This window comes from Rutilus rutilus, assembly GCF_951802725.1.
Source record: "Rutilus rutilus genome assembly, chromosome: 11".
In the NCBI taxonomy this organism is placed as follows: Eukaryota; Metazoa; Chordata; class Actinopteri; order Cypriniformes; family Leuciscidae; genus Rutilus; species Rutilus rutilus.
In genome coordinates this window covers 36,609,598-36,897,955 of record NC_140216.1, presented here as the reverse complement: position 1 = coordinate 36,897,955, position 288,358 = coordinate 36,609,598, and the positions used below count along the sequence as shown (strand labels likewise).

The 288,358-nt window shown below is 37.9% G+C and overlaps 14 protein-coding genes across 29 annotated transcripts; 6 read left to right on the top strand and 8 right to left on the bottom strand.

Moving 5' to 3' along the window:
* Positions 1-2,735: 2,735 nt before the first annotated feature.
* Positions 2,736-6,654, top strand: LOC311300150 (zinc-alpha-2-glycoprotein-like; the record flags this gene model as incomplete). The annotated part of the gene is made up of 7 exons (XM_084424284.1): positions 2,736-2,873; positions 4,491-4,739; positions 4,871-5,125; positions 5,358-5,636; positions 5,815-5,949; positions 6,348-6,418; positions 6,580-6,654. The coding sequence occupies exons 1-7, from the start codon at positions 2,777-2,779 to the stop codon at positions 6,652-6,654; spliced, it is 1,161 nt and encodes a 386-aa protein (XP_084280410.1). The 5' UTR covers positions 2,736-2,776.
* Positions 6,655-11,496: 4,842 nt separating this feature from the next.
* On the top strand, positions 11,497-21,532 carry LOC311300494 (zinc transporter ZIP4-like). The gene is made up of 12 exons (XM_084424786.1): positions 11,497-11,851; positions 12,924-13,220; positions 13,327-13,516; positions 14,608-14,720; positions 15,186-15,357; positions 16,255-16,427; positions 16,497-16,655; positions 18,382-18,474; positions 18,996-19,050; positions 19,589-19,741; positions 20,427-20,614; positions 20,868-21,532. The coding sequence occupies exons 1-12, from the start codon at positions 11,660-11,662 to the stop codon at positions 20,994-20,996; spliced, it is 1,914 nt and encodes a 637-aa protein (XP_084280912.1). The 5' UTR covers positions 11,497-11,659; the 3' UTR covers positions 20,997-21,532.
* A 1,311-nt stretch (positions 21,533-22,843) lies between these two features.
* recql4 (RecQ helicase-like 4) lies at positions 22,844-37,729 on the bottom strand. Its single transcript, XM_084424252.1, has 25 exons — positions 37,686-37,729; positions 37,402-37,551; positions 37,135-37,168; positions 36,941-37,041; positions 36,681-36,827; positions 34,832-35,874; positions 34,656-34,755; positions 33,889-34,051; positions 33,683-33,799; positions 33,287-33,439; positions 33,114-33,206; positions 31,827-31,963; positions 31,552-31,635; positions 31,131-31,319; positions 30,875-31,057; positions 28,106-28,304; positions 27,743-28,020; positions 26,109-26,246; positions 25,757-26,018; positions 25,293-25,422; positions 25,059-25,219; positions 23,945-24,134; positions 23,473-23,638; positions 23,265-23,373; positions 22,844-23,096 (listed from the first exon to the last, which is right to left on the bottom strand). The coding sequence occupies exons 2-25, from the start codon at positions 37,483-37,485 to the stop codon at positions 22,975-22,977; spliced, it is 4,383 nt and encodes a 1,460-aa protein (XP_084280378.1). The 5' UTR covers positions 37,486-37,551; positions 37,686-37,729; the 3' UTR covers positions 22,844-22,974.
* A 242-nt stretch (positions 37,730-37,971) lies between these two features.
* Positions 37,972-43,503, bottom strand: limd1b (LIM domains containing 1b). The gene is made up of 7 exons (XM_084422583.1): positions 43,430-43,503; positions 42,625-42,726; positions 38,927-38,994; positions 38,779-38,841; positions 38,546-38,676; positions 38,219-38,270; positions 37,972-38,073 (listed from the first exon to the last, which is right to left on the bottom strand). The coding sequence occupies exons 1-7, from the start codon at positions 43,452-43,454 to the stop codon at positions 37,993-37,995; spliced, it is 522 nt and encodes a 173-aa protein (XP_084278709.1). The 5' UTR covers positions 43,455-43,503; the 3' UTR covers positions 37,972-37,992.
* Positions 43,504-44,943: 1,440 nt separating this feature from the next.
* cdcp1b (CUB domain containing protein 1b) lies at positions 44,944-53,850 on the top strand. The gene is made up of 10 exons (XM_084422833.1): positions 44,944-45,212; positions 45,367-45,449; positions 48,233-48,445; positions 48,535-48,894; positions 48,980-49,345; positions 49,476-49,673; positions 50,626-51,003; positions 51,154-51,510; positions 52,714-52,801; positions 52,886-53,850. The coding sequence occupies exons 2-10, from the start codon at positions 45,383-45,385 to the stop codon at positions 53,439-53,441; spliced, it is 2,583 nt and encodes an 860-aa protein (XP_084278959.1). The 5' UTR covers positions 44,944-45,212; positions 45,367-45,382; the 3' UTR covers positions 53,442-53,850.
* A 520-nt stretch (positions 53,851-54,370) lies between these two features.
* Positions 54,371-59,614, bottom strand: clec3bb (C-type lectin domain family 3, member Bb). The gene is made up of 3 exons (XM_084422835.1): positions 59,455-59,614; positions 58,732-58,836; positions 54,371-55,313 (listed from the first exon to the last, which is right to left on the bottom strand). The coding sequence occupies exons 1-3, from the start codon at positions 59,543-59,545 to the stop codon at positions 54,931-54,933; spliced, it is 579 nt and encodes a 192-aa protein (XP_084278961.1). The 5' UTR covers positions 59,546-59,614; the 3' UTR covers positions 54,371-54,930.
* A 2,486-nt stretch (positions 59,615-62,100) lies between these two features.
* Positions 62,101-68,270, bottom strand: exosc7 (exosome component 7). The gene is made up of 8 exons (XM_084423583.1): positions 68,174-68,270; positions 67,566-67,667; positions 67,382-67,476; positions 66,122-66,287; positions 65,957-66,027; positions 64,781-64,904; positions 64,518-64,673; positions 62,101-62,248 (listed from the first exon to the last, which is right to left on the bottom strand). The coding sequence occupies exons 1-8, from the start codon at positions 68,228-68,230 to the stop codon at positions 62,144-62,146; spliced, it is 876 nt and encodes a 291-aa protein (XP_084279709.1). The 5' UTR covers positions 68,231-68,270; the 3' UTR covers positions 62,101-62,143.
* A 93-nt stretch (positions 68,271-68,363) lies between these two features.
* hgh1 (HGH1 homolog) lies at positions 68,364-74,490 on the top strand. The gene is made up of 7 exons (XM_084423566.1): positions 68,364-68,440; positions 69,086-69,684; positions 70,797-70,897; positions 71,004-71,102; positions 71,707-71,798; positions 72,408-72,530; positions 74,120-74,490. The coding sequence occupies exons 2-7, from the start codon at positions 69,143-69,145 to the stop codon at positions 74,294-74,296; spliced, it is 1,134 nt and encodes a 377-aa protein (XP_084279692.1). The 5' UTR covers positions 68,364-68,440; positions 69,086-69,142; the 3' UTR covers positions 74,297-74,490.
* A 37,895-nt stretch (positions 74,491-112,385) lies between these two features.
* On the bottom strand, positions 112,386-189,568 carry bop1 (BOP1 ribosomal biogenesis factor). The gene is made up of 16 exons (XM_084422738.1): positions 189,302-189,568; positions 188,550-188,813; positions 175,029-175,184; positions 134,170-134,324; positions 133,965-134,082; positions 130,742-130,843; positions 130,074-130,286; positions 128,610-128,771; positions 127,478-127,558; positions 126,954-127,023; positions 120,455-120,587; positions 119,095-119,275; positions 118,316-118,607; positions 116,470-116,554; positions 116,193-116,300; positions 112,386-113,175 (listed from the first exon to the last, which is right to left on the bottom strand). The coding sequence occupies exons 1-16, from the start codon at positions 189,377-189,379 to the stop codon at positions 113,022-113,024; spliced, it is 2,352 nt and encodes a 783-aa protein (XP_084278864.1). The 5' UTR covers positions 189,380-189,568; the 3' UTR covers positions 112,386-113,021.
* Positions 150,775-158,486, top strand: scxa (scleraxis bHLH transcription factor a). The gene is made up of 2 exons (XM_084422989.1): positions 150,775-153,348; positions 157,791-158,486. Exons 1-2 carry the CDS (start codon positions 152,779-152,781, stop codon positions 157,827-157,829), a joined length of 609 nt encoding a protein of 202 aa, XP_084279115.1. The 5' UTR covers positions 150,775-152,778; the 3' UTR covers positions 157,830-158,486.
* A 182-nt stretch (positions 189,569-189,750) lies between the features above and the next one.
* hsf1 (heat shock transcription factor 1) lies at positions 189,751-215,599 on the top strand. Of its 6 annotated transcripts, none has more exons than XM_084424246.1 (15): positions 189,754-189,808; positions 190,587-190,964; positions 197,180-197,288; positions 198,716-198,852; positions 200,516-200,640; positions 206,259-206,334; positions 207,577-207,638; positions 208,418-208,505; positions 208,600-208,733; positions 209,142-209,375; positions 210,942-211,019; positions 211,664-211,769; positions 211,922-211,978; positions 212,324-212,390; positions 213,497-215,599. In XM_084424246.1, the coding sequence occupies exons 2-15, from the start codon at positions 190,839-190,841 to the stop codon at positions 213,691-213,693; spliced, it is 1,596 nt and encodes a 531-aa protein (XP_084280372.1). In that variant the 5' UTR covers positions 189,754-189,808; positions 190,587-190,838; the 3' UTR covers positions 213,694-215,599. The 6 variants fall into 6 exon arrangements, with proteins under 6 accessions (XP_084280376.1, XP_084280372.1, XP_084280375.1 ...); XM_084424249.1 differs by having other exon boundaries at positions 189,757-189,918; positions 190,785-190,964; XM_084424248.1 differs by having other exon boundaries at positions 189,774-190,221; positions 190,785-190,964.
* A 271-nt stretch (positions 215,600-215,870) lies between these two features.
* Positions 215,871-235,822, bottom strand: LOC311299154 (uncharacterized protein). Of its 10 annotated transcripts, none has more exons than XM_084422572.1 (41): positions 235,758-235,822; positions 234,999-235,066; positions 234,836-234,904; positions 234,382-234,414; positions 233,212-233,253; positions 232,861-232,902; positions 232,635-232,673; positions 232,091-232,129; positions 231,894-231,944; positions 231,757-231,807; positions 231,024-231,077; positions 230,895-230,933; positions 230,288-230,434; positions 229,622-229,654; positions 229,477-229,515; positions 229,345-229,368; positions 229,202-229,249; positions 229,067-229,111; positions 228,922-228,966; positions 228,745-228,789; positions 228,611-228,658; positions 228,500-228,535; positions 228,087-228,146; positions 226,683-226,730; positions 226,400-226,447; positions 225,670-225,729; positions 225,357-225,401; positions 225,141-225,188; positions 225,033-225,062; positions 224,878-224,925; positions 223,513-223,548; positions 223,377-223,430; positions 222,633-222,677; positions 222,481-222,531; positions 222,365-222,409; positions 222,247-222,282; positions 221,552-221,596; positions 221,203-221,256; positions 220,276-220,311; positions 220,020-220,064; positions 216,262-216,363 (listed from the first exon to the last, which is right to left on the bottom strand). In XM_084422572.1, exons 1-41 carry the CDS (start codon positions 235,766-235,768, stop codon positions 216,329-216,331), a joined length of 1,917 nt encoding a protein of 638 aa, XP_084278698.1. In that variant the 5' UTR covers positions 235,769-235,822; the 3' UTR covers positions 216,262-216,328. The 10 variants fall into 10 exon arrangements, with proteins under 10 accessions (XP_084278699.1, XP_084278698.1, XP_084278702.1 ...); XM_084422576.1 differs by having other exon boundaries at positions 216,262-216,357; XM_084422574.1 differs by having other exon boundaries at positions 222,247-222,279.
* A 9,188-nt stretch (positions 235,823-245,010) lies between these two features.
* Positions 245,011-259,635, bottom strand: stm (starmaker). The gene is made up of 24 exons (XM_084422832.1): positions 259,575-259,635; positions 258,855-258,916; positions 258,553-258,570; positions 258,143-258,175; positions 257,996-258,046; positions 257,046-257,084; positions 256,933-256,968; positions 256,258-256,293; positions 254,425-254,469; positions 254,123-254,209; positions 253,992-254,030; positions 253,863-253,907; positions 253,363-253,401; positions 253,041-253,112; positions 252,543-252,605; positions 250,389-251,111; positions 250,266-250,310; positions 248,317-248,367; positions 247,898-247,942; positions 247,762-247,812; positions 247,482-247,535; positions 247,207-247,260; positions 247,056-247,127; positions 245,011-245,610 (listed from the first exon to the last, which is right to left on the bottom strand). Exons 1-23 carry the CDS (start codon positions 259,583-259,585, stop codon positions 247,087-247,089), a joined length of 1,740 nt encoding a protein of 579 aa, XP_084278958.1. The 5' UTR covers positions 259,586-259,635; the 3' UTR covers positions 245,011-245,610; positions 247,056-247,086.
* A 12,346-nt stretch (positions 259,636-271,981) lies between these two features.
* LOC311299906 (uncharacterized protein) lies at positions 271,982-278,162 on the bottom strand. 2 transcript variants are annotated; one of them, XM_084423839.1, is made up of 10 exons: positions 276,477-278,162; positions 275,549-275,607; positions 275,236-275,268; positions 275,101-275,133; positions 274,973-275,008; positions 274,022-274,054; positions 273,902-273,937; positions 273,770-273,799; positions 272,986-273,018; positions 271,982-272,824 (listed from the first exon to the last, which is right to left on the bottom strand). In XM_084423839.1, the coding sequence occupies exons 1-10, from the start codon at positions 276,665-276,667 to the stop codon at positions 272,661-272,663; spliced, it is 648 nt and encodes a 215-aa protein (XP_084279965.1). In that variant the 5' UTR covers positions 276,668-278,162; the 3' UTR covers positions 271,982-272,660. The 2 variants fall into 2 exon arrangements, with proteins under 2 accessions (XP_084279965.1, XP_084279966.1); XM_084423840.1 differs by lacking the exon at positions 274,022-274,054 and having other exon boundaries at positions 276,477-277,527.
* Between the last annotated feature and the right edge of the window lie 10,196 nt (positions 278,163-288,358).

Genomic DNA, 288,358 nt, shown 5'->3' with positions numbered 1-288,358 from the left:
GAACGGTATGAATGTATTATGCATCATGTCACTTTGAGCCAGTGTTTTCCAGCGCTGGTTTTGGAGTACTTTTTTTGTTTCTTTTTTCGTGAATGTGAAATGTGTGTGTGTGTGTGTGTGTGTGTGTGTGTGTGTGTGTGTGTGTGTGTACTCTAAAACCATGGTTTGGAAACCCTGATTTTGGGGCCGTTTACACGACACCGTTTTCAACTAAAAACGGAAAACTTTTTGTGCGTTTTTGGCCGTTCATTTACATGGCAACAGCGTTTTTTCCATTTTTTGTACATTGTTGTTGTGTAAACATACCCTTAATCTGGTCCTTCCTATCCATTTACATGCGTCTCGCTTGTGCACTTTCAGACTGTTGCCTTTTGCTCTGTTTCTGATATAACATGTTCTTAAAATGTTTAAAATGTCCTGAATTACTTGAAGCATTTGACATTTTGCATTTTGTATGTGTAATTTTATGTATTGTGTACTTTTTTACTTTTTGCCATATTGAAACCCTGTGTTGGTGACCGTATGATCATTGAAAGTATTCTTTATAGTATGAAAGACTCGCCAAATTATGGTTTCATTTAATCTTTACATTCCTACTGCATTTTAAGGGCTGTTCTTGCACTGTGTCATCACTGCAGAGAGTTTTATTTGCACTATTCCTTCCGCATTATATTTGCAATAACTAAGATTTTGTTTCATGAATTGCATTAATTGCACATACTGTAATATGCAATAAATATGTTTGTCTTTTATGTTGCCATGTTTAGTTTCATTGTCTTCTGTGTAATTTCTAGTTTGTAGTCTAATTTCATTTGTCTCTGTTTTGCCTAGTTAATGATTGGTTGTCATGGTTTCTAATTAGTGTCTCACCTGTTGGGTTTATCATCTGTGTATGTAAGCCCTCTGTTTCCTCTCAGTGTTCTGTGTTTACAGTGTTTGTGTGTTCTCGTTCTTTACTTAATAAATGCTGAGTGTCTTCATTTATTCTGCGTCACACGTCGTTCTTGTTGGATTAAGCAACAGATCACTATGACAGTTGTCTTTCACTGTTTTAAAATAGCTTTATTTTTCATCTACACACAAACTTCCTGAAACCATTCTTTTTTCTTTTTCTTTTTTTTTTTTTTGTGGAATAAAACCAAACCTAGATATGGGTTTGCACATTGTTGTTGATCCCTGTAGTGACTGACCCGCCCGGAAAACATTTTTTTATGTACATTCAATCATTTTTTGTTTTTGTAAATTCAACACAATAAATGTATTTTTAAGTGACTCCATTAAGTATCCTCAATGTGATTTTACATGATTAGTTTCCTCACTTTTGTATCACATCACTCAATTATATTATTGGGTTCTATAGCAACTGTTCACAATTGCATGTTAATTAGTAAATAGTCAAATCCTCAACCCAATCAAAACCTGCAATGTTAACCCAACGTATCAGGACATTAAACACTATATTGACTCCCTCTTTTATAATCTTGCACAAAACCACTTTTAAAATAAAACTTCATTTCTGAATTTACAACATCAATTTAATGGAAAAAAAATTATAATGCAAAATTGCACAACTTTTTTAGTGTAAAAGATGTAACTTCTGAGTCTTGCCCATTATGTTTTTTTTTTGTGTGTGTGTTAAATCAGAAATCATGTAAAAGCAACATCCCACAGTTTACAAATAAACCTGAGAGTCGTGTTGTGAAATATTTCATCTTCACGCCTTGAATTTGTATTTGGTGTCATTTTATGTGTGCGTTCAAATCAAATAATTTCAAATAATTTTGTTTTGTATCATTGTGACAAAGTGCAAGTTGACAAAGCTGACATGTCTTTTGGTTTTTCTTCCAAAAATGCAAATGCAAACAAACCTGATAATCTGATTAAATGGTGGCACCAAAAGAATGCACACAGTTATTCCCTGATATGTTTATGATTACTCTCAGTACTGTCAGAGCAATTAACAGTCATTAATGTCTACTATTAATGCGTATCATTATGCATTGGATAAACATTGGGAATATGAAACATATAATTAAAAATACAATTAATTGTTTTTTTACGTAGGCTGTCATTAAAAATTGTTATGGTAGATATATAAAATTGTTTTAATTTTAACTTAATTCTATTTCGAATTGTAATTCTGCCTCTACTGTATTTTGTCAACTCAATTCACTGTCAGATACTTCCACAGTGGGCGACATTTACTTTTACATTAGATGTTGAACGGCGAATGAAACGCTTTGAAAAGAATATTCAAATAGTAGGATGAATTTTAGGATGAAAGTGGGACAGTAGATGAAGTGAATAAAATATGTTTAATGCTCATCTGCCCTTTATATGTTCTCTCACACTTTTACTGATGATCTCTAAAACACACATAAACAAACAAAAAGCATCAGATCATTATCGCATAAAAAGACATAAAAAAAGGTTGTTTTGGTATATTTATGGCAGGAAAGCCACTGTCTGAAGCCTTTGAAGAGTTTATCTTGACCAATCAGCGTTCAGTGTGGAGTAGGCTACGACGGGAGCTTCTACCTGAGCGGGGACATGATCCCGTGTGTGAGGAACAGCTGATGCTTATATCCACAGTCCAGTACTCTGGACACTCCAGTCCAGTTAGTGGCGGTAATGTATTATCAGGAGTCAAAATCCCAGAAGAAGAATGAGATTCTGGCTCTGCCTTTCAAACGAAAGGAATTCACTGGTGAGTCTTGTGTCTGAGATCGCGAGACAGCGGCACGTTCACATGTGCTTTATGGTTATTATGTAGAACATGATGCTGATATTACTTTTCCTGGGGAAACAAAATGGAATCAATACGACTTTTTGTCTCTGTTACATTTCTTTGCGCATAACCAATGTTCAGTGCGGTAAGCAAAGTAAATATTTATTTTAATTTAGTTTTTTAATATATTAATGAATGGCGCTGGTGATGGCAGTTGCATTTTTTATAAAGTTAGTGTTAAATTAAGTTTAAGGTTTAAAGTGAAGCGACAGGGAGTGTTATTTATGATTGAAGGGAGATGTGAGAGAATATTTTAGCCTAATCAGGAGTTCAGCGAGTTTTTTTTTTATTATTATTTTATATTAGGCCTATATTATTTTATTTTATATTATTTTAGTTTTGTGCATTTGCAGCTTTCCTTCTCTCTTGTCCAGTGATGCAATAATAATGTGTCTCCTCATTATTGTCTGAAACTCGGTAAACTTGTCTGAAACTCCAGCACGAGCGGTAAAAGCTGATGTCAATGGCACATTAAAACATGGACATCATCAGCACAGAATTAAAAGGAGGTCAGATGTGTTATTACATTCCTCCTGCCTTCAAAATATGATTGCAAAGATTTCTTCACTGCCCTTGCCCGCCCACACGTTGAAGAACTTGAAGTTAGACGCGCGCGTGTGTGTGTGTATGTGTGTGCGCGCGCGCGCTTCTCCCGTTAGGGGGGTTATTTGAAGCTGCATTATCTTGCATTGTTTTGCTCAGTTGCTGCTTTACAGCTGGTCCCCCTCCTGCGGAATGCGATTGTAACAGAGGGGGGAGATATACTCCGGACTGTATCGGGACAAATATGCGGCGACATTATATGGGCGACGTGGGAATTCGAAAAACTCGATGGCATTTGCATAATGCATCATCGTGTGGGACATCGTTTCCGCGTGCGACAGTTCAGCTTGTGGAAGCGGGCGCCCACAATTCATTGACAAAACTGTGAATCTAAAGTTTCACAGAAATGCTGCATTTTCCACGTTTTGTATTAAGAAATGTGGAAGTTTATAGGCTATGGCAAGTTGTTAGAACCGCTTCTGATCACAGGAACCATCTCGTGTAGCCTATACCTGTATTTTTCATCAATAACATTTTCAAACTGGGGGCCACAAGAGAGAGCTAGGAGTAAAAATAATAATAATAATAATAAAACTAACCAAAAAAATAAAATAAAAATAAAATGCCTTTGCCTACATTTGATTAAAATAAAAAAAGGATTACAAATAAACAAATTGAAATAATTAACAGATTTGATTAAAATAAAATATAGCCTGTTCAAATAAACAAATACACTTTGATTTAAATAACTAATAAATAGGCTTCATTTGATTTAGATATATAAATGCATATAAAAAAATAAAAATTGATTTAAATGCATTGATTAATATAGGCCTACATAAACTTTAATTTAAATAAATTTAATATAGGCTATAGATTTCAATAAATCTTACGGTACAGTAGGCTATAGTGAGTAGAAAAAACCCCACAATGATCTAACAATAGAAACTAAATATTTTCCAAACAACATCTTACACATAGGCCTACCTATAATAATAATAATTGGGTCTTTTTATACATTAAATTATTATATATCTGCATTGTACATTTAAGGATGGGGGTTTGGGGATAATCAGATTTGGGGGTCTGTGTGTAAAAGACTGCACTTTGATCACTTTGGTGTGTTTCCACAGTATTATTGTCTTGCATTTCTTTTCAGAGAGACATCTTCTCCTGTACGTTTACAGCGCTCTCTCCAAACCTGCTGGATCCTCCGGTCCTGAGTTCAGTGCAGTGGGTCTGTATGATGACAGACGGATCTCTCACTACAGTAATGAAGAACAAACCTGGAAAAGAGACCGCCAGAGTTCAGAGATCTGGAGAGACACTGAAGAACCTGATGAATCTAAAGACTGGTTTATACATCTGGTTTATACTCTGGCAAACTGCACAAGATCCAAATGTGACGGTGAGTCTGCTGAGTTCAGTAAAAAAAAAATGGTAAATTTTTTTTTTTTAATACATTCATATTCGAAGAGTTATTTATTAAAATAAATATTGATTGTTTTGTTTATCAACAATGTTATCATATATTTTTAGGCCTCCATACACTACAGAGGAGAGTCGGCTGTGAGCTGGATCCAGTGATGAATGTAAAAGCGTTTGATGAGTACGGATATGATGGAGAGGATTTTATTGCCTTTAATTCTGACACGATGCAGTGGATGGAGAAAAATCCAAAGGCAAAAGAAACCAAAATGAAGTGGGACGCTGACAAATTTCTTAATCGGTATCTCCAGTCATTCCTCAAGAAGTGCATGGACTGGATCTCCACATTTAATGATTCAATAAGCAGTATGTGTTGTTCTGATGACTTCAGTGTTGTCTTTCTACATCGTTTTCGAACATTTAAAATGTCTCTTGATTAGACAGCAAATGGAATTAGTAAATTAGAAATATAAAAACTTTCTCAAATAAAGTGCATGATATGGACTACGTTTATGGTGGTTTGTGTTTGATTTTTCTTTTGTGTAGAAATAATATGGAGAATTGTTGCAATTTGATTTATTCCTGTTTCTTATTGCAGATGCACCAGATGTTCACACGTTTGCCTCTGAAGCTCCTCATGACCGAAGCAAGCTGAATCTGAGCTGTCTGGCCACTGGCTTCTACCCCAAACACATCGAGATGAAGATCACATTGAACAACGCTAGTGTTGAACCCTTCAGCTCTACTGGAGTCAGACCCAATGATGACGAGAGCTTTCAGATGAGAATCAGTGTGGAGATTCACAGAGATGAAGAAGAGAGTTATGAGTGTCACGTCTCTCATAGCAGTCTGACACAGACACTTATAACACAATGGGGTAAATATGAGAGTATGTCCTGTCAGAAGTTAACTTTAATTTGTGACCTCTTTACCTGTATTTGTGATTGCAGCTCAGTCAGATTTTCTCAAATTAAATTTGGAGATTTTTTTGTCATTGCATGTTGTTATTAATTCATAAAAATTGTAAAAATACTTTTGTTGTTGTTTTCCTACAGATGAAAAGCGCACTAATAGCAGTGAAGGATCTAGAAGGCATGATTTGGCAGTAACTGCAGCTGTATTTGCACTGGTAGTTTTAAATGTGTTTTTATGGTGTTTCTGCGCAGGAACGGCACACAAAGAGTTAAATGGCAAGTTCAAAATGTTTCAAACTATTTAAAGTAGTTCACCTAAAAATTACATCCTCATGTTGTTTCAAACCTGTATGACTTTCTTTTTTTTCCACAGAACTGAATTATTCTTTTGTCCTTGCAATGAAGTCAATGGGGGGCAAAATAACATTGGACCCCATTGACTTTCATTGTGTGGACTAAAGAAAAACACATTCTTCAAAATAACAAATTTTCCTTTTAATAAACGTTTTAATAATTTTTTGAAGCTACATTTGTGATGCAGATAAACTGCTTTAAAATTCAGTGCCATAAAATCTTATGAATTGTGAAACACAAAACAGTGAATAATTACGAAGTCAGCTTAAACTAAGCTTAATGCTAAAGTTTTCTAATGTATTGTATTTTATAATCTCTAGGCCAGATGAACTATAATGACTCCAGCAGAAGAGAGAACGTCATCTCAGGGTCTCCAGAACGACCGAAGCCTGTTGAGCGAAACCGGTTTCAGTGGATACTCGGGTCAGTTTGGGCTTCGTTTGAGCAAACTCAATTTTTTCAGACTGGATCACCTTTTAGTGGTGTTCATCAAAATTTGATACTGGAGTTTAAGTCCAAGAAGTTATTAATGCAGGTTTTCTTTTCCTGCAGGCCGAAGAATCTGTGCTCATGTACAGCAGTGAAGCCAGAAGAGGATCTTCCTACATTCATGAGGTTCTTCCATGAAAACACATCTCAGGGTTTCAAAATTAGAATTTCATTTCACCGCTCTGATCAGGCCAAATAATTTATAAGCTTTAGTGGTCAATATAGATTACAATTAGTTTTTTATTTTTTATATGGAGCCGGTTGCACCAGCTGCTTAATGTACAAGTACATTGAAATATTTACAAAAGCCTCCGACCAGAACCATATATCTGACCCTGGACCACAAAACCAGTCACATGGGTCAGTTATCTTAAATTGATATGTATACATCATCTGAAAGCTGAATATGAATAAATAAGCGTTCCATTGATGTATGTATATATTAGGATTGGACAATATTTGGTCGAGATACAACTATTTGTAAATCTGGAATCTGAGAGTGCAAAAAAATCAAAACATTGAGAAAATCTCCTTTAAAGTTGTTCATTTATGTTGGCGATTGTGCTGCATTCACTCACAAAAATAAACGTTTGATATATTTACGCTAGGAAATTTACAAAATATCTTAATGGAACATGATCTTTACTTAATATCCTAATAATTTTTGGCATAAAATAAAAATCGATAATTTTGACCCGTTCAATGTATTGTTGGCTATTGCCACAGATATACCCGTGCGACTCGAGACTGGTTTTGTGATCCAGGGTCACATTTGCATGCATTTACTTTTTAAGAAAGAACGTGTGAATAACTGACTTGTAAGCGGCTCTTCGGCACAAAATCGATCCTTACGTATGCATGCCAAATTTCAACACTAAAAACTATAGAGTTGTTCCAGGTACAGCAGGTAAACCACTTTAATGCTGCAGCCAATTAAGTACAAAATGATTTACAAACTTACCTGATCTGTTCTGTTCTGTTCTATACACTTTAAGCCATGATTCCCAACTCTGGTCCTGTTTGATCCCTTCTGCAAATTTGGCGTTGGTAAACGCTGATTTAATCGTATCTTTGAGCTATCTATCAGTCTAAAGCTATCTGTCTACTTTGAGACTTCAGTGTTTTTCAGTGAATTCATCTTTTGATACACGTTTGAGGAGTTGAGTTGTATAAAGATTTACATAAATTACTATATCCTTCTTTACACTGAATAATACATGTGATTCACTCGGACTGATAAATAATAGTATGGATGAATGGTGTTTAAATTGCCCCTATTATTCTATTTTAAAGGTTCCTAATTTAGTTTTAGAGGTCTCCTCCTACAATAGGTTTACAGGCATCAAAGGTAAAAAAAAAAAATGCATCAAAGGTTTAATTTTCTCATAATATAGATTGCACATCACCTCATTTCTCGAAGATTCTGAAACCGGTTCATTCGAAGATTCGGTCTCTCTAAACCCCTCCTTTCTGAGCTACTCTGCTCTGATTGGTCAGATGGCCCAGTCTGTTGTGATTGGTCGACCGCTTACAGTGCATGTCAGAAACATTACCATGTCTGAATCTCAGCTCTGGATCTTCCTCAGCACTTGATACACAGTGATGCGAACAGTAACGATGGCGTCAGTTTTTCCGTATCATTTCCAGCACGAGTCTCATTCTTTTGAAGTGCAGAAAGTGGATTCACAGCACAGAAAACAGCGTCTTCTCAACATGAGGACGACATGAACCAAACTCTTCCAGTCTCAGCTACAACTGCAGTGTTTGAGGGTCAAAGTAGAGGTTGTTCGCCGTCAGCCAATGAAGATCATAGATGGCATTATGCAAATGTGTGACATTGTTACTCATGTAACAGGAAGTGAGACTGGAATTACTGACGACTCGTTTCAGAAGTTCAGAAGCGATTCTTTCTTTAGGAGACAATACATTTATTTGTCGTGCATTTTGATCTTTAAAACTTTGCAGATATTTTACATTCACAAACAGCTCTATTATTACACGCTACATGAAAGGTAATATCCCAAAAAGCACATAGGGGCACTTTAACATGCACCATTCATCTTTTCTGAGGAAAATTCATAGGTCAAATGAATCACCAATGCTGTATATTTAAGATTAGGGAGGTTAATGAATTATTGTTGATTGATTAATTGCTGTTGAAAATTTCATTGAATAAGCTAACTCAGATATGTTATAATTTGTGTCATTTCCTGTACCGTACCAAACGCCCTGTATCCGCTCATGTACTGTTGCATATATGGATGTGTGTTTTGAGGTATTAACGTTAATGTTTTGAATGAAAATCGATTATTAATATTCCGGATAATTCCTTACAGTATTTAAGTAGCAAAAATGTAACTTTTATTTAATCTTTACAGACATATGCTTCAGGTCTTCAGAAAAACTGGACTTTACATTTTTAGTATAAAATATATTGAAAGCGTTCATTTCATTTGCATTCAGAAGACCTCAGTGTTAAATGTTAAAGTGTCACATGTCTTTTATATTGTCATACACTGTTGTACTGTCTGTTTAGTGTTTATTTTTCATCCTTGTTTTGAACTATTTTCTTTGGTCTCCATGAAGCTGCAACTTGTTTGCAAATGTACAATTATTTTTAATAGCAATAAACCACTTTAAATCTGAAACTTCTCCTTTGTCAGTGTGTTTTTACAGGTGAGGTTTGCTTTTTTTGAGGAAACAGTATAAAATAAGTTGTTCAATAAATGAATTCAATTACAGCAATACACTGCTTTTCTAAAACTAAACAAAAGTTAAATATTTTATCTTGAAATCGCCACAGTTTAAGTTGCAGCCAAAAGTAATACTTATAAACACAAAAAAGTGGATCACATTTTCATCAAAATTGGATACTGGAATTAAAAAAATTACACCAAATCCAAGAAGTAATTGAAATACATAAAATACATGAAATAGGAAGGTTCCATGTAATGAAGGTCAAATGATGGAGCATTTGTGTGCTTAAACTTTATAGAAAGCTTTAATGGTGTAATGGAGGCTTAATTACTTTAATGGTGCAAATCCAGTAATGAACACTTCACCTCTGGTCCCGCAGGATCCCGCTGCACATCTGCATTTCTGGATACTTCAGGAACAGGATTGGGAAACACTGATTTAATCAGTCCAAACTTTAAGCTCTTTCTCTATCCTATGCACTTTAAACTTGGTTTTTGCTCTATGTCAGCTTTTGAGTATAAGTTGAGTTGAAGAGTTACATAAATTAGTAAGTGCTGCTTTACATTGATTAATACATGCGATACATTCATTTGGACTGATTGATAATGTTATGGATGAATGAAGTTTAACATGCACATTCATCTTTTCTGAGGAAAATTCACAGATGAGATTAGGGATGTTATGGATTTATTGTCGATTTATTGTTATTTATCAAATCGCAGTTCATTTCATGGATTAAGTTTGTTGATTAATCCAATTTATCAGACCATTTAATCAGCACAAATGCGTTCAGTACTTATGTATTCTCCACATGCCATATTAATTGATTGTTCCTGAAAACCTTACATTTGCATCCTTACTTTTGCTATTAATAATAGGTTTGGCAGAGACTCCAAAGATATTTGCACACATTGTTATTTGGTAAAGTGCCAAATGTTTTACATTGTCATGTACTGTTGTAGTGTAGTGTTTATTTTCATCTTTGTTTCATACTGTTTTCTTTGTATGTAGTGAAGTTGCTGTTGGTTTGGCAATGCACGCGTACAATTATTTTAAATACCGATAAAGCACTTTAAATGTGAAACTTCTCCTTCATCAGAATGTTAATCAGAAATCTTTGTCCCAGTGTGCGTCTCTCTGGGCCTGATGAAGCTGTGTGGGTTTTGCTGGAACTCACGCTTCACAGCTGTGTGTAAAATAACACAATCCTCACAGAATCTGATGTCAGGAGTCAGTCAGTGAGATCATCAGATCAGCGGCTGCAACTTCATTCTATCTAGAATGTTATATGTAGAAAATGAACATTTTAATATTTAAAATAATTAGTTTGGAGATTTGGCACTTGATGCACACTTAGACCATCTGGTGTTTTACTTCTTGATGGTGATGGAGGATTACTGCAATCTTCCATTACTGGCAGCAAATGCCTGATCTCTTACTGGCAGAAGATCACGGTGAATGAATTGTTGAATACTGAATTCTGTAGTTTATAAATAAACCAGAGTCACGAGTTGTTTAAGACCTCTTCTCTTCAAACTTTAGTGTCTTGTTTTGTTCGTGGACACTATTGAGCACTAATCGAATGTGATGAAGATGAATGATGTAGTGTCCAATCAAATCTGGGAAATGGACTTGTCAAAAATAGAAAGTTATTCAATAAATTCATTTAATTAATACAAATCATTTATAGATAAGCAATACACTAGCTTATTTATAAATATCTTGTTAGGTGACAGCAGGGGACACTGGCGCATTCATTTCGGATCTGCCCTACACCGTAAATTACTTTTAAGTTTTTGAACGATTAAAAAAAAAAAAGGTATACAAAATAAACATCCAGTTGAATCAAAATAAGGCTTTTTAATTCTACTTCCTTTTTTACTTCGAATTACAATTCTGCATCCTGCTCTCCATATCGATTCATTATCAGATGTTTCCTACAGGGGGAGACATTTAGATCCACTGGCAATAATACAACACACCAGCAGTCCGTGTCCCAAACACACATCTGAAGTTAGCAGAGACAACGACTTCATTTATCAATTTTAACTTTTTTACTTTTCATAGAGGAAAATTGCTCTGACGTGTTTAGTATAATTGCAGCAAACATATTTGCTATAAATTTGTTAAAATAGCTCTCCCACTTTTCTTAAAAGCACTGTGGTCATTATTCCATAAAATGTAATTACATTTAGTTTCAATGAATTTAAAATAATAATAAATGTACTTTATTTTATCATCATATTCCTTATTTTATCAAATATTAGTCCTGTCTGAATCCTTGCGCAGGTGAAGGGAAGAGTTTCTCTTGACCAATCAGCGTTCAGTGTGGAGGACAGCAGGAGCTTCTACCTGAGCAGGGACATGATCACCTGTGTGAGGATCTCTGAAGCTCGTGTGTGTGTGTGTGTGAGGACAGTCGTGGTTTCGGGAAAACACACAGATAATGGAGACTAGCGGTGTTTTATTGTTCGCTGTCTCCTGCCTCAGTCTGTGTACAGGAGCGCGTGACGATGTTTTCGCGCGAGTTGTGGATCTGGTGTCTCCAGGTGAAGAGTTCCTCACTGAAGAAGCGCTTCTCTCGGTGTTCGAGAGGCTGGAGAGCCGCCTGCTCTGCTCCGGTGTGTCCTGTGGGAAGGTAAGGCGGATTTGAGGAATTTTGGGGGAAATCGAGGTCCAGCTGAGAGAGAATCGGGTAAATGATCATTAAAGGGACATTCAGGAAACAAAAAATAAAAAAATAATATTAATGATACAAATACTGTATGATCTCCATGATTTAATCTATATATATAAGTATATATACAGTATACTGTACGTATATTATTATTATTTTTATATATATATTTTTTAATAGCCTAGGCCTACTTTGTTTGCTTTTGGCGTGATCATAAAAAGACAATATATATATATATATATATATATATATATATATATATATATTTATATTTCGTCAATGTCTTTAGGAGGCTTTTTGAAAATAAAAATATTGCTTTTTTTATGCAAAGTTTAGACAAAAGTTTTCCAAATATTAATAAAAATAGAATTTAATTTAAAACATATATATTTACTTTTTATACCAACATATCTTTTTCCAAAATAAAGAAAGAACATTGACACTGTATCCATGAAATAATGATTTATATAATCTGTGTTATAGATCTGTTTTGAACACAAGGAAGCATCTCATGCAATATGCCAAGAACAGGTCATAGCTGACCCTAAAATGAAAATAAATTTGGGTCATACTTTAGATCAGGGTCCAAGTCTCACTATTAACTAACTAATAACCACGACTTTTGCCTCAAACTCCAAATTCCTGCTTATTAATAGTTAGTTAGTAAGCTAGTTGTTAAGTTCAGGTATTGGGTAGATTAAGGGATGTAAAATATGATCATGCAGAATAAGGCATTAATATAAGCTTTATAAGTACTAATAAATAGTCAATATCCTATAGTAATATGCATACTAATTAACACCAGTTAACAATGAGAACTGGACCCTAAACTAAAGTGTTACCTAAAAAAATTCTTAAAGAAAATAAGGCTTATTTAAGGATCATTAAGATAGATAATTTTCCTGACAGCTAAGCACATTTTATGTAACAGATGACAGAAATCACATGAGTATCTTTACATTTATTAAAGGCAAACTTAAACTGCACACACACTGTAACCTTTCTTGTCTCTCTCTCTCTCTCTGCTGTGTAGTGTCTGTCTGTTGAACATCTGCAGCAGCTGTTGAGGAACCACAGCAGTTCTCAGGAGCTCCAGATGGAGGATTTCTTCACGGTGGCTCCTGCGTTCTGTCTGTTCCTGAGCGCTCCGACGGAGACCTGCAGGGCCGTACGAGCGGGACACTGGGACACAGAGACACACCAGTTCATCCAAACCCTCTCAGACCTCAACGACACCAGCCGGCCTCCTCACCCGGGCGTCCCAGGATATCAGGGTCTGGAGAAGCTGCTCGACGAGATGGAAACACACTATCAGCCCGACACACATGAGGTCAGGAATGGCAGAACAGCTTCAGGATTAACATGCTAATCATTCAGCATCATATATATCAAAGTTACACGGTCTTGATCTGTTATTTGTCCATCCACTTTTCTAGTCGTGTCTCTCTCTGAATGACGTTCTGGACGAGGTCGGAGGTCATCACGTGGAGCTGGACGCCGTGTTGGGAAACGTCCTCTATCATGTCCTGCGTGGAGACTGTCTCAGAGCTCATGTTCTTCCTCAGAGCCGATACTTTCTGGATTACATCTTCAGTCAGTTTGGCTCTGATAACCTCACGCTTCATGGTATGACTCAGTGATAATCCTGATGATGTTACACTAACCCTGAAAATGTTTCATGTGGGAACATTCGGTTTTATTTAAGTAAAAAAAAGTAAGATTATTGTTATTTTACCATCATTAATATACCATTAAAGTTTATATAAATATGTTGAATGTTTTTCTATTTTCATTTTCATTTTAGTTAAAGTCATTTTGTTTATTAGTTTAAAAATGTTTTTTATTCATTTATATTTCAGTTTTAGTACTTCAAGTTAAACCAGAGATATTTTAGCATCTTTGAGATACTATTATATTATTATATTTTTTGTTATTATTTTTGAAATAGATCATGTTCTATTTATATTTTCCATTTTCATATTAGTTAAAATGTTAGTAATTAAAAAAAAATTCTATAGTTTTTATTAATTTTTATTTCAGTTAGTTATTTTAGTGCATCAAGTTAAACTAAATGAAAATGAGAAATTCTGTCTTGGCAACAAACTGAAATTAAATATAAAGCAAATTAAATTATGTGTTTTATTTCAAGTAAAATGTATTTTATTATGGTTTTAGTTTCAGTTATAATAAAAACCCTGAGTTATTCTAAATGAAAATGAGAAATGTTGCCGTGGCTGAATTAAAAATAAATGTAAAGTTGTTGTTTTTAATTTTTTTATTTCAGTTGATATTTATTTTATATCAAGTGACGAAAATATGTGTTTTATGCGGTTTTAGTTTTCCTTTTTCTTGCTAACTATAATAACCCTGCTCAGGTCAGGTACAAATGGCACTTTTTCACTTTTTAAAGCAAATGGTATATCTAAAGCACATTATTGGTTCCCCAGATCAGTGTTCAGGTTTCTGTGTTCTACATTTATGTTTATGCATTTGGCAGACGCTTTTATTCAAAGCACAATTTTTACCAGTTCATGCATTCTCTGCTGAACCCAAAACCTTGTCTATAGCAAAAACATTAATATGGACCTTAAAAAGGTTCTCCTGGCTGGAGTATAAGTATGTTTAAATACCTGTTCATGGTTTTTAGACTTTATGAACTATATTTGTTTAAAGCTGAAGGTTTGTGGTCTATTTTTAATGATGCTATTGTTACTCAGATTTTGAGGAGCTCCTGAAGACACTAAATCTGGGTGGAGGAGAAGACGATCACGATGATGTTCACCTCGAGCCTCATCAGGAGGATCACCATAATAACAGCAGCTGGGATACGGTAAGACACCGCAGTGTGTGTGTGGGGCATCATGGGAAATCTTTACATGCTGTAGGACTCTAATCATTTAGATTTAGATGAGGAGTTATTTTGAGGCCTGTAACATGACATATCAACATGAATAATTGATGTTTAGCTCTCTTGATTGATGTGACATAATGTGCAATCTGAGACCATGCAATCTGTCCGTAATGATTATCATTGAAATTAGGTGCCCATTTTTTGTTCACAATTTTTGAGTGAAAACAGAAAAAACACAACATTTGAAACTTCAAGCAGAATGAAAACATGCATATACAATCTATTATAATGCCTGTCATTTGACATCCATGCAACTAATAAATCAGGGAATTGTACACACTAATGCATGCGTGCCTATCAGAACAATGAAAGCAACTGAAGCCACATTATATATGTAAATGATAAAAAAATGTGCACGTCTCAAACTTGTTGTTTTGTCTACAGAGGTGTTTCAGCGCTGAAGACCTGTTGAGGATCTACCAGCTGAACTCTTCATCGCTGACCCGAGATCAGTTCACACAGCTCAGTCCTGCTCTGATCCAGCAGATCCTCAGCGGAGGCTGTTCTGAGATCAGTTTCACACACGTGACCCCTGATTCTCTGAGCACAGCTGAGAGTGAGTGACAGATCACTGAACAGTTAGTCTGAGCTGCATAGCATATCCATATAAAGTCCACAAACATATTCTAAACAACAAACCTTAGTTCTCAAGCTTCCTTCAAATGCCTGTGCATTCAGCTGGATGTTTCATTATTCAGGCAGCTGCTATAAACACGTAATTTTAACTAACTTTAACTTCAACAGTTTGCTCATTAAGATTCTTTTTAAATTGTGTGTCTGCCATGGCAGTAGTTGAGCCAAACTGCATATTAGATATGATTTCCGAAGGATCATGTGACACTGAAGTAATGATGCTGAAAATTCAGCTTTGATCACAGGGATAAATTACATTTAAAAATATATTCACACAGAAAAAAAGCTATTTTAAATTGTAAAAAATATTTCACTGTTTCTAATAAAAAAATGCAGCCTTGGTGAGCAGAAGAGACTTCATTCAAATACATTTTTAAAAATCTTAACTTTTGAAAGGTAGTTTAATATCTAATGGCAACAATTTAAATGTGAAAAATGTATAAAAAAAAAATACTAACAACTGATAGTTTAGTTTGTCATAGAGTAAAGATGTTTTATACAGTATGTAACATTCAGTGTTGTGACTTACATTCAGTTTCTGTATCAGAAACATGACACATGACCGGCTGCTTTTCTGGTTCTACTACAATATTTAGTTCTTGTTGGCATCAGTCTCTCATTGACAAGAACTAGAACAACCAGGATCATTCCTGAATGCTGTGACTTATTATTTTAGTGATCATCTCTTCCTGGAGAAGAACAATCCTGTTTTCTGGTCACAAACCAGATTCCGTCTGAATGTTTACAAAAACCACACCTGTGAATCACACAGACGATACGATCTCTTTATATAATCACTCAATGAGCGCTTTGTGTCCAGGATATGGATATGCCACCCTCGCCAACATCATCATCTGCCTGATGGCCATGTTTGGGATCGTGGTGCTGCTGTTTTCCAGATGTACGCAGGTTTTCCAGATGTGCATCCAGTTCTGCATCAGCCTGGCCGTGGGATCCCTCACGGGAGACGCTCTCCTGCATCTGCTTCCCTCGGTAGGCGGACTCACACGTGTCTGAATAGGATGGGCTTCGTTCGTTGTTCTCATTGCTTTGTGTCTGTAGTTTTTAGGTCTTCATGCACATGAAGATGGACACGGTCACGAGGAGGAGAACCTCGACTATGTTTACAAACTGCTGGTGGTCCTCGGCGGCATCTATGTCTTCTACCTGATGGAAGCCATATTCTCCATCATCACTCGACACGGTCATCATCATGATGGAGTGAGTGACTGAGTCTGCAGCCTTAGAAGAAAAGGCTCTCTATAGAAGCTTAAAGGGTTCTTTCAGGCTCTTCATGTGTAGAATCTTTTAGGGGTTCCAATCATTTCGATGATTTTTAGTTTAAATAATTTAATGAATTAAACCACACATAAACATACTGTACTTCATCACTAGAAAAAACAAAATGACCCATTAAACATGAAAGTTTTATGCAATCATTTCACCTTATATAGAACCTTTTTGCCATAAAAGGTTCTTTAAAATTGAGTCTAGAACCCTTTGATTCTATATAGAACCAAAGTATTTTTGTCAAATTTTCCAGTTAAAATGTCTTAAAACCCTTAAAAAAGAGATAAATTTAGCATGACATTCAGAAGCAACATAGCTAAAGATATTAAGACACATACCGTTTTAAAGTCTGGATAAAAAAAAAAAAAAGGAGGATAGCAATACTTTTATATTGTAATAATATTTCACTGTTTTTACTGTATTTTTAATTAAATAAATGTAGCCTTGGTGAGCAGAAGAGACTTTCAAACATTAAGAAATCCTACTGACCACAAACTTGTGAATGGTAGCATACATATATTTAGATTTTTACTGCACTGGTGTGATTTTTCACTTGTTTGCAGCTTGTTTATACTTTAAACAAGAGGAAAAACTCAGTGCAGCTAGACAACAATGCACTCATATTAAAGACACACTGTATGAAAAGTCATATATATCATATTCAGCTTGACTTCACAAGTAAATCTCTTGTTTTTTTTAGACATTAAAGACCCATTCACACCAAGGATGATAACTAAAACGATATTGTTTCTAAATGTAAAAAAAAAAATCCACACCACAACTATAACAATAACGGCACAGAGGAACGATATCATCGGGATCACTTTCACAAAGATTTTTTTGATGAGCGAAATGAATGTGAAATGGCATTTTAAGCTTGACTAATAAAAATAGGTTAAGCAGCAGGGGAAATTATTGGTGTAGAGCAGACTGGCCCTACTGAAATTATTTATAATTATGTTATTAAGAAGGCTCAGGTCATTCTTTGTACTGATGACCACCCATTATGAACTGAGTTTCAGGCCTTACTTTCAGGCCATCGTTTTAGAGAACAAAAATGAAAGATTAATTTATGTCTGGGGCTATTAAGATACTAAACTGCCCTGGCCCTGATGAGAGTTTACTTAGCACACAAAATTAATGAATTTATTAAGAATAGAGCCTGGTAATTTTATGTATGCATCCTGTATAATTTTATTGTTTATTTAGGAACTTTTGTATGTAATAGTTTATCTAATATGTATTACATGGATCTGGTTAGTGTTTCTGGTGCCTTGCTGCAGTCTTAGTTTCCCTAAGTGGGACAATAAAGCGGTGTCTGAGTCTGATAAAAATGTATCCAAATAATAAATAAAAGAGGGCCCAAGACTGAGCCTTGGGGAACACCAGTGGTAAATTGCAATGGATAATAACATTGACAGCCAATCAGAATCCATCGTGCTTTAAAGAGCTTGAGCATTTAAAGAGACAGACGACAAAGCTGCAGCTTGCTGTCATAAACAGAATGATATCGTCCGCTGGTGTGGACGTTGTTATAGTTATCATTATATTTATCTTTTAATTGTATTTTTTTGCTGTGTAAAAAGTTATGATTAGTAAGGTGTCCACCACAGGAACTGACTCGCCTTAATAAAGGGTCTCTGTTGTCTTGTTGTAGGAGTCTGACCCTCATCACTGCGATCACAGTAAAGTTCTGCAGATGTTCCAGAGCAGGAGACGCAGCAACAACTCCGCCTCACAGGACGAGCTGGTGAGACCGTCTTTCTGTGTGAACGTGGGCCAAATAAACAAGTTATCATGTTACAAATCACTACACAGGCACTACAGACAATACCAGTTTTCCCTGAGGAGGTCAGGGGTAATCATATTTCACAAACCCAGACAGTAATTGTAAAAAGCAGGAGGTCATTTTAGGTGATTTTATTATCATCTGAATCAGGAATGTTGGTGTTTATTGGTGGCGTTTTTGATTGTTTGATTAATGAATGGATATTTAACTAATTTCTAGATTAGCCTTAGATTTAGACAGGAAAATGTGGGCATCAAAGGTGGATTTTTTTCTTTTTCATACAATATCTCCAAAAATTACAGCAATTTTTCTGCTCACTCATAAGACAAAATCCTGTAGGAACATCCGTGATTTGGGTGTATAATTTTTTTCCGTAACATGTCTGCTTTATTTTGACCATCAAATACAGTTTATCAGTGCAGAAACATCACAGTCATCCTCTGTAATCATCAGTTAACACTGTCAGTTCTCATTGATCTCAGGTGAACGAGCAAAACAACGAGAAGTCCTTCCTGGAGCCGTTCAGCAGCACACGAGGTCAGTTCATGCCTAATACTCAGCGCTCTGTGCTAAACACAACTTGGCTGTAAATAATAACACCCCACTTAGAGTTAATCGCATGTTTGTGCATTAAGGGAGTAAAATGACCTGTTATTAAAGTGACCTTTACCAGAACCATCCGATGAGGTCACTTGTTAAGAAGTTTCTGCTGCCATATAAACTTTTCGTGAACATTTCTAAACACCCTTTCAAAAGCTTAGACTCAGTAAGATTTTTACTCTTCTGCTCACCAAGGCTGCATTTATTTGATCAAAAATACAGTAAAAACAGTCAAATTGTGAAATAGTAAAAAATACATTTCTATTCATGATGATTCATTAAATTGATCAAAAGTGACAGTAAAGACATTTATAATGTTACAAAAGAATATATTTCAAATAAATTATGTTCTCTTTTGAACTTTCTATTCATCAAAGAATCCTGAAATTAAAAAAAACTACCACAGAGAGACTTTCAAAACATAATAAAACCTTGCGCTTTGACCAGTAGTGAGCATCTCTCTCATGTCCTTCAGAGAAGCGTTTGCTGCCGTTTATGATCACCATTGGCGACGGCATCCATAACTTCACGGACGGATTGGCCATGGGCGCTGCGTTCTCCGTGTCGTGGCGCTCGGGACTGGCGACATCACTGGCCGTCCTGTGCCACGAGCTTCCGCACGAGTTAGGTGAGATCTCAGGAGTTTCATTTGAGAAGATTAACTCTAATCTAGCTACTGAAATCGCATTGAAAACAACTAGAAAAAGTAAGTTTGTCAAGACAGACTTTGAATGTTGTGTGAATGTTGTTTGAAGGTTACAGAAACATGTAAGTTTGAATACTACTAACGCTTTCTATGTACTCTTGAAATAACTCTTGTACACAATGTTCTGTAACATTACTGTAAAGGGCAGTCAAACAAGATTTCCTGCACACACGTTTCCTTTCAGGAACATAAAATGAGATTTCTCATCATTTACAGTCATGTTCATAGTCTGTATCCAACATAAAATCATTTCAAAGTAAATGAAGCCTGCCTTTATTTATAATTACATTTAAATAGTGAATTTTTAAAAGTTATATATTTTATTATATTTGATATGTATTAAAAATGAATGTGTGTGTGTTTGTATATATATATATATATATATATATATATATATATATATATATATATATACACACACTTTTTTATTTGTTTCAATTTTTAAATATTCCTTTATATTAATTTATGTATTACATTATGTTTTTAACTATTTACGTTTTTTTACGGTTTTTTTTCCATATATTTATATATATATATATATATATATTTCATTTTTATGATGCAAAATATAATGTGTGTTTGATCTCTGTGCGGTTGTTGTCTGCAGGTGATTTCGCGATCCTGCTTCACTGCGGTCTGTCTGTGAAACGCGCTCTTCTGCTGAACGTGTGCAGCGCTCTCACCTCCTTCATCGGGCTGTACATCGCTCTGTCCATCTCCACACAAACACTCGCTCATGAGTGGATCTCCGCCGTCACCGCCGGACTCTTCCTGTACATCGCCCTCGCAGACATGGTGCGTTTGCTGCTTTCAGAACGCAATGACTGAGCAGAAATGAACAAAATAGCCAACATATATTGTGTAAAATGAAAAATGACATGCTATATAGGCTTATGCTAAAAGCAGCAATCTCAGATTCAACTCTGAAAAAAATCAATACATCTTGTAGTTTCCTGCATTTCTCAAGTCAAACAAACATCTAAAATATGTGTCATCAGATCATCATAAAAAGCAAGCTTCATTTCTCTGTTGTTTTCCTCTCGTCTAGCTCCCCTCCATGCTTCATGTGGACAGCAAATGGCCGTGGCTGATTTTTCTCCTGCAGAATCTGGGTCTGATGACCGGATGGGGGATCTTATTACTCCTGTCTTTATATGAAGATCAGATCGGAATCTAAAACATGATGCCGCTTTGTACTAGTGTATTATCATATTCCCTTCCTCGAGCACGTTTGTGTGATCGTCACTTTAAAAAAGTGGAAATATGTGCAATTTATAGTGCTGCCATGTTTTAATATGGAATATTTGTCATTTTAAAACCTATTACTTTTATTAATATTATTGTATTTTTAGAACACCATTTACAATTTCTTCAGAAAATGTAAGTTTAATAACAATTTAACATTTGAAATGGATAAATCATCTGTGTGAATCACTTTAAATCATGGTCATCAGCACTCAGTTTAAATATTTACAATTTAACTATAATTTGTGTTTCTATGAAGATGTAACTGGATTGAAAATAGTGCACTTGATATATGGAAGTGATTTTACATCATGAAATTCTGGTAATATATGAAGTATGAATAGTGTACTGTGCAGCCATAAGCTCTGTGAATAAATGAACTAAGGGTGAGCTGTAGATCCTGTGCAAGTGTGAGAATAATCAGTCTCTGTGCTTTCATAAATGTTATGTAAAGCCTGTCTTCAGCATTATGGTGTCGTGTGTCAGTGTGTTATTAGTCATGTTAGAGACTGCTGTGGTGAAGCCACTTGAAGCCAGTGATTTTACTGTCAAAGCTGAAATGCTGAGGTTTCGTTTAGACTCATCAGAAGTGTTCATTAGACGATCCTTGTTAGCCTGGGTTTCCCCATGCTGCCTTGATAGACATTCATAGCGCCCAGTAAACGGCTCTGGGCATTCGTAAACCACGCCTCAAATACGAGAAAATGAACATGAGACTTGGTCTGACGTTAGCCAGGCTAGATCCTTGTAGAAATGAAGGAAAATGACAGGTGTCTCTGAAATATATAACATACACACACCCAATATAAATACAGTGCGATGACTGCAAACCTTGGGAAAACATTTAAAATGAGACATTACTCAGAAATGCTCTCTGTCAGGGTCGGAAATGAACCAGGGTGTGAGACAAAAATACCCTCGTCTAACATTTGACTTCATTATAAAATAAAAGAGGTCAACTTAGATCAGTGTTTTGACTCTTATAAATGATTTTCATGCATTTTTTTTCCTAGTCATATAAAAACTCGGTACTCATCCATTGAGTAAATAACAGAATTAAACGTTTCTATGAATTATTATAAAGCATTGAAGAGCTTATGTTCAGAAACAGGTGAGTTTGAATCATTAGAGCAGCTTGAGCTGAACGAGCAACACATGCAACTGACACACACACACACACAGCACTTTATTTCTTCATTCTCACTTTTCACTTTTCGTAGACCTGCATGGTGAAATCACCCTTTGGCTTATTTCTCTTAGGAGTCCATTTTACTGACAATGCATTTTTAGAATTATACACAAACAGATGTTAAGCATAGCCTACTTATTTTTCTAAACCTGTTACATAAAGTCAAGAACCTTTTGTGGAATGGAAAGGTTCTTCATGTAACCATCAATGCCAGTATATAAACATTTTATAAAGTGTTGATTTGTTTCCTAAATGATTTACTGCTGCGAAAAAAAACTGATCATCATCAAAAAAAAATAAAAAAAAATAATAATAATAGATTCCAGCACTTTTTTTTTTTTTTTTTTTACGAGTCCAGAGTCTGTTTATATTCATATGTAATGAGTGTAATTACAGGCTACCTGTAGGAGAGACCACACAAAACATGCGGCGGTAGATGTGTCTGTGATGAATTTAGATTATAAACATTAATACCCGAGACCTGTTGGGGAATGTTTAGTATAAATGTGTCATGTGACTAGAATGAATCTGGACAGAAAACAGCACAATAGCGCTCCTTATAGGACACACTGAGCAACTACAACAGATCTCAATCTGACTCACCAGAAACAAGTCTTTATTTTGTATAAAGTCATCAACATGTGAACATTTAAAAAACAATGACAAACAGCACAAATAAATAAATTCAGATTATGGTTTGAGTTTGACACAAATGAACATGTCACCTCGTTCTAATGATCTCCAGAGTGGCTAAACGAATGATCTCATTGAAATCAAACTGAATGTATTTCCTCCAGTATCTGCGGTCGCGTCCGTACACCTGCGCTGGATAACACGGACTTCCTGCAGGAGGAGACGAGCACATGCTCAATTACTCTCAAATGAAAACATGACGACAGGTGTGCGATATTGACAACATATATCTGGATATAAAAAGATATTATCAATATTATCATTGACGATACACATCACACACCCCTAGTTGAGAAAAATATCAGAGGAAAAACACACCGATGCCGTGGAATATTCTGGCCACGGCTCGACCGGAGAACTTCTCGTCGCTGCGACCGGACAGGAAACCTCTGATGTCAGCACAGATCTGACCTTCCCAGTCCCTCATCTGAGGACACAACACGGCCAACATCAGCATTCACACGTGAGCATTCAGAGATATGACACATAAGCTTCTGCTCAAGATGAAACCGTGAAAGAGTCACACCTTGCATTTGTTGAGCTCTTCCTCCTCATCCTCTTCCTCCTGATAGTGTTTGCTCAGGTCCAGGTTTCTCCTCTTGTCAAAGTAATCGCGCAGCAGCTCTTTGAGATCGTGACTCCTGCTCTCCTCCAGATCATCCATACACTGACTGCAGTTACGGTACGCAACGCTACACACACACACATACAGGAAGAGAAATTAAAGATGATGCCATTCCCTCAAGCCTGACTTTTGAATGCTACATATTCTATCAGTAAAAGTCAACAAGATTTTTAAAATTACACTACCGTTCAAAAGTTTGGGGTCGGTAAATGTCTTTTCTGCTCACCAAAGCAAAATTGATAAAAACTGTGGCACTTTGCTATAATTCAACTGTATAAATGATCACTTTTTAATTTATGCATTTATCAGATGCCTTTATCCAAAGTGTCTTCCGCTGAGATGAGCGATGTGGAGTGTGTGTGACGGGTCTGACCTGCGGAAGGCTTTGAAGCAGGTTTTGAGCTGGTACAGCTGCGTCCTCTCCTGCGCCATCACTCTCCCGTGCAGAAACGCCCCGACCGCGTCCAGCTCGTCCGGCGTCAGGTCACCATACGAGCGGAAGTAGAAGGACAGCGCCGAGAACTCCACGTGAACACCGCTCCTGCCTGTGCCTCCATACGAGCCTGAGGAGATCACAGCACACGGAACATCACAACATACACAACATCATACAACAGAACGGAATAACATAGAACAGAACAAAACAGAATAGAATAGAGTCAAATAGAATAAAACAACAGAAAGGTAGAATCGATTCAAAAATAAAATCACTCTAATAGAATAGCACAACAATAGAATAGAATAAAACCAAATAGAACAGAATATAACAAAATAAAATTGAACAGAAAAGGGTATCATAATAGAACAGAACAGAATATAACAGTAAAATAAAATGGAACAGAAAAGCAAGCACACAACAATAGAACAGTAGAATAATAGAATAAACCAACATAATAGAATACAACATCATAAAACAGAACACAAAGGAACTTAACATAAGAATTCAAATAAAATTGTCATAACTATTCTGTTTTAATTTTACTCTATTATGCTATGCTATTTTTAGAGTGCAACATAATAGAATAGAATAAACAATTAAAATAGAACAGAAGAGTAAAATGGAATGGAAAAGGGCAACATAATAGAATAGAGTTAAATAAATTAAACAAAAGCACACAACATAATAGAATAGTATAGTGTAGAATAAAACAGAATACAACATAATACAATAGAAAATATAATATAATATAGAGAAAAAGGGAACACAGCATAATTGAATATAACAAAATAGAATAGAGTGCAAAATAAAATAGAACAGAAAGGCACAAAACGAATTAAAATAGAACCAAACAGAATACAACATAATAAAAGATAACAGAGGTTTGTTTCCAGCCCACATGTTTAAGTATTTGTTTATTCATCTTCTAATCAACTCTTTATTACTGCCATAAACTCTTTTTCATGACAATTAGGGGAAGGTAAATAGATTTTTATCACAGAGGTCATATAAAGCTATCTGTTTGTAGATGAGTGTGTCCCTCTCTCACCTGAGCCCCACTGCAGCTGTCTCAGACCTCTCTTCACCAGAGGAAGCTGCCAGCCCATAGTGTCCGCCAGCTCCACCACGTCAAACTCCACAGCGTCACATGACTCCACTCGCTCCCCCGCCATGCGTTTCCTCGCCAGCGTCACAGCGACCGGAGGACACCTGAGCACATGCAGAGTTACCACACACACTCCTGAAGAGCTCTTATAAACCGTGCTGTGAGAGAGTGACGTACAGTCGGGTGATTTTGCGCAGCTGTTGAGGCCCGCCGTAACACTGCAGCTTGCAGACGGAGAGAGTCGGATGGAGAAGCTCCACCCACTGCTGAGGATGAAGCTCCAGGTAACACAACAGAGTCTCCAGACCTGAACACACATGTACACACCAATAATGAGCCATACAGATCTTAACGGAAGACGACGCCATATTTCATTTGGAATTAGTTCACACAAAAATCACAATTTAATCACTTATTTCAAATAAATGCTGTTCTTTTGAACTTTCCATTCATCAAAGAATCCTAGAGTATTTTTATGCAATTTTTGGCAAGATCAGAATAAAATATATTGCAATAACTTGTGAGGTGGATACATATTTTAATCAATTAGACGACATTCTATTCCTAGATGGAGATCTAAAAAACACAGGAGGGCGAGTGAATGATTTTTAGGAGATTGTCTTCAAATATTCTCTTCTCACTCTCTTCCGTGATGTCGAGGGCCTCCACGGTCTCCTGCATGGGAATGGCTCTCTCGTGTGTGTGACACGGCCGTTGTAAACACTCGTCACTCAGTTTCAGCCCGCCGTCGCTCTCCTCGGCTGTCTGTGTTGGTTTGTCGTGCTCGTGTGGAGTGTGTGTGTGTTGTTCTGTGGGAGTCACTGTCTCGCTCCTCTGCTGGTGTGAATCGGTGTCCGCACAAACCTCCATCTCCAGTAACTCCCTGTCAGATACTTCTGCAGCCTACAGGGAGGGACAGTCAGACCTCAACACAACTCACACACACACATACACATACACATATATATATATTTGTAATAACTCAAGTTTCACCTGTTCCAAATCTCGCTGCTTCTGCTGAATCTGTCGGCATTTGCACGGAGGAAAAACCTTCTGCACCAGTTTCTTCACGGTATAATAATCCACCGTGTCTGCATAGATGTGCCTGCGCAGCTCGTGCAAATCTGCTCCCTAAACACAAATAAAATAATAATAAAAAAATAAAAAAATGCAGTTATTGCAGTGTTGTTATTGTACACTAAAATTAAAAATGGGAAATATTATAAATTAATTTTGCTAACTGAAATAAAGCTGAAGTAAAATATAAATATCAGATGATAAAATGTAAACTTAAAGGATCACGGCGACTTTTTGGGACTTCAGCTTATTCACCGTATCCCCCAGAGTTAGATAAGTCCACACATACCCTTCTCATCTCCGTGCGTGCCGTAACTCTGTCTGACGCACCCACCGTTAGCCTAGCTTAGCACAAAGACTGGAGGTAAATGGCTCCAGCTAGCATACTGCTCCCAATACGTGACAAAATAACGCCAACATTCTCCTATTTACATGTTGTGATTTGTATAGTCACAGCGTGTACAAATAACAAGGTCACATGAGACACAGCCATCTTCTCACCGTATACATACTGGGAACTATATTCTCAGAAGGCGAAGCACTGCTACTTCTGCGGAGTGATTTACTCCAACTCTGAGCGAACTCTCTGCTCCTCACCACGGGGCTTCTCAGGTGCTGCGAGCAAATCCCTCCGCAGAAGTAGCAGTGCTTCGCCTTCTGAGAATATAGTTCCCAGTATGTGTACGGTTAGAAGATGGCTGTGTCTCATGTGACCTTGTTATTTGTACACACTGTGACTATACAAATCACAACATGTAAATAGGAAAATGTTGGTGTTATTTTGTCACTTATGTCACTTACGGTGAATAAGCTAAAGTCCCAAAAAGTCGGCGTGTTCCTTTAAAGGCAATTTGTTTTATAAACACTTTTTGTTATGCTGGTTGAAACTCTTCACATCCTGATGGCAATCAATAATAGAAGTGACCTAACTGTCTAAACATGTACAGAATCTCCTGTGGAAGTCTCAGGACCAAAAAATGTTTGTCCAATCATTGCATTCGGTCCTGAGATGATCACGTCCTCACACTAGGATTTATGCGTTTCTATGTCAAAACTATCAACGCTGAAATGAATCTGCAGCAGTCAGGTGGTACAGGGCAAAGCTCTTGTATTATGCTCCTTAAACCTGAAATAAAATAGGTTTAAGGAACTAAAATGACTTATCCAGCACAGTCTAATTAAACATGCTTCAGGGATCAAGGATTTTGACACAGAATATATGTCGGTGGATCTTCTCCTGATATCCTGAAATGGCCTATTTGGCAACGGGTATAAATCATCTGTTCCCATCGATTTGAAAAATTATAGAAACTTCTTTTCCCAACATTGGGACTGATATTATGGAGTTGGTTCATGGTGTGTAGATCCAACTCTGTTTGCTATTTGTTATTAATATAGAAATGTATTATAGGTTTTAGATCCAAAGCAGCTATTGTGCAATTTCTGAGGTCTGCTGATAATTCCTCTTTTACGGCAGTTAGTATGTAAGTAACATTAAAATCTTGCTACTACTGTGAAATCATGAATGAAAGTACCACACATGCACAGACCTCTGGGTCTAGAAACAGGTGGCAGTGCGCCGGGTGTCCGTCACGTCCCGCTCGGCCAATCTCCTGCACGTAGCTCTCGAAGCTCTTGGGCATGTTGTAGTGGACGATCCCACGCACGTCCGATTTGTCCAAGCCCATCCCGAAGGCCACGGTGGCCACCACCACACGCAGCTCCCCGCACATGAAGTTATTCTGCACTCGCCGCCTCTCCGAAGCAGACATCCCAGCGTGGTAGGCTTCCGCGATCCACTTCAGCGGCTTACGGATCTTCTTCCTGGCTGAGTTGAGAGGGAGAATTGGCATTAACACCTCAAAATAAAGCAAACAAGCTGGAGTGTTATGCACGACAGTCATGTATCATACCCAGAGCTTTCTTCTTCTTCCCCACAGGGTTGTCGTCCTCATTGTTTGGCGCTGGTTTGGACGACTCTCTCAACATCACCCCCTGCAGGCAGGTGCGCAGCAGTGCAGCGATACGGGACGTCTCCTCTCGCCTGGTGCAGTACACGATCACCGACTCTAGAGCGCCAAAGCGTTCGCCCTTCAGCAGACACACTAGCGCCTGTAGGAGAAAACAGTTGAAAACATTGAGACATTTGTTACAGCTCTGAATTTACTGCATGAAATATATATTTTTTTAAACAATGCATCATTCTGAAAGATCTCAAACCAAGTTCAAAATACTGTATCACGATGATCCATTTTTATCGCGATGTTTTACTGACGTTGAATTCAAAGAATAATGTCAATTCAGGACCAGATCTGATTTGGTGCAGATATACAATTTTTTTTTTTTTTTTAAAGGTGCATTGCGTAAGTCTCTGAGTTTTTGCAGAACTATGCCGCCTTCTGACGACACGCGAAACTGCAACCAGAGTTGTGCACGCGGTTACGTGGAGTTTGCGTTGGGGTTTGGGATGAACTAGAAGCCAGTCTCTTTGAATCCATCTTCTACTTTTGCAAAAGTCGCTCGAGTTGTCTTCGCTGATGCGGATAATGGCGGCGAATACACAAACCTGCCAGACATTGCCAGGTGAGCGTGAACGCGCATGACGTCACGCCCAGTCGATTCCGTCCCGAATCCCTCTTATTTATTTTACTGTACAGGATTATAGAGGCAATCGCAGTGATCATAGAAGGGCTCATTCAGCCCATCAGGCAATTGTTTAAGCATGTATGGGTTAGAAAAACGGGTATTTTTAACATGAAATGTTGCGCAATGCACCTTTAAATCAGTGTTGTCATTGTTAACTAAAAACTTGAAAACCATTTAAAAGGTTTTTTAATAATTGAAATAAAGCAAAAAAAAATATTATAAAAAACTTTAATTAAAATGAATTAAAAAATAAATTAAATTAAAATTGTTGCTTTGGGAACTAACTCAATACAATATGTTTAAGTCAAAGTGCTAAAATTCAAAAATAAAAATCAAATAAAAACAAATGTAACCTTTATATATATATATAAAATACAAAAGCACAAAATAAAATGTACAACTTAATAAAACCAAAATAAAATTCAAAATATTACAGTTGCTAATACACATTTCTTGAAACCTTCACCCATTTTCTCACAACATTAAACACAAATCCAAATTTTCAAACAAAACTCACAAAACCATTGACTCTTCTGGCAAACAAGTCAAACAATTGCTTCAAAACCATTTCATCTGTACTCAAAATCAAACATTGCTTTCAGATCATACACACACACACACACACACACACACGAGTCAATAAAATAAGCACTATAGATCATTAGACACTACATAAAAAAGGAGAACGCAGCATCCAGAAAGTTACAGAAATAAAATGATATTGTACAGTAAACAATTTTTGCAATTACATAAAAAGTAAAGTAATTGCAACTGAGTAATGTGAATATATTGTATACTGTATGCACTGCAAGTATAGTATCGTACTGAATATTGAATATTAGGCCTATTGAATGTCTGTCTATTCAGCACTTGCATACTGTGAAAATACTGCAGTCCAACTGCAAAAGCCAAAAAGGTAAAATAAACTCTAAATGAAAAGCATGTTACGGTACACTCACATACTGTACGTTGTGCAACTGCAAAATCAAGGTCAATGAGAGATTGATTCTGCTTCACCATAATGTCTTCCTGCTGGCTCTGGCCTGAGGACTTTGTCCACATCACAGACAATGTTATCTCTTGCCAGACAAAGGAAAAAACCTTCTAGTCTAGTCTGACACATTCAGTACTTTGACAACACTGTCCACACCTTGCTTTCTTGTCTTCTTCCTCCTTCTCCCTCTCAGATTGTTTCCATATATTGTTCATATCATCAGGGCACCTGTGTCACCTGTACACTCTGAACTGGCTCATATTTCATACAGTTGGTTTGGTCACATCATTAGAAATAAGTGTGACCAATTTTGAATTGTTGTGTGTAAACAATGACAAGTGTTGAAGTTGTGTGTAACTTTTGCCTCTTGTGTTTAGTGTTTTGCAACACAAATGTATCACAGTGCGAAATGTGTTTTAATAAGTGAGAATGTGAGAAAGAGTGCCTGAGATCTGCAAACAGTGTCTAACTGCCTGAACTTGCTTAAGGTTTTGTAGAAATAGTGATTTATTCGACAAATTGGTTTAGGCTATTGAGAATTTGGTTCAGAGAATGGAGTTTAGTGTTTTAGCGATTCAGAAAAACTGTAATAAGTACTATTAGAGTATATAAATAATACTAAAATAACACTGATATTTTAGTATATATATTTATTAATTATTTATTATAGTTTATATATGTAAATACAAGAAAAAATGTAATATATATTTAGCATTTCTCGTCCATTTTGAATTTTCTGGACAAACTTTTTTTCCATCTGAACTATTAGTGTGAAAATTGTCATGACACCCTGTTTTTTAGATGTTATCTGTAATGCCTAATTGTCCTGTATCTTGTGAAGACAAAATGCCACTAAACAATACTCAAATATCTACAACTGTATGACCATGATAGGTGAAATATGCCACCAAAACAACTGTAACCAGTCATTCACATAATCTATGATCCAAATAGTCGCTGTTTTCAGCTAAATTTGAAGGTTTCATGTTGTTTAGTTGCATCTGACTTGCTCTGCGGTGCGACTGCTAACATAAAAACGCACCTGATCTTTGTCTCTGTCCATGGACACGGACAGCTGGAGGTTGTGAGGGACGGCGGCAGAGCGCACAGCGATGCCGTCCTGGTCGCTGATGTCCAGGTGTCGGGCGATGTCCAGCGCTGTGGACAGAGTGGCCGTGGCGGTGAGACCCAACAGACAACGCACGCCCAACCGATCCCTGAGCACCTGCGCAACACAAACTCACATTGATTTTGCACTGATCGAATGCAGAAAACTCCAACGCATTTGAGAGACTCGCCTTGCACAGTCTCAGGTAACAGGGTCGGAAGTTGTGCGACCATTCAGACACGCAGTGAGCCTCGTCGATACAGGCGAAGGCCACCGGGGGAAGCTGGTCTGCAGGCGGGAGACACCCTGACCCTGAGTGACCTCCCCCGACCAGCGCTTCAGGAGACAACAGCAGGACATGCACCTCACCGGCCTTCACCTACACACACAATAATACACATCAACTAAGACACAGAGTCCTGACTAGTAAAGATGCATCAAGACGTGAACATCTAAATGTTTTGATGTGTGACGCTGTTACTCGTCAGGTTAGGACCAGTGTTGTTATCGTTAACTAAACGAAAACTTAACGTGGTTTATCGCCATATCCTTTATTACTGTATTAAAAGACATGCTACATATCATTTGAAGAGTATTTCATATTCTTCTACCTTCTCAATGGCCGTCTCTCTCTGTTTCTTAGACATGTTGGAGTGGATGCAGGCGGCTTTCAGCTTCGACGGGAGTCCAGAAAGCTTCACAAACAATGTAAAAATGAAACAAAAACACTTCAAACGGCTGCTCTAACCTTCCACGAGATGTTTTAATAATTTTCATCTACACAATATATCTAATTAAATAATGATTAAAACAGCAATACTGTGGCTCATTTCATTTGCTTATTAAATTAATAACAACTCAATTCCCACTGCAGAGTCAGACGTACCTGATCGTCCATCAGAGACACCAGAGGAGACACCACCAGCGTGATGCACTTTGACCTCTGGGCGTACAGGTAGGCCGGAAGCTGGTAGCACAGAGACTTTCCCATTCCAGTGGACAGAACTACCAGTGTGGACAGACCTAGACCAAAACAAAACCACCAATAGATCAGAGCACCGGCTTTACTCAGCGTTTGTGCACACTTCACTTCAGACTCAAATTCATTTAGTTTTTTTGGTTGTCTGGACAGCAAAAAAAATAAAAAAATAAAACAATAATATATATATATTTTTTTTTTTATATAGTTAAATTCATTTTTTGAAAGTCTCATCAACAGCACACATTTGCAGAAAATCCTTTCAAATGTGGTTTGAAATGAAAATCGGGTTTTTGGGAATCTTTTTCTGTCACATAGTAATTTATCAAAAGAAATGGTAAATGCCAGGGAAGTTAACTCTGTGGAGATGAGGTTCATGTGTTCATGTCCTCATATAGGCCCTGTTTGCAACTGGTATTAAGGTGCATTTTGGTCGATCGGACGACGCTAAATACAGGTGTAAACGGGGTCTAAAACATTTTGAGCTTGCAGCCAGCTTCCAGAGATAGTAGAAAACACATTCGACTGGATTGCTTTGGTAGTGTAAACTCTCATGTGGTCGAATAGCCACAAAAGCCGTCTTCTCTCCGTCTACTGAACTAATGAGTGAACATTATGGGAAGAGCTCTAGCCATACCGGATTTAAACTTTGTCGGCTGGAGACCCCAGTTTGGTATAAAGATGAAAAACGTACCAAGCACAATGTTCTCCCACCATTCCTGATTTCTAACACACACTCACTGCGTTCGGCTGATCTTGCGGCCGACTAAAGCTTCGTCTCTCCGCACGTTCACATGTAAATTGCGTGAGTTTATTTTGGTCATTAGATCGAAAGATTGAAAAAACACAAAAATGTACCCGCCCGTAGACCCTTCCCTCAAAGAAATCAGGACAGAAGTGGTTGAAAGTGGACAAGAGAGACGGATTAAAACACCAGGTGTAAACGGGAACGTGTCTCCCTCGTCTACTTGTGATCCGATCGACCAAAAAGCATTTTAATACCAGGTGTAAACAGGTTTACGTGTGCTTGAATATGTGTAGTAGACCAAACTGAGCTTCTCCTTCACACAGAGACACGTGGAAAATGCAGACTTGTGGGGTTTTTTTTCCAACATGACACTCCACTGTCACAAGCCAAAAAAAGGAAATAAAGAAATGCAGTAATGCCTCAAGCTTCTAATAACTTCCTCCCACCTGACAGGATTCTCATGATGGCCGTCTCCTGGCCAGGCCTGAAGGACTTGTAACCAAAGTCTCGGAGCGCTTCGTACACCTCTGGAGGGACATCTGTGGAAAATCACAGGAGAAGAAAGAGAATAAATAGGGACATTTGCACAGAATAAAGCTCTTAAAGACAGTTCAAGTACCTTGAACTTTCCCATCATCCTTTGGTGTGTAGAGCGGCTCCATAGGTGGAGGAGGGGCAGGCCGCTCATAATCAGGTCTCATGATGTTGAGCAGAATCTCCTCCCCTTGCTCCGCCTTCTCAGAAGAGTCCCCGCCCACAACAGGAGGAGCCACTGTGGCAAGAAAGCAAAACATTGGTTGCCATGATGTTGTTCTAAATGTTTTTGCACATTGCCATCCAGTTCCTTTGGTGTTCTGGATGTTCAGTCAATGAGCGCGAACAGTGCTGAGCTTCACTCTGAACTATTGCCTTAAGTCATATTGCAATATATCATGCTAGGGTGTTTTGTGACAGTTGACTGCAGAAAGCGTGGCATCTGTCCCAGTATGTGAACATGTGACCCATGCAGACCCACCAATAGGCTCTGAGCGCAGAGTTCCTGTCGCCCGGGCAACTTCCTCCAGCGTGGGCAGCTCAAACTCCTCCTCCTCTACTGGGGTTTCCTGCTGTTCTGCAGAACTCACGACAGGAGCTGCAACACAAACCCAGGCACATGATATCATTAACATAATCACATATTCATGAGAGCAGAGTCATGTGACCCGGGCAGCCTCGTCTCACCTCTTCCTTGACAGTCTCGTGCCCAGTGACCCGTCCCGCCACACTTGTAACAGCTGTCGCCCTGACGATTGAAGCCACCGAACCCGCCCCTGCCCCTCCCCCTCCCCCTCCCGAACCCACCGCCGAACCGTTCGCCCTTCAGCTGGAACTTCTGCATGTACATCTGAAATTATAAAGCACACGTGAACTACACAATAAAAAACTTTTTATAAACAGAGAGATTCAGCATTTAATAAAAAAATTTAACCATTTAAATCATTTCCTTCGGATTTACTCAATTCATGTTGGTCATTCTTTTAGGATTTATTTTAACAAAAAAAAAAAAAAAGATTTTTTAAAAAAGAAAGTAAGAAAGAAAGAGTGATTTGCCCAAAAATTGCCTGAAAACTCAAGACGCATCAAATCTGACATCAGCAATGACACACGGCAAAAGTTTAGAGCTATAATGAAGGGAAAAGACTCACCGCTTAAATCTATTTTATGACATCTTAAGATTATAATGTAATATAAATGTAATTCTGACTACTTTTATGGTGCGTTATTGTTCTTTTAAAGAGCTAAGGAAGATATATGCTGTGACTGTGCAAAAACAGCAGCTCAAATTTATATAAAAAAAAAAATCTGTATTTGTGTTTCACTGTAGAAGGTAAATCATATGGGATTAGAGCAACAAAAGATTGCATAAATGATGACAAATTTGAATTTTTGGTTAAACTTTTCATTTAAAGAAGATCTTAGATGTTCGATCTAAAATGAGATCAACTAACCTGCTTCCTCATTGCGGCTCCTCTCAAAGCAAACCCTTTGACATGGGACTTCTTCTTCAAATTGATTTTCACAAAGTTCCCATCTGTGTTTTTGGTAGGCCTGGTTCAAGATGAGAATGATAAATCAATAAAACATAAACATATGTGACAACTATTGGCAAGCTTATGGTACCCACTTGACCCTGGCGGTGTTCCTCATCGTGTACGCCGCGGCTCTGGCCTCCTCCTCATCCACCTCTCCCAGCAGATTCTCCTGAGGAATCGCTCGCTTCTGGGTTTTCTTTTCCTCTGAGCTGGAAGCATCATCCTCCTCCTCATCGACTTTCCCTTTCCTCTTCCCTCCTTTTTTGGGCTGATCCTCCCCAGCTGCCTCTCCTTTCTTAGTTCTCCTTCTCTTTTTCACTCCGCCATCCTGCTCCTCAGATTCATCCACATCATCGTCCCTCTGTCTTTTTCGACCTTTTGTTTTTTTGCCACCTTCGTTGGCCTGTGGTTTTTCCCCCGAGTCTTGATCTTTTTTGGCCCTGGGTTTGCGTTTCTTAGTTTTTGCAGGGGATTTGGGTTCCTCTGAACACATCTCACCATCTCCAGTGAGAGCTGCAGTGTCTTTTTGATATACCCGTTCACCATGAGGCCCCGGGGAGCCCAATTCTGCATCCAGCACCACATTGTCCCTTACTGAAGACACTACAGGACCTTTCTGTGCTTCGTCCTCTGACAAGGCAGATTTAATCTTCTCTAATGAAGTCTTTGGGGATGTTTGACCCTGATTTGACACGGTTTCGCTTCTAACAGTAGGTGGTAAACAACTATTATCGTTTTTCATCAGCTCTGAATTCCCCGCAACCGGTTTCTGAGGTTCCTCCACCTCATCGAAGACCTGGCAGCGTGCAAGCCAGCCACTGTCCACAGAGGAAATCCTCTTGGTCATGGACTGCCTCAGGAACTGGAGCCTTTCCACGCTCTTGTGTGCGGATCCCACAGCTGGAGACCAGGATTTGGAGGGGGTCACGGAGGGGAAGGGATCCGATGGCTCGTCCTCAAACACAGCGCTGGCCGTCTGTACAGGAGGAGCGCTGGGGTCTGGTTGTGTGTTGGCTGACTTCGGTGTGTGAGTCTCTACATCTGTCGGTGCTGCGCTGGAGTTTGGAGGGTCCTGCAGTGGTTTGGTTGGCGTTCGGCGAGGGGTTGCAGCTTTTTTCAGAGAAAACGATCGTTCCTAGAATTTAGCATATGCGACAAGAAAATAAGAGGACAGATATTCTGCAGCCTTTTTCTCCAAATTACATTTATTACGAATTGCTTCTGTCAGATTCATTATTTGTTCAAAACAGCCATTAATGTCATATAGATTAAGCTGAGAAATGCAAGAAGTACAATACGGTAAAGATGCCATTACAGCATCCTAATCAGAGTAAATGTTTCTGAATATGTTTAACTATATAACAAAATGCTTTTTATAAAATTATAGCCTACACTTTTTATTAAATGATAGAGTGGTTTCCACTTATTAAGACTGATTATTTGTAATGGCGTTTTTACTGTATTTTGTTCAGCATGAGTTAAACATTTTCAAATTAAATGTTTAGAAAAATACTAAAATTTCGCAATATACAAAATATTGTCAAAATCAGTCATAATCAGTGTGGACATGTTTACCCATATAATAGGCCGTAATAAACTTTAACAACTACTATATACTATTATTTTATTTTAATTAATCTAAAAACATTTAGTAAAAAAAATATTTTAACTTTTTAATAACCTTTTTAATTATTACATAATTAAATAAAAAAAATGTTTTACCTATATATTTTTTTAATTAAAGAGATCTGTTTCCACTGATTTATTTTAATTTGATTATTTGACTATTTATTACTTATTTTATTTCTTGAAAGTACATGATGACAACAGCTGTTTGGAACAAATACTGGTAGTGCACATTTTCAAAAGACAAAAAAATATATATAAAGATATAGTATGTTTTTAAGCAGTATTACACAGCTCATGATAAGTCATATGCACCTTTGTTAAAGCTCCAAGATTGTTCTTCAACTTCATGCCAAAGTACTGAGCTGAAGCTTTCAGCGTCTCTTTATCATCGGATGAGAGTTTCGGCACAGCAGCCGGCAGATTCTTCCGGTTGAGGTGAGATCCCCAGCATCCAGATCCCTTAAAACAGTGAACGTAAACATTTACAGGATCTACACCCATATGATCGGTTCTTATCCTCAGAAACTATAAAGATGGCTGATAAAGAATGTTCAAATGAAGTAGATGCTCACAGTAGTAGATGAGTGACTCTCCGGAGGGTTTGCTGGATCTTCCACCTCTGAGCTCTTTCTTTCTTTAGCTTCTTTGAGAGAACGATATTCTTTATAAAGTTCTGCAAACATACACACAAATCAAAAATTAAAACAAACAAAACAAAGTATGAAAGCTCAACATGAACAAAGATAACACAACAAAATAATCTTACGTCTCGTCTCCTCTGGAGCTTTATCAATGTCATCCTTCAAAAGAAAAGATATGTTTGTACATTATGACATAAAAAGATGTCAGTCAATGACAGAATATACCCACAATAACTATGACATATATCAGTAAACAACACAAGAAAACACAAAACAACATATCATTAAAAAACATAAGACTGAGCAGCACATAGCACAACAAAATAAAACACAAGACAAGGAAACCACAGAAAGCATAACATACAACAACACTACACAACAGTACCGGATACCTTATTGGGCTTTCTGCTGTTTGTTTGGAAGAAAGATTGTTCCCATTTCTTCAGGAGGATTTTTACATCATTGTATCGATCCATTTGGTCACTTTATCCGTGAAAACCCATATAAATACAAACTCATCCAACAACCGGAGTTTATAATTCCTTCATAGAACACAATATGTATTTCAGACTCGCTATAAAAAGAGCATGTCAGTTATAGAGACATATGTATCTTATATAAAAGAGAATATTTATCTTATTATATAAAAGAGAGTTTATGCTTAATTCTCACTCACTAAACTGCGACTTTCCACTGAACGCGCCAAATGTCAAATCAGTGTTGAAAAAACAATAGAGGACTTCCTCCTCTTCCGGTAATGTCATAATAAAAGTCCTCAACAAAGTGATACCATAGACTACAATTAGGCAGTGCATAATTTTATTTTATTTAAATACAATTACAAAATCAGATGTCCAGTTTTTCTTAAATATATATATAAGAATGTTAAAAAGAGACTATTTTAGCTGAAAACAACGAATAATGAATAATTAACAATTATGAACAGAGTTTCTTCAGTCTGGATTAAATAGGTTATACAGTTGTTAAATGTCACTTTTTCCTTCATAACAGGCCACATGGTAGCTTTTGCCCATGGACATCACTCGCACAATCTCATTTGAACCCTGTGGACATTAACAGACACAAATCAATATTTCAAATCATGATCACTGGTGTATGAGATCAAATAGCCTATATGATGACCATAAAAATACTTCAACATAAAAATAAAAAGATATTTGCAAAATAATAATTATCATAATAAAATACCTCAGTGGGAAGGATTAACTGTTCACATGCAGCACAGGTCTGGGCTAGAAACCTGTTCAAGAAAAATTATGTCAAAGTACACACACACACACACACACAAATCAATATGACTACATACATACTACATGAATGAGTTAATGAAGAAATGTTCATGTTTTATAATTGGGGTTCATTTGGTATGAATGACTAAAATATTTAATAAATATATGGGAAATTTGATTTTGACATAATGATTTGGAGATCCTTCATTATTTGATAATTAGATTATATATTCATTGTCTGTGAAGTGTCTTACTGTAAGTGTCCATATGCCAGCATGTTCTTCACCTGTGGTAGTCTTTCACACAATATATCTTGTTTTGTGTGTCGACACTGAACGGCTGTCCCTCCAGCGTCTCGTTACAGATGACACAGCGGAAACAGTCGGGATGGAAAGACTTTCCCAAAGCCTGGAGAACCTACAGGGGTCAGAGGTAATCTTAGTTAATTTTATTTAATGTTTCCACCTGCCACATGATCCATTAGATTCATTAAACACTCAAAATGGCTCTCAGACTGACCATATCTGTGATTAAATATCCACAGGAAGTGCAAACCTCTGCAAAGTGCTTGACACTGGAATACTAGAAAAGAAAGAAGCATTAAAAGCACTCTTGCCCTCTAAATTGAGTGCAAGAAATAATTAATAAACAAGACCAGACCACAGACCAAATAATCCTCCTCACAGAACACCTGTCCTGAAAAGTCATAAAACTGCTTTCCTTTTAGTTTCTGGCCTAGAGAAAAGAAAACACACATGATCTTGAGTTTATTGCGTTCTCTCGTAAAAGCATTGCGCAGAGCCCAAAAAAAATTTGATGGGAGGAAAGATAATGAGTCAATGCTTTTGCGTTATCTCGCAAATGTTTTGTGTTCCCCCGAGAATCTTTGCGTTCGCTCGCAAAAACCTTGCGTTCCCCCAAGAACTTTGCGTTCTCTCATAAAAGTATTGCGTTCCCCCAAGAACTTTGCGTTCTCTCATAAAAGTATTGCGTTCCCCCAAGAAACTTTGCATTCTCTCATAAAAATATTGCGGTCCCCTGAGAAACTTTGCATATTCTGGTAAAAAAGTTCGTTCGCATGTAAAATTATTGCATTCCCCCAAGAAACTTTGTGTTCTCTCGTAAAAAGTATTGTGTTCACCTGAGAAACTTTACGCTCCCTCGTAAAAGTATTGCGTTCCTCCAAGAAACTTTGTGTTCTCTCGTAAAAGTATTGCGTTCACCTGAGAAACTTTACACTCCCTCGTAAAAGTATTGCGCTCACCTGAGAAACTTTACGCTCCCTCGTAAAAGTATTGTGCTCACCTGAGAAACTTTACGCTCTCTCGTAAAAGTATTGCATTCCCCTGAGAAACTTTACGCTCTCTCGTAAAAGTATTGCGTTCCCCCAAGAAACTTTGTGTTCTCTCGTAAAAAGTATTGTGTTCACCTGAGAAACTTTACGCTCTCTCGTAAAAGTATTGCATTCCCCTGAGAAACTTTACGCTCTCTCGTAAAAAGTATTGCGCTCCCCTGAGAAACTTTACGCTCTCTCGTAAAAGTATTGCGTTCCCCCAAGAAACTTTGTGTTCTCTCGTAAAAAGTATTGTGTTCACCTGAGAAACTTTACGCTCCCTCGTAAAAGTATTGCGTTCCCCCAAGAAACTTTGTGTTCTCTCGTAAAAGTATTGCGTTCACCTGAGAAACTTTACACTCCCTCGTAAAAGTATTGCGCTCACCTGAGAAACTTTACGCTCCCTCGTAAAAGTATTGTGCTCACCTGAGAAACTTTACGCTCTCTCGTAAAAGTATTGCATTCCCCTGAGAAACTTTACGCTCTCTCGTAAAAGTATTGCATTCCCCTGAGAAACTTTACGCTCTCTCGTAAAAAGTATTGCGCTCCCCTGAGAAACTTTACGCTCTCTCGTAAAAAGTATTGCGCTCCCCTGAGAAACTTTACGCTCTCTCGTAAAAAGTATTGCGCTCCCCTGATAAACTTTACGCTCTCTCGTAAAAGTATTGCGTTCACCTGAGAAACTTTACGCTCTCTCGTAAAATTATTGCATTCCCCCGAGTAACTTTACGCTCTCTCGTAAAAGTATTGCACTCCCCTGAGAAACTTTACGCTCTCTCATAAAAGTATTGCGTTCCTCCGAGTAACTTTATGCTCTCTCACAAAAGTATTGCATTCCCCCGAGTAACTTTATGCTCTCTCGTAAAAGTATTGTTGCGTTTGTCTGAGAAACTTTGCATTCTCACGTAAAAGTATTGTGTTCCCCTGAAATACTTTGCGCTCTCTCGTAATGTTGTGCTCTCTCTGGTTAGCTGAAATTCTCATGCGCAGCGCACTGATACATAATGCCGCTGCGCTTCAGGTGACCCAAGTTTGAGTCCCAGCTCGTGGCCTTTTCCTGATCCCATCCCCCATAATCTCTCTCTCTCTCTCTCTCTCTCTCTCTCTCTCTCTCTATATCTATCTCACTCTCTTTCTCTCCCACACTGTAAAAAGTGATCAATTGACTTAACTTGTGTTTCTAATAAAGGTTCTAATATTTACAAAACTGCCTCAGGCTAGCTGGCGCTAATAGCCTAGTGGGTGGCACACTGACATTTAAAGACATTGCGCTTTGGGAGACCAGAGTCCAAGTCCCAGCTCGTGGAACTTTTCCAGATCCTGTCCCCTTTTCTCTCTCTCTTTCTTTCTCTCTACCACTTCACTTTCAATCTAAGTACTGTCCTATCATGATAAAAGGCAAAAACGGCAAAACATAAATCTATAAACGGTTGCTGGTTAAGCTCCATTCACACACAGTATAGAATCAACATCTATTTAAGTCACTGCATCAACATCTCCGTTTGCCATTGGATTCTGTTCCCCCCATGTTTCTTACACAACGAGGTTCTAATATTTACAAAACTGACTCTTGGTACCTGGAGCTAATAGCCTAGTTGTAGCACTCTGACATATAAAGCCATTGCACTTTGGGAGACCCGAGTTCAAGTCCCAACTTGTGGACTTTTCCTGATCCCGTCCCTCTGTCTTGTTTTCTCTCTCCCACTTCGCTTCCAGTCTGCGTTCTGTCCTATCATGATAAAAGGCAAAAACATTAATCTTTAACCTGATGCTGGTTAAGCTCCATTCACACCCGGTATAGAATCAGCATCTTTTAAAGTCACCACATCAACATCTCTCATCATATGGGTGGGGGAACGGATTCCGACAGCTGGATTGTTTGCCGTCGGATTCTGTTCCCCCCTGTGTTTCTTACACAACAAGGTTCTAATTTTTACAAAACTGATTCTGGCTAACTGGAGCTAATAGTCTAGTTGGTAGCACACTGACACACAAAGCCATTGCACTTTGGGAGACCTGAGTTCAACTTGCAACTCCTGGACTTTTCCTGATCCTGTCCCTCTCTCTTTTTTTCTCTCTCCCACTTCGCTTTCAATCTAAATACTGTCCTACCATGATAAAAGACAAAACACCAGAAAATAAATCTTTAACCTGATGCTGGTTAAGCTCCATTCACACACAGTATAGAATCAGCATCTTTTAAAGTCACTACATCAACATCTCTCATCATATGTGTGCGGGAACGGAATCCGACAGGAGGACTTTTTGCCGTCGGATTCTGTTCCCCCCGTGTTTCTTACACAACACGGTTCTAATATTTACAAAACTGACTCTGGATAGCTTGCGCTAATATCCTAGTGCTTAGCACTCTGACATATAAAGCCATTGTGCTTCCAGAGACCCGAGTTCAAGTCCCAGCTTGTAGCCTTTTCCTGATCCCGTCCCTCTATCTTTCTTTCTCTTTCTCTCTCCCACTTCGCTTCCAGTCTGCGTTCTGTCCTATCATGATAAAAGGCAAAAACATAAATCTTTAACCTGATGCGGGTTAAGCTCCAGTCACACACAGTATAGAATCAGCATCTTTTACAGTCACTACATCAACATCTCTCTTCATATGGGTGGGGGAACGGATTCCGACAGCTGGATTGTTTGCCGTCGGATTCTGTTCCCCCCATGTTTCTTACACAAGGAGGTTCTAGTATTTACAAAACTGACTTGTAAAAGTATTGTTGTCCCCAGGGAAACTATGCATTCTCTCGTACTGCATTCACCCATAAATGTTTTGCTCTCTCGTAAAAGTATTGCGTTCCCATGAGAAACATTTGCGTTTTCTCTTAAAAATTATTTTGTCTCCTCAATTCTCTTTATTTATCATTACCATGTCCCTTTAGTGACTCTGTTTAGGGGCTTTGTGTACACTATATGACATTACAAAAGTACTTTGAATTGAAATGTTTTTGTGTCTGTATATGTCATCTTCCCTGAAATATATTTCTATGCATCTGAACTGTCACATGAGCTGTGAGTCTCACCGCAGACACAGCAGGAGAAGCAGCTGTCGTGGTACACTTGTCCCATGGCTTGGCAGGCCTGACCAGCACCATAAATGCCTCCTGTGCACTTTGCACACTTACCTGCAGGCGGCAGACAACACACAGAAAATTCGGATTAGTTGATGAATTGATGAATAAAAGTTTTACATGTAAACATAGTTGAAGCAGGGGAAATTCCTTACATGATAGAAAAAACTCATGGTTCATGAATTTCAGTACCATAGTACCAAACCATACCACACAGTGCACAAGAAAACTGATTGAAAAGGTTGAGCATCAAATTTACTTTAATGAGAAATCCTCTGATTCTATATATTATCGTTCTGTTTATAAAGAAGTGAAAAATAGAAATTTTTATTTAATACTTTAATGAAAGTCGCTTGATATTCATTTATTAAATTTAGTGGTGATTGAGACACTTTTTGCCATTGAGATGACTTGGGGGGGGGGGGGGGGGGGGGTGTCCCAATCAACCTGAATTCATCCTATTTATTTGTATTCACTTACTTTCACTTAACAAACACTGGTTAAACTTTTAATTGAGTAAGATTGTAGCATAGAATTTATCTATAGTTTCACACCTCTGAACTGAAATCAAACTATCGAACTAATCAAACTGCATCAAATTCTGAAAACATCATGACACATTTTTAAAGTTCAAACATCTCTTAAACGAACAATTCTTCAGCTTGATGAACTGATCTATAAACATTAGGCACCAGTTTACACCCATGCAAACATTTTCGAATCACTCCCCAGATTAGATTCATGACGTGGACCTTACCAAAGCATAAAGAGTTTGAGTCCATTTTCTGTGTGTGTGCCAGACAGAGACGGGGAAGGGAAAGTGTCACTGATGTCCTGCTCCTGCAGACAGACTCTGTCTCTGGCGGTAAGCGGAGAACATACTGTGAATTCTCCAATGTGTGCGGGTGTATTTATATGTGTTATAGTATGTGTGTGTGTGTATCAGGGAGGAGACACTGTGAAGACCTTTGATGGACATATGATATATATATATATATATATATATATATATATATATATATATATATATATATATATAGGCTATATATATATATATATATATATATATATATATCACTGACAGCTGTGTATGGACCTGCTAAGATATTACATGGAACTGATGACATCAGTCTAGTTCAGATATGAGTAATTGCGAGTAGGCCTATATTTTTTTGTTGTCATTCTATCTATCTATCTATCTATCTATCTATCTATCTATCTATCTATCTATCTATCTATCTATCTATCTATCTATTACTCTACTACATTATATACTATTATATGTTAGTTTACATAAACTTACAGATTTATAGGAGATGAATTTCCCAATCAGACCAGTTTCTGCTGGTTATTGAATGCTATTTGTTCTGTAGCACATGACATTGTGCAAAATGGTTTAAAAGATTGTGAATTATTTATGCCTTTCAGAAACATGTCTGGATGTTTTGCTTGAATAGATTTTAATGTGTGAGAAACTGTCATTTAAATGCTCCTTGCTGTAGGCTATGGCCTAGAAATCTGTAACCACAGGGTTCATTTATCAGACAATAGACCATTAATGGTCGATTTTCTATTTGACTGCTTTGATGAGCAATCTGCGATGACATACATAAAAATGCATTTTTCAATAATGTATTTCCGGCTTTCACATAGTTTTTAATGGTATGTAAATGGTTTGATCAGAAAGGGGGAAACAAACGACATGATGAAAGTGTTGCCTCTTGTGATACCTGTTGGATAGGTTATGAAATCTTCTTATCTATTCGTGTTTTAGTGACTCTTTCCCTAATGAAAGTGCTGTGCTCCTCCGGGCTGCGTACATTGACATGACTGGAATGCTGTCGTCTGCGGGCGTGTTTGGACGGTTAGGACTCATTAGACGAAATCACAATATTAGTGAAAAGAATTTGCATGAATAGAAAGGCGATTTAATTTCAGACATTTTCAAGAGGATATTTAGCCACATAGGCCTAGTAGATAAGTCATTTCACAAATGAAAAAATTATAATAATATTATAACATAAATTAATTACTGAATTCAATTATCCGTATATAACGGTACCTTGTAGCTATTCAAAAAGAGAAACTTTACAAAGTTAACACCTTCGACTTTAGTAGCAAACAAACGACTAGGCTAAAATATGCATCCTATCAAGGTGAAGTCCTGGCTCATCAATATTATGTACGATGACGTTTTTTTCGAAAACCTTCCAATGGAGGAAGACTTGGCTCATGGCTCATGAATATTAATCATTGTCCTCAGAAAATCGAGCTGAAGTGCTTGAGTAATCAATCTCGACTGAGGAAAAGCAAAGAATGATGTTAGTCAATCTAATAAACTTGAAAAATCACAGACGTTGAAGCGAGTGGATTTTGTCCCCGAAGAAAATGAAAGGATTAATCTTATTTGTGTGCCTTTAAAGTCAGATCTCTCGGATTTATCACTTTAAATCTTCGCTTCTTGTGAGTGAAACTGTTTTTTTGAATAATGCAATCGCATTTCTCAGCTGTTGTATGATCCTGAACACAAGTTTGGACAGGTAAGTTGCGCGCGCACACGCCCTTCTGCGTGCACAACAGGTCTCAGAATCAGGAAGCGCCGGTGCGGTCAGACTAACTCAATCCACCATGCACGATCCAAGGATTTAAATCAAACGATTTTTAAAACACAAACACATATTTTGAAAAGTTTAGGAACCTCTGAAGGGGAATGATGGGCTCGTGTGTGGTTCCTGTGCTCATTGGATTGATTTTACTGCAGATTCACAAAATCTCAGGTGAGTCTTCAGAGAAGCACCACCCCAAACACGTTTAAACATCCTCGTCACTGTCATGTTTCAGTTATTTATCCTTTACCAGGTTTTAATGTTTTATCTATTGAAATTAATAAAAATATTTGATATAAAGAGCTTATATGTGTCAGATAGCCCTCATGATACGACAGTTTATGAACATACAGTATTAGGTGTGTATTGTTTAAAATATTTAGCACGAGACAATTAATTTAATTAAATGTATGCTGGGTGTTTATTTATATAAAATCGTTATTGAAATATAAAATGAGAGAGTTTTTCACAGTAGGACTGAATCCGGCCTCAATCATGGCCTATGAAAATGAACACATTTGCAATTATGAGTTATGACAGCTGCTGTGAAAAATATCTAGTTAATTATTGACCAACAATCTGTTACTGTACAAATGGAGGGCAGTTTGCTGTAACATGCTCTTGGGCAGGGAGGGAAAAACATAAGGCTTTCTCTGTTTTCTCCACGTGAAATGCATATCTGAAAATGTCAACTGTTGTTTGCTTTTCTATTGACATTTCAGCTTTTGAGACAGTAGACTTTCATTTCCACAGTGTTGAAAGTGACCTTCAGAGTGTTGCTGATGTATTAATGGTTTTAAATGATTAAAATGGGTCGAAAGTGTGATTTATTTATTTGTTTCTGCACATTTTCTTGTGCAGACATAGGCTAGGTGTCAGTTCATGATTAAGTTGTTTTGTAATGCCAAAGATGCATGACTAAAGCAGAAAATGTACAAACAAACTTGCGATTTGCGTTGCATATCTTCCCCTCACACCTTTACCAGTTATGCCACTAAACAAACAGCCTGATTTAGTTGCTGATACATGTTAACCTGGTTCAGGTTAGAGGCTGGAGGAGTGTGTGTCCGCTGACTGTTGCTGTCACAAACATGAGTAAATATTTGCAGAGGTTGTCATTCTTATGGAGTAATATGAGACGCTGCTGTTGGGTTGCTTGTGTCTTGTTGAAAGTCAGTTAGTGTGCAATCAAAATCATGTTGAAACTTGAGATTGTCTGTCTATCAAGTGTGGTACAAGATATTAATGCATATGTAGGCCTACCAGCGTTTGAGCAAAGACTTCACTTTAAGAACCAACCTGTTTATTTTTAAGACTAATTTCTAATAATGACGCATATGGATATGGATATGTGCTGTCATGCACCTAACCTTCTGCAACGTTATTATATGGGCAAGGTGCTCGTTTCCTTGATGTAATCAGGGAAGATCCCAGAATGCCTGACATGTGTAGTGTAATGTGCGGCTGTGTTCGCTCATGACCTCTTCCTGTTCAAATCCTGAATCAGTCCTTTGTGTTTCTGTTTGCTTTTATGTGGGTTAAACTCTCTGCTTCATCCGAGCTGCTCTTTCTCATGGCTCCATATTGATTGTTTTGTAGGGTTAGTAACTTTTGTAGGGTTTTGGATCTCTCAAGAGCAGTTTTTGATTTTAATTTGTATTGCATCATTTTCCTAATAGATTGAGTCCATATAAAGGACTGTTCACACAAAGCAAAAATAATAAATTACACCAAATGTTAATAAAAAGTCATACATACAAAACACAGACAGAAGTCGTTTCAAATCAACAGCAAAATAGAAAAGTTTTGAAAAAAAAAATGTCTTAATGTGAATAGGCCTCATTTTATGAATAATTGATGATATATTATTACATGTTATTTTTGTTTAATATATTTTATATTTCAATTTAATTGTATTTTAATAAAAATTTTATTAAAATAAAATCATCTCAATGTATCCATCCATTCTCCATGTATATTTATTTATATATTTAAATATATTTTTTCTAATGGGATGAGCCCTTATAGGCCTGTTCACACAAAGCAAAAATAATATTAAACCAACTGCCAATGAATCTAGCAAATGGACAAGGTTTAGAAAGTAATGGTTCTTAATAGGGGCCTATTTTTTTAATTAGTATTGATTATTATATTTTATTTTTAATATAGGCTATATATTAGGGATGTAACGGTACACGGAAGCCACGGTTCGATACGTACCTCAGTTTTGGGTTCACAGTGTGATACGAGTATGATACATTTACATACAATGTCTACATATATGTATATGTTTAAAGGTTTTAATTACTCACGGTTCAGTCTTTATCAGGGTTTTAGGGTCACGGTTTCGGTATGGTTTGGTATGTGCTATGTTCAGGAAAAAAAGAGCTACTGTCAAATAAAAATAAAGAAAATAAGAAAAAAATAGTCAAACTGCAACCAACTGCACAAATAAATACAAAAGAGCAAAGATACAAATAAAATAAACAGCGCTTTTCAGGTTATTTAGGTATCTAACAGTAGTTTTCAGGTACAGAAATTGTAATCAAATGTAAAACAACATGATTGCATATAATCTTCACTGTATAAATTAAATAAAAATGAATCATTATTAAAGTTACAAAAGTTATTCAGTCAAGAGCAGTGAGTGATTTTCTCTTTGTCTTTTGTTGTTTGATTAACATTGAAAACACATATACGAATAAAACACGAATATTAGGCACATGCATTCTTTCTCAACTGTTTGCATTCACTTAAGACATAACTGACTATTTCTAGTGATACTTTCCAAGACGGGCATGTTGACATCATTTTTGTGCGAATTTGTCCATTCAAGCGCAAAGCTTAAAGCATTTATTTTTTTATTATTGTGAACTTTTATACTGAGAACCATTACACCCCATATTTATATATACAGTATATATATATATTATATATGTTTGTTATTTTTTCAGAATGTCATAAAATTGAGGTGACCCCTGACCCTGGCACCACAGTACAATTCATTAAGAAGGCTCAGGATCTGGACTGTGATGTGTGCAAGGATGAAGGTCCATCTCAGACCTGCAACTCCAAGCTGGAACTCACTGAAGCTCGGCCCACCATCGTGACTTTCAACTGCTCTCAGCCGGGCGACGTCTTTAATGTGGAGATCAACCAAAAAATCGGCGAGTAGCAAAATGTAGAGTCTGAACTATCCATTTGATAAAAATCACCTTGTAAAACACTAAATCTTTACTTTTTATTCCAATCACAGATTGTTCGCCAATCACAGCCTGCAGCATCATTGCAACGCATCCGGATTCGACACGATTCCTGGAGTTCAGCAGAACCTTCAACTGGGATCTGAAGGTTCAACCAAACCAGATGTTTCAACTGGACTTTCCAGCTCCAGGAATGAGACAGATCAAGCCTTCAGAATCCTGTCCAGACAAACACACCTACACCATGTTTACATACCAGCGGTCAGGTACCATCTCCATCGGCACGTTTTGTCGGAACGGTACCATTAGTCGTATCCAGGCCTTGTTTAAAGGACGTGTGTCTCTGGAGGTTCCCAAAGGTACAGACCTGAACCCATCTGACTTCAAAGTGTCCATAGGACCGGATACAAAAGGTTAGAAGAAGTGATGTGGAACAAGAACTGTTTCTTGAGTGTTTCGTTTTTGATTGGAAATGATTTTATTTCTTGTTCTTTGCAGCAACAACATTGGTTGTGGTGGACGTCAAGCTGCCCAGAGGACTGTCATCTGCTGAATTCTTCACACCAAATTACGACACAGGCTACTACAATGAAGAAAAAATTAAATGGAACTTTGCTGTTGAGCCCATGCAAAATTTTACAGTTCTCTTTCAACATTACACTCCACCAGTATGCAGAAATAAAAAGGTCTTGGTTGATTATACACTGGCAGACAAGACTACATTGACAAAGGAACCAAAGGACATTCAGCCGATCAATAAACAGGGAGATTTCAGCCTGACTCTTACCAATTGTGAACCAAAAAAAGATGTTCCTGGACTTTCTTTGAACATAAACGTGACAGTGTTCAGGGGTGGGACACCATGTAAGGAGAAGCATGTAGATTTGGTTTTGTGTCTGAAATAATATTGCTATTTAGGGTATCTGATCTTGATTAAGTCATGCTTTAAAGTTGCAGATAAATAGCACGCTGTTTGTCTTGCTATTCTGTCCAGATCTTTGCACTGCGGATCTCCGGAAAGAGGAGGGATTGAGCCTGCAAATAGAAAATAAAAACCCAGAGTCGTACTGTGAAATGAGCTTGAACTCTGTGGCGCAGGAGAAAATAGTGGTTCCTGCGGGCACCAAAGCTGACCTGTCCTTCCTCGACTGCCCCGTGCAGGACCTGCAGCTGACGGCCACCCAAACCTACGGTAACTGGGAGCGCATAAATGCTGCACACATGCGCAGTGGACTGTCACATGAACACAATTTAGACATGGAAAAAATGCTTTGTTTGGTCTGGCTTTGACTCTTCAGGTGTAGTCTCAAATTGACGGATGGATGGATAGATAGATAGATAGATAGATAGATAGATAGATAGATAGATAGATAGATAGATAGATAGATAGATAGATAGATAGATAGATAGATAGATAGATAGATAGATAGATTGAAAGATTGAAAGATAGACAGACCGATAGATAGATAGAAAGACAAACAGACCGACCGACCGACCGACCGATAGATTGATTGATTGATTGATTGATTGATTGATTGATTGATTGATTGATTGATTGATTGATTGATTGATTGATTGATTGATTGATTGATTGATTGATAGATAGATAGATAGATAGATAGAAAGACAAACAGACCGATAGATAGATAGATTGAAAGACAAACAGACCGATAGATAGATAGATAGATTGAAAGACAAACAGACCGATAGATAGATAGATAGATATATAGATAGATAGATAGATAGATAGATAGATAGATAGATAGATAGACAAACAGACCGATAGATAGATAGATACAGATAGATAGATAGACAAACAGACCGATAGATAGATAGATAGATAGACAGACAGACAGACAGACAGACAGACAGACAGACAGATAGATAGATAGATAGATAGATAGATAGATAGATAGATAGATAGATAGATAGATAGATAGATAGATAGATAGATAGATAGATAGATAGATAGATAGATAGATAGATAGAAAGACAGACAGATAGATAGATGGATAGATAGAGATAAATAGATACAGATAGATAGATAGACAAACAGACCGATAGATGACAGTCATGAAATCATAATCTTGACAGATTCATTCTCCACATTATCTTGATTGTCTCTTTCCTCCATGCAATTCTAGATTGTCCGAGGGCATCTCCTCTTGACACCAGACACCAGTCCCTCTCTATTCCCACGCTGGACCCCAGTCTGCATGTTCCCCTCCACCAGTTCACCTGGCTGCTCCGTGTGCTCGATCAAAGCACCGTGGATCTCACATCCCCTAAAATAAACCTGCACCAGTCTGTCCCAGACAAGGAGTGTAAGGAGAGGGTCTCTCTGCTGGTCTCCGAGACTGACGGCTCCACCATCGGCCAGTTCTGCTCTACGGCTGAAGGCGCAATCCAAAAAATCCAAGTCAAAGGGAACGTTTCCATTACCGTAACTCCTAACATGATAAAAGACCTGAGCCAGGAGAAAGAAATTTTCTTAAGAGTCACCATGAGTCCAGAGATCACTGGTAAGTATAAAGTTTGGAATAATTACTACCTTTAATGTTTTTCAAAGAATGCTGCATTTATTTGATCAAAAACACTGTAAAACTATAATATTGTTTTTCTATTGTAATAGAGTTGAGTCTCATAGCATTGTCTTCCTGCTTTCTTCACAGAGAATGTAATCTACACTGTATCTCCACTGGCTTCGGGATCCATGTACCTTGCGACGCCCAACTGGCCCGATGGCATGAATCCTTCCTCGTCTGTCACGTGGATCGTCAGCGTTCCTCAAGAGCACAGGGCTGAGCTGCAGTTCTCCAACGTCAGCAAGCCCGTATGCGACTCGGGCCACACGGAGATCGCGATCAGACCGCTGGACTCACGAGGCCAAACACAGTCCTGGAGAGAAGATCAGAGTTTCACCAACACCATCATCCAACAGCAGAGCTTCTACCTGAACATGTCCAACTGCGAGCCCAAGAGCGAACACTTCTCTGTGCTCTCTAAGGTCACTCTGTACAAGGAAACCAGTGAGCAAAACGTTTTCATTTCAGAGTTTAGGGCGTTGCACACTGAGTCCGAAATTTTCATATGCGTTTTTTCGTATTTGTCATTCGATGGCTCTGAATTGACCCTTCGCTAAGCCACGCCCGAAAACCGCCACCGCCTTAGCAACCGTAACTAAGCGTGGGAGGTCTGGCAAGCTTTCGAGCGAGGGAAACATGCCGAAGCATTGTGCGTATGGATTGTGCAAATCTGATACCCGGTATTCTAAAAGTTTGGATGCGGGTGGAATTTTTTCCCTTCCCGAAACCTAAAACCTAAAACACAAGGGGAGAAATGCTGGGCGTGGATCTAGCAGTGTGGGACGCCCCATTCACAACTAAATGTCGACAGGATTAACAAAAACACCTACGTTTGCTCCACGACGTGTGAGCAGTAGCCTGGCTAAGTAGGCGCTAACCATATAAGCGGGAGAATGTTATCATTGCAAAGTGGTCAGGCTAATGCCTTGTGTTTATTCTACTAGATTTATGGATAAGCTGTTTGATTTACAAGTATTAGATTATTTTCAAATTTCACTTCCCCTGCTGTGCATGCACATAGCTGGTCCTCAATATGTGTGTTTCCCATTTGAATGGTCAGCGTATGAGGCGCTGCTGCTTGCGCTGGGACCTATAGGCTTTAGCTTCAATTTTGATGAAACTATTCTCTAATCGGTTACATATTATGTCGTGGATATATCCCTCGAATGCGTACTGCTGTCCCTTTTGTCTTGCTCTCTCAGATATTTCACCTGTTCGCCCAAAAAAATTACTAATTATCTCCTTAGGAATGTCTGACACACCGGTGCATGCATACTGTAATAGACATGCCAGGCGCGAAAGCTTGTCAGGCTTAGCAACAGTAACTAAGGAGGGCGTGGCTTAGCGAAGGGTCAAAACACCTCTCAAAATGCTCTTACAGATGCGAAATACGTAGAAAATCGAACCCGATTTGATTTTTCTTTTTTTGACAGACGAAAGTTTCAGAGGCAGTGTGTAAACGTGATTGAAACGTGAGGTCGTGTTTATTTTTTAAAGTGCAAAAATTTTGGACGAGAATTTCGGACTGTGCAAGGACATTTTGTCTTCATTTGTGCATTGATCACACTATACTTGGTGTTATTGTTGTTAGAAGTATTGCAATGGAAGATAATCAGATAATCATTCCTTTTTTTCCTCCCCAAACAGAGAACTTCCTGAGCACTATCTTGGCTGTAGTCGGCGTTCTGCTTTTGCTACTAATCATCACACTTATAGTTGTGTGCGTCATTCGAAAGTGAGTCTGAATTTTCTTCTGTGTTCTCTTATGAATTTTAAAATACAATGAAATACATTTTCAAACAACTTTCTTCTCTTTTAGAAGGAAAAACAACACTAAGACCAATAGGTCCTCCATCTTTTTGCCCAGAGGGAAACCTTTCCTTCCGGGTAACGCCACCTTCCCAAAATCCAGAGCAGACAATGAGTCCCACGTCTACGCCTCCATTGATGACGCAACAATGTACGGAAATTTTGCGGACAAGAACCAACCAGCAGAGGTCGACAACGGAGCCTGGAGCAACGGACATCAGGTGGACGCGTACCGTCCGTTCACGGGACCCTCGGACTCAATCCCGTCGGCTAAGGATTCGTCCGCTGAGTATTCGATGGAAGGAAGAGGAGGAGATAGAGATGCATATCAGCCTTTCCTAAACCCGTCCAACACCTTTAATCTCCCGAGGCCTCGTTCGCCACTGGTATCACAGGGTAGCTTAAGATTCGAAGATCGTAGGATGATAGATAACGAGCTGCACACTTTCAAGAGTTTCGGGGATATAAATCCCATTCGCCTGTCTGCCGACGAATCCAGACTACGACCACAAATGGAATCGGACACTGATTCCAATGCTGAGCCGGAATACGAGGAGGCAATTTGAGGATAAAGCCAGATGCGGAGTGGATTCATATGATGATTTTATTGGGGGAGCAGAAAAGCTATTGGCTACAAGCCTAAAAAAATGCGCACACAAAGACAATGTTGTTGTGTAAAATTGATGCTCTCTTTTGCCACCCTAGTGGCCACAGGTGTATTTTGCATGTATAGTTTATTAAAAGTTTGGTTTTAAAGATTTTTTTTTTAAGGCCTTTTAGCCTGAATGTACAGAATTAAGCCGTTTGAGAGTTGAATCCGTTCATGGAAGTGTGCCATGACTTTCTCTATTGGATAATTGTTTTGTTTTAACTGTGATTGTCTCCAGGCTACAGGTTTCATACATGTTTCTGTTTTTCAATTCTGTATATTTTCGTTGTGCATTTCTAAAATAAATTCTCAGATATTTTAATAGATGTTCTTCCCTGTTTAGAATGTATATAAAGAGTCAAAATAACCACACACAGAACAGATTAAGACATTTTTCATATTTCCCACAATGGATTTGGGGAAAAATCAGCAAAACTAGATGTTAAAAGGTATTATGCATTTTACATGGTAAAATTATGGAAGCACCATTTTAAAAATTCGGTCTGATATTGATAAACTAATAATTATTGTCATGCCTGGCAACTGATAAATGGCTGATATTAAAGTATACTGTTTTCTTAATAAATTAAAAAGAATACAAGTAAATGTAGGCATCAGTTATAAAAATGTATATTCATTTAATTAAAGCTTACATTTAACATGGTTTATGCCTTTGAGTGAGTGTTAGATGATGCAAGGCAATCTAAATGTAAAAAATTGGCAGAAATGAGCATGCAAAATAAAATATTTAATATTGACTGAAAATCTGTAATCTCAGCCAGTAACCAATATTGTGCATCCTAAGGTAAAATGTGATACATGGATCGGACAATTCAACACTCAATTGTAGGTGAATGCGTAAAAAAAATCAGCCAAAATATTTAATAAATTATGGGCATATACATTTTCTGCAGAACTTTACATGGGCCTGTTTTACACCAAATGTGTGAAATATTATACACACACATATTGGATAAACATTTTATTGAGATACAAGGATATGTTCAGGTTATATCAGGCTAGACATTAGTTTGTTAGACAATAAACAAGTAACAAAGCTAGCTATCTGAAATAATCATCGTTCTGCTGGATTTTATCAGGTGGCTGCACTTCTTACTAAAAGAACATCTGATTTTGGATTCAATAATGTTTGTTTAGTTAGTGTGTGTTTTTGGCTGGATCTTAACGGAGACTGTCCAAAAATGTGCTTTATTACAGTGTTGTGTTCTTGATCTTTGATTATAGTTCAGCTTTTGTATCTGAACATTTTTATGGAGTAGCTAAAGTGACAATCTTTGGTCTCCTCAAGATAAAAAAATATACAATTACGGAGCAAACACAATGCAAGCAGGATTGTGCAATGGAAAGGACAGCTAAGGTCAAGGGGATCGCCACGCTGGATGATCTCAGACGATGTTGAACTCGCAGACGGAGGCCCGCTCCTCACGACACCGCTCGTCGAGCCACTTCTCGCCGGAGAGAACGGCGCAGTTCTCCGCGAGGCCGCCGTCAGGCTCCGGGAGCTTCCAGTTCTGGTAGCGGATGTTTGAGCCGGTCTGGTCCATCCACACGCCCTCGATTTGCATGTCGTTTACGCCCAGCCAGATTTCAGCGTCTGGTCCGAGGCTCTGGCGCACATAATCACGGAGAAGCGTGTTTTCGTCGGAGGAGAGCGGAGTGCTGAGGATTCCTCCCTTGGCGATGCAGTCTTCGTTGGCCGTGTGGTAGCGCTTCTTCACGGTGTCCACCAGAAAACACTTGCCGGGGATCTTTATGCCTCTCAGGCAGACTAGAGGAGAATAAAGAAACAGTGTTTGCGATCTTTAAATGACTCATAATAAAAAAAAAAAGTTAAAAAAAAAAGTGTGTGTTGTCCTTTTTTAAAATACAAAAGTGAAAGTTAAAACCCAGGACATTTTGAGCTCATTAATAACATACATGACTGGCCATATTTAGATATTAACACCTGCAACTTGCCCCTCCCTTCCCGATACACGGACGTGTGAGACACGCCCACACGCACAGGTCAGCCAATCACAACAGAGGTCATTTACATATATCTTCAGGCGCAGAAAACAGGCAGTTTAATTCACCTTATTTTCGAACGCGGAAGTAAATATGGGTCCAGTTTCCGGTTTTTGTGCGGCACTTCCGTTTCCTCGCTTCTCTGGGCTAACTAACGATATCGATTGCGAAGGATTATGCAGAGTTGACAGAAAAATGTTACACATGCCTTAGCAGATGAATACAACAAAGAACTAAAGCCCCGCCTCACCCAGGTCGGGTACTGGACCTGGTTGAAAACACTCATGCATCTAGCTGGCAGATTCCCAAAACTTCGCCGGCGCCTTCAGCACCGCCCTAAACACGGTCGAGCCAACGCTGGACTAAGTTAATATATCTATGGAGGTAGGCTATTTTGACATGTCAAATGTATTAATAATGTCATCAGAATGCAACCAAAGCACATGATAGCAATAAGTAGATCATAGATGGCTATAAATAATTATAAATCATACAAAATAAATGCCATGATGATCATGCCATGATGACTAGATTTTATACAGGGGTTACTATAATGATTTTGTTTCTCCTTGGAGTTTTTATTCAGACTTCGTAGCCCAGCCACTTTTCTGGTATCGGGTGGTCTTTTGTAGGTCTTGTGTTCACGAAATGAAAAGAACAAACATACGGTCGTTTCTTCAAATGGGCTGCGTGGCGTGTCCGTTATTTCGGCTCCCATGTTAACCGGTTATTTAGAGCTTGCACACTGCGTGACGCGCGTCTCAGGGAAAACGCGTGCATGCTAGAAATAGAATCGATGCCTATTTTTCACGCAACACGGAAGCGTTTTGGAAGCGTTTCCAGGCAAAATAGAATAGGAAAATATGTTTGTATGTCATTTTGATATGAATACATATTAATGACATTTTGATGTTTGAATTTAGGTTTTGACATAAATGCAGATATAGCCTAAATGTAAAAAAAAAAATACATATATATTATCGATTTTCAAATATTGCACCTGTCAATACAGAACGAAATATTCTGTAGCCTATTTTGCCGTCAATACTGCCGACGTTGTCTTTGCTGCTATAGAGGGTTTTCACGACGCGTCATCAATCCGGAAGTCGGCCATTTTGGAGGCACTGAACGTAAACAGTGCCATTGAACTGAACGGACTCGCAAATTTGGCTGATTATTGCTTCTGAAAAATGGTCAAGTTTTGGTCTGTACTCATCGGTCGCACCGAGAAAAAACATTTCTAGTTCTATAGACTGCCGAAAGTTAAAGAGAAGAGTGCAAAAAACTGATGAAAGATGGCGTTTGTGGTTGAGAGAGGCACAGCATCAGCCACATGTGTAAATGAAGCGTTAACTATGGCTAAAATTTTGACGTATAATAGTTAACTATGGGTACATACACACTGTCAATCCGATTATCTTTGTATCCGATTGGAATATGATCTAAAATGATGTCCACACTCCACACTGTATTGCAACTGTTCAGAACCGATTTGTGTGTCCACGCAGCTCTTTGACAATACGGCAATGATGTTGCGTTGATGGAGAGGTTTGCATTTGCAATATAAATGTTTTCTTATTTAAATTTTACAATATGGAAATGTATAGCCGCCGCGCTGGACTAACGTTACTGCGTCTCGAGCTGCAGAACTGTAGGAGGCTGGTAGGTTACTGTATGCACAACTCTTTTTCATCTGCGCCGGTTTCAAAATACTTTTCAAAAATAATAATTTTCTGCTCGTCCGGCACTTTGCATCAACACAACCTTGTTTCGGCAGCGACTTTCAGCATGTTCCCTATAACAACGTCTGATGTTTATATTTTACGTGGCGTGAGAAAGTCACATAAACCACGAGAAAGAGCGTTCAGACTGGTGGATTTCCTGATATGTGATTTGAATAGGATATTAAACCACATATGGATGTAGCTTGAAACTGATTTCATGTGCTTTTTTTTGGACTGACAATCTGAACGTAGCCAATGTCGGGATACGAAAAAGAAGTAAGGACTAGAGAAGCTAGCTCGTTCAGATCTTTACCACATATTACCTTAAGTTTGTCAAAATTTTGAGCTCTTTCCTGCTTACCAAGTCCTTCTCTATATGATTTCGCAGCTTCCATGTGTTTTTCCCGTGGTTTAGACATCAGAAATGAGTGTAACAATGTGTTCAATAGTACATAAACAGTGCAATCCATGCCGTTGTTTACATCCGAGTACCTCCAATATGGCCGCGCATCCGGGTAACTGACCAAATCGTGACGTAGGTGAAAACCCTCTATATATTTATGTTTAACATTAAGTGCCTTCCACAACTCTCTCCCCATATGTCGAATATATCACCAATGAGGCTTATCATGTCACCTAGCAGCAGCAACGCCTCGTCAGAGACGTTTCTGGTGTGCAAAGACATAGAAAACACCACGCAACAGAAACGCCACGCAGCCAGTGTGTCGCCGGTCGTATAGGGCGCCTGATTATTAAAATGTCAATAATTCGATGATTAAAACACTCCTGCTCCAAGTAAATCTTTCTTTTGTGCCAGTTATTATGACAACCTCTAACTGCACAAACAATCCCGGTCTTCCTCGAAGCCATAACGATGAGTTTGTTGTTACGAACAACGCTCGCCAGTGACCGGAAGTGCCTTACCGGAAGTCTCGCACAAAATACCGTCAACTGGCTGCGTCCGTATTTCCGTTAAAAATAAGGTGAATAGCAAGGGTGAGTGGGAAACGATCATTTTAAGATTAAATTATGACTGACTTTGGTGCAGGAAACCTTTATTTACATAAAATGATACAAAAGTGCAGAATATGGCTTTAAACAAACTTGTCGCTTTGGCCTGGAATGGCAACTAATAAGAGTGATTTTTGGCTTTTGTTTTTAAATTATTAGCCATATAATCTTATAAAATATGACATGTTTGTCTGAACATCTCATAGATCAAAGACTGAATTACATCTGTCTCTATGTTCTCCATGGAAAACACAAGCTGTAAGAATCATCAAAAGCCACATGTGGATCTGGAGGCCATGTGTCTTATGCAAGTGGACAAACTAATCCAAACAATACGCCAGTCTATGGTACAATGTGTTCATTTTTAGGTTTTTACAGTTAAACAGACGAGCCAGGCTGTCTGGATGCTTGAGTAACGCGGATAGAGTAGAGGTGTGTAGCTCTCACCCGTCTGCAGAGCCTGCTGCTCCTTCACCAGATTCAGTTCCTCCACGATGTCTTTGATCTGCTGCTGAAGGTCCTCCAGAGCAACGCTGGCTCGAGCGTCCGAGTCTGACAGGGACAATCAACAACCACCCCAAATCACATCAAAGAAATAATAAATGATACTCAGTTATATTGAAAATCAAGCCTTTTTTAGTGTTACAGTTAAGAGAATCAGGATAGTGGGAATTACAAAAAAAATTGAAAGAAATGTAAATAAAAAACAGCAAAATGCATGGATGAATTACAATAATTAATTTGTTTTTTTAATACAATGTATATCCTTATTTATTATTATATTTTATGTAATAAATTAATTGTACAGAGAGCACATGCATGAATTACAAAAATAAAAAGTTAAATGCATGGATGCATTTTAAATTCATTTGTTTTCTTTTTTTCTTAATGCTATAGTATTTTAATAAATAGATTTTATTTGTAATTTGTTCATATTTTTATATATTTAATATTTTTTTATTACATTAGTTTAGTGACATAAAATAATTGTTTGTTTGTAACTGATTTTTTCAACAATGTACAACATCCAAATGTATTAAACATGTCAATGCTTATTTTCTTCACACAGCAACTTGCGTTTCAAGTGATGCTCTCTGAACCTTCTCAACAGCTTTCAGCTTGAATAACCAAAGAATAAATGATCTAACTGAAGACAAGAATGAGTCTTACCTTTCTTAGCGCTGGGTTTCTTTCTGGAAGTGTTCTGCTGCTGTGAGGTGTGTGTGAGGAGCAGCAGGACCGCGAACAGAAGAAGTCTCATGGTGAAGTCTGGAGAGCGAGGACAGATCTCTGCTTCTCAGTCCAGCTCACGCAGGAAAACTGCTGTAATGGAAGCAGCAGTCGCTCTTCATCCTGAGAGGAGCGGAGGAGTGACGTCCTCACACACCCACCTCACCACACACACACACACACACACTCTTGTACATCTATCTTTATGAGGACATTCATTTACACAATGCAGTCTCTAGCCGCTTACCCTAACCTTACCCATCACAACTAAGTGCCTAACCCGACCCCTGACCCTAAACCGACCCTTAACCTCATTATAACCTTATCCCTAAGTCTTGACCCTCAAACAGGCCTTTAAAGGGGTCTCAGAAAGTGAGGACCGGCCAAAATGTCCTCACTTCACTCTCTTTGTCCTCACTCCAATGGTCGAAAACTCAAACTGGTCCTCACAAAGATAGTTGTACAAGTACACACACACACACACCTCACAGCATAATGATTTTTATACTCTACAAATCTGTATATTCTCTCTCCCTACACCTAAACACACCCATCACAGAAAACTTTCTGCACTTTTACATTTTCAAAAAACATCATTTAGTGATTTATAAGCTGGTTTCCTCATGCAGACCAAAAAATGTCCCCAAAAGGACAAGGATTTCGGATAATGCCATCTTTGTGAGGACATAATGGTGTGTGCTTATATATGTGTGTTTTAAATATATATTTCAAATTAATTAACAATAATAAATAATAGAAACTGCCTTGCCCGGTTTCTCTCCCCAAAATGTTTTTCTCTCATTTAAAAACCCCTTGATTTATATAGCAGATTATAAAACTGGATCCCTATTGTAACTTGCACAGAAGAGCCGGTTCTCAGAGCACACTCAGGAGCATTCAAGGTCTCATCAGGACACATTTCCCATCATGCATACTTCTGGTGTATGAGGTTGTTATCTGTGCAGTGATTCCCGCTGTTTGTTATGCATTCAGGCCAGAGGAAGAAGCAAAGTGATTATGGGATGGAATAGATCCAGGCTCGCAGCAGCTGTGCTCAGATCTTCCTCAGACGACACGTGGCAGAAGAGACACCAGCTCCAGCTCCACACAAGTCTGTGAAGTCACCATGAAATCAAAATGGACACTTCTTATTTTTTATGGAATATTGCAGTATTTATTATGATTTATCAGTGCACATCATTCATTTTTAAATGAATGTGCCTCTTGATCTTGAATCAGAATCACTTCCCCTCTCTGTTGCAGCATCTCTTCTCTTCTCTGATGATGAGGACGGGGCAACCTGTCACTCACATGAGATCCACCAATAGCAAACCACCACCATCCGATCAATTCCTCACGGACAAAATGAAGCCCCGTCCTACATTTGTTCTTGTTCGAGAAGCCGTTTCATTCGGATATACGTCACAATAAGGAAGAAAAGACTATCGCAACTTCCGTTTTCATGCAAACACATTATTTTTTCCTAACATCTGCAATTAAAGGAACACTCCACCGTTTTTTGTAATAGGGCTTATTCATATTCTTTCATACATTTAGATAGGTGGGTAAATGCATTTTTGTCTCAGTGCATGCATTGTTTTAGTTTGACAGGGTCGGCGCTAGCTTAGCTTAGCACAATGAATGGAATCCTTTGTTGCCAGCTAGCATGTCCTGAGTAAAAGTTATCAAAAAAAAACAAAAAAAAACCACGTAATTACTTCTTGTGGCCTGCGTATTCACAACGAGTAACAAATAGGCTGTTGAGCGATCGCAACCTCCTCCTGTCGTTCTATTTCCACTCATTTTCTGTAAACTCTTGTATATAGGTATGGTTCTGGCTCACACAAAATCAGCCATGTTCATCGCCATTCATGTACTGTTGGGAAAATAGCCAGGCAGCTACTATTCACACCGGTATGTTGACGGAAGTCGTGGGATTTCATGTGTTGCGTGATATCTCTGCGCCCAAGTAGCAGTGCTTCGCCTAAGTAGCCGTGCTTCGCCTGTGCTTCCCCCTAATATAGTCCCAAGTCAATATCTGCCTAAGAAATCACCTAATGTTAATCTGCATCGCTATTTGTACTCGTTGTGAATACTTTTTTTAGCACTTTTACTCAGGACATGCTAGCTGGCAACAAAGGATTCCATTCATTGTGCTAAGCTAAGCTAGCGCCGACCCTGTCAAACTAAAACAATGCATGCACTGAGACAAAAATGCATTTACCCACCTATCTAAATGTATGAAAGAATATGAATAAGCCCTATTTCAAAAAACGGTGGAGTGTTCCTTTAAAACAAAAATATCCTTCCGCTCTGGGACATAAAAATCACCTTCAAGGATTCTTTTCTACTCATCTACTAAATTCAGGTATTAAAAAGCCTCAAATGCTTAAATTGCACTCAAACCTCTCAGATTTATATAAGGGAAACGAAGAAACATTTAGTCATCTGTTAAAAGCACCATTCAAACCAGCCAGCTGGAAAAATGAACAAATCAAAAACAAAAACGGCAACGTTATATAACCTTGCATTAGAGGATTCTGTGTTAGCTGAAGTTATTAAGAAAGACATGAACAAACGTCATAGGAAACTTAACTCATTTATTTGAAAAACTAACAAACAAAAACATCTATCCAAGGAATCCCACTTTCTGTCGTTTCTTGCCAAGGCTTTCTTCTTTCTGCAGCAGCTCCATGAGCGGCGCGTGAAGAGTCTTTCCCACTCGCTTCCCGGCCTGCGACACAACACAGCAGAACAGTGAATGGAAATGCTTTCATTAACGGGTTTATGCAAGTCAGAGACATGTGAAAGTGTGCAAAAACAAAAGCTCGAGACAGGCTCAGACTGTCCGTTCACTGAACGTCTGATGATATTGCACATGTAAACAACACGAGCCGGAGGAAATTCTCTAATATACACACTCCAGTGCACAGGTGCCAGAGTAACCCAATAAAGTCTACTGTATCATATATGACCCTGCTCATTTTTTTTTTTTAAATTGAGATGTATTCACAAAGCTGAATAAATAAGCTTTCCATTGGTGTATGGTTTGTTAGGATAGGACAATATTTGGCTGAGATACAACTATTTTGATATCTGGAATTGGAAGGTAAAAAAATAAATAAATCAAAACATTGAGAAAATCTCCTTTAAAGTTCATTTATGTTGGCGATTGTGCTGCATTCACTCACAAAAATAAATGTTTTATATATTTATATAAAAATATATTATATATATATATATATATATATATATATATATACAGTACCAGTCAAAAGTTTGGAAACATTACTATTTTTAATGTTTTTGAAAGAAGTCTCTTATGCTCATCAAGCCTGCAGTTAAAAAACAAACAAAAAAAGAAAACAGTAATATTATGAAATATTATTACAATTTAAAATAATGGTTCTCTTTTTTAATATACTTTAAAATGTAATTTATTTTTGTGATGCAAAGCTGAATTTTCATCAGCAAGTACTCCAGTCTTTGGTGTCTTATGATCCTTCAGAAATCATTCTAATATGCTGATTTATGATCAATGTTGGAAACAGTTGTGCTGCTTAATATTTATTTATTTTTATAACCTGAGATACTTTTTTCAGTATTATTTGATGAATAAAAAGTTAAAAAGAACTGTATTTATTTAGAATAGAAATCTTTTGTAACAATATACACTACCGTTCAAAAGTTTGGGAACAATAACTATTTTTTTTTAAGAAATTAGTACTTTAATTCAACAAGGATGCGTTCAATTGATAAAAGGTGATGGTAACGATTTATATTGTTTTTATGAATAAATGCTGTTAACGTTTTACTCATCAATGAATCCTGAAAAAAGTATTCCAAAAAAATATATTAAACAGCACAACTGTTTCCATCATTGATAATAACTGAGTATCAAATCATCATATTAGAATGATTTCTGAAGGATCATAAGACACCAAAGACTGGAGTACTTGCTGATGAAAATTCAGCTTTGCGTCACAAAAATAAATTACATTTTAAAATATATTAAAAAAGAGAACCATTATTTTAAATTGTAATAATATTGTTTTTTTTGTTTGTTTTTTTGTTTGTTTTTTTACTGCAGGCTTGATGAGCATAAGAGACTTCTTTCAAAAACATTAAAAATAGTAATGTTTCCAAACTTTTGACTGGTACTGTATATATACGGTAGGAAATTTACAAAATATCTTCATGGAACATGATCTATACTTAATATCCTAATGATTTTTGGCATAAAAGAAAAATCTATAATTTTGACCCATACAATGTATTGTTGGCTATTGCCACAAATATACCCGTGCGACTCGTGACTGGTTTTGTGATCCAGGGTCACATATGTGATAAGCAAATAAATTCAAGCCCTCTTAATGATCAGCATGATAAAAACTTTGCTTAGAAACCTGTTGTAAATTCATCTGATTAATAGTTTATCATGGGTCATTATTATTGTATTGAATTGCATTATGTGTTGCCACCCAAAATAACAACTACAGAGCTCTGATTATAAACTAAGCCTTTAAATATCATCTTACTACAACAGATTATTGAAAGATATTAAGGGACAACTGATATTTATTTGGATTTTATGATAGCAGTCCCTGTTATAAAGATCTCATTGATTTAATTTACAAGCATCAGAATTAAATCTTACTTTTTGCCCATATAAACATCAGCAAATGCAATTGCATATTTTTTTTACTTTTTGTCCCCTCCATATTCTTACTAAATGAGCCATAAAAGTCTGATCAATGATACTTTTAATGATACATATGCAAACTTTTTTGTATGCTTTTGTTGTATATTTTGTCTAAAGGTTCAATAAACTGTTAAAAAAAAGGTAATATTTCTGATTATTATGCCATATGTCAGGCTTTGCAGGATTAGGGTTTTGAACAAACTCTTCATTCTAAATAGGAGTAAAAGTGATTCCTTAGCAAACACCACTAATTATAAGATCAAGACAGTTTAAAACTACTGTGGGAAGAAACTAAACTGACCTCTGTCATCTCAAAGATGCTCTCCGGGTCCAGACTTCCTCTTCCCAGCTTCCTGACGCATGTGACCATTCCTTTGTGTGTGACTGAGATCAGGAGACTGGCCACCGAACAGGCCTTCTCCTGAAGTGTGGCGTCCACCACGTGTCTGTGACCGATCTGAAGGGCACAAACACATACAATTTAAAAAAGTTATACATAAACATAACTGTATATGACACGAGGAGAGTGGTGCATTGTGGGTAACGGCCCAGACTCTGCTGTACCTTGCACAGGGTTACGATACACGGCACATTCTCCACATTGATCCGCACGCAATCGTACGGGTCGTCTGACAGCTCGATCTCCTTCCCGCCCTCCTCATCCTCGGATATGTGCACTCTGGGAATTCTGTTTCGGAGAAGGGATGTGCTTACAATTCACATCACTACACTGAATCACCATTTTTAATGTTTATGATTAAATGCATAACATTTTTTAATAAAATCATTTGGTCACACTTTATTTAAAGGTGTCATTGTTACAGTGTAATTATACATTTAAGTACTGAGTAATAATAATTAACTACATGTACTTACAATAGGGTTAGGGTAGGATTAGGGTTTGGTTGAGGGTTAGTGTAATTATGCATAATTTACTGTTATTACTATGGTAAGTACATGTAATATTTGTAACAAGGACACTGTAAAATAAAGTGTTACCAATAATTGTATAGTGGATTTACAGTTGAATGCATTAATCCTTGGAATTTATACGATTTATTGGTTAAACTTTTTACAAATATTTTTATGACAAAAAAAAGTCCTGAAATATACTACATATGGCTTATGGGAGAACTGCTTAAATATTGTAGAATATAATTAAAAATATTCCAAATAAAACATATTCACTAAAGAAAGGTTTGAATTAAATAGAGTTAAAATAAAATAAAATTTAAATATTAGATGAAAAACTAACCTAAATAAGTTGAAGTACTAAAATTGCTAAAACTGAAATAATAATTATGCTAAATAGAAATGTTTAAAATGACAAAAAAAACAACAGTTATTAAAACAAACTAAATTTAAAATAAAATATCATAATAAGTATAACAACAACCAAATCTGACTTTAAAATGACTTTACAGGCCTGGAAACAGTTTTGCTATTGTCAACTAAAACAATTGTTAAATTAAATAAAGCTGAAATAAATATAAAATAAAGTATAATTTATTTAATTTATTTTTTATGTATATAATAAACTATAAATATTAGATGGAAAATGTTAAAATTAGAAATTTTGCCTTGGCAAACAACTGAAATAAGTTGAAGTATTAAAATTACTATAACAAATAAAAAATGTAAATGACAACTGAAAATCATACTAAACTAGCGCACTGCCAGTTGTAACATTTCCTGATGAAACCTCACAGTTCTGATGGGAGCAGACACACAGTGACTCACCGTGTGTTAAACAGAGCAGCTTTGATTGCGATGGAAATGGCGTCGAACAGGTTTCCGTCACACTGCAGCAGCTGTCGAGACAATCACGCGTTTAGATGAAGAATAAACCAGCAGCATATAGATGTCTCGTGATCTCTCCGGATGCTGTGACTCGGGTTCACTCACCAGCACGTCCACGTACAGCACCCAGCAGTTCTCTCCCGGGCAGATGCAGAGCGAGCGCAGGTCCACGCTGTGCCTGTTGTTGAACACTTTATAGAGTACGTTACTGAGCTCCACCCCCAGCTCCTCCCCCCCACGCCCCTCAAACTCCGGAGTGGCGTTTGCTGAGCTGCAAAAGAAACGACAAGCAGGTTATACACATCAGGAAGGAGAGGAAAGTGCTGTGACTGTGTGTAATTAGCATGCAGATCATGGGCGTTTAAATGCATCATCTATGACGATATTCACTGCTAATCTGCATATTTATAGACTGAAGTGTATAAACTGTCTTATAAACTGCATAGTATGCATAGCATAGTTTTAATAGTTACAATTTTTATATAAACAAATATATTTAAAACAAAAAATTACTGAATATGGCTTACGGGAGAACTATGGAAGCTTGTTTCCGCCACAAAAAAAAAAAAATTAGCTCTCAGTTTTTTTTTCTCAGAATTGTGTGAAAAAACATAAAGTTGCAATTATCTTTCAAATTGTTTTATTCCATGGCGGAAAAAAGCTTCCATAGAGAAATGCTTAAACAGAACCAACTTAGTTTTTAAATATTGTAGAGTAGGCTATAACTAAAAAAAGTTTAACTAGAAATTTCCATGACTTTTCCAGACCTGGAACCAGTGTTGTTATTGTTAACTAATAATAAAAACAAATATTTAAAAAAAAAGTATTCATTAAAATAAAGCTGAAGTAAAATAAAATTCCAAATATTGGATTACATTTTTTTCTTTTTTTTTCTTCGGCAACATAAAATAACGATGAAGTACTAAAATTACTAAATCTAAAACTGAAATAATAAATCAAACCCAAATAGAAATATGACAAAAACAAAAACTAATACAACAAATGACAAAAGCACATAACAAAACTACTAAAACGTAAAACTAAAATTAAAATGAAAACAATAAAAAATTATATTTGTAAATATAAATTTTATATTAAGTTTTATTTATAATTTATTCATTCATATTAATAATTATTTATATGAATAACTCAAATTATTAATGAGTACTACAATAGTATATAAATAATAATAAAAAAATACAGCTCCCACTATTCATGTAAACCTACACACACACATGCATTATGTACTTCATGTTCTGTTGTTCTTAATGATTTGTTATGACTTTTAAAAGCCACTGCACAGTCTTGGTGGAGCAGGCACTGATTTACAGTGTTTGCTTGATGTGTTCATCTTTAAACACTCACCAGTCCACAAAGAACTCCAGATAACCTTCATCTGGTACCATGGGTCTGGGTTTCCCAATCTCTGCCTTTACTCCTACGAGAACATCAGTGTGACCCTGTCAAACACACACAACATCACACAAACACTGGTGGTGACAGATAGTGCACTATATGTTATTATAACAAACTGTTTAATTCAGCTTACGAGACTGATTTTAGCAGAACCATCAGTGTTTGACACCACATCCGTCTCGATCTCCATGTGTCTGTAGTCTTCACATCTCCGTCCGTCCAATCTCAGGTCATCCTGTCAACATAATCACAGTTTAACCCTCATGTTCTAACAATCAAGATCAGGCTGATGCTTCATGATGTTCCCAAATCTCATTAGAACTGATTATAAACTTCATTTCAGGTGGATAACATACTTCGAACATTTCCCATGACAAATGTAAGTCTTTTGGGGTTTCAGATGTTGTAGTGGTACACTCCTGTCAGCTCTTTATTCACATTTGCTTTATTGTACTGTATAAACATTTACATTTAAGAGCTGTCAATGAGGGTTGTTTAGGCCAGTGACACATTTAAAGAAGGAAAAATAGAAATTAAACTTAAAGGCTAGAGTCAAAGTTTCTATTATTGTCGTGTTTTCATCTGTTATTGACATATCTAGGACTACAAATAGTCAATCTCAACACAGCATGAGGTTAAAACCCAAAACAGACCACATTAGAATACACGTTAAGAGGCTTTTTTCAGATGTCCTAGTCAAATAAATGCACATTATATTTTCATTCGTAAGATTTCACTTACTCTAACTCCATGCATAAGATAAACCTTCTCCGCTTCGCTCAGTTGAACTGCTGCCATGTTTCAAACACACGCAGTATATTGTGCGTCATCACAAAGCGCGAGGAGCGGGCAGCGAAGGCGGAGCCTGGCGTTAACCAACCAATCATATGCCAGTCTGGGGGAAAAAAGGTGCGTAATGTGTAATCTGATTGGATCAGCAATATGTCAATTCCTTCAGCAGGAACTCAGTCCATTCAACGCACATGTTTTCTGTATTTCGCCAATGTGGTATGTATATTATACTTCAACAAAATTAAACAAAATGATTAATCGTATATCACATATTTTCTGCGCTCTATACAGTTGTAGATGTATGATAGGTCAGATTTTTGGTTTTGCTTGTACAGTATACTGTAAACATGGCGATCGGTTTATTATGGTTATTATTTTGCACTTTGTTGCTACACAATCATAATAAACTTTGACTACTTATAAAACCTGTGTACTGTGGTACCATGGTACAGTGATGGCAATGCAATGGCGTTTTGATGTATATAATAAGACTGGAATTTTCAGTCTTTTTATGCCAATTGTAATCTAATTTCTATTTATTTTAATCTTATTTAATTTAATTATTTTTTTAGCTGTCTGAAATTATTATTATTGTTATTATTAAGGTAGTTCTTAAACTATCAGTGTTTTCTTTTGCAGGTTGAATAAAACGTATTATTGTTGAATAATACTGTGAAACCAATAGAAATAGTTCTTGCTTATTGAAATAAAGGTGAAATAAATATCTGGAGAAACTTTAATTTTTTTTAACTTTTACATTTGATCTTTTAAACTATTGATTTTAATATTTTTATTCTGTGATTTTAGCTATCCGATATTATTATTATTATTATTATTAAACTGTCTGTGTTTTCTTTTGAGGTTTGACTAAAAGGAAAAAATCAGGATTAAACTCTTGAGTCTGTCCCAAGAGCCACGATGCTTAGTGATGTCGAAGCTACAGAACTGCTGTCATTTCTCACTCTGGAGACCAGAGCTGATGTCAAAGGTCAGGCCTCGGAATACGCCCTGGGCCTCACAGGGAACCGGGACGGGTGCCGGTACCTGCAGTCCAAACCAGACTTCCTCCAAGCCCTGGTGACTCTAACCAGCGACCCCTCCATCGCCATCGTCAAGGACTGTTTTCACGCCCTGATTAACCTCTCAGCGGACGAGACTCTTCACCAGCCTTTGGTCACAGAGACGAGCTTACTGGCCAAACTGCTGCCGAAACTACTGGACCCGGAGTACGTGTTTGCGGATCGGATCTGCACCATCCTCAGTAACCTGAGCCGACACGAGCGGACGTGCAGAGACGTGTTCAGAGCTCTGCAGGAGCAGGACATCGGACTGGACAGACTGGTGGAAGTCTTCTGCAACCAGGACTTCAATAAGAAAGCTTCGCTCCACTATCTGGGACCCCTGCTGTCTAACCTCACGCAGCTGCCCGAGGCACGGCTCTTCATTCTGGACAGGGACAGGTACACGATCATTACATATCCGATTCCCAAAACCATGGGATTATTATAGGATGTGTCAAACAAAACATGATATTACAATGGTACATGTCCAAAAACATGGTGTTATCATGGTACAGGTAAAAGAAAACCATAGTACTGTGGAACATGTGCAAAAACATGGTATTATCATGGTGGGTTTCAAAATATACATGATATTACCGTAGTACATGTCCAAAAACATGGTGTTATCATGGTAGGAGTAAAAATGCATGATATTACCGTAGTGCATGTTAAAAAAAAAAAACATAGTATTATCATGGTAGGAGTAAAAATACATGATATTACCATGATAGTACATGTTAATAAACTTGGTATTATCATGGTAGGTGTAAAAATAGATATTTTATTACCATGGTACATTCAGAAACATAGTATTATCATGGTAGGAGTAAAAATACTTGATATTACCATAGTACATGTTTAAAAACATGGTATTACCATAGTAGGAGTAAAAAAAACGTACGTTCATAAACATAGTATTATCATGGTAGGAGTAAAACAATAGCCTATATGATAATACCATAGTACGTGTTAAAAAACATGGTAGGAGTAAAAAACTGATATTACCATTTTACATTCAAAATCTTGGTATCACCATGGTAGGAGTAATAAAAATACATGATATTTCCAGAGTACATGTTCAAAAACATGGTATTACCATGGTAGGAGTAAAAATATATATGATATTACCAGAGTAAATGTTCCAAAACATGGTCTTATCATGATATGACTTAACAATGCATGATATTATCATAGTACATGCCCAGAAATATTGCATTAATATCGTGGTACAGGGGAAAAACTATGATATTACAAATAGTTCATGTCAAAAACATGGTATTATTATAGTACAGGTAAAAAAAAAAACATTACCTTGGAACATATCCAAAAATATGGTATTAATAGTAAACAAATACATGAAATAACATTGAATTATCATTGAATGGGTGAAAAAAATCATGACAGGCAACAAAAACATGGTAATATCATGGTAGATCTCCAAAAGCATGGTAAAACAGTGGTAGTAGACAGTATGACGGTGGTGATGTATTGTCTGTGGTGTGTTTGTACAGGTGTGTGATTCAGAGGCTTCTGCCGTACACACAGTACGAGGAATCGAGCACCAGACGAGGAGGAGTGGTGGGAACTCTCCGAAACTGCTGCTTTGACCACGGTACAGAGCTCCATCATCTGTGCGAAGTGTAGAGAGCATGTCGTTTTTTTGATATCATTGAAAGTCAATGCAAAAATCTGTGCATTTAATCATTTTTGTCCTACAGCCCATCATGAGTGGTTGCTTAGTGATGCGGTGGATATTTTACCGTATCTTTTATTACCATTGGCTGGACCAGAGGAGCTCTCCGAGGAGGAGAATGAAGGTGATGCTCTTTAAATCAGATTCATTTAGATCAGATTCACATCAAATGTGTTAGTAATGTAGAAACTCTCCTTTGATTGCTGTTGCAGCACTCTCGCTTGTCCAGTAGATGGCGTTGTTTACTCATTTTGATGTTTATTATATTTCCAGCAACATGTGTGAGGAAAATGGAATGAACAGAGTGGAAATACTGCCATTACAGCAGGAAGTTGTGAATTTGCGAAGTTAGAATCTTAGTTCAAAGTTTGCGGTTTCATAAAAGCTGTTTGAAATGTTTATATGTACCATATTCTCCTCTTAATGCACCATGCTTTCTGACCGAAATAGCGAATACGCAGATTGCAAAAAGGAGAGGAAACTTCCTAGTTAATAGGTGACCTTATATGACCTTTCTGAAGTGCTTTCATGGTCGGTATCACTATTAGCCCAAAATACTCATTTAATTTGCAGTATGTTCGAGTGGCAAGCATCACTTTTCTTATCGCTTATACTTACTATTTTCACTTCAGACTGTGTCTTAGGTGAAGTGTGTCATTTTTGTGCCACTATTTTAACAGTAAAACAATTACACACACTTATTCATAACTCAGTGTCTGTGTTTACAGGTTTGCCGGTGGACTTGCAGTATCTGCCGGAGGATAAAAAGAGAGAGGAGGATCCTGATATCCGCAAAATGCTCTTAGAAACCCTCATTCTCGTATGAACCACATCTCATATCTCATTTACCTGTGTTTCAATAATTGACATACACTACCGTCCAAATGTTCGGGGTCGGTAAGATTTCTTAGTGTTTTTGAAAGTCTCTTCTGCTCACCAAAGCTGCATTTTTGATCAAAAACACAGTAATATTCTGCAATATTAGTACAATTTAAAATATCTGTTTTCTATGTGAATATATAACCAAATCATTACTCCAGTCTTAAGTGTCACATGATCCTTCAGAAATCAGTCTAATATGATGATTTGATGCTCAAGAAACATTTATGATGGTTATCAATGTTGAAAACAGTTGTTCTGCTTCATATTTTTCTGGAAATCATGATACATTTTTATTCAGGATTATTTAATGGATAGAAAGTTCAAAAGAACAGCATTTATTTTAATTTGTTTTAAAAATTGTACCATTATAAGAGTCATTACTGCCACTTTTAATCAATTTAATGCATCATTGCTGAACTAAAGTATACATTTCTTTTTAAAAAACCCCATACTGACCACAATCTTTTAAACAGTAGTGTATAATCAGTAGTGTATGTTGGTTAGTCTGTTCTGTAGTTCAGTTTCTGAATGATGTGTTTGTGTTCAGCTTACAGCTACTAGATTGGGCCGACAGATCATGAAGGACAAGAACGTTTATCCCATCATGAGGGAGTTTGACAAATGGGAGAAAGATCCGCATGTTATTTCAGCCTGTGAGAAACTCGTCCAGGTATTGTAAATATTACTCTGAAAATATTTAGGCAGCGTTGCATGTATCCTTTATGGAAAAACATTGCTTTTTTCACTAAGCAATCAGCTCAAGATTGCACACGAGTTGATATGTTTTTTGGCTTTTAGTATGAATATGTTAGCCTTCTGTTATCGATAATCGAGTGTGCTCCAAAACAATGACAAAATTCACATATAGAAGACATAAGCATTCAAAACTTAGTCATTTCCGCCAATATGGATCAATGGTTGTCACTCTGCACTTCAGCTCCTCATCAGATTTTCTGTCCAATCAAATGCTCTCTAGAATCTGAAGCTCCGCCCCCTACATTATAAATAGACGCTGAAGCTGTGGCTGAAATCAGTCACTTGTTCACACATTTACTATTTTCTACATGCTGAATGGCGCACAGTGCACTATATAGGGGATAGGGAACGATTCAGACAGTGTAAATAATCTTTTCATTGAGGCGAATGAAGTCTGGTTTCACGTTAGTGTCACGCGAACCGCCGCAGCTCCTGTCCAGACACACGAAACACAGATCATGTGATCGAGTCGCCGCAGATCCAGAATTCTGCACAGAATACTGTATTTTAAAGCGATATGGAGGAGATTAGAAGGAGAAACGGTTAGAGATCAGGAGGAAACTGCGGCTTTACTGAACTCAACAGCTCTAGCCGAGCTGTGATAGCAACTAAACGCTATTGGCTATTTTATAAAAGGGGAGGAGCTGTTCGATATGCCCCGCCCTGTCTTCCTGTTTCAGTGTGAATTATGTGAACACATTGAATAATAATGCATGTTTCAAGGCCTTTAAAATCCACCCAAATTTTAAAATGGGCCTTTAAAATAAATTTTTACATTCTTCACATGGTGACTGCGGGGGCAGGATAGTCCGGGTTAGGGGGCGACTCCGCCTCCTCACGCCCCCCTGCTGTTGCATCTCTATTGCATCACTTTTGCAAGGTCGTTGCATGCAACATTTTCTGTGGATTGTTGTGCTTTGGAAGACCCCAGACAGTATGCAGATCAATTCCAGTCCTCCAAAACCAGGATTTATGAGTTTGGTCGAAAAAAGCAGGAGACACTAATTTGGTGGAAAAAGCCTGTTCCTTGCACCGTGGCAGGCTTATATTTGGGTACGGCCCCATGGAAAAGATGTCACAGGGTCTCCTATTAAAGCATGATATTCTCCATAACGTCTGGGAGATCCCTTTTGAACTCCGGGCCAGAAGCAGTGGTTCGGCCATTTGCCTCAACCCAACCATTTTAATTAGCGTCAATAAAACAGCTAATATGCCAAGCACAGAACGAGGCTAATATTTATGCAGGATTAATGGGTGCTTTTTCATAATGCAGCAGTTTCTAACTAACACGACTTTAACAGCTATCATGTTACTGAAGTTTTTCCATGTTGTCGGGTTCCCGAAATTGGTGCTTGGGAATGACAGTAAAACTCAAGTGCTGTCTGGCATCTCATTAGCTCTTGTCCTGCGTCGTTACCACTTTCCTCTTGATATGCCACTTTGACGGAACGTATTCTGGTCTATTAGGGTTTCATGTGCAATTTTTGTGCGTCTTTGATTAAGGTTTTGATTGGAGACGAGCCGGAGGAGGGAATGGAGAATCTGATGGAGGTGGAGATTCCCAAAGACGTGGAGGAAAAACTGATAGAAATGGACGCCAAAGAGCAGGAACAAATGGAAAAGGACGAGCAGGAACAAATGGAAAAGGACAAACAGGAATCCGAGAAAAACCTAAAATAATCTCCAGAAGGCCTGGAGGGATAAATGGACATCAATCACAATAAACAAATGTTAACTTCTTGAAATGGACTCTATCAAGTTGAATGTTTAACATCAACGAATAAAAGGCTCTGTATAACAATGAACACCTGAGGATCATGATGGACAGAACATGTTGTAATGTCTTTGGTTTGATTATAAATGCACAAACCTGGTTTTGGGATAACATTGTTGGTTTCTATCTGTTCTAAGCTGGTTTATGTAGTTGACTAGCTGGTGGTGAAGATACCAGGTGGAATGACCAGGTCATACCATCCTAAAAATCTAGCGTGAACCAGCTAGAAAACATGCAGCCACTACGTTCCAAAACACAGATCCCAAATGATACCAATCCGGTTTTAGCTAGATTTTCCAGCAGCTTTAAAGACATTGAATGTGCATCAGCTGGATCTTGGTGATAATAAAAAAAGACTCATCGCAGTCAGGTGTTCTGACTTGAACATTTTTCCACATTTTTAGACATTTTTGAAATTGCTGTAGGGTGATTTATGTGATAAAACTATATTCAAATTAAAACGTATATACACCTAAAAACTTACATTGACTATAACTTCAGTAGTTTGTGGAGTTAAACTAGTACAGTATTTTGAAGCTGGTAATCTGTCATCTACACACGTTCATGTAAAAGACTGAAATCTGGGGCCGTTTAGACATGACTATGATGACAGCAAATTGTAGTTTGCTGCTACCGTGTGGATATACACATACATTTTTAAAGGGTTAGTTCACCCAAAAATGAAAATTCTGTCAGTAATTACTCAGGAGCGAGCCAGCTCTCAGATTTCATCAAAAATATCTTAATTTGTGTTCCGAAGATGAACGAAGGTCTTACGGGGTTGGAACAACATGAGGGTGAGTAATTAATGACAGAATTTTCATTTTTGGGTGAACTAACCCTTTAAAAAAACGTAAATGTCTTCTTCTAAATTGAGGAAATTCGTCGTACGTGAAATTTTCAGTCAGTTTTTACTTGCTCACTGGCGGCATCAATTCTGTAGAACTGCTTGTTGTTATGTTTTATAAAAATAAAATAGACTTGGCTAGAAGAAAAGTGACCAATATTACAACATGGAAAAACTAGTGAATACAATTAATAGTTGCAATTCTGGTGCGTCAGTAAAGCGTTACAGCCGTGCTAAAATGCGGTACGACGCTACATAAAAATGGCCATTGCTTTAGTAAGACTTGAGAAATTAGAAAATGCCGGGCAGTCTGGTTGAGGAACGACCACTCCCCGAGAAGATAAAGGACCTTTCTGGAAATTAACATTTGAACTCTCTCTTGTGAAGTTAGCATCACCATTTGAGATGCAAGTCTCACCTCAGAATACATCTCTTCCCCTCTTCCCCCACTCCCTCTCTCTCATGCTGAGATCACCTGAAATTCACCCAAAAATCTATATGATTTAAATGTGAATTATTATCATACAGATTCATACATGTTTGGTATCATTTGAAATGTCTCAGTGCGACTGGTACAAAGGTTTCATTCCCAAAGAAGTAAACCAAAGAGATAACTCGCACACAGAGGAGGGTGTGTCTTCCAGGCAAATGGCCTCCTGCTCCCAAAGGTGTAAACTCAATGCAAATTCCCATTGTTAGCAAATGTTTCCATGTAAATCAACCTCTGTCCCCTGTAACTCTGGGACGGTGATCAATGCAAATTCCCACTGTGAACTCATGTTTACATTTGAAAAGAGGTTTCTGCCTTGGTCTGAGTGTTTAGGGAGATGCTGAAGAGGCTCGGGGCGATTCTGTAGCTCAGATTAGCCTGTGATGCAGAGGGCGGCCGAGACTCTCAGCAGCATGCACTTTCTAATGTCAGGTTTGCATCTTTTCTCTTTATTCCAGAGCATTTGATGTTTTGTATTTATTATCTTTGAACTGATTATGAAATTGGCATGATACATTTACCTGACATAATAAATTGTTACATTTGATTTTATTCTGACTGACTCTGCAATTGTTTTCCCAAGTAGATTAAACGGATTTGTATGTTCCCGCAAGTTTTGCGTCAGATTAGTGATGACTAATATTTGGCATCAATTCAAGTGTATGTGTTTTGCAAAGACAAGAAGTGAATTTCCATTTAGAACAGCAAAATGCTGCTTGACCGATCTAAATTTGGGTGTGTCTTACCTCTGTTTTAATTTAATGTTACTTTATATAAGTGTACGTGGGAAACCACGGCATGGCCAATCCAAAGCTATTGTGAGAGAAGTAATGTTGGTCAACTTATATCTGTAATAGTGGCCATACCTCTACTGAAGTAAACGTTTAAATTAAATTCAAGTGAATGCAATTCCATGGGGGCTATTACCACAGTATCTTTGTGTAAATGTGAATGTGACCGATCTCAGGTATATAGCAATTACCTCTGTTTGATGATCAAAACTGATGAGCTTGTGATCGTGAGACCCGCGTTAAACAGAAGACGTGAGGACCTCTGAGCGACATAGTTTCCTAATCTGAACGGGATAAAATATACCTAAAGAATAGTCAAGCATTCGCTCACTTTTAATGATGCTCAGATATCATTAAAACATTTTTTCACTCATGGAGTCGGATGAAATAACGAGGTAATACATATTAGAAAATGTATTTCATTTAATCTTGTTGTGTTGCGTAAAAGGAAAGACAGTAACGCGCAAAGACCTTCACCCGTATTATTGGAAAACCACCATTGGACTGATAAACGGGCTTACACTTTGCTTTTGTTAAAAAAAGGTAGGCTACTGCTAGATCTTCTCATGATGACTTCAGCTTCTGAGGACCGCGGAAATTTGGAAAGGGTCAATAAGTGAATTTACTTAACTAAATATAATTTGTAATTAAATGTTTAAATGAAAATCCATTTTAGCTAAAAAAAAAAAAAAAAAGACATTATTTGAGTTTAATTGTAAAGATAAATAGATTAAGAATATGACTGAAAGGAGTCTACATCACTGATGGCATGTTATTGAAAGTCATTTATCTGTAAACCCACAGGTGCCCGAGGCAATATTAATCCTTCTGACAGCCTGGTGAGTTTTAAAGTGGAGATTCAGGTTTGATGAGGCCCTCTGCTGAGCAGGTTGGTGGTATTGAGGCGAGATGTTGAACAGGTGGTAAGAGAATTAACCAGGAAGCCCAGAGAAACCAGATGGATGTACGCCACTGAAAACAGTCTCCTGCGATTCTACAGCAGGCCAGCGCAAACCAGGAAGAATAACACATTACTCCAAATCAGACAAGATATCACTAGTGCTTAAATAAATGTCCACTGGGGTTATCATCCACATTTTGAGGTGTCTCTTTCCATCCTTTACAGAAGAGGTCAAATTTTATATCTTTAAAACACAGAAATATGAAAGACAAAGTCTAACCAGGTTTAAGACTATAGACTAAACCAACTAAAAGCCTTGAGGTTGTTATCATGGTCCACGAATGGTGTAAAAATGAGACGATGACATGTATTAGCCTACAATAAACCATTTACTTTTAAAACAGTTCACTAAGCTTTGGTAAGTGCATCTTAAAGGATTATTTTTCAACATTTTATACTCTTTATACTCAAATGTTTGTGCATTTGAATTGTTCTGGAATGGTGTTACGTTTTCTGTTCTGAGACTTACAGTGAAACAAATTTGCTTTTTTGATTTTACTCAATGTTTACTAAATTAATTTATCTTCATTCAAAACATATATTTTAGTTGCACTTAATCAATGTTTTTTAGTTATTTCAGTTCAAATACATTGAGTAGATTCATAAGTCTGTGATTTTGAGTAAATGGAAAAGACCTGTTTACATTCAGTTAGCCTATGTTGTACACTTATAAGACTGTCTGTAACTAGCACAGCACAAGCAGAAAGACACTTGTTACTGCACTGACATTAGCAACGCTTTATCTCATTGGATGGAGCATCTTTGTACATGCAGTTATCCACAATGTAACCATAAGCTCTACTCTTCAGCACAATGGTAGCCATAAAAACTTCAACATAACTGAAACTCATTAAAGGGATGCTCCACTTTTTTCGGAAATATGCTCATTTTACAACTCCCCCAGAGTTAAACAGATGAGTTTTACCGTTTTAGAATCCATTCAGCCGAACTCCGGGTCTAACGATACCACTTTTAGCATAGCTTAGCATAGATCATTGATTCAGACGAGTCCAGTAGCATTTCTTTCAAAATGACCAAAGAGTTTCAATATTTTTCCTATTTAAAACTTGACTCTTCTGTAGTTAAACCGTGTACTAAGATCGACGGAAAATGAAAAGTTGCGATTTTCTAAGCCTATATGGCTAGGAACTACTCTCATTCCGGCGTAATAATCAAGGAACTGTGCGGCTGTACCATGGGTGCAGCAGGCGTAATGATATGACGCACCGCCTAAAAATAGTCCCCAGCTCGGTAACTTCTTCCAACGTGACTGGGACTAAGTTAGTCTAACCTATTAGACCTATTTTCAGGCGCTGCGTCATATCACTACGCCTGCTGCACCCATGTTACGGCCGCACAGTTCCTTGATTATTATGCCGGAATGAGAGTAGTTCCTAGCCATATAGGCTTAGAAAATCGCAACTTTTCATTTTCCGTCGATCTTAGTACACGGTTTAACTACAGAAGAGTCAAGTTTTAAATAGGAAAAATATTTAAACTCTTTGGTCATTTTGAAAGAAATGCTACTGGACTCGTCTGAATCAATGATCTATGCTAAGCTATGCTAAAAGTGGTACCGTCAGACCCGGAGTTCGGCTGAATGGATTCTAAAACGGTAAAACTCAACTGTTTAACTCTGGGGGAGTTGTAAAATGAGCATATTTCCGAAAAAAGTGGAGTATACCTTTAAACATTAACAGGTCTTTCCCTTCACTCAAAAACACATAAAATTGACTAATTTACACTTAATTCCAACATACTCTCCTGATCCTATGGCAAGCCATTCTAGCTTAAAGGGTTAGTTCACCCAAAACTGAAAATTCTGTCAGTAATTACTCACCCTCATGTTGTTCCAACCCTGTAAGACCTTCGTTCATCTTCGGAACACAAATTAAGATATTTTTTATTAAATCTGAGAGCTGGCTCGCTCCTCCATAGGCTTCTAAGGGAATGAAACTTGCTGGCCTAGAAAAGTTATTAAAGAGCTCTCTCTGGGCCTCGAGTTAGTTCACGTAGTGTTTTAGCGCAGTAAAACGGGCATACACTGTGCGATTTTCGTCCGATTTTGAGCCGAATTCTGACTCGTGCGACTCTTTTTCGGGTCGGGCCGATTTTCAGCTTTGTCGTGCGTCGTTTGTCGTGCAGTGTTCGTGCAGTGTACAGGGGGAAACGAGAGGCGATTAACCTCTCACGACCGGCAATCGGATGGTCGGATGAATTTCTGGCATGTTAGAAATTTTGGTCGCTCCTTGTGACTATATCGCACAGTTGAAGCAGAGCTACGAACCGATTGCCCTAAACGCAGTGTTTTTTCCCTCACTGCGCCTGTGCGAAAACAGTTTCATCTGCTGCAACAACAAAAAAAAAAAAAAAAAAAGAAAGAAATGGGAGATAGGCCTATTTAAGTTCTGTAGTTCAAAGCTACAAATTACTGTTGCTTACCTCCAGTTCGTGTTGCAAAATGGATTAACCATTACCCACTTCTTCCAAGCCACCTGCGATGTACACTTTGCCTCTTTTATTGTTAAAAAATGTTTTTGAAATAAAGCTGTTTTTAATTTTCATTGATGAATTATTGCAGTGGTCGGACATAGACTGTTAATAATTAATTATATGTATATAATTCATTGTAATCGACCTAAATGTTTTAGACAATTTTCAATGAGGAGAAGTAAGCTTCTATGTAATATTTTATTATCTTCACAGCGCGTTGGTTATGCGGTGATGGCATGGCCTATGAAATTGTTGCGTGGCAATTTAATTATAATAGCCTATCACTTTAATAATAAAAGTAGCCTAGGCCTTCCCTAATAATAATAATAATAATAATACAATAATACTAGTCTACTAATAATTTAATATATAAATTGGAAATGCTAAATCTTCTTGATATTGATAGCTGATGCTTGTTTTGACAATATCTCTGGATAGGCTGATATCGTCCATAGGCGCAACCCGGCATGAGGATTTATCGCGCTGATTCGCGCATATTTCACACGTATAGTGTGAGCAGTCAAGTCGCAGCTCGACGTTCGGACCGTACAGTGTGAGCACATAAATCCTGAGCTTTGGCTTTACATCGCATGCGATATACTCGTTCAGTGTGAGTAGGTTCCTTGCTGAAATCGCACAGACATCGCACAGTGTATGCCCGCCTTTAGAAGCCTATGGAGGAGTGATCCAGCTCTCAGATTTAATCAAAAATATCTTAATTTGTGTTCCGAAGATGAACGAAGGTCTTACGGGGTTGGAACAACATGAGGGTGAGTAATTACTGACAGAATTTTCATTTTTGGGTGAACTAACCCTTTAAATTGTACCCAGCGTTACTCGTCGTAATTACATTTTTACTAGTAAGAATAGAATTAGAGAGCTCTACAATTCAATTCTTAGTCTTACTAGTAGCAATTACAATTAGAGAGCTCTCTAATTCAGTTATTACTAGTAAAAATTACAATTGGAGAGCTCTCTAATTCAGTTGTTACTAGTAACAATTCAGTTGTAGAGCTCCGTAATTAAAAATGAACGGAAGTCAATGGAGACATATGACTAGTAAAAATTCATTTGTAGAGCTCTCTAATTGTAATTGCTACTAGTAAGAATTGAATTGCAGAGCTCTCTAATTGAATTCTTACTAGTAAAAATGCAATTACGACGAGTAACGCTGGGTACAATTTAAGCTAAAACGGCTTGCCATAAGACTCTGGATTAGCCGTCATACTCAGATTCTTGTCAGAATAATAGTCGATTCTAGTCAGATTCTAGTCGAACTTCCTGACCTAAAGATGTTGTGGGCGGGGCTAATTTCGGCTAGCATCCAGGCTTATTCTGGATGAGTAAAGTCAGTACATTTTAGTCCAATACAATAACATTAACAAGCATTTTTGGGTGCGGGAGAATCCTCTCCGGGTCAAAAAGACGCAAACACAACATGAGGGTTAAAATGAATTGGACTTTCCAATGCTATACATAGGCTACTCTTTTATTTTAAAAAAACATTGATTTATCTTGATATAATCACGTCATTTACAGACAAATCTATAGCTTACAGTAATTTTGAAACCAGTCTTTGCTAATATAGTCACTGGAAACAATATCCCCCGGTCTTTCAGTAGGCCTACAGCTGCGTGAAGCCGGTTCACCTGAGAAGCAAACTTTGTTATCGGAAAAAAAAGGATTTCCAAATTCGCCGCGTCTTCCATACGTGGTGACGGGTGATATATTTGCGAATTCTCTCTCGCCTTCTCATGAGTTTTAACCTAAAACTGACACGTTTCATATCATAAACCCCGTTGTCTATAAATCAGGGTAACACCAGTGTTTTTGGAGGGGGAAATAAAGCTCCTGTATCCCAGCAGAATAAAGGCCGATGCCAAATGGCTCCACTTCACGGCGACCTCTGGCAACTGCACCGGTTCACCGACTCGATCCTCCTCTCGCGTTTATTCCCCTCCACAGTTCAGCTTTACTGCCTAATTGGGTTCCTTATACTGACCACAGTGAGAATATCTTTGTGTTTAAACAGCTGTAAACCACAATCGAGCATCTCAGGAGCGCAGTGAACACTTTCAGGGAAATAAGGGGTGTGTACTCCGTCCCCGATCATCTCATCTAAACGGCCCAGTTTGTAAATCACCAAATTTGATCGTGAAATGTTTAGTGCAGTGGTATAAACCGCACTCTTTCCTGAACGGTCAAGTTCTCCTTTTGTTTGGCCTGCATATTTCTGTCAATGACCGAACAATAATATTTTCATTGCAACCTTGAATACCGCAGTTAAAAGTGCAAAATGTCACGTGCTTGCCTGTTAAAGGAAGATGTCGGCTTCAGTAAAAGCCTGCGTCAACAGCTTTTGTGGCATAATGTTGATCACTACATTCACTATTCAAAAGTTTGGCTTAAGTAGTCAGTTAAAATAAATGAAAAATGTATACTTTTTTTCAGCAAGCATGCATTCATTTGATTAATTTGACCGTTCTTTTGAACTTTCTATTTATAAAAGAATAGTCAGAAATGTTTCTTGAGCATCAAATCATCATATTTGAATGATTTCTGAAGGATCATGTGACACTGAAGACTGGAGTAATGATGCTGAAAATTCAGGTTTGATCACAAGAATAAATGATATTATATATTTAAATATAAGACAGTTAGGCTTATTTTAATTAAAATTTTACTGTATGTTTTATCAAATATAAGTGCAGCCTTATGGAACATAAAGGACTTGTTACAAAAACATTTTAAAAAGTCTTATTGACTCCAAACTTGAATGCTTGTGAATATTTAATAATAATAACAATAAGCTAATAATTATATGTTTTATTATTATTATTTTATAAAGGCTATTATTATTGTCTTATTATTATTAAATTTCACAATATATAACATATAAATATAATATAAAATATATTATATATTGTGCATATATAATAATAGGACAATATATATAATATATAAAATAATAATAATAAAACACACACGCACATACACATATATATATAGGCCTATATATTTTATTTAATAATAAGCTATTATTACATCATAATTAGAGATACATTAGCCTATACTGTGATGATAAAAAATATATATATATTACTATAAATATATGTAAAATAATTGCATTTTATTGTTCACCAACAAACGCCATAAACTTGACCGTTTTCATTCTGTCACATAGACTCAAGTTATTACTTCAGGTTGACATTTGCCATTAACGTGGAGAAGGAATCAGAAGCACATGTGCATTAGTGCGCGTCACAGTTTAGCGCTTTGTCAACTGAGCGTTTCTGCCCATTTTTCCCACGAACTGCCTTTTAAAGACCTGTGATGTTGCGCTACCTGGACTGGGCCGCCCGGTCCGGGGGTCACGGAGCTCCACCGGCCGATGAAGACTGATGGAGGGGCGTCAACAGCGCTGGGAGTGTCAGCATGGGGGCAAACACGACAGATATTCAAATGATTGAGCCCAGTGGTGCTGTTGCCGCCCGTGACACGTGACACGCTCTCGCGCTTCCGCTGTTAAACGGAACCTGATCCTTCCGCGGGATCCCGGATCCCTTCCAGTCTCGGAACAAAACACAGGCTATAATGCAATCAGTCAAAACCGGGACCGGCCAAGGTCGTCTGAGCCTGTGTCTGAGAAGCAGAAACTAAAGCCGGTCACACTGCGTCTGGCCTCGGCCAACTTTCAACGTTTTTTTGCACAGAGTAGGCCTACATTTAAGGTAGCCCACTGCACTTAAATATTACAGAATCAATGATATTGACAAAAAAACAAGTGAAAGACATATTTAATATATAGTAGACTAACACTTTATTTTAAGGTGACACATGTTACTAGGCCTACATGTTGGCCTAATTGCTATTGTAATAACTGTAAATTATGCATAATTATAACTAACCCTAAACCAAACCATAACTCTAGTAAGTAGCAGGCACGGCGCCAGGATTCCAGTTTTGGATGGGCCAGACCAATTGTGGGTGGGCCTTAAATTAAAAACGTTAAATAAAAATAAATAAAAAAACGTTATCCAATCACTGCTTGGATATATATACTGCAAAAATATTGACTATAGCCTACTGTTAGCCTATATTATCTGTGCGTATACATAATATAGATTTTAATAGCTTGATGCTCTTTAAATATTTTGTTGCATTGTTAAAAGTTTCGGTGCATAGGACAGACCTATCCGCGATCGCTCTCCATGGTTCTGACCAAAGAAGAGCGCTTTGGAATCTCCATTACGCACCATACGCATCATACTGGGCTGCATTTTCCGATAACATTGTCTCATAGCGCGCTACGAAGACTATTAAGGTATAACTTAACTAAAGGTATACTACCACTAAAGGTATATCATTGCTAGGCGTCTTCAGGGCTATCATCCACTCGCGAGGCAGAGGCGCTGGCGCCCTCCTAGCAACAGCGCTGTTTTTGGTAAAAAAAGATTTTGACGACTTCATTAAGTTTTGTTTTATAGAAAACTCTTTTTAAAAGATTTTCGTTTTGTATAAATTGTATCTTAATTTTGATCAATGTTTTATCAATAAATTTTCCGTATTTAATAAATAAGAAGCATATACAGCAGACAATGTAATAAGGCGCCGGCACGATCACTTGCATTGCACGTGAACTGGAGGGCGCCGAAACTCAGCTTGTGCCTCACAGATTTGAGAAATATGGGTTATCTATTACAGAAAGCTTGAAATGTCTACTTTTAAACGAAAATATTCAAACCAAAATAAATAGGCTACTCTCTGATTATGTAGCCTAATCCATATGAAATATGCATTACTCTCTGGCGTTCATGGAGAGTCCGCATTGTCAACTTCATCTTTGCAGCGACACAGAAAACACCAGTTTATTACTAAACAATTAAATGTCTCCTTGCTAATTTAGACACATTCATAATTACTTTAACCGGTTCTTTGTGGCAAGCTTTATGCGTGCGGTCATAACGCTTATTATCCTGTAGGATAGCGATAGCCTAAGTAATGAAATTAATATAAAGGGGCGATTTGTCCACGAATGGCTTAAATTAACAACTAGTCGACTAGAAAAAAAAAAATTAGTCGGAGGCAGCCCTTATTCCACATATTTTCGAACCAGCAGGTCATTCTGGGTTGAGCGAACGACGCTACGGAATGAGTGAGCGGAGCGGAATATTCAGAAATGCGCTCTCCACTCAAGAGCTCTGATCGGAACAAACCCGAACCCCACTGTCTGCTGAACTTGCGCAGAAACATCCAAATAGACATAGCCAGCTTTTTAAAATTGTTTTAAAACTAAACATTTAGACTATTTTAGTACAAATTATGAGCTTATTGACGATTTTTTATAATTCTTGACAAAATTTGAATATAGCCTATTACTTTTTTTTTTTTTTTTTTTTTTTGGGTGGGCCTGTTGAAAAGTGGGTGGGCCCAGGCCCGTCAGGCCCACCCATGACGCCGTGCCTGGTAAGTAGGCCTACATGTAGTTAATTAATATTACTCAGTACTTATTTGAGTAAGTATGTAACTACGTCAACTTAAAATAAAGTGTGACCAAATATAGCCTAAATATCTGAACAGTAGCCTATCCTAAACTCTTAAAAGCTTTTTTGGTTCACTTAAATTACAATTTTATATATTGACGTATTATTAAGTTAACGTATTAAGGTGTTTTTTACAGAACAAACAAATGGGAATATGGCTATTACAAAAATAAAAAAAACATTTGCATTACAAAACACCAGATGCATTACAGTAATGAGAAACAAATAAATAATGTCACAATGCAAAATATGCTTAATTTTCTTTCTTTCTTTTGGGTGTAATGTGACCTTGTGAATTGTTTTTGTGACGTTCACTGTTTTTTCCTGTGCCTGAGTTTGAATCTCATCCCCTTGAGCATCGACTCTGTGATGCTGACACAGATTCTAAGATGCTTCAAAACGGGAGCGAATCTGTGAACATCTTCTGCTTGAGCGTGAGCTGATGCACACTGACAGATTTAGATTCACATTTGTATCCAAAAGCACTCAAAGGGAACGATCCGGAGCTCACGCACAAGCATCTGCCTCCCATTTAGCACGCTGCCTTGAACCGGACCACCTTAAGTGTGATACTGGATTTTAAGAGCTCTCCGGAGGCCTCGACTCGTTTCAGCAAAGCCTCATGGCTCTCTTAAGGTGGCCAGATTGATTGCATTCAATATGAATTGTATTTGGTTCAGACATACATCAGGTTTTAGATTTCCACAAAGGTTTACGACCGCAGTAAATTGATATAATTGTTAAGATTTTGCTTGCTCATTTTTTTGGTGTGTGTGTGTGTGTGTGTGTGTGTGTGTGTGTGTGTGTGTGTGTGAAATTGATTGTTTTCAGCTTTTGAGCTGTGGGAGCCGGAGTGTGAGAGAGTGAGGTTTGGCTGTTCCTTCAGCTGGATGTACTTTGGACTAGAAGACGAGAAACACACTATTAATTGTGACTTGCTTTATTTATTGTGTATTGTACATTAGGCTAAATGTCTTTTTTTGTTTCTTTAAAGGTTAAATACAACATGTGAGCAGTGCTGTTGATTACCACAGAAAATAGTTTTGAATCATCCCTCAGGAAACCGAATCTGCAGAAATATGGAAGTCTATGAGGCAGAAATGTTTTTTGTGCATATGGTTTTCTGAATTTATGGCTTTTTTCTACTTTAAAATTTCATGTTAAATTCAATGTGTTACTTTCCCGCTTCTTTTATTCTCTAATAAGCAAATCATACAGCAATCTTTTTCGGTGTTTAAGGTTTAAAAACCCAAATGTGAAGCTTGTTAAATAACTTACTTGAATTAATCAGCAACACTTTACAATAAGGTTGTATGTGTTAACATTTGGTAACTCAATAGCTAACATGAACTAACAATAATCGATAGTTTTACATCATTTATTGATCTTGGTTAATGTTGGTTTCTATGTGTACTAATAATTTTCTTTTAACATTATAAGGTGTATATGCTGGTTACATGAACTAACGATGAACAATGAACATTAACAATGATTTTTTTTCTTGGTTAATCCATGCATTCCTAATGCAACTAATGCCTTAACTAAAGTTCACATATCAAACCTTCTTGTGAAGTGTTATCAAGTATAATATTAAGTAAAAAAGTGTATTATTCTGAAAAATTGTCTAGATAATATAATGGCGCTTTTCCACTGCATGGTACGGCACGGTTCGGCTCGGTACGGTTCGACTCGGCGCAGAACGGTTCGGCTCGCTTCGCTTTTCCACTGCGTGGTACGACTCGACTTGGTACGGCACGGTTCGGTTCGCTTTAGCTCGGTTGCTTTTCCATTGCAGTTAGTACCGCTTCAAAATGGGTGGGACTGATCGTTATAGTTGCCGCCTCTACTGCCATGACATCATCGTAAACGCGCCACATTTCAAACGCACAACACAGGGGATGGTGCTCTTGATTCTCGGCATGTGGATGTTTTTTAATTAAATTAAACGTTCTTATAATGGTTTACTATATGGAAGGAAAATTCTTAACGTGTAATTAAACGTTGCGTTCATATTCTGGGCTCATCTGATTTTTTGTACATAGCATAGCCTACTTTATGATTTTAGTATCATAATGATTAATAAATGCACGCACAATTATCCGTGAACTTGATTTGAACAAATGCCTTTAAACTTGTGTACACGTGCAAAATTCAGAATTAAATGAATGTGCAGCAATCTTTACAAATAGAGAGTCTAGGCCGAATGTAGCCTACTGTTTTAAACTACTGCCATTAAAAAAGCGCATTTAATGTTAATGTTATGTTATTTTTTTCCATCTGCCTATGTTGATTATGAAAAGTGAACAGCACGAGTAGAGAGACATGGAGCGAGTCAGACATCATTTTGACCACTTTTTGACCACAAGTTTTGTTCACTTTGTTTTCTTTAAAGTGAATTTCGTTTTGTATAAATTGTATCTTAATTTTAATAATTTTTTCATCAAACAATTGTCTGGATTGAATAAGATGCAAAATAGACAATTTAACCATTGAGGCGCCCGAGCGGTCACTTGCATTGTACGTTAACTGGAGCGCATCTCATCCTCAAATACACAAAGCTTGAAATGTCTTTAAACGAAATAATTCAAAACAAAAAGAAATAGGCTACTCTCTTATGTAATCCATTATGTGCATTTCTCTCTATAGGCGCGTTTACTACGAATATGGCGATCGTCAACTTCATCTTTGCCATGCACAGACACTGACAGAAAACACTATTTTATAAATAAAAATCAGTGCACGCGTTTTAATAAAATTAAAACTTTAATTGTGATCATTAAAATAATTGAATATTAAATAATTTGTGGCCAAGTTTTGCTCATTTATAGTATATATATATAGGCTATATATAGGCCTAATTTTATTAAATTGAACAAGCGCAAAATTCAACATTCAATCAAATATTCAAAAAGACTTAATAATAATAATGTTATTTCAACATAATATCTCGTTATTTCGACATAATGTGCGTGCAACAAGCAAGATGTGCGTTTGTAAATCTGGGGACGCGTGCACTGATTTTTATTTATAAAATAGTGTTTTCTGTCAGTGTCTGGCAAAGATGAAGTTGACGATCGCCATATTCGTAGTAAACGCATTCGTAGTAAACGCAGAGAAATAACATTATTATTAAGTCTTTTTGAATATTTGATTGAATGCTGAATTTTGCGCTTGTTCAATTTAATAAAATTAAAACTTTAATTGTGATCATTAAAATAATTGAATATTAAATATTTTGTGGCCAAGTTTTGCTAATTTATTAATAATATATATATATATATATATACACACACACACACACACACACACACACACACACACATGTGTGTGTGTGCCCTCAGCACATGCGTTAAAAATTATCCGGCGCCGCCCCTGACTGCAAGAAACAGTTTACAAGAAACTTTTTAACTGCAAGACACTCACTGGCTATTTAAATCTAGCGGGTTTGTCTCGTGCATGGTCTCGTGTCGCAAATACAATGACACTGGTAGTGACGATTCTGTCTGACCAATCAGTGATCTTCAGTGTTTTCACGTCACATTTTAGTACCGGTACGGTACGCTTGGAACCTCAACAGAGGTGGTACCATTTAAAGCGAGCCGAAGCGAGCCGTACCGTACCGTACCATGCAGTGGAAATGCGCCATAAGCGTGCCGTACCGAACCGAGCCGTACCGTACCATGCAGTGGAAAAGCGCCAAAGCGTGCCGTACCGAACCGAGCCGTACCGTACCATGCAGTGGAAAAGCGCCATAACTATTGATAATAACTAGCACAAATAAAGTAGCTAAAGTTGCATTCTAAAAGTTTATTATTGAGGTAGATAATGAAACAGAATTAGCGATAGTATATCGTGACGTATATTATCTTGAGTGAAACTGCTTCTCGGACAAGAACAAATTATTGTTTTTGTCCATGTGGAATTGATTGGATGGTTGTGGTTTGCTATTGGTGGATCTCATGTGAGTGACAGGTTGCCCCGCCCTCACTCCAGTAAACACATCATCAGTTATTTTGATTAAAGATTACGTGGCACATGAATAAAAAATAAAATAAAACATTGCACAGATAAATGATTTATAATAAACATTGCAATATTCCATAAATAAATTGTAAATTTTTATTTCATTATGACTTTAAACATGTCAATTTACTTACAGTTTGCACGACAACAATGTACTAAAAACAGAAAAGGTTTTCCTTTTTTACGTTTTTGAAAAGTTCCACGTACCGACGACAACGTTGTAAAAACGATCCGCGAAAATGACTGAAAATGCTGTTTTATTCATGCCAGGCCAGTAGTTGGCGATTTCACTTTTAAAAAGAAACTTTACATGTCTATAGACTGAACGTGTAATACGCATGTGCATGACGTCACCGTTTTCACATATTTGCGTTTTTGTAGTTTACACGGTATCATTTTAAAAGACGTCCACTTTGAAACTCATTTTCATTAGTTGCTTAGAATATGTTTCAGGCCTTCGATTTCCATTGCAAGTGCACTAACCCTTTTTTAAAGGAGCCGTATGTAAGATTGTGGCCAAAACTGGTACTGCAATCACTTTCAAATTACTGTAGAGTGGTGTATCCCCTCCCCCTCCCCCCTGACTCGAGGTTGCCAGATAGGCTGCAGGATCCAGCAGGAACGTAGGCTGACACATTAGCTGTGGTAACTAGAGCAGAGCTGGCAACCCGGATGCCGAAACACTACTGACTTTGTGATTGGTAGATAGGTGGAGGGTGGAGCATCAGGCCAAAACACAACATGACAACATCAACATCAGTTGAGGGCTGCAACTTCACTGTTTAAATGACAATATCCTGGCCGGACTACTGTTGTCAGTGATATAAGTATTTGAAATGAACATGATTTCTTAATGTCTAGTGACATATCTGGGCCATTTTATGATTAATCGAAATACATTTCTTACATACAGCTCCTTTAAGTTTCATACGGACATTATTCTAAACATTATTATGAGTGAACTTTTCACCAGTGCCACTGTAATGAAGAGCGCATATATTTTGTTTGTTTTATGAATCACCTTTTCCTTCGAAAAACGCTGGATGATGACCTAATGATGGGATAAACTGAAGGAATGGAGAAGCCTGCAGATGAATTCTTGAGATGGTGGAGTTGTGACTAATTGTGAGTGAGTTTTGGGAAAATTGTCTCATCCGCAGTGAGGGCGGCCTGTCATTATGCAGTTACATCCACTCATCTGAAGGGATAAACCCTAATCTAAAGATCCTGTGAGGTCACAGAAGGACTTCACAGATGTTCAATTCACCAAAGAAACTCTAAGTCATCATGATCTAATTGGGTCATTATTTCCTCATTGTCCAATAGGAAGTGGGATGATGGCATTAGAACACACACATTGGCAGTGTACACACTTGATCACAACCTGCACACACCGAATTTGGTTATTTACAATTCACTTCAGTAAAAATAGTAAAAAAAAAAAAAAAAAAAAAAACCTTAACACCAAATAGATTAAACATTTAATGGATTAAATCAAAAGGGAACAAATTATTATATCGTGCACATGATTTAAATCGCTCACACCAAGGATGATAACTATAATGAAACCGATAAAGGTATAGTTCTAAAAAAAATTTTATCCAGCTGATGAACGATAAAAACATTTACAGCCAATCAGAATCCATCCTGCTTTTAAGTGCTGGAACATTTAAAGCAGCAGACGACAAAACTGCAGCAAATGCTTAAAATAAACAGAATTATATCGTTCGCTGGTGTGGATGCTAATATAGCTATCGTTAATTATCTTTATAGTTATCGTTCTTGGTGTGAACGGGCCTTTATTAAAACTGTCATGGTTGGTTTTGGGTTTTGTTAATGTTTTGTTTTCAGGTCTTTTATTTTGAAATTTAGTTTTCTCGTTTGTCATGTGATTCCCTTGCCCTCATGTGATCCTGTCATGTGCCTCTTTGTTTCATGTGTCCTGTGTTCTCATTGGTTCATTGTTTGATTGTTAAAAGGTGTTCCTTTATTTGTATATATATCCCTCATGTTTCCATTGTCTCCGGTCTAGTGTTGTTCCCTGTACCGCTGTTTGGCGAGTTTTATGTCAAGTTATGTTCAAGTTTAGTTTTCGCATTCATGTGCTCATGCTGATGGTATACTATTTTGTATCACATTTATAAAACTGCATTTGGGTTCGCTACGCTCGCCTCAGTGGACTACATTACAAAAACGATGGAATTAATTATTATTTTGCGCGCATGATTTACGTAAAATAAGGTTTACGAATTAGTAAAACGCGGCCACGATATATATATTTTTGTTCACGTCATGTGCAGGACTCTGTATTATGAACACATTCATAAAATCTAAAGTTGTATCCGTTAATACTTTTTTGTTTTCAATGGACATGAGCTAACATGAACTAACAATGAACAGTTGTATTTTTATTAAAAGATGAATAAATGGCCTTCTGGAACAAAATAATGTATTGATCATTGTTAGTTAATGAAATAACTAAAGTGCCACCATTTAATGCAAGACAAATTTGACTGTTTACCACAATATTTGTATTCTTTACTCGGAATTTAGGTGATTTAAAAAGAATATATGTTAGACCAAAATTTCTGAACCAATTTACAAGAATAAAATAAGTGTATCAATGTTTCATCCAAGTACCAGAAATATCAATATATTTGGACACTGTTGCATTAACAGGGTATATATGTAGTATTTTAAAGTGGACTTCTTTGGTCTTGTTGGGAATGGGGTAACAATCACGCTCTTCTCCAGCCCAATGGGATCTGCCTCTATAGGGCAAATTAGGTCTCTCTTTTGAAAAACCTGGCGGACATGTTTATTATTACATTTCTTATCATAAATGCTGATGCCATCCAATAACAATGCCGACTCCTTCGTATCTTTTTGGTTGTATAATATGTGGCTCTTGACCAGTTGCACTAGACCTGTAGGAATAGCCTTAAGCACAGTGTTGTATTCTTTAAAATGAATAGGGAAGTCATGGATAGTGATAAAGCGGTCATAAGACAAGATGTTACCAGAATTGTCAAATAAAGAAAGGATATAAATTAAATCTCTATTAAACCAATTGGGATAAAAGAGAGATTTGTTTCTAACAGTTATATTCGTATTATTCCACAAAAGAGTTTTGTGTGGTGAGAAATTGTGGATGTAACACAATTTCCATGCAAGAAGAGCCTGCTGATGAAAATTAGACAGTTTAACCGGGAGTTTATTATACATATAATTACATTTTAAGATAAAAGGCAGGCCTCCAATTTTATTAAAGATGTAATTAGGAATGAAAAACCATACAGAATTTGAATTTATTAGACATCTTCTAATCCAATTGATTTTAAACACATTAATAATGTTGTGAAAATTTAGCACTTCTAGTCCCCCATCACTTTTTCACCGCTTTTTTAAGTTTATGAGACCTGTTTTTCCATATAAAGTCAAGGAACATTTTACTGACACCTTTAGCAGTACAGTCATTGACGTATAGAGAAAGTGATGGATACACGAAGCGAGAGTTCTCGCCAAAACCGTGCGGTGTGCACATGGCCATTATGACATCATCAAGCCCCACCCCTTTACTCACTTTTATCATAAACGGACCCTTTTTTTCCCGTCAGCCCTGTAATTACAGGCCATCTGAAAAGAAATCCGGCTAATGTACAGCAGACAGCCAGTCCTGCCAACCGTCCTCTCCTCAGACTAGCTCTGCGGCTCTCGGGGGGTCTGACCGTCCCCTGCTTAGAAGCTCAAAGCACCCATTAACTTATTTTCTTACCGGCCAGAGAGCCGCGGTCCAACAAACACCACGGTTCATTTTCAACGGTCCGCCTCAGGCCCCGCAGACTGTAATCTGTGATTGACACAGCCGTCCCTCGGCCTGGAAGACAGACAGGCGCTTCTCAACTGGCTTTGCTTCAGCTGGACATCACAAGGTGAACAAAAATATCCTTAAAATCAAATACTGACATGGACTACTATTAGTTTAAGTGCTATAATGTGCAAAATTATTAACATGACCTGGACTGAAGAGGCCATTTGACCAGTTTGGTTTATAAATTTTGAAGTGTTCTTGAATTTCAATAGTTGCATGCTTTCGGCAGCCAATAATTATCTAGACGAAACACAATGTGGTCGATGCAAACCATTTCAGCTCTCCTCTCATTGCTGCGCTTAATGTAGTTTGGGTCATATTTTCATAAACTTTGTGTAGTTTTATCCATGGTTGCTGAGATTACATTTATGCATTTGTCAGACATTTATCCGAAATCAATGGGATTCAACTGTTAACTCTGGCATTGCTTGCACAACAATACAAGAGAGTTGGATGAATAACCCATGATGTCAACAAGATATGAGAAGTGTTTTCTCCTTCCTTAAAAACTTGTTTGACATAAAGTTCCTCTTACGTAACTCTACACAATTACTAGGTTATTTGTATTTTATTATTTTAATTTAGCACCGTATTCCTGCTGTTCGTGACTCAATTTTAGGCTGCAATCCATCGGTTGAGTGCAGCAGGGAAACAAACAAATAGAGCAGGGATGCTATAAAAATGCTTCCGAACCCCTTCACATGGTACATTAAGAATCACAACCTTGCAGGACAAGGGATTTCCACTTAACCCTGTGGGAAGAGGCCAGTTACCCACAATGCATTGTTATATAAAAATACCTTGCTTCATCATCTTGATCAACAAGCCCGGAAAAGAAAAAGCTAACACTTTCCTAATGCTTCCCATCTGAATGTGAGTGATGTACTGTGCAACGGAGAAATGCATGGATTTGCGCTGGAGCAAACCACTTAGGCTAGCTTAAGGATCACGTTGCTCCGTCCCCCTCGTCTCGGCAACAAACACCCCCAGCTTCCTGCAGGGAATGCACTTTCTGAACACTGTCCAGGTAAGGATTTAGGGGCTCAGATTTATGACCCAGACGGGACCCCACAGCTGGGGTGGGGATTAGCCCCGGGCCGGAGCAGGAAGGTTTTTGGGGGAATAAATCAGGGGGTCTTGGATCAGCTGAAGAAGAATATTGGAGAAGAACGGAGGGATGGGAGAAAGATGATAATCACGGAGAGAAGAACAAGTGAGGAAGGAGCCAGTAATATTTTCATTAGCTTTTAGTTTGAATGATCTTTTTAAATTGTGTTATAAAATAAACTAAACATTTGATGAAGAAAATTTGTGATATTCATTATATTCGGGATATTGCATTAAAAAAAAAATCCACTGGATGGAAACGCCAAGATGTGCATACATTTTAAAAATGTGCTAAGACTTAGATGTGCTAAGACTTGAGTGGTTTAATTGAGGAGTTTATTACAAAAATTCTGATGAGAGACTATCGTTTTATCGTGAACAGATTTAATTTATGCTTTTATTCACAAATAAACATTGATCAGCGAACATAAACAGAAGCTCAACTGAACCTGCGTTATATGAGAATGAACCTAATTGGTTCTTTCTGAAGCTCAAACGTTCTGCGTAACACGAGAATGAACCTAATTGGTTCTTTCTGAAGCTCAAACGTTCTGCGTAACACGAGAATTAACCTCATTGGTTCTTGCTGAAGCTCAAACGTGCTGCGTAACACGAGAACGAACCTCATTGGTTCTTGCTGAAGCTCAAACGTGCTGCGTAACACGAGAACGAACCTCATTGGTTCTTGTTGAAGCTCAAACGTGCTGCGTAACACGAGAACGAACCTCATTGGTTCTTGTTGAAGCTCAAACGTGCTGCGTAACACGAGAACGAACCTCAATAGCCGCGTTTCCACTGTCGGGCCAGGGCCGGGCCAGGGCTTTAAACGGGCCGTGCCGGGCTAATAGCCTCGGGCCAATAGCACCGGGCATGCGTTTCCACTGTCGGGCCAGAAGCTCCACAGCGCTTCAAAACACGCCCGTAACACGCCTCTCTGGGACAACGTCACACTAACCCATCATTTCACCAACAAATGGAAGTTTTATCAGAAAACTAATCAGAAATCACTGGAAACAGCGTTGAAAACAAACACGATAAAAGCGGCCGTTTGCTAGCTTTTTTGTTTGTTTGTTTAGCAGCTAACGTTACTTGAATATTTAAAACCCAAGCATCGATGTTTTACCACAGGTTTACAATAAAAAGTGATACATTGATCATAATGAATTAATTCATGTAAAAATTGCACATTAGTCACTCAGAAATAAATTACCGTTAGGTCTATTTCACAAAAGAAAGTCGCGTCTGTTTCTTTATCTGGTAACTTAGTTACAGGACATATTTACATCACATTTAGAAAAAATGATAATTTCTACAAATATATGCCATACGACCTGAAGAGCTTTAGCACTCTCTCGACTCCCATACAGATATTTTCAGTCAGAGAAACAGAGAAAGCTCCCGAAAAAAAAAAGTTACTTTATTTTTTGATAGTCCGGTTTAAAGAGACGAGACGTAGGCTATGACAGATAAAATGAACATGACTGTGATAGCCTTTAAGATTGGTCTGATTTCTTCAAGCGTTCGCTATGTTTTTTTTTTTACTATGCGTATCTTCAAGCGTTTACTATGTTTACTATGGTAACGGCTAGCGCGCATAGTCTTTTGCATCACAAACAGAAGGCATTCAAACATGAACGCGATTTAAATGATTTTATTTTTATTTTTATTATTTTATTTTTAAGTCTTAAATGCTGACAGAATCATCCGGCGCTGCCGTCTCCCAACGGTAAACTCCTCCTCTGTTGGTAACCACTCCTCTAGCCCGAGCTGGCCCGCTTTGGCCCAAGGTATTCGACGGGCCAGAAATCCTGGCCGTTGGCCCCGAGTAAGCCCCGATCAAGCCCCGGAAGTGACAGTGGAAACGCGACTATTGGTTCTTGCTGAAGCTCAAACGTGCTGCGTAACACGAGAATGAACCTCATTGGTTCTTGTTGAAGCTCAAACGTGCTGCGTAACACGAGAACGAACCTCATTGGTTCTTGCTAAAGCTCAAACGTGCTGCGTAACACGAGAAGCTCAAACGTGCTGCGTAACACGAGAACGAACCTCATTGGTTCTTGCTAAAGCTCAAACGTGCTGCGTAACACGAGAACGAACCTCATTGGTTCTTGCTGAAGCTCAAACGTGCTGCGTAACACGAGAACGAACCTCATTGGTTCTTGCTGAAGCTCAAACGTGCTGCGTAACACGAGAACGAACCTCATTGGTTCTTGCTGAAGCTCAAACGTGCTGCTTAACACAAGAACGAACCTCATTGGTTCTTGCTGAAGCTCAAACGTGCTGCGTAACACGAGAACGAACCTCATTGGTTCTTGCTGAAGCTCAAACGTGCTGCGTAACACAAGAACGAACCTCATTGGTTCTTGCTGAAGCTCAAACGTGCTGCGTAACACGAGAACGAACCTCATTGGTTCTTGCTGAAGCTCAAACGTGCTGCGTAACAGGAGAACGAACCTCATTGTTTCTTGCTGAAGCTCAAACGTGCTGCGTAACACGAGAATGATCATCAGTGGTCCTTGCTGAAGCTCAAACGTGCTGCGTAACACGAGAATGAACCTCATTGGTTCTTGCTGAAGCTCAAACGTGCTGCGTAACACGAGAATGAACCTCATTGGTTCTTGCTGAAGCTCAAACGTGCTGCGTAACACGAGAACGAACCTCATTGGTTCTTGCTGAAGCTCAAACGTGCTGCGTAACACGAGAACGAACCTCATTGGTTCTTTCTGAAGCTCAAACGTTCTGCGTAACACGAGAATGAACCTCATTGGTTCTTGTTGAAGCTCAAACGTGCTGCGTAACACGAGAACGAACCTCATTGGTTCTTGCTGAAGCTCAAACGTGCTGCGTAACACGAGAACGAACCTCATTGGTTCTTGCAGAAGCTCAAACGTGCTGCGTAACACGAGAACGAACCTCATTGGTTCTTGCAGAAGCTCAAACGTGCTGCGTAACACGAGGACGAACCTCATTGGTTCTTACTAAAGCTCAAACGTGCTGCGTAACACGAGAATGAACCTCATTGGTTCTTGCTGAAGCTCAAACGTGCTAAACTTTTTGAAGTATCAAAGTAGGAGCTGCATATAAAGGGACCATACTGTCAATAGAGGGACAGAAAGCTCTCAGATTTCATTTAAATATCAGGTTTGGAACAACTTGAGAGTGAGTAAATGATGACAGAATTTTCATTTTTTGGGTGAACTAAGCCTTTGAAGATTTATAGCAAATATTTCACAACATATTGGTAAAGATTCCATTTGATTATTGTCTAACACTAGTTGATTGTCTACGGTATCAATCACTCTCCTTATACAGTTGAGCTTAGTCTAGAGCCAAGGCTTATAGACCAAGACACACACACACAGAGCTTGTGACAGACAGACACGCTCGATTTCATAAGAGTCCCTGCAGGCGGGCGGGCCGTCATAAGTGAAGCAGCAGGCTGACTGACGGAGTAGAAAACAGGGTAACAGGAGCCGGGCCAGCGCTGGTCATCCGTCTGCTGCTTAACTCGCTCCCCACATCCTGTTTTCAGAGAGATGCCTATGTCAATTTACAGAAGAATTGGTGCCGAAACAGGCCGCGCGAGCCAGGACGTGGGCACTGAGGCATTTTTATCGCCCACTGGCTTATACTTCAACATATCCCCTGACAAACCCACACAGAAGAGTGTTTAAGGTACGATCAAAAAAAAAAAAAAGAGTTATTAATCTGTACAACATCCTTAAACCTCCACATGAAAACTCCCAGGAGTGCTGTTTGAGAGAGAACTCTGTGCCAGGGAATCATGGGATATGTGTAATCTCAGCCAGAGCCACAAACGCTATTGTAAATTGTGTTAAACTACTGTATGACTGTATTTAAAACAGCACACAAACCCACGGGGCCGAATGTGACTAAACGCTAATGATGTTCAATTACCGTGGATGGCCTCTCCATCATAATCTGTGTGGAGAATTTTACAAACCTCAAATTACAAGGAAAATTACCCAAGTGCACTCAAACACTACAGGTTATAAAAACAACAGACACCGCATATTATTGTACTCGCATAAAGGGACCGTTCACCCAAAAATGAAAATTCGGCCATAATTTACTTATGTCGTTCCAAACCTTTCTTCTGCGGAACACAAACTAGGATGTTTATTAGTTATTCAATGAAAGGCAATGCTGTTTTGGAGCTCAAATGTGCCACACAAAAGGAAAAATGTTTATGAATGTCATATATGTACATATATGTTTACATGCACACATTTTCGTCAGTCCGAATGAATCCAATCTGATTTCAGATTCTGAAAGTTGTTTATTTACTAAACTTTGTATTCCGATTCACACTTTTACATACACATTAAATGTATTACAAAGTCATAAACGTTCATTAAATCAACATACCAAGAAGACTTAAAATGTATGTAAACATGCATATTGCTCATGTTGGCAAATTATTTTTGAATCTGATTGAGAAGAAGTCAGATTCAAGCGTTTACATGCGTCGTTTTTTCCTATTGATCAGATTATTGCAGGTCTACCCTTTCAATCTGATCGGATCTATGAAGGCTTTTCGCTCTAAGAGCCATCAATCTGATTGCTAACGAATTATTTGGTTGCTTGTAATACTAGCTAGTGACTTTTTCCCGATACAATGGCAGTGGATAGTGACTCACTTTCAAGCTTCCAAAATGATACAAAATATCATCCATGTGACAGTCATCCAGTTATGGTGAGAAACAAAATGAAATTTAAGCAGGAATAGCAGGGAAACTTCCATTGTTTTTTCTTTAACTGGAAGTTCAGTGCTTTTCACAGAAAAAAAACAGTACTACATTATTTCCTTGACACGAAGCCTCTCTTAAGTGCAAAGGAGATCACAACAAATAACGCCTTCAGAAGACTTGTTGTATTGATGGACTACTTTTTATACTTATTGCATCCTTTTTGAGCTTGAAAGTGAGTCACTATTCTCTGTTATCGACTTCTGGGAGGATCATATTTTTACGAAACGTTTACATTCTGTGTAAGAAATAAAGTCATGGTTTGGAACAACATGAGGATGAGTAAAGGATTTTTGGGTGAACTGTCACTTTAAGACCATACTTAGTATTAGACCAAAGTTGGTCAGAAAATGTCACAGGTTTTAAAACCACTAACATTTGTTTAGAAAGCTAAAGTCTTTTTTACAGTGATTATTTGGTTAGAAAAGGTTCACCATCAACTGAAAAACATCAGCAAGGTCCCTTCAGAATCACAGAAAAACAAACAGACTCGTGCCAGAGTAGGTGAGAAAGTCTCAAGGCACTTTTATTCAAACACGCACACACACACACACACACACACTCACGGGTCCGTGCGTGTCCAGATAATAAGAGACTGCCGCCGACGGGCCTCTCTTTTCAAAGCTTCCCCTTCCATATCAAATGTGCTGCTTAAAGTAACCAGAGAACAGCCTTTTACTTTTCTCTAAATTAGCTCAGGCAACTCAATTTCGGTGCGGTTTCTCTTCCACCACTGTCTGCACGGCTCGAGTGCCATGATGTCATCGCGGGGTTGTAAGCACATGTGTGGGGAAAATGAAAAAGGTTCCTCTATTTAGCAGTAATTTGTAACAGATCTGAATGAAGGCGGCTGCCAGCAGTTCACAGGGCTGTTTTCCCTCCAATTAAACGCCCGTAAACTCCCAGCGTTCGGCTTTCCGCAGGTGCGGCAAATTGGGGTCAAGGAGGATCAGATCTGGCTGCCCTCCTGGTACTCTTTAGAGGTCTTTAACGTCAGAGACGTGGCCCGGCGGTTAGTGCTCATTGGGTCTGGGTGCTTATTTGGGAAAGTCCGTCTAGAGATAATTCCGGATCTCTTTCTCCCATCATTTCCTGTGCTGGCCGAATTTTTGGAGGTTTGACCATCACTACCTTGTTTTTAAAGTTTTGACTCCAATTATTCATTTCTATCAACCTGTCTATCCATCTATCTCCATCCATCAATCTATCTCCATCCATCCATCTATCAATCTATTCATCTATCCATCCATCTCCATCCATCCATCTATCAATCTATCCATCCATCTATCCATCTATCCATTCATCTATCTCCATCCATCCATCAATCTATCTCTATCCATCCATCCATCTATCCATTCATCTATCTCCATCCATCAATCTATCTCTATCCATCCATCTATCAATCTATCTATCCATCTATCCATCCATCTATCTCCATCCATCCATCCATCAATCCATCCATCCATCATCCATCCATACATCCATCCATCCATCTACATCCATCCATCCATCCATCCATCTACATCCATCCATCTATCCATGTATCCATCTATTTCCATCCATCCATCCATCTATCCATATATCCATCTATTTCCATCCATCCATCCATCCATCCATCTACATCCATCCATATATCCATCTATTTCCATCCATCCATCCATCCATCCATCCATCCATCTACATCCATCCATATATCCATCTATTTCCATCCATCCATCCATCCATCTATCTGTCAGTAAAATATAAGTAATTTTTTATATTCGTTTGACTTTGAAATGGACAAGTTAATTTTATTATTACAATATTCTCTATTACATGTTGCACCAAAGACGTTTATATAAAAATTAGATGCTATGTATGAGGTAGGGATTTTTTTGTACTTTTTTCCCCAGTTTTTATACAAATTATGTATTGTATCAGGATGTAAACATATTTATTCATTGATCATAAGACAGTTGATGCTATTCATGTGCTTAGTGGCTTTCTCTGCCAAAATAAGTGCTGAAAACTAATTTTGTCTAATAAATACAGGCACTTATTCAGACACTTAGAGTGCATAGAAAAGTCTAAAACTGTCTAAATGTCTTTTAAAACCTTGTTTGCATCATTACAAATGGCACGTTACCGAAGAAACTGTTGCATCCTATTATTTTTTTTGCAATTTTTGAGTCCCAGGAGGAAAAATAAAAGTTGCAAATAGTCTCTTAACAGAATGTGGACACTTCCTTTTGGTTGGGGTAAAAAAAAAAGAAACAAAAAAAAAAAGAACAGGAATGTGTTTCCTTTTTTTGCAGCATCTGCCAAAGTCTTCAAAGCTGAAGAAGGGCTTCATTGTCAGCATGGACAGACTGAAGATCTGTGAGACAACAGTCTGGCCCTGGATGGGATCTGGAGTTACTGTGCTGTAAATGAGCTCGGAGCATCCCAGAATCCCCTCCTCCTTCCTAAAGACGACACACTGAAGAACAATCAATGGCTGCATCCATCCACGGGCTCAATCCAAGGACACATGCATCACAGCGGCGCGGCGAACGCTGGCCCAACTTGAAGGCCATCGAACGAGTGGATCCTTCACAGCGTAGCCAATCCCAAGATTTATTGTGTACCGGAGACAATTATTGACAACAGACAGAATTACACTTTGAAATATATTAAAATATATATATATATAAAAAAAAAGCAACCCTTTAAAGCAGTTCAAATGTTGATTTTATAGTTTTACCAAAGTGAAGATATTTAGACAGTTTGTGAACCCTGTTTTGTTTTCAGACAGTTTAATATAACTTTCAAAAAAGTCCAGTACAAACATTAGGAAATACATAAAATAAAATAATTACTAAAATAATACTACATATTTTTCAGATTAATTATCCGGTTTCAATCAGAAAGGTCACATTACAGAAGTATCTATTTGGGTTGTTAAAACTATTTGACCTTTTAAGGGTCTTTGATTAAAGAAGCGTTTAGTCTATTTCCAGCGTAAATCGAGCCATATATGGAAAGAAGCATCTGTGAAAGCCCGACAACATAAAGAATTCAGTCTGAGTGCTGGCGTGCGGTTAGGAAGAGATTTACACTGGTTTATTTATACATTAACACCGAGCTTTGACTGCGTTGATTTCTCGGATAAACCAGGTTGTATTTCTGCGTCAGGACCAGACCCCTCGGAAAACCACTTGGCTTGGAGTCGCAGGCTTCATCTCCTCACTGTGGTCATGATGAGGCAGAGGAACTCCAAAAAAAGAATGACAAAGTCTCTCAAATGAGATGCTAGGAAAATATTAATGTGCCCTCACTGTGTCAATAATGTGTTTGGCTGCTACCGTTTGGAATGACTCAACGACTGAGATGCAAAAGGAACCGTCCATCCATCTTTGGCTTTGCATGCTGAATGTTCAGGCTCGGATTTCTCAGTCGGTCACGTAAAAGCTTCATCTCTCCTCCCGAAACTCCTGCAACAAAATAGCCTGTCATATTCACGAGCGAAGCCTTACTGACGGGCCAAATGCACTCGCGTGGGTAAGAGTTTGACCCAGACACGACTGAAGCTCACCTGGTAAAGCATTTTATCACTGTTACTGACAATAAAAGCCAGAAGAAATGATATTTTTCAACTGCCGCAGTTTGCACATAAGTATTACATTCAAGAGCAGAAACTAGAAACTGCGTTCAAAACCCATTTTACTTCATAATGCGCTGCATTTCTGGGTGTAACAGGATATTAGATGGGACTTGATTTCATCCATCAGGATTTCATTGCATGGTGAAAAGAGGCAGAAAGTTGAAAAATAAGAGGAATCGATGATGTTAGCTGAAACGTAAAGTCATTTTTACAGTTTGTGAATGTAATATATCTGCAAAGTTTTAAAGAGCAAAGTGCAGATAAATGGACTTATTGTCTCCTAAAGAAAGAATCGATTCTCAACTTCTGAAACGAGTCGTCAGTAATTCCAGTCTCACTTCCTGTTACATGCGTAACGATGTAACACATTTGCATAATGCCATCTATGATCTTCATTGGCTGACGGCGAACAACCTCTACTTTGACCCTCAAACACTGCAGTTGTATCTGAGACTGGATACAACATGTTGTCCACATGTTGAGAAGACGCTGTTTTCTGTGCTGTGAATCCACTTTCTGCACTTCGTGCTGGAAATGATACGGAAAAACCGACGCCATCGTTACTGTTCGCATCACTGTGTATCAAGTGCCGAGGAAGATCCAGAGCTGAGATTCAGATATGGTAATGGGAATTACCATATCACAACAGACTGGGCCGTCTGACCAATCAGAGCAGAGTAGCTCGCAGAAAGGAGGGGTTTAGAGTGACCGAATGTTCGAACGAACCGTTTTCAGATTCTTCGAGAAAAGAGGTGATGTGCAATCTATATTATGAGAAAATGAAACTTTTTTGACCTTTGATGCATGTAAACCTGTTGTAGGAGACTCCAAAACAAAATTAATAACCTTTAAAATAGCATAATAGGAGCAATTTAACACACTTTTGGAGCAACAATCACTGATGAATCGTTCACAATGAGTGTTCAATTTTGATTTCATGTTGACTTAAAGGCTTTGGGATCCAGCATTGGTATCATTTACATGCAGAACTTCACTAACATTGAATGTGAATAATTAGGTTACGAAGCCAGAGGATCAGATGTTTGACATGAGTCACAATGTTCAGCCAGTTTAATAAAACTGACAGACTAGTCTGCTGGTACACTCAATCCTTCTAGTATCCGTCTCCGTCCAGGCTACAACTCCATGTAACAAACCTCACTCGCTCTGGGAGATATTCCCTTCTCGTATGCAGTAATTGGAGTGGGTTAGTCTTTAGCTTCGATATCACTGCATTCCCAGCTGACAAAATTCGCTGTTAGAGTTAGTGCAATGTGTCCAAATACATGTTGTGTTGTTCTTTTGGAGTATCATCAGCAACCCACAGAAATTAGACCTTTCTCAAAACTTCTCCTGAGCGATTGAGGCCTCAATATTCAAGCCGAAACTTCAACTTGTACCCAATCAAAACCAGAATCCTCTAAATGAATCAACTTCTCAATATGACATTATTCATGAGCATTTAAACACTCTGTTTGGGGGTGTTTTAATATATATGCGAACAGGACCCAGCAATAACCTCTTTTCCTCAGACATGGTGTTGGTTCTGCTACTCAATCCGGTCATAAACCAGAAAATGTTTTCTGGTAGCCAAGTAAAGTTTTCAGCAACACCTCCTCTTCCAAGACTAAACAAAATTATATTGTTTGCATTACAATCAATGAAACCGTCTACAATGAAAACACGCCGTGCCGTAATGCAACATGTTTAGTTGATGGACATCCTGTTCCCATGCATTTGACTTTTTCACTGTCCATCCGATGAAAAATTATTTTGTTTACAAATATCATGTGCAAATTGATTGCGGTGAATTCTTTTTTCATCATATATTTGAATAACTTGACCGTTGCATCAAAAGAAGCTCGTGAATCAAACTACTTTGGATGTTAAAATGTCCTCAAAACTCATAAACAAAGACGGTGATGTGAGGTGCATGATTATATGAGCACAGGGTATGTCATCATTTGGCTCTGAAATCAGTGGAAATGCAGGACGTGTAATGAGAACCAGCACCATTTCTGTGAAAAGTAAGAGTAAATACACCTGATTCATTTAAATATCTAATTAGGTTAGATTTGGTAAACATCCTCCTAACCTATTAGTAATATTTTTTTGGCCCAACACTTGATTGTAAGATTTGAAACATGCATTCACAGTAAAGCTGCTATGAAATGATGGGTACGTGACAAATAAACATGAATTGAATTAATAATCTTCAACATCAGTTTCGATATGGCTGGACTCATGGAAACATGGGCTGTGTTTAACTACACTTTTAGACACACTCGCAAACTTCCCCAAGCCATTTTGAAGTGCGTTCAACTCCAAGTGGACGAGGGAGGTTTATTTGGACAGACCCTCAACCCCTCGTCGATTTTAACAGAGGGAGCGAGTCTTCTCAACATGTACACTTCAGGCAGATCCATAGACCACAATGCAACACAACTGTGACGTCACAACAGCACAATAACAGATTTCAAGTGATCAAGAGCTTAGGCCGTTCCATTACAAGGGTTCTGTTAGTAGTGGGCACTAACATAAGAAATGAATGAGTGAATGAGATGGAGGGAGGCATAAAAAAGGCACTGGCTGTGTCTGAAATCGCCCCCTATACCCTTAAATAGGGCACTATTTAAGGGGACAAACATTTGTAGCGATGTTCGAAACCATAATGGACGTTATCAAGTGCACTCCTTCAATCCCATAATGAGCGTACAACAGATCTATGCCCAACGGCTAGAGAATGCCCATAATTCCCGCATCTCACCAGAAGATGGCGCTCACAGCTGAATCATCCATCCATCCATTTTCCAAACCGCTGGTCCAATGTGGCTACAGCCAGCGTAATATCATACAGGTATAAATTCATTTTAATTGATTATTAAATTGTTTAATTAAGGTTTATACTACTTCCTACTGGAGCTGCCAGTTTGCTAAGGTCATTATGTTGGCCTTGCCAGAAAGCAGCTCTGCCAAATATAAATGTATAGTTCAAAATTAAAATTCATAATTTATTCACACTCATGTTGTTCGTTCCTTTCTTCTGTGTAACACAAAAAGAAATGTTTAGCAGAGAGTTCCAGCTGTTCATAGGGAAAGTGAACGGGAAAAACACCATAATATATATGCATTTTTTTCCTATTAATAATCTGACGGAAGTAATCTCAGGAGTACAATTTCAGTTAACGTTATTTCATTGTGAAAATCTTCAGGCAGGGGTTAACTTGTGGGTTCCTCGAGTTAAAACCCATCGGTCTATCTGGAAAACTGGCACAGCTGCTGTTCAGGTGGGCTGATGTGGATTCGGGTCAGAACGCTCTTGACGTGGGGCATTCCGAAGAAAAATCCGCTGACAACATCGTTCCTCGCCAGCTCCAAATCCTACGGCTCTCAGCGGCTATCCCAAATTAACTTAGTGAATCAAAGCCTGCGGGAGCTGCAGGACTCCGGCCGGGACTCTAATTTTTTCCACTTATGCTGGAATGTGGCCTTCCAAGTGCCCAAGTCTCTCAACACCAACTATTTGCTGTTTGTTTTGACTGTTTTCCCTGCGGGGAGGGTGAGCAGAGGAGGAAAACGGTTTAGGGAAAAGCAATGGAAACACTCACCGACTGCCAAGACTGCATCCATTTTCTCCTGAAACTATTCAAAATGATGCAATGGGACTGTTATTGGGTTTCACCGACAGGAAAACCACAGGTACACACACACACACACACACACACACACACACGCACAGGCTTGTGGGCGAGACGCACCATGATAGACATCCAGAGCCTCCGAAGGCTTTTTTTTTTCTTTTTTTTTACCAGACAGTTTCAATGCCACCGTCTGAAGTCATACTCCAATTATGGAGCGTCGGGATGCAAAATATACGGAACACTTCATGAAACCTCTCTGTGCATAACCTGAATTTAACAAAACCCCATTCACTGTCCACTGTCTAGCAGAGCTTGTAAAAGATCAGGGGTTTTTCTCACTGTGGGACAGACTCTCTCTGATGTCTCGTCAATGTTGAGTGTCTGACAAGTCCACTAAGAGGTCCCGACCAGAGGAAGTCATTATGAGGTCACCCCCGGTCCTCCTGAGCACTTATGATGTCATCTCACAGACTGGAGGTTTTTCCCGGGAATGCGTCTCGTGCCATTTTGGGATCTGGAACGAGTGTCGCGCGTCTGTCACGTTTCTTTACACCTCAGAGTTCTCTTGCCTCATGCAGGTCTGTCAATCAGACGCCTTATGCCCTCGCTGGCTGTACTTGTACTGCGAATTTGGAGAAAATCCCTTTGCATTGATTAAAAGTAATTTTATGTTTCCTCCTCGTACATAACGTTATAAAAGACCCAGAGGAAAAAGAGCACGGGGATTGACGGCTGCGATCAATCGCGCAGTTTCCACGACTAGCCTACTGACGGTTTTAATTGATAAATGTGGTTTGGTCGACAGGGAACATTTCAGCAGTGGAAACATATAATGGAGAAGTGTGTTTTATGAGCCCTGGCGTCCCCACCGCCGCCTCATCAAACGGCTTCCACCTTATTAAACGGACATTTGACCCAAAATATGGAAATTCTGTCATCGTTCACTCACCCTCATGTTGTCCCAAACCTGTATGACTTTTGTGGAATGCAAAAGAAGATATTTTAAAGAATGTTACAACTGTTTTTACCCCTACAATGAATGTCAGTGGGGTCCAAAACAACACATTTACTTTCATGATATGAACAAAAAGATTTTTTTTTGGTGAACTAACATTTAACATTTTAGTCAGAGACATTAGATAGGATTGATTTGTGGCAGTTTCTTTTTCTGTAGGAAAGCTGCAGTTATCATTTGTCTGTCCAAATATAGGCCTACATGAAGTGATGTGTAAGTGAATATTTGAAGGATTATGTTGCGCCTCTTTGGAGTAACAAGTGTATTAACATGCTGAACAAAGCTAAAATCTCTCTGTAAGTCCATACAAATCTGGAAAAATTCAAGTCAGACTGAAGGCCTGTTCACACCAAGAACAATATAACTATAACCATAAATCATTCTAGCTAGCCGCAATATCACACCCCAAATATAATGAGGAACAATATTGTTGGAATTATTTTCAGTCTTTTTTTTTTTTACCTTCCTACTTTTAAGTAGCCTACACACTGCATTTATATTCAACTTTAAGTCGGCATGAAACAGAGGTTGCAATAATCTTTTCTTCCACATTGTGATGTATATCTGAGTGAAACAAGAACAAATGTAGGGCGGGGCTTGATTTTGTCTGTGTGGAATTGATTGGATGGTTGCCCCGCCCACACGCCAGTAATCTTTTAATTAAAGATTATGAGGGTACATAAATAAATAAAAAGATGTGCACGGATAAAACATTTATAATAAATATCGCAATATTCCATTAAAATTTTTGATTTGATAGTGACTAACTTTTAAAGTGCACGTTAACTTATCTAGGCCGCAGATTGGTGCCAGGGTCCACATTAGGGGTCAATGTCCAGCGCTCAGTTAACCCCTTCTGGTAGATAACTACACCATCTGAGGGCAAAGAGCATCTTTCTCCACTGCTGGTCATGAAGTATCTATGTATTCTTACGAAAGACAGCCACGCTTCCAAAACTATCAGCCAGTTTTCCACAGTTGCTTTACAAAAACTCATCCATGCTTCCTGTTTAGCAACATTAAAATATATATATATTGCCAAGATAGGCATATTTTTCGTGTATCAGGCTTCAGTCTCTTTCCATGAGCACAAGAGTCACGCTCCGCTGAATTACTGCTACCGCATTCATGTTTTTCTAGAGTTGAGGGAAAACCACTGGAGCGCTGACAATGACTATTTCTACAGTTATTTTTAGATATCTGACTTCCCAAAACAGAATGTGCCTGGCGTAGTGGATGCTAATCACATAAATAATATAAAACTTTCCAGGCAAACGCACACGCTGCCCCCACTGGCCTGACATGGTGAAAACGTCAACTCTGGTTGAACTGATCCACGGATAAACTCAGCACTGACTGGTCATCCGGTTGGCAATCTGTCATTCACCGCCAAACTAATGCTGAAGCAGCGCAGAACAAAAGAACAAGCGCTTTTCTGAATAGCTATGTGTGGTTATGGTATGACAAAATACCACGGTGGTTCATGAACGATTCGGTCATTGCATGAAGAATGAAAGGCTCGGGAAGTAAAATAATCATTCATACCATTACCATCTATGGCTGCATTATGATTTCCCAGTTTACAGGAAGAACAAACGTTCTTCCAGTAACGTCAACAGAACATTCGTTCAATGTTATCTGGTCTTTAATTACGTTCTCAAAACATAAGCACAAAAACATTATTTATACATCGTACATGGAATTTTTTTTTTTTCTGAAATGTTTTAACTGGACATTTTATAAACGTTACTACTTGTTTCCGAATGTTCAGAGAACATTCAAAAGTACCATTCCCGTAACGTTTGAAAAATTATAAAATGTAAAGTTTCCTTAAAGGGTTACTTCAGGATTTAGCATTAAGCTTTGTATTAGTAGAAAACCTGTAGTATTTTCGAATTACCATGCTTTCCACCCTCATATGACCCTGAGACAAGAGATTTATGTATTTTTTGTCTGGAAAAAATCCTCCGATGACGCAAAAATCGTCATTTTGCGTCATCGGAGGATTTTCTGTCCAGAGGCTAAAGACTACAGCCAGTAGGAGGCGTTGTTCCGCATGTTTTCAGCCCGCCCATACAGGGTGGGATCTCACTCACAGAATGTACACACAGTCAGCCTTTCTTTGGAAGCTAAGCTAGCAGGCTCTTGTTCTGTGGAGAAAGCTGAATAGTAGGAGAAAGCTGAGTAAGTAACCATCCTCCTTTTCCTTTTGCTTTCTGCGGTCGCCATTCATTGTTTACATACATACAGTTTCATTCTAACTGAATTCATTCCGATTGGTGAATTTGAATGTAGTGTTTACATGAACGCTAAACAAGTGATCGTTTGATGTGCGTTTTACCATTGCTAAGAAAATTCCCGCTCCTCCGTGAGAGATGCGAGACCCGGCGCTTCTCAGTAATCTCGCCACCGGCCTCGCGCTGTTCTCCCGCGGCCGTCAGCCTCGTCCTGCTCGCCACAGTAAACATGATGAATGGCGACTGTAGAACGCAAAAGCCGAATCCCGGACATTTTAGACGATCTCTAAATCCCTCGCAAACTCATCACGTAGGCTAGCTTTGTTGTTTTCAACAACTGCGCACTCTTACCGGTAGGCGTGGCCTCCTAAGGCAGCGAAGCAAGTGCATTCTGGGAGTTGTTGTCTTTCATCCACATAAGCCAAAAATACATTTTCTGGCTTTTCTCAGTCTAGAAAGCTCCAAATTCAAATATTTCTTCACATTTCTTCTACTTAAATGACCTATTTTAAATACACATTCATCTTCCCAGAGGTGAAGTATCCCTTTAAAGCTGCAGTCTGTAGTTTTTCCTCTTTGTTGCCCTCTCTGTTCAAAATCTGCACTTGCAGTTATTCGCGGAATTATCAACTTTACGTGGGTTGTGCCTCGGCACGGCACAGCGCTGATGAATCCAATGTTTTGAGGAGAATGTGTGGCTGTCAATCACTGCCGGTGTGGATACTGTCATCCGCATTCACAGATTATACTTTATGGAAGTATGACCAACATAAGAATTTTCACCGTAAAATGTCGTCTGAACAAGTAACATCCACTTTTGTTCTGACCAACTAGTGCAAATTATACTTTGTTCTCAAATTGTTAATGTTAACAACATCAGCATTGCGTGACTACATTTAATGCCCTTCCGATATTATCCTTGTTTTAGCACGGGCCCGGATGCAGTCTCTCTTTTTCTGTAGCCACTCCAAAGTCTTTTGCATTTTACAATGCAGTTTTCACTGGTGATTGTCGTTTGAACCTTTCTGGATCCGCCATCGAATTGATAAGTTTAATTATATCGAGTGCTGCGAGAAAAGGCTATAAATCTCCACCTCCAACATCCTCACACTCATAGCCGAGACTCCTTCTTTATGTGCACAGATGTGACGTAATGACGCAAAGACATGCTCGAGTTTTCCGCGGAAATCCATCAGTACCACTGGATTTAAAAACATTATTACAAGTTTACCGTTTTGAATCGAGCTACGGCAAGCAGAGAGTTTTGAACACTGGCTGGTCATGTACTTGCTCAAATTTATTTTGGATAATTTGTAACCCCCCAAAAAGTTACAGACTGCAGCTTTGAAGTTCACATAATCAAGAAACAATTTTAAAACATTTAAAAAACTGAAAGTTTCGAACGATCAGAGAATATTCAGAAAATGTCCAGTAAAACGTTCTCAGAACATATTTCGTTAGCTGGGATCATAATTTGGAATATGATCAAAGATAGTGCATGGGAAAGTGTACAGCGACTATATTAAAATATACCATTTTAAATGAAAGATTTGTTCATTTTGCTGAACGAGATCAAACGAGAGAGCTGGTAAAGCAATCCGACACTGTGGTAGATGTAGTGTATCAGGCTATTATTAGCATAGACGAAACATGGTCGCGTTAACATAAAAGTCAGCCAATTTGCATTCATAGTAATTCAACTATTTTGCAACAACTGTGATTGTGGCTCATTCAGTCAGTATTTTGAGTTGTAAAAATTCATTTTGTAATCATTTTTTCCTGAAAAAGAAAGGATTTTGGATCTGGATATTACCTCACTAGTGAGAAATTCCTGTAGCTTTTAAGTATTTTACTGATAGAATCGTCAGAGCAGCGCTGACAACACCTTTCAACACACTAACCGGTAGTGTGTGTGTGCATTTGAGAGGGAGAGAGAGTATATGCTGTCCATCCATATTAAAATGTAACATGTAAATAATAAGATGTTTTTATCCAATGTTTACTATATTTATTGGTTCTTTTGCTTTTCTAGTCTGAAATCATTTGGCGAAGTGATATAGAGCTGTAATGCGGTCAAGATCTCTGAAACTACTTTAGCCGTGCGTTTCCCTGAAAATAATTGCACACCTCAGAACGTGTCAACAAATCAGATTCAAGCATTCAACAGCCCCACAGTACAAGATTTATTATTACATGAGAATAATGGAGCCATGCCAACATAAATACTACATCAAATATCAAAAGAAGTATTCAATTTTGTGTTGTAGTCTGAGATCACATTATCTAATCTACACTGGAAAGTCCACAAACACGTCATTCCCCGGAGATCCTGGCAAATTAACAAAGGACTGCGACCTCCACACGGAGAGACTCGCAGCCTTGAGACTGACGAGAAGGACCCGCAGGTGGACGGCCTCCACGAAATATGATCTATAACACACACTGGCGTCTGATCAGCAGCGTCTGGGTCTCTCGGCGGAGGAAACGAAACCTATTCCCAGAGTCTCGCTGCATATAATTCAGGAGTCCTGAAAATCACCCTCGCTGACCTGTGGCGAAAAAGAGAAAACAAACTCCAAACGCTCTTCAAGAAACACCATGTTTAATTAAAAGGTAACTGGTCTCTGAAATACAACGGGTAAAGGTTTCAAAAGTCAACAGGTTAAGGTAAAAAAATAATCAAGACGTTAACAGCGGTGGGTGGCGACGGCAGCAAAAAATCTGGATGAAACGCGTCGTAAAGGGGTTTAAAAAAACATCAGGAGGTGTAAGTGAAGGACAGACGTCTGCAGCTTCGTTTCATGTCTTGTTTCCTTTGGCACGGCCTAACGTCGGACATTTGTTTCATTTCAAATTCAGCTTCCTTGTCCAAGGATTAGCGGTCGGGCTTGATTTGCTGTGGGGCACAGACGGGCCGATGCGGAAACGGGCCTTTCCGAGCGATCACGGTCTTGGGTTTGAAACCAAACCTGTCTCTCTTTTTACAGCGTCAGTTACTCTGAACTCCAGTCCGGTGGGAATCTGCGAGCGGCTGGATGTATTTTCTTCTAACATAAAAAAGGCAAAAACATAGCTCAAACACATATTATAATGACATGTTCAATATCAGATCAGGCACATGATTCCTGCCAGCAACATGTCGGCGTCCTCAGAGAGTTGGAACTGCTGTGTAATTTCTGGGTTTGAAAACCGGAGGGTTGTGGCTGTTTTTGTCTCGTTCTCTAGGTGAAGAGACGGACCGTCCCGTCGGCCCCCGAGGAAAACACCCAGGGTTGAGTCGGGTGGAAGGTCACGTCGAGGACCCCGAGGTCGTGAGTGATGGTGTGACCCTTCAGAACCTTCACGGGAACAATCAGAGGATTCTGCAGCAAGTCACTGTAGGATAAACACACACACACACACACACACACACACACACATTAGAAGGGTTCGAATAATCATTTTCATGATGTTTGGCTCCAATAACGGTTCTTGAATTTCTGAACTCTTTTCTGCCAATGGACATTTCTTCAACTCTGAGAACTTTTATTAACCAGGGGTTGATTTTTATTAAAGCTAACAGTTTTTTATTATATGAAGGTCATATTAAAACCATCTTTGAAACATTCTATTTTATATTTGAAACATTTATTTTAGCTACTTTTTAAGTGTCTTATGTAATTAAATTATATTACAACTTTTTAAATGTCCTAAGTACATATTGTATTGTTTTTATTTGTTGAAAAAATTGATTAAATTACATTTCAACACCAAAATGTCTAATTATGAAATGCCTTGTTAATTTACAATTAAATCACATTTATTAAATTAATCCCTACATTTTAAACTGTGATATTGAAATGATTTGTTTTTCACTCTTCACTCTTTATTTAAATTATTTATCAAGAAAGTTTATATAAATTTATTTCGAACCATTCATCATTTGCATCATAAAACTGACTATTAGAACAAAATTCAGTAATTTTAGCCCTTATGCTTGTTTCTCAGAGACATATTTCCAAAGGAAATACACCAAAACAAAATGAATAAAACGGCGCTCATTGAGCCATTTAATTTTAACATACACACTTAAAGGGATAGTTCACCCAAAAATGAAAATTCTGTCAGTAATTACTCTCCCTCATGTTGTTCCAACCCCGAAAGACCTTCGTTCATCTTCAGAACACAAATTAAGAGATTTTTGATTCTGTCTCACTCCTCCATAGGCTTCTCTGTAATTGAAACTTGCCGGCCCAGAAAGTTAGTAAAGACAATGTTTAAAATAGTCCAAGTGACTACAGTGGCTCAACCTTACGTTTATCAAGCGACGAGAATACTTTAGTGTAACAGCGCAGCGCTTCTGGGTTGTACATCAGAACGTAGGCTCACTATTGGCCGACGCTGGTCATGTGTGTGATGCGTGTGATGCTGGCCAATAGTGAGCCTACGTTGAGCCACTGTAGTCACTTGGACTATTTTAAACATTGTCTTTACTAACTTTCTGGGCCGGCAAGTTTCACTAACATAGAAGCCTATGGAGGAGTGATCCAGCTCTCAGATTTCATCAAAAATCTCTTCATTTGTGTTCTGAAGATGAACGAAAGTCTTACGGGGTTGGAACAACATGAGGGAGAGTAATTACTGACAGAAGTTTCATTTTTGGGTGAACTAATCCTTTAACTCTTAAATATTAAAGCTAAAATAAAAAGTAGAATATGATCTACCTTAATAAAATAGTCATTTTTAGACTAGTCAACTACCTTAGTAAAAAAAAGTCTATTTTTAGATCCGTCAACCATCCTGTCCCATCCCAACAGAAATAGTTTTTTTTCCCCTCTACCAAAATGTGGTGAGAACGGTTGGCCGGTCTGAGGGCCATAAAGGCCATAAAACAGTGAATTCTGGAAATATGGTTTGCTGTAGATGCATCAACAGTTTGACTGGGGAAAGTAAGAAGTGGAAAAATAACATGACATCCTGTGTTTGAGTTTAAAGAGATCTATTAAGGCCAGCTGATGAAGGGTTTTCATGCAGATCTGGCTTGCCCTCCACAGTAGACGGACCATTAGCTCCTCTCAAAGAGCGTACTTTGGGAATGATAGTCTAGCCCAGCAGAAACACTGGACACAAGCCCGACAGACAGACAGACAGACCGAGAAGAACAGAAACAAGAGAGAACTACACAGAGTTAAGAGAGATCACCACACTACTCTGTTTATGCAGTATGTGCTGTAGGGCTGGGCGATAAAACGATAACGATAATTTTTCTCGATAAAACGATATCAAGAGTTCGATAAATGTTCGATAATGTTTATGCGCCAAAAGCGGAACGAAACTCATTTGAACAGCGCGCCACACGGATCATTTATCCGCTCGGCTCAAAGTCCAAACCGTAGCGCGAGCTCACTAGAGCAGATGCGTTTACTCTGATCGCTCTCGTCACGAGATCCAGTGAGAAACGCTTGAATTCAGCGAAGAACACAAATGTCTCAGTGATTTAAACCAGTTTAAAGGCAGATGAAACCGCGCTGACGAACAGGAGAAACACTGAGAAACACAGAATTTAAATATTAATATGAACTTAATATATAGATCATGACTAGACATTAACTAGAATTAAGCATGAGATTTAGTTTGAAACAAATCGTTTTTTAATATTTATAATTACATACTACACAATTTAAATACATTTATATTATATTTATTAATATTTATATTTTAACTAACATTATTAAAATGTATCATTGAATACTGCATCAAATTGTAATGTATATTTAATTGTTAATATTTATATATTTCAAAAGGTCAGCAGTACACAAACATTACGTTTTTAGTATGTATCACTGCATACCGCATACGATTGTAATTTAATTATTGATATGTATGTATTTCAAGTAGTTAGCAGTACACATAATACACAGTATGCACTACACATATAGCTCATGTTATGTTCAGAACAGAATACTAGCTTATTAGCCTATGATTTAAAAAAAATTATTAATTGAAACAATATGCATTATTACACGAACCTTTCAAACAATATTATGCTTCATTGTCAAGTGACCTAATTTCAAAGTTTTGGCAGTCCACTAAAACAATTAGCCACAAACTCACATCTGATCTTAATTTCAGTTCATTTGTCACACTGATAAATGGAAACTCGAGTGCATTGCATTGTGGGATACAGCATTCCTGGAAATGCACTCTTTTGAATACTTCACATATTCAGGAATAATATGCATAAAGAAAATTGTCCAGTATATATTCTATTTACTGCAGCAACAGTACGAATAGTTTGGTAGCATTATTTAAACACAGCCTTAGAAAGAAGAGAGATTAGAATATTAAAAAAAGAAAGTCAAACATTAGGAAAAAGTCAAACAAAAGCCGGAGAGGAAGAGGATCAGACTCACTTGTAGACCATCCCGTGACAGACGATCACGCTGCCGTCATCAGAGCCCGACGCGAACAGCGGGTAGTGGTTGTGGTAGGCCACGCTCCTCAGAGCCTTCTTGTGATGCCTGTGCGGACAGAGACACAAGACAGACCCGTCAGCGTCCCGACAGCGGAGGGACGTTACACAGAACCCAGGAGACATTCATTCATCTGACAGCACCAGCATTAGCAACAATTTCCCTCGAGTCTGACCCAGACTGCCCAAATTATAAAAACCTGCTCGTGCTGACTCACCGGAGAACTTTGTAAGGTTTCGTGGACAAGTCCAGATCGAACCAGGCCAGACGACAGTCGTAGCTACCGCAGATCACGTTGTCACCTATGGAAAATGGGTGAGAGAGGAGAAACCAATCACAATCTGACTTGCAGAAAGTGGCCACTGATGTCACATCACTTTGGGGACATTTAGATTCAGATTAAGCCAGAACTACTTTCCTCTGGTCAACTCCAAGCACTCACTTTTATATGATATACTCTAACTGGCTGAAGAATGTGCCAGTTTTCATTTCTGAAAGGTTACCGTAAAACGTTAACGTTCATAATCGTTCACCCAGAAATGAATTTCTTCTCGTTTATTCACAGTCATCTCATTCCAGACCCCAATATATCTTGCTTTCTTCACACAAAGTATTTTTAAAAAAATCTCCAAGCTGCTATTTTCCATTCATTCAAAGCCTATTCAAAGATCTCTAAAGCTCCCGAACAGACAAAAGAGCGCCACTGACCATATGACCGGAGTCATCTGAAGTCTTCAGGAACAGAGCGACATTTACATCAGCATTCACTCTAAACTTTATGCATTACATTCTTTTATTTCAGTTAGTTGCTAAGGCAAAATTTCTCATTTTATTTTATTTTATTTCCACTTTATTTCAATTAACTTGTGGCTTTAGTTTTAGTTAACAACCCTTATTGATAAAAAAAAAAGAAAAAAAAAAGTGGTTGTTTCTGGAGAAGCCAATGTGGCTCTTATTAATTGGAAGATCCTGATCTTGACGAACCTCATGTTTGCAAGCGATTAGTAGCTGATGGCCTCTATCTGTAACATTTAACATGACTTTTCTGATGTGCATCAAAGAATACATAAATGTGCTACCATCTTAGTTTATTCACATGTCTGCTTACCTCAAGCTTGCATTTTGTGCATTTGACATTACGTTTCCATCGACACGTTTTCATGCAAAGATGCATGCACCAAGATGCAAATAAAATGCACAAAATGCAATATCTGATCTAACAATGTAGGTCTAACTTTAGTTCTTTGATTTATATTAAATGAGACATCACGGCAGCAGCTTTATTAGGCTGCTATCACTTTAAGATCTGATGCACATCCTATTTTCTCACAACTCTTGATGGTTATGTAAGATTTTATTTAACTAATTTAAGACAGAGCTTACGAGGATCGACAAAGCTGGCATTTTGACAGTTTTGTGTGTTCAGGAGATTCACTGACAGCACGTCAGCACAGATTCAAGTTCTTTTTTTGCATCTTATCGTGATTGAATGGCTTGCATGGTTTAATAGCACTTGAACGAATGATAGCGTTATCATATACTGTAGCGCAGCCAAAGGATGACACAAAAAAAAAAACGTTAATTGTGTTAAATATTTACACGTTAAACTGAAAAAAATAATTGCATGCATTAACGTGTTAATTTTGACAGCTCAACTATATATACACAAACCAACCCTAAATAACTGCTTTCCAAACAGCCTCTATCAAATGGATCATTTTATACTATCGAAGATTTAATCTTTAATATAAGATGTAAGAATGTGCATAGGTAAATCTCTTTGCAACAGGAAGTGCATCGAATTCTTCATTGCGCTGACTCCCATTAAAACGACTGGATTTTGCCAAGCCATGATGAATATAACCGCAGCCATACCTTACCCTTTTCATTTGACAGCCCCTGTATTCTTTAATCGCACAGAAAACAGAAGCTCTGAGATCATCCAAAACTACCACTATTATGTTTTACAGAAGAAAGAAAGTCATACAGTTTATGAATGAAATGAGGGCGAGTAAACGACGGTGAATGTGAATTAACCCTCTCAGAAACGTCTTGTTACGCACCTGCCGGGTGGACGGACATGCTTGAGATCCATTTGCAGTTGGCCATCAGCTTCTTGGTGAGCTCCTGCTTGATGAGGTTGTAGACTCGCACGTATCGCTGCGTGGCCACGAAGAAGTAGGGCCTGACGGGGTGGAAGGACACGCACTGCACCAGACCCTTGCTCTTGCGGAAGGGGTTCTGCGTCCGCCGTTTGCTCACCTGGTGGATGACCACCTGCAGGTTGCTGCTGTTGTCGGGCATGACGCACGCCAGGTAGTCGCCTTTCCCGTGCCACGTCACCTGCCTCACGGCCTTCACAGAGAGACCAGAGAGAAATCGGCAGAGGTCAAAGTCATTCTGTGGTAAATCCGCAGACGATTAATCCAATTATAACCTCAAAGACACGCTGGGACTAAATTTACTGCCGTTATTAACACCGGCTCGGCCTCTGCCAGTCTGCCAACGCGTGTCGCTGCTTTGCTTTTTCCAGTAGTTTTAATTGGACACTAGAGGAGTCTTAAATTTCTTTCCATTTCAGGAAAAAGACGACCACAGGCTTGTGGCTTCTGCCAATAGTTAAAAGCCTCTGGCTGCCGCTCACGTGAGGGACGGACGGACGCTCTCACAGGGGATACACGAAAGAAAGACATTTTCATTTCTATTGTTAACTGGAAAATACTGAACTGAACAGAGGAGACATTTGCCTGGCTAATGGTTATCGTGATGATGTCATTCCTATGAATATAAGAATGAATGGTAACGCTTTACCATAAGGTCTCTCTGTGTGCGTTTTGATTACCTTGGGGTGTTTGAGGACAAGGCGGTGACCCTGCTCGTGACCTTCGCCCTCTGAGACGGCCCACTGCACAGGCTGGTCCTTGGCTTCCTCTGGCTCCTCATAGGAAGAGATCAGCTGATCCGTGGCGGTGCACAGCAGCCGGTCGCCCAGGCCAGGGTTCAGGAGGAGGATCGTGTCATCACTGCACACAAACATCAAGTTAAATCTGATCTGTCTCTCATCTATCCGTATGTCCATGTATCTAATAAACCTCACTACCTATCTATCTATCTAACCATCTATCTATCTATCTATCTATCTATCTATCTATCTATCTATCTATCTATCTATCTATCTATCTATCTATCTATCTATCTATCTATCTATCTATCTATCTATCTATCTATCTATCTATCTATCTATCTATCTATCCATCCATCCATCCATCCATCCATCCATCCATCCATCCATCCATCCATCCATCCAACCATCCATCCAACTATCTATCCATCCATCCATCCATCCATCCATCCATCCATCCATCCATCCATCTATCTATCTAACCATCTATCTATCTAACCATCTATCTATCTAACCATCTATCTATCTAACCATCTATCCATCCATCCATCCATCCATCCATCCATCCATCTATCTATCTATCCATCTAACCATCCATCCATCCATCCATCCATCCACTCTCTCAATCAATCAGTCTATCTATCTATCTATCTTTTATTTCTAATCTATCCATCTATCTGTCCATCCATCCATCCATCCGACAGACCAAACCATTTATCTAACCTACCTAGCTATATCCCTAACATATATTAAACTAACTAACTGTGGCTGCCGTCGCATCATCCAAGTGGATGCTGCACACTGGTGGTGGTTGAGGAGAGATTCCCTAATATGATTGTAAAGCGCTTTGCGTGTACAGTAGTACATATGAAAGCGCTATATAAATGCCTCATTCTATTCTATTCTATTCTAACTAATCAACCATCCAAAATAATAATGTTTATCTATGCATCGCATCTAACACTATTTATCTAACTTGCCTTCCTAACCATCTAATTAACCAAACAACCAATGAATGATTAATATGAATCGCTGGATAAATAATAACTAATACTAATTTATATACTAATAAAGTTCCTCCCTAGGAACATTCAGTTCTTGTAAATGTGTTACTCAAATTCTGAAATGAACACTTCTCATAATTGGCCTTTCCTGATGCTGACCAAATTAACTGCAGCTCTAAACCCATCCAAACTAATGCTGCAAAACTTCTGCTGTAAAATAATAAACAGCACATAATGAAGGTTACAAATACAGATGAACAACTTTCAGATGCAGAGAAAGAGGAGGCGTGTCTTACTAGCTGACAGCGACCAGACAGACGGCGGGATTGGGATTCCAGGACACGCCCTTCACAGCTCCGCCCACATCCAGAGTCTTCAGGCAGCGCGCCGTACTGACCTCCCAGAAACGCACCGTACAGTCATCAGAGCCTGAGGTCAAGGGGGCAAACAAACACGCTGATTCATACACACACACACATTTGTTTACAATCTAGGATCTATTCAGCATTCTATAATGTTTCGGAGTGAAATGCCTTAAGTGTAAATGTGTGGACACAGACGTTCGGGACGCTGACAGCTCTAAGACCCAGTGGTCTCAAGCACAACAAAAGCGTTCTGTCAGCTCGATGGCACTTTGCTCTCATCGGCACACATGGAGGATAACTCATCCTCGCTCTAACGCAACCACTATGACACATACAGCAGCGCTTTGGCATGAGTGAACAGTAATAATACAAGATTACTGTAGGTGACAGAGACAGAGAAGTCGGGGTTTTTAAAATATATGTGCGCTACTGCTGTTAAGACGGTCATTATTAAAAAAAAGAGCTATTTATGTCCATTGTATACATACAGTGCGAGTAAAATGACTAATAATGAATAGCTGATTGTATGTGTTAACATGCCCTTTCCAGTTGCACTTTATTTTACAGTACGTGCACTTGCATGTACTAACAGTGTACTTACCAAGACATTACTGGTAATATAAGGTAACTACAAGGGTTAAGGTTAGGTTCAGGGTTAGTACCTAGTTTTTGTAATTACTATAAGTAAAGTATGTACATGGGGAACAGGACTGTAAAATAAAGCACTACCCCCTTTTCAAAACAAGTAAACAACTTGTAATTGAACAGTTCAATTTAATTTAATCAATGTTAAATTGCTTTTCCAAGAAGCACCATGTCGTTTTATAAACTGAAAAACGTTACCATCCTTAAAGTAATGAAGGCAAACAATTCTAACACTAAATAAAATATATTTATTTTATGGATGGCATAATGCAATTTATTAACACTTGATGCATTATTTATCTGTAAATTCACTTAAAAATCATCTTATCTAACGGCAAACGGCTCTGTTTCATTCTGCAGATGGGAAACCCCATCCTCGTATCAGCCACACATCGAAATCTGCCGTAAAATCTCATTTTAACTTTTATACCTGCATGCTTCATAAACGCAGGAAAAACAACACGGGGGAAACGGGCCAGGCCCGGAGGGTGGAGTGTAATAACTCCAAAAGCCATAATCACTTTTTAAGTATTGAGCTGTATGGCGACAGATATAGCAGGAGGGACGGGCTCTGTGGCGGACACCCGCTGGCGGTCAGAGAGGCCTGTCTGGAGCACACACACGCCGATGTGTGTGTGTGTGTGTGTGTGATGCAGGGGACACCGAGACTTTCCTGTAGACGCTCAAGTATGGACTCTGACCATAAATAAGATGGAAATGAGGGTAATATTTGCCTTTATGGAGGGGAAAAGCAGCATGAATGTTAAAAGTCCATTTTATAGGACAGTAATGGTGCTTTGAGACTGTAATGTGTCCCAAAGGATGACAGAAATGAGACATTAAAGTCAACAAGAAACAGCATTTGCAACCCATTTTACTCCATTAATGTGGCATTTCGGATTGTAACAGAATATTCAAGAAGGAAAAAATAAGTCTATTATAGGACAAGGCATGAATGAAAGCTCGCCAAAACTGTTCACAACTGATTAAAATCGTAAAAGAACAAGAACACGAACACAAATTTAGGCAGAACAGCATAATTTTCATTTCATTGTACGGCTATTTCGCGTCTATAAATGGCTGAAAAACGACAAACTTAAATGGTCATGTCATGAACACTTTTTGATCTTTAACAGAATCCACTTCCCATAGTTTGTATCCGGAAACACCCCGGTATGGCTAGGGTTTCTCACACAGCGTCGTGTGTGTTGTGTAGCGTGTTTTTGGGAGCGTATGGATGTTCCTGCGGCTGAGCAAAGGCTCCCGCCAACCACTCTGATCTCTTTTAGCCGCTCCGTTAATTTGTAGTTGTGTTTCTGGACAGAGCCCAAGAGATTCATTTTTATTTTAAACTCCAGCTTTATGAAATGCACCCAATGTTCATGCTGACATTCAATCGCCACATTTCTTCATCAATCTGTGTTTTTCCTCACAGTTACATCTCACTTAGAGCTGGGTGTTCATTACAGAGAGGTGTAAGATTTGTTTTCTTAAAAAAAAAAAGACCTTATATTCAGCAAGGTGACATTCAAAATTGTCATTAAAGACATTTATAATTTGCGAATAAAGCAGCGTTTCCATCAAATGTGTTTAAGAGAACAAAATTGTAACTTCCTGAGAAATTGGCGCAAAATATCTGTAATAGAAATAGAAATTGCTGCGATCGGGGAAGAAACAGTGGCTCTTTTTCCCTCCATCATTAATGACTTGTGTCTCAGAGCATGCAGACGAAACGCAATGAACGCTGTCATATTCTCATGCGTTCGGGAACACAATCACGCGAGACGCTTCTGGGAGGTCATTACACAAAATCATTCTGGTGACAGACTTGGGCTCAGGCATTTGAGATGCTGTGCGATGTGATTGATCCGCTGGTTAGTCCAGTTATCCAATCACATCTACTTTGAGTACATGAGGTTTTTTGTTGCACATCGAGGGATTTATTCTATAAATGAGTTTTCATTGTAGGTCAGTCTTTTTATTGGATACAAAAATGTATTCAGCTCAAATGAGTGAATACGTTTTTTTTAGGGGTATAGAATTTATGTGCATCATGGCATTTCCATCCAGTGTTTTTTTTTTTTTATGCGATATCTCAAAATGTGCATAAAAATAGCTATAGAATTTAAATAAACGGATAAAATATAGCTATTGATAGTAATACCAAATATTTCTTGAGCATCAAATCATCATATTTGAATGATTTCTGAAGGATCATGTGACACTGAAGACTGGAGTAATGATGCTGAAAATTCAGGTTTGATCACAGGAATAAATTACATTTGAAATTATATTTAAATAGAAAAAAAAGAAAAGATTTTAAAATGTTTAAAATGGGGAGAATTAGAGACTTTACTCCAACATTTTCAACAGTATATAATATACAGCATCTAGCCACAAGTAGTTTTGATTTTACAGTGGTTTTAAATAAAAAATAATTAATTTAGTGTATCATTAAGCACACACTCTCTCACACTCACAACTTTGAAACATTTGAGAGCCCTTAAACATGGTAAAATCACTGCCATGTACAACCTCTGATGACCTCTAGTGTTTTTCTTGCTTCATTAATTAAATCAATCAGTTCAAAACACTCATATCCCAAATAAAAGAGTTTCCAGAAAAGGAGGTCCGCATGGATTAAAGCAGAACATGCGGATCACAGCGAGTTCATGGTGTCCTGAGTGACAGTCAAGCTTCAGTTTATAATGTCACCGCTCGTCTTGGTTTTGCCACATCATTAGTGAGGAATGCCCGTTTGAGGCTCTCTCGGGCCATGATCTGAGCTCCGTAAACGTAAATATGCACAGAGTCGTGTAACCTCAGGCCGTCCTCACCGCATTCTCTCATGCCGTACACTGCAGTCTGACTACAGCGCAAAAACTGTAACTGTAGGTTTCACGTGCTGTAATTGCAGCGTTTTCCTTTTGCAAGACTGTAAACAAAATTCTTGTAAGATTCTCATCATTGATGCATTTCTGAAGTCTTTAGAAAAAAAAATGACAAAAATCTTCACATCTTCTAAATTTGGTCTCTTCAATGTGGGAATTTCCGCTTGTTATATCGGCGTTCGGGTGAAAATTGTACGTCTGAACACTTAGTGAGGTACAGTACGAGTTACATGCCAAAGTTATAAGCAAGTTTAATACTTCGATTTCCATGCAAAAGTCGTCAGAGGTCAGTAAGATACTTTTATTCCACAAGGAAATATTAAATGTAAGACTTTTATTTTGTTACAAATTAATTATATTTCAAATAAATGCTGTTCTTTTGAACTTTCTATTCACGACTGTTTTCAACACTGATAATCAGAAGTATCAAATTAGAATGATTTCTGAAGGATCATGTGACACTGAAGACTGGAGTAATGATGATGAAAATTCAGCTTTGATCACAATTCAGCATAGAAAACCGTTTTTTTAAATTGTAATGAGTCACATTATTGTATTTTTGATCAAATAAATGCAGCTTTGGTGAGCAGAAGACGACAAAAAAAAAAAAAAAAAAAAACCTGAATGTTAGTGTATGGTGATACATTTGATCAAATCACTAACCCTAAAGAACCAACTTCCACTAGTATTAGTGATGCTTGACCTAGTAAACACCACTGACAAGAACAAAAACAAATCTGTAGAGAAAATTGCTGGCGTTTCCTGAAATTTTCTGGCATTTGCAACAAATTAGTCCTGTTTTTACAACCACTGGCTGTACAAACTTTTCACAATAAGACTTTCCGACTTGCAAAACCCAAATCAGCAAATGCAAAATTGGAAAACCCAGTTTTAGAGAGCGAACAAAGACCAGGGACAAAAGACTCACTAGTGCTTTGTCATCAGCGCCCAACCCATTGATATGGAAGAAATTATCTCTATTAAACACACACACACACACACACCAAACCAAAGGAAAGTTGGGCCGGCCCAGGGCGAGAAGGGTTGCGATGCTTGGGAGGTTGTCAACTGCCATTTTTTACTGTGGGAAAGGGCATTTTATTACTGCTTTAATATATTTTATAGCTAGACAAAAGAGCAACCCCTCACTGTAGTGGTTTTGCATATGCGCTTTATGAAGTTCTTTGTTATGGACGGCTGAGCAGATATTGCCACTAAACTGCAACCAGCCCCCATCTACACTCTTTCCCCTGCTTATCTGCCTTATTTGAACACCAGCTGCAATGCATTCTGGGAACCCATTGCCATTCCGTGTCTGAAAGGCCGGTATTGTTACCTGGATCACCTCATTCAAATCAGATGGGCAAATTCAACCACATTTTCATACTGTACGAATATCATTTGGTTTCTGTGGATTTGGCCACACCGCTGCCATTGGTCACCCTGAGTGAAATTGACTGCTTGTGTTATTAAAATGATGCTTTCTGCTCGCTTCGTTCGAGTAATTTATATCCCCCTCGAGTTAATAGCAGTCAGATGGCGTCCCTACTGAGGGAATACTCGGGATTATAGCGTGCATTTATGTATCTAAAGGACCTCAAACCTAAAATACGGATAATGATCAACAGACTGCACTCGAGAGAGAGGCCTTTCCTCCATTATGAATGAAATATTTTTATAACGACACAAATTATTCTCACAGAACTGGAATCACATTCGCATTTTCTCCTTATACTGGGGGAAAGTCGAGATTTAGAAAGTGTTTGTCCAGCATTCAAAATGACAAATAACTCAAAACGGACACGACAACAAATCATGAAGCAGCTAACAATAAAGCAGGGCTGCCAAAAGCCATAAAAGCACAACTGAAATCCATCTAGAGGAGGGAAAAAGAGAGCCGTCACGTGTGGATGGTGATTGATTTATCCGCGTCGCGGAGCGCCAGTGAATGTGGACATTTGAGGCGCGTCTGTGCTCATCCTGGCTCTGCCCGGGACCGCAGGCCCGTCCGAGTCTCTCTCATCTCCGAACGGGTCGCTCGCCTCCCTGCGCCAGAGCTCTGACATCATGGCGGGTGAGTGAGGAATGGTTTCAGCAGCTTGTTAGCTACCGCTGAGGTAAGAGCGCTCAGACAGACTTCACCTCAAACGGTCCAATCACACCTCAGATACAGAGCAGGGGACGCATTTAACATGACAAAAACATTCCTGAATCTATCCTGCTTTAATCATAAATGATTTTACAATCACACACACACGAAAACATACTTATATTCACAATCTAGCCTGGCTTTGATTGTCATATTGCTTAAAAACATAATATAATTTTTTTTATAGAAACTTATCTAAAACTATGTAATAAAAACATGAAATATATATATTAATATAATTTATATTTATATTTATATATTTATATATATATATATATATATATATATATATATATATATATATATATATATATATAAATAATTTATTTATATATAAAATGTATTTATATATTTTTTCATATTTTTTTTATCAGATATAAATATGATAAAAATAAATCAAAAATAATAATAATACTAATATGAATTTTATATATATATATATATATATATATATATATATATATATATATATATATATATATATATATATATATATATATATATATATATATATATATATATATGTATATGTATGTATATGACAGGGAGATCGATGGGAGAAGAGATGGATATGAGACTGAAGGTTGCAAGCCAAACTGCAAACCTGCATAGACCATTCACGCACCATGGTGCAATGTGTCAGAGTACATGCAGAAACCACTGAGCCACGGCTGCAACAACGTCTTTCAATAATCACAGTTTCAGCTGCAATATCTGCATAACATCAGGAAGAGACGAGACTCACCGGATACAAGCCACTGTCCACTGGGAGAAACGCTGATGCTTCGGACCAGACTAGTGTGTCCGCGGTACACCTGTCAGACAAACACACACACACACACACACGTCAGAGAAGAAAAGCAGACAGAGCAAGATCATTCCAGGACACGTTCAGGACTCTATTATTTCACATTAGCCCCATTACCAGCAAACATATTTGGGTGATTTATGACCTTTTTTTTTGTTCTTCTCTAATCCAGTCCAAAAGAATGACAAACCCCGTTTCATGTCTGCAGTTTTACAGCCACGGCTGTCTGAAAGCGCTAAGGTTTCAACAACAAAAATATTCGTCTTCTGATCTTTTTCACCCACGCGGTCCAGTAAGTAATACGGTTTCCTGTTTAAATAAAATCAAAGCTCACTGTCCTGCCATTATAAAGTCTAGTCCAGAAATATCACAAGTTTCTGATCTAAAAGCTGTTCCTCGGGCTGTCATCATCACAATCAGGCTGTAAAAACTGATCCCAGGCCAGCTAAACAATGACGTACCAGAGACTGTGTGGTTGGGAAGGGCTGCAGGTCTTTGGGTTTGGGAAGTTTGGGAATCAGGTCTTCTGGGTTCACATTCACCTGGACAAAGAAAAAAAGAAATAAAAAACTGGTCAATATTGTTGTTAAAACACAAATTAAGACAAAAAATTAAATAAAAAATGAACTCAGGGGGAAGAGCTCAGTTTTATCACGTCAATGTAATTGGATTGTGAAATGTTAAGCTGTTATATTATAGGTCAATATATAAAAAACCCCCGCTCATTTTGGAAAAGAAGAAATTATTACTTTTTGATGAAAAGTTATGAAAAAGTAAACTTTAAAGTGTAATTAATTTACATTTATGCATTTAGCAGACGATATGTGCAAAGAAGTGCATAAAAACTTAAATTATGAAATTGGACCAATTTAAAAATAAAACATTTCTTATTTCTTTAATTTTTACAACTATATACAAATTAATATTGATCATGCCATAAAACTTCTTTATATTATTTATAAAACAAATATATATATATATATATATATATATATATATATATATATATATATATATATATATATATATATATATTTTATATTATTACATTATTTAACTTTATAGATTAAATATAAATAAATACTAATATAAATATATATAATTTACACTGCTGATTAAATGTTTGGGGTCCATAAGATATTTTTGTTTTTGAAAGTGCATTTATTTGATTAAAAACACAGTAAAAACTGTAATATTGTGAGATATTATTATTATTTAAATAATGAACTTTTCTATGTGAATATAAATGTAATTTATTCCTGTGATGGCAAGCTGAATAAAAGTACTAATTTCTTTCCCATTACTAATTTACTAATCCCCCAAAAAAATAAAAAATAAAAAAATAAATAAAACCCAAACTTTTTAACAGTAGAGCATGTAATTATATTTTTGGATTTATAAAAAAAAAAACGTTTTTTTTTTTTTTTTTTCACAACTCGATGAATTATGACTGAATACAATTAGGTTTTTTTTGGTGATTTCATCATTCATAAGTCCGTTTGGTGACATCAGTGGTACAGAAACGGCACAGTTGAATTTTAAATCTGGACTGTAGAGTGTATTTGTACGGGACAGGGTGTAGAGGCGCCTCACCCTCATCTTACGCTGACGGGGACACAGGTACAGGTCGAGGCAGCGCTCGAAGCGCTCGTGGATGAAGCGCGAGTACGCGGGAACGGCCCGCAAGCAGGCGAACTTCTGCGGCAGGAAACTCAACTTCCTGTCCTCGGGGTCCTGCTGCTCCCATGCCAGTCTCTGAACACCACACACACACAACACAAAACAAACGTTAGGGCAACTCTGACAAAAGCCGGACTAAAGAACAGGTGCAGTCAAAATTGGGGTCAAAATTTGGTTGTATATAGAGATTAACTAGCAGAGGGGATGCACGTGTTCCCTGGAGTTAAATATAGCATGTAAAACATACGCAAATGACTTATAGGCAAATTGTACAGGCCTAATGGAGATGGAGTTGGAGCCACAGGTGTGAAATGATCTTGGCATTTAGCCAGAGACATTTTAAAGGAAGAGTTCAGTTCAATCAGTCTATTTACTCACACTCCTGTTGTGCCAAGCCTGTGCAAAAGACTGATCCTGCTGCTCTGTTCCAGCTCATAGTGACCAAAGCTCAACATTAAACTAGTGCATATGACTTATTCCAAATCTCCTGAAGTCATATGATTTGTGTGAAGAAAAGACCGCGTTTAATAAGAGACGTTTTTCCCCTAGTGCATAATTTACATTTATATTTTTATATGCATTATTAATGAATGCATTTCCATTTTGCATAAAGAGTCCGAAAGGCAGTCTCAGTTAAATTACTTCACAAAGCGAGTTTATGCACATAAAACATATGGAGTGCAAGAGTGAAAGACACTGTAAAAGTAATATTATTATTATATTAATGATAATTATAAAATTATACATATAAATTTGATGTAGTTTTTAAAACATTATTTTTTATCTATAAATATATTTTAATAAAAAAAAAATCTTGGGCATTAAATTAGAAAGGGAAGGCTGCATAAATGTAATAATATTAATAGGTAATGTAATACATTTTAATATTAATTGTAATTATATTATTTTTTATAAGTGTTACATTTATTAATCAAACTTAATCAAGCATACATTTTATAATATTTTAATAGAGTAATACATATTTTAATTGAAAATATAAATATTAATTTATACAATATAAATATTAATAAATGTATTTTTATTTATTTTGTTTAAAAATATATATTTTCATCTATAAATATATTTTAATTAAATATTGTATGGTAAATTTTGGTTCTAAATTGACCATATTTAAATGAAATCCTACATGTAATGCAAGTAAAATAATAATATATAAAATAATACTATAACATGATTAAGAAAGGGATATAAAATATTATTATCAATGCAACTGAAAAGATAATAGATTTATCGATTATAAAAATGCTCAGTTATTATCTGAAAATGTTGCACCAGGTTTGATGGTCCGTTTTTTAAGTAGTTAATGTATAAAAAAGCACCGTGAACAACAGATGTGTCATATTTAGGTGAGCGCACCTCTTCCTCTGACATAAGGTATTCTGGAGGAGGATTGTATGACTCCTCGTGCCCAGGAAGTTTCATCTTGGGCGCTGGGACGTGCATTTTGTGGCGTCCCAGGATGCTGTTGGGGTCCTCCTTGGCCCACAGGTCGTAGTACTGCGGGGTGGTCTCCTTGGGTCTGCGTGGCTTGATCCAACCCATCTTTATTGCATGGACCAACTTACTGACCTAATAGAGAGAGGGAGAGAGAGAGATGGATGCAGTGACGGTACAGTAGAGAGAAAAACACACGCACAGTAACACATCATTGTCGTGATTGAGAGCACATGTGTACGATCATTACTCAAAACACTCGTTGCACACGTCGCCAGTTTTTACTGGTTTACTGCAGGAAACGCATTACATATAGTGACCGGAATCAGCCGGAATATCTAAAGAGGGAATCTTATTTTTACCGAAACGTTTGCAGGTTTGATTTCCAATTTCAGATCCCCATTATGCCGGCGTTTCAGACCTCTTTCCACTTTAAAAACTATGTGGGAATCATTATTGGTAACGCGGCACAGCTGGGAGCAGTTAGCAGACGAAACATGACTATTCTCATGCCGTTTCCTTTTCACAGTAAATATACGCTTTCACCATAAACGTAAAACGTAAGGTGTGACGGGGACAGGCAATCTTACCTTCTCTTTCTCGATAAGCGATGGAATAAAGCTTCGTTTGTCCTGAGGCCTGTTGGTGACGGGGTGAATCATCACTTCGTTGGAGAAGAAGTCGACCGCAGGCTAGAAAAACAAACAAAACATTAAGAATCAGAAAGAGGAGAACTCAAAGTGAAGGCAAAGTGAAAAAAAAACATCAATATTATCCCAAGGGTGTTTAAAGGTGCGGTAACCAATGTTTTACACTTAAAAAAAGGAAATTAAAAGTCATTTAAAAAAACAAAAACAAAGCTTAGATGGAGAACAAGAACCCGTCCAGTGCAAACTGCACCTTAAAGGGATACTCCACTTTTTTCAGAAATATGCTCATTTTACATCTCCCCCAGAGTTAAACAGTTGAGTTTTACCGTTTTAGAATCCATTCAGCCGAACTCCGGGTCTGACGGTACCACTTTTAGCATAGCTTAGCACAGATCACTGATTCTGATGAGTCCAGTAGCATTTCTTTCAAAATGACCAAAGAGTTTCAATATTTTTCCTATTTAAAACTTGACTCTTCTGTAGTTAAACCGTGTACTAAGATCGACGGAAAATGAAAAGTTGCGATTTTCTAAGCCTATATGGCTAGGAACTACTCTCATTCCAGCGTAATAATCAAGGAACTGTGCGGCTGTACCATGAGTGCAGCAGGCGTAATGATATGACGCAGCGCCTGAAAATAGGTCTAATAGGTTAGACAAACTTAGTCCCGGTCACGTTGGAAGAAGTTACCGAGCTGGGGACTATTTTCAGGCGCTGCGTCATATCACTACGCCTGCTGCACTCATGGTACAGCCACATAGTTCCTTGATTATTACGCTGGACTGAGAGTAGTTCCTAGTCATATAGGCTTAGAAAATCGCAACTTTTCATTTTCCGTCGATCTTAGTACACGGTTTAACTACAGAAGAGTCAAGTTTTAAATAGGAAAAATATTGAAACTCTTTGGTCATTTTGAAAGAAATGCTACTGGACTCATCAGAATCAATGATCTGTGCTAAGCTATGCTAAAAGTGGTACCGTCAGACCCGGAGTTCGGCTGAATGGATTCTAAAACGGTAAAACTCAACTGTTTAACTCTGGGGGAGATGTAAAATGAGCTTATTTCCGAAAAAAGTGGAGTATCCCTTTAACACAGTAAAGCACAGCATGCTAAAACCCCCTCGGTTTTAAAAGACCCCAAGAGAACTTGAATTGTCTTTGGTCTTTTTGATTTTTTGACATTTATATTAATACGGAGTACAGCGATCACAAACTCGAAAGTGAAATTAAAACGCGAGCTAACTGATCCATGCAAATTAGGCTAACTGATATCAAACCTTAGGCTGGGCTGTGTAGTGTAACCACCTCTTAGCTCTGGTCTCTGAGACACACTGAATATTTCAGAGTACTTTGATTATGGTTGCACTTATTGTTTGCACTTAAGACTAAGAAATAACGTATTTATACTTTTTATTCCTATGTTCGATTTGTGGAAACGAGTTCAATTAGGAAGTCAGACACAATCTCAATCAGAAGCTCTGGAAACAGTACAGTAAGCTCATGTACAGTAAGGTCTGAAGAGACTCATGTGAAATCATGCAGGAGAGAAGCCAGTTTGTTTTCTCCTTCATTTGAGTTTGTGGCCAAACATTTTACAGTGCTTGTATATTGCCGTCTTTCAATGTATATGATCATTCATACTCAGACACTGGAACTGAAATGACATTCATTACAAGATGATTAGTTCAAACATATCAAAATGCACCTGCAGACTATTTTTTCAGTCATGAATTTTGTCATTGAGTGTTGTGAATTCTTTACATTGCATGTCTTTAAGTATTATCTACTGCTGTATTATATATCTTTTAAGGGTGTATTATGTTGAATACTTAACACATATGGAAAGTATGTAGTACGCAATTTTTATCAGTTTATTTCCTGACTTTATATTTGTAATACTGGATGTTTATCCTGCTGAGATTATCTCTAACATTGATAATGTAAGCATATACGACACGTAAGTCGCGGGTGCTTCGCAATCTTTATGTATATTAGTTTGTCATGTGAAACGCACGTGAAAGTGCCGCTAGCATCGTGGCTTATCTTGCTAATATTGGCCATACCTCGTTTAACTAAGGTTATGCATCCGTATAAGATATTCTATATTTATTATACTTTAATGCTGTATAATGTACCTTAAGTTGTTTATATGCTCTTTTATATTCTGTTTACTTGTTTCCTATTCTGCTAAACACACTTTGAGAGAGCTGTTGAAATTGTTTAATTGGTAATGTACAGTTTATCACAACGGTATGTGGGCATGTCTGTTTAACATTTAGTTATTTATTTCTGTTTGTTTGATTATTGCAGAAACTACCTCCAATGCATAATTAATATGTTCATATGGTGAAACCCTGCACATAAATAAAAGGTGGAAGAGATATTATGATTCCTACTCCCTGATCAGAGTAATGAAGTGGTTAAGACCATTAAAGAACCGGCATTCAGTGGGACAATCCCCAACATTGAGGATTTCTTAAAAAATCAGTGCAAAAAGTCTCATCTAGTTCTCGTGAACCCAATCTCATGTCTCGTGAGCTAAGGGTCTCGTCACACCCCTAAAATAAATATATATATACGTATAGTGTATATATACACACATACACCCCGAACACAACCAAACAATTTGTATTCTGTTTAATTTGGCAATGTGAAACTGAGAACATCTGGCCTATCAACCAGACACAACAAGTCCCAGTCAGATGACAGGTGGCTTTTTCACGCTCTCAGTCTTTAAAGCCTGTCTGAGGTCGACTAACTGATCACAGACAGACCCAAATCTGGAGTGACTCACTTCCTGTTTGTGCCAGAAGAGACGGCGATGCACAGTTAGCACTGATGCTTGTAAAGTGAAGTCGCTAAACGACGGCCTTGACACCATCCAGACTCATTCCCTCCTGCGCTGTTTTTCTTATCAAGGCTAATTGTGCTTGTGTTAATGTTTCGCTACTTCATTTGTCGGTGGTGAGCGCAGACTGTGGCTTCATAAAGGAGTAATTTGACGAGGTTCATTTTTTCCCCATCGTGCGCTGGGGTTATTATCTAGAAGCCGTTTAAAGAGGTTTACACAGACCAGACTGCAGATGTTAAGGTGACAAATTCTGTTACTGTCGGATCTGCGTTGAATTCAACACCAACAGAGCGGAAAACCAGACTGAAATACCTCGTATTCGTTGAAGTTGACGTCACCGAACTTGCCCTCCTGCAGACGGTGCACAAGGTCCACCTGCTCATCTGACAGACGGATATCAGCGCCGGTCATCTTGTCTTGGACGGTACGCCTAGTAATGACAGGAGAATGAGTGAATAACCAATTATAGAGGTTGAATGACTTGAAATGAATGATGAATGTTCCAGACGCTCCTCACCAGTAATCGGGATTCTCCATCTTGTCAAGAAACTCATCCAGTTCATCTTTGTTCCTGATTGGCTTAAAGATCTTCTTGCCGTCCAGGTCATATCCGATGTGGGGATAGTCCTTGTACCACTCCATAGGGATGTTGCCGACTGTGTTACGGATGTCCTGTGAATAGACAGAGAAAGTGGTAAAAATCAATAGGGAAACTCACTAGAACAGTCTAGAACACCAGGGGATATTTTACATTGCTCTAATTCCTGCAGAAAAAGATTTGTTACTATTAAAGCAAGAAAAATGGTATACAGCTATTTCCTGTAAAGCTCCCGTCTACATCAATGGAGAAAGACTAATATCTCCAAAAGTGTTTGACAAAAAAACATATCAATATTACTACATTGAAAATCTTGGATTGGTCAAATCGCCGTTATAAGAGATATATATATATATAAACATTATATTAATATGATAGGAAAGTAGGATATATTGTGTTTTATTATATTTGCTTGCAATTCTGAACCTGGAAAATCCCCCCCCCCATCCTGTCAATAAATATATATAATAACATATCAATATTACTACATTGAAAATCTTGGATTGTTCAAATCGCCGATACACATTAACAGGATAGGGGGGAAAATTTCCAGGTTCAGAATTGCAAGGAAATATAATAAAACACAATATACAAAAATTATATTAAACATAATACAATATAGAATTGTATTCTTTCTTTCCATCTATCCATTCATCCATCCATCTTAAAAATTATGATTGTATTAATAATATTAAAGAAAAATGGGAAAAAACTGAAAACAGAAATAGGGAAGAATTGTAAGCAAATCTAAAATAACATTTTATAATTAAAATACATTAGCAAATATAATACAACAAAATGTAAAAGTTGATTCAACCAAAATCCAAACTCAGAACGAGCTCATAATATAATTGAGAAATTCTAAAAGTCTAATGCAGATGAATAAAAAACAAGCGGGTAAAAGTAGAGTTTGAATAACTTTACAATAAAGAACTGCAATATTAATATATTGGGATCCAGATATCAATATAACATTGTACCATCAGGTGCTTCCCACCCCTAGTACTTGTTTAGCTAGTCTCGTCTCACACTAACCAGTTCTGCTATTCTCTCTACCAGCTTTACTTGCAGTCACAGGGTTAAACCAAGCGTCAGTCCTGCAGGTGCAGAACATTTCAACTCTCTCTGTACTCAAGCTCACTAACCCTCCCCACTTTACAGTATGCCACAAGAACGTTACACAACTAGGACTGCTAGCTAATAAACCAAACAGAGCTTTGGTCTGAAAATAGAGATTTCTTTGTCTGGGAAGGACGCACACACACAAACACACACTGGTAACGGCAGACAGCTGAAAGTTCTCAGAGGTTGCGAGCGCCACTTTAAAGCGAGGCCTACACCTGTGAGTGATTTCAATAAAAACACCCCTACCATATCCAATTAGGTCCGAGTGGGCAGAACTGTCACGCTTTCACACACACAGCCGACAGCAGCTGCGCAGGCCACGCCCACTCATCTTCAAAGGCTCGCGTCTGATTGGCTGACATTCTGATCGTAATTTAATCTAAATGTCTACGAGACACATTCACTGTAATCTCAGTGTCTGGCCGGGTGAAGTGCTTGTGTTGTCTGGCACGATTGGCATCCTTGCCAGTTTGAAGGAATCAGTGCCAAGACGGGGGGAAAAAAGAACGACAGAAGCAAAGACTTGCTAATCTGATACTTCCTCTGCGGAGGCGTTACAGATCGTCACTGGATCTTCACACAGTTTCAAAGATGAAAAAATGAGGGACCCTTAAAGTGCTTCTAGCACTGAGACTAGCATTTTGGTCATTTAAACAGGGTAAAATCAACTAAAACCAGCCAACTTTCAAAACATTGCTTCACATTTGTTTGAGCTTCCCATCTTGACAGTTTGTACCCAAATGTTGTAAGTTAAAGGGATGGTTCGGAGTAAAATCAACCTAGGGTCCTTTGCACCATGACCTCGAGCCAAACATCCCCCCAGAAACTTTTTTTCCCTTGGTTGAACATTATTAAAGTTAGAGCTTATTTAGAGATATCAGCCGGATTGCTCAGTGCAGGCGCTGATGGAACCTAGATTGTATCTCGTAAATTACCCCACTAATAATGCCCAGAATGTTACCAAACTTATACAGTAGTACAAATAGGTTCTGTACTCATAAAATGAGGCATTGGAAAATTTGTAAGTACATCAGGAGTTTATTTAATAACACTTGCCTGATGGCTCATGCTACTGCTAACCCGGACGTCCCTTTAAGTGCAGGACTACAAGCTTGTCAGCACATTAAAAGAGGGCAAAAAATATCTGAGAACAATATAGTACAACTACGTAATATGCTACACAATCTTTAACATTTGAAATAATATTTAAAAAAGGGTGAAGATCATCACTTTTGGCCACTACTGTATGTAATATAACAGAAAAAAAAATCCAGCAGTGAATAATGTAGGGTTAAACCTGAATGTATTAACTGCGCTTTGCAACAAATTAGACCTGAATATAATTATTAGTTATATTTATATTCGAGACATAGATTGCCTTAATTATGTCAGCAGAAAAAAATATGAAAAGCAGTTTACTTAAACCTCATTCACATGGACACCTGTTCCCGGATAACATCACTGCTCATTTGCATCGAACTTCTCAAGAGCTCGGCTTTATGCAAATGAGCAGTGACGTGATCAGGATTTCCAACAGTCGTTGTCGCTCACAATGTCGGAAATCGCATTTTCTTTGCAGCAAAATGGTGGGTTGAGTTATGAATCGGGCACAATAAGCTCAATAAAATCTATTTGGGATTTCATGACTAGGCTACATAGATTTCAGAATAAAAAGGTCAACGGGGTCAATCTGGGCTCTCTCAGTGGGACGGTCCAAGAAAACTGGACACGGAAAAACATCAGACGCACAGCTCACCTGCTTTCAATCGAGCGACTGAACGCTGCCTTTATTAAGTGTCAGTCAGTCCACAGCCTGAAAATCTGCCCCTTTTACCACACGCTCTTATCAACTTCCTGTTCAGACTGCGGTGGGGACGGCGAGGGGAGATCGACTGCTGATTGTGTGTGTGTGTGTGCGCTTCGAGGGAAGACGGTCAGAAACCTCACTGCTGGCAGCCTGCACCTCTACGCCTGATATTTCCACACCACATCATTAAACTCCCAGAGACAAGTGGAAAAAATTCCCTCTTCGTAAACCACCTGAGAAATCAGACTGTCAATCCTGAAATATATGCGCAGAGCTTTAGAGGACAGTCTTCGTGACATTTATCAGCGTTGAAAAAAAAAAAGTCACTGGCTGAATCTCAATTCACATACTTCACCTACGCACTGAAAGTACATACTTCACTGCTGATGGGAAGTACATACTTTAGAGTATGCTGTGCAACAGAAGGGCAGTCCTGGGATTTAATTCAACATCATAAAATTGTGTCTTTATTCCATCAACTCCATATTCACAACTATGTGCTTCTGCATGCAGTGTTACCATCTAATCATTAGCATCTGACTTATTTCATTACCTCAAACTCCAATACTCCGCTTTTAAGGTTCATACACTTAAAAACCTGCTTCAGGAGCATTTTACTGTACCTCTTATGTGGTTATGAAGTGGTTGTGAGAAATAATATACAATGCTCAGCCAAATAAAAAAGGCGCTGTTTGGATTTAAACAGGCAAATAGTTAAGAGTCAATGATTGGATCATTATTGCAGTGATTATTATGTTTCTAGCATGTTATATGTTTGGCAACAGTTCTTCTAACCCTAATTGATGGAGTGTGTAGCTTTTCTTTTCTTAAACAACCATGTAGGAAACACATCATGGCCATATTCAGGATAATGTCAAGATTCATCAGGCTCAGACTGTGAAAGAATGGTTGAGAGGAGCTTGAAGAATCATTTCCAGATCTTAAATTCATTGAAAGTCTTTGGGATGTGCTGGAGGAGACTTTACAGAGTGCTGGACTCTTGCACTGTTAATACAAGATCTTGACCAAACACTGATGCACCTCTTCTTGATGGAAATAAAACCACAACATTTATTTCCATTAAGAGGTGCATACATTTTTGGTCAAGATCTTGTATTGACAATGCAAGCACTGTGCAAAGTCTCCTCCAGCACACCCTATATATATCCCGTATAAAATACTATCAATATACATAAAAACAGGCCAACAAAAAGGAGAGCCTTAAAGGTGCTCTAAGCGATGTTGGGTGACGTCACTTTTGTTGACGTTTGAAGTATTGTCAAACAAAACGGAGGCTAGTTCGACCCTCTCTCCTCATTAGGGCTGCCCGATATTGAAGAAAAATGTGATATGCGATAACTCATTAAATAATGCGATATTCGATATGCGATACGATAATGCTTAAAGGAGAACTCCGGTCAATTTTAACATTGAGCTCATTTTTTTGTACATTTGGAGTGCTGTCAATACAGAGAACAACGACAAAAATCGGTGTTGCCTACACCGAGTTATTCTATTTTTAAAATTTGCACCCTATTGACTTCAATGGGGCAAGTAGTAAGCCTGCTTTTTAGCCTCTTAACATCCTTTAAGTGTCATTACAAGTGCACAGAAAATGTGAGTGATTCCTTCCGAGTGAACACGAGTGGATCTGACTGCAGTAGATGTTAGAGATATTAATAAAAATGAAGTTAATTCAGCCAGCGCTCATACCTTTGTTTACATCCTGTTTTCGGTGGAAGGCCATAGTAATCGATTGTCGAGTTCACGCGCATAGGTTTAGTACCTATGATCACGCGCGTGAACTCGACAATCGGAAGGAATCACTCACATTTTCTGTGCACTTGTAATGACACTTAAAGGATGTTAAGAGGCTAAAAAGCAGGCTTACTACTTGCCCCATTGAAGTCAATAGGGTGCAAATTTTAAAAATAGAATAACTCGGTGTAGGCAACACCGATTTTTGTCGTTGTTCTCTGTATTGACAGCACTCCAAATGTACAAAAAAATGAGCTCAATGTTAAAATTGACCGGAGTTCTCCTTTAAAGTGTGTAAAATGAACTTAAATTATCTTTAAAATATCTTTAAAATTATATAACCTTACATACACGTTTCACATTCTTTTTGTGACAAGAAAACATCCCTACAACTTCTGAAAGTGAACATCAGTGTTTTACTGTGGCGTAAGAAGTGTTATTTTAACATCAGTGTACACCACGGGGTTTAGGGTTTCAGGCTATCCTACATTAGGTTTATTTAACAACAGAAACTGAATAATCAAATGTAAAAATAAAACACTGCTTAGTTTTCACTGTATGAATTAAATATATATTCTGATTCTTATTAAAGCTACAAAAGTTATTCAGCCAAGAGCAGTGAGTGATTTTCTCTTCGTCTTTTGTTCATGACCCCAGTTATTGCAAGCCGTTGCGATATGCATATTGCGATATATACATTGCATATATCGATATATTGTGCAGCCCTACTCCTCATCCCATCCCCTCCCCATCCCTTCCGTGCGTTCCTTCTCCTTTTCCCTCTTCTTTGCTATTTGTTCATCGGAACGTCGTCTCTTTGGTCGCGTGTCGGCCATATCAAAATTCAAGAGAATATAATTCTAACGTTAGTCGTCTCTCCTCTAGCTAACTTCTCTCTTCATGCTTCTCCCTCCTCCACTCCCCACACACCCCCCTTCATGTGCACGCGCACTAACCCCCCCAACCCCCAAATCATTCTTGTCGGTTATTGGCTGGAACACTGTTTGTTATGTTTCGTGGTCCAGGCTGGGCCAGTTTGTTTTTGTTGCCGTTTGTGGAGCCTGGGCTGTCTACAGAGACCGTTTTTTACAGCGTGTTCAGGGGACAGGCAGCTAGCGGATAGTGAGGAGATGTTTGCTGGATGTGACAAAAAATGTTTCAGCCTAAAAATGCATGACATCACTTAGAGCACCTTTAAGTAAAAAAAAAAAGAAAAAAAAAAGGAAGTGCAGATTGTGATGAGGTAATTTTTTCTGCTTTACGATGTCTCTGCTAGGATGCCTCACCCATGAAACGGATTCTTTACGGGACGACATCAAACAGAGCAGGTCCGCCTTTCACAGAGGTGCCCCTTGATTTCACACGTTTCACAGGCCACAGAGTGAACATGACCCCCCAGATTTTCACGAGGGACACTCGTAAAGGGGCCTGAGAGACCCTGGAGAGCCGGAGAATTAGGCCACACTGAGAGCCACAAACCTCACTGAGAAGCAGAGCTCACTAAACCGCCTGCAATGAGGGACATGCACCAGTGTGTTGTGTAGCGCTGATGCAAACCTGAATGCTGTGTGTTGTGTAGGTAGATTTATTAAACTGCTCTGCTACTAAAGCATTACTGCCGCCAACAGATCATGGGTTTGATTCCCAAGAAATGTACTTTAGGTGATTAAAACTTAATTGACATTTCTCTATTATACTAATGTATAAAATACCAACCATAAGAGGCAAAATATTGGTTTAACATGTTCTTTTCCTTCTCAAAGACACACTAACACAATTATTAATACAAAAATTAAAACCAGATGAGACTTCAGAGCTTTGGATTGATAAGATCAGACTATTATATATACATACATACATATACATACATATACACATACATACACATATACACATATACACATACACACATATATACATACATATATACATACATATACACATATATATACATATATACATACATATATACACATATATATACATATATACATACATACATACATACATATTTATATATGTACACACACACACACACACACACATACAAACAATCGTATGACTTCAGAAGACCAGTGTTATTTTAGTATAAGATAGTTTTTTGGTAACACTTTACACTAAGGTGTCATTAACATTAACTACATTAGTTAACATGAACTAACAATGAACAATACTTCTATCGCATTTATTAATCAGTGTAAATCTCAGCATGTACTAATACATTATTAAAATCAAAAGTTGTATGTGTTAACATTAGTTAATGCACTGTAAACATTAACATTTTTATTACTAATAACCACCATTAACAGGTTAATAAATGCTGTAAAAATTGTTTGGTCATTGTTGCAGAGCTAGATTTTAGTATTTTGTTTTTTAACTTTAATGGTTTAGTAATTTCGTTGCATTTGTCATTTTTGCATACAAAATGTCTAAGTTTTTATTCATTTTTATTTCAGGTTTAGTTATTTAAGTACTGGTACATCAAGAAATATTACAGATTTAATTTCAGTTAACGATAATATCCCTGAGGAAGACTTGAAACATTGCAGAAGAGTCATTTGTACTACGTTTATGGTGCTTTTCTTGTTCTTTTTGAAGCAGCAGCACATTCATTTCCATGAACATTTCCTTTAAGGCAGCTCAGCAACAGTGAGTTTGGTGTCAGTCAGCGTGCAGACGCAGGTTGCTGAGAGCTCCAGCGGTGAATGATTGAACGCGTCTGATCATTAAACGGACGACTCAAGCAGGTGGCCTGCTTTTGGAAAGGACGCGGCTCTCTGCGGGGTTCCTCGGGTTCACAGGCCAAAGAGGCATCGGCCCGTCAAGACGCGTGGTGGCAGTTGCATGACAGGTTAATCCATCAAAACAGGTCAGGAGTCCTCAAATACCCCAATAATAACAGGGTAAAAGAGGCAGTTCTCTCCGTGATATCCGTAATCCGCTCGGCCAGAGCTGTGGGTAAAAATAAAGTTGGTGGTGCTCTCAGAGGAGCTGAAGGAAAATCCACAGGTCTGTCTTTCAGGAGTATCGCTCACATTTTCCGCTCCTCGACACAGTTGACCTTTGCCTCACGGTGGCGGAATTCCTTGGCTGCGGGAACATCCTTGGAAATGCAGCATGGAATTTGCAAAAGTTGTGACTTCATCTTTCGTAATGAGGTCAAATCAAGAGATCGAAATAATATATGGCAAAATAAACAGTATTCAAAATAATCCCGCAAGAACGGTTTGTTTGAATAAAGGAGAGTGTGTATTTTAACTAGTGTGTAGTTTACCTCATGCAGAGGTAAACCAGAACAGATACGCCGTGTTGGAACCTAATGAAAAGTGATGGTGTATTTTCCAAGACTTAGCAAAACAGATCCTTGTGGTCTAAGAGGTGTGATAGTGCATAAATGTGCCGTGGAATGAATGGAAATGAGCCTGAGGCTGAAGAGTTCCTGATACTTTTGTTGATAGGAATGGTAAAAAGACCGGATATGATGGGGAAAAGAAGGGAAGGTGATCGGGAAGTGGCACAAAAGAGACACAGCTGAACAACACAGCTAGTCCAAGGCTCCATTGAGACTGATATAATCTGAATCAACACAGGGTTATCAGGACTGAAGTCCTCCAAATAATGCAAGGGTGTTATGGTTAGAGATGTGAATAACTAAAATACTTTCAAAATCAACCAGCCATAACATATTGGCCAAAAACATCTGAAAATCAGGCTTTTGGAACATCCTTGAATCTCAATGTCTTCTTAATTTTACCGCTGTATTCCCGAGAGGTTTGGTCTGTCTGACAGGTCATTACGTCATGAGGGAACCCACCGCTTCTTCAGCTCGAATGAAGAAAAAAAAGGAAAAAGATGACTCACAGTCCCTTTTCTCGACCTGAAGCCGTCTAGACAGAAGGAAAGAGCAGACGGCTCAATGCTACCAAATGCATCAAAGTGTTCAATGCCCATTTCCAGCAGACGGCTCCAAGCCGCAGAGAATTGCCTCCTGACACAAAACAGAAAAGATCTCTAACAGGAGCAAAACACACTGGAATAATGACACGGGACACGGCGTCTTTCCGCAGAATGGAAATTATACGCTTGCTGAGAATGCTACGTCACCGTTCGCCGCCGCTGCCAAAGTGAGTCAGGCCTACGCTCGGATTGGTGTTTGAAGTCGGACAGAATGGGCTCATGGGACAAAGTTGCATCCTCCCAGTGTCAGTAAGAGTGATTCAGGTCAGGCTTGCGTGTGTGAGTCAGGATGAGCCGTAATCCATCGTGGCAGAAGACCGAGCTGCTTGATGAAGGTGCAGAATCGCAGCTACAGCAACTCATTCATTTTTCTTCTGCTCTACTCTTCTTTCCGCATTTCTCCTTCGCTCAAAGCCAGAGCGCAAACCATCCCACCAGCGTGCTGTCATTTGGGAGCACTGAATGGAAGTTGTTTTTGGAGCGGGAACCGCATGCCTGGAAGTGAAGCATTCCCGCTCGGCTGCCTGACCGAATCCTGGAAGTGCGAGGGAAAATATATATACGTATTCTCGAAAAGAGTAAAAAAAAAAAAAAGGAGTCTGCTTTCATTTGCAATGCTATGTCACACTATGTGCCCAAAAACATCTGCAGCTCATCGTTTACGCAACTGTTTGGGGCCAGTCTGGCTGGCAGAAAATCACGAGTTATCCCCCATGTTTTAGTCCCAGGTAACATTAAATAATTGAATAAATAAAAGAATAAGTACATAAATACATAGAAAAAAAAACATTAACTTAAATAAAAGAATAAATAAGAGAAAATAAAAGAAAGTAAATGAATGATTTAAAAATTAAGCAAATTTCTTTTGACAAAATACATAATTGAATGAATAAAAATTTTTTTGTAAATTAATCAAAAACTTCAATAAAAGCATAAAGTTAATGAATGATTAAAAAATAAGTAAAACAAAAGAATAGGTAGAGAAATAAAATAAATCAACAGATAAATGAAAAGTAAATGAATGAATAAAACAATAAATATTGATAAGAAATAATGTATTAAGAAATAATGAATGAATAATTAAATGACTGAATAAAAGAACAATAAAATAAATGTATAAATGGACAAATAAAATAAACGAATAAATAAGATACACATTGAAAAATAATAAATAAAAAAAAAATAAAAAAAATGTAAATACATTAATAATAAATATAATAAAAACCTCAATAGATAAGAGTAAACAACTAATGAAATGAGTAAATAAATAAAATAAATAAATGGATAAAAAAAAGTCAAATTAATATAACGAATGAATAGAATATAAAAAAATAAAAATACATATAAATAAAATAAGTAAACAAATAAACTGCATGAATGAGTCAATAAATGAGCAAGCAGATTTCACTCTGCGCACACAAGTGTCCTCCACAGCAGGTTTTGTAATAACGGATACGCCGCAGTCAGACTCCGCTGGATGATCGTCTGTAGCAGCACAGACAGATCAAGACCAGCACATCTGCTTTATTTCTCAAAACACTTCTTCGCTTTCATGGATCTCATCTACGGAGAGTCAAAACGTCACGTCGACATCCAAAGATGTTCCTGTCGACGGATGCCAAACAAACAGTTGAGCGAAGACTCTGAAATGACTGATACGGTGGCAGCCAGGTTCTCTCATGACGGCTAGTGAAAGTAATCATCCAGAGTGAATCAACACGTTAAAAGGGACGGTTATTAAAAACATCTATATATTAGATCCAGACTCTGATAATGCCTTAAACAGCTGAAGGAGGCTTACGGATGTGGCGTATTGACTGCAGGGTTTGCGGTCGGAGTCCCTGGTCCCTGTACAAGCAGAGAGGGTCTATTAGGAAAGTGTGTTTGATACTTCAGACGTTTATGGATGTGTCTGGTTGACCAGGCCGATCTTGGGTGATACAGCACCTGTACGTCTCGCACCAAAACCACGTTTGTCAGATGGATGGCAGTGAAAGTCCAGAGGGACGACGAGACCCATGTTTTAACTAAGAGACTGACTGACCACCAACAGACACAATCTTGAAAAACAAGAAGATTCGGAAAAAGCATGGCTTTCTATGAGATTATTCTCAAACGTTACAATTAGGGATGTCCCGATACCACTTTTTACCGAACGAGTCCGATACCGATACTTTCATTTTTGGTACACGCCGATACCGATACCGTAACCGATACCTGAATTTTCACTGCATTTGTAATTTTTAAATGTATTAGTAGATAAACCAAAATAATATAAATCATATTAGTTGGCTTAATTTGTTCATCAAATATATATTTCTTTCAGTTATTTTAATGCTTAATTAAGCCTACTAAAATGCATTGTATGAGCTTCTGTTACTGTCACTGTTCATTCTATTGCTCTATCATATTTTATCTTTCATTTAATAGCACAGCACATATTTAGAGCTGCTTCAGCAGGGCTCAGTGCTGAGGACTGGGTCAGTGGTTCAGATGTTTGTCAAAACCAGTGAAATATCAATTATTTAATCCAATTTTGATACTACAACAAAAACTACCTGCCTAATTAATGTGAATTTAAACCAAGTAAGCAGTCAGTAACAAAATAAGAACAAACAATCGAATTACAAATAGGACAAATAAATACAACAGAACAAAGAAAGACTACAAATGAAATAAACAGTGTTTTTAGAGTTTTTCAGGTAGATCTAACAGGTACAGAAATTTGAATAAAGTAATCAAATGTGAAAAAAGCATATTCATTACTGTATAAATTATATATAGATGGATATTTTTGTAAAGTTGAAAAGGGTAGCCTATTTAGTCAAGAGCATTGAGTATTTCTTTGTCCTTTGTTTGATTAACATTAAAACACAGAAGCAGGATTATTAGACTGCTGCCCCTTTAAGACGAACGGACCGCATTTGAACCACTGATCTATATAGAATGACATTATATAGATCAGTGATTTGAACATGCTACGTTCATTTGAGATATAACCGACTTTGTTTACTAGGATACTCGCCAAGACGGGCGTTTTTACATAATTTGCGTTCATGGAACTTCTTGACCTGCACACGTCCTGTAATAATGTAGGGAACCACTCGTTATACTTAAATCAGGTAACAGTTCATGTTTTACTTTACTTACATATACGATTTAGTTTTCATCCAAATAACATGTGCTGAGTGAACGATCAGCAATCAAGAGCATTCAACTCGCTCTCTCTCTCTCTCGTCAGTTAACGTTAATAATAAGCTACATGCCTCGTTTTATTTTCTTTGCCATTGACATCTGACTGAACAAACTTTCCACTGATGTCTGTTTAAAGGGATGTGCTCGACCAGCTCGCGCGTCTATGCCTCAGTTCACCTCGACAAAGCACTCGCGGCGGCCAGTTTCGTTTCGCAAAATGTACGTGGTATCGGCGAATTTTTATGAGTACGAGTATATGAGGACAGTATCGGCCCGATCCCCGATGCCAGTATCGGTATCGGGCCATCCCTAGTTACAATTTCATTCCTGAAAGCAGAAATCGCAGATTTGTTTTTATTTTAACGTGGCACAAAAACATTCCATGATCAATGCTGATGACAACAGATGAACTTTGTCATTTCTGCACCATTAGTGGCACCAAACTGCAACAATAATGAGCGTTTTAAACCATTTTCTGCTATTGGGAGACAAAAAACAAGTAGTCCTGTTCCAAAGTCATGCAACAATGACAGATAGCAGCATTAACAGGTTGTAATACCTTTAATGCAAAGCCTTCCTGTAGCTCAAACAGTAGAGCATGACCATCACAATGGTCATTGGTTTGATTCCCAAGGAAATGCGTGATTTGAAAAAAAAGAAAGAAAAAAGCATAGCTTGAATGCAATGTAAGTCGCTTTGGATCAAACATCTGCCAAACGCATACATTTAAATGTAAATGCATACTTAACCGAAACTGTGATTGGTCCATAATCAAAATTGGTTGGTACTTGGACTTTTATTTGATTTCCTTCACATAATTGCAACACACTTAGAGATATAAAGATGTAAAGGGTTCGGTGAGCATGAGGGAGACTCAGATTTGAATCGTGGCCCAACACTATTCAGCTCAGGGGAATCCAACAAACAGAAACGCTGTAAAAAGAGCATTTTACTTCTTCTATGCACAGATCTGACTCTCCTTTGCAAATCAGCAGGGCCTCTGTGGTGAAACACCTGTAAATCTCTGCTGTTTGCTTTGCTCTCGCCTCTAAAAACTGGTGCATTTATAACATCGATCAATCTGTAAAAATTCTCCAGGGAGCTTTTAGAAAATCTAGCTTGAAATTGAAAAAGTGGCCATTTCAAATTCAATGATGCGTTGAGGTGCATTAAGTAACTTGATTTATGAATTCATGCTGGCACTGAATATTTTCCAGTAGCAGCGTTGATTTGATGGAGGGCGTTAAACGCCGGGTGACGCTCACTCTCGATGGGCAGGCACGGCATCGGGAAGGAGAACTGCTTAAGACCGGGATTTATGGAAGCGGTTCCACGGCTTACCCGCTCGGCACGGGCCACTGAGCGACAAGCCATTTGCAGACGGAGCAGCCTGCGTCTCCTCCCCACAAATGCAGGTTTGCATTTCCCTCTAATGGGATCATTTATAATCCCAGTAAACTCAAACTCCGCAGTGGAACGCTGCCACCTCCACACTTTCCATGAGGTCCATCCAAACAGGGCCATGCGTCTGCAGCAGGAATGCGTGCAGACGTGTTAGCGCACCGCATCCCTGTGCACGCGAATGTGGGTGAGTGGCAGCTGCGCGCAGGCCATTAGGATGCCGCTAACATCCACCGCTAACAGCTCGCTGGAAAAATCAAAATTGGAAAATGATCATGGAATAATACCCAAACCCAAGCATCCTGCGTAAGGGAATATGAGAAAGTGAGCGAGGCCCAAAAGAGCTCTCCAAAACACAGCACTTTTCACATTTGCTGCTCACTTCATTTTGAGTTGTAAAAAAAGCATATTAAATCGTCAATAAAAGCAAGCGCCCTCGAAAATAAAAACAGAAAAAGATGTGGAACTACTGATGAAGTACAAACACTCATACAAACATTTAAAGATTCATTAGTGCACTGTACCGAGTAAGATTTTGGGGCTCCTTTTGGACTGCATTCTGCTACACAACGCCACTTTCAACCATTCAATCAGCTCCTTTGTCACTCAGAAATGGGTCAAAACACAGAATTAATATGGGCTACGTAGCCAATTCACATTGATTTTACTCTTGACACTAGACTTAGACTACTAAAAGGCCCCAATATGTAAGCACAAAGCAGAACTGAACAACAAATCTGGTCAAAAGCAAAGATACAAACATAGCTCAGTCCAGAAACGTGTCGGTGGACGTGTATAAAATGCACGTGTATGGACTGCTCTCAATTAGATCTTCCGGCCTTCATATTACAATGGAAGAAACAAACTCAAGAGTCTCTGTAGTTTCAGCCTGTTTATATGCTTTACGCACAGTAAATGTACCCGAGAGAAAACACGTCATAAAAAAAAGAACAGGCGCTTTAACAACGGAAAAGTCACAATAAGAGCAATTTCGACATTAGTACAAAGGCCTCGGCTGGTCTAATTGCTTTTATTTTTTTCCCTTCATATAACCCCGCCTTCTCTTTTGAATAAATTAGCTGAAGTCCTCACCGCGGTGACCTCAGCAGTTTCGTGAGCCAGATCACGTCTGGCTTAGATTAAGCGGTGTGTGCAGGTCTGAAAGCGATACAGCGGCTCTTTTCCAGGACGTGAACCCGTCCAGACAAATCCACACACAAGCTTACGGATCCGAGCAGCCCATCGCAGTTTGGTGCACCTTGGGTGTTTAACCAAACACCAAAAACTCTGCGGCCTGAGAGGAGCAGAGCCCAGAAAGCGTTTTTCTCCAGACGGGGGGGCTGGATTAGATGTCGCAGAGCACCAGAGGAGGTCAGTGGGAGCTAATGGCAGTCAGATGGGATGCCGTTCCTCGTCTTAAAGCAGGCCGGGCCCCGCATGACGGCGAGATAACGAGCGTTGTCATTCGTTACCCCAGAGGTCGATCTTTATGAGGTAGCGAGACATTCCATCTCTTCTGTGGTCTCGCTCGACCCTAATGAAAGTCGTCACGTTATGACCCGGTTCCTGTAATGACTCGTCCCGGGATATACGGACTGCCGCGGTGAGGTTTTCTTTTAATGACTGAAAGGTCGCAGCTGGAGTCTGGAAAGAAATATCGCCATGTCATTGCGGTCATGACTGTGACACTAAAAGATATTAATATTTCATGCAATGAGCATCTTTCTCTATTGCGAATAACGATAAATGCACTTTTTTCCTGCTAAATATAGGCTTAAAAACCTTTGCATCAGGTGCACAGTAAAAACATGTCAAACAAAAGATTGGCAGGATTGCAAAATGGTTATATTGGCGCCACTTTAAGCAATGCAAGCACTACAAGACTACAGCTAATCATTTAGATGGTTGATTTCAATGATAAAACTATTTATAGAGTCAACTCACGATTCATAAACATTCACAAAAGCCTTCATGTACTATATCACTTCATTTTCATATTGCTGTATCACGTTATATTTCTAATAGGTCACTCACTTCACAGTTTGACTCCTAAACAAATTTCTTAGAAGCAATTTATAAATGCCATGCAAATGGGTTTGATTAGTTCGCATAAGAAGCAAGCACATGCACAATATTGGAGACTTCAAAATGGAGACTCTTTCATAGTGAAGAGCTTGCTCGCCTCTTAACGAAGACACAATCTTTGCAGACGTGCAACTGATACTTTTCAGTCTGGGGAGAGAATACGTCTGACTAGTGACTGGTAAAGCCATTCTACTTCAAAATTGGTTTCAAGGAGGGAAAAAACATCTTTAAGGTTTTATTCTAATTACCCTGAAAAAAAGAAGAGGAAAAGTCTATTCGGAACAGGATAATCGTACATGTTTCGACATGCGGAAAACATTATTTCAATACAATTGTGTTAAAAACTAAACTAGTGATTTACTGCTGCTAGTTAAACCAGGTCAAAATTCCCTTTTACAAGAATAAAATTAAAGAGTGCTCTCCCACTCAAAGGAATATAAATCTCTTCACTCACAGCAGCCATTAACAAAACCGTTTTCATTAATGAAAACATGAAACACAAAGGCTCCATGCCCCAACAGACTGGGAACGTTTTCCATCTTAAATTTAAAGAGAAAGCAAGTTTCAGGTGTTAAGTGTTACGTTCCTGTTCTTCATGACGATGGGTTTCAAATGGCTGTTTCGGGGAATAAATGAATGAATAAATTCTCCTTAAAAAGGAAAAGAGTGTATAGTCTAGCTTGAAATGTAGGTATCAACGCTATTGATAATAAATAACAGATTAAAATGTCCCAAAAATGAGACTTAAAAGTACAGAAACGAAGGTTTGAGAGGATCCGCCCCTCTTGCGGGTTTGACCACGAGCAAACGGCGGAAATCAGATATCCTGTCTGGCCTTTAACTCGCATCGCTTATTAATGAGGCTGCGGTTCAAAGAGACTAAACACGAGACGGCATTAATATGGATTTACCACGTCCTCAAAACGTCTTTTTCATCATCTCCATCTCAAGCCATCATCTGCAGAGAAATGGTACGAAAGCCACATCATTACGCCGCCAGACTAGTCTTGAGCTAATGTCAAAAATATGAAATCTAGAGAAAATGAAGGGGGGGAAATGACAAGCCACCATTCATATCTTAATATTTTCCAGAGGGTAAATAGGAGTTGAAATTATAATGACATCAAGGAGTGCCCTTAAAATCCATAAAATGGTTGCGTTGTACAGGAATGCATTTCATTTTTTTTTTTGTACCTTGTGCCTCTATTCACCTTTACAACAAAAAGAAAACATTAGGATGAGAAAAGACCTGTGAACTTGTCTAACCCATGTGCTTTATTTTCTGTTCTGGGAGAACGAGCACGGTGTTCCTGTGTGATTGTCCTTCAATGAAACCTATAAGGATAGTAAAGTCAATATTTGAACATTTAAACAATGTTTTGGGAACAATATTTTTAATGACTACCAGCTATAAAGTAACAAAACCGTGACAGAACTTATAACAGGTTCAGACAACTTTTCCAAGCTTCCGTAGTAAAACCATGCAAGGTCATATAAATTTCCTCAACATTATCCTCAAAAAGATCCAGTATATCCTTCCCTCAAAAAACAACATGACTAAAATCCATTTCTCAGGGGGCTTATCTTCATTTCATCATAAACTGATTGCTGGTAAGGACTGAGAGAGGAACAGGTGCTACAATCTGAGTAATAGCCCTGCTGGATGATGTTATGTTGCTATTTCCCTCCCGTGACTAAACAAGTCCAGCCAGACAAAACCGCAATGTGTTTAAGAATGAGACGACCAACTCATCTTCATGGACAACAGGGTCCATCAAGCTACTGGAGTCACTGACTCAGAGCGGATGAAAAAAACATGGGAGTGCACACTCACTGCAAAGGACCGGCCCTGAGAAGGTCCTACTCCGACACATTGGTCCCTGAAAACCAACCACTGATATAAGTTGATGGCTAGAGAGTTCAAGGGGAGGAGGCAGAAAGGGTAGAAGAATAACCCACACTTTATAGATCTCCAGCGGAAAGCCCTGGAGTGTTAGAGTCCCTCTAGGACGCAGTATAACTGTAAATGAAGTGGAAGAAAGCAGTGAGGGAAAAATAAAGATAGAAGGTGTCAAAGGAAAGCTAGCAAGCAAATAAGAAGGAAAGAAAGAAAAAAAAGGAATGAAGGAAGAAAAGGAAAGCTTGCAAGCAAATAAGGCGGCAAGAAAGAAAAAAAGGAATGAGATGGAATGAAAAAGTAAGAAATCAAGTAGGAAATATTTAAAATCAGTAAAGAAAACAAATAAAAACAGGAAAGAAGGAAGGAAAATAAAAATTAAACTGGATCTCACAGAAAGAAGCAAGGAATGAAGGAAAGAAGCAAGAAAGGAAATGAATGGAACGAAAGTTAGAATGATTAAAAATCAATTAAGGAAGGAAGGAATAAGCAAGCAAGTAGGATTGATTAAAGAAAGAGAAAGAAAGAAATCAAGCAAACGAGCAATCTTCAATCAAGTAAGCAAGCAGAACAAAAATAAGATAAAAAGTTTGATAGGAAGTGAGCAAACGAGAATGAAAGCAAGGAAGAACGATTTCAAACCACTAAAGCAGGCTAGAAAAAAAGAAAGGCTATTATTAACTGGGAGTTAAAAAAAACTGATGTTGATAGCTGTATAGAACCACTTTGCTCCCTGCCTGAGCCGCCAGCTGGGATATTTGCATAAGCAGTAAAAGAGAAGGATGGACAGAGTGAGTGAGGGAGGGAGGGAGGGAGGGAGGGAGAGAGAGAGTGTGAGTGTGAGGGAGGAATCATACCAGACACTCCCACAACCTATAAAGCACAACCATACTGAAACACTCAGTGAAACCACACGTGGGTCTCTGTTCAGGGGGGAGAGCCAGCGCTGCACAGGGACAGAGAGCCGGAGAAGGAGTGAGCATGTGTGTTTGAGGAAGCAAAACGCTGATTTCAGCTCAAGTAGAGAAGCGCTTATGGGATGTGAGTGAGTACAAACAACAAGTTCAACCCTTCAGGATCAATTCTCAAAGACTGACTGTTAAGAAAAACTAAATTCAAAGGGTCTGTAGTGGCAGAGCAATGTAATACCAGAGCGCAACTGTGCCAGAGGACTATCCGGAGAGCAAACAAGTGCAGGATTGGTTCCAAAGCTAAAAACCCCATGCATTACGAACTCTAGAGTCTTACAAGAAGCAGTCGAGATTAGTGTGGAGAGGTTTGGAAAATTCAGCACCTGCTGACAATGTCTTTCACGATGGTGCGACAGGCTCCCAGCCGATACCTGTACTCGGAGATCTCGATGATGTCGGAGGACGATGAAAACGGAAGCGAGAGCTCAGGCTCAGACGACCGCTCGTTTCGCTTGGACGCCTCGGGGTACGACGTTAAAGTTGGAAGAAAGAGAAAACCTGGAGTAAGTGGAGGCGGACGGATGATTGGGCCACCAGCCATTTCCGCCAGCTTTATAGGTCCGCTGCCCGAGGGCCGTCAACGCAACGCAGCCAACGCACGGGAGCGGGACCGCACCAATAGCGTCAATACGGCCTTCACCGCATTGAGGACTCTCATCCCCACAGAGCCCGCCGACCGGAAGCTGTCAAAGATCGAGACCTTACGGTTGGCATCCAGTTACATATCTCACCTGGGAAACGTTCTCCTGGTGGGTGAAGCATGCGGAGACGGCCAGCCGTGCCACAGCGGAGGGCCCTCGACCTCGAACTACTACCACCACCACGGCTCACCCAGCCGGGACTCGGAGAACTCCCAGCCCAAACAGATCTGCACGTTTTGCCTCAGCAACCAGAGGAAAATGGTGAGTAAGACGCATGCAGGTGTTCTCCGTTAAGGTTGTGCAATGATCTGGACATGTTCAAGTCCACAAACAAGCTGAAGAAATACTGACAGAGGTGTGAAATACAGCTGAACCTCAGGGAGGGACATGAACGGGTCTGATTTATTCTTTGCTAGTAAGGTCACTGAGGGCAACGACTTGAGGCAATGTTAGTCAGGATACGGTTGAGATATAGTAAACACTATCAAAATAAATCCTTAATGTCCAATGTTAGAGAATAAAGGCTTTTAAACTAACAAGAGTGAAAGTAAATAATCTTTTGAAAGCCCAATAATTATTTTATTTTTACAATACCTTTCAAACAAGTAGATGCAAGGGTTTGTTTCTTTGCCGCAAAGTATTTCTGTAAATCTAGCTAACCAAAACAAAGCAGTTAAAACACACGTAAACCACACTCCTTACTTCTAAAACTGGCACTGCAAAAACTTAAGACTACAGAAAGCTGATAAGGTATAATTTGGTACATGTTTTCCGAAGCATGAGCAACTAGTGGTTTTAAACAGTCAGTCATGAATGTTCCTACAACAGCCAACTAACTCTTTTAGCGAATCTGCGTCGTAATTCCAGCCTCCCCAAGATAACGTTTGACACTGAAAACCATCCTCAGCACTCTGAAGCTGAGTTATGACTTCATCCACATGTCCTTTTCCATCAAGAGCGATATCTCTGTTACAGAGTGCGCTGCTACCATGACCTCATAGACAGATGCAGTGAAAGATCGGATTAAATGTACCCCAATGGAAAATATCCAATCAACAAAGAGACTGTCAGGTAATATACAAACACATCATCCATCTCTTCCCGCGGCGAGCGTGACTGCACTGACCTTGGCCCGTTGAGCCAACACCGCAGCACATTAAAAATAAAACTGTAAATCACACTCTGGCTGTGAGGAATACAATGACACCAAACCAAAAACAGGGGGAAAACTGTAATTTAAACTTGCATGGCGAAGAACTGTCAGAGGTTGAAATATAACACACGCTCAAGACAATTACACTCCGCCATGACAAAAGAGCATTTTTGGTCAGGGTATCTCACCACCGCAACGTGTGTTTAATCCTCAAAAACCTGAAGTGCTTCCAGAAGCCAGTGAGTTAAATTTTCTTTTTCTGGATCTTTTAAAAGTAAAGTCTGTAGCGAAGGAAATAAACAATAAAAGAATAGCAACAATAGCAGGAATCTATTCCGCAGTGGAGACTCGGCACCGCACGGGTGAATTACAACGAACCTAGTTTGGGCCATTCATGACAAATGAGCAAATGGGAGGCATAAATATGCAAATGTAAATGGTGCGTGATCTATATATCAAGCCATGAGAATCTAGGGAACATCTGCAGCAGGGTATTTTCCCCCAAGTAGCCGTGCACCAACCTCAGAGTTTCACTCAAACATCCTGTGTTGTTCTTAGTCTCTTCCTTGTTGCCCAATTAATATCTCTGTCAAGCACGATACGCAACCTTGCTTTCAACATCGTAAATCTTACGGAGAAGGATTATCACAGATTTAACACAGTGGTCTTTGCACATAGGCCTGCAGTTGAGAGAGCCAATTCCAATTTCTCAAATGCAACATCAATTTGAGCTTACGGTCTTTAAAATGTGAAGATTTAGATGGATTTATCTTGTGACAAGAAAACCACTAAGTACAAAAAAGTGAAGAAGAAAATGCCTGTGCATCCCTAAAAACTGATTAGCAGTTCTGATAGACCAATTTATATTCGCCAGAATTGATTTAATCAGCTGCTATTTAATCATTTTATATCTCAGTTGCACTAAAGTATCAACTCAAACAAGGCTTGTGTGTCCAATTCATGTAGTCAGTGGCTAAATATTGGCTATATATATATTGGACATCGGCCACTGTTGCTCTCTAGAAAACAGTTAACCACAAATTAGCATCATTAAGTATCCAAATCTAATCCTTAAATGTTTGATATTGTACAAACCACACCGCTTATAAAGAGATTGACACAAATGCACACAACATAGCCGTTCCTTTTACTTGCTAAACTGTTTATGGTTAAACTGTTGTTGAAAATCATACAGAAACCACATGGTTATGAACAACAACAGGCCAAAGGCCAACACTCCCATTTCAGGCAGTAACCTTAATCCGTACAAAACGAAATGATAGATCTTTATAAGTCCAACCGAGAAGTACGCCCATGTCTTCGGGATTCCAGTGGCAGGCAGATATTTGAAACAGACCGGGCCTTGCCTTTGTAGTGCACTTTCAGAAGTGGGTCTGTGTGCTCCAAAACCACACTCGTCTCTTTTACCCCTACTTAGTGCTCATTACGCCGTGAAAGTATAACTCAGCCAAAACGCACAGCTTTATTGTTTCTAAAGAAAGAGAAAGACGAAATAAAGAACACACACACACACACACACACCAGGGGAAAGACGTAAAGGTATAACTGAATTCAAATGTTCAGGTTTTCGCCAAAGTTAAGCGTCTGTAAGCTGACACAGAACAGACAGCTGCGTCGAGATTCTCCAGCGAACGGGCGAAACAGACTTTTAAATCAAACACAGACAGTCGCGCGGCAGAAAACTGCTACTTTTGTCTGCTAAGACGCTCAAGACTCAAATAGATTTGTGTCTATATAAAAATGATAGATTTTACCCCAAACATTTTCCAGATTTTGATTCATCTGGCATTTTTATCTGCATTTATTTTCATTTTGGACTACATCTCAATATTTGCACATGCACACACTGCCTCACGCACTAACTAGTATTTTCTACATCTCTACATGCACAGGGCTGTACCACAAATATGACAGAGTGAGAAATTTTCCCTTTTTGTATTGTTTTGACATCTTCTAGCCCATTAGGCTAATCCACACTAGTGTGATTGCATAACAGGACTGTACTACTACTCAGAAAATTGAGGAAGACGTCCCATCTGCCCCACAGTCATGGCGTCTGCTGAGATGGTAACCAAATAAGAAGTAACATGGGTAATATTTTCTGGATAATTATCAAGACTTCTCTCATTGCCAGCATATGGAAGAGTTTAGAGTCTCTAACGGGAGCCCGAACATTTGACACAATATGAAATTATTAGAAGTATTAGCAGCACACACTAAAGAGCCAACATTTTTTCCTCCGTAAAATGCCATTTTATTCGAATGAATCCTGAACGATTTGGCCAAAAGCGGGATCTTATAAAACCGCCAAATGTGAATACTTCAATACCTTCTGGAAAGTGAAGCCACATGAATTAAAGTTGGGCTGGAATTGGGTCATCCTTTACCACAGGTGGGGCGGTACGCTTCATAACCATAAACGAAGGGAAACTAGTGTTTTCGTTTGTGGGCAGCAGCAAAAAGGTCTGTGCAAATACTCCGGAACACTATAAAAACAATCAAAAGCGTGTAAATGGCGCATTCAAAGGGTGCAAAACTCATATATTGGGATTAACTCAAACAGAAGACTGGTTTTAATAATCTACCAGGTCCTGTCACCACCGAGAGGCTAGAGTTACACGACTAAACACATGCGTGCACACACACCGTCTCATTATGATCTTTAGCAAGCTGTCAACGTTACCCGTCAACCTAAGGTGAAGCCAAATATTTGTGTTAAGAGCCCCGTAGATGCTTGAAGAAAAAAAAAAGAAGAAGAAAAAAAAAAGAGGTGACCACCAATTTATTGATATAAAGATATTTGAGAATTTGCCGTGATTTGTTTCCTGCCTCAAAGTACTTGGAAATAATGTGTTTATAAAGGACTTCAGACCAAGGGGAGCGAGCGATCAATCTGGGCATTTGGACGTAAGCTCCAGCAATAATAATTTCTTTACGGCGTGTTAGACAGGATATGAAAAGCAAATGTAGGCAAAATCCTATTAGTTTGGCCGTAAGTGATCCCTGGAGTCAGAACGCTGGTGACTTTAAAGTGGCACTGAACTTAAAGGAGGGGATGGGAGAAAAAAAGAAAAAAAAAAGAAAGAAAGGAAAGAAAAAGGAAAACGTTGAGGGTCAGGGTTATTTTCAAATGGGATTCTGTCTGACTTCATCAGTTAAGGTTGAGTGTTTTGACTAGAAACTCCGCCTACATCAGATGGGGGCCGCAGGAACGATGGCATTCCATCTGCTCCTGTTCTAAGCAAAGCAAACTGGGAAATGTGAGCCAGGTGTGTGTGCGCGTGCTACCGCAAACGGAAAGGTGATAGGAGAAAAACAGCAGGCGCATTAATGCCAAACCAACGGCCTGCAGGGAGAACGATGACATGAACCCTCAAGAGTCAACAACTCTGAAAAAAAATGAAAATAAAAATTATGTATTTGCAATTTTTTAGATAAATGATTGACCTAATTGAAATGAACAAATAACAACAAAAAAGTAGTTGCACCTGACATTTCGTAACTAATGGATTGTTTTCTTTCATTGCAGAGCAAAGACAGAGAGAGGAAATCAGCCCTGAGGAGTTAAGCCACGACGTGAATGGATTTACAAAACATTAGCATCACCAGTGTACATAAACTGTTGACTGCAAATGCAATGTTATGGTGTGTATATATGCAAATATCAGTTCATATTTAATTATTTGTAAATCGCCTTTGGACTGGAGCATTTTTATTGGAGAAAAAAAACAAAAAAAACACATGACATGACTGGAAAAAGACCAGACTGCAGCAACTTGATTACGCAAGAGCTGAACATCCCGCTACAGACTTCATCCACTTCCACCTTTTCCATGCTTTCACACACACCAAGCTACACCAAATGTTTATCTTTGACCACAGGGAGTTGAGGTAAAGCTATTCGCCAAAGACTATCCAAAGAAGAGGACGGCATTCACAAGGTTGCAAACGATCACAGAGAAGACACAGCGTACGGAGCCCAACTTTGCAAAGCAAAACAATCACAGAACACCCTGCTATATTAAGGATTCTCGGATTGTGCTCATATCGAGGGCATGAATGGATGCAAACTGATATGTGACACGATATTTCTGACAAAAAACACGAAAAGACACTTAGCCTGGCTATGAAAACACAATAAAGTCAATAAATGCAGTATATACTGTATGTCTAATATGGGAAATTACATATATTCTTCATTGTTTAAATTAAAAATTACTGAATGAAAACCACCTGCATTTCTTTCTAGCACGATTCAACATGTCACGAAGATGTTCGAATATCTTTGCCATCAAGCAGTTCTGTAATTAATTAAGACCAACACCTCAATGCAGCTATAAAAACAGAGTCCCTCCAGATAAAGATCAACACTTTCATTTTATCATCTCTGTAGATCATCTCTCATCACGCGTCCTCGAGGTCTAAATATTTAATTTCACATTCTCTTTCTGGTTTTAATCTGAACGTAGTTTTTTCTTCCTAAGGTTGAGAAATACAAACACATATAGAGTCACTCATATTGTCTTATATTTCACAAACTCAGACACGATACTTACTACGGTATTTACAGTTGTTTAAGATCTATAGCAGTGGTTCTCAACCTTTCTGACTCCAGGACTCTCTATTGTCCACAACAATATTCGAAGGCCCTGTGATATTCCCAGGTTTTCATGATCTAAGGATAAATATTTGTACAAATTCTATCTAGAACTAGAAAAGCGCCGTATACATTTTTTTATTATTATTATTATTATCAGTTCTTAATTCTTAAGAATTTACATTACTTTTCTAGGTCTTGAAATCACACTTTAAAATGACATATCTTGATTTTTTTGTGTGGTTTTGGTCTATGCTTGTTTTGTCTTGTAATCCCAATACCCCCTTATACATACATACACGCATACATACACATGTACATGCATATGCATATCTGTATATATATATTTAACAATCAACATTTAATTGGTTGAGAACTCCTAGTCTATAGTCACTGTTGGTCTTTAAGAACTAAGGAAAAGCACAATATAATCCTTATAGGATCATGAATATTTATCACATTCCATCATGCTGATTTGCTTAAAGGCAGAAGTTGGTAAATATGAAGTAAGATCTGTGTTCGTTTATTTCACTGCGTGGTCCTAAAGTAGGCGTTTTACCTGGATAACTTATTTCTTTGGATTGCAGTCAAATAATGATGCCAAACCAAACAAAATTATGGTCGCTACGCCGCTGTTCCTGGTGGTGTTGGTTGGATCTTGTGTGTCAGAGGACAGAAGGAAGTTTGAGGTGAAACAGACGACCGAACCGAGGTGGACGGCACAGAAAGCGAGGCCTGTCAGACGGACAGCTGTTGCGTGTGGTGGCGCAGATGGGATTCGCAGGTAAAGCTTTTGGCAGCGGTCCTGGCAGCGTCCACCCCTGACAGCGCCAAAAAAGGGTGAGAGGAAGTTCGGACAAATTTTGTCTTGGTCTTGAGAGTTTTGACTCGCATATCACCTTCTACACCTTCCAAAACCTGCTCGGCAAACTAATATCATATCATCTCGGGTAACTAAAACGACTCTCTGCTTTGTTAAACTAATCAAAAAAAAAAGCTCTATTTTAATCTTTTGACATTGCGTTAATATAATAATAATTGCATTCCTGTGATTGTTTTTGTAGTTAATGCCTAAAACATTCAGCTTCTTCTTAAGGGAAAAAAAAAAAAAACATGTTAATACACAAAAGAGCAGCTCATGGGTGATATTTCATACTGAGCTTCAATGATATTTCAATTCGACCATTGCAAAAACAGCTAATTATTTAACTTTTGTTAAACGCCCCATCTGGATTTCATTTCTAAATAAATCTGCCGTTAAGAAGTTTCTCCACGATTGGCGCAAGAACCGCAAAACTTTGCGATGAGACGCACAAGCTCTGGAGTGTCATTTATTGAAGAGCTGAGAGGAGATTGTTTTTCAACTACATTATCGATTGTTTTCGGTTTAAAAGTAAATCAAACTAGTTTGTTGTCGATGAAGCGGAATGTGATCTTTTCTGATGAGGCTGTGGAGGTACGCAAGACGAAAAGAAAAGCATTGGGCGGCATCCCGCTGAGTCTTACCCCTCTGTTCACCCCGGTCTGTCATTCTGTCATCCCCTCATATCTCACCAGCCAGCGCACACAGAACAGCTCCATATCCACACACATGAACCCGGTTACCTGTGTGTCTGACGCAGGCCTCGCATCCAGCTACTACAGACATCAGCACTCAGACAGAAGAAGAACAACGACAAAGGAAGTATTCAGCATCGACAACGCATTAAAATACACTTGTCTGATTCTAAAAATGAAAAAACGTTCTAGTCGCTCATGGAAATTCAATTGCAGTAGAGCTCAAAACGTCACAGACTACAAACAGAGGACCGACTAAAGAATAAAACAAACTATGGCCACCTATATGGAAAAGATATTAAACTTTTTTTTATAGATTATAGATTTCTAGTCGCAGTGGTCAACCGACATGCCCAATACTGATACACATTAAATAATATCATATAATACATAAATCTTTTATTTAATCCCATGAAAATGCAGATCCTGTTGTAAATAATAGTGAAAATCACTTTTTAAAGCTGTTCCATCAGCCCTTAGCATATTTTGCCTCGTATTATATCAAATCATATCATATTATATCATTAAATGTATATCTCAAAATAAATATATTTTAGATTTAATATACATGTAATTTGATATACATATATAAAAATACAAAATATACATATATAAATGGCAGCAAATGTGAATTCCATAGATCCGTGAACAAGAAATAAATGCTTATTTTACATCATTTACTCAATTCACAGAAAAAAAAGATGAAAACCAAAACTGTTTATTCATTGGCGAGACTGTCTGTATATTTTGGAACGGACACAGTGGGAACTATGAACCGTGTTCTCCAACGTACACCATTATCCACCAGTACAAATAATCATAAAATGATCAGTTATCGGCCGATTAATCTGCTTTACTCATCAGTCACTGCTTAGAAGTGTCTGAATTATGTTGTTGCACAGTCAGTATCCAAAACCATTGTCTGAAGGGATGTTTACTAAAAGCAAAGAATGAAAGCATCATTCTGCACATTTTCTTTACATCATTTTTATCATTCAATCATGCCAATATTTAGCTATTGCAAGTTTAATACGATGAAATGGACCACTTTTGTAAAGTATATATATATTGAACTCTTCTGTTCGGCATTTAAGGTTTTTTTTGTTGGGTTGCTTAGGGTGTGTTCACACTTGTAGCTTGGTTCTCTTGGTCCAAAAAAAAAAGATTAATACATTTAGTCCTGGTTCACTTAGCATCGACACTGTCATTTTTAACACCGAACCTAAAGAGAAGAAAAAAAGAAGAAAAAAGCCTTTTTTCCCCCGTAAATTATATCAAAAATGTATTTTAGATTTATCGGCCAATATATCGGTTATCGGCTTTCAAATATAAAGAAGTATTGGTTATCGGTATATTTTCCGATGGAACTTACCGAACATCCAAAACTGGACTAAATGTACTCGGTAATGTGCTTAGCCTACGTATGATGGTATTTTGACCAGTTGAGAACTTGTGAAGAGCTTATAAAACGTGTAAAAGGTTCAAAACGGCAGCAGGAATTCCTCCGTTGAGGAGACGCGTTTACCAACGCCTGTACCGAACTGTAATGGTAATGTAGCTCTCATGACGAGAAGAACCACGTGTGCTTGAGCACTAGGTCGCATTTTGTGACATCACATAATGTTTTTGGTTTGTTTAGATGTCTTTGGTCCGTGTTGCATTCAGATTTAATTCGAACCGCACCAGAGATCGTTTGGAAGTCGCTCTGTTAGTGTGTCGCTGCGTGAACGCTGCCATCCGAACCCTGATGCGCTGAAAAGATGGGTCTCGGTCCACTTTTTTGGTGCACATCAGGGTTCGGATGGCAGCGTTCACACTTGTTCAAATGAGCGACACACTAACAGAGCAATCGCACCAGAGTTTTAGTCAAACCAAACCTGCAAAGTGTGAACACACCCTAATATTCATTAATATAAATTTGACTGCACTGATGCTATTGAATGAGAACAAAACTTGGGCTGGATTGTTTTCAGCAGAGCTGCTTTAAAGCTGAATCGATTTTGTTTCATAACGGATGAACTTTGCAACATTGACACTGTTGCTGAACTGAACTGAACTGAATCAACACCGAACAAAATGTAGCTGAATAATGACACTATTGTCTTGCACACGAGTATTACACGTTCAGTCTATAGACATGTAGTGTTTCTTTACAAAGTGACATCGCCATCTACTGGCCTGGCAGCAGAACACAGCGTTTTTAATCGTTTTCGCAGATCCGTGAGAACTGCCGTCTGTGCAGAACTTTTCAAAAGCACAAAAAAAGGAAAAACTTTTCTGTTTAAACGTACCCTAAATTGAGCTGAATAATGACACTATTGTCTTCAGTAGAGCTGCTTTATAACCGAAACGGTGTTTCATAAATGACGAATTCTGCAACATTAACAGTGTAATTTTTCTGTTTATTACTGTGGAGTTGCGTTGAAACAATCAGTACTGTATAAAAAAAGCACTACATGAATAAATGTGACTTAACTTGATACGAGCATATTTAAACTCTACAATATTAATCTATGCATTTAGCAGATGCTTTTATCCAAAGCCACTTACAAAACAGAAAAAAAAACCCGATAGAGTTTCACTAATGTCAAGGCACAAATTGGAAGCAACAGCAAATGAAACCTGAAAACACATTGTCCCCCTCATTACCGCCCTAAACAGTTTAAAAACAGAGCAGGCCGATGACCAGAGCAGACGCAGTTCTTTCCATGAAAGGCTGGACGTGGGGGTAATAATCCAGCCTCCCCCGGGTCCCGCGAGACCGTCTGGAGGATGGCTAACAGATGACAGCTGCACGGTTCTCGTCTGTTCAGCATCAGAGCGCTTCACCCGGCGAGGACGGTGCCATGCTGTCGGCCGGAAGAACGGATCCCCTTCACCTGACAGTTCTGCAGAGCACACTTTTAATATCCCAACTCCTAATACAGCACCAAAGGCCATAAAAACAAATCCCGTCATTATTTCTAATATAGCGAAACCGCAAAGGAGGTCATCAAAAGGTCAAGCGCTCATTACTTACGAAAAAAAAAAAAAAAAAAAAACCCATCCTGCACCACACCGATAAATAAATAATCTGCAGATCTTCGCACACAGGGCTTTAACCTTGGAGGACGCATGTGGAAAGTTTGCGTTCTGGCAACGTAGGTTTCAAATGGGTTTCCCACCTGGAGCATCCGGTACATCATTCAGAAAGTCATTATTTATTGAAAATTAAATATCTAATGAGGCCCTGAAGCTTTTCCTGCACGACGACTCTGGTCGTATAACAGAAGAGAAAGCCATCGAATCAAAGCCACAAGAGCGAAGCGCTTGACTTTTCCTTTATATCATTAACCGAAACATCCCACTGAGTGTTTTTTCCTTCCACTGTCCTACAAGTTATGATGAGCAGTTACGAGTGCAAAAGCATATTTGGGTTTTAAAATTTGAGGGCAAGCCTGGAGAAAGTCTGACTGAAGACATCTACGTCAGAAACAGAGGAGAGACGCTGAACGCCGAGGTGGTAACGGGCCGTATCTCTTTTTTCCTTTAGTTATTTTTCCACCTTCGTTGTACAAAAACATGCATCAAATACCTTGAACACAACGTGGAAAAAATGCCTCTAAAATAAGAGATACAAGCTCTGTTCCAAAACCTAGTGTGTTGCCTACATAGGGAGCATTTTAAGGCATCATTTACTGTAAAGGAATCGTCCACACAAATATATCGTCCACACAAATATATCGTCCACACAAATATAAACATCCAGTCTATATCCAGTCTACACACACAAACATTTCTCAAAGATCTTTTTTTTTGGTGGGGGTGGTGTTGAAAAAAAATGTATATATCAATATGACTATAAAATAATAATAAAAAAATTATTTTAATTATTGTTCAAAATAATGATTCTTATTACTACTACTAGATAACAAAATATTAAAATAGTACTTTTATTTTATAGTACAACTGTAAAATTACATAATATTTATGGATTTTTAATTTCTTAATTTTCAACCATCAAGCTTTTATTTTGACAGAAAACCTACAAAAAAAAGGAAGTCATATGCGTGAGTAAATGATGAGCGTATCAAAGAAATACATCAAAAAGAAAATGAGAAATGTTGCATTGCAACTTTTGCAACTTGCCTTGTACTTTTGATATTTTATTTCAATTTTTTAAAATGTTTTTACAATTACAAGTGGTAATAACCCTGCCATATATGCCAATATTATTTATTTTTCTTTTTAAGAGTGATTCGTTTTTTTGTTTGTTTTTTGCGAATCACAAGGTTACTGCCTACGTAGAGCGATCCAAATCAATCTCTTGTGATGTTTCGTTTAGGATGCTGTCAGAACAATGTAGGCAGCCAACTAGGTTTTGAACAGTTGTAGTCGTGGGATTTTCAAATGAAGTCTAGCTCATCTCCTTCCTGTATCTGAGGTAAACATTCAAGTGCATGCGTTCTCCATATCTCCATTCACGTCCTCACAGAGACCGAGGCAGCCCCCGCTGGCAGTTGGTTTCAATCAGGTCTTCTGGCAGGATGCATGCTGGGCCAACTGGGAGTTGTGCTGAAGACCGGATGAAAAGGAAGTCCTAAAAACTGTGGAACGACAGGTGGCTACTTTGGCTGCTCTCGAAGAAGAAGGAGGGAAAAAAAAGGCCAGCTTTCCAACGCCTACCCCCCACCTCCACACACCTGCAAGAGACCGCAGCCTGGGGTCCCGTTTGCTCCGTCTGACCGGCACGCGATTTATCCGAGCGCCTCCTCCCCGTCTGACCCTCCACCCCCGGCCCTCTGGATCAACATTCCCCTCTGACTAAGAAAAACACATCCCCGCTTCTCCTTAAATAGACTATTAAAAAGAAATTTCCTGCTGACAGCGGCGTGTCAGGCCAAGATTCCACATAATTTACCGGCGATCTGTCAATTTTATCAGCCTATTGATTTCAGCGGAGCGCGCTGGGCTGAAAGAAGACCTTTGTGTCCTTGGACAAGAACACTTTGGAAATCACTTCATCCTCAGAAGACAACCGAGACGTTTCAATCCATCCCAGAGTTTTTGGACAGCAGCCCGGAGGAGTGCTGCGCGTTTGCTGATCGATATCATTTTCATCTATTCTCTGACAACTTACAACACTATGGCCAGAAACATACTCTATACTAATGGTGCATTTGAAAAAACTGAACTGGCATTCTCATATCACTGTGGCAGCAACAATTTCAGCACTAAAGAGGGCGATGGTTACCTTCAGGTAGCTAGTTACTAACATTAAAACAATATTATGGGTTCAGAGCAAATTAAGCTCAATTGAGAACAGTGCCAGCCCACTTTTTATTTCAGTCCAGGAGTATTTTACACAATTTTTTTCTGTGTTAAAGCAACACTAAAGAACTTTTCCTCTGCGGTCCCCCTACAGGTTGTAAGTGGAATTGTTCATTACCGCTGTCGTAAATAATTTAACCTACGGCAGCCTATTGTCGCACGCTCGCTGTTTATCCAGCACCGGCTTTAGAATGAACGATGTCCACAGACAAGGTAGACTATGTTGCATGATTTTATGAAAGAATTGCGACATCAGAAACGAAGAAAATCTAAATAATGACTATTGTAACGCTTGCCGTAAAGCAAGTCAAATTTGTAGTTTCTTATGTCTCATTGGAACTTCAGAAACGCGACCCGGGCTGGCAAACTTGCATAGTGCGGTTATAGCAGATATAGGGCCGCAAAGCGAATCCAGAAGTGCCGTTTACCCTGTTACAACTTGATGAACCACTGATACGATTTTGGAAACATTATTTTAAAGGTAAAAAAAAAGTTCTTTAGTGTTGCTTTAAGAGTTACAAGCGCTGATCAAACCAACCAACTACGAGGTGAATCACAACATTACAAACTTTCCAAAAGTTATAAGCAAAAAAGTATTGAAGTATTGAAAATCAAAGCAAAAAGACAGTGCATGTGCATGCACTTAAAACTCTTCACACATAGGAGTGTAACGGTACACGTATTCAAACCGAAAGTTTTGGTATGGCATGCATGTGTACCGTACGATTACAGTGTCGTTTTAACCACTAAAAGTGCTGAACTTCTCTCTGTGCCGAACGTAATTTTAAACTCTGAGTTTCCACCCAAGGACAGCACAACATCCTTTATATCGATATACTCTGGTGTTGCGAACACATCTGGGAAATAACGAAGCACAGAGAGTAAGTGCACGATCCAAGTTGTCTTAAACATGAAACGTGCTTTACATTTAGCGCTTCAAATTAAATCACAAACCTTGCCCTACCGTCAGAGGCGCGCGTTATTTAATGCGTTTGAGACGCATGTTACTAATTCACGCAAGTATTTCCAATTCTCATAAAGGATTATCCTAACAGCAAGCGAGTCTACTTTTAACTTCTCCGAGTTCAGCGAACACGTGCGCGTCATTTAGTCGGAGCGGATTTGAATTGGAGTGCGATAATTCTAACCTTATTCTAAAATATTTTGATAACACTTCACTAATTTTTCATGCAAACTCACTTTAATCTCCTACTAGACTCGCATCATCTTTTCCCTATCAATTCCAGTCCTATTTCTACTGTACATATAAATACAAGTGACAAAAAGAATAAAAAATGTGTACTTAAATATGAATGAATCAATAATAAAATGGAGAAATATGATAAAACCTAAGATATTGCGCAATCCTCTGCTCTAGGTAGTGGCTTTGAGCCGCTTCTCCCCTCTCAAACACACACAGGAATACATTCGTTCAGTTTACGGCTCCAAATAGCTTACACGTTTGCTTGACTCCTGCCAGAGGGAGGAATTATTGGCCTGACTCTGATCTGGAAGGTACGGCGTGGGTGTGAGGACTGTGTGGGGACCAATGGCTCCCGGTGGGATACAGCCCTTAAATCCCCCCTTTACCTTGCTGTATTGCATGTGCAACAGAACACCACCCACATTCACTCGAGTCTAATTTGATAAATCTAAAGAGCGGCTCGATCCAATGGATCCGGGAGAACAAAACCGCTCTTTGTATTTTAATAGTGCAGACGTTTTCGTAAAAATCCATGCCCGTGTCTGCTGAAGCACAAAACATATTAATCATTCTCTTCCCTGAAACGCTGAACCCAATGGCGTGCTGGGGGGAAAGACAAAGAGAAGCATAGAAACTACATGAACAACAGACGCCGGCGGTGCTTTTAACAAGATTTGAGAGCAGAATAGGAGCAGGGTGCAAGACAACACCTCGGGCCAACAAGGCACGTACAATGGAAAAGTTCAAAGGTCTTTGGGACGAGCTAATGCACTGTACTTCCAAAATTTTAGACGTTGACTTCCATTAAGGAAGTTTTGGTGGAAATGGTACTCAGAAATTAGGAATGCACAATTTGGGGGAAATTTTTTTTAAATGAATGAAATTGTGATTTTTCTGACAAAAATTGTGACTGTGATGTAAAATATAATAATAAAAAAAAATCCAGGTTTGCTGTGCTTATTTGTAGGTCTGCACAATCATATCAATATGGCAATAAAATAATAAGAAATTACTGAAATAATGATGGATATCAATTTCTATTTAATAATAATAATAATACTTATATTACTATTGTAATATTTCACAGTAAAAAATATTTTTATTTTACATTGCAACTGTAAATTATAATACTATCATTTCTCTTATAACTCACTTTTCAAAAGCTAACCATAACCCTAACCATCAGATTTTGATTTTGATTTGGCAGCCCTTAAAGGTTTTCTTTTATTGATAAGCGCTTCTCATTACAAGTATAGGAAGACGCTTGGCACATGATGCGGAAACGAGCCGCTCTGGGATTCTGCAAACACCAGCGAAACGCAATGCCGCACTTTACCCTGAAACACGCAGCGCATACATTCATTTAATTCAATTGAAGACTTTACGATTCGATGACACTAAGCAATATCGCGATCAGTTTTATTTTGGTTAATCGTGCAGCCCTACTGGAAATACTACTTGTCGTATAAGTCTCGGAAATCATTTTAAGTAACCTTTTTTGCTTTGTGGCTTCATTTTGAAAGCTGTTATGGTAGAAAGCAAGCAAGGAAAGTGAATGATGGGAAAGTGCACCAAGCAGGGTTCTCATTTCACTTGGCGTATGGCGAGCAGACCAAGACATAGAAGCAGTAAGAGATGCCGAATGCTCTGCAGAACGCTGAGGGTCAAAGGTTGTGCTGAGTTCAGGCTTCAAATGGTGTTGGTCTGCCAAGGATGAATGGATACAAACCCCGGTTCCTGTTTCATAAATTGATGTGAATTTGCTGCTGGAACGGAGAGCCAGGAACTCCCCCCTCCTCCACGTCCGCTTGGAATGGCGAACTTTGTGAAAGAAACATCGTACAAGAGAAGCGCGTTGACGGCTTTGATTACTTTTAGGCATCCAGGACAGCAACCTGTGGACAGCGCCAATCTCCAAATGTACATTCAAGCCGAGGATACAGTATTCGCCGACGAGGGGAAAGCGGTAATGATGGCCTCAGATGAACATCTCTTCCTCCACCGAGTGTCTTGAAACATTTCAGAGCCCATCAAATTGGGATTGGTTGGTTAATTGGCTTTTTTAACGCCACGCCAGCTTCCTTGGCTATTTTCATCATGGCCAGTTGAAATACTTTAAAAGAGCAACTACATATGGTTTTTGAAGTTTTCTTTGGATACTATAAAATAGATTCAGGGTTAATTTCTTCAAAAGTTTAAATTTCTAAAATAATATAAAAGAGAACTTAAACCCATCAAAGTGGGAAACTCCAATGGAAAGAGAAAAGGGAACGAAAGTAACATCGGGAAAGGTAAACCGTTTCCCCCCAACTGAGCAGCACTGGGTCGTAATCATGCTGTGCTGCAACTTAAAGATCCAGCGATACATGGAAAGGCTGTCAATCCTAGTAAGGATGGGGTTGGGAAATGGGGTTTCTTCCCTAAATTACCCTCTAAGAGCCCAGAACTGCTAAAATTCAAGCTTTTTTTCCCTGCCATCAGATTGACCGCAATCATTTGAGATCCCATCTGGAACTCATCAGGCAAGCGTTTGGAAATGGGCCCAATCATGAAATTAAACTTTGGGATTACCAAAATTTAGAGAGCAAAGCAAATAAAATTCACCTCGAGATATGTGCTCCGTGTCTCGGTTTTCCGAGGAGTGGGTGGCACAGATCCCCGGAGGGGGAGGCTGGGTTCCCTCTTAACTCTCGAGCAATCTGGACACCTGACCACTCGGCATTACAGGTTGTGTTTGTTTTACTTTGTACGGGAAAGCAAACAGGGCTCTTTTCTTCAGACAGCGTGGGCCGAAAACTCTCTCAAATCTCCGGGTGGAAATGACAAAGCCAGTCCTTACCTTCCTGAGTGAGATTTGACCACCTGAAGAAACTCTCTACACCGCAAAACCTCCTGAACATGTAATTACTCTGACATCATTTGGGACGGGAGGAAATCGCTAACTAGATCCATCAAATGCTCACCCATGTCCTTCAGCTACAGCAAGAGTCTCGCATGATAAATCCAACCACATATGCAAATATATCCGGCCCTAAATAAAACCTCCCAATTAAAACAAAACAGTTGCCACGCAACCACTGAGGTCAGGAAAAGTTTTTAAACGTGCCTGACTCTACATAGTTGCAAAGGATGTAAAGTTTCCTGCGCTCATGACAGCTCCTCAGTGGGTCACTGGACCGGAATCTGGAATCAGTCAGTCGATGTGATTAGCAGACGTGACCTCGATCCGCTACCTGTCACTAGAGCTTTACGTTAGAGCCCGGAGAGAGGGCCATTCTGAAAAACCTCAAAAGAGAATCACTCATCCATGGCTTACCGCACACTGGAAATAAGATTTCAGCCGTGTGCCTGCCGGGCAGACAGCGGAAACAGCGCCCTCTAAGGGACGTGTGCACACAGTGCAAACTGACTTTCTGAAAAGGCTAATTTAACACTATGATTATTACAAATATTTAATATACTAATATTAAAAGCAGGGTTGTACCACATTCAGTTGAGTTGAGAATGACTTTTACATTTTTTTTTTTTTTTTTATTACAAAGTGGATGCAGAATTGCATTTTCAATTTGAATGTAACGTACAATTAAAGTTCTTTTCACAAACAGATATTCACAAATATTTTTTTTGACAGACAGACAGACAGATAGATGGATGTAATTTTGAATGGAGATGGATGGATAGAGTAACTGCACATTTTTTTTTTTTTATATCACAGACATGGATGGATAGATATTTAAAACTCAACTTCATGTGGGATGCATCAATGCAGACACCTATTGTTGTTCACCGCTTTTAGATGTAGTTCAAGTAGTTCATCTCTCTCAAATCACTCCTGCTAAAATATTAAAGCTAGAACATCCAGACAAACACATTAGTCGACCTATTAGTCAGGCTCAACAAATTAAAACAGATTTAATTAAACTGTTTGAGTGTTAATTTTAAAGTTTCAAACCTAATGCTGAACACAAAACAGTCATGTGTCGATAACCAAACTAACGAACCAATCCGGTTCATCCATGATCAGAAAAATTAAAAGAACATCAGGTTGAATGACGTCACTATACAGGTCAATCTGGATTTAAATCACAAATCTCAAATCAAATTACTCACTTTACCGCCTGTTGTAAACTTAAAACACACACACACATCTTTCTAGGCTACTGTGCAGGTCTCAGTCTTTGAGAGCGGTAGCTGTTGGCCGGCAGGAAGCTGAAGCTGCGGCCGGGAGCCAGAGCCCCTTTTCCCCTTAATTCCACAATGTGTCTTCATTCATCTCAAAGAGCACATGGAAAAGCCATTGCGGGGGAAAAGCCCCTTCCTGCCGGCTCGGTCTCGGACAGACGCTGCACTCTCGCGTATTCCCTCTCCACTCGGCTAACAGGAAATAGCCCTTTATTACAAAGGGGGGACATGAGGATGAAAAACAGGGGATTTAGAAGTCTGGAGTTTTATTTGTAGACAACTTGTGTTGAGAGCAGCGAAGGGACGGAGAGGCAACCCAATCTGCCGTCCCCAGACAAGGGGGGGCTAATTTAGCGTACGCCAAATGGCCGCGGGACCTCCGCCGATATGTGAGGCGCACGCAGAGATGCATGACAACACCGCTGAGATCAGGCCCTCAAACTCCTTCAAAGAGGGATGCCTGAGGGGTAAAAGACAAGACTGACAAGCTAATGAGATTCACACCTTCTCATCTCCATGTGAGACTACCGAACTGAGCACAAAATGAGAAAATGAGTAGGAAATTATAATAGAGAAGCCACCGTGTTTAAGATAACAAGAAACTGTGCTAGCACTGCATTCATATCTGATGCAGAGCAGTGCAGTGGGACATAGTGTCTATTTTATCTAGTGGGATAAGAGAAAGGTCCGGGATTATAGAACATCGTTTTTGGACGATTGACTGTTTCTATTGATCATGGATGTAGTATGTTCATCTCTATTTAGCTTTGATGTTTTTGACTGCAGTGATTTAAAGAGGATGAAGTTCTAGAACTACATTTAAAAGTCAACTTTACAGAGAGGATTTCACCATACGGACAGCGGTTTAGTGTGCTAATAGTCCAATGGCATCTGGTACGACGCATCAAAATTAAAAATGATTGGCACATCATGATGCAACAAGTTTTTTTTAATAGCAATTTTCACAATGATTATAATTTCAAAGCAGCTTTAAGATGACATTCAGCACGACAGTAGCTTATGCTTCCATACAAATTTGTGAATTGAACAAATTGGAATATCGCATAAAACATTTGTTTCCATCCCAAGTGCTCAAGAGAACAAATTCATAATTTCCTGTGAAACAGGCGCAAAATATCAAGTTTGATGCAACTAGACGAGTCACTGTGGCTCTTTTTTACAACATCCTGATGTTTGAGAATACAATTTGTGCAGTAAATGTGCTTCCATCAAGGTATAAGCGCATAGGCTTATCTTGGTATCGGATTTTTTTTTAAAATCCGCCTCAATTGAGCAAACAACGTTTTTTATGTGCATCTTGGCATTTCTATCCAGCTTGTTTTGTTTTTTTTGCGATATCCCAAAATAAATAAAAAAATGTGGAAACATAGCTAGTGATAAATTTACTGATGAAAATAATCACTGAACATGCAAAAAATTTAATTTTAATTGTCATTAAAAAACATACTGTTGAAGAAATGAGAAATTTATTAATGCTTTTGAATTTTAAGACCTTTTAAATATTTGGCAATAATTTGGTATGTTACTGTTTGACCGCTTTTGTAAATCTGCAGATTATTGCAAAATAAAAGTTATTTTTGTTGACTAAAACTATAAAACAGCTAAAGGGTAAAAATGGACTAAAATAAATATTGCATGACAAAATATTGACTTCATTCAAAAGACACTTTTGTCAAAATATGAAAACATATGAAAGCATAAAACTTTTAGTTCTTTACAATAACTGATAAATGCGCCACGATAACACAAAAAGACATGTACGAAGAAAGTAAATAAGCTCAACTTTGATTTAAGGTTGTCATTAAACTAAAAGAACTAGAGAAAGCCTCCAAAGACAGCGGAAATGTAAAAAATTTAAGTACTTTTGCAAACTAGACAATGACAGCACTCATCGTTTCTGATGCGTTCTGAACGACTACGAAGGGGGGCATTAAAAAGTCAAATCGGGGTATCTACCCAAGAACAATAACACTTCTGCAAAACATTCCTGGTCGGAAGCAGATTGCCAAGAACAGTTTTGGATGGCTGCTGTGTTTAGGTTGTACGGCCTGGCAAATTATCCAGACCGCATCGTGCCAAGGTTCAACGGTTTTCAATGATGCATGTAAATTAAAGAGCTGAAAAGGAATTCTTTAATGGTCCTAGATGTAAATATGAGACGTTGCAGAGCTCCTTACTGCAGAGATGCTTCACGGTCTCCCTTAGAAAAAGCCAACAGAGACATTACAGAAATGCGGTAACGTCTTACAGGCGTAAGGGAACGTATCAAATACTGCGGTTCAGACACTTCCAGCCCGAGGAACAGGACAAAAATCTTTTTCCTTTACATGAAATATTACACAACTAACCATATTCCCCTCCACGGAACAATGAAGTAATCATGCCTGTGCAAACGTTGCACAAAGATTTAAATTGAGAATGAGATTTTTCTTCCTGAAATCATCTTTATCCTACTTGTCATTCAGTATCATGTCATCAAGCAATAGATTTCCATTATTGCTGCTTCAACTTTAGATTAAAGTTTACACTATAACTTTGCCATCAGCTGTCATTAACCAGACAATAATATCCGAATAAAACTAAATCTAATGTGATAACACAAGAAAGGCAAAACTGGACATTTTCCCGCCATTTCGGTTTCTGCGAAGATGATGGTATTTCACACAGTGTGCTGACAAAGACTCCAAATCCCCTTAAGTAGTCAAATTATACATTTGTTATGCATCCAAATAAAAGTCAAAAGAGTTGAAAGTCAAATGGCCATCTGGAAACAAATGATAGGAGGACAGCATGCAAAGGACACATCGCAACAGATGCAGGTGCACCAACAACACCTGGACACAATGGTGATATCCAGACTCGCTGAACTGGAAAATGCAATTTATTAATGGAAATAAGAGTTGAGCGCAAACACTCTTCCATGGATTTTCCGTCACCTGAAAGGGATTGGGGTCCAACAGTCTGAGAGCACTAGTGAAAATGAATCAGTTTTGCATTCTTTTCTATTTGAATAACACATCTTTGTTGATTGCAATTGATGTTATAAGTCGCATAACAATTTGAGTGAAAAAAAAAGTTGCATTGAAACATCTAAAAACCCGATGATCATGTTCTTCAGTACGATGTGAGAGGATCCAAAGAGCATCTCGTGCTTCAATGGTGCAGAATCTTAAATATTTCTCCTTTAAAATAGGAATGCACAGTTTTGAAAATTTTGCCCGATACCGATAATTCTTTATATTTGAAAGCCGATAACCGATATATTGGCCGATAAATCTAAATCCAAATTTGTATATAATTTAAGAATCCGATTACAAAAACAAAAGTCTCAAAGCCATGTCCCAAACACATGTCCCATGTCCCATACCTTATTTATCAGCTTTAATATATCGGTCAAATGTTCTTATCGTGCCGATAACGAAAACATTTCAAATGAACATATATCGGCCGATACCGATATGGTGGCCGATATATTGTGCATCCCTACTTTACAATATATTTAAATATTTAAAATCGAAAACTTTGTTTATTTCCATGCTAAGAACAATAACAAAAAAAGTTTCAATACACCCACTTTTCAACAAAAAAAGTGTTTCCATAGTAACCATAGTTCCCACAAAAAAAAAAAGACAAAAAAGATCTAAGATCTCTTGCAAACAGTGTAAAAAATATTCAGATATTTTACATTTAAATGGCTGTAATGGCCAATATCACAGTACCAAAGCTTTAACTTTGTTATTTTAGTATAAAATGCATTTACCATGGTGCATTTTTATAGGGTAGTGTTTTCTTTAGATCACAGAAAGCTATGGAAAAATAGCTATCAAACCAAATCAGACAGTTTTTTTTAGATGATTGTTCTTGTCCTGGGCTGCAGATGACGGACAGATTCTTACCTCCTCATCGGACGTGTCGTGCTCGTACTCGTCCACCTGTGAGGAAACCTTGAGGCCGCTGTCTCTGTCAGACACAACACGCTCTTCTCCACCCTCTTTCCCAGTGGCTTTCTTCTTCTTCTTCTTCTTCTTTTCCTTTGAGTTTTGGCCAGAACTCTGTAGAAAAAATTAAACCACGTTAGTTGTTACCGAAACCTTAGCTTATGTACTCAAATACGAACAATTGTTTTCTATAAACAGGACTATAAATAAAATAATTTATACATGTTTTCTATAAAATTGACTTTAAAAACTAAGTATATAAAAGAAAATCCCATATTTTGTTCACCCCAATCACGTTTTTTTCTTCCCCATACTAACTAAATTCACATTTGTAATGTGAAAAATGTGAAAACTATTTTAATCTGACAAAATCTAATGATCAAGATCAAAATCATTACTTTAATCAATACCTGTTAACTGGATCTTACTGTTATTAATATATTTATACATGGTAGTATTTGTTGTACTCTCTTTACTTTAGGCAGATTTTACATTTAAAAAATTGTATTACACTAATTTACAAGTAAAAATTACTGATCAAGAAAAATTTGCATTAAAAACAAGCAAAAACATAATTATTAAAAACAAAAAACAAACAGAAAAAAGTACTAGGTCTGTAACTAGTAGCAGTGCAAAGTAACACTATTTTATAGTGTCCCTATAACACATCTTACATGTATTTACTATGGTAATTTACATTAACATTTATGCATTTGGCAGATGCTTTTATCCAAAGCGACTTAGTACATTGCAAGGTACACATTTACATTGTTATCAATTCTTGACCTTGACCTTTTGGGTCACTACTGTTTGAGCTACAGGAAAGCTATTAAGCTTGTAAAGCTAGTAATAACAGTTATGCATAATTACACGCAACTAACCCTAACACTTTATTTGATGTCATTGTTACATATGTTACATGTAATTACTGTAGTAATAACTATAAATTATGCATAATTACATTCAATTAACCCTCAACCAAACCCTCATCCTAATCCTAAACCTATAGTAAGTACATGTAGGCCTAGTTAATAATTATTACTCAGTACTTAAATGTATAATTACACTGTACTTCTGACACCTTAAAATAGTGTAACCCCAAACCCTAACCTAAATTATATGGTAAGTAAATGTTTTCATTATGTGCATAATTACGCTGTAAAAAGGGCACCTTACATTTTAAGGTGTCATTGTTAGTGTAATTATATATTTAAGTACTACTGAGTAATATTAACTACATTAGTACTTACTATAGGGTTAGGGTAGGATTAGGGTTTGGTTGAGGGTTAGTTGCATGTAATTATGCAGAATTTACTGTTATTACTATGGTAAGTACATGTAACATATGTAACAAGGACACTGTAAAATAAAGTGTTACCAAAAATACAGTACTCGTGTAACTAACTAATGTAACATACTGTAACAAGCACTAGTTATTGGCAAAGCAATGGTGTGCAACTAGTATGTGCAGCGCATTCTGCTTAGTCATTAAAAACAAATGCAAAAATTGTGCAAAAACGTTTTTAAAACACTCATAAACACTTCATACAGCATTTCCCAAAGACCCTGTTTTTTACGGCAGCATGACAGTCTACATGCTTCAGATATGCAGTTTATTTCAGTTCGCGCACAAACTTCCTGTGGGTGATTTACACGTGTGCCGTTGAAAAGCAGTCACCAGAACCTCACATCCTGGCCGAGACGCCGGGACATCGGGATGAAAGCTCCCAGTACCGCATGTTATTTACCACAGCCCATCAGTCACGAGAAGGCCAAACGGACTGAACATCTCCTAACAGGGTCGAGGGGAAGAGCAGCTTTGAGCCGCCGCGTCTCCCTCGAGCCCGAGATGGGGCAGGTGAGCAACCTGTGCTGATTTACGGCTCCTTAACGTCCCGCTATCTCTTGGACTGCAGAGCTAAGTGAAACACTTCCTCCCTGAAGCCCAGTTAAATCCACATCAAGACGCTCGAGCCCTGCGTTCCTGAATGCCTCGTGCAGCCCGGGGGACGGCCCATTTTTCCGCTAGCCCTGAAGATCTAAAAACAAGCTGAAACAGAGTTTAGGAGAGGAAGAGTTGGGGGAATGACACCGGTTGTTCTGAGTCATTAAACCGCAGGCCAAATCAGGACGTGACCTGTTAGGATAAGCAGCCATATCGAAAATTCACAGTGAATTTGCTGCCAATTCAAAATTGTGAATATCATGAGGACTTCTGTTTCCTTGTGCCAGTTGATTCTTCCTTGCATTGAGTATAAAAGCATTAAAACAGATGTTTTCTCTGATTTTAACAAACATCACTGAAGTTTGTTCACGAATCAATTCAAACCATGAACTAATTCATCGATTCGCTTGCACCCCCTGAAAGTGATCATGGAAGTGGAAGTGAGTGTTTTAATAAGAATACTGTATATGCACGGAAAAATTAGCCGTTTATGACTATGCTTTGTTATATTGATGAATATAAATGATTCAATCTTATTCTTCCCTGTGTTCATGTAACGAAAAACACCCTGTAAACATACACTCAAAAGTTTTCATGTATTCTTTTTTCATATACAATTCAAAACTGGGGTCAGTTTTATATATATATATATATATATATATATATATATATATATATATATATATATATATATATATATAAAAAGGACATTTATTTAGCAAAGATGCATTAAATTAGGGATGCACCGATATACAAATTTTGTCCGATACCGATAACCAATAATTCTTTATGTTTGAAAGCCCATAATCGATATATTGGCCATTTGGCTGATAAATCTTAATCCGACTATTTATAATTTTTGAGAGCCTGATAACAAAAACAAAAGTCTCATCATTATAATGTTCTCATTATAGCTTTATGTAGCCTACAGATTTTGCTCGGCACAAGTTTTTCCAACCATATTTCAAGCAAATTCAAAACCATCATGGCGAACAGTGCGCATCTGAAGGGACATAATTCATTATTAATCGGTTTTAATATATCGGCCGATGCCGGTATGGTGTCCGATATACAGTGCTATGCATAAGTTTAGACACCCATGCTAAAGTTGACTAAAAAGAGGAATAAAAAATCATCTTTTGGAAATTGAACTTAATGCCTTAATTAAAAAAATTTGTAAAAATCCAACCTTTAAGGACACCAATTTTCTTTGTGAATGAATAATGTATCGTAAAAAATCATCACATAGCCTTCACCATACCTAGAGATTGGCATGGGGTACTTTCCATAAGATCATCTCTCAATGCAAATCAAACTAGCTATTAGGCTAACTGAAATAAAACCATGCCAATCTCTAGGTATGGTGAAGGCTATGTGATGATGTGGGGCTATTTTAATTCCAAAGGCCAAGGGAACTTTATCAGGATGCATAGTATCCTGGATCCATGAAGTAACTGGCCTTTAAAAATAAAAATCTGCCTGCCTCTATGGGAATTTAACATAGGGGTGTCCAAACTTATGCACCCTGTATTTTAAGGAAGAACATTTATTTATTTACGATACATTATTCATTCACAAAGAAAATTGGTGTCCTTAAAGGTTGGATTTTTCCAATTTTTTTAATTAAGGCATTAAGTTCAATTTCCAAAAGATGATTTTTTTATTCCTCTTTTTAGTCAACTTTAGCATGGGTGTCTAAACTTATGCATAGCACCGTATCATGCATCTCTACATTAAATTGATGAAATTTTGCAGTAAAGACATTTCCATTTCAAATAAATGCTGTTCTTTTGAACTTTCTATTCATCAAAGAATCCTGAATAAAAATGTACCACGGTTTCCACAAAAATATGAAGCAGCAAAACTGTTTTCAACATTGATTAATAATCAGAAATGTTTCTTGAGCATCAAATCATCATATTAGAATGATTTCTGAAGGATCATGTGACACTGAAGACTGGAGAAATGATGCTGAGAATTCAGCTTTTCATCACAGGAATCAAACGTCATATTACTATATATTCACATAGAAAACAGTTGTTTCAAATTGTAATACTATTTCACAATTTTACTGTATTTTTAGATCAAATAAATGCAAACTTGGTGAGCAGAAGAGACTTCTTTCTTACAACGTTAGTGTTTACGTACATATTTATATTTTTACTGGTTAATATAACATTTGTGCATATAAATTAAACTATCAAATAGTCTTGCATGTGCACATTTAGTTACTAATTTAGTAAAATACTCTGGAAAACACGCTTTAACAAGATTTTACTTTTTTTAATTCTAAATCTAATTAGCAATAGTTCAAAAAACTAAGTCAAGTTTGTCAAAAAACTAAGTTTTTGACTAAGTCAAAAAAAAAAGAAGAAAAAAGTTAAACATACAATTAAAAAAAGTCTTCTTTTCAGGCCCTTTCAAAACAATCACAGGAAGAGATAAAGCTGAAAATGATCAAAATATAACATTATTTAGCTATACATCACCCAGGCACATCTTGCCAAACATGCACAGGGATACTTCACACGTGAAATGAACACACTAGTTTCTTACTGCAAGAGTCTGGTAATAAAAGAAGGATGTGGGGGCAGAGAAATCAGCTTTTGACAGATGATTTGACCAGATGATGTTCGAGTAGAGCTCACGGTGTGGATTCAGATTAAAAACAAGCTCTTCAGGACGTCTGGCGGCCAGTGGCCAAACGCCAGAACAACCGCAAAACCCATGTGGGCTGAAGATGTTGCAGACCAAAAGCATGACGACGAGCGCTCGAGACTCCAAAGTTACAAAAAACCTCGCAAACGCACTCTCCCTCACACACACACACACAAACTACATTACATTATATATTAAAAGAAATTAATACTTTTATTTCATTATATTTCATCTTATATATACTTTTAGTTGCATTTATTCAGCTAGGAAGGACACATTCAATTGATCAAAAGTGACAGTAAATTGTTTATAATGTTACAAAAGATTTCTACATAAAAAATCCTGGAAAAAAAAAAAAGTTTAAGGGTTCCACCAAAAATATGAACTGTTTTCAACATTGAGAATCATAAATATTTCTCAAATCATCATTAGAATGATTTCTGAAGGATCATGTGACACTGAAGAAGACTGGAGTAATGATGCTGAGAATTCAGCTTTGATCACAGGAATACATTACATTTTAACATATATACAGATAGAAAACCATTTTTTCAAATTGTCACAATATTTCTGGTTTTCTGCATTTTTGATCAAAAAATAGTCATATTATAATATATAGGCTCTACATATATAATAGTTAACAACGGTTGTGTTAAAGCAATATATTAACCTACATAAATATATATATATTTTACTGGATTCTACAATATTTGTGCATTACAACAATTATTTAAATATATTGCTTAAACAATGTATTGTAATATTATTCCAATGAATGCATGAATCAGACAAAGAAACGAACACACTGACAGGCTTTTGGACCGCATCTCGCATCCGTTTCGAACCTGCACGCACACATTCAGTGTGTGTAACGCCGCACACCAACGTTTGCACAATAACGCGTTTTTAATGTGTGTTGGCGGACTGTCCCGGGTTCCGCTCCGAAGGCCTCGAGTCGCTCATTATTTCGTTTGCTTCCTCTGAACTGTGGTTGAGTTATAGAGTGAGTGAGTTACGGATGGAACAATCCGACGCCACTCATCAACATTCACGCTGATACTTAATTAAGACCGTGGCTAGTCAATTAAAGTGTCCCGTCTGGCCCGTCACGTGTGTCAGCGATGGAAGCGGACCAGCCGTGTCTGCAACGCGTGCTGTGTGTGGGCGTGCGTTAGAGAAAGAGCGAGTTCGGCGGTAAGATGAGCCCCTCTGGTCTTTCCCTCCCCCGTCCCGATGCGAGCGTGAATCAGACACACGGCTGCAGGAAATCTCGCAGGAATCGTAACGTCTCCGGCAGCCGCGTTAACTTCAGCCTGGTGTGCATCAGTCAGAGTCTTGATCCATCTCTCAGAAGACCCTCAACAAAAGAGCGCAGGGAAAAAAACACAAGCCGGGGGAGCGGATTAAAAAGTTGAGACAGGAACAATACGTCCCACGGCCTCCGCTGCAACGCCAGACAGAGATTTCAAAGCTGCGAATTTGATCGTGTCCCGCGGTAATGTCAGACACATCCGCTGGTGCGCAACACTCTGGCCCTGAAGCTCACGCTGCTGATCCTGACGAATGAGAGCAGAAAGAAATGCTGCTCACGTGTGAAGAGGCCTAATATACACCAGTGATGGACCATAAGACCAGCAGCATCATCAGCAACGGCTGTTAACCATGAACACTTGGCCACCTTTACAGATGCATTAGCTCTTTCTGGGTCTGCACTAACAGTCTTGTCAATGGACACTGAATAATGTTTGTAAATCATTTTAGAAAGTTAGTTTTGGCACAAGACGTATAAGAGCTGTTGGCTCGCGTGGGCTTGGGTTCGGGTCTCGCTTTCCCATCAACATTCATTGCTCTATAAAAATGTTGATTATTCTATAAAAATAAAGGGGAAAAGTCCAATAAATAAATAATAAATACAATTTTACATATACTTGACATACACACATATATACATGTTCTAATATGCTGATTTGGTGCTCAAGAAACATTTTTTTTATTATTAATGTTAAAGGGATAGTTCGGCCAAAATTGATATTAAACCCATGATTTACTCACCCTCAAGCCGTTCGAGATGTACATGTCAATCATTTTTCAGACGAACACATTTTCAGTTATTTTAGAAAACGTCTTAGATCTTTCAGTGGTTATAATGTGAAGTTATGGGGTCCACTCCATCTCCTGTGAACGCGCGTCGACCGTTGCCGGAAGCCAGTTATTTTCATTTATAAAGTTTTAAATATGTATATTTCTACGACAAAACCGCACGGATTACCCTCAGAAGGCCTTCGTTTATCCCCCTGGAGCCGGATGGATTACTTTTGTGAAGGATGCATGCCCATTTTTGGGACTTGAAGGAGTGGACCCCATAGCTTCACATTTATAACCACTGAAAGATCTAAGACATTTTCTAAAATAACTGAAAATGTGTTCGTCTGAAAAATGATTGACATATGCATCTCGAACGGCTTGAGGGCGAGTAAATCATGGGTTTAATATCATTTTTGGCCGAATTATCCCTTTAAACACAGTTGTGCTGCTTAATACTTTTGAGGAAAGTGTTTTTTTTTCCAGGATTCTTTGATTAATAGAAAGTCAAAAGAACTAAATTCATTATAAATAGAACTTTAAAAAAATATATTTATTAATTTCAAAAATGTCTTTACTGTCTTTATCAATTTAATGTGTTTTTTAAATCTTACGTACCCCAAATTGGTCATGAAAAAGCAGCTAAAACTGTTTTCAACATTGATGATAATAAGAAATTATAATCTTAGAATGATTTCTGAAGGATCGTGTGACTGAAGACTGAAGTAATGATGTGAAAAATTCAGCTTTGCGTCACAGGAATTAATTATATTTTAAAATATATGTATACAACAGAAACCAGTTAATTTAAAATGTAATAATATTTCACAGTATTACTGCTTTTACTGTATTTTTGATCAAATAAATGCAGCCTTGGTGAGATTAAGAGACTACTTTCAAAAACAATGTTTCCAAACTTTAGACCAGTAGTGTATAAGTATAATATATAATATTTATATACATATATATAGTGTAAAAATACTGATATTGATATCTGATACAAGTTTTGCATTGGTCAGTATGTGATATGGCAGGGCCGATGGCTGCTAAATTGCGCATACACATAATACTATGGTAAACGAGATACTGAATAAAAAAATACTAAATTTAAAATAACAACAGTTACATACTAACAACAACGAATACCACTTAACATTTACTCAATATAACCTATTCATAAAAAAACTAGGGTAACACTATTTTACAGCGTCCTTGTTACATGTTACATGTACTTACCATAGTAAATACAGTAAATTATGCATAATTACATGCAACTAACCCTACTAAACCCTAATCCTATAGTAAGTACATGTAGTTAATTATTATTACTCAGTACTTAAATGTGTAATTACACTGTAACAATGACACCTTAAAATAAAGTGTAACCAAAACTAATTGTGTTCTTCTAATACGACGGCTGAAGGAGTGAAGGCAAATTTAAAACGCTCTCTCTTCTGACTCCTGTAATCAATCTCCCAAACTAAAATGTAAGACAGAATATACTGTCGACAAGGCTGCTGGTAGATTTGTGACTGACATTTCTTTTTTAACTTTGTAGATTCTGAGCTTTGCAACCGTAACAAAACATGATCTAGAACACATGTCCTTTACCTGACGACGCACACCAGCAATGTTTTGAGACGCAGATTTCACAAAACGTGTTATTTATAAAGCATAACATGAAACTCGAGTTCTCTAGGGGAGTGATGTCATCGTGATTGACAGCTGTTGAGTTCGGAGTTCACCAGCATTTTCACTGCTACAGATAAATATTGACTTTCTTCTGTGCCAGACACCTGCCATTTACCAAGATCACATGATTCTCTGTCCATGACTCCAGATCAATGCACACAGAATGACAGAAGCACAGGGTCTGTGAAGAGCTGGCATTCACACTATCAGTGATGCAGCATTAGGGGGCGCTAGAGAGTGAGGATCAGAGGTAGAACTGAAAGATGTACAGCAGCCCAAAAATATTTGGACAATTCAAAATGTTTCAATGTCAGTGCATTAGAAAATAAAGCATCAAATCACGTGTCAGTATCTGAGCTCAAAAGCAGCAAGATCTTTTCTCAAAGCTGACTTGGCTTTTCTTATCTCAGGTCCGACATCTACACAGTTGCACAATACATTTTTCTTAATTTTCACAACACTATATGTTTCATCAAATCCCAAAAAAGTAATTTTTATAAAATAAATTACGCTTTTAGAAATGCCTTCTGTGAGCACTTGACTGAATCCTGTTGATGTTAATGCTTTAAGTGAAAATAGATAATTATTTATTTTTTATTATTATTATTTTATTATCCTTCATTGTCTAGCTTGTAATCCAGTAAATGGACAATTTTTTTTTTTAAATAACCCAAAAATAGCTAAAAATAATAATTTCATATTTTACTTTGTTCCCTCAGTCTTGAAAAACCAGGATAGTGGATTTGAAGTGTATGAATTAATTTAAAGGGTGATATCATGACCTGGAAGTGTCTTGGAAAATGTTATAATGGATATGATTTATTTATAAGACAGAAATGGCTATTTGTGCATAAAAAAGTATCCTTTAAATCACAGACAACTGGAAATGATACGTAACCCTGAAAAACATTCAGTATTTTAATGTAAATGAATTCAAAATGACTTTGCTGTAATAACAGCTAGAAACATCTTGGTTTACATTGAGGGCTTTGAATATTGTCATGGACAAAGAAGGCCTCGACGTCAAAACAATTGAGAACCAAAGATCTAGACGATGTTTGAAAAGTTGTATCTTTAGCACTTCTCATATTCTCGCCTCCTTGTAATTAATTGCTTTTTAAATATTTAGATAAAAGCATCTGCTAAATGAATAAATGCAAATATTAGCGTGTTTTTAAGCAAGCTGCTTTGATATCGCGTTACACAATGCAATGACATGCAGACATTTGTCTGACTGAAGTGTCCAAATATTCTTTGGAGTCGCTGCACTATATTCCAAAACACTGTCTGGAAATGTGACACTCCATATGACAGAAAGTCAGCTGAATGCAATACATTTGGCAATAACAAATACAGTTCTAATGGAAATCCCATCTGTATAAGAGCTGCAAACGCAGTAAAGCACAGAAAACTAGAGGTTCTTAGACTTTCACGCCGCACCATGTCTGATCAAAACAGATCATGCAACGAACGCCTACAGTCACCATAATATTCCCTCTCAGTCTGTTTTCTGCTACGTTTTTAGGATCCACATGTAAATCTGACAGACTCTGGATCCCTGACTGCGTTTCTAGAAGTCCACTGATAAACTAACATGATAAATATAAAAGTATTTAAAGCAATAGTTCACCCAAAAATGAAAATTATCTGGAAGCACTTTATTTTACAGTCCTGTTCCCCAGGCACATACTGTGTACTTTATAGTTATTACAATAACTGGGTAATATCTAGGTACTAACCCTGAACCTACACTTAAACCCATGTAGGTACCCAGTACTTTCTTATGTAAGTAAACTGCAAGTACACAAGTGCAAGTACAGTAAAATAAAGTGCAACCAATAATTTTCATTTTTGAAAACAGGTTACTTAACAATAGGTCACAAGTATATATATATATATATATATATGGACTGAAATCAAATAAAACCAAAGGCCTACATCAGTCATACATCACTCTTAGGACCACACGTCTCGTGACAAGTTTGACGGCATGGAAATAATAATGTGATGTGTTGTAACATAACTGTAGCATTGAAAAACTTTTGCTGAGAGCTCAGTTAGAATATTTTAAACTTACATGTGAAAACAGATGCGAAAGGCGAGCCCGAGGATATCACACAGGCAATTTGCAAACTACACAAGAAGGTGATGGTGCCGGTGAGTGAGGACCCGTTCACACCGGCTATTAAGATGTGTTTTGGTCGTTCGGATCACAAGTGGACGATGCTAAAGACAGGTGTAAACGGGGTCTAAAACGCTTTGAGCTTGTCCACTTTCGACCGCTTCCAGAGGTCATCGAAAACTCATTCGACTAGATTGCTTTCGTAGTGTAAACTCTCATGTGGTCGAACAACCACAAAAGACCTCATACTCTCTGCCTACTGAACTAATGCGTGAACATTATGGGAAGAGCTCAAGCCAGACCAGATTTAAACTTTGTCGGCTGGAGACCTAAGTTTGGTTTGAAGATGAAAAACATACCAAGCACAATGTTCTCCCACCATTCCTGATTTCTAACACACACTCACTGTGTTCGGCTGGTCTTCAGCTGTCAAGCTGATGCTCTCCGTATGTTTTTCCGTCATCTCCGGTCACGCTCACATGTAAATTGCGCGAGTTTATTTTGTCCATTGTATTGAAAGATCTGAAGAAACCCATATATTTACACACCTATAGACCCTCCCCTCAAAGAAACCAGGACAGAAGTGGTGAAAAGTGGACAAAAGAGACAGATTAAACACCAGGAGTAAACGGGAATGTGTCTCCCTCGTCTACTTGTGATCCGATCGACCAAAACGCATCTCAATGCGAGGTGTAAACTAGGGGTGGGGGAAAAAATCGATTCTTCGATGCATCGCGATGCGGACGTGGACGATTCTGAATCGATTCACAAATGGCAAAAAATCGATTTTCAAAAAAAAAAAATATATATATATATTTTCTAATAACGTAATATTGACGGAATGCAAAAGGCGGAACTATAAGCGGACGTGCAGTGCGCGGACAGTATGTGGCGTGCACATAACAGAGACGCGCACATAACAGAGTCAGCGCACATACATAACAGACTCATGATGGCTGAGCACCAAATTCGAACGGCACCTTCTTCGTTAAAAGCTAACGTATGTAAAATTGGCAATTTCATTGTTACCTATTTAGTATTTTTGTATGAGAGCTGCTTTCTGTATTGTTTAGTTTTCACATCAGTACACTGTGTAAACCAATCTGTTACGTTATACTGCAATATGTGCAATTTCAGTCACAAAAAGTTATATTTTGACTGTGCTCGCTGCAGATGTTCAATCACTTTTTTTGTATAAGCTGTTTTTGATTGTAGTATACAGCAAACATTTCAAGTCATAACTCTTTATTATTTAGTTGTGTATAAGAGTGGCTTTGTATGTTACTAATTGAAGCTACAGTAAGTTGTTCAAAAATGTTCATTTTGTCTTCTTAATGATTAAATTGGACAATTTTCTTCTAGAAAGACAAGGTGTTCAGGTGGATAAAAAACTTTTTCTTTACCTTGACATGTTTCGACTGCAACCTGCAGTCTTCCTCCACCTGAACACCTTGTCTTTCTAGAAGAAAATTGTCCAATTTCTACAGTATGTTGGTTCTGATCTACTTCCTAAAGGAAATAAGCCTTTCATTTATTTGTTATTGTTTAGTTCAACTTGATGAGTCACAACACAATGTGATGTATTCATTTCTGTGTTCTACAGAACATAAGCTACATACAAATAATTCTGAAGTTATAACTACACGACACAGAAAGTGCTTTGAGTTGTTGTTACTCAATAAAAGAGTTAAGTAATTCAGCAGCTGACTTTTTTTAATACTGCAATCATTTTGTAGTGTATTTTCGTTTACTGTTGTGAAATGGAAAATCAATAATCGCTAATCGAAAATCGTTAATAATCGAAAATCGACTGTAATCGAATCGGGACTTCAATAATCGTAATCGAATCGAATCGGGAAATCAGACAGATTAACCACCCCTAGTGTAAACAGGGCCCGAGTCTCAAAACACAAATCTTTACGGACATTGTCTGCTGGCATAAGGTATTTATTCATCGCACTTTAACAAGTAATCTGAACGGCCTAGTTTATGTGCAATATTTAGTGTTAAATGTTATGTTGGTGTTTGAAATTAAGCTGCTTTGTTTATCATTGTTGTCTGATTGTGCGGACCTATTATAGGCTGCTATTAGCTATATATTTTTAGTATAAAATAACAAGAATATTAACAATGTTATTGTGTTGTCGTACGTATTATTATTAGGCCTATCGTCAATGTTTTATGCTAATGTAATATGCGAAGAAAATGAAATGTGGAAGAACTACAATGCTGTTTTCACCATGCTCAAACCGCTGTTCAAGAAATTATGCTGTTTTGTGAATATAGGTTTATCACATTGCAATTCAATGTTGACGTGGGCTGTAGTTTTGTAGTCTGTTTTTAAAATGTTTACAGTGAGGAGAAGCCTAATCCTTATTTTATGAGCGTGTTGGCGATGTGCCGAAAATATGCAGTGATGTTAACGTGAAACTTGGGTGGGAAATTAGATAATAATAATAACAATAATTTAATACATTATGGGAAAACGAGACAAATATTGTCTTGATATCTCGACTGTTGTCTATCGGCACAATATTGTGCATGAAGACGATCATAGACAAAGGAAAACGCATAATATCTTGCTTTTATGCACCTAAAACGTTGTGTATAACTCTCCTGATGGCATCAAAGAGCAGATATGGGCTAAAGAATAATTATAAGCAACAAGTTTATGGTCTACATACAAGTCTGATATTGTGTGTGATTATATGCACAAGCCTAAAAATGAACCACAAAACAAGTATTGTGATTTTTATGGACCAGTAAGGAGTCTTTCAATTAACCCTTGATTCAAAACACGGTTTTATACCATCACACAGAGCACATCAAAGTTCTGTACACTATCATTTATGATATTTTTATTTTTTTGAGTTTAGGGTGGATTTCAGCTCTTTAAAGGCAACAGAGATGCAACTTTAAATTGCAGGGCACCAGAAAAAAAAAAAAACATTTTCCGTGTCAACGTGCTGGTTCATATTACCTGAGGTTTGGTCACATCTTTGGCAGACAGCCGATCGTCTCCATCACCGCTGGCGGCTTTATCTTCCCCGACATCAGAGCTCTTTTCTTCATCACCGCCCTCCTCTTCCTCATCATCTTCCTCCTCATCTTCATCATCACTGTCACTGCCTGATTCTTCAAGGCCGGAGAAGACGCTCTCTTCACTGTCTGACAGATCAGCCTGATCTTCATCACCATCATCTAGATGACCATCTTTCCCGCCATCCTTATCAAAGATGGGCAGCTGAGAAAAAAACATATAAAAGTTTCAGTGTAAGTATGAAAGCATCACAAATGCAAACTCATTACTACGTAACCATATTCACAAAAACCTAATTTTACTTTTGCAATGAAAACCATACCATGGATCAAAAGGTTTTCAATGACATGAGAAATATATATTCAGTCATGTGCTTCCAAACTTTAATAACATACTATTGTTATATAACATAAAATATTACACCGTAGGTAGAAAGTATAAGCAGTAAACAGAGTAGACAAATAAACAGGGTAGACAAACTACAAGAGAAAGCGTTAAACGTGTCTATATGTAGTCATTATTAAATGTATTATTTTTGTCAATTGTATTATTATTCTCTATCTCATTCAGTCACAACGCTGCAATTTAACCTCGCGCTACATAAACACGCGTGTTATCATATAACGCGTTATATATAACTACTGTCTGACTGCTTTAAAACAACAGTATATCAATACAGCATCAAATCATACCTGGTCGTCTTCATTCTCCTCTATATTTCTTTTTTTATTCTTTAATTTAGTCATGGTGCCGCTGTGAGTTGGACGCATGCTGAAACTGCGACCATGTGGGTTTGAATCGGTGACGTCAAAGGTCAAACCATGACGCGTTTGTTTTATTTCTCATTCGTTTTATATAAAACGTTTTAAAATATCATTAGTTTTGTATTTCCTTCCAACTGATCGTTTTTTAAAAATAGAATGCTTTCGATTTAATTGCGTTTAATTAAAACCATGTCTGAGGCAAAAGGTTAAAGTTCACCGTTGAACACGTGCACATTTAAAACCTTTAATTCGTCAAATTAATAATTTTTAGCGCATTGAAACAAATAGAGAGAGAAGTATATTTGTTTTTATTTATGCGTTCAGTATTTATTTATTTTCTAAATTAGTGTGATATTTTAAACAGGCGTCGCAATTGCGTCATTATAGCGCGACGCTTATCAGCGCCCCTTGTTTTCTACGCAGTTTCGTCGCGATGTGTATTTAATAAGATATTTTAATCGAAATTTTACAGCTGGCAAGTGGAATACAAGCATCAGGAAGGAGGGTGACATTCTTATGGGTTCCAGCCCATATAGGAGTAGAGGGTAACGAACTGGCCGATGAGCATGCAAAGAGAGCAACTGACAAAAGCAATATAGATGTAGATGTAAAGTACAGTAAAGCAGAAATAAAAAGTATAGTAAAGGCGAAAACGATTAAAAAGTGGCAACATATTTGGGATAATGGGTACACAGGAAGACATCTTTATAGGATACAAGGGAAAGTGGGAAAAGACACACAAATAACCAGATCAAGACAGGAAGAAATTATACTAACAAGGATGAGGTTGGGTCATACAAAGTTGAATAGTACAATGTTCTTAATAAAAAAGCATGGAGATGGAAATTGTGAGTATTGCCAGAACAATATACCTGAAACAGTAGAGCATGTAATAATGTACTGTCATAAATACAATGAGGCAAGGCAGAGGCTTGTTAATGAGTTGAAAACAAAGAAAATGTCTTTAGAAATTAAAACACTATTGAAAAGAAGCTCAAGGGAAAATGTTGATTTATTATTTCTTTTTTTGAAAAGTACAGGCCTGTTAAAAAGGATATAAGGTTTGTTTTTTTTGTTTTAGTTTAACGTGCTGGTATATTTAGTTTGGGAATAGCTAGTAACTCCCGTGCCTACTCCAGTCCAGTGGTGGCGGTAATGCACAAGAAATAGTTGCAAACCGCCAATCAAAAAGAAGAAGAAGAAGAAGAAGAAGATGTGTATTTAATGGAAATTTCCACTCCTTCTGAACTATCATAAACGCCTATTCAGATTAAATTATGTTAAATATCGCTCTTTAAACGGGATGCGGACACTCTGAGGGGGAAACATAATCAAATTGGTGTGTTTAAAGAGCGCAGTCTGTGTTCGTTCAGTAACACTTTTAGTTTGTAACTCTGCTCTTCTTCATCAGTGACTCAGTATAGAGATTTCATCGTCGTCAGAAATCATCACTAAACTGTCTCTGATGGAGTATCACAGTGTGGGCCCTGGAGGGGTGATAGTCTCGGGTAACAACGTACCTGCGTTTCTGACCAAACTGTGGACGCTGGTGGAGGATCCGGACACAGACCCGTTAATCTGCTGGAGTCCTGTGAGTTCTGGTTTTGGGTTTCAGGTGGCTTGGGGAAGGTTTACAGCTCTGGATTATAGTTCGATTCTTTTGAAATGAGCAAATATAGGCCTAAACCAGTATAACCTCTGATATGGAGGCGCTGGATCCTGAATTTACTGTTGTTTTGCCTTCTATTTAAGTTATAAGTGGCCCTGATGATAATTGGGCTAAGTGGGCTTGAGACAGTTTACAGATCCCGTGTTTTAGTTTAGATTCAATCGTCATGGGCCAGTTTAGACTCTTAAAACGTATAAAGCATTGATTTAACTGTATTTGTATCCTGTCTAAATCTGGAGTATTATAAGTGGATTTGCCTGGTGCTTTTGTTTTTTTTTAGGATGACTGTCAGGACAGACTACAGATCTTTAGGTCACCGTTTTAATCTCAGAATCTTTTCACATTTTGTAGCTCTGTCATTGATTTGTTTGTTTACTAAACTCTTAGGCCAAGTTTCACAGACATGGCTTAGAGTAAGCCAGGATTAGGCCTTTGTTTGTTTAGAAGTAGCTTTTATAAACGTAAATAATATTACTGATGTGCATCTTGAGACAAAACAATGGCACTGACATATTTTAAAGATATGTCAGTGCAAGTTGCTTATCAGTTAAAACAGCTCAAACATGCGTTTTAGTCTGGGAGTAGGCTTAAAGGGATAGTTAACCCAAAAATGAAAATTCTGCCATTAATTACTCACCCTCATATCATTCTTAACCCATAAGACTTTTGTTCATCTTCGGAACACCAATTAAGATCTTTTTGATGAAATCTGAGAGATTTCTATTCCTCCATTGACAGCTGCGCAACTACTACTTTGATGCTTCAAAAAGTTCATAAAGAGATCTTAAAACTAATCCATGTGATTTGAGCGGTTTAGTCCAAATTTTCTTACAGAAGCTCAAACGTGCTGTGTAACATGAGAATGAACCTCATTGGTTCTTGCTGAAGCACAAACGTTCTGCGTAACACGAGAATGAACCTCATTGGTTCTTGCTGAAGCACAAACGTGCTGCGTAACACAAGAATGAACCTCATTGGTTCTTGCTGAAGCACAAACGTGCTGCGTAACACGAGAATGAACCTCATTGGTTCTTGCAGAAGCTCAAACGTGCTGCGTAACATGAGAATGAACCTCATTGGTTCTTGCTGAAGCTCAAACGTTCTGCGTAACACAAGAATGAACCTCATTGGTTCTTGCTGAAGCTCGAACGTGCTGCGTAACACGAGAATGAACTTCATTGGTTCTTGCTGAAGCTCAAACGTGCTGTGTAACACAAGAATGAACCTCATTGGTTCTTGCTGAAGCTCAAACGTGCTGCGTAAAGGCCTCATTATACTTCTGCGTCGGACCTACGCCGGAGCCTATACGCCGTAGGCAACGTGTTGGTTTTAATTTATACTTCTGTGTCGTTGTCCGCGTTGACGCGTACCTAGGGAGCGTGTGAAACCCCGAGGGAGGGGTTCTGGCAGACCAATCACAGCGCTTGTGTCCGCGTGGAATTGACGCGTTGTTACATTTTTGGAGAGGTGCACGTCAGGGTACGCCGTAGGGTACGCGCGCTACACACAGCCTACGACGTAGCTACGGCGGCAGTTCGACGCAGAAGCATAAAACAGGCTTAACACGAGAATGAACCTCATTGGTTCTTGCTAAAGCACAAACGTGCTGCGTAACACAAGAATGAACCTCATTGGTTCTTGCTGAAGCTCAAACGTGCTGCGTAACACGAGAATGAACTTCATTGGTTCTTGCTAAAGCACAAACGTGCTGCGTAACACAAGAATGAACCTCATTGGTTCTTGCTGAAGCTCAAACGTGCTGCGTAACACAAGAATGAACTTCATTGGTTCTTGCTAAAGCACAAACGTGCTGCGTAACACAAGAATGAACCTCATTGGTTCTTGCTGAAGCTCAAACGTGCTGCGTAACACGAGAATGAACTTCATTGGTTCTTGCTAAAGCACAAACGTGCTGCGTAACACAAGAATGAACCTCATTGGTTCTTGCTGAAGCACAAACGTTCTGCGTAACACGAGAATGAACTTCATTGGTTCTTGCTAAAGCACAAACGTGCTGCGTAACACGAGAATGAACTTCATTGGTTCTTGCTAAAGCACAAACGTGCTGCGTAACACAAGAATGAGCCTCATTGGTTCTTGCTGAAGCACAAACGTGCTGCGTAACACAAGAATGAACCTCATTGGTTCTTGCTGAAGCTCAAACGTGCTGCGTAACACGAGAATGAACTTCATTGGTGCTTGCTAAAGCACAAACGTGCTGCGTAACACAAGAATGAACCTCATTGGTTCTTGCTGAAGCACAAACGTGCTGCGTAACACGAGAATGAACCTCATTGGTTCTTGCAGAAGCTCAAACGTGCTGCGTAACATGAGAATGAACCTCATTGGTTCTTGCTGAAGCTCAAACGTTCTGCGTAACACGAGAATGAACCTCATTGGTTCTTGCTGAAGCTCAAACGTGCTGCGTAACACGAGAATGAACTTCATTGGTTCTTGCTGAAGCTCAAACGTGCTGCGCAACACAAGAATGAACCTCATTGGTTCTTGCTGAAGCTCAAACGTGCTGCGTAACACGAGAATGAACCTCATTGGTTCTTGCTGAAGCTCAAACGTGCTGCGTAACACGAGAATGAACTTCATTGGTTCTTGCTAAAGCACAAACGTGCTGCGTAACACAAGAATGAACCTCATTGGTTCTTGCTAAAGCACAAACGTGCTGCGTAACACAAGAATGAACCTCATTGGTTCTTGCTGAAGCTCAAACGTGCTGCGTAACACGAGAATGAACTTCATTGGTTCTTGCTTAAGCACAAACGTGCTGCGTAACACAAGAATGAACCTCATTGGTTCTTGCTAAAGCACAAACGTGCTGCGTAACACAAGAATGAACCTCATTGGTTCTTGCTGAAGCTCAAACGTGCTGCGTAACACAAGAATGAACCTCATTGGTTCTTGCTGAAGCTCAAACGTGCTGCGTAACACGAGAATGAACCTCATTGGTTCTTGCTGAAGCTCAAACGTGCTGCGTAACACGAGAATGAACTTCATTGGTTCTTGCTAAAGCACAAACGTGCTGCGTAACACAAGAATGAACCTCATTGGTTCTTGCTGAAGCTCAAACGTGCTGCGTAACACGAGAATGAACTTCATTGGTTCTTGCTAAAGCACAAACGTGCTGCGTAACACGAGAATGAACCTCATTGGTTCTTGCTGAAGCTCAAACGTGCTGCGTAACACAAGAATGAACTTCATTGGTTCTTGCTGAAGCACAAACGTTCTGCGTAACACGAGAATGAACCTCATTGGTTCTTGCTGAAGCTCAAACGTGCTGCGTAACACGAGAATGAACTTCATTGGTTCTTGCTAAAGCACAAACGTGCTGCGTAACACAAGAATGAACCTCATTGGTTCTTGCTGAAGCTCAAACGTGCTGCGTAACACGAGAATGAACTTCATTGGTTCTTGCTAAAGCACAAACGTGCTGCGTAACACGAGAATGAACTTCATTGGTTCTTGCTGAAGCTCAAACGTGCTGCGTAACACGAGAATGAACTTCATTGGTTCTTGCTAAAGCACAAACGTGCTGCGTAACACAAGAATGAACCTCATTGGTTCTTGCTGAAGCTCAAACGTGCTGCGTAACACGAGAATGAACTTCATTGGTTCTTGCTAAAGCACAAACGTGCTGCGTAACACAAGAATGAACCTCATTGGTTCTTGCTGAAGCACAAACGTTCTGCGTAACACGAGAATGAACTTCATTGGTTCTTGCTAAAGCACAAACGTGCTGCGTAACACGAGAATGAACTTCATTGGTTCTTGCTAAAGCACAAACGTGCTGCGTAACACAAGAATGAACCTCATTGGTTCTTGCTGAAGCACAAACGTGCTGCGTAACACAAGAATGAACCTCATTGGTTCTTGCTGAAGCTCAAACGTGCTGCGTAACACGAGAATGAACTTCATTGGTTCTTGCTAAAGCACAAACGTGCTGCGTAACACAAGAATGAACCTCATTGGTTCTTGCTGAAGCACAAACGTTCTGCGTAACACGAGAATGAACCTCATTGTTTCTTGCTGAAGCTCAAACGTGCTGCGTAACACAAGAATGAACCTCATTGGTTCTTGCTGAAGCACAAACGTTCTGCGTAACACGAGAATGAACCTCATTGTTTCTTGCTGAAGCTCAAACGTTCTGCGTAACACAAGAATGAACCTCATTGGTTCTTGCTGAAGCACAAACGTTCTGCGTAACACGAGAATGAACCTCATTGGTTCTTGCTGAAGCTCAAACGTTCTGCGTAACACAAGAATGAACCTCATTGGTTCTTGCTGAAGCACAAACGTTCTGCGTAACACGAGAATGAACCTCATTGTTTCTTGCTGAAGCACAGACGTTCTGCGTAACACAAGAATGAACCTCATTGGTTCTTGCTGAAGCACAAACGTTCTGCGTAACACAAGAATGAACCTCATTGGTTCTTGCTGAAGCACAAACGTGCTGCGTAACACAAGAATGAACCTCATTGGTTCTTGCTGAAGCACAAACGTGCTGCGTAACACAAGAATGAACCTCATTGGTTCTTGCTGAAGCTCAAACGTGCTGCGTAACACGAGAATGAACTTCATTGGTTCTTGCTGAAGCACAAACGTTCTGCGTAACACGAGAATGAACCTCATTGGTTCTTGCTGAAGCACAAACGTTCTGCGTAACACGAGAATGAACCTCATTGTTTCTTGCTGAAGCTCAAACGTGCTGCGTAACACAAGAATGAACCTCATTGGTTCTTGCTGAAGCACAAACGTGCTGCGTAACACAAGAATGAACCTCATTGGTTCTTGCTGAAGCACAAACGTTCTGCGTAACACGAGAATGAACCTCATTGTTTCTTGCTGAAGCTCAAACGTGCTGCGTAACACAAGAATGAACCTCATTGGTTCTTGCTGAAGCACAAACGTTCTGCGTAACACGAGAATGAACCTCATTGTTTCTTGCTGAAGCTCAAACGTTCTGCGTAACACAAGAATGAACCTCATTGGTTCTTGCTGAAGCACAAACGTTCTGCGTAACACGAGAATGAACCTCATTGGTTCTTGCTGAAGCTCAAACGTTCTGCGTAACACAAGAATGAACCTCATTGGTTCTTGCTGAAGCACAAACGTTCTGCGTAACACAAGAATGAACCTCATTGGTTCTTGCTGAAGCACAAACGTTCTGCGTAACACGAGAATGAACTTCATTGGTTCTTGCTAAAGCACAAACGTGCTGCGTAACACGAGAATGAACTTCATTGGTTCTTGCTAAAGCACAAACGTGCTGCGTAACACAAGAATGAACCTCATTGGTTCTTGCTGAAGCTCAAACGTGCTGCGTAACAGGAGAATGAACCTCATTGGTTCTTGCTGAAGCTCAAACGTGCTGCGTAACACAAGAATGAACCTCATTGGTTCTTGCTAAAGCACAAACGTGCTGCGTAACACAAGAATGAACCTCATTGGTTCTTGCTAAAGCACAAACGTGCTGCGTAACACAAGAATGAACCTCATTGGTTCTTGCTGAAGCACAAACGTTCTGCGTAACACGAGAATGAACCTCATTGTTTCTTGCTGAAGCTCAAACGTTCTGCGTAACACAAGAATGAACCTCATTGGTTCTTGCTGAAGCACAAACGTTCTGCGTAACACGAGAATGAACCTCATTGTTTCTTGCTGAAGCTCAAACGTGCTGCGTAACACAAGAATGAACCTCATTGGTTCTCCCACGTGAAGCGAACATGTTTGAGCTTCCGTTTACCACAACTGATGTGTGAGTTGATGAATGTTTTTAAGTTAATAGAAGCCTAAATTCAGTCTGTTGATCATAAAGCAATCAAGTCTCTACAGAAAATTCGGACTAAACCGCTCAATTCATATGGATTAGTTTTATGATGTCTTTATGAACTTTTTGAAGTATCAAAGTGGTAGTTGCGTAGCTGTCAATGGAGGAACAGAAATCTCTGATTTCATCAAAACGATCTTCATTTGTGTGCTGAAGTTGAACGAAAGTCTTACGGGTTTGGAACAACATGAGGATGAGTAAATAATGTCAGAATTTACATTTTTGGGTGAACTATCCCTTTAAACATTGTCTGTGAAACCAGGAGCCACTGTTTTAATAATTTCTGATGTGTTTTCAGAACGGCACCAGCTTTCATGTGTTCGACCAAGGAAGGTTTTCCAAAGAGGTTTTGCCGAAATACTTTAAGCACAACAACATGGCCAGTTTTGTTCGCCAGCTCAATATGTGTAAGTATACGAGCAGCCCGACAACAGAATCAGTCCGTTTGATCCTTTGTACATTTTGACAACATAATAGACCTAATCGACCAACCCAGATGATGTCATTATGCTCTGGACCTTAGACAGTATGTATGATGTTTCATACATAATTAGTTTTACATCCTGAATGTTTAGAATAAATGTTTAGGTTGATATAAACACTCTAAACTTTTGCGTGCAGTCAACATGAAAGGTTTTGATTTGTTATATGTTCAAAGTCAAAATATTCTGTCAAGTCAATTTATTTGTATAGTCATTTTCAGCTGTTTAGAGTTATTGTAAATAATAATACTTTTTATTCATAGAGCACTTTTCACATTTGAGTTGTTTTGTTTTCTAGATGTCTCATTAATTTGTAAGCAGAAAATATTTAAATAGGACCATTATGCCTCTTTTTACAAGACATAATATAAGTCTCAGGTGTCCCCAGAATGTGTCTGCGAAGTTTCAGCTCAAAATAACCCACAGATCATAATAAAATGTTGAAAGTCCCCATTTTTTGATTGAAGTGAAAACATACTGTTTTCATGCATGTAGCTTTAAATGCAAATGAGCTGCTTCTCCCCTCCCCACTTTCCAGAAAAGGGCGGAGCCTGTACAACTCCTGCCTCTGTCCGGATACTCTGCCAAAAACTAACAAAACATTGGTTGTCATCTCAGTCGTGTGACATTGCAGTTCTTTGTCATCATGAAAGTTTATTATTTGCATTTTAAAGCCATGTCAGTTTAAACTTCTGATAAATGGTTTTCTGAGCGCACACATCTGAAGCGCACGCACAGAAAGCTGCCTGTCAGACAGCGTGTTGCGTGAGTATCAAACTAAGTTCTCCTTTAAGTCTTATTGCACTTAAACTGTCAAATACACACAAGTTTGTCAAAAATACACAAAGGTCACTTAAACACAGTCGGTTATGTCCATATATTGTGTGTGTATATTATATTAGGAGCGTAATACCGCTGTTAATATGAACCAAACGATAAAAAAAAGAAAGAAAAGAAAATCACTCACTTCTCTTGATTGAATAACTTTAGTAGCTTTAATAAGAATACATTTCTCACTTGAATGCTGCTGTTAAATGCTCTGGCGAGGAGATAAACATGGCGGACTGTGTTCAGCTCACTGAGGGGAGGAGCTAAGCTAATAGGGCAGATTCTGTGGGCGGGGCCTAAGCATATGTTATGTCACATTGGAGCATATTTCTGAACGGCTCATTTTGAGACACTATTTCAGATTTATGTGGAAAATAACAAACGGAGTGGATGGATTTTTACCACAATAGGGTGGTTGTGTACACACACACGTTCAAAAACAATATAAAAGTGAATTTTGCCTAATAGGTCCCTTTCAACATGACAGAATTTGTGCTTATAACACGTTAATGTCTGTGTTGTAGATGGTTTTCGGAAAGTTGTCCACATCGAACAGGGAGGGCTGGTAAAACCGGAGAAAGACGACACTGAATTCCAGCATCCGTATTTCATCCGCGGACAGGAGAATCTGCTGGAGAATATCAAGAGGAAGGTAACAACGGTAAGTACAAACTTCTCTTATTTATTTGGAGAAATCTGCTCTTGCTGAAACATCTGAACGTCTTTGATATGAGAATATTTGAGCTGCTGTTTGTGAGATACGCGTCTCAGTGACCTTGAGTTTCGAATGGTCTCCAGGTGTTTATAATTAGTTGTTATTTCTGAGTTTTAAAAAAAATCCAAAGCAGCTTACACTCAGACTGAAGTTCATTTAGGACACAGTTCTGATGTCAGACCAGTAATGCGGTATTAATTGGTCTGGGTTCTTGGGGGATTCCCTGCTGCTCGTGTTTCACTTATAAATGAATATTTACCAGAATTATATTCTCCCACAGGGAAAACCTTAATAAAGTTGGATTACAAATGAACTTTTCTTACTGAGCAGAGGCTTTTCCAACATCACGTGTGGTTCGTAATGTAGATGTGCTGCTGGCAGAGAAGGCTTTCTTCTGCTGTTTTCTCTATTTTTTTCTGTCATGTACACTTGATTGATTTGACTGATATTTTTGCCATTTTCTGTTTTTTAATAAAGGTTTTTCAAACTTGGATCCATAATTATTTTCAAAATATTTAAAATGTTTGTTTTTTTACACGTAAAATGTAACGTTATCTTTTTTTTTTTCTTTTTTTTTTCTTTTTTTTTTATGAACTAAATTTGATCCTATTCTTCTTATTCTTATTTATAAACACTGGTCAGAAATGATTAATCGAATTTATGATTAATCCAGAATTGGATTAATCATAAATCAGTTCTTTGTATTCGTTGAAAACCCTAGTTTGTAACAGTCAGAAATAAAACACAAATCTCCATATAGTTGTCTGTATAATATCCCATAATATAACATAATAACTTTGTATCATCACATCGTGTCTTAAACTATGTAGCTGCCTTTGCGCTCTCATTGTTTTTTTCCGGATCCTTGCCATTTAAAATAGTGAAAAATATGTGAATATTAAGCTCTAGTTTAAATAGTCACTGTTTAGCTTGTACTAACTATATGTCCTATTTACTGTAGATACTGTATATATATATATGTATATATATAGAATAAGTAATTACATCAAGTTTAGATGTGTTAAATTTAAAAAAAATTCATGAAATCTGATGCTCATTTCATGAAATCAGATATTTTTTGTGCAAATTTTTGAGAAAATGGAAAGCAGGATTTACCAAACTATTTAAAAAAACACTCCAATTCTGTCTGGAAATCTGCGGTTTGGGTTTTTCCAGTTCTCGATCTGCCGAGTCTGGTGATGGGTAACCAAATTAAGCGAAAGTGTTTTTGCTCGCGATGGTTTCCATGTGCTCTGCCGGGTTTCCTCGGTGTCCCTGTTTCCCGTTGGCTCGGTGACAGATTGTGATAATCAGCAGGTCTGAGAGGAAGCCAGCTGGAGACGTGTGGATTAGAGGCCTGAGGTTCTGGGGCACTTAATCTGGCGTCACTCTGATGCTCGATCGCCGCCACTTTCCAGCCCTCCCGATTTATAGTCTTTCCTCTCCCGCTCTGTCCAAATGTCCAGCTCAGGGCGGAAATCAAACCGTTAGCACATGCTTTCCACTACGTGAGGGTTCAGAAACGGGTCATGACAGACTCCTCTCACCCCTCCAATCACATGCAGTGCTGTATCTCCATCTTTGACGTTTTCATTGTGTCCATCTGCAGGTGTCGAATATTAAACACGAGGACATCAAGTACAACTCTGACGACGTGTCTAAAATGATCACAGATGTCCAGCTCATGAAGGGCAAGCAGGAGTCGATGGACTCCAAAATCAGCACCCTCAAACAGTAAGTCACGCAGCACGTAACGCTACCGGTCAAAAGTTTGGAATAATTACGTTGTTTTTTAAAATGTTTTTGAAAGAGGCGATTCTGCTCACCAAGACTGCATTTATTTGATCAAAAATACTGTAAAAACAGTGATTTTGTAAAATATTATAACAATTTATTAAAGGGGTGGTTGATGATTTCCCTTTTCTAACTTGTTTAGTTAGTGTTTAAAGGTTGTATCAGTGATTTCAGGCCCAAATTTTTTTTATCACATTCATCTAATCTTTCCTAACGATCCGCTAGCTGCCCGCCCCATAAGCATGCCGTCAAAAAAACGCGTCTCTGTAGGCAGCCTAGGCTCTGAGATCTGCACACAAAAACAATTGGTTTCACCAACCACTCAAAACCAAAACAAATAGTGTTCCAACCAATCACCGACAGGGGGTGGGGTGTTGTGAGGTTTTGTGCTCGTGCACGGCTGCACGCGAAGTCGGAGCTGAAGAAGAAGCTGGCTCAAAACCTCACAACACCCTCCCCCTGTCGGTGATTGGTTGGAACACTATTTGTTTTGGTTTTGAGTGGTTGGTGAAACCAATTGTTTTTGTGTGCAGATCTCAGAGCCTAGGCTGCTGCTGGGGCGGGCAGCTAGCAGATCGTTAGGAAAGATTAGATGAATGTGATAATTTTTTGTTTTTGGGGCCTGAAATCACTGATACAACCTTTAATGTTGCTGTTTGAGCATAAACAACATCTGCAAAGTTACAAAGCTCAAAGGTCAAAGCAAAGGGAGATATTTGCTTTTAAAGAAATCGCTTTTTAAGGACTACAACAAACGGCTTGTAGAGACTACACGACATTCCTCCCGGGTTAGTGACATCACCAACCCTAAAATTTACATAAACCCCACCCCTGAACACGATTTATAGATTATCATGGCAGAATATGCTAACCAATGACTAGAAGATAACTACACAAGCTACATAAATTCATCAACTAACCATTCAGAAATGTCCTGTTGCTTTCTACATGTTGTCACTACTTCTTGAGTCTCTCCATCTTTGTCTGACTCTGGTTTGAACATAAAATGCTAAAAGTTTTGAAATTTTCAGTGCATGTCTGTGTGAGTGCAAGCTGTTGAAGCTCCGCCCCCTGTGCCGGGAGCAGCAGCTCATTTGCATTTAAAGGGACACACACAAAAAAAGTGACAATTTTAACATGCTATATAAACATATCTGTGGGGTATTTTGTGCTAAAACTTCACACACACACTCTGGGGACATCAGAGACTTATTTTACATCTTTTGAAAAGGGCATTATACAATCCCTTTAAAAAAATGTATTAATATATTCAGCAAGGACACATTCAATTGATCAAAAGTGACAGTAAAGACATTTATAATGTTACAAAAATATTCTATTACAAATAAATGCTGTTCTTTTTAACTTTCTATTCATCAATGAATGTATTCTTGAATCAGCATATTAGAATTATTTCTGAAGGATCATGTGACACTGAAGACTGGAGTAATGATGATCACAGTAATAAATTACAGTTCACAATATTCAAATAGAAAACAATGTTCCTGTTTTTATTGTAGTTTTCATCAAATAAATGAAGCCTTGATGAGCCAAAGAGACAAAAACAAGAAAAATCCAAATTATTCCAAACTTTTAACAGGTAGAGTAGGTTTGGCAAAACATGATTTCCACTTCCTCTTTCTCTTCTGGTTTAGTTTAGTATCTAAACTGACTTCAAAGGGATAGTTCACCCAAAAATGAAACTTGTCATCATTTTTCTTCTGCTGAACACAAAAGATGATGTCAGAAATGTCATAAACCAGACAGTTGACAGTAGCCATTGACTTCCATAGTATATATAACATTTTTTTTTCCATACTATAAAAGTCAATGGGGGTCCATCAACTGTTTGCTTACCCATATTCTTCCAAATATCATCGTTTGTGTTCAGCAGAAGACAGAAACTCATACAGGTTTGGAACAACTTGAGGGTGAGTAAGTGATGACAGAATTTACATTTTTTGGGTGAGCTATCCCTTTAATGAAGTGCATGTCTGACCGATGTAGCTGTTGGCTAGTTGTCAGCCAAGCGGTTTGTGCTCATCCAGTGTTACGCTTGGTTGACATCAATAGCTGTTCAAAGTGTAACGCTTAGGACGTGAATGAGGGTTAATCTCTGCCGAGTTTGTGGCCACTCATTAATGCTTCACCTTTTTCAACCCTGTTAGTCATGGCTCGAAAACGGCCAGGCGTCCTCACGCCAGTGTGACGTGGCTCGGCAGCTGCTCTGAGCTTTTCCAAAGGCATTTTGTCCCTCTCACTCTCACAGCTGGACGGGTCTCTAGGGTTTCGGTCACGTGTTTGTCCGGTCAGCTGGTACAAGCAGGCTAAATATTACTGATGATGTCAGCATGAAAGCGTCACCCCTGCAATAATGAGTCCCCTGAATTGGTCTGAAATCCGACAAATCATCTTAAAATTTTTTAAGAAACATATCAAATATTTAATAACGTCAGTCTGTCTCATGTTCCAGGACCTTATTGAGTAGGTTTTAAAAAAATAAATAATTGATTGTACGGCTGTTGAAGATGTTGACATGTAAAATTAAAGGAATTCAATGTTAAAAATATTTTAATTTATTTATTTAAAATAATATTTTTTGTATTGTATTTGTGTAAACTAAAGGCTAGTTTATTCATAAATAGAGCTGCATGATTGAGAATCATGAATTTTGTAATTTTTTGTATTTGTTTGCTTAAAAGAGAGATAACAAAACAAAATAACAAAATAACATGAAATTTATTAGAGGTTCTGGAAAAAATGTTAATTAGTGCAGTCTATTTTAAAATATTTAATCAATTTGAAGGAATTACTTTTCTTTTTTTTTAAGAAATTGAATGAGTGATTCAATGACTCGCTTATAAAGACTTGATGAATCAGCATTTTTAAACAAATAAGTTGAACAAATGATTCAATGACTTGTTGCCACCTACTGGTGTAATGATGTAACTGATACAATCTTGATTTGAAGCGTTAAGTTACATTCAAAAGGTGTTTTACTCTATTTTGATCGCTACCGTAGACATCAGTGTTTATATCCAAAATAAACTTTTATCACAGTACTTATGTGACAATCTGAATATTTGCAAAACAGAAATATCGAGACTGGTTTGTGAAGCTGTTTCATATCTATATATGATAATGTTCTGGTGTGATTTTTGTCAATGGTTTAATAGACACTGTCATTTAGGAATAAGATCACGTGGATGTTTGAATCAAGATTGCGATCTTTTAGTGATTAATCATGCAGCTCTATCCATAAATCAAGTTATTATTGAAGTTCAGTGTGAAATGTCATCAAACAATGAAATATACCGTTCATAATGCGTTTATTGCTAAATTCAATTATTTCAGAATTTTAAGATGTACAATTACTCATGTTTAACTTTTAAAATAATAATTATATATATATAATTACAAAATATATAGTTACAAAAGATTTCTATTCTAAATAAATACAGTTCTTTTTAACTTTTTATTCATCAAATAATCCTGAAAAAAGTATCTCAGGTTATAAAAAAAATATTAAGCAGCACAACTGTTTCCAACATTGATCATAAATCAGCATATTAGAATGATTTCTGAAGGATCATAAGACACCAAAGACTGGAGTACTTGCTGATGAAAATTCAGCTTTGCATCACAAAAATAAATTACATTTTAAAGTATATTAAAAAAGAGAACCATTATTTTAAATTGTAATAATATTTCATAATATTACTGTTTTGTTTTTTTTGCTTGATGAGCATAAGAGACTTATTTCAAAAACATTAAAAATAGTAATGTTTCCAAACTTTTGACTGGTACTGTGTATATATATATATATATATATATATATATATATATATATAAAAAAAATATATATATATAAATAAATTTGCATTCTTTTCTGAAAGTCTGTTTTGGCGTGCAGGATGTTTTGAAGGAAATTGCCTCCAGTTTGTGTCTCTTTCTGAGTAAATGGAGAGAGGTCTAAATCCTCCTGCTTACAGGAATCCACACCTGCCCCTGTAAACCCCCGTCCCATCTGCTGAGGGGTGAGCGGGGGGGCAGGACACATGATCGGAGGAGGGACTCTTAAAGAGCTGTTTTACAGACGCAGCTGAGTCCTCTCGTAATCTCCATATAAGAGACCCGTCCGCAGGGAGTCCACGGCCCTCTGATGTCCCAGAGATGAGTCACATCATCTGTGCCTCATTTTCCTGATATTTTACACTGAAAACATTGGATTCACTTTGAAACCATTTTCACTCAGAAATTGCTCCCAAATACTTTCACAAATAATTTGAAAAACTGAAAGCGACACATTGAATTAAATGTGAAATTTTGAAGTAGAAAGACTGAAATAGTATTTTCTTATAAAACATTTTATTTACAACTTAGACTCAAACAATATTTGTAGCATTTACATAATATATCTACTTTTTATATTTATTAAATGGATAGTTTACTTAGTGAAATCTAAGCATTGTTCAATTAGTTTATAATGCATTTTATAGATTTATTATATCATGAGATGTAAAATCATATGTATAAATATTTATATTTAGCTTTTATCATGTGTATATTTATATTTGCACTATTTATAATTTGTCATTTATAATTTGTACAATAACTTATTTATATATATATATATATATATATATATATATTTTTTTTTTTTTTTATAATATAAATATATTAGGATATATTTTGATTTGATAGTAGTGATTTGAAGTTTTAGGACATTAAGACTAATAATTTTTATATATATATATAATTATAAATATAATATAATGTATTTATTTATTTTTTGTAGTTTAAATATAGTTTAGTTATTGATTTACTTTTCTTCTTTTTTTTTTCTTTTTTTTGCCATAATTATGGCTGTGTTATCTGGTATTATGCTAAATTATAAACCATCAAACAAACATATATACGGGTAAAGTTTCCTATATGTGACCCTGGGTGACCCACATAGGTCAATTTTTTTTAAATTGAGATTTATACATCATCTGAAAGCTTTCCATTGACGTATGGTTTGTTATGAGTGGACAATATTTTGGCAGAGATACAACCATTTGCAAATCTGGAATCTGAGGGTGCAAAAAAATCTAAACATTGAGAAAATCGCCTTGTGCCGCATTCACTCACAAAAATAAATGTTTTATATATTTACGGTAGGAAATTTACTGAATTTCTTCATGGAACATGATCTTTACTTAATATCCTTTGGATTTTTGGCATAAAAGAAAAATGGATAATTTTGACCCACACAATGTATTATTGGCTATTGCCACAATCCACATTCCACATTCCTCTGCTGGTCTGTGTTCAGGCCGTGTGTCTGTGGCCTTATTGGACTCGTGAGCGCACTTAAAATGGCATTTTATCAGTGTCTGGGGAGCCGGGTTTAAGAGAAGCAGGCCTTGCTCAATCACCCTAAAAAAAACACCAGTCAGTGACATTTACAAAGATTAGAGCTCTCGTTCGTCGTGAATGATACATCAGAACATGAATGAAAATTCCACATTTTAACTGTAAAACTTGATCAGATCTGGTCTGTCTGTGTCCCGCAGTGAGAATGAGGCGCTCTGGAGGGAAGTTGCCACTCTGAGACAGAAACACTCTCAACAGCAGAAAGTCGTCAATAAGGTAAACTCAGCAAACTTTTTCCTGCTTTCAGAGTGACGCATTCCTTTGTTCCTCAAAGTATTTGAACCTTCTGCTTTTGCAGTTCATTCCAGCCTCACAGGCAACCTTTAGAAATTAAACATGAAATGACATAAGTTTCCCATTTTACCTCCATAATATGACAAATTTAGAGGTGAAATGGTCATTTTACAAACACTTTTAAAATTGTTTGGTTGTCTATTTGTGTGTCTTATAGTCTTTTATTTACAATTTGGAAATATTTAAAGCGTAACTCTCGCCAAAATGCAACCTAAGGTCTTTTTGTTAATCTACTCGAGGCAAACTTTCGTTTAAAAGCATATTTAGAATGGAAACGCCACTTTTAAGTTTGACCGTATTTTAGTTTTAGGTTAAATGCCTTGTGAATGGGAGTGCTTGGGGCACTTTTATGATAGCATCAAAAATTGCTATTTTTAAAGCACTAATGCGGCTCGACACAACATGAAACTTTGCTCGAAGTATCCCCAGGGGCTCTACACATGAACTCCAGCATTGAGGACATTGTTTGTGTACACAGAGTTCACTAAAAAGAAAGATTTTGAACAACTCACTGAAGCTGTGTCTGCCGGCATTTTGTCAGTCAAAAATAGTCGATCTCCGAATGCAGCGTAACAGGGAGGAGAGTAAAGATGGAAAGCTCCTAAAGCTCAGTTCAATATAAATTAAAGGATAATTTGTTGTTTTCTCGTTAGTGAAAATCAATATTGACCTTGTATTTGAAAAAGGATCCTCATATAAGAAGCGATACTATAATTCAGAGTCAGTTCATTCGCATTCGGAGATCGACTATTTTTGACTGTCAAAATGCCGGCAGACACAGCTTCAGTGAGTTGTTCAAAACCTTTCTTTTTAGTGAACTCTATGTACACAAACAATGTTCTCAATGCTGGAGTTCATGTGTAGAGCCCCTGGTGATACTTCCAGCAAAGTTTCATGTTGTGTCGAGCCTTCTTAGTGTTTTAAAAATAGCGATTTTTGATGCTATCATAAAAGTGCCCTATTCACTCCCATTCACAAGGCATTTAACCTAAAACTAAAATACGGTCAAACTTAAAAGTGGCGTTTCCATTCTAATTATGCTTTTAAACGAAAGTTTGCCTCGGGTAGATTAACAAAAAGACCCTAGGTTGCATTTTGGCGAGAGTTACGCTTTAATGTCAGTTAAATACATGTCAAGCTGTATTTCTTTCTTTGTGTCTACAGCTCATTCAGTTCCTGATCACACTTGCGCGGTCCAACAGAGTCCTGGGAGTGAAACGAAAGATGCAAGTCCACCTCAATTTAAAACACTCAGACTGATCCACATTTATATCTGTCACTGGCTTCCTATTTAAAGAGGACCTATTATGCTTTTTTTACATTTTCAACCTTTTAGTGTGTAATGTTGCTGTTTGAGCTTGAAAAAGGTCTGCAATGTTCCAAAGCAAAAAGTCACTTCAAAGGTAATTATTATGTATATCAGTGTGACACTGTTTCTGAACTCCCTGAAACGCCTCCGTTGAAGTCTTGAGTTTTCTTCTGGGAACGAACACGTCACAAAATTCCTCGTTTAAATAATTCCCATCCAAGGCTTGTGCTGTAAAGTGGACGAGGCCTGGCTGAGTTAGTTAGTAACTTGAAACTTAAGGTTATGATTAGGGGCGTAACATTTCCAAAGTACGCTCGAAGTGGTGGACCAATCACAACGCACTGGTCCAGCTGGCCAATCAGAGCACATTGTGCACATTTCAGAAGGAGGGGCTTCAAAGAGACAGGAACTAAACAGAGCGTTACTGACAGACTGGGAAGAGAGGAGCTGCAACAGTGGAGAATATGGGGAAAATGTGTTTTTTTTTAAACATTCAAGCATGAAAACCTATTCTAATAGAGACCAAAAACAAAATCAAGACTTTCAAAAAGGGCATAATAGGTCCTCTTTACCTGTAGTACTGCAGTATGTGAATTTTTATTTATTTATAAGATATTCACCCCTTGTCTCTTGCCTCTTTATTTTTTGGGGGCTATTTTTCGCTCTCTTTCTTTCCTTCGTTCTGTCCGGTCACAGGCCCCTGATGTTGAACGATGGCAGCTCCACACACTCTATGCCCAAATACTCTCGGCAGTACTCGCTCGAGTCGTCTCCTGCCATCTCTGTGAGTACTGCGTGCTTCTGTCTCCAACCGGGAGCTGAGTTTATCAGTGATGACCAGATGTTGTTTAGTTTAATGTGTGTTTTCTTGTCTGCAGCCCTCCAGCACAGCTTTCACAGGAACGGGTGTTTACACCTCAGAATCGCCTGTGAAGACAGGGCCAATCATCTCTGACATCACTGAACTGGCGCAGTCCAACCCTGTGGCCACGGAGGAGTGGATTGAAGACAGGCAAGTTTGAGATTCTCTCATAGGGGCAATGAGTCAATCTCGCAAAACTGGTCAAGAAATTTATTTTAAACATTTTATTTTGTTTCCAAAAACTATTGTATCACAGTTTTTTTTTAGAAGTACTGTAATGCAAATCACAATTGTAAGTAATGGAAATTATGGTCATTAAATTTTGTTCAAAAATAATGTCACATTCCATAAGAATCTTAATGGTCCTGAAATACACCTTTTCTTTATGCAAACTACAATTTCAGATGACCCTTTTTGCCTCTATATCGAACTCTTAAATATGTATGTTATCGGTTACGATTGCCTAACCTCATCAGAGTATGGTTGCATAGATTAATTGAATAGAAAGAGAATTTATGAAAATGCACTAATGAAAGTCTCCTCTCTTTTTCATCACAGAACAAGCCCATTGGTCCATATCAAGGAGGAGCCGTCTAGCCCCGCCCACAGTCCTGAGGTGGAGGAGGTGTGTCCTGTTGAAGTGGAGGTGGGGGCGGGATTGGGTGTACCTGTGGACACGCCCCTCTCCCCCACAACCTTCATCAATTCCATCCTTCAGGAGAACGAGCCCATCAGCGCCCCGACCCCGCCTCCCAACGAGCAGAAGTGTTTGAGCGTGGCCTGCTTCGACAAGTGAGCTTTCTCGACATGTTTACATCAGCTCAGAAGAGACAAACCACTGCTTCTCTGCTCAGTTTGAGTTGATAGACTTCCCTTGCTGAGTACCAGTTTATTCCCCTAGCCTGCTTTCTTAGTGTGATCCTAAAATGGCTTCAGCTGGGATTGATCACTCAAAAGTGAAAGTTCTGTCGTCATTCGCTCACCTTCATGCTGCTTCTGTGGAGCACAAAGACGTTGCTGTCTTCAATAAAGTCGAAGTGGGTGGTGGCCTCTCTTTATGGCACTTTCATAATACATGTGAGAGTCAAAAGTTTGTTGGCAGTTTCTTCTTTTCTTTGTTCGTCTGCAGTGACTTCTTTTTTTCCGACTGTATGCAAACAAAAATTCTCACATTTATCATGTAAATAAAATCGCAAATGAGATTTGAAACCGAATGCAAGGTTTTATGTGCTCACACAAAATGAGCGCATTGCTCCAAAAGACTTGAAATATATTGAATTAATTGAATGGCCTACATTGACACTTTATGGTGTTTTTATGTCCTTAAACTATGGTCACCATCCACTTTCACTGTATGGAAGAGAGCGTCCCATGCGTTCTGCCTTGCGTTAAAAAAAGGCCGTTTTTAATGACATGGGTGAGTATTTAATGACAGGATTTTCACTTCTAGATAAACTCTTTCCACATCAAAAATGTATTTAATTTTTTTAATGGGCAAAATCAGGAAAGTTAAACTAATGAGCGGCTGCTTTTTTAAAGAGTCCTGCAGAAGGTTTGCTCTTAACTAACTGTTCAGCCGGACTTATTTGTGGCATTTGGCTGCTCGCTTTAGCCTGGCAGACTGGCATAGTGACTAATACTAATACTTTTCCAGATATTCATGTGAGCCAGCACATTTCCAAATGTCAGTTCATCTTATGACACTTAATTTGAGGGCCCTTATTTATTTTATAAGTAATTAAAGTGGAGGCGAATGTATACTTTATTGATTTTTTTATTTTTTTTGCAGATGAATGAAACCCATAACCTGACAGCACTATCTAGCATGAACGAAATGCCAAAATTATGCTATTGGGTTCCCTTGAAGACTAAACCTAAAAGTTCCATACGGCTCCACATGAACTGAGTTTGATTTGCTCTAAGTTGCTGTACAAATCTAATGTAATCAGTCTAATTTAAGTCATTATTTGAAAATTAGGACTAATCTGTGCTTAACTGGTATTGGTTCACCTTCACACAGATTGGCTTGAAGATCTAAGACTAGAACTTATTAAAAGATGATATTTTTTTCAAGAGTTTGAGCTTTGTCCAAGAACATTCATTGAGGAAATATTTTTAATAATGCAGTTTTACAACCTTAGCCAACCTGTATAACCATTCGGCAGTGTCTGGTGGCTTCGAAACACCTGGACTCATAAAAACCCAATTCAGAAAGATGTGTAATTCATCTCCGCCTGCATTGGCTCCAGTTCCCGCTCCAGCTAAAGCGGCCCCTGTTTTTGACTGTGGCAGAGGCCCGTTGATGTGTGTAGCGCCCCTTGCTGTCTCCAGTACCATGTTGTGCTTCTGTCTTTTCAGTTATCCTCAGATGTCTGAGATCTCTCGCCTTTTCTCCAGCTTCTCCACCTCAGCTCTCCACCTCAGGCCTCCTCCCGGGTCAGCATTACAGACGGCCGAGCCGTCCCCAGAACGTCTGACGCTGTGCTTGATCCGATAGATGCTAACCGCACTTAGCTTGTACTATCAGAGCTCTGGTTGCCATAAACATTAGCTCATTTCTGCCCCATTATACCTGAGAAACGCTGAATGCTGATTGGTCGGTTGTTGGGCTCAGGTGTGTTAGAGGTCGTAGAGAGCGTGAATAGGGTGTTCGGGGTCTCCTGAGCTTAATTTGAGAAGCGTAACGGCATGAAAGTGTGTCATGGCATTTGAGCGAAGACGCATGTTTTGTGCTCCCATTGAAACTACCCAATCACCCTTTGACCCCTGTTCCCTTCCTACCTCTGATTGGAAACTAATGTGATGAGGTCAGCAGCTTTCTCTATGACAACAACAACAACATCATCATCATCATCATCACCACAGTTTTGATCTTTCTGGGGACCGGCCTGTCTCCTGTTCTCATTGGAGTGTGTTCAAATGCTTCCTGTTATTGCAGAAATGAATTTGCTGATTTTTATCTGCTGCTTTAAAAAAAAAGAAGTAATCATTAAATGAGATTTGTTTGGGCTTTGGCGAGTGGAATTGTCTGCTTTGTGTGCAGCATTTGAGACATTTTCTATGTTTCCTCTTTCTTTCAGGACAGAACTGAGTGAACATCTAGAGACCATTGACTATGGATTAGAGAACCTTCAGCAGATCCTCAATGCTCAGTCCATCAACTTCGACACCTCGCCTCTCTTTGACGTAAATATCGTTTTGAATATAATTTTAAGGATTATCAAAAAGTGTGGGGTCAGTTAGATTTGTGTGTGTATAGCAATGCATTTTATTAGTTATTACTGTATGTCAGCACTGTATTCTTGATGTTGTTCTTACCAGTTTGTTGTGTTTCACAGATTTTCACATCATCATCATCATCTTCTGCTGATGTGGATCTGGACAGCCTGGCTTGTGTAGGTTTTTTTTTTTTTGTAAGGAGTTCACAGAATGAGCAGAATGTAAAGACTTTGAACAAACCCGTCTGATCTGTTTAATAGAAAATATTTGCTGTGGTTTCAAACAACAGATGTATATCAGATAGCTAGAAGTACAGATGTGTAACTGCAGATTCATGCCTGTCCACGCAGTTAACTTTCACTTTAGAAAAAAACATGCATTGCTCATTGAGAATATAGCATATGCAAATGTTCATCTCAGGTCCCTAGAAAGAGTTTTCTCTAAAAGTTAGTTAACATTTAATCTGCAGAAATCTGAAAAACTGCTAGTCTTTTAATCTTGTATCTGCGGTCTCTTTACAGATCCAGGATCTTCTGTCACCTGAACCAGTGAAAGAACCCGAATCTAGTGCAGACACTGAAAATTCAGGTATTCTGGATGTATTGCATTTTGAAGGGGTCATGACATGAGATATCAAATTTGTCTTGATCTTTTGACATATAAGAGGTCTTTGTACCTGTGTAATAAAATAATTTATTTAATCAAGCTCCAAAAATGGCTCGTTTTGATGTTGGATGACACGTGACATCACATGGGCAAATACATTTGCATATGACTGATGCCTTCATCGCATCATAGGCCCCGCCCACTGGCGTTCATTTGCTGAACGGTTGACATTTGCCTGCACTGGATGTGAGCATTGTGTCAAAAGCAGAAAGAAGCCATTCTAATCACTGACGCTGTCTACACTGATACATTACACCGATGGGTGTTCAGTTTCTGACATCACACACTGGAGTCTGTCAATAACAGGACAAATGGAAGAGTTAAAGAACATTTGCGTTGACGTGTCTAGTTTAAACTGCTCGTTTGCGTCTCTGTACAGACTTCAGAAGGATCCCTGCATCGGAATCAAGTGGATGGTTTATATCAATGGTGTCCTGTATCGCGTCGGAGGGTTATGTTTGTTCGGAGCATTTGACTGTGAATTTGTCTTGTGAACGAGGCACAGTGTAATGGAGATTTCGCAAAGCAACTTTTGTTGACCGAGATGAAGCTGTATTGGTTCTGACAGCAGCCTCATCACAAATCATAAGTAACGATCATAATGTTTTGTCTGTAAATGACAGTTTTATACAGATAATGTTTTCAAAACACCAACTTGTGTGTAATAGCGAGTGGGCGTTGATACTGTTTCCTATGCAATGGCATTAGCTAATCATAACAGTGGCTGACAGAGGGTCAGAATGCAGAATGAGGGTTGAAAATAATTGTTTTACACACACACACACACACACACACACACACACACACACACACACACACACACACACACACACACACACACGTACGTATGCATGTTTATTTTGTTAAATCTTATTGACATTATAAGTGAAACTCAGGGAACATATTAAAATAAAATAAAAAATCCATGTCATGACTCCTTTTACACAAAGTCAGATATTTTGTGGTGTGAAGGGTTTTGGTGCCACTAGCATGATCAACTGAAATTGCAAAAATAAATGTCCTTTCAGGCAAGCAACTGGTCCAGTACACAGCTCAGCCCGTGATTCTTCCCGACCCGGTCACGACTGAGACCTGCGACACCGACCTGCCCATCCTTCTGGAGCTGGAGGACGACTCGTATTTCGGCTCCGAACCATCCGAAGACCCCACCATCTCCCTCCTCGACTTCCAGTCCTCCGTACCTGAAGACCCCAAACTATCATAGAGAGAGATGCTTTTATAAAGGGATTTATGTCTGTGTGGGTTTTTTAAATTTGATTCTCTACATTTTATTTTATTTTTTGGTCTTTTATTTAACACGTCAGGGCTAGCCATCTGAATATTACTCTGGTATTTCCCTTCACTTTTAGCCTGGGGGAAAAAAAAGTCTCTAAAAGCAATAGAGAAAATTCAGTATTCCTTCTGTCATGGAGTCAGTATCTAAATAAGCTTTTATTTGTCGGCTCAGTAGTTTCCTTGTTATTCCAGCAGCGAGAGAACCTCAAACTAAATGTGTAGTGCTAAATATAATGTATTGAACACACTTCCTCCTTCTATTTGTCCAGATTGGATTGGATTTGCAACAATACGCAGAGATCTATACTAAGTGGCTCTCTTGCAGTTCGTCACCACTGCGAAACTTCCAAAAACTTGTTGTAAATGCAGTTTCCTGCTTGTCTTTATTTGATCTAATTATGTTGCAGTGACCCCAGATTGGTGTATTCGATGTCTGGTTCTCATCCTGCTAAGTACGCCAAATTTAAAATTTTAAAATTCAAATTTTATTTGCGTTTTTCATCTCATGGCCATGGAGGTTATTAAAAAAAACAGGTATATAAATATTAAGAAATGTCACACTAGTCACCCACCTTCTGTAGCCAGAAAATGAGGTCGATCTAATCAGACAAACATGCAACAAGCATCAATGGTTACGTAAATTTGTCCATCATCCCACCAACTTCTTTCAAAGCCATAGCTGTTACTCATCATACCGTGTCTGATCCTGGTTAGTGATGATGGGTATGTATTATGACGATACCGGTTAAAGGTGCATATTTAGTGTCGGAAGAGATTTTAATGAGATCATCTTTTGCTGTTGAAAGTTCTAATTAGACAGCCAGTGATGCCGTTTATAGGACGTATGTTTGAATATATAGTTTGGATTCTGTATTGATGTGTTTGTTCTGACAAAACAAACACATTCAAACACAGTCGACAGGACTGATTTACACGATAGGTGTATTATATAATGACAGTTCATTTTTTTGCATTGATAACATGTCTATGCGCCCAGTGTACAATACATATTACCTGGGTCTGCATCTGATGATCTGATTTAAAGAATTTGTGCAATAATTCAACTCTTAACCAGCTTCAACACACACTGCTTTCTTTTAATCTCTTTTTTTGTTTGTTTGTTTGTTTGTTTTTGTTTGCTTTGCTAAAGGAAGTAGAGAATATTATAGGAGAATCTTGAAAAGATCTTGGCTGGGCTTATTCCACCTAAAAAAATATATATAGGAAAAAGTTTTTGCATTCTGATGTTATTTTTTATGACACGCTCGTTTTCTCATTAATTCCAAAAAGTAACAAATCACTTACAATTCCATTTCATGCAAATATTTTTAAATGAAGTTTAAAATGACAAAAACCGGAATATGAGTTACACTTTTAAGTGTACTTTTCCATTTAAACCATTAATGGTCTCAAGAAAAAGAAAAAAAACAGGCTTCATTTGATTTATGCAAAATATATATTAAACTATAAAATATATTTTTTTCTTGTGATTTTGGTTAAAAAGTTACCCAGACCATTTCGTGAGATTCACCTCTGTAAATTGGAAACCAAAATACAGACTTGAAATGGTATTTTTTGGTGTGATTTGTACTCATGCTATGACCTATAGACTTCTATCGTTCATCACTTGTTTATTTTTGGATGGCCGGCGCAGTAGAGGAACTGGGAGAGGAATGTCAATCGTTGGTGATGCTCATCATTTTCAGTCACATTTTAGTCACTGGATGACTGTCGTAGCCAGAGAGACATTGATACTAGGCATAAATTATTTTATTACGCATGTGAACAACACTTTGTGTATTGGTATGTTTCAAATAAAATGTTTTTTGAAAGTATTTGGGAAGTAGATTGGGTTTTATTTGTCTTGCTAGATCCTGCTAAAACCAGCTATTGATCGGAGCTGGTTTTTCGTGGTTTCTAGTTGGTAGTTTATGGTCATTAGCTGATCTAGATCGGCTTTCATCTGCTAGACCTGGTAGACCACCTTGGATAAACTGGTTTGGTTGGTAGACCACCTTGGACCACCAGCTGTTTCAAACTGGTATGTTCGTGGAGTTCTTCATAAAGTTGTGCGTTTCTCAGGTAAAATGACACATATTTGAATTTGATGTTCAAAATAGATGTTCAATTTAATGTAAAGATTATCTTCAAATGACATACATTCAGCAATATACAATTTGTGACATTCGTAAAGAATAGTGCTCAAATATCTAGGCAAGAAAATACAGTAGCGACATTATAGGGGGGAAAACTTTCATTAAATTTACACTGCGCATTTAATCTGAAAATACGTTTTAAATCGTGACTTCTCGTTCCAAGTTTGATTTTTGTTTCTGCACACCAATGAATAAAATACTTACAGGGCACTTTTATAAACAGGCACAATAAAAAGTTAAGTTACAGTATCCTCTGAATGTTTAAATAGTCAAAAATAAAACAAACGGACACACACACAAAGGAGACCTAAAGTCTAGCGGGCGGGTTCACGGTTCCTCTGCCAGGCGTACTGGTCCGTACACTGAAATCTGTAGCGCAGAAACCTCACTCGCGGCTTCATGTGGAAGTCAGCAGGTATCTTCCAGTTCCACATTTTCTGCACCTTTCAGAAAGTTCAGAGATCAGTTCAGAGGTCAGAGGTCAAGCTAGCAGGACTGTCATTTACTAGCTGAAAATTGTGCAGCTTTTGATTTAAAGGGTTAGTTCATCCAAAAATGAATGAATTAATCTCAAGTCGTTACAAACCCGTAAGACTTTCGTTCATCTTCAGAACACGAATAAAGATCGTTCTGATGAAATCTGAGAGATTTCTGTTCCTCCATTGACAGCTACGCAACTACCAGTTTGACGCTTCAAAAACTTCATAAACAGATCGTAAAACGAATCCATGTTAATCGAGCGGTTTAGTCCAAATTTTCTGTAGAGACTCGATCGCTTTATATGATCAACAGATTGAATTTAGGCTTCAATTCACTTATAAACATTCATCAACTCACACATCAATTATGATGTTAGAAGCTCAAGCATGTTCGCTTGACGTGTGAGAACCAATGAGGTTCATTCTCGTGTTACGCAGCACATTTGAGCTTCAGCAAGAACCAATGAGGTTCATTCTCGTGTTACGCAGAACATTTGAGCTTCAGCAAGAACCAATAAGGTTCATTCTCGTGTTACGCAGCACATTTGAGCTTCAGCAAGAACCAATGAGGTTCATTCTTGTGTTACGCAGCACGTTTGAGCTTCAGCAAGAACCAATGAGGTTCATTCTTGTGTTACGCAGCACGTTTGAGCTTCAGCAAGAACCAATGAGGTTCATTCTCGTGTTAAGCAGCACGTTTGAGCTTCAGCAAGAACCAATGAGGTTCATTCTTGTGTTACGCAGCACGTTTGAGCTTCAGCAAGAACCAATGAGGTTCATTCTCATGTTACGCAGCACGTTTGAGCTTCAGCAAGAACCAATGAGGTTCATTCTCATGTTACGCAGCACATTTGAGCTTCTGCAAGAACCAATGAAGTTCATTCTCATGTTACGCAGCACATTTGAGCTTCAGCAAGAACCAATGAGGTTCATTCTCATGTTACGCAGCACATTTGAGCTTCAGCAAGAACCAATGAGGTTCATTCTCGTGTTTCGCAGCACGTTTGAGCTTCAGCAAGAACCAATGAGGTTCATTCTCATGTTACGCAGCACATTTGAGCTTCAGCAAGAACCAATGAGGTTCATTCTCATGTTACGCAGCACATTTGAGCTTCAGCAAGAACCAATGAGGTTCATTCTCATGTTACGCAGCACATTTGAGCTTCAGCAAGAACCAATGAGGTTCATTCTCGTGTTTCGCAGCACGTTTGAGCTTCAGCAAGAACCAATGAGGTTCATTCTCATGTTACGCAGCACGTTTGAGCTTCAGCAAGAACCAATGAGGTTCATTCTCATGTTACGCAGCACATTTGAGCTTCAGCAAGAACCAATGAGGTTCATTCTCATGTTACGCAGCACGTTTGAGCTTCAGCAAGAACCAATGAGGTTCATTCTTATGTTACGCAGCACATTTGAGCTTCAGCAAGAACCAATGAGGTTCATTCTCGTGTTTCGCAGCACGTTTGAGCTTCAGCAAGAACCAATGAGGTTCATTCTCGTGTTACGCAGCACGTTTGAGCTTCAGCAAGAACCAATGAGGTTCATTCTCGTGTTACGCAGCACGTTTGAGCTTCAGCAAGAACCAATGAGGTTCATTCTCGTGTTACGCAGCACATTTGAGCTTCAGCAAGAACCAATGAGGTTCATTCTCGTGTTTCGCAGCACGTTTGAGCTTCAGCAAGAACCAATGAGGTTCATTCTCATGTTACGCAGCACATTTGAGCTTCAGCAAGAACCAATGAGGTTCATTCTCATGTTACGCAGCACATTTGAGCTTCAGCAAGAACCAATGAGGTTCATTCTCATGTTACGCAGCACGTTTGAGCTTCAGCAAGAACCAATGAGGTTCATTCTTATGTTACGCAGCACATTTGAGCTTCAGCAAGAACCAATGAGGTTCATTCTCATGTTACGCAGCACATTTGAGCTTCAGCAAGAACCAATGAGGTTCATTCTCGTGTTACGCAGCACGTTTGAGCTTCAGCAAGAACCAATGAGGTTCATTCTCATGTTACGCAGCACATTTGAGCTTCAGCAAGAACCAATGAGGTTCATTCTCATGTTACGCAGCACATTTGAGCTTCAGCAAGAACCAATGAGGTTCATTCTCATGTTACGCAGCACATTTGAGCTTCAGCAAGAACCAATGAGGTTCATTCTCGTGTTTCGCAGCACGTTTGAGCTTCAGCAAGAACCAATGAGGTTCATTCTCATGTTACGCAGCACATTTGAGCTTCAGCAAGAACCAATGAGGTTCATTCTCATGTTACGCAGCACGTTTGAGCTTCAGCAAGAACCAATGAGGTTCATTCTCATGTTACGCAGCACATTTGAGCTTCAGCAAGAACCAATGAGGTTCATTCTCATGTTACGCAGCACGTTTGAGCTTCAGCAAGAACCAATGAGGTTCATTCTCATGTTACGCAGCACATTTGAGCTTCAGCAAGAACCAATGAGGTTCATTCTCGTGTTTCGCAGCACGTTTGAGCTTCAGCAAGAACCAATGAGGTTCATTCTCGTGTTACGCAGCACGTTTGAGCTTCAGCAAGAACCAATGAGGTTCATTCTCGTGTTACGCAGCACGTTTGAGCTTCAGCAAGAACCAATGAGGTTCATTCTCGTGTTACGCAGCACGTTTGTGCTTCAGCAAGAACCAATGAGGTTCATTCTCGTGTTACGCAGCACGTTTGAGCTTCAGCAAGAACCAATGAGGTTCGTTCTCGTGTTACGCAGCACGTTTGAGCTTCAGCAAGAACCAATGAGGTTCGTTCTCGTGTTACGCAGCACGTTTGAGCTTCTGCAAGAACCCATGAGGTTTGTTCTCACTTCTCAAGCAGTTCAGTTGAGCTTCTGTTTATGTTCGCTGATCAATGGATCATTCTTTACATAATATAAAGCGATCTAGTCTCTTCAGAAAATTTGGACTTCATATGGATTCGTTTTACGTTCTCTTTATGAACTTTTTGAAGTGTAAAACTGGTAGTTGCGTAGCTGTCAATGGAGGGACAGACATCTCTCAAATTTCATTTAAATATATTCACTTGTGTTTTAAAGATGAAAATCTTATGGGTTTGGAACGACATGAGGGTGAGTATTTAATTTTTGGGTGAACTATCCCTTTAAGCTCTTGGTGTGGTGTCCAAACTCATTGAGCATCTTTCATGAAACACGAGGACAACGGATATCTGTGCAAATCCTCTGTAAACCTACTCTTGTGTATATTATTTACACTGAAATTGCACAGAGAGCGGTTTGCATGTTACAAACAGTATATTATATAGTTTGTAACAGTATATTATATATAAAATAGCGTATGTGCTATTTTGTGGAAACTGACATTTCTTTTAGAAATCTTTTAAAAAACATTTACTGTTACTTTTGATCAATTTTATGCATCCTTGCTAAATAAAAACATTTTACTGAGCCCAAACTTTTGAACAGTAGTGTACCTTAAAATAATTCCTTATTGACAAACATCTGTATCGTTTATACAGGTGAAGGTTCAAACATAATATTTCTGAGATGATTTGGACCGTTTGTTTTATTATGCTTCTGCTGAATATGCGAAGTGCATAGATATTTCAGCATGAAACGGTGTGCGTGGAGAGTTTCAGACCCACCTTCAGGACCCTGACCAGATGTGTGGTACTGTTCACCTGCTGATACTGGACAGAACAAGCAAAACAGAGAAAAGAGAAGAGCTGTTGAGCATCTGTTCACCATCACAGCATCTCCATCAGACATGAATTTATTCACAAGGTTATGGATGATAAGTTTCCATGACAGTTTTGGCATGGCGGTGGAGGTGAATGCAAGATACGGATCATCATCAGAATCATAATTCATGTGACTGAAGTGAACTCCATTGAAGCTTACCAGCTGGCTGTGTCTGTTCCGTAGCACCAGGTTGGCCTGTTAGAGGAGAACAAACCATGTGACATATGGAGATGCTCAGATCAAAACAACTGATTTGATGAATTCACCCTGTTAACATGCAGTTTAGCAGGTAAAGCAGGTTTAGAGATGTAGTGTGATTTAAAAACACATTTGACATGAAGAATCTATTTTGTGGGGCTAGATATTTTATCGCAGTTGAGTTATTGATCCAAGCAAACAAAAAATATTAAAATAAACGTAATTTATACAAAATATATATAGAATTTAATCCTTTATAATTTATTGTATAAATATGTTTATGGTATATACTATGTTTACCATGGTATATTTTGGTATATTTTCATAAGGGCAGCTTACCTGGATAGTCAGTATATATACATATATATATCAACAATACAGTAAAAACAGAAATCTTGTGAAATATTACATTTTAAAATAACTACTTCACTATATTTCAAAATGTAATTTATTCCTGTGATGTTAAAGTTGAATTTTCAGCATCATTACTCCAGTCTTCAGTGTCACATGATCCTTCAGAAATCATTCTAATATGATGATTTGCCGCTTGATTATTATTGGTTCTCAATTATTAATAATGGTTCTTATTGTTACCATTCTTGAAAACATTTTTTGTTGCTTAATAATTTTTTCAGGTTTCTTTTATGAATAGAAAGTTCAAAAGAACAGCATTAATTTGAAATACAAATCCATTGTAACATTATAAAATGTAATGCACTGATTTAATGCACCCTTGTTGATTACAAATATTAATGTTATGAATGTGTATAATATGCAATTTGCAGATATGTTATAAACTTCCTTGGACTCCAAAGAGTCCCTTGAGGTTCAGCTGAAATTTTTTATTTATTTTTCTTGTAGTTTGTGTTGTAGTTGTGTGTCACTCACCTGTGCCCATGGCGTCTGTCTGTGAGGAAACCCCTGTGAATGGATCCCCTGTGACTGGAGTTGAGTTTAAGAAAGGTTTGGTTCATATGATTTTTTAATAATGTTTTAAAACTATTTCTGCTTTGTAAGCGAACCCTTGCAAAAAACTGACCATGGTAATCATAGTTTCCACCAAAATCCCATTGTTATTGTACTGCAAAATCACACAGAATTCCCTTCAAACTGGCCTTCGGTGTCTTTCTGTCATTCTCTGCAGAAACTATGTTTACCATGGTATATTTTTTATAAGGGCAGCTTACCTGGATAGTCAGTCCACCTGATGAGACAGATGTTTTCAAACGTAATTTACCTGGTAAGTCTGTCTGAACCATGCTACTATGTGTCTCTGAGGCATCTGAAAGTTTGACAAGAACATTGATATGCCAGAGAAATCATACAGAGATTGTTGATGAAGCTCATTATTACATATACACTATTTAACATACCCTTGTATATACTGTATGTGCATTAAACGATTTTAATGTACGACGTGAAGACAGAAACACATGATGCGGAGTGCATTCAAATCGTTTAATTCACAGTTAGCTGTGGATTATCCAGCTTATACCATGGTCATTTACCAGCATTGACAAGTTAAAACTGTTACTGATTGTTTGCAGTGCAATATTTGACAGTCAGTTACGGCTCGTCAGATGTAACAATCTGCCCGCTTTGAATCAGATGCATTGCTAAAAGTATCAAGTGCAGAAAGATTAAATGTAGTATTTGAAAGAATTACAGCATTATCTGAATTAAAAATCCAGAGAGAAATAGAGAAAGATGTGCGTGTGAATTACCTGCGTCTGTGCAGAGTCTCTCTCAACTTAAAATGAAACTGAAAGTTTAATTACTTCAAAAACAGCGAAGTTACCCCCTTGTTGTGTGTGTGTGTGTGTGTGTGTGTGCTTCAGTGCATTAATATAGAACGGACTGGAACTACCTGTGCATTAAACGGTATTCAGACAGACCATGTTGTGTGTGTGTGTTAAACTAAAGGTAACTCACCTGTGAATCCAGTCCCAGTTGCATGAACAGAATCTGCTTTTCAGAAACACACACTACACATGAAACCCTGCCCTGATAGACTGACATGTGTCTGGATGAGCTGAGGAAACGTGGTTACCTGTGTAATTCGGCATGCCGTCAGTCACAGCTAGGTGTCCCTGCCCTGAATAACAGGAAATAGCATGTTGTAAATATTTACTACTTAAAGTACTCATTTGCATGTTGTTCACTCACCTGTCACGTCTGTTTGAGCCTGTCCTTCAGTCACCGGATCACCCGCCACACCTGATCACATCGACAGCTCCGTTATTACACACCAATGCTGCTTTTACAATCACTCATGGTGGATTTATTCAAGATGTTTGGTCAAATTTCAAAGATAATACCTGCCATATCTGTCTGCGCACTTCCACCGGTGACACCGTCAAGTCCTTTGAGAGGGGCGAAACAAAGTTGATTTAGCATATTTCATACACAATAAAAATTTAAAGTGCTTTACATAAAAAGACTTTAAAAAGAATCACACAACAATCTGTGGAAGCCCATTTCTGCCGCATAAGTATGTCATATAAGATTAAAGTCGATATTTTGAATTAAAAAGCTGAAATTCTGACATAATAAGTTGAAATTCTGACTTAAAAAGTCATCATTATTATTAGTCATAATCTTTAATCTCATATGATAGTCATAATTGACTTAGTTTGTGATAATTTTCTTAGTATGTCATAAATTTGACTTCTTATCTCATAATTTTGACATTTTCTCATATCATTGGCTTTCTCATAATCTTAATTTAGTATTTTATCATTTCGTTTTAGTAGGCTATGTCACAATTATAACTTAGTATGTCATAATTTTGACTTTTTAATATCATAATTATAACTGTCATAATTTCCTTCATAAAAAGTATTATACTCTATAATTTCGATTTTTTATCTACAAAAGCATGATTTATTTTTTTCTTCTGATGCGGAAATGGGCTTCCATAACAATCACTACAGATACATAAGAAATACAATTAAATATTAAAAGTAATAAAAAGCAAAGAAGTAAAAAGAGAGATGCATTAAAATGAAGAGATTAAGTTTATCATTTAACCTATAAACATATTAATAAGAATGTTTTCTTACCAGTCGTGTCAGCATAAGGGCTGAGGGTGTGATCAACTAGATCAATTGCGCCAACTGAAAATAAGAAAAATAGCATTTCTAAAGGTGCTAACTAGACTAATATTTGCGCAAAGGTGATTCATGTGATGCCACTGACCTGCATCTGGATGTGAGCTGACGGCATGCTGGTCTCCTGTACAGACAAGTAAGTTATTATTACTTATTAGCTCTGCTTCAAAACCTAGAGAGCTGCAATGCTGTCGAGATCAACCGCTTCCGACTAGATAAATACTCAACTCACAATTCACGATATTAGTTTGGTGTTAGCATGATGCTAAGCTAATGACACAAGCTCAGTATAAAAACGCTTAAATATTTGTCTGTTTTGATTAGATAAAACTATTTTATAAATAACTTTAAGTATTCATTGTAATAAAGTTTTTTATGGTAGGCTATAATTTATGGTAAACATAGGCCTATCTTTCAATGTCACCATTTTGGATGGGTTTTATTCATCTCTTCTCTACAAATACCTTAGATAATAATTTGAGTAAAACCATAAAATAATACTGCCTACTTTTTTTGGAACAACCCACTAGGTTTTGGAACAATTCATTTAAGGGAAGATGCCACAGGTTAGCAGGGAGAACATTGTAACTGATAGGCTATTCCCCATTAAGACAATTAAGACAACTGTTTTGTTTTCTGAAATGTTGTTTAAAATATGCAAATGAGGCTTTATCTAATTAAGTATGCACTAATTTCCATCCATTTCTAGAACAGAAATATGAACATTGGATAAAGCCAGTTTTAAAATTCTTGTTTCATTTTGTTGACATCAGAGTTAAAGATTTTTACAGAGAATCTCTATTTTTATCCCTTCATAAATCAGAAATTATTGTCAACAGCCATAAAAAATCACCATATTTTAGGAATAAAATATTAATCAATAAATAAAAAGGACATGTCATAGAAGCAAAATCTCAATATTGACCAGTGCATGGAAAGAAAACAATGGTTTTGCCTGTAGGGTCTTGACTTACTTTGTTCGTTAACAGTTGTGTATGGATGAAATAGTTTGTTACAAAATTAGTTATATTAAATATTGGCTACATTTAAAGACACCATAAAGTGTTTTAGCATAGTTTTGCAATCAACATATCAAAAAGCATGTCCTTTTTTAAATAGCTATAATATGCTTTAGTTACATCAAATGATTCTTACATTTTAAATGTGTATATTAACTAATTTCGTCAACTTTAATATTTAACTAGCATATAGATATTGATATTGATAGGGTTACAGACGTGCACCAAAAGCCACAAATCTTTGATTGGGATTTCCTGGCGGCTTTAAACCTGCCTTGAGAAATATTTTCCGTGTTGAGCACAGGCGTTTGGTAAACCCGCGCAACCCCACTTGGTTATAGACCGACTAGCCAAGAGAAGACGCATAAAAATTGAATTATGGCTAACAAATCAATAGAGTTTCAGTGATGTCATGGAGCCGGCTGATATAGTACCAGCTGTGTGATGCATCTCCGTCGCAGCCTCATGATGGCCTGTTCCGCCTGTCGGGAAAGATTCACATTGATTCCAGGATATTACTCTGTCAATAACATGATGTTGTGATTGTGTGTTGATTGATTAGTTGTGTGTTTTATTGCTAGACACATACTGACGTCGAGATGAACGGCTGGAGGGTCACCTGTGAACGAATCCAGACACACACTGCAGTTCTCTCTCTTTTAGGTGTTTATATGCTTTTATAGAGATATGAACGTACCTTTCTGTATGTCTATAGGTTTGTGCCGACCGTTTCCGTTTCCGTTTCCTGTAATGCAGTAATAAACGATGTGTCAAAATAATGTCGTATGATCATATCCCTGCTGGACATACCAGGTTGTCAATGTCAACCAGCTTGGACCAGCAAGAAACCATGCAAAAGTAGCATTCATTTTCCAGAAAGGAAAGGTGAGTTGACATGTTGACTCGAGCTTACCGTTCGTATCGGGTGAATCTGCACCGTTATTATCGGCCCCACCTTCTGAGGAGAACAACACGACAGATGAATATCATGTCTCGTGTCTATATTGAAAATACACTTTACAATAAAGTTCCTTTTATTAACATTAGTTACCTACTTTAGTTAATATTAATAAGATTAATAAAGTATTTAAGTTCATTTCAACATTTGCTAATACATTTTTAAATGAATAAATGCTATAATACATTGCTTATTATAGTTTGTTTAAGTTATGTTAGTTAATGCATAAAGACCTTATTATAAAGTGTTAGCAAAATAGGTGTCGTACCTGAATAGTCAATGAATGAATGACCCAGATGTGACATTGTCTCAAAGACTACTGATGAATCTGTAAAAATTAGTCTGGTTTTAGATTCAACACACTTTGGCCCGGTTCCACAGACAGGGTTTAGATTCAGCCAGGGTTAGGCCTGAGTTTAATCAGGAGATTTAAAGGGATAGTTCACCCAAAAATGAAAATTCTATCATTGTTTACTCACCTTCAAGTTGTTCCAAACCTGTATGAGTTTCTTTGTTCTGCTGAACACAAAGGAAGATATTTGGAAGAATGTTTGTAACCAAACAGATCTAGGTCCCCATTGACTACCATAGTATATATATGGAAGTCAATGGGGACCGAGATCTGTTGATTACAAACATTCTTCCAAATATCTTCCTTTGTGTTCACCAGAACAAAGAAACTCATACAGGTTTGGAACAACTTGAAGGTGAGTAAACAATGATAGAATTTTCATTTTTGGGTGAACTATCCCTTTAAGTCGCTTTTATAAATGTGCCTTAGAAAGAAATGTTACTGGTGTGCGTCTCGAGACAAAACAATAGCACTGACATATTTTAAGATATATCGGTGCAAGTTGCTTTCATTTAAAACAGCTCAAACTTGCACTTTAGTCTGGGACTAGGCTTAAACCTCGTCTGTGAAACTGGGGGTTTCTGTTTTAGTGTTTCAAGTCGCTCTTCACCAGACCATGCAGGATCGTTGTTCAACATCAGTTTACCTGTTGTGTCGGCCGGTGATTTTGATTGGGCTCCATTATCAGACGTGCCTGAAGACACAAGTGATTATTTAACCACATATTGACCTGCACTGGGGCCCGGATATACCCCAGATACCCCGGATATACTCCAGATACCCCGGATATACCCCAGATACCCCAAATACCCCAGATACCCCGGATATACCCCAGATACCCTGGATATACCCCAGATACCCCAGCCACGGCCCTGTCTGTTAACACACTATCAATCTAATGCTAGTAAACAGACAAATACTTCACTTACTGATTGAGTGGGTATAATCACCATTCCCACTGTCAGCAGAGACATAATCTGATATACACAACAAGAGACGGTTAACAAGGTAGATTATTGCTTTACTAGACATGTTGACGTGACTGTTTAAAGATGATTTTTCTTTTATTCACACTATTTGGTTTAATGATTTTATAGCATTTTTTATAAAGTCAGAGTACACAGCTGTCTGTCTATCTATCTATGATTATCTATCTATCTATCTATACCTCTCTATCTATCTATCTATACCTCAATATATCTATCTATCTATCTATCTATCTGTCTATCTATCTATCTATCTATACCTCAATATATCTATCTATCTATCTATCTATCTATCTATCTATCTATCTATCTATCTATCTAAAACTCTATCTATCTATCTATACCTCTATCTATCTATCTATCTATCTATCTATCTATCTATCTATCTATCTATCTATCTATCTATCTATCTATCTATCTATACCTCAATCTATCTATCTATCTATCTATCTATCTATCTATCTATCTATCTATCTATCTATCTATCTATCTATCTATCTAAAACTCTATCTATCTATCTATACCTCTATCTATCTATCTATCTATCTATCTATCTATCTATCTATCTATACCTCTCAATCTATCTATAACTCTATCTATCTATCTATCTATACCTCTCAATCTATCTATCTATCTATCTATCTATCTATCTATCTATCTATCTATCTATCTATCTATACCTCTCAATATATCTATCTATCTATCTATCTATCTATCTATCTATCTATCTATCTATACCTCTCAATATATCTATCTATCTATTGTTCTATTATCTGTCTGTCTGCCTTTCTATCTATCTATATCTATACCTCTATCTATCTATCTATCTATCTATACCTCTCAATATATCTATCTATCTATCTATCTATCTATCTATCTATCTATCTATCTATTCTATCATTTGTCTGTCTGCCTTTCTATCTGTCTATCTATCTATCTATCTATCTATCTATCTATCTATCTATCTATCTATCTATACCTCTCAATCTATCTATAACTCTCTATCTATCTATCTATCTATCTATACCTCTCTATCTATCTATCTGTCTGTCTGTCTGTCTGTCTGTCTGTCTATCTACTCTCCTACACTCATTCAGTAAGTTGAGTTATGATTTCAGTGATCAGTCTGTGTAATCCAGACAGATGCATGAAACCCCAGTGACCTCTCGTGACACTAAAAACGTCTCTGAAAGTTGTCATTACACCCCCTTTGGAGCCCGTGTCAAGACTGTGAGTCTGACAGAGTTTATTAGACGTGTGCTGGGATAATCCCATGGCTACTGGGGTAAAAGCACTCTGAATTTACAGGACCTAAAGGAGGCCAGAGCGGCAGCCAGCAGCCATTACCTGGAGGAGCGTCTAGAACCGGGCCGCCACTGGACGGGTGCCCTGGACTCAGGCCAGCGGCTGGAACGGAGAGCGAGTGAGAGAGAAAAGACAGCTTTGATTCACACCAGTCATCTCTCAGTAAATTATTAGGTAGAACACAGAAACTGGCTGGTTTATTCTGTCAGCGCAGCCCATAATTAGTACAGCGTGACGGCTGGACGGATTGGAGGAAGGCTCTCAGCGCCGTATGTGAGCCGTTTCACAGCATGGGCATAAATGTAAATCATGTAAATTTAACTAGTGCGGGACGTCCTGTTTATTACAAGGCCAATGAGATCAGCAGAAAGCAATTCTGGTGTCCGCAGCCCAAAAGCCATAAACATCAAGCCTCTCTGGTTATGAAAAATGGACAACGTGAAGTGGACGCTTACCTGCCGAATCCACCTGAAATGCGAGTCCCATGTGATCTGTTGAGACAGCGTCAGTTACTAGGCATGTGGGCGGAACGTCTGGAGGAGTGTCTAAGAGGTCTAAAAGCGTACCTAGACCGTCTGTTTGGGTGTCTGGACCAAAGCTCTCTCCTATTCCACCTGTAGAGGGAGACATTCAGAGTCCAAACTGAGAAACAGCATTCAATATTCCTTCCATTAATGAATGAGAATGAAGGAATGCTCACCCATTAAGCCAACAAGGAAGTCATGGCTTGATTGGTCTATTATTCCTGCAATGAAAAGTTTCTGCTATATTCAGTTTGTTCTGATGCTCACATTATTGACAGACTGATAGATTCAACTCGGTAACTGACAAAATAAAATTCGTTTTTGTAGGCCTGAAGAGTTGAACTGATGTTTACCTGTAATTTCCAGATGGGGGCTTGTGCCAAATGAATCAAAACCACCTGAGATGTACACAAAACAAAAGACGCACATGTGAGAACTGAAATCTCAACTGAAAACGGTGTAAGTGTCCTTCCATGTTTTAAATCATGTTTTTTATACCTGTTCCTTGAATCTGAGTTGTGCCTGGCATGAAATGATCCAAACCTGCATCAAAAACAGCAAAGATATTGTTATTTTTATTATCTGTTTCATGTTGTATGAAATGTCAGTCCATAAAGAGAATTGTTTCCTCACCTGTGAATCCTGTTTCTCCTCCATTCAGGAGCTGTTTGTGCCCATTACCTGTGAGAGGAACCCGATTAACGTGACTAAATCGCTCATTCTGATTAATATGGTGCACAATATTGTGTATTATTATAACACACAATAATACTCACCGTTAGATTCTATCTCTGGGATTTCTGAATTTACAAGACAAAAAAGGATACAGTATGACATCAGTTATCATTTACCAGAAAACATTTGTTTTCCTCAGGTAAGCGGTGTATGTAAACTGTGACGTTTTTCACCTGGAGACTCGATTTGAGATCCGTCGTGAGCCGTTTCCCCTGATGCAAGAAGACAAGATCTGTTCTCGTATAAGTGTGTACAGCATTTAAGAAGTAAGAAATGACCTCCATGATATACAGTAGAGAGATCCTGTTGTACACATACCATTTTCATATTGTGGAGCGAATCCCTCTGACCCTGAACACAATGCACAGAGCATTATTATAACTTTTGCTTATAAATCATTTTAAAGAGGCCATATTATGCCCTTTTACAAAGTTTTTGGGGTCACCTAGAATAGGTTTTCATGCTTGAATGTTCAAAAACACCTTATTTTTTATACATTGTTGTACATTATTACAACTCCTCTCTTCCCAGTCTGTCAGTAACACTCTGTTTAGTTCCTGTCTCTATGAAGCCCCTCCTTCTGAAAAGCACAATGTGCTCTGATTGGTCGGCTGGAGCAGTGTGTTGTGATTGGTCAAACGCTTTGAGCGTGTTTGGTAAATGCCCCGCCCCTTATCATAACTGTGAACACACTACTAACTATCTCAATCAGGCCCCGCACCTTTATTTTGTGTATGTCATGGGCGGGAATTATTTAAATGAGGAATATTGTGACGTGTTCGTTCCCGGAAGAAAACTCAAGACTACAATGGAGGCGTTTCAGGGAGTTTAGAAACAGTGACACTGATATAGAGAATAACTCCCGCTGGAGGGACTTTGTAACAGCAACATTACACACTAAAGAAGGTTGAAAATGTAAAAATGTGCTCTTTCATGAGGAGGTCACCATGTAAGTCTTATATTTGGTCGTTTTGATTTAAATACCTTCAGGCTGTGATTGGACCTCGGAGGAAACGACACCCACACCACCTGACGTCTGCCCTGCCGATGGTCGGTCAAATGTGTGGCTGGATGACATTGTTGACCCATGACCTGCTGCTATGTGGCCTGATGACCCTTGACCTGATGGCACTGTGAGATTGACAAAGATATCACATTATGTGGTGCGTAAAAAAATTAACCCCTACTTTTTCATGCACTAGAATATTCATTAACACATTTCTTGCGGACTCTATGTATAATACATTATGCATTATATAAATGTAACCAAAGTGAAAATGCATTATAATATCTGCAGATTCCTTTGCTACATCTGAAATTGGTTGATTCTCATTGTGTTTTAATGAATTTCACTTTGTGGTTACAACTCATGAGATCACACAATGCATTATAATGTGCATTACAAGGCATAATTAATGCATTAAAAATACTTACATAATGCATTATATATGAAGACTTCAAGTAAAGTTTTAGAGAATATTCCAATATTATTAGGCCTTTGGATATAATATGATTTGGTGTGCCTAATATAAACAAATTATAAAATATAATATGAACCCTGATTGCCAATATAAACAGATCGATCTCTTACCAACAGAAATGGACACTGAATGGACTCCCCCGTCTGTGCCTGAAACGCATTCAATTTATTAGTAAGTTTCTAAATTCTTTGAAATATCCTATTTTGAACAATAATTTAAAGGTTTCTGAATGTAATTACCAGGGACTTTTGATCCTGAACCTCCATTAGCACCCGTTCCTCCAGCTCCTACACCTGAGAACAGTTTCATGGTTACTCGTCATGTTATACACTACTGTTCAAAAGCTTGAGGTCAGTACGATTAATTTTTTTCTTTTATTTAGAAAGGATGACAAAAGTGTCAGTAAAGACATTGATAATGTTACAAAAGATTTCAAATAAACGGTGTTCTTTTGAATTTTCTACTCATTGATTATAGTTTCCACAAAAATATGAAGCAGCACGACTGTTTTCAACATTGATAATAATCAGAAATGTTTCTTGAGCATCAAATCATCATATAAGAATGATTTCTGAAGGATCATGTGACACTGAAGACTGGAGAAATGAAGCTGAAAATTCAGCTTTGATCACAGGAATAAATTACATTTCACTGTATATTCACATAGAAACCAGTTATTTTAAATTGCAATAATATTTCACAATATTACTGATTTTACTGTATTTTTGATCAAATAAATGGAGCCTTGATGAGCATAAGTCTTCCTTTAAATACATAAATATCTATTCTTGACCTCAAACCTTTGAGCAGTAGTGTATATTAATTATATGTTCAATTATATTGTATACACTTTTATTATATAAAATGTAATATTTGTATTGAATATAGTGCATAATATGGCATTTAGTATTGAATGTGTAATTTTTACTTGCTATATGTTTGTTTTTCAGGTCAAAATCAGTGATCGGGTACCTGAAGGAACTATCTCTGATTTGGACCCCTCTTGTCCATCGTAACTTGCACCTGTAAGTGAAATAAATACGGTGATTAGGAAAGCTTGTCAGGGCAAAAACAAAGGAAAGCATGTTTACCGCAGGCGAATACCGTACCATGAGAACTTGATCCAGGCGGGCGAGAGTAACCATCTCTACCGTTACTTCCTGTAACCCACACAGACGCATTACTGAGAGGCCATTCTTTCTACAGTAATAAAACACTGTCGTCTGTCTGAAAAAGGCTTCAGTAATCCAATGACAAGCAGTTAAATGAACAACAAAACATTATTATTCTGAGTGATGCTGGTTACCGTTTGCTCCATCTGAAGCTGCTGATGTGCTGCTTGATGCTGGAATGACAAAAACACTTTTACTTTCTTATTGGACATGAAAGAGTCAACCTTACTGTCATTTTTAGCACTTTCAATGGGTAAAAACAAAACAGTTTCTTCAGAAAACAACATGAGGTCATGAGGACTAAAAAGACCATGGGAAATATGCTCACAATAGTACCACAAGGTATACAGAACTTTGGCTAGCATTCTGGCAAGGTTCTCTCAAAGTTAAGAATGAACATCAATACTGATACATAATGAACTTTTTTTTTCTTCTTTGAAAACATTCAAAAGTAACATTCCCATAATGTTTGCAAATTGAAATGTTCCCATAAAGTGCGTTCACATAACCAAGAAAAAAAACTTTTTTTAAACAAATTGAATGTCCAGAAATAGCGTTTTCATAATGTAATGAGCGAAGCAAGCTGGGGTGTTTTCTACACAGGGTCAGTCTGTGTTGCTCTTCTAAAGTAGGGCTTGTGTGAAAGTTTTGCCCCTGATAGATCAGGTTCACACTTACAGACTTGGCCAGTTTGAGTGCCACCATTAAGTTTCTGACCTGGGAAACAAGAGCAAAGGTTTTTGTCAAAAGATGTATTGGACTTCAGGAACAGAAAAGCGAGGCCTGAAAAGTGGCCATTTAACTTCCAACAAATTCACCTTTCACCAGAGGCCATGAGAGGCTAATGCACTCCGAACAGGTTTTAAAGAACTTGTTTTTGCGTTATCGAGTAGACTTTCCTTACCATTTGGGGATTCGCCCGCGACGCCGCTGCCAGGAGTCATACCTTGGAGAAAAACAGCCTTTCAGTCTAAACAAGGCCCCGAAACATCAGTCCCACAAACATGCCCTCTCACTGCGCTAGGCCCGTGCACCTGAGGCGGCTGATGATGTTTCATCTTTCCACGTTTATTAATAAATCGAGCAATGCCGTTCAGCCGCTGCGGCAAAATCTCCACATACCTGATCCCTAAACCAGATTAAGTACCGATTGGCTTTGCTTTCTGAGTAGGGTGCACCCAGTGAACTATTTTCCAGTGCTGAGAGGTTCAGTGTTCTCTACCTCCAGCTCTAAAGAGGATTAGCTTCACCTTACCCAAGCCTTTGGGTGCTGCAGTGGCCTGCTGCGATCCGGCTCCTTTGGGAAAGAGGGAGAGGAACAAGAAACATATTCTTAAGACTCCCAGAGATCATTTCTCACAGGTCAATCAATCAGTTTCGGCCAGGTGGCCCTCTGGAGGAACAAAAACTCTCTTTTTACATGCGCTTAAGGGGGCTTGCATCTCGTGTAAACCAGTTATATACATTTTAAGTTGCTTTTATAGGCTTTTATGAACATTTTAGATGTGATTTTAGTTTCTTTTTGTTGCGTCTAAAACCTCCAAATCTTTGTCAGTTTTTAGTCTTTATTCACATTTGTTATTTATACTGCTGGAATATTTGGGGTCTGTAAGATTTCTGTTCCTAATAAAACGCTGTTCTTTTGAACTTTGAATTCATCAAAGAAAAGTTTTCAACATTGATGATAATCAGAAATGTTTCTTGAGCATTAAATCAGCATATTAGAATGATTTCTGAAGGATCATGTGACACTGAAGACTGGAGTAATGATGCTGAAAATTCAGCTTTGCAATAATATATGTAATAATATTTCACAAAATGACTGTTTTTAGTGTATTTTTTGATCAAATAAATGCAGCATTGGTGAAAAATCTTACAGAGCCCAAACTTTTAAACGGTGGTGTATCTTAATTACCTTACAAAAAGTACTGTGGTACCTTGGTTGTATCACATGGTTATCCTATGGTATTCCAATGAAATCCAATGGAAAAACTATGTAAATATTACATATTTTGGTCATTTTACCATCACTGTACTATGGTATTAACATGATACCACAAGGTTGTTCAAAGAATAGCATACTTTCCAAAAAACAACAACATGGTTTTACTTGTCCAGAATATATATGGCAGCATGCTACTTTAATGATACTGTATGATTACCATATTTATTCAACATGGCACTTTAAAATCATAATGATCGAGGCCAAAAAACGAGGTATGACAACTAGTCCAAAAGCACATTATACAAGAAATAATACCATTGTACTTTTTTGTAAGTGTAATTTTTGATGTGATTATGGCAGAACCCCATATGTATATAGCTCAGCCTCATTAAGCAAGACTGACTTTTAAAGCAAATTATGACTTATTAGAGATGACTGAGGTTTTGCACAATGGTGGTAAGTTGTGAACTTGTCACCCACCCTTCATATGCTGACCTTTGGAGTCATCATCATCTGTAAAGAAAGGGGAAAATCGATACAGTTTATAACAACCGCTCCTTTGTTTTGCCCTTCTCCTCTTTCTGTCCTGAATCGCTCACAGATCTGCTGACTGTTATCAGAATATTACACGAGTCCACTGAGTTTAGGATTCACATTCATCTATTGTCAGTTAAAGGCTCTTTTATTTTCTCTTAGAAACTGTTGCTTTACTCACTTTAATGGTGTTAAAAACTGGGTTTATGAAGCTTAACGTGTTTAAAAAAACGATTCAAGAAACTATTTATCATGATTGTTATAGTATTAACTTCTCATTTTGTCCTTTTGCAGGATCATGTCGTATCAAATTGCCCACAATATGAGCTTTCTGTGGTATGATCAGCTCTCCTTGGGACATTTTAATTATTTTACTATCTAAAAGACCATCATCTCCTACCATCTTCCTCCTCAGACAGTTCTTCTTCACCCTCTTCAGCCTCAAAGTCATTTTCCTCTGGCTCCTTATCTGTCCGGAGAGATCGTGTAAATACGTGCGGCCGCTGTATGCTAAACACAAGAGTGTGTCATTTAATGAAGCCCTCTGGGAGAAGAGCTCGTACCTTCAACAGGAGCCGTTGATATGGTGGACACCAGAAACACAACAGCCACTGAAGCAATTACAAGATTTCTGTGAAAGAAAAACGATAAGAGTCCAGAATGAGCAAACGTGAAGCACAATGACCCCCCCAAAACTAAGTTAGATGCTGTTTAGGGTATATATCATGCAATTTATCAATGCATATTCTCAATAACAGCTCTGAAAATGGCCAACTATTCTCTTGAGAAATGTACGCTTTTAATATTGTTTTAACTTGGAAAGTAAATTCAGTGCTTGGGTTTTTAAAAAATACAAGTACGGCTTAAAAGCAATACTTAGCACTAAGATACATATTTTTATGCTAAAGTATTGTAATATTCAGAAAGCACAGCTGTAATTGGACAGTATATCACTTAATGAGACTCCCAACATCAAAATAGCACAGACTCTAAACTATAACCAGATACAAGTCATGTGCAAATTTCACTGAAATGCAAAATTATTAAATACAAATCCTACATAAAACATGCTTTTGTGGTGCTTGCAACACCAAGGTCATGGGTTTGATACCAAGGGAATGCGAGAATTGATCCATATACCTTCAATGTAAAGTCACTTTAGATAAAAGCATCTGCCAAATGCATGAATGTCCTCATACAAGCACCTTAATAAAAAAATTCACAGCTCCTCTCTGCTATATATTGATTAATTAGCGATCAATTGTTCCACTATCAAAGAAGTCAATTTAAGAGTCCTTTTTAATCAAACGCCATTGACTTACCGTGACAGCATCTTTAGCACTGGTTTATGTGGGAAACTGTGCAGCAGACATAAAGCAACCAGCAAACGTGCTTTTGACTTCCTTATGCTTGACTGGGCACCAAAATACATTTTATACCCTTCCAGCCCCCCATCTTGTTAAGGGGCAGGACTTGATGTCTAACCCCAACCCGTGCCATTCAAACTACTCCCTCTGAAGAATGAAACCACAGGTGAGTCCTGCGACGTTTTTAAATTCATAATTCATTTTCAGATCAGATCTGCAGTCTTCAAGCATTACAATGCAGAAATGCTGATGAATATGTACTGTACATTGGCTGTTGACTAGCGATGCCAAAGATTAAGGTAAAAAAGGTCTTTATTTATGGCATGTCCCATCATCCTCTTGGGCCGGCAGTGGGATCAGTAAGGCGGATCAGCCAGTGGAGGGCACAGCCAGCCTACGCAACACCACAGCAACCACAGGGTCTTACTGGGTTTCTCTCATCTGAGCATGATGACCTGAGTTTAAGATCAGAGGTTTCCAGGTGGTTCTTTGTGATTTAGCACTTACATAAAATATGATCCCTTTCACTAAAAAAAGAAAAAAGGATGAGTTTATGATTAAGTGTTTGCACTCAGTCAAAGGTTTTGGATAATGTTTTTGAAAGGTCTCTTATTCTCACCATGGCTGCATTTATTTAATCAAAAATACAGTGAAAACAGTAATATTGTGAAATATTTTTGTAATTCAAAATAACTGCTTTCTATCTGAATATATATTAAAATGTAATTTATTCCTGTGATCAAAGCTGTATTTTCAGCATCATTACTCCAGTCTTCAGTCACATGATCCCTCAGAAATCATTCTTGTATGATGATTTGATGCTCAAGAAACATTTCTGATTATTATCAATGTTGACAAATGTGCTGCTACATATTTTTGTGGAAATTGTTTACATATATACCAAGAAATTAAAGGGGTGGTTGATTATGATTTCACTTTTCTAACATTAGTTAGTGTGTAAATGTTGCTGTTTGAGCATAAACAACATCTGCAAAGTTACAACGCTCCAAGGTCAAAGCAAAGGGAGAGATTTGCTTTTAAAGAAATTGCTTTTTAAGGACTACAACAAACGGCTGGTAGGGACTACATGACATTCCTCCCGGGTTAGTGACATCACCAACCCTAAAATTTACATAAACAAGACAGAATATGCTAATCAATGACTAGAAGATAACTACACAAGCTACATAAATTCATCAACTAACCATTCAGAAATGTTGTCACTTCTTCTTGAGTCTCTCCATCTTTTTCTGAATCCGGTTTGAACATACAACGCTAAAAGTTGAAAAAAATTTCAGTGCATGTCTGTGTGAGTGCAAGCTGTTGAAGCTCCGCCCCCTGTGCCGGGAGCAGCAGCTCATTTGCATTTAAAGGAACAGACACAAAACGGTGCGTTTTTGCTCACCCTCAAAAATCGACAATTTTAACATGCTATATAATAATATCTGTGGGGTATTTTGATCTAAACCTTCACATACACACTCTGGGGACATCAGAGACTTATTTTACATCTTGTGAAAAGGGCATTATACCACCCCTTTAATACTTATATTGTTTCAGCATTGATAATAATAAGAAATGTTTCTTGAGCAGCAAATCAACATTTTAGAATGATTTGATTGAATCTAAATTATGTTTCAGTCTGCTCAAAAACATGGTACTACCATGGTACTTTTTATAAGGATGTACAGCCTTTTGGTTCGAATGCAGTTTGAATGCAATCCAAAACCAAGGTGCTTTTTGTAAGGGAAAAGTGCTCACTCTTTTGCCTGCTGAAAATGTGCTTTGCTGGTTTAGCTGGTCAGTTATTTGATCTCCCAGCTCGACCAGCTGACAAGTGGCCAAAACCTCTCAAAAAAGAAACTTCAAACCTGAGTCCTGACTGACCAGTTTTATAGCCAGCTGTGACTAGCAAACCACTTTTGTCTGGTTTTATGCATGTATCTATAAATTTGAGGCCAGTGGTTGCCAGATCTTTCAGGAAAGAAAAGAATGGGAAAGCTAGTAAACTGGAATGGCTTGTGATGTGTTAATGGATTAGCATGGCCTGCTCAAGTGCTGTGGTATCCGTATATGTTGCATAAGCTAATGCTCCTGTCCCATAGCAGTAACTGAATCGCTGGCAGCTCACGGGAAGATTGCATTCCTGTACAGCGAGCCAGTTCACATCAAGCCCGTTTTACAATGTAACGAACACCAGCAGGCCTTGAAATGCATTTCTGTGATAAACTCGTCCTGATGAGCTAAATGGACGTGTGTCGTAGCAAAGCTAATGAGCTCTTGGGCTAAACAAGCTTTCTTTGTTGCATTGTGAAATGTGATCTATGTGTGTGTATTCTGACCCTGAATCCACATAACGTAATGTTGCATGTGCTTTCTGATGAGGTTGCGAAACACATAATCGAGGGAGGGGGGAAATAATGCTAAATGCAAATAATAAGATACAGCTAAGCTAATCTAACTAATCTTATAAATAAATCGGTTTCTCAACATTTAAAGCAGCAAATTCTTCTTGTTGACATCAAAGGCCTTGTAAACTTCTTAATCTGATAAATGCAATTCTGTTGTTGGTAATGCATTTACAAAATGATCTATTCAGCAGAATTATCATGTATGATAAACACATGTACAATGTATAATACAACAGTAAGGCAACAGTAAGTCAAATAACCACTCATTACAACTGAGGTCTGCAGAAGAGCATCTCACAACACGTTCAGCCTTGAAGCAGAAGGACTACACCAGCAGAAGACACACTGAAACACTCCCGTCAGATAAGAACAGCAAACTGAGGCTATTCACACGGACTCACCAAAATCAGACAATAGAAGATTGGAAAAACGTTGCCTGGTCTGTCGAGTCTTGATATCTGCTGCAAAATTGGCGTAAACAACATGAAAGCATGATCATCCTGCCTCGTATCAGCGGTCAGGCTGGTTCAGGTGCATGGTGTAATGGTGTGATTGATATTTTCTTGACACACTTTGGGTCTCTTAGTACAATTTTAACGCCACAGCCCGAGTATTGTTGCTGAACATGTCCTTACCTTTATGACCGCAGTGTATCATCTTCTGATGGCTTCTTCAAGCAGGATAACACACCATGTCACAAAGCTCAAATCTTCTCACACTGGTTTCTTGAACATGACTATAAGTTCATTATACTCAAACTCCACAGTCACCAGATCTCAATCCAGTAGAGCAGCTTTGGGATGTGGAGGAACAGGAGATTCACACCATGGATGTGCAGGTGACAAATCTGCATGATATCATGACAAGATGGGCCAAAATCTCTGAGGAATGTTTACAGCACCTTGTTGAATCTCTGCAATGAATAATTAAGGCAGTCCTGAAGGCAAAAGGGGTCCAACCTGGTACTAGCAAGGTGTACCTAATAAAGTGGCCAGTAAGTGTGTATTTTCAGTGCTAAACTTGCATATTGTTGGGCCAGTGCAGCAGATTCAACTTGTATGGTGGGTCTTCACATGAAATGAGCACTACTGTAAATGTTAACAATTGCAGGTAAAAAAGTCCACCTGCTGGTACAGTATCTGTCAAAGGAATGAAAAGACATATTGACAGCAGTATTATTAAACATCTGCTGGTCTTGCTGGCAGATGTGGGCAGATTTCTCTTCACCAGTTTCGTGTCCTGTGGCTTCCTTCATTCCTGCAGGCCTGCCTGCTCTCAGACAAAAGCTCTCTGTTCGGTGCTTGAAACCATAGCGCTCTCGGAGCCAACCTTGGGTGACGAGATTAGAAGCGCAGTCCTGGATCGGTCCAGCTTGACCGATGGGGTCAGACGGTACAGCGGCTCAAGACATATGGAAAATGACGGACCACCACAGTTGTATCCTATATGGCAAAAATATATTTATTTCTTGCCAAAGTATGTAAAAAAAAATAATTTTATTTTAGAATCGATTAATCACGATTTAAAATAAAGATTTTATTTTAATCTTGAAGAGATAAAATATTTCAGAAAAAATCAGCAAGATATATATATATATATATATATATATATATTATATAAAAATATAAAATGTATCTATTCATTTTCAGTGTATTGGTGTGTGTAACACACACACACACACACACACATATAGAATTATAAATAGATTTTCTATATTAAAATAAATTTTCATCAATTATATCAAATATTATATCAATTTTGATCAATACCATGTTTTATATTTACATGTATACATTTATATAAATATAAATAGATTATATATATAATGTTTTTATTTTTTACAGTATTTTTTATATTTAAATATCAATACAATTTTATATTAACATATAATTAAAAAGTAGATTTCTAGATTGAGTATATACTTTTTTTTAAATATGCATATTTATATAAATATATTTGTATTTAAAAAATATATGGCATAAATATAAATATAGATTGCCTGATAGACAATTTTTTTTTTTTGCATAACATTTTTAAATATTTTCCTTTTTTTTTTTTTAAATGCATTAACTTCAACACAAAGATCCTCAGAGACCGCAGCAGATCACAGGAGAGCATGTAGGAAGCAAGAGGTGAGTTCCACTGTGGTCCAGTACAAACACACAGATTAAACCACACACACACATACAGACCTGTTTTCTCATACAGATTCCTGTTCTGTTCTCAAATTTCTGCTTCATCCAGAGCTCTGTTAGGAGTTTTTGTCTCACTGGTCACGAGCCACCTCTGATCGTCCTGAAGGAGCCAATCTGTTTAGAAACCCGATCGGTCTGAAATGACTGCGGCACTGGAGTTTTGGGTCCCTGAACCGCTCTGTAATTAATCACCGTGGGCCAAATCTAATATGTCGTACAGCAGGACAGAGGAATAGTGTGGACAGGTGGATGTTAAACTTAATCAGAGGGTCAGACTAGTTCTCATTTCCTGCCCAGGTTCTCGAATTAATGTTTGCAACCGATATTAAACAACTACAGAATGATTTTTGCATTGCCAAGTGTTATATTGGGCCTATTTCATTTACTTTCTAGTTGGTTTCAGTTTTTGTCTGTACCAGCTCTATATTTCATAGGTGAGTGATATGAAAGCTTTGTGTGCGAAACAGACCCACATTTACATCTTTATGGAAGATCTTCAAAAAGTTCTTTCATTATCCGTCCTGTATTTTTGAACTGGCACATCATGTTGCATCAGTGACACTGAACCTGATGCAATGTATTGATGACCTAAAATATATTGCACAAGTCGCACTATGATACTTGTAAGGCAAGACACCACAAGTGAATAACACTATGTTTTCATACTTCCCCAGTTGATTTATCAGAGTGCATTAAAGGGGCTATATATTTCAGAAACCTTGTTTTTAGCGACACTGGTGGCCGTTAAGTGAACTGCATCAGCAACTTACTGCTCGTGCACATGTAACGCGAATGAACGATGAACGTTGCTTAGAAGTAAGTTAATAAAATAAAACAATAAAAATGACAGCGGTGAGAAAGCAGCAGTTAAGAAAGCATCTGTTCATAGTGATGTGGATATGTTTGCACCAGCTCTACAATTCACCGACATCGTGTCGACAGATGAGGTAGGCCTAATTCAAATTACACTATTATGATAGTTTTATTATAAACTATATTGGAGACTAGCTATACTGCATAGTTCTGTGCGACTATAGTTTGAATTAATCTCTTTTCTTTGCACGATGGCACATTGACATTACAGAATGTCTCTTTCTGCATTATCCTGAACATTATCATTTGTTTCATGTGTCAAAGAATAGAAGAGAGGCTTTCGGGAGCGCGCTTAACCGTCACACATCCTTTTGATTTTCCCGGCAAAAACGTCCCGAGTCTTTCACATTAAAAATCAGTCCACAGGCTTTCATAGACTTACAGGAAGTCAGGAAAGGTCTCGTTTTTAAGCTTTGTTACAAGCTGTTCACACATTTATCAATAAAAAGCGAATAATACATGAACATTCTTACATAGACAATTGTTTTGTAATACAAGTTTTTTTGTTTAAATAAATTTTTTTTTTTTTATATGTTGTTTAAACGTGCAAATGCACCATTATCTAATTAAATATGCCTTCATTTGCATACAATTCCTGAACAGAAATCTTAACATTGGATAAAGATGATGCAAAATTCTTGTTTCATTCTATTGTAATATTCACTCTTAAAAACCTGCTTTTATATAGGTTTTTCCTGAGAGGATTTTGGATTTCTCTTTTATCCTTTCATTCTTATCCTGGATTTCTTTTTCTGGGTCTTGCCTTAAGGTGATTTCAAAGTGTTATTGAAAAGAATTGCGTACAAATGTTTGCGTTTCATAGACAGTAACAGGATGTGTGCGTTTGAAATGACAGGATTTTCATTTGTGGCTGAACTTTTCTTTTAAGAATGACTGACAAAAGAAATGAATCGAATAAATGAAAATGAAAGAGTGTGTGGACAGAACTTATCAAACATGAGTCTTGACCTCAGGAAAACCAAACACAGTGTTGAAATCTTGAATTGCCACTCGATGGATTGTCAACAGAAGCTGATAAATGAGTTCAGATAACAAACACTCATATGAATATGTCTTTTTGGAGATGGATAGGGTTTTCATCTAGCTGCTAGTTTTGGATATTAGTCAAACAGCAATGCGCTTGATTCTTATATTACATGCAAGAACCGTCAGCTGAGTGTGTCGCTGTTCAACAGGGCCTGTTTTTCAGTAAAAGGTAGGCCTTTTCTCACAGATATCAAGCCACCAGATCAGAGTAGATGTTTAAACCCTCTTACGCCTTAAATTAAAGTCTAATATTTCTCAAGGCTTCTCGCGTCCTTCCGCCCCCCTTCGAAGCTGTCGGGAAAGTGGGCCGCGGGGGAAACTAATGCACTGCGAGGGTCAAGCTTCACTGGCCGTCTCCATTTTGAAAGCCAGCCTTTGGTTTCATCGGCCTCCCGTAAGTTTGAGAAGGCCCGTACAGGGGTGACGGGAACATTTGCACACAGAGCCCGTGAGTCACGCTCGGACAGGCGGCCCGCGAGCGCTTTGTCCTGAGCTGTTTGGTGGCTTTTGTCTGGGGTACACCTTCCTCTTCCTCCTCATCCTCGCGTTTGTTCACCCTCGGGCCAGGTTTAGACCACCGAGATGTAATGTGAGATTGTGTCGTGCTCCAAAGAGCCTGTGGAGACGCACGTGGAAACTTAACTCTTTCTCTGTGTAAGGGTCAAGGAATCTAGTGTGCTGGTTAAATCTTAAAAAAATTAAGACATCAGAGCTTAGATAAGACTTTCTTTCTTTGACTAAAACCGCTGAAATATGACACAATCATAGGGCCATTCACACGATCTGGCCATTCACACGTGCAAACTCCACTTGCTTTGCTGAAATGTTGAAGAGCGCAACAAAGAAATTTCAGATAATTTTTTCATTTAATTCTCTTTAATTCTAATTTAAACTTTATGAAATTTCATTTATTTGTGTAGGCCTACTGATGTTCAGCTGTTATATGTTATTGTCAACTTATTTTCGGATTATCAAAGCTCGGTAAACACTGGTCACAGACAAGGAGATGTAGGCTACCTTTGATTTCATCAAACTTATTGCTGACAAACCCCCCCCCCCCCCCCCCCCATCTCATGTTTGATTTTGACGTGACATAAAGTGGTGATATCTAAGAGTACATTTACATGACAATGATGTACTATATCATATCCTTTCTTTGCGTAATTTACATACAGACGACAACGTTGTCACAGATCCGCAAAAACTACTAATACCGCTGCATTATGTTAACAGGCCAGTAGTTGGCGATATCACTTTGTAAAAAAAAAACATTACGCACCTAAATAGACCGAACACATAATACACATACATATGAAGTTCACAAATTTGCGTTTTTGCGGTCCACACGGAGACGATGATCGGTATCGGTTTCAAAAGTGTGCATTTTCAGGCTCCCAAAAAGCCATTGTCGTGTCAACGAATAACTAAAGCACATACAAAGCTTTTCGTTTTTGTTATAAAAATAAGTTTCGTTATAATTGCCTTTAATTGTAGTTGAAAACGGTGTCCTGTCAATGTGTGTGAGTTGTTTACTTACTTTTTATTTCGTCTTCCATTAACACCATCGTTTATTCATTCATATTCATGAAAACGAGAGGTGGGATTTATCGTGTGAAACAATCATATCCAATCATATCCAATCATAGCGCATGGAGGCATTGCCTCCTCTCACGTGACAATATAATATATATATATATATATATATATATATATTTTTTTTATATAATTGTATAATATAGCCTATATAATATTTTTGGTTGCATTTTATTTTACAGTATGTGTACTTACAGTGTACTGAGTCTGACCTAAGAAAGTACTGGGTAATATAAGGTAACTACATGGTTAGGTATAGGTTCAGTGTTAGTGCCTAGTTATTACCCAGTTATTTTAATTACTATAATAAGTACATAGTATGTGCATGGGGAACAGGACTGTAAAATAAAGTGCTACCGCATTTTTTAATATTTATATACTAGATAGGTTTAATTTGAAAGACAAAAACAAGTGACCTAAAACCAAATTATTGATGTGTTTAAGAAAAAAAAAAGCCTTAGTTTTGCTTAAAAAATTCAGTTAATCAAGTGAAACACCACCTTTATTTGATAATAAAGTGTTTTTGGTCCATCAGAATGAATTAGTAAATCATTGTTTGTCTGTAAAATGTTGACATTTTACTAATAAAATAAAATTGTTATACATTTATTCTATAGTATTAATTGGATTGTCTGAAATAATTATTTTTGTTCTCATGACTACATTTTGTTGAAAATTGAGTAATTAAATAAAAAACATGATAAGATATGCATGTGCTTGTGGTTTAGTTTACACACACACACACACACAGACACACACACACACACACACACACACACACACACACACACACACACACACACACACACACACACACACACACACACACACACGCACACAAAAGTCTCCATGGTCACTTGGTTTTCTGACAACCCAGTCTTTATTAGATTTGCTCCCTGTGTACATATTAAAACGACTTTAAATCTATACAAAATTATTTTTTTTAACAGTTTTCAAAACAATCTGTGCTCTTACATTGCTAGTTTATTAGTATTCCTCCACAGAGACATAGACATCAGAGAATCTATCAGAAATTGTCTGTACAGTCTTAAATCTTTTTTTTTTTTTTTTTTTTTTTTTTTGGGGGGTGGGGGGGTGGGCAGAAAAGATCTCATTCTGTGCGATTTCATCCCGGCGTTCATCTGAGAGTCAAGAAAAGAAGGTTGTCGTTGTAGCAGCTGCAGTCTTTCAGTCAGTGACACCATGTGGACAAACCAAAGGAGCCAGGACAGGTTTGATGGTTCGAGCAACATTTCTCCAGACCCGAATCGTTTGGTCTCGGGAGCTTTCTCAAAAATTCCTTCAGTTAGTTCTACTCTCTAGGTTTAATGCGTCACTTTCAAATGAAATATATTTAGACTCTACGCAAACAGACAAACACATGAGGTTCGAAATTCCAGACCCTCATTGTTCTTCATGCATTTCATGCATCTAACATTGGTAAAATGAATATATCAAACGTTCTAGAATTAGGACAAAGTAAAAAAAAAAGAAAAAAAAAAAGGAATGTACACCAAACAGCCGAATAATTTAATCTGCATCCCAGAACCCTTAGAAAGGAACCTTCACCATATGAGAGAGAAAGAGAGAGAGGACGAGAGGGACGTGTCAATGTGTTTTAATGGGACGTGAAACTCTGGTTATCATGACTGTCTCAGTTGATTCTTTTTACGTCTCTCCAGGAAAAATCTGCAATGAGAAAGAAAAGCATTGCATCATATTTTAAAGCATTTATTATACAACAGCCCTGTTCCAAACAGCCTATGTAGACAGCATTTTAAGGCATCATGTACACCATACATTTTTGGGCCGAATTCTTAATAGTTCATGCAAGTAAATCAATGAGGTCATGAATGTTCTTGCTCTTGTGTTTTTCTGGCAGTAACACTCCAAGACTCCAGGGGGCGATAATGTAACTTCAAATCAGCGTTGGATATGTTTCAGGCCTACTTCAGGTAGCTATCATTCCTCTTTTTGATTGAAAAATGATAATGATGCAATTTAAAATATGGGATATCGTGAATTTACTCATCATATATAGAAAATTCTTTATCCACAAATATAAGTGGGCAACGCACCTACTTTTACTAATTTGAAAATGAAAGGTCTCTCAACCTTCATACATTAACAGAAAGAGAAATAATGAAAAAGTTACTTTAAAACCTTAAATCTATACATTGACAGATGCACAAATTGCTTATCAAGATCCTATTTACCCTTTATTTTTCTTTTGTTTGTCTTAATATTTGATTTGATATAGGCCTAACTAATATGTTATAATTGCCTTTAATTGTATGGTCATTGTTCAACAGATTGCAATAAAACATTTTTGAAAAAAGTTATTTATTATAATAAAGCCCAACCTTTCAGATAAAAAGAGCCAATCACCTTTTGCTTGATGATTTACTCATTTCACTTATTTGCATGGACAATATTTTAGCATATTTGAATAATTTATGATACCATGTTGTCAGATTGTATTGCTGATTTGAAATATGATTTAATATCTTTATAAACTTGTTTTGCTTATCAGTGTAGAGGCTACTTTTGCAGTTAGCTTAGCAACATGTTAAACTCCATACTGAAAAGTGTCCATTATCACATTAAAAAGATGATTTAATCCAACATTTTTATGTTTATAAGAGTATTTAATAAGCAGCATGCTTATACCAAACTCTATTAGAATAAAATGTTAGCTTTTTTATGTTCATGAGTGACCATTACAAATGTTTCTGAATGTAGAGCGTTTCAAAGCAGCCACTTGTAAGGTTTCATGACTTTTACGAGACATTTATAAAGTAAGGCTTATGTAAACACTACACTACACTACATTAATATGAGGTATCATGACTTTATATCTCATATATTGTGTATATTATATCTCACAATGTGTCTAATGACTATATCTCTCAATTATGACTATATCTCACAATTGTGACTTTAAATGTCAAAATATTTGCTTTTTATATTGCACAAATTGACTGTATATCCCACCATTAAGGCTTTATATCTCACAGTGTGCCTTTTTATCTTCTTTCATCAGTCACTTGTGAGGTTTCATGACTTTTAAGAGAAGCATATGAAGTAAGGCCTATGTAAACACTACACGCTTTTAATACGTGATCACATGATACCTGTTACAATGTCTTTGTAGAGTCCTGGTTGCTAGGAGCTTGGCATAGGGGTTTTGCTGCCATCATCCGATCCTTAGGAAAGGCAGGAGCGGACATTAGCATGTGTAAAGTGTGAGTGTTTTAAGCAGACGCTTCTTCACAGCATCATTACCTTGTGTTGTGTCATCAAGATGATCTGGTTCATCTTGTGTTTTAGAAGCAGCATCTGTAAACAGGACCAAATTGTCTACGTTTATTATTACGTGTATGCATTGGGCAGACACTTTTATCCGAAGTAACTTGTATTGTAAATGTGTTTTTATAGTTCATGCATGTTAGTTATGTTGTTAGCGCCAATCTATACTCCTACTGAATGTCAACATCTGTCTTATCTGTGTCTCCTAAGGAATTTTGGGAGGAAAAAATCTCAAAAGAAAATTGATTTACCCGTGGCATCTTCAACCCCGACTCCATCATCATGGCCATCAATTTCATCGTCATCTAAACATGCAAAGGAATTGAGCTTTTTCCCATTCAGAGAGTAGTGACCATCTAACAGGTAACAGCTACTTTTACAGTTTATCATTTAATCAAATATTTGACATAATTTGGGGAAGTTACGTGCCAAAGTTGAATACTTAAGTTCAAAAGCAATAGTAATAATGTTAACCTTAGCAAACGACACAACTAAACCCACAATGAAGTGCTTTAGACCCATGAGACGTACCGTCTAAAACATCATGGCTGTCTGGATCAGAGATTTCATCAGTGTGTTCCTCTAGAGTTGGCAGAAACATGCATTTAATACTTTGTAAATGATAACGGCATCATAGGACACTTACATAGTTAATAAACATATTTACCGTGGGAGGATGTCGTAGCATCTGTTGAGTCATCGTCATGTTCATCTAGAAGAAGAACAAGATTCAGGTTCATCATGTCTTACACACGTGGCTTTAAAAGAGAAGTCATTTGTTTGTCCGTGCTGAAATCACAAATGCTGTGCGATGCAACTTTGTTCTCCATTCAGAAGTAGCAGTGTATTCTGGCTAGTTTACATTGCTTAACCAGTGCCTGATTCTTTCTTGAGGCTTTATATTTGTCCCTGTCAGCTGTCTTTCTAGTGAACTCGTGAAGAAAAGAAGAAAACTCCTCAGATTTACATGGAGTAGACGGGATTTATCACTTGTGTTGTGCATCACATCTGGTTCTCATTTAGCATATGATGTTAATTTTCATTCTTCACAAAACAAGTGAGCAGTGAATGCTGTGGTTGGCTTACCTTGGGAATCAGCAGAATCATGTGTCTCTATTGATGCATCATCAGGAGAATCTGTAGGTTTAGACATTTATATATTACACTTTCCTAACTTTGTTCTGTTACAGTGACAAGCTTAAATCTACAGACGCCTGTTTTCTTTATTTCTTTTTATTTCACAGTGTGACTTGGTATGTCACAGTTGTGATTTTTTTCTTCAATTGACTTTATATCTCACAATTATAACCATATCTTACAATATGACTTTATTAATCATAATATGACTTTATCTCACGATATGACTACATCTTCAATTATGACTTTATATGTCACAAAATGACTTTTATATTTCACAATATGACTTTATATCTTCAGTTATGAATTTCTATCTTACAATTATGACTTTAAATGCTAAATTATTACTTTATATCTCACAATATGACTGTCTCACAAAATGACTTTTAATCTTCAATTATGACTTTATATCTCACAATTATGACTATGTTAAATTATAACAATTTCACAATTATGACTTTATATCTCACAATTATGACTATGTTAAATTATAACTATTTCACAATTATGAGTTTATATCTCACAATTATGACTATGTTAAATTATAACTATTTCACAATTATGACTTTATATCTCAAAATTATGACTTTATATGTTAAATTATGACTATATTTCACAATTATGACTATATTTCACAATTATGACTTTCTCACAATATGACTATTTTCAATTATGACTATATTTTCAATTATGACTTTATATCTTCAATTATGACTGTCTCACAATTATGACTATATATTACAATATGACTTTATATCTCACAATTATAACCATATCTAACAATATGACTTTATTAATCATAATATGACTTTATCTCACGATATGACTATATCTTCAATTATGACTTTCTATCTTACAATTATGACTTTAAATGCTAAATTATTACTTTATATCTCACAATATGACTATCTCACAAAATGACTTTCAATCTTCAATTATGACTTTATATCTCACAATTATGACTATGTTAAATTATGACTATATTTCACAATTATGACTATATTTCACAATTATGACTTTATATATCACAAAATGACTTTTATATTTCACAGTATGACTTTATATCTTCAATTATGACTTGCTATCTTACAATTATGACTTTAAATGCTAAATTATTACTTTATATCTCACAATATGACTATCTCACAAAATTACTTTCAATCTTCAATTATGACTTTATATCTCACAATTATGACTATGTTAAATTATGACTATATTTCACAATTATGACTATATTTCACAATTATGACTTTCTCACAATATGACTATTTTCAATTATGACTATATTTTCAATTATGACTTTATATCTCACAATTATAACTATATCTTACAATATGACTTTATATCTCACAATTATAACTATATCTTACAATATGACTTTATTAACCATAATATGACTTTATCTCACAATATGACTTTATATCTTCAATTATGACTTTATATCTCACAATATGACATCTCACAAAATGACTTTATATCTTCAATTATGACTTTATATCTCACAATCATGCCTGTTAAATTATGACTATTTCACAATCATGAATTTATATCTCAAAATGATGACTTTATATGTTAAATTATGACTATATATCACAATTATGACTTTATATCTCACAATATGACTATTTTCAATTATGACTATATTTTCAATTATGACTTTATATCTTGCAATTATGACTTCATTTCTTGCAACTGTCTTTGTATCTCACTATGTGACTTTAAAATTGTCACTTTATATCACACATAATGATTGTATGCCATGCAGTTAAGGTTTTATATTATAACTTTAAATATCTCAGTTGCGTCTTCATACCACACAATGTGACTTTATGTCTTATTTTAAACTTTATCTGATGTATTTTTCACTGTGAGGTGGAAATGGGCCTGCACATATATACCTTGCTTCTCTTTTTCCACACTGGAGTCATTGTCTTCGTCGGTGTCTGTGGGCATAAACACATCAATCAGTCAATGGATACAGTGGTTTGATGACTGTTAAACAGAAAGGATGTAATGTTCACCTTCCCCTCCTGTTTCTGAGCTGTCCGTGTCGCTCTTGCTGTCACTGTCAGAGCTTTCTGTGTCTGTGGACTCTGTGCTGCTCTTGTCTTTGTCCTGGTCTTTATCTTTGCTGTCCGAGTCCGAGTCCGAGTCTGAGTCCGAGTCCAGGCTGGAGTTGTCAGAATCTGGTTTGTCTTCCTGCTTGTCTTCTGTCTTTTCTCCCCGCTCACTCTCGTCAGACTGACTGGCTGTGGCGTCTTCTTTCGAGGCGGCGTCCTGCTTGTCCTGTTCGTCTGGTTTGGATTCCTCTTCTTTATCTTTTCCCTCGTCGCTGTCCTTGTCATCGGTCTCCTGCTTTTCTTTGGCGTCCTTCTCGCTGTCTTCATCATCTTGCGTGTCTTTGGGGTCGCTGGTGTCCTTGTCTTTGTCCTCAGCGCTGTCTTTATCAGGGGAATCTGCCGTGTCCTGGTCCTGAGTGTCGCTGTCAGAGTCCGGGTCTTTCTCCTTCTTCTCTGTGCTGTCTGTGTCTTTCAGATCTAGATCCTGGTCTTTGGAGTCGTCTGAATCTTTCACCTCATCCGAGTCGCCATCTGTGTCGCCTTTCTCTGGCATCTCAGAGGTTTCTCGGCCCTCGTCTTCTGAGTCTTTGCTGGAGTCTTTGCTGGAGTCTTTGCTGGAGTCTTTCTCGTCTTTCTCGTCGCTCTTGTCATCTGTGTCTCCGTCTGTTTTGTCTTTGTCAGAATCTGGGTGTAAAAAGTTCATTTTGGTTAATATAGATCATCTAACTGACATTAATTATTATAATTACAGACAAACAACTTCATGAACCAGTGAAGCTTAAACTTACAAAAAAGTACCATGGTTCGTTGTTTGTATCAGATCAAGAATACCATGGCATTCCACAAAAATCGCTGCAAAAGATGCTTTCCAACAGGTTTTATCGTAGTTTTTGTCCAACTCCATTGACTTGTATTGAATGTGCTGTGTGAGGTACGGTATTACCAGAGCCCGTCTACGGAGAGCCTTGGCACTCCCTATTCAGCCCCATTGTATTGATTTTGGTTGCAGTTCCATTAGAATTCCACTGGGGGTGATCGCGAGCGAGTGCAGACTGAATGGGAGTCAATGGGGCTATACGGCTAAATGTGTCTCTTTCACCCGATTGCCGTTGAGAAATCTCAGATTTTATTGTAGGTTTTGCAAGTTCAACATGGGTTATAGGTTGAAAGTTGAATGAACGAGTACTTATTTCTTTTCGATTTCTTACAGGTTGAGTTGTTGTTGCCCATAACACGCTAGCATTCTGCTAATGACGTCAGCATTCTGACATCATTGACATTTTAAAAGACTTTTTAAACCAAATAAGTGGCTCTAAAAAATCTAACACCCAGCAATGTGTAATTTCTTTGCATCTCCTTTCGAATACAACATTCAAATTACTAGACAAAAAATTATATCCTGAGAAAAGTGGATTTTGACGGTTTTTCGCCATAGACCTCCATTCATTCTGCACTCACTCGCGAGCGCCCCCGCATGGACAGAGACGTGTTACTGCAACCAATCTTGAACCCGGAAGTAAGCAGAGAGTGCCAATTCTCTTCCTATTAGACATTCTCTGGTATTACTCCGCCGCTTCTTCTTCTGCTTCTTCTGTGTATTCAATGAAATGCCAGCGGTTTGCTTGCAATTGGCAAAGGTGCATTATCGCCACCAACTGGGCTGGAGTGTCTATTATTCAAGCTCTCGACGGAAGAATGTACGGGTGTGAGTCGTTTGGAAAAATAGATCCACAGTTTTACAACGAATGGTAAAACACCTGTTGGAAAGCATCTTTTGCAGCGATTTTTGTGTGAGCATATCAGTGAACACCCCTGACCACTCGGTGAGTTTCACGTCTTTGTAAACGAAAGTTTAATGCGTTTTATGAAGGATTGTTCCAGTGCACCTATACACCCATTCTAGAGGTTTTGGGCAAAGCGAAAGAAACCTAAAATTCTCGGGACAGCAGCATGTGTCCAAATTTTAATCTTAACCGTTCTATTTCATCAGAAACGATCTGTAAACAGGGCTTTAAGTGTAAAATACCGAACTTACCCTTTAAGAGCAAGAATAATTTATTTTGTTAGGTTATGAAGTATAGAAATGAGATGTTCTTTTGTGTATTTTAAGCTCACCATCAGAGTCCTGCTGCTCATCTGTGTCTGAAGAGTCTTTCTCAGTTGAATCATCGGTACCTTCTGCATCAGAGCAAATACAATATAAACATCTCTAACTTCAGGCTGAATCACACTTTCATTCCTTCACTTCAGTAAATCAAAACTATTTTTAAACTAAACTGATAACTGAAACAAAGCTGAAATAAAATAAAAATATTAGATGAAAAAACTATACTAAAACTTATACTGAAATAAAAATAAATTAAAGCTAAATAGAAATATTTAAATTATATGTATATGCTATATATATATATATATATATATATATATATATATATATATATATATTAAACAAAAGCACATAACAAAATGACTCAAATTTAAACTAAAATTAAAATAAAAACTGAAATGTAAAAACTAATTAAAAATATGAATGAATACTATAATAGAATATTTATAAAATGCTAAAGTAGCACTGATTTGACACTGTTTGAATTAAAATGGTGATTTCTGCACCTGTAGAGGTTTTGTCTGCATCATCAGGCGAGTCATCAGACTGGTTCTTCTCCACACTAGCAGAATCCGCGTCTGAAAGCACAGAGCATGCCAAGATTGTTTCAGTAACAATGTATCATTTCGCTGTGAGAAAAGAGTGACTGTGCCAAGTAGGACGTGTTCCTGGAAAATCTTTAGTTGGTGCTTGAACAATGTTCATGGCAACAAAACATAGTCCTCCTCCTCCTCCTCCTCACTGTATAACCATTAACTACCGCCAGAGGGAACGACGGAACATGAACATCAACTACAGGAACATGTTCTGCATGAGGAAACTCTTTACCTGTGTCCACTGAACCAGGGTCAGCCTTCTCATCTGAGTCTGTTTAATAGTGAGACAGGAAATCAGTATTTTCATTAGACACACACACACACACACACACACACGCACACACACACACACACACACACACACACACAACACACACACACACACAACACACACACAGTTATTTTTTAACTTTTTTTTTATCATTCCAAAACTATGATATTATTTTTCAATGGAACAGAAATTGATCAATTAAAGATTCTTTTGTGTTCCATTAAAGAAATAACAGGTGAAAAAATAATAGTGTTTTTGAAATTTTCATCTAATATTTACATTTAACTTTCAATATTCAGATTTATTTGAATTACTTTATTTCAATACCACTTTTTTTTTCATTTAGTTTTAGTTAAAAAAAAAAAAGACAAAAATCTTTTTTTAGTCAATTATGGGCGAGTTATTAATGTACCGTTGTATCACATGTTAGCATTGAGTTGGCTCTGTCTCTGTTCGTTTACCTGCTGATTCCTTTTCCTTTGAATCGGTATCAACATGATCTGCATCTGAAATATTATACGACACATTTAGATTGACTTATCACCATCTAATACAATATAGTCTGTCTCATTTCACACGATCTCTCTTACCTGTGCTGTCCTCCGCTGATGCTTTTTCACTGGTCTCATCTGCAGCAACAGTAATAATAATAATAAAGGAAAGTATTTCGCACACATGTAGATTCTGTATATTATGAAATACTGATGTGTGTTTCACCGACCTGAATCGCCTGTCTTCTGCTGCGATGCGTCGGTTTCTGTAGTAGTTTCTGTATCTGTGTCTTTGTCCACATCAGTATCTGTTGTGTCTGATGAAGACATTTAGAAATAAATAACTGCGCAACAAATATTTGTTTTTGCTATTGTTATGAATTATATATCTGAATGGAATGTCTGTGTGTTTTAATTGCGTATCCTTTACTTATGGTATTACTTATTTTTTTTTAAGGAAGTGAGGGATGCATTTTGATATTTGACATAAACAACACATTGCATTGTTGTTGTGTGTTCAGGAAAGTTGTACCTATTGAGTCTGGGCCGCTGGTGGCTTCATCCAGGCTTGTGTCACCTGGAACCAGTCGAGCTGTTAGTTTGAGCAATGCTTCACTCAAGTGCATTTCAAACAGAGTAAAGGATTTGCTTAAAGGTATAGCGGAGGATTTTTTACTTCCGGGTGGATCACCTATACTATTGGTCCTCCTAATTGTCAATCATTCTGGTGAATCAATCAAACTTATTCAAAAAGTGGAGAGGGCGGGTCTTATCTAAAATTCGGAAAGATCCTCCGCTATACCTTTAACGCTTTATTTTGATACAAGTAACTTTGCAACTATATGTCAACTTATTCTACTAACCCTAACCCTAACCTTACAGTCTACTAATACTGTAATGAGAGCTAGTTGACATGTAGTTGCCTTTGCTGGGTTGTAAGCCATTACATGTAATCTGGATTATATAATCAGATTACAAAAATGAATACTCGTGATCAGACTACGGTTACTTTATTGATTATACATGTTATTCTCACAACGGCAGAAAATGATTCATAATTCATTGATTCTCCCTACTACTACTTTTTTCCTTTCTAAAAAAGCCTACTTCTTATCTACGTACAGAAGCTCTTCCAGGTTTGTGGAATCGCACACACAGACCAGCCACTATGGTCATGTGACTATCACTGAAAACTGAGACGCACAGCATTTGATCACTGGATTTATAGAAATCATTTCACTTTTAACAACTGTTTACTCAACATTGCAACACTGCATATTGCATCAACTCCTGACGCACATATTCATTATTATTTGAATCACTCAGAGTCATTTAACCATGTATTACTGTCTTTGGAAGGCTTTTGTCTTTCAAACACATTAAAATATTTCATCATTTAATATTTACATGCAATGCTTTTTTTTAAGCTGAACCTCTTTGACTTAATATATTCACTCAAAGTACCTCATGAGTTAACAAGTTAGGTCAATAAAATATTAAGTCAATAATAATAATAATATAATTAAATTAAGCTCACTGTTCTTTGAGGTTGGTTAATGGTCACATGACATGCAGGCAAACAAATAAAATATTGATTTGTGTGTGATTTAATAGCTTTTCATTAAACTCACAAACCTCAGAAACCATGATATAATGTAATATTTAATACACTTCATTTTGTTGATAACAAGAATAGAATATATTGTACAAGATTGTGTTCAAGTTAATGTGATAAACGAGTTAGATCAAAAGTAGTGCTGTCAAATCGATCAATCACAATTTATCACGTCTAACATAAAAGTTTTGTTTATATAATATATCTGTATATATATATTTATATGTGTGTGTGTGTGCGTGCATGCATGTCTTTATGTATGTATGTATATATATATATATATATATATATATATATATATATATATACATACATACACACAGCCACACATATACGAACATATATATATATATATATATATATATATATATATATATATATATATATATATATAAATATATATATATATATATATAAACAGATATATATTTATATATATACACACACACATATTATATTAAAAAAGCTTTTATGTTAGATGCGATTAATCACGATTAATTGATTTGACAGCACTAGTCAAAAGTAATCTAAAAGTAGTCCAATTATATTACCTTAAACATGTAATGCAGTGGATTACATTTCTAACTATCAATTTTGTTGTGTAATTTGGAATCAGTAACTGACTACTGAATTTGTAAGTAATCTTCCAGCACTGGTAGTTGCAAAGTTACTTCTACAGTATTTAGCTGAATTTCTAAAGTGGATCATCAAAATAAAGTATAACCAAAGATGTGAGAAGTGAAGTCTTACTGTTCGTGTCTGGTGTGTCAGGAGCTCCATCGGCCTCTTTATAAAGAGAGAAAATTAGTAGAAAAGAAAATTATAAAAGCATAGAGTTCTTTTATTCATGTTGCTCCTAGTGTCATTAAAAGTGGTTTTCATTCCTTAAAATGATTGCTAATGTGTTAACATTCAAGTATAGGCCTTATTTTCTGTATAATTCAACATCATAATGACTCAATACAAGAATTTAATCAATTAAAAGATTGTATCCTGGTTCACAGCATCAACAGAGATTACACATCTCCATCCTTTTCATTAATCATTGATTTCAATGTGAGTCATAACTAAACACTTCTGTTGTGTTTTCTGTCCTGTTGCCATGGCATTATTCAGGAAAGATTGAGTGCGACACTTTTGGACAGCAAACATAAATGATTGTTTTAATTCATTTAATCTTTTCCCGTTGACTGACTTTATCCTGCTTTTCCAACTAATACCAATTCTTCTAGTTCACTCATGTTGAACAGACAGCGGTTAAACATTAATCCGTGTGTATTGTGTTATCACACGCATTCATGTGTTATCTTGATATCAATGCTTTCTGTTGGCACTTGTGAAAGCCGTGTGCTTCAGCGCTCAGGTCATGCGTTCTTTCTCTCTTTTATATGCTTTATGTCTAGACGCTCGATACCAGAAACCAACCTAGTTTTTCAGTGGTGTCAGACGAGTCGCTGGGACCTGAAACACACAGAAGTTTTGGTGTCATTTTGAAGTTTGGTGTCATGTATGTTACCTGTTTGGAAAGAGTTTCTTACCTCCATGTTTCTCTGATGAATCTTTCCCATCTGTAGTTCCTGCAAAAGAAAGTTTCATTTGAGCGTCTGTCTAGTTAAAGATGCTTTTATATATCATTTTAATATTTCTTTATAGCTTCAATATATTTTGACTCAGTTTAAGTACAAGACTTATTTCAGTTTGTTGCTAAAGCACGTTTTGGTAATTTTTTTGTGCGTTCGTCACTTTTATTCGTTTTCTCAAATTTCTTTTTAGATTTATAAATTTTTTTAGTAATGTACTTCAACTTATTTTAGTTCAGTTAGTTACCAGTGCAACATTTCACATTTTTGTGTACATTTATAACGTTTTTCATCTAATATTAATATTTTATTTCAGCTTTATTTTAATTAACGAAAATGCTGTTTAAATTTTTTTATTAATATGTTTTAATTATATTTGAATAGTTTTAGCTAAAGTCCCCCTGTGGTGAAAATCAAGCTCTATGTGGTGTTTTTAATATGCTTTAAGACAAACCATGTGCAAATTCATAAGTCGACACCATTTCTGAGTATTTTCTCCTTAAAACTGCAGTGAACCAAAGACATGGTTTGAAATCGCTGGTGTTTCTGACGTCACAAACTACCTTGTAACCAATCAGATCAACGTGTGATCGTCAACGATCTCTGAGCTGATGCGAGTGAGTGGAGGCGGGGCTCATTTGCATATTAATAGAACCACGTATACTAAATGAGGCAAGGGTGTAGAGTTACATTCCAGCTACATTAAGGCATGAATAAAACATTTTTTCAAGGAAAACCTGTTTAAATATGTACTTTTGGTGTTTGGAGTTGTAAGGGATACATTATTGACTACTGGGGGACTTTAACCATAACAACACTACCATCCGTCTAAATATCGATGTTCATGTAAGTGGACTTTTCTGCAGTTTATATAAAATGTTTATAGCAAGACTTATAGCCAGACCAACCTGAGTCTCCATTTACAGGGACTGGAGTCGGAAGAGCTTCAGTAAACTGGCCTGAAAAGAGAGGAAAAACATGTTTGTCAGATGATCTGGAAAACCTTCTGCGGTCCATTGATTTATGATTTATAGATAAAATTCATTGCGACCTACCATTGAAGATGTCAGACAGGGCCGCAGCCAACTCTGAGATTATAACAGAATAAAACACACAATCAGTGACATAAACCAGATCATATTCGTTCAGAACCTGATACTTCTTGTCCCCTTTACAACTTTTAAACTGAGTTTTAATTGCAAGCGTTGCTGAAATCTCTTCTGAAACTCTAAAGGAGGCACATGATGTGAAATTCCTGGGGATTGTGATTTCATTCCATTTCTATCTTGGAGTAACAACTGATGTTACTTGGGAGTTTTTCATCTGTAATGTCTTTCTTGAACAATTGTAGTGGTACAAAGCAGTTCATTGTTCTTACACAGCTCATGCATTCAGGGGCAATACGTAACTTAAAATGTGAAATCATAATTACGAAGGGCGATGTGCATACGAGAAATACTCTTACCGTCATTATCGGTTCCATCTGTATCAAAGCAGAAGACAGACAGTTAGTTAGTGGTGTGAGTGCATTGAGCTATAAGACTGCCTGTCCTATAGAGGCCCAGGCTAAATGTACCGGGACAGGTGAACAAAACTCTTTTTGTGTCCTGTGAAGGGCTCTGATTACACTCTCATTATAGGGAGGCAGAAAATGCTTCATGTTACTTAGAAAGAAGAGCTGATACACGTCACTAACAATAATTTCGGGATCCTGGGTTATCTGGTGCGGTATATGTGTGACAGATGTAACGATGTCAGATTCCTTACCGTTTAGTGGTGCAGAAATAGAGACACCCACTAATGCAAAGATCAACGGGACAACCAGCGTCCTTTATAACAAGAGGAGAGAAAACTCAATCGTGTAAGCGTTCACAAAAACATCTCATCTAAAAGAAAGAAATAATCTAGAATATATATGTATGTATATACATATATATGAGTGTGCATTACAATCATTAACAATTTAAAAAAACAAATTAATAAATGAAGTTAATACATCTTTTTAGGAAACAAAAACACAATACTGATTAAAATCGAGGAGCATCTTTGATGCACATCATTTTTATCACACAATTGAACATCTCAGTAAAACATGTGCATTTAAAATCATAGAAAGATAGATTCTGCGCTGATAAACTGTTGATAATAATTGGTCTAAATGTTTGGCGTGATCTCTTCTGTTTATAACCTGTTAGTTAGTAAAGATCCATGCAGATACAGACATTAGACTAGTTAGAAATCAGTGCACTGCTGAGTTCACCAGTTAACCTTCATCAGTATCAATTTTACTCCCATTGTTTTTGCGGACTTTTGCATCTTTGTAAATACTTTGAAATACTCTGAACAAAAACATGAAGCCAGGCCAGGGCTGCGTTTCTCAAAAAACACTGTGAGCGAAGTAAATCATCTCTCGATCTACTCAGGCTTACGATGCTTTTGGGAGACCTAGCCAAGGTTGCTGAGAGCAAAGGAGACGCTTGTACTCACCGGGACAGCATTGCAATAGGACAGGAGTGCAGTGTGAGATTGACGCAGGTGATCAGGTCTAAAGCCTGAATGGAGCAGCTCTCAGATCTTTTATACTCTCTGAGGGGGTTGAGCTAAAGCCTGAGGCGTTACACGAGAACCTCTAAAGCTCCTCTCATTAGAGCAGGGTTATGAAGGCAGGCCGTCCTGCTATTGTTTGTGTTTTCAAACAGCCTTTGTAAATAGTGTAGCTTCTGTGTCCCAGTCCCGGTGTCTCTGTCTCGACGGGTCTCGCCGCTCCTTTGTGATTCGCTCCAGACATTTGATTTAGTTGATTTGAGGAGTTCTTCTCAGGAACCAAACAAAGAGGAGCTGGGCAGGACATGCGGATGGTGTTTGCGTCAGAACGTTCTTTCTTCTGTATGGCACAGAATGATCTGTTCTGCAGTGTTTTTAATATACTTATTTGCATTTAAACAACAGTTGCTGATTTTCACATCACACCAAGTTCTCTTTCGTTCTTCCGTAGTTCGAAATACGTGACCAGCAAAATACTGTTAGCGAACAAATGACACTGCCCGCACTGCTGAGAGTGGCCTTTAGATGTGATAGACGTGTAAATAGATACATAGATAGATATGTTTAGATATGTAAATAAGTGCTGCGCGCTCAATAAAAAAAATAAACACAATAAAATTGAGAAAGCAGCAAACTTTTTAATAAAACAGAAGAAAAGCATCTGATCATAGTGATGTGGATGTGTTTGCACAAGCTCTGCAATTCCAACGCTATCTCACGACCAATTCGTACGAATTTGTACGAGTGATAAAAAGGTGGCTAATTCGTACGGATTCGTACGACCTCACACGTACGAATTTGTACGATTTGTCTAAACCCACGTGATGGGTAGGTTTAGGGGCGGCGTCAGGGGTAGGTCATTCATATGAATTCATACGAATTGGGCAATTCGTAAAAAATGTACGATTTCGTTAAAATCGAACTAATTCGTACGAGTGAGATTTGCGGTGAGATCAGGCTGGCAATTCAGCACTCCAGTACATCACATTTGTTTATGCAGCACTTTATACAATATATTGCTTAAAATCAAGCAGCTTTACCACATTAAACACGTACAACAGTGTCAGTATCATATTTCATCAGAAGTACAACTTCATTTTCTATTATAAAGCAGCTCTCCGGGGTGTTTATGTTTTTACTCACAGACGTCTGATCTCGACGAACTCAGCAGAAGAAATGAACCGGAAAAAGATTTCAGCGTGAAAGAAGGCGGAGCCTCCGCGCACACCTACGTATTACATAACCGTCCCGGACCAATGGTAGAACAAAGGTTCTTTATCAGCCGGAGCGAACTTTTCCGGAAACCCAACAAACTTAAATTAGTTCGAAATGACGTCACAACAATTCGTTCTTCGATTTCGCTTGTAATATATCGGGGACAACAATGTACTGAACATGGATAAAGTTTATCGCGTATCGTTTATCGCGTTTATCCTGTTCACGCGGATCCGCGAAAACGATTAAAAACACTGTATTCTGCTGCCTGGCCAGCAGATGGCGATGTCACTTTTTAAAGAAACGCTACGCGCTTATAGACTGAACATGTACACAGCTTGCACTTTGAAACCCGTTTTCACAAGTTTGCGGTTTCAGGCCCCCAAAACTCTGTTGTTGTGTAAATGAATGGCCAAAATGCACATAAAGTTTTCTGTGTTTAGTTGAAAACGGTGTCGTGTAAACGGCCCCTCAGTTTGGCTCCAACCCTGCTCCTATGAGGCTGATTAGCTTGATTATAACGTGATTAGCTGGATCAGGAGTTTAATAAGGGTTTAAGCTAAACTCAGCTGAACTGTGGCGCTCCAGGAACTCAGTTTAACACCCCTAAGGTGTTGTGGGGTTTATAGCGTCTGTCTAGGTCAGGAATGGGCAACTTCGGTCCCAGAGGGCCACAGTCCTGCATATTTTAGCTCTAATATACCCGAGCAAGCTAATCAATGTCTTCAGGATCACTAGAGTTTTCTCAGGTTTGAAGCAAAACTCTTCCCCATCCCTGATCTAGGTTGGTTATACCTTTTGGTTACTACTTTAGCTAAAACCTCTAACAAGTTACAAAACACATGAACACATAATTACGGAGCCCCTGAAGGGACATGGTGAAGAAGGAAAATATGATATGGGAGTCAATGCTTTTGCGTTCTCTCTCAAAATGTTGGCATTCCCATGAGAAACTTTGCATTCGCTTTCGAGGAAACGCAAAGTTTCTCGGAAAGAACTCAAAAGCATTGACTTATTATTTTTCCTCCCATATCATAGTTTTCGTCTTCACCATGTCCCTTTAGGGGCATAATCATAGCTATGTGACTTGTGTTTTTCATTGCAATCTCATTGCATTGTTTTTTCCCCCAATATTTTTTGCATAATTTTTTTATTTGCTTTAATATTCTGCAATACAAGTAATCTTAATTTAAATTAAAAATAAAACAATTGAATTTAACAAATTATTTTTTGAATATTTTTTATTATCGGTAAGCTTGGTAATAAAATGACATTTTAATTTGATAAATTATTTTTATTTATTTGTTAAGCTATTTATGTATCTATTTGTTGTTTAAATGGTCTGTAATGTCTGTAATAACATTGGAAAAAATTATTTTATTTAAACTAGTTTATTTTTAATGTATTTATTAAGCTATTTATTGATTTATTAGCTTGTTTGCATAGCCTGTAAGGTAATCTTAATTCAAATTAAAATAACAACAATTTTAATAAATTATCATTTTATTATAGCAATTTACTATTATTTGTTTATTTGCTTGCTTACTTAGTCTTATTATTGTGGCATTTTATACTTTTATTGATTTACCATCGATTTGTCTGTTTGTTTATATTTTATTTTTCCATTTATTTATGTTTCCAATAGATTGAGCGGAGTAGTCTTGGATTACATGTAAATGAATGTTCCTAATGTGGTTTAAAGAGCGAGTCCGCATGCAGTAAACCTGTGTCCCTCCGTTTGGCCGGGAAAAGCTTCCGTTTGTCCAGTTGCTCCTCACACAAAGCTTCTTTGTTTCTCCGTTGAGAAATTGATTGAGCTTAAAAAACATCCTTGTTGGGAAATAAAGCACATATTCCTGTTACAGGTTAATCATTCGCTTTTTTCTCTTGCACATCCATTCATATTCAACTAGCCATTGATGCATCAAAGCAGCTTTAGTGTGATTAAATATGCAAACGATGGGAAAATAGAGCAGTTTTAGGATGTAAATGAGGTTTTGTTGAGGAAATGAGGTGATTCCTGTGGCCTTTCTAAAGGATGGTGGGAGAGAGTGTGTGAGTGTCACGGCCGTTCCTCTGCTCTTCACACCGCTTCATGATAATGCACTTCTGACGTTATACTGGCTAAACTGGGAAACTTGTGTTTTTGAAACAAACGTGAGCATTTTTGTCCTGGAATCCACCTAAAGCCGAGGAGTAACATGAGAATCCAGCAGATCTCGAGGGACATTCTCCCAGTGTTTGAGGGAATCAGGACACTCCTGGAGTTATAATAGTTAATGTGTGTCAGTGCTGAACTTCTGAGTCATGAGGACCAATCATTCTTTATAGCCTCAAGACCGACTTCCTTTTCTTTATTTTTCTTCCTTCTGTTTTCCTTAGTTTTTCCTACTTCACATTTATTTCCTTTCTTCTTTACTTTATCCATCTTTTTCTTCAATCCTGCTTCTGTTTCGCTTCCTTCATTCACTTTACTTTCCTCTCTTCTTTTTTTCTAAAATTTTCCTTCATTTCTTCTTTCCTCCCTTCCCTCCTACTTTCATTTTTCATTGTTTTGCTTTATTCATTTTACCTTCCTTCCTTCCTTCCTTATTTTCTTCTACCATTTTCCTTTCTTCCTTCATTCCTTCCTACCTTCCTTCTTTAATTTTTTCATTTTCTTTCTTTCTTTCTTTCTTTCTTTCTTTCTTTCTTTCTTTCTTTCTTTCTTTCTTTCTTTCTTTCTTTCTTTCTTTCTTTCTTTCTTTCTTTCTTTCTTTCTTTCTTTCTTTCTTTCCTTAATTTGTTCTGCTTCTGTTTTGCTTCATTCATTTGACCTTCCTTCCTTCTTTCATTTCTTCTTTTTTTCTACCACTTTCCTTCATTCCTTCCTTCCTTCCTTCTTATTTTTTTTCATTTGTCTTCCTTCCTTACTTCTCTCTCTCTTTTTTCTTCATCTTTTCTGCTTCTGTTTTGCTTCCTTCATTAATTTGACCTTCCTTCCTTTCTTTCCTTTCTTCTTTTTTACCATTTTCCTTCATTCCTTCCTTCTGTCATTTTTTCTGCTTGTTTTGCTTCATTCTTTTAATCTTTCTTCCTTCTTTCCTTTCTTCTTTTTTCAACCATTTCCTGCCCTCCCTTCATTATTTTCCCCTTCCTTAATCTTTTCTTCCTTCCTACCTTCCTTCTTTAATTTTCTTTCTTTCTTTCCTTACTTCCTTCCTTAATTTGTTCTGCTTCTGTTTTGCTTCATTCATTTGACCTTCCTTCCTTCTTTCATTTCTTCTTCTTTTCTACCACTTTCCTTCCTTCCTTCCTTCCTTCTTATTTTTTTTCATGTGTCTTCCTTCCTTCCTTCCTTCTCTCTCTCTTTTTTCTTCATCTTTTCTGCTTCTGTTTTGCTTCCTTCATTAATTTGACCTTCCTTCCTTTCTTTCCTTTCTTCTTTTTTACCATTTTCCTTCATTCCTTCCTTCTGTCATTTTTTCTGCTTGTTTTGCTTTATTCATTTAATCTTTCTTCCTTCTTCCCTTTCTTCTTTTTTCAACCATTTCCTTCCCTCCCTTCATTATTTTCCCCTTCCTTAATCTTTTCTTCCTTCCATTTTCCTTCCTTTCTTCATTTTTTCCCTTCTGTTTTCTTTTCTTGATTCTTTTTTCTATTCCCTTTTTCTTTCCATCCCTTTCTCCTTTCTTTTTTCCTTCCATTTTCCTTCACCAATTAAGTTGTTCCTTCCTTCCTTCCTTCCTTCCTTCCTTCCTTCCTTCCTTCCTTCCTTCCTTCCTTCCTTCCTTCCTTCCTTCCTTCCTTCCTTCCTTCCTTCCTTCCTTCCTTCCTTCATCCTCCCATCCTCCCTCCCTTCTTTCCTCCATTCCTGCCATGTTCCTGTCGTTCCTCCATGTATAGTGGTTCTGTTTCTGTATCAGAGAAGCGTGTGCTCTATAGTCTCTAGATCTGGGCCGGTAATGGAAAGGTTTTAGGATCAAACCTGAGTTGTTCTGAAGCACTGTCCCCTTGATCAAAGCACTTTAACTCGGGTTGCTTCAAGAGGATTTTCCCTGTCAATTTAGTTTTAACTAAATTATTTGGCACTATTCTATCATTTAAATCTTTTAAAACATGATTTCTTGTCCTGGTCTCCATCCGTTCTCTCTCTCCATCTCGTTCAGATCTCGTGACCAGTGATCCAGGACGAATGTGAGATCAGCACGTCTAAGCGAATGACCCGCTGACCTGTTAAACACTCTCACAGGGTCCTGTAAGACTCAAATCAGCTCACTGTGACCATCTCTGACTTTTGCCATTGCTCTAAATCTACATAAATCACATTGCTTTCCCATTTAAAGCAGAGGGGTGAGGAAATGTCTTTTGTTTGGTGCTTCTTGATCAACCACAGAAAAACAGTCTGAAAAGAGACTTTATTGCTTCACGAGGGCGTTTCGGTGAGACAGCAGTTTTAGTTGTCACGACACTTTTCCAGAACCTTCCACTAAGATACAGTTTTCCTTGAAAACACACATCACAGAAGGTCCGTTGAAGATGCAGGGCTCGGTAAAGTCCCGTGGCATTGTGCGAGCTCTAAATTTACTTGACATTTCTGTTGGGCAACGACTGGCGATCATTGAAATTCTGTGTTAGTCACCTAAAATCCAACCACTAGCTTTTAAATACTGCTGTTTTTACTCCGTAAACAAAGGCAAAGACAACTAAAGCTGATGCTTATTGCTTAGTTTATTAACTTAAAGGTAAATCATACGCTGAAGGTGTTTAGAAATCTTGAAAGATTTCTTTTTTCTGTGATCAGCCTTTAAAATGCACATTATGCATATAGTTCAAAACAACAACACACACTATGTACAACTGACAAAGATCTGATCTTATTTTTGATTGATTTCCAAACATTTATTGCATATATATTAGTCTGTTGCTCATGCATGGACATCACAGCTCATGTTATATATTAAAAATATTGTATATTTGCCCGTTCTCGTCTCATGGCTTCATCAGATTCTGTTGTATTAGGGTGTTTCTAAGGTCTTTTGTATGGTTTCGAGGCGTTTTTGTTTCCTTAGGTGATATTCATGTCTCTATATATGACTCCATTTTCCTTCAGATTGCGTCTGGGATTTTAAACCCGTTTTATTGTCTAGCTGGCGAAAACGGTGTCTGATATCTCCACACAAGTTTCAGTTCATTAATGTGATTTAGGGTTTCTGTTATGTTTGGATGTGTACAGTGTCAGATTTTCAGGTCTTCTCGACCCCGTTTGAGAGGGAGTCAATGGTAACAGCATCTGAAATGTAAGAATGTCTCTCAGTAAAAAGGCTGTTTGTGCTCGAGCCCTTCGACAAATCCATCTCTCCGTGACGTCCATTGAGCCGACAGCACAGTCTCCGTCCCGTGATGGGGACGTTATCCAACACGCTTCTGTAAAATGACCCATGTTTATAGCAGAAACCCTACAGGAGTTATTACCATCGTTTGAAATCATGGGAATTCTCACATATTACAAAATAAACAATTAGAACATATTAACTGACCAAAGAACTGTTATGATTCCCAATAGGACGTCAAAAAGAATTTAAAGCACACTTTTGTGGTTATTCAAATGAGTTAATTAATTATTTTTTGTTCTTTGGCAGTTGTATTTTGTGTATTATATGCATAAATATGCATGTTTTTTGCTTATTAAAAATAAAATTGATGTGTACATTTTAAAATTGAAGATTTTTTTTTAGGAAATCTTCAGGATTTTAAAACTCTTTCAGCATTGAAGTGTCCCGTAATTTTAAATTAATTAGAATTATGATGATGTTTGCACGATATCAGTATAATATCAATATGACAGGACTCTAAGAATGAAGTGATAATACAAATAAATTCTCAGTTTATTTACCTTATTAGGATTCCTATTTTGTCCCATTATAGGATTCCAGTATAAATACTGTACATCCCTGTAGTATTTCGGGGTTTTAAATAATATTCATAGTTTATCAGAACACCTCATTGAGTGATTAACATTACATTTTTTACATGATGATTTTTTTTTTACGGTTTTATTTCCAGTAGCCTTTTTTGTGCTGTAATACCTCACATGACCATGAGGAGGCAGTGGTCAGTTTCTTCCCATTTGATTTGAGAAAGGAGCTTTCCCTGACCTGACAGAAATCCTGCACTAATGCAGTGTGTACTAAACATGCTTTCCACGCTTAGCAAGTGTGACACGTTCCTCACAATTTCAAGCCAGTCATCTACAGAGAGGCTGAGGTATTTCCATAGCTCGTACCAGTCGGGCTGTGGTTCCAGTAAAGCCCAGAAGCTGATACGAGAGGAGACCTGGATTCGGCGCTGTGGAACAGAAGGCCTTTGTTAATGAAACTCCTGCACGTCTGAGATAATGTCCCCTCCAAAACACTTAACAGCTTGTTTTTCATGTTCATTGAGTTCAAGTGATGTTTTTGTGATAGGAACTAATAGCTGCACTTCAAACAAGCTTTTGAAAGTGGTTCATTTACACTTTTGATATTATTTGACAGTGAAAACTATATCTAAAGTATTAACAAAAGCAGTTTATCAGTGATACTGAAATAACACTGGTGTTGGTCTTATTGCTTTCAGAATTTTTGCACTGGATGAATTAATTTACTGTCCCGTAAATGGAAATTTAAAGGATGGTTGTTTCTTAATTAACAATGAAATTACCACTAATTGTATTTATTAATTAAACATTATTGGTTTTATTTATTTATTTTATAGTGTTATTTTATATATTTATTCAAGCTATTTTTAATAATTAGAAAATTATTATTTGTATGATTATGATTACTTTTCCTTTGAAAATTGTTTATTTAATTTATTAAACATTTTTATTGTTTATATCTATGTATTTTTGTTATATTTTGGTTATAATGTTAATTAATTATTTTTAAATAATAATTAATAATAATAATAATAAATTAATTAAAAATTGTATTTAAAATGTTATTTTATTAATTGTTTATTTTTGTATTCATTTAAATTATATAAATATTATAAATAACCAATTATTTTAATTGTTATTAATTACAGATTATTGGTTTTATTTATGCATTTTATTGTGTTATTTTCTTTTATTTGTTTGTGCTATTTTTATTAGTTAGAAAGTTATTTGTATGATTATGATTATTTATTTGTGCATTGTTGTCATTCATTTCATTTAAATGTTTTTTTTAAGTTATTTCGTTTATTAAACGTTTGTTATTATTTATAAATGTGCATTTGAAGTTATATTTTGTTATTTGTTTATTCTTTGTTTAAATTATTTTAAAATAATCACATAATAAGATCCTCATCATCAGAAATTGCCTGTATATTATGCAGTGAAAGTCTTTAAAGGGATAGTTTACCTGAAAAATTAAAATTCTGTCATAATTAACTCTGTCATTCCAAATCTGTCTGACTTTCATTGTTGACTTCTTGTCCCTGATCTCTGCCTCTCGATCTTGAATGTGAGTGTTTGTCTTGATATTCTAGAAGGTAAATCCCGTCGCTGTGTGTGTGAGATTACAGAAAAGCTCTCAATCTGACCTTGTGACCTTTAACAGGCGAAAGGTTGTGTGTGGCCGTGGACGTCACAGGAGAAGCCCAGAAGCCCAGACGGGTATCAGCTTTAGCGTGAGAGAACGGCCCGACCTTTCGGCTCAGAGCGTCCCGGACACGTACAGCAGAGGTATAGGGTTCTGCGGAGAGAGAGCCTATAGACGCCTACAGTTACAGCCTACAGTTGAGTCCAGGCCAACACACACACAGAACACCTCACACATGCAGATCTTACTCTTCTTTTGGAGCAGGTGGAAATCATTATGAAGGGATTTTGATTAAAGGATCTGTTATAGCAATTTTTCCTCTACTTTCCCTCTGAATTCATTCATTTTAATTGCTAAAAAATAGTTAATATCTTTATAAAGATAATAGTTTTATGAATGTTTTTACTTTTTTATTATTAGTTTATTAAAGTTATATTGTAATAAATATAACATAAATGTAATGTGTGTGTGTATATATATATATATATATATAAACATACAGACCCTTTCCAAAAAATTAGAATATCATGGAAAAGTTTATTTCTTTCCATAATTCCATTCAAAACGTTAAACTTCCATAGATTATAGATTCAGGGCCCACAGCTTAAACGATTTAAAGTATTTAGTTGTTTATTTGTACATAATTTGGGCTTCCAGCTCATAAAACCCACGAAAACAGGACTTCAAAAAATTTGAATATTACATGAAATCACACAGTAATTACACAGTGATACCATGGTCATTGACCCAGGTTTTGGTTATTTTGGCAGTGTGGGCAGGTGCAAATCCACAGGATGGAATTATGGAAATAAATAAACTTTTCCATGATATTCAAATTTTTTGGAAAGGGTCTGTACATACATACATAGGCCTACAGTATAACATTTTTAAAACATTATAATTTTTTCTATATTTCTTGTGTAATTTACTTTTTTATTTATTATTAAACATTATTATTATTATTATTATTATATCTATGTATCTGTGCTTTTTATTTTTGTTATAAAGTACAGATGCATAAATGTTATTTGTGTATATATATACACAGTTGTGGTCAGAATTAATTGCCGCCTGGTAAATATGATCAAAGATGGCTGTAAAAAATAAATCTGCATTGTTTATCCTTTTGATCTTTAATTAAAAAAATTAGCAAATATCTAACCTTTCATTGAAGTAAAATAATTGAAAGTGGGGGGAAAATCACAAAAACACGTTGGGACCAATTATTTGCCCCCTTTTATTAAATACTTTTTGCAGCCTCCTTTTCCCAAGATACCAGCTCTGAGTCTTCTCCTATAATGCCTGATGAGTTTGGAGAATAACTGACGAGAGATCAGAGATCATTCCTCCACAGAATCTCTCCAGATCCTGCAGATTCCCAGATCAGTGTTGGTGCTTCTTCTCTTCAGTTCAGCCCACTCCTCTTCTATAGGGACTGGGATGGCCATTGCAGATGCTTGGTTTTGTGCTCAGTGACATATTTTTGTTTTGATTTTGATGTTTGTTTTTGGATCACTGTCCTGATGGAAGATCCGAACATGGGCCGTTATAAGACTTCTAGCAGAGGCTGTCAGGTTTAGATTTTTTATCTGTTGGTATTTGATGGAATCCATGATGCCATGTGTATCTGAACAAGATGTCCAGGACCTCTGGCAGAAAATGAGGCCCACAGCATTAAAGATACAGCAGAGTATTTCATTTTACACATGGGGTACTTTTTTTATCCCTGTATGTATGAATCAAACCCATATTAAGTGTTTGCTGGCAAAAAAGCATTTTTTTGTTTGTTTGTTCCCAATTTCCCCCCACTTTCAATTCTTTTACTTCAATAAAAGGTTAGATTTTTGCATTTAAAAATGTTCAATGTTGCATTTAACATAATATATATTGGTTGAACTTATGCATTATTGTTTCCATACTGTATATTATTTCATGCTATTTTTAATTATTATAATATTATAGTATTATAATTATTTTCTTTATGCAGTGTTGTTTACTTTTTTATTTATTAAACATTATTACTATATATGTGCATCTGTGCTTAAGGAACACTTCGACTTTTTGGGACTTTAGCTTATTCACCGTATCCCCCAGAGTTAGATAAGTCCATACATACCTTTTTCATCTCCGTGCGTGCTATAAGTCTGTTTGACGCACCCACCGCTAGCCTAGCTTAGCACAAAGACTGGAGGTAAATGGCTCCAGCTAGCATACTAATCCCAATAAGTGACAAAATAACGCCAACATTTTCCTATTTACATGTTGTGATTTGTATAGTCACAGTGTGTACAAATAACAAGGTCATATGAGACACAGACATTTTTTAAACGTTTAAATACTGGGAACTATTTTCTCAGAAGGCGAAGCACTGCTACTTCTGCGGAGTGATTAGCGCAGCACCCGAGAAGCGCCGTGGTGAGGAGCAGAGAGTTCGCTCAGAGTTGGAGTAATAGAGTCAGCAATTACTAGATAGTAAATGCAAAGTTTAATGGGCAGTTTTAATTTTTGAGAAACAGTGACCTTGTTTGTGAAATAGTAGGCTACTCCCGTTCTGATTCTCCCCTCGACCTCAGTCTGTTCGGCATCTTGTCTATCAGCTTCCAAAGTTTGTAACTCCTCGTCTGTGTATTCTGGCTCAAAACGATATGGTTCTGGATCTTGGTTTGATACCAAATAAAAATCCTCTGACAATTCCTCAAAGTCAGCCATGATCACGAATCACGTTCGCTACTACTACTAGCTAGTTAGTCACGTTGGTTTTGTTGACGGAACGGCGCTTCTCGGGTGCTGCGCTAATCACTCCGCAGAAGTAGTAGTGCTTCACCTTCTGAGAAAATAGTTCCCAGTATTTAAACGTTTAAAAAATGTCTGTGTCTCATATGACCTTGTTATTTGTACACACTGTGACTGTACAAATCACAACATGTAAATAGGAAAATGTTGGCGTTATTTTGTCACTTATTGGGAGCAGTATGCTAGCTGGAGCTGTTTACCTCCAGTCTTTGTGCTAAGCTAGGCTAGCAGTGGGTGCGTCAAACAGACTTATAGCACGCACGGAGATGAAAAAGGTATGTATGGACTTATCTAACTCTGGGGGATACGGTGAATAAGCTAAAGTCCCAAAAAGTCGAAGTGTTCCTTTAATTTAGTTAAAAAGCACAGATGCATAAATGTGATTATATATATATATATATATATTAATTTTTTATTTATATTTGAACTTTTGCATTATTTTTTCATATTTATTATGCTATTCATTTATTCTTATTTGTTCTCATGTTATTTTTAATCATTACAAAATTATTATTTTTATGATTATAATTATAATTTTCTTTATGCAATGTTGTTTACTTTATTATTTTTTATTTATTAAACATTATAAAAAATGTTTTCCATTTATTCTTTGTTAATTTCACATACTTAATATAGTATGTTTATATAAGCATTTTTGTTCTTGAATATTAATTTATTTCAAGTTACACATTTTGTTGTATTTACTAAAGTAAAATATAGTATATCATTATTATGCAAAATAATATTTCATATTCCGTGTTAACCAAAGCATAATGAAGACACACTGTATTTCTATTTAGCATATTCATTGCTTTTATTTAGGGGTACAATAAAAAGAAAGAAATGTTTCAGAATCACATGTTATTGATTGTAATATTTGTAAATTCAACAATGTTAAATACTTTGCGTATAAAAAAAAAAAGTAACTGAAAACAAAGAGAGAAACACTTTTGATTGAAACACTGTCATTGTGAGGAGAGCGAAGGCTAGGATCATGGCACATCTGAGGATGCCAGCACCAGTTTCTCATCAACTCTGAGATGTTTAGATTCAGATCTATCCTAGAATTAATCAAGCAAAAAAAAAAGAGCCATCTATAAGTTTTCATATTGTTACAAAATATCATAGTCTGATCTAAAACGAAATCAATCCTATAAAGTGTCCAGGTCAGCCTTGCCTCTGGGTAAAGTCTGAAGAATATTTGGCAAGCGCAACTGTAGCTCACATTAACAGAGACCTCACAGAAAAACTCCCATGAGGCCGCACACACACACACACACACACACACACACACACACACACGCACGCACACACACGCGCACACACAGTCAAACGGATCACAGAGGATAAAGTCTAATTCAAGATTCTCAAAACAAAAAATGCCACTGAAAACATAAACAGTATAGTTATTTTTCTGCTTCTTCTGTCACTGCCTTGTCATTGCAGCTCTGCCCTGTTTCTCTCCACAGTTCACGTCTCAGGGACGGAGGTTTCTTGATCTCTTCTTTGAGGCGGACACGGGCTTGCTCCGCTTGCGTGCTGCTGATGCATTATGGGATTTGGTGGCGCGCTGCTGGACTGGGACTGGAGCGGGTTTGACAGCCGCCACCGCTGCCTCATCTGAGTCTGGAGCTTCATCTTCTGTACAGAGAGAGAGAGAGACGGAGAGAGAGAGAGAGAGAGGTGAGACAGAGAGAGAGAGAGAGAGAGGTGAGACGAACACTTTACATCTCATTCAAAAGATATGAATGAGTTATTAATATTCACTGATTGCATGTGTGTGTTTATGATGTGATATTTACCATCATTTTCTTCCATACTGGATTTAGCTGCATCTAAAGATAAAAAAAAAAAAAAAAAAAATGCATGAGACACATGGGATTTTAGGAGCAAAATTACCAGGTCATAATTCACCCTTGTCAAATTGTGAAAGTGACATAAATAAATAAAATGAAATAATAAAATTCACAAAACAAATACAATTTATACATTAGTTTTATCCATATTTATTATTTTATCCATTTATTTTTTCATGCTATTTTAATTACTACGGAATTATCATTTTTATGTTCATGATTATTTTTTTATTTATGCATTGGGATTTCAAGAGTGAAATATCTGGTCATATTTCAGCCTGAAATGAAAATAATTAAAAATAATAATAATAAATTATGTTTGTTATTTTAGGATAGTTTCTTTTAGAAAATTCAAATAAATAAATACATGTAATACAACCAATTTTTTTTTAATTGGCATGAATTAAATTTAGCACTAGCATGGTGTATGAATACTTTACTATTTAAATAAATCATAACAATAATAATATTGTTTTTTATTTGTTTTTTCATTACAATAATGAGAATTTCGGTGGAAAATGTGCTTAAATGTCATGCCAATAATGTCATGCAAAAATCTCAGTCTCAAAGTCTATATTTTTATGCAAAATGTTTTTTTTCCTCTTTTATTTTTAGGATGAAATGTGACCTGGACATTCTGGATGTTCCTGCACCGGCTACAGTAAAAACTGGACTAAATATTCCAGACTGTATTTTGATAACATATCGCACATAATAAAAACTGACTCACCAGCTTTGGGCACGTCGTTTACTTGAGGTGCTAAAAAGAAAAAGGAGACTCGTGTCAATTTTTGGACCATATTCGCTTTCAGTTTATAAGTTGTAACTATATTTTCTTATCGTTCACACTTCTGACACTCACCGCTGTTCCCTGCCTCAGCACTGGTGCTGCTGGCATCTAAACGACACAAAACACATTTATTTTTAATTGTCTAATACTTTTTATTTCTGAACAATTGACATGGTTCTTTCTTTAGGCTACCTGCAGCTGCTCCGTTGTAATACAGAAGCTCATCTGAAGCCATAAGAAAGAGAAATCACAAAATGAGATCTCCTTAATATCTCAGTGGATTATCACAGACTGCTCTGAGATTAAATGGAGAGCAAATTTAACTCTGAACAACAAAATTTCCTCTGGGTAGATCAGAAAAGAGAGAATAACAGTTTGTTTAGTCACCACTAGATGGCAGACTTGTAAAGTTTTACTCAAATTGATTAAAACTACAAACGCGAATAAAAACTGTTGAAAAACTACAAACATGGCGGATGTGTTAGTCCGACGGTTAAGGTTAATAATCAGTCTCTAACCTGACGAAAATATATTTATCCAATGTTATCCACATCATATTTAATCTGCAACAGCATTGTAAACTTTTATAAAGATCCGTGTGGTCATTAACTCTTAAATGCATCATAATGCAAACACGAGGGAATTTTTCACAGGAAAAACACACGACATTTACATTTCTTTACGCAAGTATGACCAAGTAGTATGTCCCAATTTAGCTTGCTCACTCAAAAGTATGTAGTTTTTCTTCAGAAAAACAGTGCATGCTTTTAGGGCGTAGTTTAAGCAGGCAAATTGGGATGCAACATTGGTGTTTCATTATAAGTGCTTTAACGTGCCAGAACCTGCTTTCCTAAAGAACTAGAGGATACAAGTTCTTTGTGAAAATGAATAGTACAAATCTTTCTCTTGTGTTCAAGAGTCCTCTTCCAGGCGGTAGGCCTGGGTTAAAACCTTCAGTTTATCCCTAAGAGCAACTTGTCAAACACTTTGTTTAACTAACAATCATTCTCTCTCATTTGTCAGGAACATCAACCAGTCTGGTTCACAAATCAAGGGTACGGGCTAATCCTTCCATGCACAACATTCATAGCTAACCCTCTTTCATCTGCTTCTGTCCTACCCTGTGAAGGAGTGATCACTCACCGTTGGGCAGGTCGGGTGAGACCAGGTTCATGCTTTCTGTGAATGAAAACACAAGACACTGCAGTGAAGACAGAATACAGACTGTGACTCCAAAACAGAGAGAGAGAGAGAGAGAGTGAGAAACTCACCAGTTGGAGCTTCATCTGAGGTTGAATCATGATCTGTGGGTTAATAGAGGGATTCTTAGTTCTTAGCTTTTATTTTATTTTATAGATTTGCATGCAACATGTTTTAATGTTACCGGTTTTATGATTTATGATTACCTGTGGCAAACATGGCTTGGGACCCCCCTTCAGCTACAAAAGAAAAACAGATAGGAAATGGTTGTTTTTAAACAATTAATATCTTAGTCACATTCTTATATACAGAGATTTATACAGATTCATCATATTAAATTTAAAAACTTAACAAAATTACATTTGAAAGATTTGATGGATGCTTTTTAAAATTGTATGGATGCTCCATAATTGTATATACATATATATATATATATACACAGATATGATGTTCTATATATTTGTGGCTTCTTTTTGTTAACTCTCTTATATTACAGGATAAAAATATTTTCTCTTTCACCTGCTTCAAGGTCCGCTTTAACCAGTACCAGCACCAATGAGCAGAGGATGAGAATGTTCCTGTGACAAAAGACACAAATAAATCATTGCCTGACACAATAAATCTGACTTATACATAAGCAGGTAAGGACCAAGCTTACAGTGAACAGTTCTCGCATCTTTAGCTAATGCTCTGGCAAGGTTCTCTCAACATTATGAACAAACATTATTCCAGTAACATTAATAGAATGTTTGTTATCTGGTATTTAAATGCTTTAGTTGGATGTTCATTTAATTTTAAAAAAATTTTTCATATTTTTTTTTTTTTAATGTTCAGAGAACATTCAAAAGCAACATTCCTGTAACGTTTGCAGAATGATAACACTGAATGTTCCCTTAATGTTAACATAACCAAGAAAAAGAAAACATTTAAAAACCGGGGTGTTTTGAACGGTCAGTGAACATTCAGAAATAACGGTTTCATAACTTAATGAGAACGTTAGCGAAACGTTCATAGAACATATTTTTATTATTATGCATCTATTGTATATGTAGTGAATGTGTTTAATAATGTGTCATGCATTCATGCAGTTGAAGTCAAGGCATGCAATAATCACAGATGACAGCATTGAAAACCACTATTTCTGCTTTTATTAACTCTCTATATTTGATTGTCATCTCCAAAATGTGTTTTTATATTAAGAAAGCACACAGTATCCTGTATTAAAGTACATGTTCCGAAATGTGTTTAAATATTAAAACATAATATCATCTATAATGTATAATAATTACTCTATAAATTAATTTGGTGGAACCATTTTAGTGACTTCAAGCTTCATGTCTTTGCAGAATGGCATACAGTACATAAACAATTTAGACCCTCAGTTTTCTCAATGTGTGATAGTGATAATAAATCGGATGTGTTTGCGTTGTGAAAGATGTAGAGTTACCTGGTCAGCATGGCTGGAGGTGAGAGACTGGGTCCGGTGGTGTACAGTACACAGTGTAGTATTGCACATGAACTGGTCCTGTGGCGACAGCAGCCGTCAAGGCTTTTATACCTCCTCAAAGGCCATTGAGAATGTGGGAGGGGAGGGTCTCTTATTGTGAAAGAGAAGACGTGGAAAAAAAAACGCTTCATCTTGGATTACATTAATTGCATGGCTTAATGTAAGGATTGATATGTCTCCTTCCCATGTACATTCCCACTGAAGGATTCTCTCTCGCCCCCGTTAAAAGGGAAAATCTTTACCTCACAGTGAACCTTTTGTTACGTTGAAACGTTTCTCTCCCGCCAAAACAAAAAAAGAAGTCCTGCAAGTGGAAGGTTCAGGTGAAGCGCCACGCCAATGCCAAGGTCATGATAGTTGCCCGCCCGTGACCTGGCGATCGCGCCGTGTTGACATGCGCTCAATGCTGGGGATTCCCTGGGTCACTGAGGCCAGTATTTGGGGAGAAATGCAAACCTAATTGCTCTGTAAAGCAATAGCGAGCTGGCAGGGCATAAATAGAATTTTTCCTCTTTAAAAGGTTGGTGTTGGGGAAATGGCGCTTGTTTTTTTGGCCTCTTGTTGTCCAGATGCCAGCGATAAGGTTGCTACTGATGGAGGTATTAGTGCTCAGTGCTGCGGGAGAGACTCTGGGATCTGTGTTCAGGAAATTCCACTTTTCCCCCCCTAGCTTTCCTTGAGATTAATTTTGAGAGAAAGACAGTGTCGGGTAACATCCTGGGCCAAACACATGACCTGTCGGTTTTTTAGGTACAGTGAGTTCCAGAAATGTTACCGAAAGGTCGGGAATTTACCCACAAAGGTTGGAAATCTACCCCAAGGTCAGGTTTAGACTCGGAAAGAGTTGGGATTGGAGCCGTATGATGTAACAAAGGGACTCCGTGATGACTTCGAGATACGTTTCCGAAACTATTCTAAATGTCAACGATCAGAATAAAGCACGTACCAAAAAAAGTTACGAAAAACATGAACAAAAGTAAAAACATGTTCCATTAAGTTTTGTTATAATATTCTCTTAGCGTTCAGAAAAAGTCAAGGATCTTCCTTTTTTTAATCATCTTGCAAACATTATGTGAATGATACTGTTGTATGTTCTCTGAATATGTAACAAGTAGTAACATTTTAAAAACGTTTGACAAACATCCAACTAAAACGTTTCAGAAAAAAGCTTTCCATGATAGTGTGTTTGTGGTAATGTTTTGAGAACAATATTAAATATCTGATAACTTTGAACAAACGTTATATTAACGTTACTGGAAGAATGTTTGTTCAAGAGAAACTTGCCAGAACGTTAGCTAAAGTTCTAAGAGCGTTCCCTGTTAGCTGGGGAAGGTTTGGTCACATTAGTGAAACTTTGCATGCAATATACACTCCCAACAATCATGGTTCGGATTTAAATAGGCAAATCCTTGATTGGATCATTATTGCAGTGATTATTATGTTTCTAGCTTGTTATATGTTTGGCAACAGTTCTTCTAACCCTAATTGATGGAGTGTGTAGCTTTCTTTTCTTAAACAACCATGTAGGAAACACATCATGGCCATATTGCAGGACAATGTCAAGATTCATCAGGCTCAGATTGTGAAAGAATGGTTGGGAGGAGCTTGAAGAATCATTTCCAGATCTTAAATTCATTAAAAGTCTTTGGGATGTGCTGGAGGAGACTTTACAGAGTGCTGGACTCTTGCATTGTCAATACAAGATCTTGACCAAACATTGACTACGTTTACATGCAGCCAATATCCGGGTTATGGTCGGGTTAAGGTCACTATTTGGGTTTCTGAAACATTCGGAATAACCCGTTTACATGCGTGAGCAGAGAGAGTTACTCCTGTATACATGGAATTTGTAATCAGTTGGGAATATCCCGATGTAAACGGCGACGCACGGTTAGCGTCAGGACGTACGGACAACCTTAAGACGCAATATGCGTCATTTCCAATTCTTCTTCCTGTATCCAAAGACAACAACAACAGCAGCAGCACCCGGATAATGAATAGTTCGTGGCAGATAGCGATCGCCTTTGTTTGCGCTTTCCTCCTCGCTCCAAAAGTGTGGTGCTGTGCTGCGTCTCGCCATGTTAACCTCTACTTCTTGTTTACTTCCGGTATACTGCACGCGGGTTTTTTTATGCGCCGTCTCTACTCAAAAGACCAAAGATTCCTTGCGAATAGAACATGCGCAGAACACAAATCAATGTTCCTTTTGATGGGGATATGCCGATACGCGTTTACATGACCAAATATTCGGGTTAGAAAAGGGGTACCCCAGGGGTAATATCCGGGTTTTTAAAAACCGGGATATGAGCATATCCGGGTTTTTGCCGGTGTTTACATGGCCGTGCGCGACCGGGTTATTGCTAATATCCCGGTTTTGAACGGGTTATTGGCTGCATGTAAACGTAGTCATTGATGCACCTCTTCTTGATGGAAGTAAATGTTGTGATGTGATTTCCATCAAGAGATGCATCAATGTTTGGTCAAGATTTGGTCTTCCTACATGGTTGTTTAAGAAATGAAAAGTTACACACTCCATCAGTTAGGGTTAGAAGAACTGTTGCCAAACGTATAGCATGATAGAAACATAATTATCACAGCAATAATCATCCAATTTATTTGGGGGCCGGGCAGTGTTTGTTCATTGTCTATTGTCAATAGTGTTAGCGATATATGAAGCACTGTTCACACAGGAGTCACTTTCAAACCAAGCAGCTTTTTGATGGTCAACACGACAACTTTGCGTGGCCAACTTGGATATGAGCAAAATCTAAATGTTCGCCCTCACGCAAACTCACAGTCGTGCAGATTCCTTTTGGAATGACTGGATTTCGCCACAGTAGCCGCACCTTAAGGCTGGAGTTGGATATACTTAACAACTTTTAAAATTGGTACATGTATTTTAAACCACTATAGGCTTCGTACACTTGCCGACATGGTAAGTTGTTACAGAGAAAAACTGGGCATCATACACTAAACGACCTAAACCGCCATGACTTTTCAAGTTGTTTCAAAAGCAACAAACTTGCGCAGAAGCTCGTGCCTTGTTGCTAGGAGACGTGTTACAAATGAAAACAAGATTCGGCTCAAAATATCAAACATGTTTGATCTCTGACTGATGCAATCATAGTCTGAAGCTTTAAAAAACATCTGCGTTGTCTCGTACAGACTTCAAATCGGGGGAAAATCTGTGCAAAAGTCATGTAGTGTATTCCAGCCTTAAAGGGATCATCATTTGTCCAAGTGAGTATTATTCAAGATATTTTTAAGAATGTGAGTAACCAAATAGTTGATGGACCCCATTGTCTTCCATAGTATGGAGAAAAAATATATACTCTGGAAGTCTCATCAACTGTTTGGTTTCCATATTCTTCAAAATATCTTCTTTTGTGTTCTGCAGAACAAAAAACTTCATACATGTTTGGAACAACTTGAGGGTGAGTAAATGATGACAGAATTTTCATTTTTGGGTGAACTATCCCTTTAAATTCGGGGAAGTCGGAAATTCCAGAAGTGACCGATTTCACAAACTAAGACTAAATAATCCCTTGCACGTCCCAAGCAGAGTCTCATCCGTCCGTGGACATTCGATCTGTTGGCCATTTTTCCCTTTTATCAGACGGAACTACTGCCAATGGAAATGAATGGGCCGTCGCTAGACAAGACAGGAAGTCTACCCATCTGGGTTTTACCTTTCCTGTATTTCTATGGGCGCCTGTGGTAAAGTGGAACAGGCCGCTGTGGAGCAGAACAGGGGTTAGAGTTTTGATAATGGGAGAGAGTGGTCCTGTGTAATAGAGTTACATTTGACATGTCCTCCACTCTGGTATTTAGGAGGGCCTTGCCTACTATCAAAGAAGTCCTCTGTGTGCGCGCTAAAAGGATTTTTCTCTTTAAAAGCGTAAATGGATAATTAACCGTTGAGGATCCCTCACTAGGCCACATTATGGCCGGTTAGCTGTCTTTTCAAGAAACACACTGTTGAGGGAAGTCTTTGAAAGCTGGTAAGGTCAGATTTACATGTGTATGTGAAAAAGGCCCAAGGGCACACGGGACCTCGGGATTTTCCTTTTAAACATGGAGGCTGAAAGGAAATTGCCGGAACCATGAGGTACAGAACGTACTCTCATGCTTGACGGAAAAAAAGAAACGCTCCGCGGCACTTTACATTAGGGAGTACGAGCTCGCTCGGGTTACAGGACCATCAGGACCAGTTTGAACTTAGAAACCTCTGTTTGATGTGGTTTGGGTCACGGTTTAGAGAGAAAAGTGATTAACAAACTAAATGTTTGTATTCAAGACAAAGTTTCTAATTTTCAATTTAAAAACGGCTTCTGGAACAAGAACAAATGTAGGGCGGGCCTTGATTTCGTCCATTGGGAATTGATTGGATGATTGTGGTTTGCTATTGGTGGATCTCATGTGAGTGACAGGTTGCCCCGCCCTCGTCATCAGAGAAGAGACGTCACTGCAAGATGGAGAAGTTATTCTGATTAAAGATTATGAGGACACGCATTAAAAAATAATGATGTGCACGGATAAATCATCTATAATAAATGCTGCAATATTCCATTAAAACAGAAATTCTCAAAATATCATCCACCCAAAAATGTGTATTCTGTCGTCATTCTTTCACCATCATGTCATTTAAAACCTGTATAACTAACTTTCTTCTGCTGAACTTAGAAGATATGTTAGTAACCAAACAGCTTTGGTTCCCATTTACTTCCATTATGAACAAAAATTTTATGAAAGTCAATGGGAACCGAAACGGTTTGATTGCCAACATTCTTCTAAATATCTTCTATTGTGTTCAGCAGAAGAAAGAAAGTCATACAGGTCTGGAACGACATGAGAATGAAGAAATGATGACAATATTTATTAGGCCTATAGGCCTATATCTGTTAATCTAGCTATATTCTGGTAAAACTGACCAAAATATTAATAACTCATCAGCACTGATTAGCATTAGTTAGCCTGGGTTTCCCCATGCTGCCTTGTGCACAGCGTGATTTTATTCACGCTGCTAGGCAGCCTGGACACCATGGACCAGATTTTCCCCTCAAAAAGGGAACCAATCACAGAACAGGGAGGGAGCAGCAAGACGATGACGACGTCCATGCGACACACCGAAGCAGTTTGTTTATATCTATGGATCCAACATGGCATCAGACGCGAAGTTACCTTTCGATGCAGCCTGACGCCCCGTTCACACTGCCAGCGATTTTGTCGCTGCATGTCGCTAGTCTCTGTACAGTGAAGTCGCTTGTGGGCGTTCCTAGTGTTGTCGCTCTAATGTTATTGGTAGACTGCACGTCTGAGCATATACCATCACAAGTGTTATATAAAACTGAGATATAATTCTAATTTGACTAGGAATTGGTCTTAAAAGATTTAAAAGCAATATTATGCTGTTGGGAGAGTGTTGTTATATTAACCACAGCAGTGCAGTGCATTAAATATTTAACTACATTAACGATCGATCAATCAACAAATTAAACTCACTCATACTGTCAATAGTTACTAAAACGTTATTCGAATTTGACAAATAATCCATTTCTTGTCCCTTATAATCCACATAATGCAGGGGAAACTGTAAAATGAACTGTCTGCAGCAGTGCTAAACTTGCATCATAAAATGACAACACTCGAACTAAATGTGTGAATTAAACTCACTGAGAATGTCGACAGTTTCTTTTCCATGCATCATTTTATTATATCCATACAGTCAAATCATATAAAACAGTGAAATCGCCCTCGAACTCTTCTTGCCTGCACTCGAGACGGTGACGTGAGCTGAACTCCACTGAAAGTCTTCTTTCCTATAGACCTTATGTTCCATTTTACACTGTGTGTCAGCGGAGCACTTCCGATTGTCTTCGAACTTCCGGTTTACGCGGCTAAACACCGGGAAATGCTAAGTAGAAGTTAGTTAGATGCGAGTGTTCTGTTATATTAATTTATTTTCCTATTAATTTCGGCAATGTCAAGTGTTATGTGTTCAGTTAGAGGGTGCCATAATAATTGGAAGAAACGAGAGCAGTTTTTAAAGCAGGAATGTTTTGAACATCGACCTCAACTACGATGTGATTGTACCTGTGGAGCCACGTACAACCTGCATCCACCTCCGAAGGAGAAAGAAGCGCTGCGACTTTGGTTGAAGGCTTTGAACCTGAAAACCCCACCCAAACGTGCTTTTGTTTGTTCCTTCCACTTTGTGGATGGAAAGCCAACTGAAGAACATCCCTACCCTGAAAAGTGGCTTGGCTATGAAGCTCTGTTGAAGAAGCCACGTCGGGTGCTAGTTAGGCAGTCAGGTACGTCGTAGATATGTGTCGTTCGCGAACAAGCCGGCTGGGGCGGGACTTTATTTGGATGGGCACACTATGTGGCCAATTACATGGGAATACAGACTAGGATCAAACCATTATGTGAAAGAGCTGGGACACATACACGTTCCGAAGATAGCGAGTGTAGTGGTACAGGCCATGTACACAGAGCGACAGAGAGGGGCGGGGAGCCGGATTTAAATGCTAATGTTAAGACTTTTGCCTTTATTTATTTGATTTGTTTGCTGCGGTTCTGCGTTTAATTTTTCAAATAAAGTTTTATTAAAATGTTACATAATAGTTACTGTGTATTTTCTTTTCTTTTTTGTAATGAAAAAATGCATACAAATAAGGCTTTAATGAAAACACTGAATAAAATATGGCTTACCAACATACAAATCATTCACAATTGCAAAATTGGTATAAAATTGAAGGCTCAGAGTGATACTAAATGAAGAGCCATTTTATTATTTTACTAGATGACAATGAAATACTCAGCATGGAGTATGAGGCCACTGATCTAGTGGATGTGCCACTGGATGACTCCCATAAAGATGTTGGGACCCAGTGGGAGGACCGTTCACTTGGTGACCATAACTACTATTCAAGTCACCCCCCGATGCCTTTGACCACCACTACTGACCAGGGAACACAATGTGTCAAACTTCTCCACAAGACTCTGCTTAGGACCGAAGCTCTCTCTTTGCTCCATACGGGCTTGTCACATGCTGCCTTTTATTCAGTGGCTGAACACCTCATACCTCTCTACAAAGGTAACTTCCAGCTCGACCCAACGGACCAGCTTCTGTTGGCTTTGATGAAGCTGGAGCTTAATCTGCTCCAGGATGACTTGGCTGAAAGATTCAGTGTGTCCCAGAGCGTCGTCAGTCGAGTGTTAAGCTACTGGATTGACCTCATGGAAGAGAATATGAGAGAATACATTCCTTGGCTTCCAAAGGAGACAATATGTGCTACAATGCCCCAGTCCTTTAAAGAAAACTACCCAGGCACAACGTGCATCATAGACTGCTCTGAGACCCCCCTCCAAAGGGCCAAGAATCTTGATTCCCGTGCAGAGTCTTTTAGCCATTACTATGCCCAGAACACAATAAAATACCTAGTGGCAATTGCACCCTGTGGCCTAATAATGTTCATCTCCCCTGTTTATGGAGGTAGATGTAGTGATAAATTCATAACATGCAACTCAGGGTTCCTGGAGTACCTGCGTCCAGGAGATGAGGTCATGGCTGACCGAGGCTTCACCATCCGGGATCTACTGTCTGAAAGAAAGGTGAAGCTCACGATACCTGCCTTTACTAAAAGAGGGGCACAGCTTTCTGAAGAAGACACCACCAGCACAAGGAGGATTGCTAATGTGCGAGTCCACGTGGAGCGGATAATATGCAGACTGAAGCACTTCAGGATTATTTCACAAGTTGTGCCAATCAACCTTGCTTCAAAAATAGATAAAATTCTGAGAATCTGTGCTGCCCTGTGTAACCTGCGAGGTGACATTATCCATGAAGATGCTGAGTGAGATAGATTGGCGTTGTCAACAAAGCAGTGTAATGCTTATGCGTAAAGTGGCAAGTAATGCCATTGGAAGTTGTGTTACTTGTGTTTTGCTAGGTATTTTTGAAGGCTGATGTTTACTTGTGTTTTATACATAGGCCTAACAAAAAATGTACAATGAAATGTTCAATTGTAACAAAGTTTATTAAATGTATTAATTTAAACAACATTACACAATAAAATTGCCTTTTTAAAATAGCACTAGCCACTTAAAGGGACAGTTCACCCAAACATTTACTTTCTTCTGCTGAACAGATAAGAAGATATTTTAAAGAAAGTTGGTAACCAGACAGTTGACAGTCGCCATTGACTTCCATAATACTTTTTTTTCCTACTCTGGAAGTCAATGGGGTCTATCCACTGTCTGGTTATCAAATTTCTTTAAAATATCTTCTTTTCTTTTAAAATAATTCAATTTCTTAGACCTGTTAATTTAAACTCCATTGCATCCTAAATTAGAGAAGATTTCTAACTTTCACAAAGCTGCTTGTACCCATCACTTAATGACAACATGCCTGCCTGAAACTCATTGGCAATGTGAGGCAGCATGTATTTAAAATAAAAAGCCTTAAGCCTTAGCACAATGTCAGCACAGAAATCTGCATCATATTTAACATTGATCAAGGCTTGCTGGGATGGGGTCCAGATGAGCAGCTTCGAAGTGGTCAGTCCAGTACAGAACATGCCCAGCTGCACCTGCATGTAATAGCCACGTGGACCATGTCGTTGAAGTTGATGTGCCCCATCCACTATCTTCACATCTGAGGTCTTGCTGCTGAAGAGGTCTTCCAGAGACTTAAAAGATTTTCCCAAGACTGGACATTTGATCTCTAACAGTTCTTCTGTGTTCAACACTCCATCAGGGCTTGCCGACAGCCATGGCTCTTCTGTGCTGACCACAGTGCCTCTGTGAATGACAGAGTAGCCGCAGCCTTTGAGCCACTGGCAAGCTTTGAGCTCACTCTCGTTCCCATATCTTGTAGCTGCATTTCCGTGGAACCTTGGGTAGAGATGCTCATTAAGGAACTTCTCAGGACTCGCTCTGACTGGAACCCTCTTGGCAGAGCTAGCAGTGATGCGAATCTTACGAGCTTCATGCCATATGTGTGAGGAACTCTGCTCATTAGTGATGCGCTCCAGTGATGCAGATTTGGTCAGGTCAAGCGCAATGAAGGTATTGTAAAATAACAAACATTTCTGGCAGGTGGCTGGAACATCATGTACCCCATGTGGGAGGAAATCTGGCTGGGATGGCTCTTCGTTTGGTTGAGCATTAAGACATTTGTAAAGCAGGCTTCCTACAGGCAGCTTCAGGTGGCTCAAGCTCTCCCTCAGCTTTACATGGGATTGAAATGCAGGGGTGGGAGGCAGGGGTGGGCATTGTGACCTTGCTTCTATGTTCTGAAATTGGTCAGTGTCTCTATGGTGTGCAAACCTGATGTCCACTAACCGCTTTGGGGCAAGGTTCCTCTGGGTTCCAGCATTCCAGTAGCATTGCTCATCAGTGCACGCTATACCAGTGAGTCCCTGGGTCACAGCATTCTGAACCTAACACAGAGACAATTACAGTCAGAATATTAAATATATAAAGATATAGGGCCCTATTTTAATGATCTAAGCGCACGGTCTAAAAAAAATATATATACTTTTTTATATATAATATACATATATAATATACATTTTATATATAATATAAAGAAAATATTGTGTGTAAGATAGGGCCCATAAAGATATTCCTTTCCAAGCAACAATGGAGCAATTGGATCAATATACTGTACAGCAATTATACATCTTTAAGATAAAAAATGCAAATCTGAATATACTACTAATAAACTTACTTTGGATCCAAGTTATATGACTAGTCTTGTACTTACCGTGACACATCCAGCCCATTACTGTATGTCTGGAGAAATTAACTCCAAAACTGCAACTGATTAGACTATTATCATTTTGAAAAGTGACAACAGTAGATATTATTAAATATTACAGATTATGCTGTATGAGTCCAAGAGCTGATTTTTTCACCATGTACAATTTGAGTAAAATATACTGAATATATCATGCTTTGGTGTAGACAAGATTTGTTGCTTACCTTGACTCCATACTATGTACTTACCTTCTTCCTCCAATATGAGATTTGACTACATACTACTTACATATTCTCCACAATTCTCCAAGTCTGTGATACACAAATAACATGTTAGTATAATCCACATTACCCATAAGGCTAAATTTTATTCTATTAATATGAACGTACTGATATACTAATGGTATGAATTTGTAAAGCTGCACACAATTCATCACGTGGGCCAATAGTTTCCCCATATATATATATATATATATATATATATATATATATATATATATATATATATATACACACACATACATATATACACATACATACATATATATATACATACATAGATAGATAGATAGATAGATAGATAGATAGATAGATAGATAGATAGATGCATGAAAAACATAACTGTATACTATCAAAGATTATTTGATAATGTAACATACTTCCTCACCTTCCATAAAATTGAAGCTGCATGGCTACATGACTTGCCGAGGCCAGCGATGCAAGAACACCCTGCTGTCTCTACTTCTCCCAGGTTTGTCACCAGTACCCAGGCCGAGTGTGCTGGTTTGCTGGACTGACTAGGCTGAACATCAGCCTTCAAAAATACCAGGTCTTTCAGACCTACTTGGTGGAGTAACACACGACCCACTTTACCACTGTGAAGGTACTGGTAGGCTTCAGTGCTCTTGTAGCTTTTCATAGCAGCACCATCTACTCCAAGGGACAGCACAAAATAATTGAATATATCCCCGTACATTATTTCTGGCCACTTTCTCATGTCATCCTCCCAGTCGTTAGTGGCGATCCTTGAAGGATGCGATACATTTACACCATCCGACCGCCGCAGCACAGAAATAGTGTGCTCCCATATGTTGGCCATGTCAGCTAATTACCGCAAACGAAACAAATAATGTATAACAAATGTTTGCTTGCCCTTTTTACAGACAAATTAGCTTTGTTTTGTAGCACTGTTTACACTTCCTCTTTCTGTGGCGTTTTAGGCGGAAGTCGAAAGACAATCGCGTTAAACCGGAAACGGGTAAAGTGGGCGGGGCTACATAAGGTCTATAGGCCTTTTCAGAATGTTTGTAAACAATAGGCGCCGAGTAACTTCCGGGTGGCAGAACGCGAGCGGCTTCCACTGACTAACTGAAGAGATCCAGCCGGCGACTGGAACAGTCACATAGTTAAAAACATTGTTGTTGATCAAAGTTGAAACGATGATGAAAACGTGTTGTGTTTGGGGTTACGCTGCCAGATATACAGCAAAAGGTGTAGGGTTTTATCGATTTCCTGTGGGTGGTTATAGCGACGTCGTGTCGTCAAAAGTAGGAAATCTTAACGATCCGCTAAATCATCCAACGTTTACATATCTGCTGCCAACCCTGCTTGCCCTTCAACTCTGCTTCGTGTGTTCTCAAAACGGTCCATCTACAAAATCACAGCAGAGCATTTATCTTCCGCCGGGGAAATTCAAGACTAATAGTAAATTGTCTCTTTTGATGAAGAGACTGCATTGACCGTGAGACTCACGCAATTGTATGAGGCACCACGTAGGATTTAAATCAAACTTCGCTTATCAATACATAACACACGTGCATACACCTATACATTACTCGCATGTACATGTATACTATTGGATGTTCAAAATACATATATGAAATACATGTGCACACTAATATGAAATTCATACATATTATGTTAGTAATGAATGCATATGAATATTGCATATATAAACTTGACGCACGCATAGCATACACCTATACTCGCATACATATAGCCTACACAACTAAAGCATGCATCATTGCATCCGCGTTTTATTTATGCGCGAGTGTTTT

Coding starts and splice junctions, on each gene's coding strand:
- LOC311300494 (XM_084424786.1), top strand. CDS start 11,660: ATGGAGACTAGCGGTGTTTTATTGTTCGCTGTCTCCTGCCTCAGTCTG. Junction 13,517..14,607: donor TGATAACCTCACGCTTCATG/GTATGACTCAGT, acceptor ATTGTTACTCAG/ATTTTGAGGAGCTCCTGAAG. Junction 20,615..20,867: donor ACATCGCCCTCGCAGACATG/GTGCGTTTGCTG, acceptor CCTCTCGTCTAG/CTCCCCTCCATGCTTCATGT.
- recql4 (XM_084424252.1), bottom strand. CDS start 37,485: ATGGATCGATACAATGATGTAAAAATCCTCCTGAAGAAATGGGAACAA. Junction 28,305..30,874: donor TGGACAGAGACAAAGATCAG/GTGCGTTTTTAT, acceptor TTTCTCCTACAG/GCGCTAGTGTGTCTGCTGAA. Junction 23,097..23,264: donor CAGAATATTCCACGGCATCG/GTGTGTTTTTCC, acceptor CTCCTCCTGCAG/GAAGTCCGTGTTATCCAGCG.
- limd1b (XM_084422583.1), bottom strand. CDS start 43,454: ATGGACTCAAACTCTTTATGCTTTG. Junction 38,995..42,624: donor CTTCTCCTGCTGTGTCTGCG/GTGAGACTCACA, acceptor TCTTTTCTCTAG/GCCAGAAACTAAAAGGAAAG. Junction 38,842..38,926: donor TCTGTGAGGAGGATTATTTG/GTCTGTGGTCTG, acceptor TTTCTTTTCTAG/TATTCCAGTGTCAAGCACTT.
- cdcp1b (XM_084422833.1), top strand. CDS start 45,383: ATGATGGGCTCGTGTGTGGTTCCTGTGCTCATTGGATTGATTTTACTG. Junction 49,674..50,625: donor GACGGCCACCCAAACCTACG/GTAACTGGGAGC, acceptor ATGCAATTCTAG/ATTGTCCGAGGGCATCTCCT. Junction 51,004..51,153: donor CATGAGTCCAGAGATCACTG/GTAAGTATAAAG, acceptor CTTTCTTCACAG/AGAATGTAATCTACACTGTA.
- clec3bb (XM_084422835.1), bottom strand. CDS start 59,545: ATGAGACTTCTTCTGTTCGCGGTCCTGCTGCTCCTCACACACACCTCA. Junction 58,837..59,454: donor GAAACCCAGCGCTAAGAAAG/GTAAGACTCATT, acceptor TGTCCCTGTCAG/ACTCGGACGCTCGAGCCAGC. Junction 55,314..58,731: donor GCAGCAGGCTCTGCAGACGG/GTGAGAGCTACA, acceptor ATTCTCCTCTAG/TCTGCCTGAGAGGCATAAAG.
- exosc7 (XM_084423583.1), bottom strand. CDS start 68,230: ATGGCAGCAGTTCAACTGAGCGAAGCGGAGAAGGTTTATCTTATGCAT. Junction 67,477..67,565: donor GTTCTGCTAAAATCAGTCTC/GTAAGCTGAATT, acceptor TGTGTTTGACAG/GGTCACACTGATGTTCTCGT. Junction 66,028..66,121: donor TGCTGTACGTGGACGTGCTG/GTGAGTGAACCC, acceptor TTGTCTCGACAG/CTGCTGCAGTGTGACGGAAA.
- hgh1 (XM_084423566.1), top strand. CDS start 69,143: ATGCTTAGTGATGTCGAAGCTACAGAACTGCTGTCATTTCTCACTCTG. Junction 71,103..71,706: donor CTCCGAGGAGGAGAATGAAG/GTGATGCTCTTT, acceptor CTGTGTTTACAG/GTTTGCCGGTGGACTTGCAG. Junction 72,531..74,119: donor CCTGTGAGAAACTCGTCCAG/GTATTGTAAATA, acceptor TCTTTGATTAAG/GTTTTGATTGGAGACGAGCC.
- scxa (XM_084422989.1), top strand. CDS start 152,779: ATGTCTTTCACGATGGTGCGACAGGCTCCCAGCCGATACCTGTACTCG. Junction 153,349..157,790: donor TCAGCAACCAGAGGAAAATG/GTGAGTAAGACG, acceptor CTTTCATTGCAG/AGCAAAGACAGAGAGAGGAA.
- bop1 (XM_084422738.1), bottom strand. CDS start 189,379: ATGCGTCCAACTCACAGCGGCACCATGACTAAATTAAAGAATAAAAAA. Junction 127,559..128,609: donor CCCGTCAGCGTAAGATGAGG/GTGAGGCGCCTC, acceptor TTCTTTGTCCAG/GTGAATGTGAACCCAGAAGA. Junction 118,608..119,094: donor TTGTCCTCAAACACCCCAAG/GTAATCAAAACG, acceptor CTCTCTGTGAAG/GCCGTGAGGCAGGTGACGTG.
- hsf1 (XM_084424246.1), top strand. CDS start 190,839: ATGGAGTATCACAGTGTGGGCCCTGGAGGGGTGATAGTCTCGGGTAAC. Junction 197,289..198,715: donor TGTTCGCCAGCTCAATATGT/GTAAGTATACGA, acceptor TCTGTGTTGTAG/ATGGTTTTCGGAAAGTTGTC. Junction 208,734..209,141: donor GAGGAGTGGATTGAAGACAG/GCAAGTTTGAGA, acceptor TTTTCATCACAG/AACAAGCCCATTGGTCCATA.
- LOC311299154 (XM_084422572.1), bottom strand. Junction 229,516..229,621: donor CGCTCCACAATATGAAAATG/GTATGTGTACAA, acceptor TTCTTGCATCAG/GGGAAACGGCTCACGACGGA. Junction 228,147..228,499: donor ATTTCAGGTGGATTCGGCAG/GTAAGCGTCCAC, acceptor TCTCCGTTCCAG/CCGCTGGCCTGAGTCCAGGG.
- stm (XM_084422832.1), bottom strand. Junction 254,031..254,122: donor GCAGAAGACAGGCGATTCAG/GTCGGTGAAACA, acceptor CTGTTGCTGCAG/ATGAGACCAGTGAAAAAGCA. Junction 247,813..247,897: donor TGCTACGACATCCTCCCACG/GTAAATATGTTT, acceptor TGCCAACTCTAG/AGGAACACACTGATGAAATC.
- LOC311299906 (XM_084423839.1), bottom strand. CDS start 276,667: ATGAAGCGTTTTTTTTTCCACGTCTTCTCTTTCACAATAAGAGACCCT. Junction 275,269..275,548: donor TAAAGCGGACCTTGAAGCAG/GTGAAAGAGAAA, acceptor TTTCTTTTGTAG/CTGAAGGGGGGTCCCAAGCC. Junction 275,134..275,235: donor CCAAGCCATGTTTGCCACAG/GTAATCATAAAT, acceptor ATTAACCCACAG/ATCATGATTCAACCTCAGAT.